The sequence below is a fragment of the Leptosomus discolor genome, chromosome 11, assembly GCF_034619465.1.
Source record: "Leptosomus discolor isolate bLepDis1 chromosome 11, bLepDis1.hap2, whole genome shotgun sequence".
NCBI classification, from domain to species: domain Eukaryota; kingdom Metazoa; phylum Chordata; class Aves; order Leptosomiformes; family Leptosomidae; genus Leptosomus; species Leptosomus discolor.
Window position 1 is genome coordinate 17,621,317 of NC_141401.1, and position 258,900 is coordinate 17,880,216.

General features: G+C 50.9%; 10 protein-coding genes and 2 non-coding genes across 20 annotated transcripts; 4 read left to right on the forward strand and 8 right to left on the reverse strand.

Moving 5' to 3' along the window:
* The first annotated feature begins 462 nt into the window (after positions 1–462).
* Positions 463–20,450, forward strand: SORD (sorbitol dehydrogenase). Its single transcript, XM_086471623.1, has 9 exons — positions 463–522; positions 5,302–5,335; positions 6,051–6,215; positions 8,343–8,502; positions 10,924–11,042; positions 11,488–11,553; positions 17,531–17,706; positions 18,539–18,660; positions 20,285–20,450. Exons 1-9 carry the CDS (start codon positions 463–465, stop codon positions 20,448–20,450), a joined length of 1,068 nt encoding a protein of 355 aa, XP_086327749.1.
* Positions 20,451–23,278: 2,828 nt separating this feature from the next.
* Positions 23,279–42,692, reverse strand: DUOX2 (dual oxidase 2). Its single transcript, XM_086471297.1, has 33 exons — positions 42,629–42,692; positions 41,871–41,954; positions 40,107–40,271; positions 38,851–39,038; positions 37,352–37,553; positions 36,599–36,765; positions 36,454–36,514; positions 36,222–36,318; positions 35,941–36,028; positions 35,483–35,582; positions 34,984–35,147; positions 34,417–34,583; positions 34,105–34,223; positions 32,631–32,768; positions 32,201–32,314; positions 31,513–31,715; positions 31,083–31,268; positions 30,431–30,656; positions 29,646–29,739; positions 29,274–29,449; positions 28,924–28,993; positions 28,344–28,439; positions 27,280–27,458; positions 26,171–26,401; positions 25,828–25,927; positions 25,661–25,710; positions 25,404–25,531; positions 25,063–25,216; positions 24,698–24,930; positions 24,384–24,542; positions 24,066–24,221; positions 23,853–23,981; positions 23,279–23,401 (listed from the first exon to the last, which is right to left on the reverse strand). Exons 1-33 carry the CDS (start codon positions 42,690–42,692, stop codon positions 23,279–23,281), a joined length of 4,611 nt encoding a protein of 1,536 aa, XP_086327423.1.
* A 7,195-nt stretch (positions 42,693–49,887) lies between these two features.
* DUOXA2 (dual oxidase maturation factor 2) lies at positions 49,888–54,778 on the forward strand. The gene is made up of 6 exons (XM_009951172.1): positions 49,888–50,034; positions 50,175–50,232; positions 52,301–52,435; positions 52,568–52,781; positions 53,903–54,117; positions 54,573–54,778. Exons 1-6 carry the CDS (start codon positions 49,888–49,890, stop codon positions 54,776–54,778), a joined length of 975 nt encoding a protein of 324 aa, XP_009949474.1.
* A 3,696-nt stretch (positions 54,779–58,474) lies between these two features.
* DUOXA1 (dual oxidase maturation factor 1) lies at positions 58,475–63,237 on the reverse strand. The gene is made up of 6 exons (XM_009951171.2): positions 63,082–63,237; positions 62,143–62,200; positions 61,404–61,538; positions 61,038–61,251; positions 59,545–59,759; positions 58,475–58,686 (listed from the first exon to the last, which is right to left on the reverse strand). Exons 1-6 carry the CDS (start codon positions 63,226–63,228, stop codon positions 58,475–58,477), a joined length of 981 nt encoding a protein of 326 aa, XP_009949473.1. The 5' UTR covers positions 63,229–63,237.
* A 13,088-nt stretch (positions 63,238–76,325) lies between these two features.
* On the reverse strand, positions 76,326–80,947 carry NMB (neuromedin B). The gene is made up of 3 exons (XM_086471792.1): positions 80,812–80,947; positions 80,123–80,325; positions 76,326–76,457 (listed from the first exon to the last, which is right to left on the reverse strand). The coding sequence occupies exons 1-3, from the start codon at positions 80,945–80,947 to the stop codon at positions 76,410–76,412; spliced, it is 387 nt and encodes a 128-aa protein (XP_086327918.1). The 3' UTR covers positions 76,326–76,409.
* Positions 80,948–93,260: 12,313 nt separating this feature from the next.
* On the reverse strand, positions 93,261–100,808 carry SEC11A (SEC11 homolog A, signal peptidase complex subunit). 5 transcript variants are annotated; one of them, XM_086471914.1, is made up of 6 exons: positions 100,735–100,808; positions 100,501–100,610; positions 98,387–98,536; positions 94,489–94,608; positions 93,897–93,954; positions 93,261–93,731 (listed from the first exon to the last, which is right to left on the reverse strand). In XM_086471914.1, the coding sequence occupies exons 1-6, from the start codon at positions 100,783–100,785 to the stop codon at positions 93,681–93,683; spliced, it is 540 nt and encodes a 179-aa protein (XP_086328040.1). In that variant the 5' UTR covers positions 100,786–100,808; the 3' UTR covers positions 93,261–93,680. The 5 variants fall into 5 exon arrangements, with proteins under 5 accessions (XP_086328040.1, XP_086328045.1, XP_086328044.1 ...); XM_086471919.1 differs by lacking the exon at positions 98,387–98,536; XM_086471918.1 differs by lacking the exon at positions 94,489–94,608.
* Positions 100,809–102,404: 1,596 nt separating this feature from the next.
* Positions 102,405–144,311, reverse strand: ZNF592 (zinc finger protein 592). 2 transcript variants are annotated; one of them, XM_086471842.1, is made up of 10 exons: positions 144,289–144,311; positions 143,202–143,313; positions 137,820–140,143; positions 119,183–119,361; positions 113,619–113,795; positions 112,745–112,904; positions 109,613–109,891; positions 108,096–108,208; positions 104,451–104,586; positions 102,405–103,008 (listed from the first exon to the last, which is right to left on the reverse strand). In XM_086471842.1, the coding sequence occupies exons 3-10, from the start codon at positions 140,133–140,135 to the stop codon at positions 102,487–102,489; spliced, it is 3,882 nt and encodes a 1,293-aa protein (XP_086327968.1). In that variant the 5' UTR covers positions 140,136–140,143; positions 143,202–143,313; positions 144,289–144,311; the 3' UTR covers positions 102,405–102,486. The 2 variants fall into 2 exon arrangements, with proteins under 2 accessions (XP_086327968.1, XP_086327969.1); XM_086471843.1 differs by lacking the exons at positions 102,405–103,008; positions 108,096–108,208 and having other exon boundaries at positions 104,539–104,586.
* A 23,162-nt stretch (positions 144,312–167,473) lies between these two features.
* On the reverse strand, positions 167,474–193,343 carry LOC104350016 (mucosa-associated lymphoid tissue lymphoma translocation protein 1). Of its 2 annotated transcripts, XM_086471781.1 has the most exons (15): positions 193,334–193,343; positions 192,953–193,071; positions 192,465–192,618; positions 191,630–191,808; positions 190,069–190,165; positions 187,994–188,020; positions 187,007–187,210; positions 181,277–181,454; positions 177,527–177,601; positions 176,787–176,914; positions 176,410–176,541; positions 176,113–176,264; positions 171,158–171,184; positions 169,377–169,472; positions 167,474–167,836 (listed from the first exon to the last, which is right to left on the reverse strand). In XM_086471781.1, exons 1-15 carry the CDS (start codon positions 193,341–193,343, stop codon positions 167,474–167,476), a joined length of 1,941 nt encoding a protein of 646 aa, XP_086327907.1. The 2 variants fall into 2 exon arrangements, with proteins under 2 accessions (XP_086327907.1, XP_086327906.1); XM_086471780.1 differs by lacking the exon at positions 171,158–171,184 and having other exon boundaries at positions 169,377–169,502.
* Positions 193,344–199,558: 6,215 nt separating this feature from the next.
* ALPK3 (alpha kinase 3) lies at positions 199,559–232,466 on the forward strand. 3 transcript variants are annotated; one of them, XM_086471719.1, is made up of 14 exons: positions 199,559–199,701; positions 208,776–208,814; positions 212,073–212,194; positions 219,950–220,067; positions 221,295–222,327; positions 225,813–227,661; positions 228,469–228,616; positions 230,052–230,179; positions 230,437–230,472; positions 230,573–230,847; positions 231,184–231,272; positions 231,521–231,738; positions 231,929–231,977; positions 232,145–232,466. In XM_086471719.1, exons 1-14 carry the CDS (start codon positions 199,559–199,561, stop codon positions 232,464–232,466), a joined length of 4,569 nt encoding a protein of 1,522 aa, XP_086327845.1. The 3 variants fall into 3 exon arrangements, with proteins under 3 accessions (XP_086327845.1, XP_086327846.1, XP_086327847.1); XM_086471720.1 differs by having other exon boundaries at positions 221,295–222,315; XM_086471721.1 differs by lacking the exon at positions 208,776–208,814 and having other exon boundaries at positions 230,437–230,483; positions 230,581–230,847.
* A 1,995-nt stretch (positions 232,467–234,461) lies between these two features.
* On the reverse strand, positions 234,462–243,016 carry LOC104349871 (sodium/nucleoside cotransporter 1). The gene is made up of 17 exons (XM_086471512.1): positions 242,948–243,016; positions 242,778–242,875; positions 242,219–242,310; positions 241,581–241,770; positions 241,076–241,217; positions 240,156–240,269; positions 239,689–239,766; positions 239,233–239,313; positions 238,818–238,898; positions 238,550–238,675; positions 237,184–237,314; positions 236,822–236,990; positions 236,429–236,626; positions 235,881–235,962; positions 235,268–235,366; positions 234,679–234,790; positions 234,462–234,585 (listed from the first exon to the last, which is right to left on the reverse strand). Exons 1-17 carry the CDS (start codon positions 243,014–243,016, stop codon positions 234,462–234,464), a joined length of 1,986 nt encoding a protein of 661 aa, XP_086327638.1.
* Positions 243,017–245,459: 2,443 nt separating this feature from the next.
* TRNAH-GUG (transfer RNA histidin (anticodon GUG)) lies at positions 245,460–245,531 on the forward strand. The gene has a single exon. It is a non-coding gene; the product is annotated as a tRNA-His (tRNA).
* Positions 245,532–246,163: 632 nt separating this feature from the next.
* Positions 246,164–246,235, reverse strand: TRNAH-GUG (transfer RNA histidin (anticodon GUG)). Its single transcript has one exon. It is a non-coding gene; the product is annotated as a tRNA-His (tRNA).
* Between the last annotated feature and the right edge of the window lie 12,665 nt (positions 246,236–258,900).

Genomic DNA, 258,900 nt, shown 5'->3' on the forward strand with positions numbered 1-258,900 from the left:
GGACAGGGCCCGGCGGCACCCACTTACGCTCTGCAACACCTGGACTGCTGCGTCCGTGCCCAAGCTGCATCCGGCCGGGGTGGGGGTGCAGGGAGGGCAGCCGGTGGCTCCCCAGCTGAAGCTGCTCCCCAGGCCCTGCAGTTACCGGGGGGAGGCTTTGTGGCTGAGGGGGCCTGGCGCTGCGGGCCCTGGGTGCCCCGCGGAGGAGGCTCAGCCGGGCCAGGGCGCGGGGCCTGGGCCCGGGCCCGGGCCCGAGCCCGAGCCCGGCGCCGGGGCCCAGCGCGGGGACCCGGGGCTGGAGCCTGGGGCTGGGCCTGCCCGCTCCGTGCGGCGGGGGCGGCGCCGGCCCTGGCGTGGAGGGCGGCCGGGGGCAGAGGGGCGGCCCCACCGCGGGAGGCCCAGCCGCCGGCCCTTGGACCTGGGCACCGCGCCGAGCCCAGTCGCGCCGCGCCGAGCCGAGCCATGGCGGCGCCGGGGCAGAACCTGGCCGTGGTGGTGCACGGAGCCGGGGACCTGCGCCTGGTACGGGCCGGGGGGAGCGGGGCCGCCCCGGGGCTGCAGCGGCTCGGCTCGGCGGGGCCCGGGCGGAGGGGGCCGGGAGCGGAGCCGCGCTCGGCGGCGCCGCGGGTCCAGGGCGGTCGGGCCGGATGGCGGCGGGGCCGGTCCCGCAGCGCGGCCCGGGCCGCGGTGTGGGGGGGAGTCGGGCCGGGCCGCGCTGCGGGACCGGCCCCGCCGCCATCCGGCCCGGCCGCCCCGCCGCGCCGCGCCGGCAGGCAGCTCCTCACCGGCAGGCAGCTCCTCACCGGCAGGCAGCTCCTCGCGGGGCCGGGAGCCCGCTGGGGCTGAGCCCCCGGCACCGACGTGGGGGGAGTCCCGGCCCCCCGACTGACTGGTGCCGGGTCAGTGAGCTGAACTGGCGCCGGGCTGGGAGCGGGGAGGGGCAGCGGCTGCCGCCGTCGTCGGGGGCGGTGACCCATGGGGCAAGCGGGGCGCGGGGAGCCCAAAGCTTGGGGCTGCCCCGTGGCTAAGGGCTGCCCGAGCTCCTCTTTGGGTTGCACTGGGGGGGAAGGAGGGAATGGGGAGTGGAGGGATGGGGAGCGGGTGCTGTTCGGTAGACAGTCCTGTGAATAAGGTGATCGCAAAAAAGGAGGGTGACACGTTGCTTCTTCAGGCTCGTGAGAGTCCAAGCGAGAAGCAGGAAGGAGGGTTCAAAGGGAGCAGCTGTGTGGGTCACACCTGGGCTTGTCGTGCTGGAGTACCCTCGTGGAGAGGTGGGCCTTTCTTTTCGGTCTGTGCTTCAGACTGATTCTGCTTCTATGACAGCGAACGCTTGGATGTTCCCCGGTGGTGAATCATTGCAGCACTGCTGGAGATTTGTGTTTGTCAGTTTGGCAAGTGCCAAAACAGGGAAGGAAGATGTACGTGGGCAAACATTGACAGGCAGTTTTCTGTTCAAACAGTTCTGGCAGGAGGGCTCGTATGAACATGCAGACTTTGGATACCTGCAGCAGCTCATTTGGGGGATGATTATCGGGAAGCAGTTGATTTTTTACCATTCCTGTACAGCTCAAGTGGCTTTTGGTGTTCGTGTGGGTAATTCCAATGTGGCTCACAGCCACCTTTGATAGAGCTGCAGTTTCGCTAGAAGCATGTGCAGCCTGACTTACTAGAAATAACGGGCGTCGTCACAGTGACTAAGAATTAAGATGGTCCCTCTAGTTCAAAAACATGTTTCCAAATCCCTGTGATTTAGAAAAGTGTATGAGACTTGTGAGGGTGGATGCTGGCTCCACCCTCTGTCTGTGTTGCTGGTCTCTAAAGTGGCTTACGCTCAGATGCGTTAAGTTTTCCTTGGGATATTCGTACTGCTGGAGACATCAGAGGTGGTTGTCAGTGCTCCCCTGCCTTTACTGGCATACCTTCGGGGTGTGATCCTCCTGGGCTTCTCTAAATTTGTGAATTGGTACTCGTTGCGTTGCCCCACTGATCACGTGAGGAGTCCAGGCAGTGAACTCTGAACTTGTTGTCTGTGTTATTGATACTTAAACTTAGGTGAGATCATTTTGCCCATGATTCCCACACCCTTCTTGATTCTTGTGGATGTGTTTCCCATGGGGGGAGTCACTGTGACTTCAATAGCTGACCTGCATTATGCGAAAATATGTTGGCTTCATTTTTGTTGACTCTGCTTTTGATCTTAAGTGATTGCCACAGGCTCCCGTTTGCTGCCCCTTGAGGATTTATTGTTTCTTATGCATGTACCATATCCTCTCTTCATATGTCTTCTTTCACAGAAAACATTTGGTGCATTTCCTTTACATCCTCAGTTATACCAGTTGCTGTCTCTGAACTTCTCAGTGAACAATGAGCAGAATATGTGCCCTGAAATACTTTGGGGTCTTCCAATTTGGTCACTCCCTGTTTTCTGTAAATCAGGCTGGAGGATTCACTTTCTACCCAGATGTCTGTTTTTCAGCACAGCTGTTACTGAAAAAAAAAAAAAAGTGTTTTTTTTTCTGGGCTGAGGAATGCCACATACATGTTTTCAGCTGGAAGTTGGCTTGCTTTATCTCTCATCACGGCCTGTTCTGTTCAGTCCCTTCGAGATAGCTGAGGTGGTCAGTACCTCGGATGTGTTACCAGATTGCATGCTTATTGGACGTTTTCTATATAAGAGGTTACACTGAGATCAACATCTTTTAAAAATAATGCTCTGGGCTGTGTCCTTAGTGGGACAAAAGAAATGCCCTGCATAGAAAAAAATGCTGATACAGTTCTGAACATGGAAAATTTCAGTAGGATGAGTTGCACTTTGATTTGCACTCCAGTCAACAGAATTTGGGCCGTCCAGCCCACTTTCAGCGGTGATTATTCAGCAGGTATTTTAACAGAGCAGCCCTTTGAGAATGTGTTTCCAGAATTTCTCTTTTCATGAGGTTTAGATGGGTGAAGTACAAAGTATGAGTTGAATGTGCTGGAATTGAGAATGTATTTAATTAGCTAAAATGAAAAACAGTGCTCCCCAAAAGCAGGAAGGGATACCATACTTTGTCTGCAGTAGGGCAGCAGAAAATCTCGTGTTCATGGTTATGCAGCAGCTTCTAACTGGTGAAGCTAATGTGTGGAGGACTGCTGTAAAGCGATTGCTCATCTCAAATCCAGAGATCAATTTTCTTGCTAACTGAAGATACTCTTGTAAGGAGAAACAGCCGACCGTGGGATCACTAATGTATATGCACCAAATTTTTGGAAAGAAACTGTGTGAGTAGGAGGTGTGCTCAAAGGTCTTGTGCCCAGTTTTGAGCTGTGGGTAAAGGGGTCTAAGATGCATGAAAACTTGAGCAGCAAGTGGATTACTGAGAGTTCATGGCTAGCACTAAGTACTTTGGTGGGGCTTTTCTTAGAGACACCATCCTAGAGGTGGGTGCTAAGGGTGGATATTGTATTGTCTTGATGTTGTCAAACCCAACGAAATTAATCCTTTTGAGGCAGCTGAGGGTGTTCAGTGAAGGCAAAAGGCCTGCACACCTTTTGGGTGTGTAATGGGTTTGCGTGGCAAGGTTTTGGTAGCGGGGGGGGGTTACAGGGGTGGCTTCTGTACGAAGCTGCTAGAAGTTCCCCCTATGTCAGATGCAGCCAATGCCAGCCGGCTTTAAGACGGACCCGGTGCTGACCAAGGCCGAGCCCATCAGCGACAGCGTTTTTCGCCTCTGGGATAACGTATTTGAGAGAGTGAAATGGTTGTTGCGCAGCAGTAATTGCAGCGAGTGAGAGGAGTGAGAATATGTGAGAGAAACATCCCGCAGACACCCAGGTCAGTGCAGAAGCAGGGGCAGGAGATGCTCCAGGCGCCAGAGCAGCGATTCCCCTGCGGCCTGTGGTGAAGACCACGGTGAGGCAGGCTGTGCCCCTGCAGCCCATGGGCGGTGGAGGAGATGACTGCCTACACCCCGTGGAGGGCCCCCACGCTGGAGTAGGTGGATACCTGAAGGAAGCTGTGACCCCGTGGGAAACCTGCACCGGAGCCTGTGGCCTGTGGGGAGAGAGAAGCCCACGCTGGAGCAGGTTTGCTGCCAGAGACCCCATGGGGGGGGCTCACGCTGGAGCAGTCGGTTCCTGAAGGACTGCACCCCATGGAGGAGACCCACGCTGGAGCAGTTCATGAAGGACTGAACCCGTGGGAAGACTCACGTTGGAGAAGTCATGGAGGACTTTCTCCCGTGAGGGGGACCCCACATTGGAGCGGGGGAAACGTGTGAGGAGTCCTCCCCCTGAGGAGGAAGAAGCAGCAGAAAACAACAGTGTGATGAACTGACCCCAACCCCATTCCCTGTTTTCCCCCTGTGCCGCTGGGGGGAGGAGGGAGGAAAATGGGGATCAAAGTTATGCCCGAGAAAGGAGGGAGGGGTGGGGGGAAGGTGTTTTAAGATTTGGTTTTATTTCTCGTTACTTCTCTCTGAGTTAATTGGTAATAAATCACATTTCCTTTCAGTTGAGTCTGTTTTGCCCGTGACAGTAAATGCTGACTGATCTCCCTGTCCTTATCTCAACCCCACAAGCCTGTTGTTATTTTTTTTCTCTCCTCTCTCCTGTCCAGTTAAGGAGGGGGAGTGATAGAGCGGCTTTGGTGGGCACCTGGCATTTTGGCCAGGGTCAACCCACCACAGGGTGGAAGGGTGACTTGGGGTCAAGTGACTACTTTCATATTTCTGGTTTTATTATTCATCCCATGAAGAGGTGTCAAGCAATTTACAAAAGGATGTGACTTAAAATGTGTTTTACAGTGATGTTTACAATTGATTTATACATTGAGTTACTGTTATGTAGTAAAAATATTTCCTACTATTTATAATAATTTACAAACACTGCAATATTAACACTTTATAGAAATAGGTGGTTCAGAATCTTCCTGGTTACAGAAGGTGAATTTTTTTGTCGGTGGGATGAAGGATTCAGCTGAGACTTGAGGCTGTTCCAAGGCAGTAAAGTTTAGTGTGTGGCTGTTGTCTGGGTCGGGAAGGGGAAATTACTGCAAAATAATTTGGAGAGTGGATTTACAAGCTGGCTGTGTGCTCACTCGTAACGGATGCCCACATTACTCCACTGTGCAAGCAAAATGAGGTGAGCTTAGGGACGTTTATATCCCTCCTCATTGCACAGCAGTATCTTATTGAGCAGACAGAACCGCAAACCTGATCTGTGTATGTATTTACCTGAGCTAACCTGGACTGACTTTCCACGAGGTAGTCCCATGGCTGTGCACAAGCAGCTGAACTTTTTTTTTTTTCTTTTTGTCCATAGGAAAACCGTCCAATCCCAGAACCGGGTCCCCATGGTAGGTCTAGAGATCACTACTTCTCTTTGCCTTCTTTGCTGACCTCTTTTCTCATTCTCCTCTGTCACTCCTTGATATTATAAAGTATAAGAACTGAGAAAGTATAAAATAATCCAAAAAAGAATGTGTGGCTGAAACAGATAATGCTGCATTTCCACTTGAAAAGAAGAGCTGGAGCAGTCACAGATACACCCCTTGATCTGGCTTTTTTTTTACTTCCTATTTCATCAGCTCATGCATTTCATATTAAACGGCTCTTGGGACATGTCAGATGATCTTATTGCAGCACTAAATATTAATAGGCTAGGCATATAGGCTGATAGCAATTTGATTGACTGACTTGCCAGGGCTGGAATCGTAGCTTAGGGAGAAGGAAAAATTAAATGGACTCACTCTTTTGTTCTTGCTCCAGTAATAGTGACGGCCCTCTTAGATTGTATTAGCTTTTGTTGACTGGGGTCTTACCGTATTTTAAGCTCTCCTGATTTGTAAATCGTTGTGTAGTTCTGTATTTCAGCAAGTGTCTCATGAATATGCCATCTATCCTAATGCATGCATGTGCAGTTCTGGTACGTTTATTTAATGCTGTTAAATGTGGATGTTTCAGTGCTGGCTTCGCCTTTGTTGTGGGGCACAGGGACAGCACACGTGTCACTGTCCCAGTGCCTGAGAAGGTAACTTTTTCTACAAGGAACCTTTCTTCCTTTTCTGGCAGAGGTCCTTCTGCAGATACATTCTGTTGGGATCTGCGGGTCTGATGTTCACTACTGGCAGCACGGTCGAATCGGGGATTTTGTCGTGAAGGACCCCATGGTGTTGGGGCACGAAGCTTCCGGGACTGTCGTCAAAGTGGGATCAGGGGTGACTCATCTGAAACCAGGTAATTGGAACAAAAACTGTCCTTTTATGTATTTCTAATCAGTTGCTGAGAACGTGTTGATAAAAGGCTGTGCTTTTTTGTTAGGTAAATTTATCTGATGTTCTGAGCTGTGAATTGCACAGAATTGACCTTCCCCTTCAAAGAGTGACACTGTGCCGCTATTAATCACCCGGCTTGGCCACTGTAGTTTAAGGTATTTCTTAGGTATGCTTTATCATGGGATATCTTGAGCTGGTCTGACTTTAATTTTAATGCAGAGCAGAGTGTGTGCTGGTACAAGGTGCCTTTTGAAGACATTAGATGAAGAAACCATGTACTTTGCTCTTGCCAACAACCTGCTGTTAATGTTTCTTTGCTGTGTGTGTTCTTGAAGGAGCAAATGGCCTCCTGCAGTGGAGAGAGGTCACTGGAGCAACTCTGTCAGGCCCCGTGGTGTGACCTCTACAGTTCGCTGTGCTCGTGAATGTCCTAGAAAATGGGTTGAGCAGTGAATTTTGTGAAGTTTGCTATTGATAGTAGCTTAGGCAGGGTGGAGAGGACACGGGAGAGCTAGCAAGAGTTACAGAGAGACCTTAAAGGTGCCTGGGCAGTAAGATGCAGGTGAAGTTCAATGCAGATGAACCTAAAGTGGTGTCCACGACAGAAGGAACAAAACCCACTTCATGTCTAAAATGATGGGCTGACCATCACTGCTGAAGAGTGAGACCTCTAGCTCTGACACAGTGCATGGGAATGTTGGCTCAGTAATGGTGAAAAATGCAAGTCAGTGTTAGGAAAGGAACAGAGACTCAGTCAGAGGACATCGTTGCACATCTGGAGCTCTGCATGCAGTTCTGGTCTCCTCCTTCCCAGAGGGATGCAAGAGAAGTGAAAAAGTTTCAGAGAAGGACATGATGAGATGTGGAGCAGTGTCTCTTATGACGAATGTCTAAGTTGGGAACTTGAGGTAGGAGCTGGAGAGACAACTCAAGCGCATGTGACACAGCTCTGAAGGCTCATGGAGGGCAGGGAGAGGGCACATAAAGGTTGCCTGTTGTCTGGTTCCTCCAATACAAGAGCAAGGGACAGTGAGAACCAGGTGCAGCATTCAGCTAGATGGAGCAGACTTGCAGGCCTCCTTGGCAAATGATGATGTGGATGCTAAAAGTTGACATGGTGGAAGGTGTGGGAGAAATTGTCACGGGAGACTACAAAGAAACCACATGCAGCTTGGGAGGCCCCACAGCTGAATATAACGGGAGGCTGGGAGAACATTCACTACGTGCATGTCCTGCTCCTCTCACTGCCAGATGTCCCCTGTTGGCCATATCAGAGGTGGTGCAGTGGGCTGGATGGCTCTGGACTTTGATCCGTCGTTCTGCTTATCACTGTGTCTGACTGAAAGCCTGTTGGTGGGGAGCTTCGCTGAGAGACTTGGCTTTGATTGGCTTTCTCTGCCAGATAAAATGGGCTGTCTTGCATCCCTTGCGTGCCTGCAAGATGGACTGCAGTCACACAGTTGTCTTCTTTAGTCCATTCTGCCTCGTGATTGCGATTAAATAATTGTTCCTTGTCCTGCAGCATGTGTCCTTCCAGTAGTCTGGGCTTACCCCGTCATAGAATCAAGATGTCTGTGTTTCCCGATAAGCGCTGCCTGACTCCTGGGTGTGCTTCTGCACCGGGAGCTTCCTTCCCAAGGAACAGCCTTTCCCAGCTGGCAATGTGATGGCCAGCAGAGCTCACCTGCTTCGTCCTGATTATTTCCTCTTCCGATTACTACAGAATCTGAAAAAAATCTGGTCACTATGTGATTGCCTGGGGTGAGGGCTGCCTTCTCATCGGCTAACGCTGAGTGCAAGGCAACTGGAGAGAGATTTGTATGTGACAGCGCTTCCATCTGCTCTGTGTCTGTGCCTCTGAAACGCCGGCTCTTCTCAGGGAACTGTGAAGATCTTGGTGATGAGGCCACCGTGAAGAAGGTGTTGGGAACCTGCCTGGTGTGTGCAGTGTGATCTTTCTCCGTTAGCTGTGTCCCTCATGCTTCTCTTGTGCCAGGGTTTCATGCTGTCTTCCACGGTTGTTCGGTGCTACCCATACCTGTGTGTCCACCTTCCTCCCGAGTAACACAGTCTGCTTTCACCCTGGCAGGTGATCGAGTGTCCATCGAGCCTGGCGTCCCAAGAGAAATGGACGAGTTCTGCAAAACTGGCCGCTATAACCTGTCTCCAGCCATCTTCTTCTGCGCGACGCCTCCGGATGATGGGAACTTGTGCCGCTACTACAAGCACAGTGCCAGCTACTGCTACAAGTTAGTCGTTGCTTCCTCTGCAGAGAATTATATACTCCCTGTGAGGGGATTAGCTGAAGGAATCGCCTCTTGGCCCTTTTGAGTATTGCAGTGAGCACTCTTTACTTGAACACAACAGGTTTTATTGCTTTCTGATCCATAAATAACATGTGTAAGGCTTGGATGGCAGCCACTTTGCAAAGGGTTTGTCAGGCAGGTGTAGTTTATCCCTCTGGTGCCAGACATAAACAAACATTTCTTCCATGTTTCCTGGGATGTCGCCACTGTTTTACCCTTTAATTATTTTCCTTTTCCCGTTTGCTCCCTGCTCTTTTTTCCTTTTCTGCTGTCTTTTAATATCCTTGCCTTCGTAGGACGATGCCTTAAGGTCCTTGATTCCTTGAGCTGAGCTACCTTTACTGCTGCTTTTCAGGAAACACCTCATTGACTGCTAGCACCCCGCTCTGTCATTTGAAACAAAGTCATCCTGTTTAGGGCAGAGCAGGGACAGAAAGCAGTGTCCCTGCTAAGCTGCTTTTTGGTGTGCTGCTGAGTGGCCCCACTAAGCTGCCAGCATTACACGTCTGGTTTCATATCGAGTTCAGCAAAATTGAGTATGTTCTTAATTGTGGCAGGACTGACACATTTGCTTAAAAGCAAGTCTGTGCTTAAGTACTCTGGCAAATATGCTAGAAACCTGAGTAAACCTCTGCAGCATTATACCAACGTAAGTGTGTTTACACCAGGAGTTAAAAGTAGTCTAAGGTAGTGGCCTCCCGAGACTGGTCTGCCTGTGGAGGTTGTTCTTTCTGAGTCTGTATGGAGCTGGTACTTCCATGAGCAGGAACATCCTTGGGGTTGATCTTTGGTGTCTGCAAAGGAAACGTTCAGGATCACATCAGTCGGAAGGAGACACTTGAATTGACTTCTCATGAGAGTCCTCGGGCAGGAAGCTTCTTTCAAAGCAGATCCAAAGCAGCTGCTGTCAGGATGAGATGCTGGTCTGGACGCTGTTGCTGATTTCCTGTGTGTTGTTAAAATAACATTTTCTGACAACATCACAAGTTTTTGCTTCAGAGGAGGTGGCTGGTTTGTAGCTGTCTTCTTCCAGGGGTTTGCCTTTTTCTCCGATTTGAGTAAATACTGCTTTGGCTATTTTTATTATTTTTCTTAAGCTTTGAAATGCAAAGCCTGGATCTAGTGCTCGCAGTTTCAGATCAGCAATGCTGTGGCCTTCTGAAGCAGAGCAGATTCCCTAGCATGAAGTCACTCTGCCAGCACAGATTTGCTAAGGAGAGATGATGGCTGAGCTCAGTGAGCCCTCGCATATTTGGGCAGATATTGTCTGTCCTTCTGCTGGCGGACAGACTCTGTGTTGGATGCTCCGAGTAGTTCGATGGAGGTGGGATCATGCTGCAAAGCTGCCCTCCCCATTGACGGGGCAGTGCCCAGACCCAGTAGTAGCAAATGTGATGAGAGACTCTGAGACAACTGAACTCTTGGAGTCAGCCCTTTAATGCCTCCTGGAGATAAGGGGCACGTAGGTACCTTAGAGCTGTCTTCCCACAACTGTCATTTCTGTTACTTTGGCTTTGTGTTGGACTGGCTGAGATCTGACCTCGAGCTCCCCAGGGCCGTCAGAAAGACCTTCCTTGCAGACACAGCTCCCAGCACCCGCTGTGTGAGAGCCCACACTGGTGGCTTTCTGGAGGGCTGCATTGTGGGGCCGAGATTTGTTTCTGTCAGCAGTTCAGAAGGGTTTCACCCCACCTCTGCTTTTAGCCATCACTTACACTAGCTGTGTTACGGTGCTGTTTCTGTCCAAAAGGTGTTTGGTACCCACTGTACACATTTTCCCTGGCTGCTGGGAGGGTGTGTGCTGGGACCAGTCCACTGGTTGAAACACTTGGTGCATCAGGGGAGAACATCCAGGGTGTGATGGGGAGACCTGGATCTGGCTGCTTTTGCTTTATGTGGCATCATTAGCAGCAAAATGTTTTCTGAAAGTGTGGAGCTGAATGATTCAACCCAGATGAGGAGATCTGGGAGCTCACTGATGGCTCCCAGCCATAGGACGGCCTTTGGGGTGGTGCATACGCAACTGTGGGGTTTATTCCAAATTGGGGTGATGGCAAAGGGGTTTTTGGGTTGACTCACCAAGTACTGGAGAGATGATGTGGGGAAGTTTGTGGGTCCCTGTGTTTGGTGCTTAGGCAAACCTCACTGGTAAATGGTTTAGATGCACTTGATGCTGCTTCAGAGGAGGGAAAGAGGCAATATAACCTCCTGAAATATGTTCCAGCCCTGCATTTCTCAGACCAAGGGTGAGAGTGTATTTAGCCACTGTGATTTGGACTCATGTTTGGTCTTGGAGTGTCATGGCTTTCCTGATCACCCTCATAAACCTCTCTGGTCGCTGTTGCTTGTGTCTGGTTCTTGCAGGCTTCCAGATAATGTCACCTTTGAAGAAGGAGCCCTTATTGAGCCCCTTTCGGTGGGAATCCATGCCTGCAAAAGAGCAGGAGTCACTCTGGGAAGCAAAGTCTTCGTGTCTGGCTCTGGTATGGTGAACATATTCAGTCCTTGGGTTCTCTGCCTGCTTTGGCGTGGAGGGGGATCGACAGTATGCAGGCTGTACTTCTAGGCTCTGCTGTGTTAGTCATGGCACAGTTACAGGGGTGCCAAGGGGGACCTTGAGGCTGTCCTTGCCCATGGTGCACTGCAGTGCTGCATTTTGAGCAGCCCAAATGCCAAGTGCAGTGTCTGGGCGTGCTGAGCCTACTGGCTCAAGGGAGCAGAGGAGCGGGTGGCGTTTTCCTTGCAGAGCCCCTCAGGCAGCAATAGGTGCTTTCTCAGCAGCTGGTTGTGATCTCAGAGCTGCCCGCCTAGAAACACAGTCGGAGTCTCCTTTAGCCCAGGAACGTGCTGAGTTCTGGGCACGTTCAGAACCTGTGGCTGGTGCTGTCTGGCAGTTTTATACGTTCTCTTTCTCCCCTTTGTACCCAGGACCAATTGGCCTTGTTAATGTGCTTGTTGCTAAGATGATGGGTGCAGCGGCTGTGGTAATTACGGGTAAGTCCTTTTAACCTTTAAGAGTGTGCCTGTTTCCCATGATACAACAGTTAGGCTAGTTCCAAAGTATTCCTTCAAGGTCATTGCTGGGGAAGGCCGTGCAAGCACAATGGAGAGTGTGTTCATGAGTGCAGTGGTAGCGTGTGCCTCTCTGGAGGGAATCCTGGTAAACACCTCGTTGCCCAGGACAAGACTTTGATCTCTGCACCAGTTCGGATCTATAAGAAGGTGCAGGGTGCAACTGGTGCTGCTCTGCTAGGTTAGCGGACCAGGGTAATAACTCCTGCTTCCTAGCACAGGCAAGTTGTGCGGGTGGAGTAGCTACAGTGCTTCGAGGAGAATAAACTGGAGGTTAAGGAGTGGTCCTTGGATCAAGCCTAGAGACCTTTTTCAGACTTTGAGCAAGTCTTTTGGAAAGAGGCATCTGTATGACAGAGCTCTGAGTTACAGAAGCTCCCCTTGCTCCTGGTGCCTCTGATCACTGACTGTTTTCTTTTTTTTTTTCTGTTTTGAGCTCTTCTGACCTCAACTTTGTGTTTTGCCTTTGGCTCATGGATCAAGCTTCGAGGATAAGATTTCATCTTCCTTGTAGTGCTTATAGACCTTGACTGTATCTGATTCTAGTCTTCACCTAGGCACACAGACCAGGCAACACAGCATATTTTATACCCTGTTTGGAGCTGTTCTTGGAGGTTTGCTCCAAGCAGGTTTTTTCCTTCCTCTTGTAGTGCTAGGTGATGGCCTGGACACAGAGCTTGCACAGTCCTTTCTGTGTGCAGCTGCATCGTGCCTCTCCAGTCCTCTCTTGCTGCCTTTCTTTCTGCTGTCTGGCTGGGGGGTTCATTTTCCACTGATTATCTGCAGTGACTGAAGTGGCTTTTTCGGGGTCCCTGCATTTCAGAAAAGGGCCTTCCTTGCATAACTTAGTGCTGCAGGTTTCTAGTCCAGCTGCCGCTTGCAGCTGTGTTTTTGTCTAGCTGTGTCTGGTTCCTCGGGCCAGGTATATTTTTGACCTCTCGATTACTTTGTTTCCATCTTCAGGTTGAGAGACAAAATTCCGGTCCCACCCTCTTGCCTTTGTGGAAGCATCATTCAGTAGTAGCTTATGTCAAACTCTAAGGCAGATTATTGCCTTCTCCTCCCCAAGTGCTCTTGCTGCCTAGTCCAGGGCATTGTTTGCTCTGCTGGCCCCACCCTGCAGGCGTGTGCTTGGTGGACGTGATCAGACCAGGCCCCAGATTCTGCGTTGTCGTTTGAGGATGATAGTTGCTATAGCAGGAAAAGCAGCTCTGTCTCTTGAGTCATGTATGAGGAACCTTGCTGCCGAGCTGAGCTGGTGCAGGGGCTGATGGGTGACCTGGTCCTTGGGTGGAGAAAGGCTTGGTGAGTTGGCAGGAGCTTCTGGGGCTGAGGCAGCTGTTTCAGCCTGCTGTCCCATCCCCAGTCCTGCCTGGGTGTGTTCTTCCCTGTAACACTGGGAGCTGCTGCTGGCTCTGCCTGTAGACTGTTCCTGGGGACCTTTGGCAAGCAGGTCTGTACAGCATGTGCCATAGGATGTTCTTGGTACCTGGTTTGTAAGGTCAGCAAGCTCAGCTACATGGAATTAACCCCTTCTTATCTTTATGCCTTGGCCTAGATAATGATGCCGACTCGTAGACATCTCCCACCTGAGAGGTGTTTGGCTGAGATGCTCAGAGACACCCATGCTGTGCCTAGTCAAATATTGACATGACCTGAGGAATGGGTTTAGTTTGGCTCACTGCCGCTGGGGATTTTGCTGCCCTTCTCAAGGAACTGATATTTGCATCAGCTTTAGGAGCCAACACCTGCGAGGTGACTGTCTGCCCACAAAGGCCCTCTTGTACTTTGCTACCAGATTCTTTGAATTCATTGCCTGGAGTTTCTATGATGTGTTTGTCCATGAAGAGCTTTGTCTGTGCAGCACTTAAGGCTTTAAATGTTTGTGTTTGTTTTGACAAGCCACACACAAATACAGCAATATCTAGAAGAGCTTTTTCCTAACTTGGGGAGAGCTCACCTCCTACAGCTTTTGCGGTCAATGTCATTGGCACACCTGGAGTCAATGAATTTTGGAAAGTTACATCTCTGCTGAGGAGTCGGGTCCCTTCTCTGGGACTCCTGGGGAGCAGTTGGCACTGTAGCTGGAGACTAATGCTCAGCCCTGCCTTTCCAAAGGCTTGTGTGTGCCCAAGCTTGCCTTTCCTCCTGGATACGGCAGCTTGCCTGATAAAGGTGTTAGGGCTTCTGATAACCTTTGCTCTTCTCCTGAAGTGCTTTATTCCTGGCAGACTAGTGTTCTCCCTTTTGAGGGAGGGGTTTTGATGTATTTGATGGGCTGCAGTTGGGTGCAGAAGATCAGTTTGTTTCATGGCTTCTCATCTACTCTTCCCTAAGGTCTGTGGCTTTCTCCACTCGGCTGCTGGGTGGGTGTGATTGATATTTATGGGCAGCTTTCTCCTGTCCTTCTGCCTTGCTGCAGACATTGCTGTTGGTCTGAAAAGCTGCTTTTCTCCTTAGAGGCCTGTAAAAGAGCAGCCTTACTCTGCAGCAAGTGAAGTGACAGTTTGGGTATTCGTATGGTGGTGTTGGGCTGTCTTGCCTTACTCTTTCACTAAAGGTACACTTAGTAATTTCTGTGTAAGGGGAACTATTCCCCTTTTGCTATCTAAATCTGAAGTCCTGGGAACCGCTGCCTCCAGAAACCCTGGAAGTCAAGGTCAGGGAAGATGGCTATCTGGACACAGTTCAACTCCTTTGTGAAGGAAAATCGACATAGAAAGTGTGAGAGCTTCAAGAACATTTGCCTGTTAAATTGGCTCATAAACCATCATGAGAAGCTTAAGTGTAATTTGATAACTTCCGTGGGAGCAGAGATACAGGAACGGGCTACTCTCAGACTGGCAGCCAAAACTTTAATTAGCTTCAGCAGCCAGGATGTGGAAAAAAATTTCTGACTAGAGGCAAGATGCAACCCTTTAATTATATAATTGACCAGTTTCCCCAGAGTTATGTAAGGTTCAGCCACAGTGAGGTTTAAAATCCAAACGACTTGGTCCTCCTCAAGAGTCAGAAGTGTCTGGAGCTCTAAACAGTACGGAAACCTTCTCATTTGATAACCTGCAGATATGTCAGCTTCAGTAAGGGCTTAGCGGTGATTCACTTAGACCAGGTATACCAAGACATTATCACAGCTCTGACCAGGTCTGAGGGTATTGCTGCTGTGTCCTGTATGCCTCTCTGATGTGAGGATGTCCTTCCCGAGCAGGTCAGCAAAACAGAGGCCAGCTATAGGAAGGGTGTGGGGAGTTTTTGCTGCCTGAGAGTGACTTTTGTGGCCACTTTGAAATGCACTGGCTGGCGGGGCGTATTGCTCCGGGACACTGCCTCTGGATGTATTTCTGCCAAAGAAACAGTATAAAATGTATTAGTGACTGGGCAGATACTATAAATGGCTGACTCCAGCTGTGTCTGCTGCAAGCTGGTGTTTTGAGACCAAACTTCGTGGGGAGTTTGGTCCATTGCTGGGAACACTGTTGAGCCCTCATGGTCTCCATGCTGTATGCTGAGATTTGGGAGACACCAGCCATGTCAGAAGTGTTTCTTAGTACTTCAGGTACCTCAGAAATGCCCGTACCCATGCTCTTACTGCATGGGAGGTCTCTGAGTGCAGCTCAGCTAGCAGAGGCTCAAGCACGACTGTACGTGCGGCCTGAGGCCCAATGGTCAGAGCTTGGGAGGGACAGACGTGACTAATGCCTCCTGCAGCCGCAGGAACGAGAGTCGATGTTAAGGCTTCTGGGGTGATGCTGCCCTTACTTTTCAGCCTTGACTTTTCCTCCTTTGTCTGCATTTTATTAGCCTTTGTTATCCTTTCTTGAAACTCCCTCCACAGGTCTCCCGAGGGTGCTCATCTCGGGGTGTGTGCCCACACCCAGCATCCTGAGCCCTCCCGCTGCTGGTAGGGGCATGTCCATCGGCTGCCCTGGCAGTAAGGAATGTCATCTTCACCATGCGATGGGCAGGGTAGGTCCTTCTGGCCTGGCTTCCTCCCAGTGCTGGGGCTGAGTCAGAGTGGCTCATGTCAGAGCAGTGGCCTCGTCCTCCATCTCTTTTCCCTTGATATTTTCCCCCGCCCCCATCTCTGACTCCTTTGAAGACTGTGCCCTCGTGAGAGGGGTATTTTCCTCTTTGTGGTGTGTGGGTGCGCTGTGTGCCCTGGCAAAGGCATCTTTTTCTGAATCTTCAAGCCTAGGACCTCTGGCAGGAGACATTGCTCACCCCTCAATTTTGGGTCTAGGAAATCTCGGCTGTTACAAGATGTTACCACCTTTGATCTGGATGTCTTTTCCAGTGCCAACACACAGGCCCCTGTAGACCACTGCTTCAGTGCAAGGCAAAGAGGTTGTTTCTGCCTGGGAAATGCCACTCTTCTTCTCTGCTGTCCATCTCCTTATCTCCAGAGATATCCTGGTCACCAGTGGTGCCTGGAGAGGGATTGCAGAGGCTTCTTTCCAGGGGATGTGGGAGAGAAGAGATGAACGGTGTGGCTACCCGCTAGGGCAGCTCGCTCCATGGTACAAACCATTTTATGGATATTCAAAAGATACTCACAGTACTGTCAAGATGAAATCCACACCCTCTGGACAGAGTACCAGGGTACAGCCATGCCCTCGCAGATGCTTATCATCCGCAGCTTTGTTGCTCTGTGTTAATGGGGTGTCTGAGGTCCACCATATTACTGCATCCACTGCCTTTTTTTTTTTATGGCCTTGCCCACTCATTCATCTGTTACAGAGACTGCTTGAGAAATGCTCAGCAGCCTCCAGTGCTGTTACAAGGGGGGTAAAAGGGTGGGAGAGGTCTGTAACAGCAGGGACGCACTTAGTGTTCACAGCTAATGCGTTCTGCAGTCCGCTCAGCTGAACGCATCTGCTGACGGTTCATTGAGGAAGCCCTCAGAGAGCTCATGATCTGCTCTCATCTGGTACGGTTAGAAGTGAAATGGCCACGTTAATGATCCTCTGAGCCTGATGTCTGCTGTCAGAAAGGCTTCTTGGTGCTGTGCTGTCCATAGCCAGGTGATTTCTGGGCCATCAGGGAGCAAGGTCAGAGCACCCTTGCCTCTGCCTAGTGCCCTTTGAGAGGTATCTTTGAGGGTGCGAACAGTAGCAAATAATCTTGAGAGCCAGGGAACACTCCAGTGCTTGGCCACGGCTGTTCCTGCTGTGGTTCCTGCTTTGCAGCATCAGTGTGCATGCCCTTTGGAGTTAAGCTTGGCCTTCTACTTTGTCCTGGCATACTCTTGGTGTTCCCGCTGTACAAAAGAGAAATTGAGATCTACGAACTGATCATCTTAGAAGACATCCCTTGAATCTAGCGGTGGCAGCTGTTCCTTCACTCAGACATTGCTTTGCATGGTGTGGATTTCATCCGTGAGTTTATGCTTTAGTCTCTCTGAAGCACACCTGCTTCTGCAGTTGGAAAGCTTTTGGCATCTCTGTCTTTAAGTTGTCCTCATCGCTCATCCTCTGCCTGCCCAGAAAAGTGAGCAGGTCTCCACCCTGCCTCCTCACTGAAGGCTGTGTGAATTTGAGGGAGGGAACACAGACCTCTCCTGGTTGCATGCTGCCCTCTGAACACATGTTCAGCCCCCAGATGTGTGCTTCCATCAGAGCTTCTTGATGGTGGCCTGCTTGCATCAAGGGTGGGAAGCCCTTTGGTCTGGGTGGTCTACACACATTCTTGAGAAGGTACTAGTGGGCTGCAGTTTCTCCCCTTGTCCTACCACATAACAAATGCTGTCTTCTCTCCTGAGACAGCTGACAGCTGGTCACCAAACAAGGTGGCTCTGTTGGGATGTCAGGTGAGGGTAGGAAGCAGATTGCAGGCTCAGGTGCTTTCTCCCCTTCTGCTTCACCTAATGCTCCAGTTCTTGACTTGTTTTGTCTTTCCCCAGATTTATCTGCCTCTCGCCTGCAAAAAGCCAAGGAGGTGGGGGCAGATTTCACCATTCAGGTGAAGAACGAGACCCCACAGGAGGTGGCCTCCAAAGTGGAAAGTCTGCTTGGCTGCATGCCCGAGATAACTGTGGAGTGCACAGGAGTGCAAGCCTGCATCCAGGCTGGCATTTACGTGAGTACCCCTTGTCCCCAAGGTAGAGCAGTGATGGCATTGGTTTTTCTTTTTCTGGGACACCGTAGTGAATGACAGTTATTTTGCTGCCATAGTACTTAATTTCAGTGGGCTTGGTGTGGGGGAGAGGAGGTGCTTGTTAGACAACAAACTGAGAGGGACAATGAAAGAGTTAACGACTTTCCAGGCAGCATGGGGACAACTGTTTGATTTGATGCTCGGGTGCTTCACCGCTTACCAAAGAGACTACGGTAAGACCCTGAAACCGAAGCATGGCTACGCAGCAGTGTCAGGGAGCTGGTACAAGTAGGACAGCACCTTCTGTTAGCTTGAAGTTATGTCCAAATAAGGAGAATAATTAAGAAAATCAGTTCCAGCAGGTGAAGAAAGCAGTTAAGGAGGGGCTGTTTTGCCGTTGTGGATTGCCTAACGGGAGGATGTGGAGGAGGTAGTGTGGAGTTTCACAGTGAGAGAAATGGGAAAGCTGCAAAAAGAGAATTCCAGTGGAGCATCAGACTCTTAATTTTAGATCTCTCCCATTGAAATCCAGAAGTACTTTTTGTACTCCTAAGTGCCAGGCATTTTTCAGAGTGAGATTTAGATACCAAAATCCTTCAGAGATTTTCAAAAGGTTGCTTTTTAAGCCTGGTTTATTGCATGTTTCACACTGACGGGCTCCTCGTGGCATCCTGCCTCTCCCCTGACTTCTCCACCATGCCCTGGGCAGTCTGTTACAGCTACAAAGTGTGGCTTTATTTTTTTACAGACTGCTGCACAGGCTCTGGTGACTGTGTTTTGAAAAACCTAACATATTTGTGTGTTTGTTTTCAAGGCCACTCGTTCTGGTGGGACGTTGGTGCTGGTGGGGCTGGGGCCTGAGATGGTTACTGTGCCCCTTGTGAACGCCGCCGTGCGGGAGGTGGATATCCGGGGGATATTCCGCTATTGCAACACGTGAGTCTCGTGCAGGGTGGGCTGGTGTGTCTCCAAGTCTGCCTTTAAGAAATTTGTGCTTTCCACAAGGAGAGAGGATGTGGAAAAGGCTGGTTTTCCTTGCAGCTGGTTAAACCTTACGTCACTCTGAAATGCCAGCGCTGCAGTGCAGACTGAGCGATGTGTCCTGCGTTTTATGCCTTAGTTTCTGGATGAGCCCTGCCCTACAGACTTGACCACAACAAAGCAGCCCAGCTAGGTAGTCCCACTGTCTCATTTCAGGCAGCATTTCGTGCAAAGGAAGGAAGAGACTCAGTAAACCCTTACTCTGCTGTAAGCAAGCAGGCCAAAATGGAAAAAAAACAAAAATCATAATTAACATTTGTGCCTTCAACTCTTATGCCCTGTAGAAAGGCAAGGCCGAGTGCTGGCGGAGTTTCGGAAGAGATTGGCTTGTCCACAAGTGTGCTGGCTTCATGGCATGGCCAGGAGGAACACACAGCTTTTAGCTGCTTCAACCCTTTGTGCCGGGAGGTCTCTAAGCAGCGGCTTGGCCTGGCTCTGACCCTACACACTGCTTTGGGGAAAGCTGGCTGCCTCCTGGCATCCACCTTCCTAACTGTTATATTGTCCATTTTGAGGCAAAGGATATGGGGAATCTTAATTCTGGGCAAAGAGTCAAAATCCCGAGCACCACATCCTAGGCCAAGCTGTGCCCAGCTCTGCTCTCCTTGCTTGTCATGGAAGGAAATCGCAGCATCAGTCTTGTTGGAGATCAGCGAACGCTGGGATGAGCGAGAGCCTTGTTTAGTTTTCGTCATTTTGCTGGAGCTGAAGATAGACCTGGAGCCAGTCTCAAGGCGTATGTGCTCTCACAGAGAACTGAACTGCGTGTCTCATGGATAGGCACGTCTTTGAGTGCACTGAAATCTGGCCTGGCCCTGAAGGCAGGAGAAGCTCATCTGCCCTCTCTTTGATCTTTTAGTCCTTGGGCAGGGCTTGAGACCCAGCATTGCATGTTTGCAGCCTGTTTTCTGCTCTGTTCAGAGCTGTAGTTTCTTGCTAGCGGAGCAAGAATCTTTGCTTGGTCTGTAGAGGTGGTTTTCCAGGAAGGATTTATGAGGTGTAGTCAAGCTCCTTCTATAAAACAAGGAATGTCTTTCAGTAGGCAGTTTGGGAATTAGATTAGCTGCTGCATCCCTTTGTATCCCCATCGCTCTCATTTGGCCCATTGAAATGGAGCAGCAAGGCAATCAAATCGAGTGAGTCTCTGCCAGAGAAGAGGTTGGAGGCTGACTGTGGCTTTTCCGTTCTTCTCCCTGCACCAAGTTGGCGAGTTTGAACTCCACAGCGATCAGTCTGCCAGCAAGGAGGCCAGGCGAGAGGAGAGCGGTGCACAGCAGTTTCATTCGTTGCTTCAGCGGTACAGTTGCTTCCTGTGATTTTCACTTGCACGGCCTCTTGCGGCTGAAGTACAGCCAGCTGTCTGTGTGTGGCAGTGCCTGCCTCCTCGGTGCTCCACGGCCCAAAGCAGTTGGCTTGTCCTGTCTCCCATGGGCTGAGGAAACCAGGCTCCTGTGTGCTTTTTCCTGGAGGCTCCAGACTGGTGAGTGCGCTCATCTCGTGCTCCCTGTTTCCTTTGCAGGTGGCCTGTGGCAATTGCTCTGCTCGCATCCAAGCAGATCAACGTCAAGCCCTTGGTCACGCACCGCTTCCCCCTGGAAAAGGCTCTTGAGGCGTTCGAGACCACCAAGAGGGGCGAGGGGGTCAAAATCATGCTGAAGTGTGACCCCACCGACCACAACCCCTGAGATGCAGCGGTGCCCGGCCCTTTCCCCCGTTACACCGCCTGCCTGAGATGCGAAGCATGAGGCCACAGGAGGCTGATGTATGGCTGTTGGTGTTCACACAGTCACCTCATGCAGGCGCTGCTTTGTGATAGAGCTAGAAAATCAAACGATCGTGAGGGTGAATGGCGCTGAGGGATGCGCGATTAGGGAATTAACAAGTAACTACAAATGGAGAATCAATAGGGAATAGTTTGAATCAAAGTGCTGCTGTTTGGTGGGAGATGAGAGTTCACACAGTTGGCCCTTCTCCCGCAGACCCCAGACGGAGAAGAGCCTGGGTGTCTCTGCATGTTATCGGGCAGAGCTGCCTGCGTGCCCGCGGGGTTTGTCCACGCAGACACGCTGGGGAAGGGTGTCACCGCCGCGTGGGTGAAGTGAGGATGGAGATGCTGGTGCTGCACCTTCCCGCTCCAGCACTGCCCTGGGGCTGTGCTTGCTGCAGCTCTTCCCCCGTGGCAATCCCTGGGCACACGTAGCCCTATGTGAATACTCCACCTTCCAGTTGCACCTTCCCTCGGGGATGCTCAGGGACTGTAACAGCCTGTGGATCAAAGCCTGGCCAGCCCACCTCTGTGGGAAGCACCTGCACATTCAAGTCATTCTCTCCATGCTCTTTGCATATAGCAAACTGCGGGCCCGAAGCTCAGAGCCCGGGGCTTTTTTGAAGAAGCTAGTCTGGAGGCCAGCTGGGACCCTACCTGCTGGGTCATTCCTCCCCTGGCAGCTCACTGTGGGGCAGAAGCACCGCTGCAGGGCAGGCTGCAGTGTATTTGCAGGGAAACTGCCCTGTCTCTGGCTGGGACCACAGAGAGCCCTGCCCTTACATGGCTCCCAAGTAGGGGGCTGCTGTTGGGGGGCACAGCTCGCTTTTAGCATGGAGGGAAGCGGAGGTGAGACGTAAGGGGACAGCGCCACTCGAAGGTTTTACCACTGCGAATGAATTGTAACTTTTCAGGAATATCAGACCTTCCTGCTGAGGTGGTGAGCCATGAATGAGGTACTAACCAGGTAGCAGGTTGCAGATAACAAAATCTAATCTTTGATTGCAGTCATGTTAATTTTTGTACTGAGAGATCAGTCCCTTTCTTGGGCCGGTACTGACCTTTCCTCAATAAATGCTACCTACCTGATGTGTCTGTGTCCGTTAAAGTGTTGGGTGGGTGGTTTGAAGGGATCTATGACTCTGGGTCCCTGCAGATCCCTGGGCTGTTGCTCTGTTGGGTCTTGCCAGGCAGCAGGTGAGCTCTGTGCTGGCCGGACCACGAAACCTTAAATGACCCAACCGCTTGCAAATCAAAGCTTGTATTTATTGCGGAGGTGGCTAAGTTAGTCTTGGCAGAGGTAGAAGCCTCCAAGTCCGTGCTGTGTTTTACAGGGCTAAGACATAACCCAGGGAACTTTCTGTAGCCAGAAGGAGAAGCGGTCAGAGTACTGCTCACAGTAAACCAGCTTGTTGATGTGTCAGCCTGAGCAGTTAAAACCTACTGGGGAGCCTGGCCCCATGATCCCGTGTGGTGTTAGCAGAGCCCGTCCAAGAATTGCTAAAATGCACCTTGCTGAAGGGTGTGTGATGGCTGTGGGAGGGAAAGGCAGCCCAGCTTTCAGCAGTGGGTATGAGCCAGGGCTTCTTGCTGAGCCGTGGGGCTCCTGTGCTGGGGGCCCACAGGCCGGCACAAGACCCTGTTAATACTGGGAAATGGAGACCTACTCCCTGTGGTCTTGGGGGGCTGCTTAACACCCCGAGGGCTGAAGCTAGTCCCACAGCTCAGCCTCTTTGGGTTCCTTGGCTGTAATTTGTTCCCACGCCAGCTCTCGCTGGGGCATTGCCACTGTAGGGGCATTGCTGGGGGTGATGGGTCTGGTAGGACACAGTCTGTGGGGCTGTGCCTGGGCTCAAATCCCTCCTGTTTAACCCATTTCCCAGTGGGCTGGCATAATGCCTTGTAACAGGAGCAAGGCCAGCACTAAGCCACAAGTATTGCAAGGCTCCAGGCGACGAGACCCAACTATAGGAGGCAAGAAAGTGGTTTAAAACTTCAATCATCAGCTTTATTTAAGCTCAGTCACAGCCTGCGAGAGTGGCAGCCAGCGATGCAAAGCCAGGCATTAGTTAAACAGCACAAATGATCCCTTATCGAAGGACAGGGATACTGTTGAAAGAAGCCAATGCAAACCCAACTAAGGCCTTATGCAAACCCAAGGGAGACTCAGAGTGCTAATGAGCAGGCATAAATGAGTGTGTCAGGAAAGCTGAGCCTGTTTAAAGGAGAGGGATAGTGGCGAGCTCTCTGGCTCCTCACCCGATGTGCATGCCACCCAGGTCTTGGGGCAAAATTCTGTGAATTCAGGTTGTGCAGGGACCAAGCTGATCAGAGTCATTCCCCGAGCCATGCGGCAGAGCATGAGCTCTGTGTTTCAAGATTAAGGTGGCAGAGCTGGGCTTAACTGGAACACTGGGTTTTCTGGATTGGGGCATGCCAGCCTGACCCTGAGCATGGGGCTACAGGAGTGTGTGGGTGGTAGAAGGATGCCCTGGGTGCAGGGGTTTGCCCTAGGGCTATGTGGGGTGATGCTGGGATGGCAATGCATTACAGGTGCAGCGTGTGCTGGTCTCAGCTCTGCGGGTCTCAGCATCCATGCTCTCAGCCATGACTGGCTTTCTTCTGGGGACGGTGGTGGGTGGGAGCCCAGGACCACGACCACCCAAAGCATTGCTGCACAGGTGCTGGGGTTGAACTCCCATTTCCAATGAAGACTGCAGCCTGGGGGTGAAACAGCATGGGGTAGGGTCAGAAATTCTCGTAGTGATGTGCGAAGTAGGTCTGGTCCTTCTTGTTCAGCTGCTGACAAGCCTTTTCCACGCTCTTCGTCATCCCGGGTGGGCCACAGCTGAACACCCCGATCTTCTGCACCTGGGGAAGGAGGGAGCCAAAGGGGTCAAACCCAGCAGCACCAGCTCTGTCCCCAGCCCAGCCCCCTTGGCCCCTTGCCCTCAGGCAGCCTTGGGCATGGATGTTGACCAAGCAGTCTGTCCCAGCCTGAGGAGGCTTTTGGGGAGATTGTCACCTTCCATGGAGCTGCTGAGGCCATGGAGGAAGGATGGGATCCCCCAGGGTCTCTGCCAGCTCTGGGCAGTGGCTGCAGCCAGGGTCTCACCATAGCAGTGGGTGTTTGGCTGGTATGGGGCATTGCTAACTCCTGCAGCTCATCCTGGCTCCAGAGAGAAGGTGGGGTTCATGCCCCTTCTGCCCTGCCCTTGGTGTGGATGCCACCAAGGTCTCCAGGGCCTCGGGGACAGGCTGGGACCAGTCCTGCACTCTGGCCAGTGGGTGCCCCTCCTCCTGTCCCCAGCTGGGAACTGACCTCAGGGTGCACCTCCTGTAGTGAGTTGAAGAAGGGTACGAAGGGAGGGCGCCCAAAATGGGTGATGGAGCGCAGCCCTGTGAACAGGCTCTTGTTCAGCACCTTCTGGAAGTGCCGCTCGCAGATGTACTGGAAGAGAGATCAGTGCATGGAAGACGGCTCAGCATGGCCCAGCCCAGCATGACAGCCTCCCTGGTGGGTGGTCAGGCTCACCAACATGGTAGTGCGCAGATCGAACTTCTCGGCCAGCTGCGTGATGTAGATGTGCACAGAGACCAAGTCATTCCTGTCCACCTCCTCCACCTCGTGGATGATGTCCGCCAGCCACTCAAACTGCCGCTGCGTGCGTGTCACCCAGATGAAGTAGATCTGTGACATGGGAATGAGACCCAGAGTGGGGCCAGCAGCCTTATGCTTGTCCATAACGCTTCTACCCAGATGGATCACAGAGGATTTTTACCCCCACAAAGTGGCCAGCAGCAGCAGGAGGCATCTAGGGAGGGCTCTTATCTTTCAGATGCTTTCTCTTACCTTCTTACACAGCAGCTTGGAGCTTATAGATGACTTGAAGACCAGGTCCTTGAGGATGGACGCGAAGGGTGTCACCCCGATGCCTCCTCCCACAAGCACCGACACCTCAAACTTGTTCCACTCCTGGTGGCCCTCCCCGAAGGGCCCATCCAGATAGAGCTGGAAGGGAGCCAGCCATCAGCAGAGCATGTCCTGCCTCTGCTTGCCCAGGTTTTGGCTGCCTTCAAGACTGGAGAAGTGCCTTGGGATGGGCACAACCCATTGCCAAGATGCTCTCGCACTCAGATGTACCTGTTCCTGGAGAAGCAGCTCACCTTGGGCAGCTTGCCGATGAGGGCCAGGCTGTCTGGGGAGTAGAGCTCCCTCAGGCGGGTGGTCCAGGGCCCCACAGCCCGGATGTGCAGGCTCAGCGTGTCCTCATGTGGAGCTGAGGTCAGGGTGAAGGGGTGGTACTCGGTGGTGCCCAGGGCCACGCAGGCGATACGCACCCACTGCCCAGACTTGTAGTCAAAGTCCTGCGGCCGCTGGAACTGGAGGTGGGTGACACCTGGGAGGGGATGGGGACTTCGTTAAGGTGGAGACACTGAGTGGTGGAGGTTCCTCCATTGCTGCAGCCTCTGATGGTCTTGTGAAGAGCCTGGGATGAGCTGGCACCATGTGGCCAGGGGTGTTGTGGTACCTGAGGGCAGGAGCTCGGCTTTCACCACGCTGATCTCCACCTTCTTCCTGCTCAGGCTGAGCAGCTTGTCCGCGCTGTAGATGAGAGCTGGGATGATGAAGTAGATGTGGAAGCGGGGCTGCTGGATCAGTGCATAGCTGCCGTGGATGATGACCTGGGCAGGGAGCAGCCCCCATCAGCACCACACTCAGCACGGCAGGCCATCACCTTGTGGCTGACTTGATGGCAGCTTAGCAGCAGTGGGGAGCTGGGATTGGGGCCACCAGCTCCCTTGGGACCTCCCCAGCTATTTCATCTCATCAGCTGGGCACCACCCCTCCCTCCCAGCCCAAATGCTTTACCAGGATGTAGAGCAGCACATAGAGGTGGTGGGTGATCCAGAAGCCCTGGAAGCTGACACGTCGGAAGTAGTGGGTGGCGAACACATACATCACAGCCAAGATCACAAGCAGCAGCACCCCCGTCATGCCTGTGAGAGGAGGGGTTGGGAGACCCCACGGGGGAATCGGGGAAGCCCCACAGGGGCTCCACCTGGGCTGGGCAGAGGGCTGCCCATCCTGGGCACGGGCGTGCAAGTCTGCCTGCTAAGTGGTCTCACCTGGAATAGTCTGGAAGAACCACCAGTAATACTTCTGTGGGAGCTGTGACCTGGAGAGGGATAAGAGATTGCACTATGGAGTGGCCAGAGCAAACTCCTGGTTCCCGCTTTTACTCCTATCCATGCCCAGGACACTCTGTCTGGACTGTGCTTTAAATTTCACCTACCCATCATTTGTAAAGACATTGGAAAAGAGACAGGACAATACGCTTAGAGGCATGACTGAGAAGATGTAGACATTCACTACGTGGCCTGCAGTGTGGAGCACTGTAAGAGACAGAAACCGGGACAGCAAAGCATCACTGTTGCTGCAGGGGGAGATGCAGCAAACCCTGCTGATGTGCCCAGGGAGCCAGCGATTCCTCCTCTTCTCTGGTGCAAAGCGCCTATGTCTCTGCAGGCTCCACATGGGTCTGCAAGCTTCTGCTGGGTTCTGCTGTGCCATGATGGGCTGGTCCTCCTGCTTTAGCTGTGGTTTGTGGGCGGCACATCCCCCAGCAGCCCACCTACCTGAGAAAATCAGGGCTGCCATGGCAACCCAGCGGTGGAAGTCCACGGCGGCATCGAAGGGGATGTAGTGATTGAGGAAGGTCTCCCGCAGGACGGTGATGAGGTTGCGGCACATGGTAAGCAAGATATAGGAGTACATGAAGGAGATGCAGGCAGCTGATCCCCGGGAGATGATGATCCCCACAAAGGTGGTCTGTGCGATTCCAGTGCTGGGGGATGCGAAGGCATAGTCTGGGGGGAGAGAGTGGAGGGGGCATCAGTGTGCCTGGTGCTGAGGGCCATGACTGTTCCTGCAACAAGGGGACAGCCACCTGCGTGGCTCCACCAAGAAAAGGTCACCAGGGATGGGGCTGTGTGGGTACAGGGACACTATTCTCTGTGTCAGACCCCCCCGAGCTGCTGGGTGACAGGGTCTCCTTGGAGATCAGGGGAGGGGATTGTCCTCCTCTGCTGGGCACTGTGAAACTGCACCTTTGTGTTGTCTCCTCAGTTGGGCATCCCAATATAAGAGGCGTCAACAAACTGGAATGAATCCAGTAGAGGCTTGCAGGATGGGTGGGAGCTGGAGGATGTCATGTAGGGGAAGGGCTGAGGGAAATGGCCTTGTTCAGGCTGGAGAAGATGGGTCAGGGAAGATTTTGTGGCTGTCTGCAATAGGTGTTACAGAGGGAAGAGAGCCAAATACTTTCTCAGAGATGCACAGTGAAACGATGAAAGGCAACAGCACGACCTTCACTGAAGGAAATTCAGGTTTGTTGGAAAAGAAAAACTCTTCAAAGGGAGGACAGTCAAAAACCAGCACAGGCTCAACGAGCTGGTAGGATCTCCAACCTTGGAACTCTTCAAACCTTCTCTAGGCAAGGCCTTCCGCAGCCTGATTCAGCTTTGAAATTGGCCTTGCTCTGAGCAGGGCATTGGACCAGGCCCCTCCACAGGTCCCTTCCAACTTCAGTAGTCCTTTGGTTATTTCAGGGGAGGACTAACACTGTTTCCCAAAGTTGTGCCAGGAACTTTCACACCCCAGCACACCCCATGCAACCAGCAGCTTTGAGGAGCCAAGCCCACACACCCCTCTGAATCTGGGACAGCAGGGCTGGATGGGCACTCACAGTAGGCTCGCTCCACGAAGACGCCAGCAGTGATGGCAGAGAAGAGGACCACACAGATGATATGGCGCCGGTAATTCTCAATGAAGCGCTTGAATTCTTGGATCTTCTGCTGAATTTTGTTCCGCTCGTACTTCTTCCGTTGTGCTTCAGTGTACAAATGCAGCTGGTACTGATTCACCCTGGAAAATACAGGAGGGACGGTGTCATTTCGAGGTTCAGCCAGCAAGGTATGGCTCTGGGCCATGCTGCCCAGATTTGGGTATTCCTCCCTGTACAGCACTGTGACCACCTCTGCACACCAGTGATGGCCGTGACCTGCAGAGCACAGTGTCAGCGGTTGATCTTGGGCCATCCCACAGTCTACACGCTTGTGAAAGCTGATAACAAACATGCAGATAGTGACTCATAAATCAAACCATAGATAAGAACTGTAAAAGATAATTTTCATAGTAATATTCAACCCTCCAAACTGACCCCAGGGTAGGGAAAGGTCCTTGCAGCTATTAAGGCAAATCAGGAAATTCTGGCCATGAATAACAACCACTTAACTGCTTCCTTGTAGAAATATCTGCTGCTGCCACAGCAGTGAGAACCAGAGTCTCTCCTGCAGCTCTTGGAGGCAGCCCACAGGTAAACCAGCAGCTTCGCAAGGGGAAGAGGAGCACAGGCAGGACCTGCCAGGCAAAGCCCCTCTCTGCGAGTGAGGCACACACTCTAAAAACCACTACCCCTGACTCTGGAGTTGGCCAGTTCATTGTTTTTTTTTTTTAATAGAGGCACATCACTCAGACCCAGCTACTGCACCGTCCCCATTCAGAAAGGACTATTCCCATAGCTCCTCGGCCAGTGAGGGCTGTGATGTGCCTGCCTGGGCTGAGGCATGTCCTGCAGGGACGGTCTCACATCCCCTCCCTATGTTGCACTGCTGTCACGGGGGTGCTGGCTTCTTGCAGCAGTGCCATTTGACCAGAGGGCCACCCAGTCTGACACAGAGACAGGAGAAAAAACAAACAGGCTAAACCCAAAGACAAGACGCGAGCACAGCGAGGAGAGGGCGTACTCACTTTCTGCCTGGTCTCTTCCTCAGCTCTTGCCCTTCTCGCTCCACATAGTGGCTCACAGTGTCCAGGTTTGGGTCTTTCTCCTCCTCTGAGATGGTTCTGTTGGAAATAGAGCTATGTCTAGCCCAAAGCTGTACTTGCAGGAAGGGCTTGCCAAAATTTTTCCCATTTCTCCACTTCCCATCTCAGGCTCAGCTGAGGTGTCAGCTCTTCCCTGCAAGCCTGCTCGCATTTACTTTAATGCACGGTACACAGTCTGGATTTACTCCAAGATAACCCGTGCCTCTGAAAAGCAAGGTAGGACTCCCATCCCCACATAGTGGATACAGCAAGGGCTCTGCAGGAAGCAGTTCCTCCCCTCTGCCTGCCTGGGTGCCAGAGGAGGAGGGCAGCAGCCCCACCACAGCGTTTGACTTGCTCATGGATATGTCCCAGCATGGTTGTCCCTCTTCCCCAGCACTGGGTGTGCCAATACCCTTGGGGGAGCACTTGTTGGAGGGGCGGAGGTGAAGGGTGAGTGTGCATCAGGGCAGAAAAAGAAGAAGAAATAGCAGCAGCAACAAGACTAAGGAGAAGAACTTACCCTTTCTTCTTGCTCTTTTTTATGAAGGAGACACGGTTGTGCAGGTTTTGCTTGAACACCTCGGGGACACCTTTGAGGAGCCGAAAGGACAAACAGACTTTCAGAATGTGTGAGATGCAGTGGACAAGGTTTAGGCATCTCCCCTGGGCAGATGTGTGGTGGGGAGAGGCTCTGAACTGACCCGAACGTGTCATTGACATGTGGAGCACATGGAACGACAGCTGATGCCCCATTACTGCAGTTGGGTTGGTGAGACTGATGGGACAAAATTTAGGTGCTACATATTGGGTGCTGCCCATCGCCTCCAGCTCTGCAGGGCCAGAGATGACCCAGTGCTCCTGCCCACTGACCTTTAATGCAGAGCTGGGTGAGACGAAGCTCGCTGTCATGGTCCCGCAGCATGTAGTGGAAATCCTCCCATGTCAGCTCATCCTTGTCATGAAACCCTGAGGCCCGAAACATGGACTCGGTCACCTGCTCTGCCTGGTCTCTTGACAGGCAGTTGTTGGAGATCTCAATGAAGGACCTGGAGCAAGGAGGGGAGATGGGAACTTCAGAAGACCACAGCTTGAGTCCTTCAAATAACACAGGGCAGAACCCCAGAGCCCATGGACTCTCCTGTAGCACCCTTGGGGAGTGAAGCACAGAAACTGGAAGCTGCTTTTGAAGACGTCTATGTTTACAGACATTGTGAAAACATCTAGAGAGATCACGAGAGGTACCTGAGCATCCTCAGAAATTCGTCCTTGGAGAGGAACCCATTCTCATCAATATCATACATCCTGAACATCACCTTGGACTTCTCCTCGGGGGATCCTGGTGGGGAGGGAGAGAGGTGAAGTAGGAACAAGATCCTGTTTTCATCAGCAAAGATGCTTTCAAATGTTGTCTTTGAGAGTCTGGACTTGCAGCAGTGAAGCCTCACCCAGCTCTGAAAAGACTGAAAGCACACTGCTGATTGCAGCTTGACTAGTGACTGAATGTGAATAGCATGCTGCCTTTCCACTTGACTTTCTCAAGTGCAAGGTGAAAAATCAGGTAGATACACCTTCTTTCTTGTGCATTGTTTTGCAAACTCAAAACGTGCTTCTTCACAGCAATGATTTTTCTGGGAGCGGCTTTAACTGAATCTGGCATTCGTCACCTCCATCTACAAATCCACATTTGCCAGTGGTCATTTAGGGAGGATCAGATATGGTATCAGATACAGTTATTGCCATCTCTCAAGGACAGGATGCATGGTCTGTTCAGAAGACAGGGCAGACTTGTCTATGGTAGCAAAAGATAGCTCCCCTCATGAACAGCCTTTCAGAAAACATAATTATATTGTCACTGCCCCATAACTCAAGTTGAAGCTGTCCTAAGCGAGGGGAATTTTAATCTGTAGGAGTGTCTACAGATTGACCTGCTGGATGGATCTTGTCCTTTGCTCTGCTGGTGGCATTGCCAGAGCCTAGAAGCAGGACTGAGGGCAACAGAGGAAGACATTACCAGCTCCGGCTCCCACCTTTCATGAAGACCACCAAGATGTCCAAGAATTCCCGGAAGGAGATGTAGCCATTGCCATCTTTGTCAGCCAGCGAGAACATGGAGTCCACAAACATGGAATTGGCTTTGAGCCCCAGGGCCTCAGCAAACTCAGCCCTGCTCAGCTCACATGTTAGAGACTCCTTTGCTTTCTGTGAAGATTCGAAGTTGAGCTCTCCAGCATCGGACCTGTCAATTTCCAGCACCTGCAGGTGGTGTCCCACAAAAGAAATCCCATGAGTGCTGGCAGAGCAGAAGGCTGGTGTTCACTTGCCTGACCTATTGCACAAAGACCAGCAGCTCTCCTGGCACAAAACTCGTGGCAGATACCATGGGGAAGTCCCCTGTTTCTCCTACACGACATGTCTTTCACACTAAACACTACTGGCCATTATGGAGACCTCAGTTGCATCATCCAAAAGTCTCTTTGCAACTTCAGACACTAATATCACCACAGCAGAACTCCCGTTGTCTTCTGCAAGGGAAAATGTCCCTTGGTTCTGAAAGTACTGGCAGCTTCCTTGTGCATGGCTTACCAGCTCTTATGGAAACTAACGGCAGCAACATCCATTGCTTAATCAATATAGAAATACCTTCCTCCCTGCATCAGAGCCTGCCACGCCTCTACATACCTGAGCAAACAGGTGCCTGAAGAAAGTCTCCAGAATTTTTTTTCTCTGCTCTTGGGTGACTGCCCGTTTCATCAGACTCTGCTCCTTCATCTCAGACATATGCAGATCGAGGCTGCTCTCCTCCAAGTAGCCTTGTAGCTTCCCAATGAAGTTGCTCCTCTCTGCCTCCTCGCCGAAAAGCAGCACCTGCAAAAGACCCCACCAAATGGCTGTGAGCAGCAGAGACTCAGTCAGGATGCGAGTGCTGCTGCTCTTCACCACAGTGGTTGCTCCGTGATATGAGCTGGACCTGGTGGCTCTCAGGAGGCCACAGCCACCCTTCAGGGACCTGGTGTCCAGGACTGAGTGGCACAGGGTGTACGTGACCAGCAGCAGTGGATTCCAGAGGGTCCAGGGGAAGATATCATACCCCAGGCATCATGGTACTCACCAGGTCGTACTCCTTGGGGCTCTTCAGGAGCAGAGCTTTGTTCCCTTTGTTGCTGGAGAGGATCACATCTACCCTTTGATGGTCTTTCAGGCTGATGCTCCGGAGCACAGACCCTCTCCCATCCAGCACTTTAAGCACTTTGTCAGCTTGCAGCTGAATGTAGACAGGAGAGCTGTCTGTCTTGGGACCTTGCCACTCCATGGCTGATGGGAGAGAGCATAGGACTCAGCTGGAAAGGCCCACCTGGGCTCATGTTCATCCCAGCACCTCCTTCACTGAGATGTGGTTTGGGAGTGATTTCATGACCAAACATATATTAAGGTGAAAATGATGACCACGCAACTGCAGAGCTCAAGTGCAGGGACACAGGAGGAGGGTCATAGGATGACTCAGGTTGGAAGGGACTCAGGTTGGAAGGGTCTCTCGCCCAACCTCCTGCCCAAAGTAGGACCAGCTACAGGGTCAGGCCAGTCTGCTCAAGGCTTTATCTGGTCAGGTCTTGGATAGGATGGAGACTGCACAGTCTCTCTGGGCTACCTGCTCCACTGCTTGACTATCCTCCTGGGGAAACGGTTTCTCTTTTTACATCCAGTCTGCATTAAGCTCCAAGTCCAGCCCGGCCTTGGTATGTGCCCTGACTTTAGCAGCATCACCAGACGCCACCACAGGATTGACAGTGCCACCTCACCGTGTATCACCTCGCCAGCCACCTCCCTTCGCACGCTGCAGCCCTGCTTCTTCTGCAAGTTCTTGAAATCCCTCTTGCGGAGAATGGCAACAATCCAGGCAACAAACAGAGTCACTGGGGACACACGGGAGAAGGAGGCATGAGATATCACAAAGCTCCTTCCCACTTTGGAAACATCACCTGTGTGACTGGGGCAGACAGGGGTTTATTTCTTCCTCGTCACCCTCAGCTCAATGCTATATGGATTTATTTAATGCAGGGCTGCTCCATGAAAGCCCTGCTCCCTCCTGGTGCCCAAGGACCCTGCCACCTCAAGGACCTCAGGAGTGACCAAGACTTGGCAACTCTTGCTGGGATATGCTTGATCCATGGGCACTCAGCCCCTTTCTCCAGTAGAAAAGGAGATGGATAAAGAAAGACAGTGGCAAACCTAAAGGCAGACAGCAGAGGACAATGATGACGATCCCAAAGCCTGCGCCACTGCCTTCGAAGTAGTCCAGCACCATCATGGGCGTGCAGTTGGCCAGGTGTTGAGCCGTCAGCTGCTGGGGCTGGGGGCACAGGTCCCCTGCATAGTGGGAAACAGGCTGTGAGTATCATGGACTTTTTACCCATCTCACCTCCATCATCCCCAGGAACATCTGCATGAAGATGCAGGTGGGGTTCATTGTCAAGTGACCCAGGGAGCACTGCAAAACTGGGGTACATGGGTTAAACTCCAGATCTTGGGGGACAACCCTCATTTTTGGGTTGAACCTTTGCCTGCCACAGCAAACGAAGTGCAGAACTGGACTCAAGAGTTCAGCAACATCACCTTTCCCTAAGGGGTGGGCTGAACAAGAAGGACCCTGGGCCATGGCAAATGGCTCAAAGCCTCTACACATCTGGAGCCTGCAAATCCAGGGAGTCCCCCAGGTGCAACTGCATGGAGCATACACCAAGGGAACCAAAACACCTTGCAAGGGCTGGAACGCGGGCCACATAAAATGCTGTTGGTAACAGGGAAGGGTGTGGCAAGATCCCAACAGAAAAAGGCATACTGCTGTGTTTGATCGCACCGCACCCTGAGCATGGCAGCAGGACTCTTTTTGGGTCTTGGCAGGGAGAGGAAAGCTAATTTCAAGGACAGTACAGTAGGGTACCAAGGTGAGGGGTGCACATCAACACAGGAGTAGGCTGCTCCTAGCCTGCTGGGAACCCGAAATGTGCTGGGACACAAGCCCTGAGCTCTCCCCAGGCTGAAAGCTGGCTGGCACACTTCATGCTGCTGTTGCAACCACATCTGCAGGAAAGCCTGGGCAGCCCTTCCAGCAGTGCTGGTTAACCAACAGTCCTGTCAGCAGAGCAGCGGGGCAGGAGTGGGTGTTGCAGTGCAGCACCCAGGGCATATTCAGGGGCTGATGCAATTAAAGGCAAAAGCAGGCAACGTTGCAGTATGCAAAGGTTAACTGATCTGCCAACTTCATCATGTTTCAGGTCACTTATAAGTTTAACCTGGAGACCTGTGTCTGCTTGTACATAGAAGGAGCTAGAGGACACGTCAGTGAGGAGTATGACAGTGCAAGATAGGCAGAGGCCGAGTTTTAGCCCCAGCATGACCTTCCAGGGTGTCAATTGCATTTTTGTACCTGGAGATGCTTCCAGGACTCATGCAATGCACTTGCCTGGACTTCAGGTTGCTTTCAAGATCAGCACTACCTGCCTTGCTTACAATCAACCCTTGCATTTTACATAGATTTTGCTGGCTTAGGGGCATAGCAGCTGTTGGGCTTGAGAAACTGCCAGCCTGATGCTTTGCTTGTGTCACTGAGGCACCGGCTGTGTCACCGAGATGAGTCTGCTTTCCTCCCTAACTTGCTGGTGCCGTTCACTCCCTGCACTCTGCCATTGTACGAAGCACTCACCCTTGCCCCAGACGAACACGTGGGCCTGGAGGTCTTTGGGGTCTGCGTAGGTTACAGCAGCCAGAACGTCATGGAAGGTGGTGTTACGAATCTCCCTGGTTTCCTCTGCTGTGAACAGACTGGGGGAAAAAAGACATGGGGCCAAGTGGTGGCCCCAGATGTCACTGGCTTGCAGCAGGAGGGATTCACTCCCTGCACTGATTTAGGAACTGAGGAAGATGGAGGATGTTTTTTCCTCTAGCCCCAGTTTTTGTGTGTTACTGGGGCTTGCAGAGCAGCAGGCAGATGACCAGATGGGGAAGAGGTATTTACCCATTCTTGGTGTTTTCGAACCAAAACCTGTCACCATCACGCAGGCGCACAAACTGGTCCAGGATGATGGCACTGAAGAGGGAGCCGTCAGCCTCCAGCATGCCTCCAGGGAGCAGCTCCAGCCCAGCTGTGTTGTTGGCATACAGGGCAGCAACCTTCTCCAGAACCTGGCCAGAAACCCCCACCACACATGTGAGCTGAGGGAATTCTGCCAGGCCATCAGAAAATCTTGGCAGCCTCAGGAGCAGCAAGGAACGTGCATTCCCCAGCTCAGCCCCACTCAGCCTTGAGCTCATGGCTTGGACTTGAGCAACTAAACATCACTCCTAGAGCTCTCAGCTCCAGGGTGATCATGGGAGCTTAGCACTGGGGCAGGATGTATTTATTCATGCTATGTAATTACATTGTTATCCCAATGCAACAGCCCCACAGGCATAAAAATAAGCTAGGGCAGGATGCACACTGATGTCCCTCTTCCTACGCTACTGGAGAAGCCAGTTACTGCCTGGACTGCCCCAGCATCCTTTGACCCACACACTTCCCGTGCCCAGACCAGTTCCCTGTTACCTGTTGCTGCAGGTGTGGGGCAAGGTCTGACCAGTTCTGGAGAGGCTCCAACCCAAATTGCTCCCGGGCTTGGTTATAGGTGGGCAAGCCAAGGTCTCGCCCGCGCTGAAGCCAGCTGGCCACATAGTCGGTGCGGGAGTACTTCAGGGGCCCATACCAGTAATCTGTGGATGGATTTGAAGCCAATGGTGATAGCAAGGCAGAGTTGGAGGAGCAACCCCAGCTGCCATAGCTGCTGGGCTGGCCTAGTCCCTCTGCCATGGGCCATGCTGAACATGGATATCATCTCCATGCCCTTGCCAGGACGATCCCACAGACATGCTTAACATGCCCTGCAGCTTCTCTACACCTCATTAACAAGGTTGAAGCTGGTCTGAGTGTGTGGTTAGGTGCTGATGGCAGTGGTGATGGGACCTGCCTCCCCACCTCGGCCCCTGCACAGCCCCAGGAAAGGGGGTCCCCCACCAACACACCAGCTGCAGTTCAGGGGAGTGCAGACCTTGGAGATCTTCCACCACAATGTTGTCCTCCCGCTCTGCAATCTGTGAGCTCATCCCCAGCAGGATGTTGTCCACATCTGTATCCTCCGCTTGCTGCAGCTGAGGGGAGATGGGAAGAGCAGGTGATTCCTTGCAGAACCAAGGACATAGGACAGCGTCATGCCCCTGAACTGGTGCCATAGGGTGCAGACCCTGGGTGTAGGGGGACCAGGGACTTCTTCCAGGCTCATTTTCTCCACGTCAGCTCAATCTTGAGGTCTGAGCCTGCTGCAGCTGAAGGCAGCATCTAAAGATGCCTGGATGGGGAAGATCTCACACCCTTTGATTAGTTGTCATGCCCTGCACCCAATTTCCTTTCCAGACCCCTGTGGGGTCCTGCATAACATAAAGCAAGGAATGAAGACCCCCTTGGCCAGCCCGCCATGTCCTCAGGACCCCCGAGCTCCCTTCCCCATACCTTTCTGCTCCAGTAGCTGTTGCAGAGCCGCACCGCTGGGAATGAACCACTGGGGCCAGGCACTTGCTGGAAATTGCAGTTGGGGTCTCTGGAACAGCAGAGAAGGGCTGGACCAACAGCCTCCGGCCAGAGCTACCCCGAGCTGACAGGACTTGGTTGTCCCAGTGAGGGGCAGAATGTGGGGAAGGGACAGGGATCATCCTCAGCCACCATCCCAGCTTGGGCATCCCCTGTCCTGTCACAGACACCACTCTCCCACAGCCCCACCGGGCTGCTCCTACCTCTTATAAACACCTGGTGGCACCATGGTGGCCAGGAATTGGACCACAGCTGCCGTGAACTCTGGTGAGAGACTGGGGTCCAGGTGCTGCTGGTAACCTGCAGGGCAGCAGCCACAATCCAGCAGCCAGACTGGGGGGAAAGGGGGCCGAGGCCCCTTTCCTGCCCCATCCCTGGCTCCCCTGGTCCCCCCACCCCTGCTCCCTGCACACCATCACCCGCCATGCCCCTCACCATTGTAATCCGGGACATGTCTCCCCAGCAGGGTTGGCAGCCACTCGTACAGCACGATGCTCTAGGGCACAGGGGAGCTGGGTCAGGGCTAGTGCCGGGGAGGATGTCAGGGGTCCCTCCAGAGCCAGGGTGTCCCATCCCTCACCTGAAAAGTGGCGATGACTCGCTTGCGAGCATGCTGGAAGAGGTCCTCATCAGACCAGGTAGGATGTGCCTGGGCCAGCATCATGGCCTGGTGGTTGTGGTATCGAAACCAGGCGATGCTCTCAGCCTGCAGGAAAGGGTTCTCGTTCCCCCAGGCGCTCCCCAGGTCTGCAAGAGCCGCCAGGACCATCAGTGGGGGTTCCTATGACTGGGTCTAGCTTTGTCCGTGGCTAGAGGAGCACCCTCAGTCCTGTGGCTCCAGCCCAGCATCCCCTCGGCCCCTCACCCTTCCTTCCTCCCCAGGGAGACAAGCAGCCTGAGTGAGCGAGATGCAGCACCAGGCCCCCAGCACAGACCAAAGGCTGGGCGGGAGAGGAATTCAAAACAAGGTGAGCAGGTTTTTATCAGCGGCATCCCCTTTCCCCAGAGAACATCACCTTGGATCAGAGGGACCAGCACCTACCAGTCTCTGCATGTTGACTGGGAAATGACCCATTACCTCCCAGGGATGCAGCACCTTAAGTTCACAGTGTGGCTTTGCTGGGAAGCCTATGCCAGGGCACACATCTTCCTCCTCCTTGGGCTGGGAAACTGCCTGCTCTCCCACGGGACTCCTGACCCACATGTCCCTGCTCACTGCACCCCCCCTACCCTTTCCCTCTCTGGACTCAGCTCTAGGGACTGCCCGCTCCATCTGCTCATGATCAGGGATGGAGACAAGCAGGTGAAAACCCATCAAGGATGCCACCATTACCATAGATCCCTCGAGGACCACCCTGTCCCATGGATGGATCCAGTGCCTTCCACATGGGGACCCTCCCATCTGTCTCCCTTGGGAGGCGCCCGCTAGGCCCCGATGCCAGCTGTCCCCCCGAGAAGCTCCTCAGGGCATCACTCCAGGAGTGTGAAGGGCCGTAGATGGAGCTGCCATCCAGCCAGCCTGTCACCTCGTTGGTCTAGGGAAGACACAAGGAATGGGCATTAACAGGCGCTGGGGTCTCAGTGGAAACGTCCAAAAAAAAAAAAAAGTCTGAAAAACCCCAACCCAACCCTTTTAGTCTTGCAAAACAGCCACCCTATCCCCTGTTTTAAGAGCTATCAGGATGCAAATGTATACACTGACAATCTCTATGCAAACTGCAGGAATTACTGCCAGGTACAGGAAAAGACCAGGTACAGGTTTTTCAACAGTACATTTCGGGGTTTTTTTCCCCAATTATTTTCAGCTGTGCCCAGAAGCAGACATCTATGAATCCCTATGTAGGCAAGACCAAGCTAGAAGGGGACTAAACCAGTCTCTGGGGAAACTGGAAACACTGGAGTTGTCTCCTCTGGGGATCCCTGTCCTAGCAGCAGAGAGTGTCACGGCCCTGGCAGCATGTTGAATATCTCCCTTGCCAAATGTTTTCATGAAAACTTCCTTTTCAGTCTGAAAAACATGCTGGATTTTTTATTTTTCTAATGTTTGAAATGCTAAAAACATGACTTGCTAATCTGGTCTTATCATCGTTTGTCATGTGAAAGGTTCAGGGGAGTATTTTCCTTCGGTGATTTTGATTGGGAAGCTTTCCAGCATGGAAGAAAAATCACATGGGCTTGGGAACACATCCAGCCTCAGCACAGCAAAATACAGAGGAATTGGGGGGAAATCTGGATTTTTTCCAAAATGACTGAAATTCAGTGAAGCTTTATAACTTTCTGACAGTACTGGCTCAGTTTTGTGATACATTATTAAAGACAAGAGTTGGTGCCTAAAAAAATGCTTCATAATTATTGACCACCTAGAGTGGCACAAGTGTATAAACTTGTGCTAAAAAGGCTCCAGTTATCACTTGTTTCGCCAGATACAGACAGCCCTACCTTTGCTCGTTTTGACTGAAGTGATGTAAGCTTCGGCAGCCAAGGAAAACTGCGAATCGTTCCTGTTTTACCCTTTCCTCTTCTGCCCTCCATAAACCATGCAAGATGCTCAAATTTGTGTTAAAACAGATGACACAGGCTTTACGCTTTCTTTGGCCAAGAAAAACACTGACCTTGAACAACCACAGACTTTGCTCCGTGTGAACCAATACCTTGGAGGTTGTGCCTTGGGTTCATTTGCAATTGGTTCAAACACTTGAGACGTATACTTTTAAGGAAACTCTGGTGAGCTCCTTTTATTTCTGGAAACACTATCTTGGCTGCTACAGATCCCCAGTATTGGGTGAAAAGGAATTTAGCTGAAAGGCAAAGAGCAAAGAAAATGCTACCTACCTGCTCCCGGGGGCTGTTGGGGCTCTGTCCCGTCTCTGTTGCCCAGTGGATGCGCTGGAAGGGCAGGACCACGTCTCCAGTGCCTGCAGGGTCAAACACGAGGTCTCCGGATGGGATGTGGATGTTCAGGAACTCAGCAGGGCAGCCGGGTTTCTCTGTCCCCAGGATGTCCAAGAGCACATGGAAACCTGCCAGAGATGCAAGCATGGTCAGCAGCTGGGAGGACTGCCACCAGCACCTAGAGCAGGATGTTGGTCGTGAGCATCTGAGCTGCACATGGGCTAAGGGGACCACCCTGTGCAGCAAGAGTGGTTTCCTTCCTGCCTTCACTGCTCGTTTGCTCCACAACTTTGAAAAAGTCACTTTGGTCTGGAGCCCAGATGGGCTGAGCTCCAGTCCACAAGAACAGGGCTCCAGGCCCCTTGCCAGACCTCAGGTGTAGGGTAGGGTCATTCAGGGACCAGAGTGGAGAAGCTCAGCCAGATGTTCAGAGGCCATCGGCAGCTGGACCATCTGCTGGCCACTATTTCACCAGGAGCAAGGCTCTGCATTTAGCCACTATTTCCCTGAGCTCTTCCTTGTCTGTGGCCTTTAAGGCCAAGGGTTGGTGCTGATGCTGAGCCTGGTGGCTGTCGTTGCTGTTCGCCCATTTGACCTCTGGTGTGATGGGAAAAGCTACCTCCAGGCAGAAGCTAAATGGTACCACACTAGTGTCTGCCCTTCCTGTGGCCCATCTTGGCGCCAAGCACCCTGTCTAGGGTGTCCGGGGACATGTCTGAACCTTAAGCTGTATGGGGAGCTAATTGGCTCCACTTCTTTGACAAGTTCATCTGTTTTCTCAGTGAGTGGAAGGTATTTCCCAGAGACCCAAGATCCCTGGGCTTGGAGACCCAAGGCCCTGCTGAGCTCCTAAGCAACAGCAAAACCTGCTCTGACTTGCAGCAATTCTGCCCAGCAATCTCTCACAGCATGGCTCTTATCACATGTCAGGTGTTTTGCAACGGGGTAACTCTACCACTAAACAAATGAGGAAGTTCCCAAATGACAAATATCAGCATTTGGGGCAACTGCCAAAGGCCACTGAAAATTCACACGGACTCTCTTGGCTGGATGGTACTTCAGTATGGCAATACCCAAGGCTTTGTCTTTTGGGTGTGGATCTGCTATGAAGAGGTGGGTGAGGAGTGGTCTGACATGTGGCCCTAGGGTGTGAGACACCAACATTTTTCCACCTGGTGCCAGTCCCCAGCTCTTACCAAAGAAGACAGCCAGCACGGTTGTGTTCCTGTGGGAGGGCAGCCCGGAAGGTCCTCGTGCCACTGCGTTGCTGAGCTGGCGAGCGTTGGGAACGTGGGGCTCCTGCAGTGCCTTGTAGACACCATCTCCGTAGTTGGCCGGCAGGAGACGCAGTAACCTGTCGCCTGCAGCACCAGAGCAACATGGGGTGGGTCCAGCAGCACCCAACAGACAGGAGATGCAGGAATAGCAGGGTACACCAGCATGTGCAAGGGTCCCAGAAGAGCGCAAGAGGGTGACAGAGATGCTTACAGTGGCCAAGAACATGCAAGCTTTGATACCAACACACAAAACTGCTTGCAACACAGGGATCAGTCCTCTTAAAACTGGGAGGGATCCTTCATGGGTATGTTCCCTTCCAGTTGTCTTCTCTTGTCCATGTGCATCCCCATTGCCTCCTGGAGGCCTGGGGTGGTGTGCTCCAGTGGGTAAATGGAGTGATGTTAAGCTGTCCATGTTGACTATGCAATCCTACACAAGCATGGTGATTACCAACACCGTAGGAAACAGGGAAGAGAACAGCTGGAGAGGCAGAGAGACAAATGAGAAGATGAGAGAGAAACACCCTAACTTCACACTCACTGCCTGTCCTGTAACTGAAAAGCCCAGAGGCAGGAGGTCATTTCTCACTGATGAGCAAGTTCATTTCAAAAAGCTGTTCAGCACTGTGGTGGGCTTCATTTGCTGGAGCTGCCCAGAGCTGAAGGAAATCCTGAATTATCAGCTTAGTTTTGGGCTTAATTTCCACAGGTTTATTTCCAAATGTTAAGGTCTGATGTCTGCTCTGAAAGAGTGAGGAGATCTTGTCTTTCAGGGACTTGCTAGATCTCTCTGACAGGCTTTGGTATAACCAAAGGGCTGATGACACACATACCGTGTTGGAGAGGCATTTGGGCTCAGAGGAAGATGTGTAATTGCCACCACGCCTTGCGTCACCATGTAGGTGACCAAGCTCGGCTGCTGGAAGTAGAATTCATAATCTTCAGTATTTTAGATAAGATCCTGCCTGATCTGCCCTGGTCCCTGGCTTGAGGGCATCTCCTGGAGGTGGGCCCATAGGCTGGTTGTAGGCATGAGAACGCAGCTTACCACTGGCACATGGAAATCCTGCATGCCTGTCCCAGTACAGACCAGTAAATGCTGCACAGCAGCCCAACAGTGCAATATCTGCCCTGTGCAGAGCAGAAAAGGAGTAGGTCCAGCATGGCCAGACCATAAACTCATCTGTGTCTGGCCTTGTGTTGAGTGCTTCTTCAACTGCATGCTGATTTTGGCTAAAGATGCCTTTTCCCAGCTCTGGGGTAGCTGACCATCATTGAAACACCTGCTGGGAAGAGCTGGGTCCTCCATACCTTGGATATTTTGAATGGGCCTGCAAAGGCACGGCTTTGCTCTGTGATTGATCCAACACCAGCATGACCTGCAGATGGTGCCTGGGCAGCAGGTAGGAGTGGCAAGGCCAGGACATGGGAGACAAAGCTGGGCTGCTTGGCCCCTCCAGACTGCTATAACGGGGCTCTTGGGTGCATTTAAGAACTTACCTTGAGTGCCAAGAGGCACCTCTCAGGGCCACAGGAGGTGGCATTGCCTGGTCACCTGCCTGGTCACCTGCCTGGTTCAGGCTTAAGTCAGAGAGGGTTTCTCTCTCAGTTGTAAAGCAAGCTAGGTGCCATAGTGCCAGCTCACCCTGTCCCACCATAACCGTCCCCGGGCCTGACACTCACCCACTGAGCCGCGGCTGTGGTGCAGCAGGTTGTTGTACCAGCCGTCATAGCGCTGGACCTCCCAGGAGATGCTCTCCTCGGCTCCTGTGAAGGAGACCAGACCCACTTGGTGAGCAGCAAAAAAAAAAGCATGAAAAGGGGTTTTCCATTACAGAATTATATTTATATTGTGATATTTTCCCATATTGTTTCTGAAACTTTCTGTATGAAGTTTTTTAGACAAGTTTTGCACTCCTTTTGAGGGATAAGCGATGTCTAAAATGAGAAATTCATGCTCATGCTCCTGATGTCCCAAATCAATTTCTGGCCCCCATCAGTCTACTCCCAAAGGATCTTCATTTTCTCCTTCTCTCTCTGTATCAGAAGAAGTCTCTTCTTACTTCTGACCCCTACAATGTCCATGTGAGTCAATGTCCACGTGACACTGGAGTTATGCTTTTCTCCGTGCATTGTGTATCAGCATCAGCCTTTGTGAATAAGTAGGTACTTTATTTCCTTTGTATTAATATTTGTTGCTTTTATGATAATATTAGCAAGAAGATCCAATTCCTGGTTACAAGCTGTGTACACACAGAAACAGCAGTGAGTCTCCCAAGCTGCAGGCTCTACAAGTGCAGCATTTTGCTCCATTTTTTTCTTATCTCATCACAAACTGAATCATCCCTGTCTCTGATATGATGCCCCATGAGTTAGAGGAAATTCCTCCGAGCCACAGGAACTATTTCCCCTTGGATCCTCTCCCCTGAAACCGTACTTACTCCCCAAGGTCCATGTCACTAGCAGAACCACGGTCAAACTCAACATAATCTTTGCTGGTTGCATCGGACACCGGGTCTCTGGAACCAGTGATCTGCAAAAGGAGAGAAGGGAGTTGGAGCTGGTCTACTCCCGGAGGCTGGGAACACGCACAGACCATAATCTCAGCTCCCTCTTGTGGTTTCTGGTGGCTGGTAAAACCCCGCTGCCATCATCATCCATCAGTACCTGCCGATTTGGACTGTGGGAAGGTGGCAGGGGGCACATGAGATCACATCACCCTGGGAAAGCTCTGTCAGGAGGTGTCAACCAGCCTGAGAAGACCTTTCTGCTGGAGCAGGACCAGTACCTGCCTTGGGGTATCCCAGCTGGAGGTTCACAACCCGTCATCCACAGCAGGAAGATGTTAAGCTGTGCCGGCTGCGCTACAGAAACATGCTCTTCGTTATAGAAACAGGCATGTTTCAGCTGGCAACTTCTCTGTGCTTGCATTGTCCCATCCAAGCAAAATCCAGCTGTGAACACGATGGGAACAGCCTCAGCATGCAGCCAGGCATCCCAAAGTGTGCTAGTACTGCAGATCAAGACCTCTTGATCACCTCTGGGCTAACTCAACGGCACTCTCTCATGACCAGCCTCTCTCATGAACATTTACCCTCTCACTTTCCACAAAGTCCCTGGATCCAGAGAAAATTGCACCCGTGGGACCTGAACCCTTAAAACCCCGGCCAACACCTGACTGAAGAGAGGGATTCCCAGCCATGAACAGCGAAGGCTGCATTTTTCCATCATAAGTGCTACAATGCTGCCACTGGCTTTCCATGCACAAGAATGCCAAACTTGGATTTAACTCCAAGATAGGGTTTTCCACTAAGTATGGCTCTTTTTCGCTTGCTCCAGCACTGCGGGTGTGTATCCAAAGACTAGCATTATTTTAAAGGCATAAAGGCATAAAGGAGCTGTGTTGCCAAGAGATGTTGTGATGCACAGGTGTCAGCTTTTCCTACATCACTCTTTTGCAAGAAAAAATGATGCTTTTAGTTACTTTAATTCATTGTTTTAATCATAACTTAAAGAAATGATGGTTTCAGAAAGGCTTACATGTTGCCTGAAGCTCTGTAGGTTTTATTTTTTATTTGCTGAGAACTGCAGTGGGGATTTTTCACTTTTAACTGTCAGTGGCACAAATTGTAAAATGTGAGTCACTAAGTATGCTGTCCACTAATCAAAGGAAGTGGTTTGAGATTTAAATATTGTCATTTGTGCTCACATTAATTGCTGTACACTCACTGCTGCATTGTAAGCATAGCATATAACCCGTGTTAACTCCCTTCTGCCAGAGATTTCTGTACTTTTGGCCTTTTGCATTAGAAAACAAGCTGTTTCTCAAGAAGTGACATTTCCACTTTCCTCCTCCTTCACAACTCACCTGTGCCCTGCACCTCACAAAACATTATAACAAGCAAACCACTTTGTTAGCTTTCCATAACATGGATTTAACATTAAATCGCTGTTGAAATACCTCTGCATTGATTGCATTTTTGTTCTGGCCTCACTTCTATGCACATGGGAGCTGGGGCTGCTGAAGGCCTCAGAGCTGCTAAGAGCAGCATTGTGTGGTGTTCCTGTTCACCCAGTGCCACCCCTGTCCTGAAGCACGCCCCTCTGGAAGGGTCCCCAGAGCTCTGCCATCCCACAACCCTCTGCTGTGTGCGGTCTTGTAGACATGAGATTTGAGTTGTGGAGCTGGTGGGAACCAGAGGCTCCATGAGCCCCATCCCATAGGAAGAACACAAAAGTTTGGCCAATGAGTGAAGCATGGAGATCTGCCAGGAGCGGCAGAGCCCAGTCACCATCGCCAACCACATGGGACTCTCCTGCCAGAAAGCTCTCCCCATTGAAACAGCCTGTTGTTTGCTGAAACCGACGTGGAGGGCTGCACACTGGAGACACCCCAAGCAACCTGCAGCAGTTGTGGTTTGCTTGTGCACAGAGGTCCACATGACCTCCCACGCTGTAGGAAGGGAGTCCCCATAGACACAGTTGGATTTATCTCCTGCTGACTCAAAATGTACAGAGTTGCAACCGCCATCTAGACCCAAGGCCTGAAGGTGCCACGGAAGATTTATGAAAGTTGCTCAGGAAACATGGGACAAAGCCAAGGCTCAAAGCATGTCACCACAGTTGCAGCGTAACATGTCTCCTGCTTCCCCTTGGGTCTTCTCACAGACCTCCAGCAGAAAACATGTTTTAAAATTCCTTCTGTCACTGAACAAACCTCCCATTTCCTCAGATATGGGAACTGCTCTTGACCCAAGCCATGAGATGACATGTCAGTTCTCATGCACTTTCATCTATTTGTGGCCCAGCTCTGAAAACCCACTTATTCCCTAGTCAATCCAAGACTGTGGAAGGGTCTCTGGAGGCTTTCCAGCCTCAACCGTGGCCAACGTGATACAGTGACAGTGGTGGTCTTGCTCCAAGCAGTAGGTTGGACCATGGACTTCTGAGGGCCTTTCCCACCAGCATGGAACTTCTCTTCCATGCCTCTAGACTGCCTTTATGTCTTTCTACAAGTTACTGGGCACATTGTCTTTCCCAACCAAACCTCAAGAACCATTTCCCTTCCCCAGGAGCAGCTCTCACTGGCAGAACTTGGTCTGTAAAGGCATGAGGAGACATTGACACCCTGCCTATCAAACCTTCTCCAGCTATTGCTGGGAACCTCCTCACAGGCAAGGCTGAGTGACAGCAGTCCTTACAGGATGCATCCAAGAAGAGGAACATGCAGATCTGGGCTAGGGACCTCATGCCCAAGGAAGACGGGCATCTCATGAGTGGCACTCAGCTGTCCCACAAGCTCCTTTCCAATGCTTCAGCTGAGAGCTCCAGCTTCATATGCCCCAGTGTGCTCCCCCATGTGTTGAGGATCAGCTGCCAGGCTTCTCCAGAAAGAGCCTCTTGCTCTCACACCTGCTTCCCAAATGTTGCAAACCACCCACAGAGTTCCTTGACATAATGAAACTAGACTGACCTTGGAAGCCCATGGTGCAGCTTGCCGAGGGAAAGCTTTGCAAGCTTGGATTATTCCCACAGATTTGTCAAGCTTTCCAGGAATTTTGTAAGGTCTGATGAGTCCTCCAGTCTCTGCTTTTCCCTGTGCCAACTTTGGAAAGTCATTCCTTCCCTCTGCACCTAGTGAAATCACACACCTGCTTCCCCAGCCTTGTCTTCTCCCATCAGAGAGGATCCCTGTGCCCTATCAAGGCCTGGAGTTTCAAACCCCTCTAAAAACCATGTTGCAGAGACTGCAAACACATGGCTTCCCCCAGAGCAAGGGTCTCCAGCTCCACCTCAGCAGATTTGGCTCCCCTAAAGTTAGGACTTCAGCCTCCAAGTGTCTCCTGACCTCTGCCCAGAGCCACCTGTCAGCTGGGACTGTGAGGCATATCAGCATCCTGAGAGGGCAGCAGCCCCACTGCAGAATTAATGTGACCATCCAGGTGGAGGAGAGCAGTTTCAAGGTATTTGAGAAGCCTGGAGCCTGACCCCTGCGATCCTTGTTAGTCACAGCTTATTTCCAGCTCTCCCCAGTGCTGGTGGGACAGACTGGGGAACTGCCACCTTCCCCCACCAGCCAGCCAGGTTTCAGAACAGGCCTTGGATGTCATCTGGAAAATCCCAAACCTGTGCACATGCTATGGACAGCATGCACATGGGGACCACCTGGGAACACCCCTGGGGCCATATGCCCCTATGCCACCACAGTGCACAGCACGGACTCCCTCCCCTGGTGGGATGTAAGGGGTCCCTGCCTGTCCCCACGATGTCCCGTGCCCATGCGGGCAGGGATGAGCGTGGCTCCGTCGCACCCTGCAGGTGAGGACATGCATGACCCCATCCCACTCTGTCCTCACACGTGACCCAGACCCCCCAGTCCTCCGTGCAGGCAGCAATGGGGGTGGCCCCAAACTTCTAGTGCCCAATGTAGGTGTGTGTCCCCAACAGGCAGGGACACCAGTGGCCCTGGCCCCTTGATCCCCACTGCAGGTGGGGACGTGTACCCCTGTCTCACCCTGTGCCCTGCCCCTCAAGCAGGCAGGGACACCAGTAGCCCAGCACCCTGGTTCCCACACAGGTTGGGGGACACATGGACTCACCCCACCCTGTCCATCACGCAGGAAAGAAACGTGTGGCCAGACCTCTCCCCTCCTCCCGCGCGTGGCCCCATCACAGCTTCTCCCCCAAGCAGGAGCAGCGAGCATGGCCCTGGCTCCCGGTTCCCCGCGCGGGGGGAGGAGGGACACGCGTGGCCCCACTCCCCCAGCCTCCCCGCAAGAGGAGACACGCATGGCCCCGCTCCCCCAGGACAGCACCCCCGGTCGCGGCGCTCACCTGCCTGTCGGTGCGGCGGGCAGTGCGGCGGGGCGGGCCGCACCGGCATTTACATAGGGCTCCGCGCCCGCCGCCGCCGCCGCCGCCTATAAGAGCGCGGTGCGGAACGGTGCCGCCCGAGCCCCGCCACCACCGCCGCCACCACCGCCGGCAGGGAGGTAGGTGGGAAAGGGCCGCCGCCCCCCGCGCCGCCCCGCCCGCGCCCCGCTGCCCGCCCGCCCCTGCGCCGCGCCGGGGCGCCGCGCTGCTGCCCCAGCCCTTCGCGCCCTCCGGGGAGCAGCCCCCGCACGCTGCCTGCCCTGCCCGAGGGGTCGCGGCGAGGCGAGGCGAGGCGAGGGTGGGGGGGAGAGGCTGCATCCCCATCTTGAGTTAACCCAGCCGTGTTGCCTATCCCGGTTTGACCCTCTAACAGGGGCAGGAAGAGGCAGTGAGTCCCCGCCATCCCTGAATTACAACGCTGATCGTTCCGTTTTCAGGGGACAGGATTTCCATCGTTTCAATGGAAAACACCGATCTGCAGCCCTGAGCAATCCCATCTAGGATCGCTGTTGGCTTTGCTGTGAGGAGCTTTTAGCTGGGCACTTCCAGCTCGGTTCATTCTGGGGCAGGAAAACGGGGTTTCTGTAAGGAAAAACTGTGGGGGTTTGGGCAAACTTTCTGTCTCCTTTGCTTTTCTCCCCTGCCAAGTCCAGAATATTTTAAACAAAAGGTAAGTTGTCCATTTCTGCTAAATTACTGATCCTTCCTTGAAGATTTCTCTGATCTTTTCCCTCTCCATACACTGTGACAGAGGAAACCATAGGGTCTCTAAGGCCACAGCCATGCTTCTGCATGGGAGATGCTTTCTAAGTTGCAACAACTTTAGTTTCTCCTGCCCTGAGCTGCAGGCACCAGTTTTCCACTTCAAAGCTGTAAAAAAATGCCAAGGAGCTGGTCTTCTGTGCAGGGTAATCAAGCAAGAAAAATTGGGTAGACAGCAACAGAAAGAGTTGTTTCTTTGTAAATTCTCTACAAAACAATTCCTGGAAGTTGCAAAGTATAGAAGAAATGCAGACATCCCTTGACTTTGTTTGAAAGTTAAATTTGGATTTAACAATGCAATATTTTCCATGTTATGTTCTGGGTTTTCAATTGTTACGTATTTTTGATCTGTTTTAAGATGTGAAGACTTGCGTTATGTTGCATACAGACTTGCAAATCATTCCTTCCCTCATTGCATCTCACACAAAATTTGGGCAGAGATATAATGAAACCAATGGAATTCAAGTAATCAAGATTTGACTTGTCCTGAGGCAAACTCTTTGTTGATTTCTTCTCTTACAGCTGCTCAGACTGTTTTGTGGGCACATTTGCTGGACTGAGGACCCCACAGCTGGACTTCAGTCGGACATTGTAGCACTGGGAATCAATTACAGCTCCTGCTTGTCAGGTAATCAAGCAGGAATGGTGCTTGAAGGCTGCCCCTCTCCGGGCTTGGCTTTGCAGGAAAATAACCCAAACCAAGATTTGTAAGTACATGATAGCTTTGGTAGTCCAGAGCAGAGAGTCAAGACAAGGTCAGGTCCAGATCTGTTGTGAGGCAGTTGTAAAAACCCGGTCTTTGTTAAACTGTTTGCTGTAATGATCTGTTTGCTGTACAGAGAATTATTCTGACACCGAATATTGCTTTATGCATTGAAAAGTGACTTCAACAGCCCAGGTAAACTGTTTTATGATGCCTATTGTAATCCCCACCCACTTCTAGGGATTTGGGACCCACTTTTTTTTTTTGTGACTGAATTGCTCTGGGTTGGATCTTACCTAAAAATACCATTAATACTGTTTTCAGAAAATGAGAATAAAATCAACTCCTCCATGCAGGGACAGAATGAAATTGTATTTGGTCATGACTCATATTAGCTCTGGCATTCCCTGACTTTAGAAGAATTCCCGGGGTAGTTACATGCAGAGATGCTATTAAATAAGCAAAAGAAAAGGACTAAGTATGTAATCAGTTTTGGTAGGAAAGACCTAACCCAGGAATGGAGAAGCTCTGTAATTGCTAGAACTAAAGTGTTGGTGGGAGTTCAAAGCTGTCTATAGGAATGACACACTTCGTCATCTTGTGTAACTCAATTCCCTTTAGCCTTGAGATGTGCTCCTGATGTTCGTATGCTCCTTGGACCCACATCCCACCTCTAGGGGTTGCTTCTGACCCCTCTGGACCAAGTGTAGGAACAGTCCTCCCTCCCCAGATGGTACTTTGCAGCTCCTGGGGAAAAGTCTCTTCAAGGAGATGGGGTGGAGATGGGGGTGGTGGGCTTTGTTCCACCTGGCAATGGTGGCCCCTTGGCTGGGGATGGTTTTGCTACTGTGAAATCCATGTTCTTGGTGCTTCCTTGTCATTTTGGGAGAAGGCTGCGTCAGCCGGTGGTCACTGGCTCATGGACTTCCTCTAAGGGCTTGCCACAAAGTGGAAAGCCCTGTCTGCATCTGCCGGAGGGAAAGACCTGGCTCTCCAGAGCGGAGCTGCTCAACAGGTTTCTGGGCTTGGACTGCTCCTCAGGCTGCAGCAGCACAGTGGCTTGTGGTTCCCCGGGCTGCCACAATCCCTCCAGGCTGGTGGAGCCCTGCCCCAGGCACCTCCTCTCCTCCACCAAGGGCTTTTTGGTGGCTTGTTTCTCTGCTGGGGAGTATTTCAGCTTGCCTGTTTCCTTGAGCCATCACATTTCCTTCTCCATCAGGGGAGTTTTGAGGTGGACTTCCTGCAGGTGGTTATTCCACAGCTGAGCTGGGGCTGGCCACCACAGGCTCGAGGCAGTCAGGCAGGGTAGTGCAGGGTCCCCACTGTGACTGCCTCTCTCCTGCAGGCTCCAGGAGGTGCAGGATGACTCTCTTTGACGGCATCTACCCCTTCTACCCGCAGAAGAGGAAGGCCACCGTGTTCGACGTCAGCATCATCACAGTGATCGTGGTCTTCCTAACGTTCACTTGCAGCTTCCTGCTCATCATCCCAGGCATCCGTGGACGGGCGGTGCGTGACCCCTCTCCCTGGGGAGAAGCATCTACTCCCCACGTTTTGGATGCTGGAACACTCCCAACTGGTTCAGGGTGAGGGAGGAGGACAGACAGGACTGTTCTTCCCTGCCTGATGTCCCACCTCTCTTCCTGCAGAGGCTGTACTGGACTCTCCGGGTTCTCCTTAGCCTCATCGTGGGAGTGGTGATCGTCGGTAGGTGCTGTGCAGTCCTCAGAGAGTGGGTCTGGGGAGAAGGATTAAACCCTGGGGCAGGGTCTGCATCTGCGAAATGTGAGCTGGTGGTCTCAGCTGTGGCCTGGATGAGGCTGGTTGCAGAGTCTATCCTACGCCTGCTTTACACAGCTTCCTAAAAGAGCTTCCTAATGCCTGGCACAGGGGCTGAGAGCACCTGAAGGTATCCGTGGTCACTTCTGAATCAAGAGGGAGCTTTGCTTGATATAACTGCACAGTGGAGGTTCAACAGCCCCAGCTCCAGTGAGCTGCACAGCCCCATGTTCCTCCAACTGTGTCTGTGAGCTGACACAGGCAGGATGCAGGAACAACCACAAAACCACGGATGAAATGCAGAGAGTGAACTCACTTTTGTTGCCTCACCAACCAGGGGATCTCTGCAGCAGCACCTGGGCAGAGGCACGCAAGCGGGAATGCTGGCACGGCAAAGCTTGGTCCTTGCTAGGGAATCACCGAACCTGCTACTCTTGCCTGTATTTCAGAGATTCACGCAGGTGTAGTTTACCACAGCTGAGCAGCTCAGACTGTGGCCAGGGACATTTGGAGGATGAGGGGAGCCTTGCAGTGATGTGGAGAGGACAGGTTGAAATAAAAGACGGGCAGGGCAGAAGTTCAGGCAGGTGGGTAAGACCTTCCAAAGAGCAAGGCAGGAGGAGATGGAGAGGATTTGACTTAATAGGAACCAGGAAATCTTCTGTAATAAATGGGAGTGGTGATGGAAACCAGGCTATAGGATTTCCAACCAGGACAGGGCGACAGGACATGCAAGCAAAAGATGTACTGAGGGGATAGAAGATGCCAGATGGGGAGAGCAACCAGCCCTGACCCTGAATCAAAGAAACTGTCCTGCTATGAAGGACAGGGTAGGTTACAAGACTGCTTGGAGAGGGATAATGAAGCACAACCTAAATGACTCAGTCTCAGGTTTGACCAGGCAATAGAAGGAGATAGCCAGGCTGTGACCAGCCACAGGACCCTGCTGGCTGACACATGGGCCAGTCTGGCCTGTGGTGGTCACCCTCCACCTGGGGATGTCCAGGTGCTGGGATACGCCACAAGAGCTGCCTGGGAACATGGTGCCAGGCTGGAAATGGCAGATGGGCGGAGGCCACGGCTTGCTCCACAGCCTTAACCAGGCTCAGCCCTGGAGAGGCATCCAGTGCTGCTCTTGTTACAAGGATGCAGCCGGGCACTGCTTGGGCACACAGGAGGAATTAATTGTTTTAAAGCCAGCATCAGGGTTTCTGTCTGGCAGCAGCAGTGCATACTCGACCCTGCAGCTAGAAAACATTCCTGCAGAGCTGCTACTGGATCAGTGCCCTCACAAGTTGATTCAGCAGCTGAATTTATTTTTGGGCAGGTTTTCTTATTCAGCCTGAGATTAAATCATCACCTTCAATTTCATCTCATTTAGGTGATGGAAAATTAAGCCCACCACCAAGTGAAAGTGTTTCAAAAAAAGGATACCTTGTTCCAAAAACCAAATACCAGCAACACTTCAAATTTTTCTTTTTCCTCCAGCTGAAATGACTGTCAGAGCTGTGATGACACCTGCCACCCCTCTCCCACCACTTGCGTTTGACAGTGATCTTCACTATTCACTAACAGTGTGGTCTAGGGAGCTTAATATTTGGAATGAAACTCACCCCTGAGGCTGAGGAACAGGCTCATTTCTGAGCCTTGTCCTTGGGGGTGTGGTGCTTGCCATGGTGGGGAGCTTGCAGGGAAGTCCTGGAGAAGGTGTGCAAGGAGGAGTTAGGTCATGGGGTTTGTCACTGAGGATCTGAGCTCCCTCACTCCTGGATTGAGGGAGTGGATGCTCAGCGAGGGGAGAACATGAGCTCCGCCAGGGTGTGGGAGCTGGTTGAGGCACGTCCTCATGGCTGAGTCAGCTCTCCTGCCCTCCTTACACTCCCTTGCAGTGCCATGGTGGGAACACCGCGTTCATGCTCGTCCATAATCCCCCCCTTGAGCACAGCAAAGCCTGAGACCATCCCCTCTTTAACACCAGCTTTACTTTTCCTGGCAGTTGTCCAATTCACGGCGGACTGGGAGACCGGCTGGGTGAAGGCAAATACCTCCTACAAGGCCTTCAGCCATGCACTGGTGAATGTGGACATCGGGCTGCATGTCGGCCTAGCAGGGGTGAACGTCACTCTCATGGGTGAGTCTGATGCTCCCTGTCTGCAGCTCTAGAGCGGCCATGGCCCCAGGAGGTCTCCAAGTACTCCGTGGGTGGCCTTGGACTATGTGGAGGCTGGGACACAGCAGGATCTCAGTTTTCTCCCTCTGACAGGAAACCCAGTGAATCAGGTCAATGAGACCATCAACTACAATGAGCACTTCGCCTGGAGCTTCGATGCAGACTATGACCACAGCTATGGTGAAGGCCTGAAGAGGGGCCTGCCCAGCCCCATCCTCTACGTGGCGGAGAAGTTCACCACACAAAGCCCCTGCAGCGTGCACAGGCAGTACCGCATCTCCGGCCACTACGCATCGGCCAGTCTCTGGTGAGACTTTCTCTCCTGGTACAGGCAGAGGAGATGCAGGATGTGGGAAGGGCTCTGCTGCCTTGTCCCTAGGCCTCTAAGGTGGATGGTGATTGCATGCTGCCAGGAGAAAAGCCATGCACATTGGAGGGGCCTCAGCAAGGTCTGCGGTCAAATCAGTGGCCCTGTAGGCACCTTGGGGTGTGCAGATAGGAGGTCCTCATTCTCTCTGCTGATCAGCTCCACCAGGGCTGGGCACAGGAGAAGAGGAACATGGTGTAAATCCTTGGCGTGATGTGGTGATGATGGCAGGGGTCCATCCCCATGAAGGGAGTTGAAGCTGCTGTCCTTGGTGGCCCAGACTGGCCCATGGGCATGTGCAGAACTCTCCCATCCCCATCTGTGAGGGTGTTTGACATCTGGGAGTGGGACCAGATGAGGAAAAGTTGATGATGCTTTTACTGTGGGGTCGACCTTGACTCTTTAGCAGGATCTGCTGGGCAGCGACATGTTGCTGCTCACTTGGGCTGAGGGAGAGCTGGTCCCTAGCTGTCAGGAGATGGTCCCGCCTACCATAGGTTGTGGAGGGCAAGGGCCATTAAAGTTCTGTTCCACCTGCTCTGGGTTTGACAGAAGGGATGCAGAAGCTGGGAAAGGGGCCTGGCAATGCCATGGGGCAAGAGCTTCTGGCCTATAGTTGAAGGCTTCCCTTGTCACCCATCTCCTCATTCAAGTCCAGAGCTTCTGCAAATGACCTATGCCTGCTTCTGCAATTACCCCAGTCCTGTGTGCTGCTTTCTGGGGTCTGCACTGCCCCACACATGGAAGGGTAGGGAGCTGAGATGGTCTAGATACTCTGAGTGGGTTGCCATGACCTCCTTGAGGCAGTTATGTTCTGCGGACTGAGCAATGGGAAGAGGAAGTCCGGGCTTCTGCCTTCTGGGTCTAGCAGTGTGAGCATTGCACATCTGCTTGCTCAGCCTGGGAGGTTAGTGATCACTCCATCCTGCCCACAGATCTTCTTGGCCTCATACAATGCGACCTGGAGCCCAGATTCCTCCTCCCACATGGAAATCCTCACATGGAGCATCCTAGTCCGTAGCACTTGCACAACTCATCCATTGGTCTTCTTTTGTCTCTAGGGTGGCTTTTTGCACTTGGCTCATCTCCAACATGCTCTTCTCTATGCCTGTCCTAGTCTATGGAGGCTACATGCTCCTGGTCACAGGGGCCTTCATGATCTTTTCATTGATCTCATTCTCCACTGTGAGGAACTCCCCGATGTGCCCGATACAGTTTGGGACCGCAGCCCTGCACACAGGCTATGGGGGATCTTTCTGGCTTACGCTAGTGATTGGTAAGGACCAAGCTACATCAGGGCACACCACATTGTCCCTCTGGGTGTGCAAGAGTCCCAGTGCTTTCCCCCCCCAAGAAATGGAGGTGAGAAAGCTCAGTAAGTGCAGCCCACCAGAGCCCCAGCCCGTGCCTTGGCAAAACAGATCCTGGCAGAGACGTGGAGAGGGCTGGCAGAAGGGGGAACATCGTCCCCATCTCAAGGATGGTGGAAGGATTTTTAGTCCCTAAAGTGCAGTAATGCAAGGAGGTGGGGATCACTTGCTTGGGTTTTAAGACCCATGCCTGCGTCTTAAGATGCTCAGCACAGCACCTGAAGCCACTTCATACAGTAGAGGGTCATCTTCCGTAGGAGAAGGCTTTGTCCCCTGGCAGGGGGCCATCAGAGAAGGGGTATGGGGTGGTAAGTGTGCTGGTGTTTACAGGAATGCTCTCAGGAAGTACATTGTCTTCCAGGCTTGCTCTGTTTTGTGGCTGGGATCACCGTTGTCACACTGCACTTCTTCAAGTTGGACGTATTGAAAACTTTCTTTGATCTCCGTGAGGACAAAACAGAGGAGTGCCAAGAAATGACTGAAGTGTACGTCAACCCTGTATGTCATTTTGTGGACAAAGGACTGTCTCCTCCTCAGCCCTCCAAACTCAACACCAACAGCATCTAGAAGAAAGTTTTCCCCACTCCTTCCCTGAAGGTGGGCCCGAAAGGGCAGAGCACAAACTCTTTTTGATGTCCTCAGTGACCCATTTCCCCATCCAGCTCTCTTTGAAGAGTGCAAGTCCACGTTCGGATAGGTACTTGCTGAGAAGTACCTTTGCAGACTGTATCTCCCTGACTGTGCCCTCTGGAAAAGGGCAGGCTTTGCAGAGAGCCAGCAGGCTGCAATCAGGGCAGCTCACAGCTCCAGCGGCTTGCACTGCACACTCACCTGGGGATCTCTGTCCCAGGAGAAGTGCCCTTTGTGCTCCGTGCCCTGGCACATCTTGGTGCAGTGAGTCTCCTGTGGCCAGTTCTCACACTGGAAACTGAGCTCACTGGTGAGATTTCTCATGGGGAGCACCTGTGACTCCAAAAGCCAATGATTAAACCCACTCATTTCTTTCCCAAGCACTGATATTTAGTGTAGACCTTTAGGTGTACCTAGGAGAGCCAGAGCCCAGACTTGTCAGGCTGGATGCTGAATGAGCTAGAGTAAAAAAGCTGCTACAGAAATCAAGACCAAGTAAATGAATGATGGAGTTTGCCACGGGGGGATAGGGTGATATGATTATTTTCACTTTCAGACATGGGCTTTATTACATAAGACTTGTAGTCTGGCATGGGCCAGAAAGATGCCACAAGAAAGGATGGAGAGGCAAGAATGAAGTTACCCCCATCCAGCTGGAGCATGCTTAGGCTGGCTGGGCTCACAATGAAACACAATCCAGAAGTCAGACCCAGCCGAGGGGAAGCACATCAAGTTGTGCTATTACAAACAGAAGATGGGCTCTGGCACCAAACCTACTGGCCTGATGAAGTCTCCATGGGCTGGCACAGGGAAATCACCATATCTGAATGCTGGAGGCCTGAGCAGCTTCAGTCCAATTAATTGTAAAGGACATAATTTCAGTATTTTCGCTCTTTTCTTTGTGAGAGAAGACGCTCACTGTTACTTACTTCTTTCACATGATATTTGCATTGCACTACTGTGATTTGTTATGCACAAGAATTATTATTTTCAATAAAATTTTATTAAAACCCCTCTCATTTGAAACACTTAGAGCATTTTTGGGGGCCGGTTTCTTAAGAGGAGACTGTGGGACATATCTGCAGGCAACTGCATGTGAGGCCCCAGCAGCAGAATCCTTCCCATGGAGAGAAGCTGCCCTGGCAGAGATGCCCCCAAGGAAGGACGAGGCTCACTGGCACGTGTCAAGGTGAGCCATTGAGAAACCCTTGTTGCAGGGAGCAGCATGCTGTAGGGATGTGGCAGAGCTTCAAAAGGACTTTAACTGGCTGAGTGGCAGGACAAGAGCCATAAGATTAAACCAACAAATCTCTCTCAGGAAAAGGAGGATCCTTTCTTGAGTCTTTCTTGCATCCAGACATTTCAGGTCCAGAGGCATCATGGGAAGGTGCTACAACCAACCACAAGTTACTGGGGCTGGTGTGGGACAGATCCCATGCCCTGAAAACACAGGAGGCTGGGAGGTTTCCCATCCTTTCTGCCACCCCATCTGGCACTCTTCAGCCTCATCTCCTGCTTTTAGGCATGATTCCCTGCCCCCTCCTCTGCCCAAAGCACCCTCATCAGAAGAAAAGATTTGGCCTGTTGCATCAGACATATAGGGGCATGAACCCAAATAAACAGATCTCTGTGTGTCTTGCCTGGTTCCTAGCAAACGCAGGACTGGCTGGGATTTCTTTAGCAGACCTTGCATTGGGCCAGCTGAGCAGTGGCAATGTCATAATGGGGTACGCAAAGACCCCTTCGTGCATTGTGTCTCATGCAGAGCGGGGGGTTAGGACAACAGGGGCTGGTGGTGTCACGGGGGCTGGCCACCTGCAAGGAGATTTGCAGGTGGAGGACTTCTTCCCTTGCCGCGACAAGGAGGTGCACACACAAGGGCCATTGCTCAAGGATCATTATCTTGCCTCACTACATGTTGTCATAGAAGCTTCTTCACATGCACTGTAAGAGCTGTGGCTGTACAGCCCTTGGGTTGTGCTGCTGCGGGTCCTACCTCCTCTGCCCACCACAGCTCCTGGCTCAGTTTCCTGGCTGGACTGAGCCGTTGTTGGACAACAAGACTTAAAATAATTGCCATTAAATCTCTGGCTCTTAACCCAGGCTTATTCTGGCCCCATGCTGCCCAGGGAATCTAACCAGAGAGTCAGTGCCATCAATGGAGCAAACACTGCAAGCGTCTCTGAGATGTCTCAGAGAGCACAGCCTGGGACTCTCCAAGGACTATGGTTCCCATGCTTGGAGGCACTCATTGCACCAGGGCATGCAGCCACCGTGCCATCTAGCAGGCAGCAGAGCTGCCCACTTCCCTGCCCCCAGGCTGGGCTGCAAGGGGGAACATGCCAGGGAAAGGCAAAGGTTTATGAGGGTTGAATTCCAATTCAATAAATAAAAGGGGGTTGTTGCACCTTGGATTTAGTCCATCTGAAGCATCTCCTGGTAGATGCCATTAGGAACTGGCTGCAGTCTCCCAAGCCCAAGGAGTTCAGCTCCAACCTATTTTTAAATGCCTGGTGGGTCCTCTAGGTCCTCATTGAAGGCTCTTCCATCCAGAGTGGGATGGGGCAGCCTGCCACGTCTGAACATCCCCTCCCCAGAGGGCCTGCCCTATGGTGGTCCCTCTGCAAACCTCTCTGCTGGGCTGCGGATTGATCCCATCAAACTTTCTACATGCCCAGGGTCACTCCAGTAGCTAAAGTCCTCCAATATCCCCCCAGCTTGTTTGCATGGCGATCCTCCAATATCCTGTTTACTGTGTGTTTTCTTGCCTTTGTTGCCCTCTCCTTCCCTTTCACCGAAACATTTTGTCTTCCTTCCAGAGGGCTACGAGAGCACCGATAACTCATAGGCTGCTCACAGGCTGGTGGCTGTGGTTTGGGGTGTTTGTAGGCACTGTAAGAAGCAGGAATCAACCAATCAACTCCCTGACTGTGCTGTTTCCAGCCCAATGTACAGCCCAGCACATCTCAGACTTATATTGAGCTTAAGCTGTGGGGTGTCAGGATGGGTCTGAAATCCAAGATCTGGTACCTCCAGCAACCTACTAAATAGTGGGCCTCTTTGCCAACTTGCTCCTCAACCCAGACCAAGAGGAGGTGGTGGATACAGGCACCCTGGTGAGCACAGCTCCACTTACTCTTCCTGCTTCCTGATGGGAAGAGCATCCCTGGGCAGAGGAGACTTCTCGGGGGCCTTCAGGATGGGGGTGCTGTTGCAGGGCCTCTACTTCTCCTTTGGTTCATATCTATGTGTCTACAGTTATTTGGTTTCTCTCCAGTTTGTTCTGGTTTAGTCTCTCTATCTTAGGGAGGACTCTTAGGGTTTGTTGGGGATGAACTAAGAGGAAGGGCAGTAGCCCAGTGCCTGTAACTGGACAGCCAGGGATGGGGCATGCATTCTCCTCACCCCAAAAAGCTCTTCCAGCTGCTGGTGAGTAAAAAAATAACAGGAAAAAAAAAAAAAAAAAAAAAAAAAAGAGGGCAAACTGTTGTATTTGAGACTTTTCCAGATTTGGATATTCTCATCACTCGGCTTTTGTCGTGTCTCTTCCCACCTTGGCTCCTGATGGGGTTGGACTGGAGCATGAATTCAGGATGGGTGTCCTCAGGTTTTGCTCTGCCTCCCCCCAGTGCCTTACAGACGGGTGGCTGTCACCTCGCAAAGCTCACCCAGGGGAACCATCAGCATGTCCTGCGCAGAAGAGCTGGGCTTGGCTGGGAGGTAGGACTTGTCCCACCCCTCCTCTTCTCCTTTCCCCTCATCCAGGTTAAAGACCAGCTTCAGCTTCTCCGGCTGCATGGAGTTCAAGATGATAATGCCCAGCCCCAGCAGCAGGCACAGCAGCCCTGCAACACATGGCATGGGGAGAAACATCAGCACCTTCTGCCTGCTGTGTTCCAGCCCCATCCAGACCTGGATCTGGGATTGGAGGCCAATGGCACATGGCATCACCCAGCAGGTTGAGGGAGGGTGGTATTTCCTTCTCCACGTCTGGACTCTACCATCAGTTCGGGCTCTCCAGTACAAAAGAGAAGTCAGTGAACTGGGGCAGATGGCCAAGAGAGTTGGGGCTGGAGCCCACCATGTATGGGGAAAGGCTGGAAGAGATGGACTTGCTTAGCCTGAAGAAGAGGATTCTACAGTGGGACCTAATTGCTTCTGCTACTGAAAAAGAGCCAGTCTCTTCTCAGAGGTACACAGTTGTAACATGGGAAATTCCGGTTTGATAAAAGGAAATAATTGCTGCCTGTGAGTGGGACAGCTGTGGGGCAGGTCCTGAAAGGCAGAGGGGATATCTAACCATGGGGACATCTACTACCGGACTGAACATGGCTGATGTGGTTTTGAGGTTATCCCTGCTCTGGGCAAGGGTTGGGAGAGACATCCCCAAGGGTCCTTCCAGGCCAGGTCTTTCCCTGACCCTGTGATTCATGGCTTTCATTGTATTCGTCTGGGCACACCTCCATGCAGATAACTTTGGCCATTCAAGTCTCCTGGCTGCTCAGCTCTTTTTCCCCCAGTCTCAATGACATTATCCCCCAGTCCCGATTATGTTATCCTGAATTCTTATATGACATGTTAAAAAAAAAAAATTTCTCTGAGCAGCCATAGAGACAGAAGGAATGAGGTGCTGTTGGGGCATCACTGAGCATCGTCACTGCAGGGGGGAGAACAAAAGCCCCAAAAGCAAGCTGAGCACTCACCTGTTGCTAATGTCAGCCAAAAAGATCCACCATAGCCCGTTTTCAGGGAAGCTGGGCCAAACTGGATGGGACACTTTGGCGTGTTCCTCGCAGTGACGAAGAAGAGCAGTGAGAAGAGCATCAGCGCAGCAGTGAGCAGCAGCATGTAGCTGCCGTAGAGCAGGATGGGCATGGAGAACAACAGGATGGAAATGAGCAACGTGCAAAAGGCCATCCTGCAAAAGGACCCCAAAATTGAGCAGAAAGTGTCATGCCTGGAACCTGTTCTCAGGGTCTCCACTCTACATCCCAATGGAAGAATACAGCCCTGGGCAATTTACTCTAGCTGGCCTTGCTTGAGCAGGTGGGTTGGACAGGCTTATCTAAGGAGGTCCCTTCCAACCCAAATAATTCCGTAACTGCATGAATGTTGGAGCTGTGGGACAGGTTCCACAGCGCTTGAGAGGGATCTCTGTGCCTGGGGACATTCAGTGTTGAACTTCACGAAGCCCTGAGCGCCTTGATATGGCTTTGATGTCAGCCCTGCTCTGGGCAGGGGACTGAAGTAGAAACCTCTGGAGTTCCCTCTAAATTAACTCTTTCTCTGACTTTTGTGGTCCTCCAAAACTGGCTGCCTCCAGGCAGTTTCTATCTATTCAAAGGGAGAATTGCAACAAGGAAGACCTTTGTCTGGAGAACCACACAACAAGCCCTGCCCCACGTCTGATTCAGCAGCTGGACTGAACCCAGCTGCCAGCCCTGACCTGTGCGTGGGGTTTGGGTTTAGCTCACTGGGGAGTTGAGCCTAACAAACTGTTCTGATTTCAAGGATCATAACAAAAAATAAGTTTACATCAACATCCCTGCCTTGAAATATTATTCCTCAATAGCAGGAAGATTTGGACAGGAATAGTTATTTTTCCTGAAAACAAAAAGGAGGTGTGGGCAGGGACCTGGAGCCTATGTCCATAGGGGGAATCACAAGACACACGCTTCCCTGCAGTGCCTTTCCCACAACCTCTGAGACAGGTTGGGATGCTCTGAGACTCCATGATCACAACACACACAAGGACTCTCAGCTTTACACCACAAGACAGCCTCTGAGCACCCTCTTGACAGTATCTTCCACCAGCACGTCTCATGCCCTCTTGGGCATGCAAGAGGAACACCCCATGGATGGTCTTATTGGGGCTCTGTGTCTTGCTTGGAAGAGGACCTTGCACTGTAAACCCCACACAGTTGCATCTGCTTTCCTTTAAATGAAGAATAATATTTCTCCAACTGCAATTTTGCACATCAGGGTAGAGGACACAGAAGAGGACTGTGGGAAGATGGGCAGGCCAGGAAGCATGAGCATCCCCCGTTCTGCAGGAGGGTGGGTGCCAGTGACCAGCCAAGGTTTTGGCATGGCCTTACAGGGCAGAGGGTGGCTCCATCAAGCTCCTTCTTCTCTATCTGGTTCTTTCCACCTCCCCACTGAGCAGAGATAGGGCTGGCCTCTTGCTCTAACTTACCACAGCGTGAGGGATGCGTAGTGGCCAGAGATGCAGTACTGCCTGTGCACACTGCAGGGGCTTTGTGTGGTGAACTTCTCTGCCACGTAGAGGATGGGGCTGGGCAGGCCCTTCTTCAGGCCTTCACCATAGCTGTGGTCATAGTCTGCATTGAAGCTCCAGGCAAAGTGCTCATTGTAGTTGATGGTCTCATTGACTTGATTCACTGGATTTCCTGTCCGATGATGAAGGCTAAGGACCTTTCTCAGCCTTGGAGGCAGCTCCGAGACTTGCTGGTGGGGGTACTTGAGGGCCCACAGCCCTAGTACTGAAATGCATGGCTGCCAAAGTTGTACCAAATCCCCTCCTGTTGTAATATACACTCACCCATCAGTGTGATGTTCACCCCCGTCAAGCCAATGTGCAGCCCGATGTCCACATTCACCAGGGCATGGCTGAAAGACTTGTAGGAGGTATTTGCCTTCACCCAGCCGGTCTCCCAGTCCCTGGTGAATTGTATGGCTGTGAAGACTTCAAAGGTTAGTCATGGCCTGGCAGCAAGTTATCTAGTGCTGGAAACACCTGCCCTGCCATGATAGTCATCATGGCCAAGGCATCATCTACCTCACCACAAGGGAAAAGCCTGGGGTTTGAGCCCAAAGGAGCAGAAGCCTTGAATGTCCTTCCCGAAGATCAGCCCCAATCTGTGACTCTGAGAGCCCCACTTGGGTTGGTTTCTCCCCAGACCCAGCACAGTCACCAGCCCTAGGGGCAATGGGACTGGTGTGTGGGGACTGTTGAGGCACTGGTCCTCATCTAAACACCTGCCAATTTGTCTAGGTCCCCTAGCAGTTGACGGTGGGCTTTTAGTGACTGCCCTGCAGATGGTCTGCGGATATGACCACCAAACTTTGGAGAAGCGACAGATGGGTGCTCGCACCTCCCATTGTTTGCTGGAGCTGCCTCCAAGGTTCCAGACACAGACGTGGGTCAGTCTTCCCCATAAAGTCATCCTGTCGGCTGGACTTGGTGCTTGGCTGCTCTAGTCACCCCCCCCTTGCCTTGGTCCTCCATCCCCTGTGTCCTGGGCATCCTTGACCTTCCCCACCAGGACCCTAGTACTCACTGAGGACCACCGCTCCCATGAAGAGGGCCATCAGCACCCGCAGGAACCAGAAGAGTCGCTGTAAAGGGTAAGCAGGGCAGGGAACAGGTTGCAGTCAGACTTTGTCATGGGGACCTCAGCCCTCAGCATGCCATTTAGAAATGCCAGCCACTGAGAAATGGGCCTGCCCCTCCACTGGGGAGGCACCCCATGGGCTCTGGAGGTGGGTGGCAATGGGGAGTACACGTGGCTGGGGCATCCCCACCCCACGGCAGCAGAGAGATCCAGGCAGATCAAGAAGGTCAAAACAGTCCTTTTGGGCAAGCTGTGCCAACCCCTTTCTGGGAAGGAGGATGCAGCTACTCCCTTTAATAGTTCTGAGCTAGGATTTCCACACTTTTCCAAACCCCATATGTTTGGACGTGTTGGCAGCTGGCCACAGCTGGAGACAAAAGCAGCGGCTGGGGTTCATGGTGTGTCCCCTGGTGGGGAGACGCTCCTTGGCCAGCTCCGCTGCAAAGCCAAGCACACGCCGAGTGTGCTGCGTGTAAGTGGTGGGCTTGCAGCGGGGTGGGTTGGCTACTGCCCTGCAAGCAGTGCTAGGGCATGTATGGTGCACACCAGTATTTTGGGGAAGGTGGAGTGAGGTCTTTGAGCCTCACCCTGTTTTTCCACTGCTATGAAATCACTCGGGCTTGCTCACAGCAAAATCCAGCCAAGCTCAGATCTGGATGTCTCAAAAATTTGGGATGGTGGAGTTTGGTGTCTCCACCATGGGGCTAGATGCTGGGTTGGTCTGGAGCTCAGTCCCATGGCTCGCTAGAGATCCCATAGCCCTGGCCATGAACCTGTGGGCAAGCTTGCTGCCCAAGTGTGTTTTCAAGGCTGAGAAGTAGTAGACATATGGGATGCACAGGGTAGGGACCAGAGGGCTGAGCTCCCCCCAGCCCCTCTACTTACCTTCCTGCCCCGGATCCCTGGCAGAATGATGATGAAAGTGGCCAAAATGGAGAGGAAGACAGAGACAATAATGGCCCGGGTGGTGTCGAAGGGGAAGCATGCATTAGTGCCAGGGTAGAAGGGGAAGGAGCCATCCCACAGTGTCATCCTGCTGCCCGGGACAGCTGGAAATCAGCACCCAGAGACACATTAGGGACAAAATCATCTCCACACTTCCACTCCCCCCAGCCTTCTCCAGAGAGCCATCCCCTGCCTGCTTGCCAGAGCATTGCTTGTCCCAGGCATGTCTGTGCGTGCATCTCCAGCGCCCGTGCACATTGCACTCCTGCATCTGGGCGTATGGTCAGGCATCTCCCATGGGAGCCCTTCATCTCCCCAGGGTACATCCCAGAGCAAAACAGGTTTGGAGTCACTGGGGCATCCGCTGCAATGCTCAGATTTTCCCCAAGATGCAGCAAGACGTGCACACATCGCTGGGCTTCTTGCTCCCCTCATCTGCCTGTTCTCGACCCCTGGTCTCTTGCCTGTGCTCCCACCCTCCCTGGTTCAGCTCTTTACCAAACAGCCTGCTCCTGCTCTGTGCTCAGGGTGCTCGGTGAATCAACACACAAACACGAGCTGCACCCCATCAGGCTGCTCCTCGCTGAGCCCCAGACAGAGGTAACTGCTCACCATCCAAGGAAACAGGAGTAACCCAGAGGGGACAGAGAAAGTGCCCGGCCCTGGCAGCAGGGTGCCAATCACCACCTGCCAACCCTCTGTCCCAGGAGCCGGCTGGAGGCAACGCTGTGCCACGGCGGGTGGAGGGATGCGGCTCAGGAAGCCAGCCGTGGGTTTTGCCACAGCACTTGCCCAAGGTACTTCCCTGCTAGAAAAGGGCTGCTCAGCATCCCTCAGGAGTGGGGACTGTCCCAGTAGCAGCTGCAGAAACACCCATGCCCTCTTCCCTGTGCGAGCCTACCTCTGCTGTGGCTGATCCCAAGGGCTGGCTGCTGCGCAGAGCTGCAGTGTGCTCCGGGGTGCTGCTCCCTGCCCGCGCTGCCTCGCCTGGCTGTGGGCGAGACGCCAGCCTGGCATGTCACGGTTGCATTTTGCCCGTTTTTTTTATGGTGCCCGCCTCCAGAGGTGGCTGGATCGTGCAGAATTACTCAAGGCTGATCGCCCCTCTCCAGCACACCTGCTGAGCCCCAGGGTGGGCAAGAGAGCTACGGGCTGGCACATGGGGGCTTTGCTTTCTTTTCCTCGACTTTTCCTGAAGAGGTGTGAAATGTCCAGCTGTTCCTTATGGCACAAAGGTGCTGGGGCTGCCACTCTCAGGAGCCTGCTGGGGAGAGCAGCTGAGGCCTTCAAAACCCTCACCTGCACTGCCCAGTGAAGCATCCCAGCTGAGGTCATCTAGCAAGGGTTGTGGCTGCACGGCCTCCTTGTTGACCCTGCTCCTGACTCCATCCCCTGGGGCAGAGTCCCTAGGAAGGTCCTGGCTGACCTGTCGGTCACTGAGCAAGGTGACACAGTGGCTGGCAAGGGGGACCAGCAGAGAGGCATAGATCCCAGCCCCATTATACAGAAGATGCTCAGGTTACTAACCTGACCATGGTGTGGAGATCATGGAAATTCAAGCTTTTGGTGTTTGCACTCATTCTTTGGCATTTTGGTTGGCTGAAGCAAGTTGTATTGACGATGAGAGGTCCCAGCAAGGCAGAGACACTCTCCTGACCCATGTTTAGGGGCTTCCCTCTGAAGCTGGCACAATTACTACCATCCCCTGGGTATCTGTTTCTGCATCCCAGTGGATAGTCTGGCTGGGTGCCCTGAAAAGCTGTGCTTCCCACCTGCTTGGCAGAGGGAGGTAAAAACAGGTTTTAATTCAAGCTCAGCAGGCAATCAAGGCATTCCTGGGCAAAGACTTTGCCATTTCCCCTCAAGTCCCAGACTGGTGCTATCCCATCTGAATACTGAATCCCTCACCAGGGGTTGTTCAAAAAAATTAAAATAAAGGATGGTGAGGGTGATATGTTTGGGAAATGTGTGCAGAGCTGTGCTGCAGAGGTGTCTGCCAGTGCAGGTAATATTGGGGATGTGGCATCAGCTCCAGCTCTGGCAGCGTCCGCAAAGCAGTGGGAGACATGAACTTCACAACAAACGGTACAGATCCTCAGGAGCGATCACACAGACACAGGTGGGGCTTTGGATCTCTTGAAAAGGTGGAAATATCTCTCCCTCCAATGTGGGAGAGGGGTAAACGAGAGGTACCTGGTAATTGCCAGGCTCCATGTCCTCGGTGTGCATCGTTAATAAAAAGGACATCTCTACTTATGTAACTTTGTGTAGATACGTTTTTCTTACCACTGCAGATTTGCAACACAACCATGTGAGGTGGTCTGCTGGACAAGAGGTTAGGGGTTAGACCGTCACTTGTCCCACTCCCTGGAGCTGGGAGAGGCAGTGGACAGATGGGCTGTGCACTGGCTTGACCAAACCCATGTATTGGGTTCGTGTGGAGAAGATAGAGACACTGTGGGTTTTGTGCTGTTCAGCTGAGCGTCACAAACAAGTCTTTTGGGGAGATGGCTGCCCTGTCCCACTCAGTGGGCTAGGGAAAGGTGATCTTTTTTAATACTCTGTGTAATAATCCGGAATAACGACAATTATTCCAGAGGCTCATTTAAATCACAAATTTACTTGCAATGAGATGGAATTGTAAGGAACAAACAACTCAGCAAAAGAATTTTCCTGAACAAAACTTCAGCAAAAGAGTTGTCCCGAACAAACACCATGGCAAGGGAGTTCACTCAAACTGATTCCCATATATATATGTGTGTGTGTGTGTGTGTGTGTGTGTGTGTATATATATATATATATATATATATATATATAAACACACACACACTGCCCGAAAGTAAAAGGAGGGAGACAGAAAGAGAGAGAGATCCATCACCAGTCCAGGTTCCAGTGTTGGTCCAGCCAACGTGGAAGGGGCCGGGGGGATTGTTCCTAGGAGCACTCTTTTATGTGTTCTTCCTTTTTTCTTGATGTATTTTTTCTTATATTTCTTCATATTCTGTGTCACTTCTATCTCCTTTTTATATTCACTGCATCAGTACGACCCACCCCACTACTTAGTTTCAGCTTTCCCCCCTCCCTAGGTGTTGTGTAGCACAATTTGGGTGGGGGGACGAGTGCTAATCATCAACATACGCAAAGGTCATTCATTAGATACTGATGGTCTGGAGAACAAATAAGTTGGGCCAGAGCAGAACCACCCCATCTCCACAGGGCTCCCTCCTCTGCCCGCATCCTTTGCACAAGAGACAAGCAAGTTTGCTGAGCACAAGGCCTGCATTATCCAGATTCCACATCATCCGGCCCGTGACTACAGTTTTTGTTTTCAAGGGTTTTGTGAGTGTTTGAGACACTTTTTGGCAAGGCTCAGGAGGGCCTTTGCCCCTCCCTCTCCCTTACCTTCTTCCCTCAGGCCACTTTCATTTCAGGTAATTAAAAGTCAGCTCCTACAATGGCCTATTGCCAACAATGAAAGCAGGGAGGAGGAAGTTTCCCTCTTTCTCTAAAGGAGGTGCCCAGCAAAATGGCATTTGTGTGCAAGGACTTTGAGGGAGCTTACAGGGCTGCTCTGGTTCCCTCATCTGGCCCCAGCAGTGATCGAAATGGAGCGTGATGGTGGCGATGGGATGCCCCACTTCTCTGGGGTGCTGATGGTGTCGTGGACTGGCATGGGAAAAACTGCTGGATTTACCCCTCACTCAGCACTCCGCATCCATGAAGAGGCCCTACAGAATGCTTGAGGCCATGATGATAACTGGGGTTTGGGGGTTTTTTCCTCTCTTTTTAATTTTCTGGGTATTTCTACAGGTAGAAAAGGTGTGTAGTTCATCGGACAGTTTCCAGGGAACAGGTCTGGGGACTTGTTCTTGCTCACCAGGAGTTCGCAGCCATGTGCTCAGGGTGCTACTCCCACCGTCAGCACCCTGCCCTCGCTTTGGCAGCCCTGTAATTGGGCAGCTCTTGCTTCACTCGCTTGCCAGCAATGGACTGACGATTAGGGATGTGTCACCCAACCCAGGTCACCTGAGGGAGGTGGGGGCAAGGGGAGCAGCACCCACCTCCTCTTGCACAAGCAGCCACGCAGTGTTGGATCAGCCACTGTCTCTTGCAGTGCCGGGAACCAAGGCGGGAAAGACGTGGGGACACACCTGAGCAGGGAGGCAGTTTTGGGGATGGAGCGGGAGCCATCCTTTGCTCAGAGGATTTCTGCCTGATCCATCAGTGCCAGTGGGACAGACATGCTGTTTGTGTCCAGGTGTCACCCTGACCCAGCAACTGTCCCCATCACCCCTCTGTCCTGGTCCACGGTGTGGACAGCCGAGGGTGAGGCTGGGGCTCTGTTGTGATGGAGCCTGTCCAGTGTCCCATCATGATGTTTGGATGCAGCTCCTTGCCCAGGATTCTTTGCAACAGCTGAATGACCCATGATGGAACAACTTGAAGGGAGGGGCAGGAGAACCCCCTCTGGCCAGTTTCCCCTAGCTGAGCAGAGGTTCACAGTGCTGTGGCCATGGTTTGGCTCTAGATATATTTCCAAGAAGGATGTGTTTTTCCAGCTCTGCTTGGAAGTTGCTTAAAGATTTTGAGAGAAGGGGGAGATGTTGCTGCCCCTACACTGCCCAGCGAGCTGGGTCTTGTATCTCATGATGGAGACAGCTCAGAGTCAACCAAAAGGAGACGGAGGCAGAGCTCATCAGGAGCCACCTATCATCCTAGTGGGAAGTGAAACTTGAGGGGTTTCAGCCACGCTTCAAGGAAATCCTCATCCAGAAATTGTGTTGAGTGTTCAGCCATCCGCTCCTTCCAAATCCCACAGGAGAGGAACAAGTTTCCTATGGCCTGGACCTTCAGAGGCACGTGCCAGGAAGAGCATCGTACTTGGGGCTGCTTGATCATCTTTGCTCCCAGCCCCAAAGAGGCTTTCAGCTCCTGCCAGTGCTGTTGCAGGTTTCCATATGCTCTCAGAGACCCAGGGGACAGAAACCCAGCTGCCCTGTTCCTCTTCTGAACAGCTCCATCCTGCCCAGAGACTCCGTATTTGACCCCATGGGCAGTGAGACCACTGCCTGTGATGGAGAACGAGACACCCTGATGTGGGGTAGGGCTGGGGTCAGTCCCTGTTCCTTCCCAAGCATTGTGCCCCTTGCTGGAATTGCCCAGCCTGGATGAGGGGCTGCAGGTCCAGCCCTTCTTTCCTGTTTCACAGACCTCAAGTGTCCCTTCCAGGCTGCCCTGATCCCAGTGTTACAGCTCTGCAACAGCTGCTGGAGCAGAGGCATAAGGCTAGGGAGTGTGGGAGGGTCTGAGCGGGTACCCTGATGCCCTGGGAGAATGGAGGAGATAGGGAGCACATCATCTTGCATCTCTATTAGAGATACTACCTCTCCACTAAAGAGCAAGCGGGATTGCCAGCTCCCAGATTGCCTCTCCAGCCTCATCCCTGAGGGCCTGCTCATCTGACAGAGCTTTGCTGACCCAGCATCAGTGTCAGGAAGTGCATTAGCCTTTGGGACACAGCTCATCACAGATTTCACCATCCCAGCTTGGGGAACCCTGTCCCCACAGATAACAGCCACTCCTGCCAGTTTGACGTAACTGTCAGTGAGCTGAGCATTTCCAGGCTTTGCTGGAGCTTGTTAATGATGCACAGTGTGGTAATTAGCCCTTTCATCCCAGGCTGCAACTTAGAAACTTTCTCTTGTAATCCCTGTTGTTAGAGGCCTAATTAAAATGATACACATTTTCCATGGAGGTCCTGTTTCTAGAGTCTCCCTGCCAGCCTTGAAATTAATGCACAGAGCAGTGCTACCCCACCTTGGACTGTGATGCAGGTCTCTGTCTGAGCACACACACACTCTACACCCCATATCCTTGCTGTGGGTAGAAGATCATTTGAATATCTGTTTCTTCCATCCAGGCAAAAATGGCAAAAACACACGCTGTAATAAGAAATCATGCATCGTCTGAAAAGCGGAAAGACTTGAGGACTGCTTTGCAGTCTGTGGGCAGAAATATCATAAGCTAAATTACAACCAACTGCTTGCTTAATATTAAAAATAATAATCCATAGAGTCAAGGTAGTCTGCAAGCAGAGATGGAGTTGCCTTAGGTTGTGTGCAACAAATAGTTTAACCCATCTGAAACTAGTGCAGATTTTTGTAGGGTTTGCGGAACCGCCTTCCAACTGGTTTTGATCTTGCAAGCCCTCTTGCTTTCCCGGAGCCCTCCAAGGACCTCTTATAAACTCAGAGGCCTTTCACTTGGACTTGGACCCCTGCTGCTGGGGCTGATCTGGCAGATCTTGGAGCAGGAGGACGAACATCATGGTAGAAGATATCTAAGGCAGATCTGACGTTGGCCAGGTCTCCCATGCATGTTCTTTACCAGTTTTGGGTGTCACAAGGGCTTGTGGGTTGGAGTGCAGAGCTCTTCCCACCCAGTGGTCCTGTCCCACCAAGCATCATCTTGGGATAGTGTCTAGCAGTTGGTGACAGTCCTGCTGTGAGTGAGAGGTTAAACTAGAGACCTTCAGAGATCATCCCACTAGCATTTATATGAATCTGGTGGCCCTGTTCCTCCTACCGTAATCTCACAGACCTCCCAGCAGAGCTGGTTCCCTAAAACCTTTCAGGGCATGTATCTCCCATTCTTCCAGAGAAAGGTCACACGGCAGGTGAGGAAGATGGGAAGCTGGCCCTTCGTGAAACAACATGGTCTTTGAGGTCTAGTGCTGACACCTGGAGGCAGCCAGGCAAGAGGGACAGAGTCCACCTTGGCCCAAGTCCCAGACATGTGTTCCCACGAGTCCTCCTGCCCTGCTGGGAGCTCTCTCAGCCCTTCCCTTTCCATGGCATTTGCATCCAGATCCTGGAGCAGGTTGCTGCCCTCCACACCAGCAGCATGGCCAGGCTGGGGCAGCTACACAAGGGCATGCTGGAGGCTGGTGGCTCCCTCATCAGTGCCACCACCCTGGACCAGGTGGAGGGCAACAGGTTTTGGCTTGAAAACACCTGGAACAGGTACAGGTTTCTTCCTAGAGGCAAAGGTCTTCCCTGGCACCTCAGAGCATGGGGGATGCCAAGACCACTGAGAGCTGGAAATGGAAAGAAAGGGGCGTCTTAAGTTCACCCTTTCTAGATCTTACCTGGAGTAGGCAGAGGTCTTTACTGTATCCACCTCTGCCTACTGCTTCAGGAAGGGGATTTGCCTGAATTAATGCTTTGATTGGCTTCCCATACCGGGAAAACATCTGTGTCACACTGCCAATCTACATGCATTTTATAAAAGCCATCAATTAAGCAGCAATTCTGCCAGCTCTGCAACTCCTGGCACAGTCTCAGCATTGTACAAGCAGTCTCAAGGTTGGCGGGTAGACTTGGGAGCAGTTGTTTATGGAACCTTCCTCTCTGCAGCGCAGTGGGAGCATGTGCTCCAGGAGCCATTACCAGTGCAAAGCAATTTTCTAGTGCTACATCACGTTTAGCCTGCTTACTGTATTTTACACCACGAGCTTGAAGAACTGATTAATATCCCTATTCTTGTTACAGTCCTTGGCTGGTTCTCAGCACCATAGGCAGGTTAAAAGTGCAGGTTAAAAATGCATCCTAACTCATAGAAAATGGAAGTGAGATTGCATTAGACCTCCTTTCCCTGAACTCCATCACCCTGACGATTTTTGGAGTCCCATTAGTGCCTCCTGTCTCAGGACAGCTCTCATCCAGCCCTGTGGCTGGCTTTGTCCCTGCCGCTCTTGAACTGTTTTCATCCACTGAAGACCAATATCTGATGTCTGCCAGTGACAGGTGCTGCAAAGAAAGCCCATAAAAAAGGCTTTGTGAGTCCGTAGCTGGCATGGTCCACCTCTATTCTCAAGCAGCAGCATTTGGTGCATGTACACTGTAAGAAAATCTCTTTCTGAGCAGGGACACATAGGGGACCGTGGGTCAGGCACAGCCCTAAGACCTCCCAGACTGGGTGGGCAGAGAGCATGTCTCCTGCTTATCATTAGCTGACCCCCTTCTTGGAGGCCTCAGCTGGAAGCCAAGGACCTGATGTAATGAAATGTCCTATATCTGTGTTTTCCAAAGTGCTTCTGCCATGCTTGGGCTGGGGGGCGGGGGGGGGGGGGGGAAGGAAGTAGGTACCTGGCTTAGATCTCCCTTCTCTTCACCTCCCAGGAGACCCCCATCCTCAGTCCCTACAGCTGAACACAGAAAGCTGGCCACTTGAGCACCTATCATGGGACTGCTTTGAAGGCATCAGTGCTGGATTCAGGATACATATCCTTTCTGTCCACAGTTGCCATTATGTGAGGTCCTTCTGTGTCATTGGTATCCCTCCCCTCTTTCCACGCTGCCAGTGCTTTGCAGTGAGCTGTTGGGTCCTGCTGTGGTGAAAAGGCCTCTGTATCCCTGATGGAGCACCCAGATGGTTTGCAGACCTACACTGTATTTAACCTTGGCTTCTGTCCCAGTTTTTGGCATAATTTGTCTTTTATTGGACTTTATTTTTCTCTCTTTTTGTTATATTCCTTGTTACTATTTTTATATTTTAATTATTATTTTTATTACTATATTTTATTTTATGACAGGTCCTCTGCACTAGGATGCCCTGCTCCCTGTGACCTGGAAATCATTTTCAAGACAATAGGGGTGCCAAGCTCTGGACACCTGCTTCCTCAGGCTGTCTCTCCCTCCGGACTGGTTGGGTTTACCTTGGTCAGGTCAGGTTTTGTTACCCATATGAGGACAAGAAGAGCTTTCCCTGGAGGAGCATGGGGGATGGCAAAGGTGTTTCGGAGACTAAGATTGTTTGCTTCCTCATGGCAACCTGATTTCCCTTCTGCCTCTTTCTCTCCCTTCCTCATTGCCTAGTTTGTTGGTCTCCTATGGAAGAGAGGTCTTAAGACACCTTGGAGGAAGAAGCACACCTGCCTGGGGCCTGATGTCTTTGTCAAGGGAATAGCAAGAGAGCCAGTCCTGTGTGAATGAGCATGACAGGGAGCACTTCACTAAGCCTGGGACAGCAATGACACCAAGTGGTGGCAGTGGACTTTCACAAACATCCCTTTGAGCTAGCTCCTCCTCGTGGGGCAGTCCCACAACCAAATAGAAACAAATGTCAGCGCTGAAGGTGGCTTGTCTCCATTTCTCTTACCTCACTTCATGTCCTTTTCCCATCCCTGGGGTCATACCATGGCCACAGATTGTGGGGGAAGTCCAGCTACAATCACAGATGTCCATGCTCTGAACTGTCACGGTTTCTGAGGATCTGTGCCACAGTTCTGCTTTGCGGTGGTCTGCGCACCCCAGGGAAGTTATCCCAGTGACGTCATCCCAGTGACCTCGGTTGAGTCAGTGGCCTTGTTCCATCTCTGCTTGTGGTGTGCAGAACCAGCAAGCCCTGCTGTGAGCAAGTTCTTGAGTCCAAGCAGCAGCATGGAGGGGCAGCCTGAAACCACAGCAGCAACGAGAAATCACAAGAGCTGGAAAAAAAAAAAATAGCCACTGAAGAATTTTCTCATTTCCCTAGCCTGACCACAAAGGTTTGGTCCTGGAAACCCCCAAAGAATTTGACCTGGGGAGTGACAGGGCATTGTGCTGAGAGACTGTGCATGCTATGGACCAGCAGATAAATGTCAGAAAGGCAGATGCCAGGACAGAGCAGGCAAATTGCCAAAAAAATTGCATTCTTCAGAAGTTTTTCTGACCTCTGAGTTTGTAATTTAGATTGAAGAGGGACTGGGTATTTTGGGCTTGAGTGGTTGCTTGCCTGTGTGGGAGGAGTAAGACTGGAACAGTAAAGCAGTGGAGCAGGTCACCCAGCCTTCATACCTGGAGGTTTTCAGGACCTAGCAGGACAAATCCCTGAGTAACCCAATCGGACCCCAGAGCTGACCCTGCTTTGAGCAGATGGCTGGACTAGAGACCTGCTGAGGTCCTTTCCACACCAAGTTACCCTATGCTTCTAGGATGGTGTCCAAGGCAGGTGGTTCTTCTCAGCAACACGTGGCTCAGAGGGGCCAACGTTGCTCCAGTGATCTACATAGCAGTTCAGAGGAGGAGGATGAAGCAGTGCTCCATGGCGGAGCAGGCACCCCTAGAATGGACTGCTGCCAGCGGAGAACCCATGCTGGAGAACATACATCCCCAAAGGGATGCAGCCTCTGGATGAGCCCATGACAGAGCAGGGTTGAGCAGTCACAGCAGAGCACAGGAAAAGCGCAAGAAGGAAGGAGAAGCAGAGAGGAAACTGCTATGACCTGACCACATCCCCCTGCCATTGCCTGTTACTTCACCAAGGGGACTGAGTGTAACCTGTGGTGATAACAGGGAGGAGGAGAGGTGCTGTGAGCAATGTTGAGCCTGGTAAAGGAGAGGAGAGGTGCTTTCCCCAACTGTGAAAACGCTTGGGGGTTTTTGTTTGTTTCCAAAACATGAATCAGTACTTAAATGTTTGTATTATATTAATTGACAATAAATTAAGTTGAATTCCCCAAGTTGAGTCTTCTTTGCCCATGACAATATTTACCAAGTGACCTCCACATCTTTATCTCGACCCACAAGATACAGATGAGGGGAGATGGGGGATGGATGGACAGGCAGTTGGACAGGTTCTCACTGAGTGGGTGGGAGAATGAGGATCTCACCTAGGTATCTCGTGGCGGGTTTCTGCTGTAATGTTCAGGAACCCGCTCACCCTCCCATGAGCTTGCCTGGGCAGGACGTGAGCTGGTGGTCCCATGACATGACATCAGGTCAACAATCCCATTAGGCTGTCAGTCGATCACACTGCCGGCTGAGAGGCATCTGGTCTGCTCCAGTGTCAAACATGATACGCTATGTCATTAGTTTTCCTGCTTATAATTAGTTTTAAGCCAAGGCTTTGCTAGAGCTAATGAAAGGTGAGCTGGGGGTCACCCACATCCCAGCGCACAGCAGCAAGCCTGGGCAAAAAAATGCAGGTTGGACAAAGGCTTCATGTAGTCCCAGGCACAAGTGACTGCAGAAGGACAGTGGGACACCTCTTGAGTGAAACTCGGGGTAGGAGACCATGAAGGACATGAGAAGGTAATAGAGGATGCTGTGGTGCAAGAGGTGGGTTGTTCACCTGCAGATTGGAGAACCTGGGAGGGCTCCAAGTGGTAGTGAGGTGATGATCTCCCCAGAGGCCGCTGCCCTGCAGCTGCTCCGGTGAGACAGGGGAGGCTCGGCATGATCTGAACCATCATCACGTGCCTCCTGGAAAACTCCCTCCTAGCTTGGTTCCACTCTCCCGAAGGATGAAGAGCCCTAGCATTGGGAAATTTGATGGGGAGCATCAGGCTTTGAAGGCAATATTTGGGGTGAACTCCTTGTAGGACATTTGGGTTTTACCCACCAAAACAACCTTTGAATAGTCAAGCAAACACCAACTCCAAAGGCTCAAATGCCGGGCTGTAAGTTAAAACAAATGCCCAATTACTGGTCTATGATCTGTAGGCTTTGGAGGCCAATGCATGGATTTTGTGTTTGCTACATGGGGGATGCTGGGTCTCTATTACTGAAGTACATCGTTCCCAGCTGGCAACACCTGGGCGATTGCTGCAAGCAAACCCAGGAGCGGCACACACACCCCCCCTAAAGGGGGCACAGGTGAGCAGCTGGGCAGACAGGCAACCCTGCAGATAACTTGCAGGCTCATATTTTTGCAGACATGAGCAACGTGAATGCTGGTTGTGCCCACAACAGGGCCTGCACCCCAAGGTTAAGCTCAGAGAAGGAGGTGACTTCCATCACACAACATTTCTGCAGTACCTTTCTCTTTTTCACCTCCCAGAGCTGTCAGCCTTCCGCAAGCAGGACCTGGGGATCCCATGATATCCCCAGCTGTCCCCTACACTGGTTGCTCCAGCTCCCACCTGGCTTGTGACATCCTGTGACTGGCAGTGGGTTTGCAGCACCATATCTCCTGAGAAGCATCTCCAGGTCTGGGGCTGGGCCGGAGGCAGTGCTGTGTCACAACATGAGTGGCCAGAGCATCTGTGCCTGCATGCTGCACATCTGCCCCGAGATGGAGACCAGCTATTCTCTCCTGCAGCTCCCCAGAAAAGGGTTTAGGGCTGCCACTGCCTTTCCCTCCTTCAAGAGTAAGCTCCTGCAGGAGTAATACGTTCATAAACACTATCTGGGCTTCAAGCCCTCCTTGAAGTGATTGGGAGAAAGGTGGAAAGGTCTCCTACCATGGCTTTCTCCCTCTACTGATCATCAGCACGTTCAGATGCTGGACCGTCCCTTGGTTTGGCATGACATGGCTCTGGGCTTCTGTCTCTCTCCTCCCTGTGGGAGCTCAAAGGTTCAGGTTGAATTTAGCATCAGAAGCATTGGGAGGAAAAGCTTATGGCATCACTTTGGGATCTGCTGCCAGGTTTAGGGCTGTCTAGGGGACATCTATGAGCAGCACTTTCAGGAGGTGCAGAGCCAGAGCCTGTTCATGGGGCTGCACTCCATCACCCATTTTGGGCAGCTCCCATTTGTGCCCTTCTTCAGCTGTCCTGCACAATGCAGGACCCTGGGGCTGTACCCCTGCCCATGTGAGTACACAAGGTGAACATGCACCAAGCCATCAGCCCAAAGTAGGCACATAAACAGGCTGAGTGCTTAATGGTCAACATGTACGAGACAGTAGAAGGTGGTCCAGCCAAGACCCATGAGCCTGTAGTAAACCCTGGAGTCCCACAAGGTAGGGATCCTCCTTGAACCAGAAATCCCAGTAATGCCATGAGAAAGATGCTTTTTGTTCAGTAATCTCTCCAGCAGAGGGTTACAAAGATACTCCAGCAATGAGTGGTGTCATCAGCTCATCCAAGCTTGTCATTTTGTCATGCAGCAATCAGGGTCTCCTTCAGTGAGCAGAGGCTGCAGGGACCAAAGCCAATCCCTTCCTGGCTGCTGAGAGCCAGGAGCTTCCCTCCACCCCCAACCAAGCTGCTCCTACTCCCCATTCTTCCTGCACAAGCCCTGGGGGGTCTGTCTTCCCACCCCCACAGAAAAGTCTGAGCTAGTCTGTGCAAAGAGCCAGTTTTATTCACAGGGGCACATCAGACATCAAGAAAGCAGAAAATATACAGGGAGGCTCTGCTTTTCATACAAGCAATCACTATTAACAATATTACAGAAAGAATAAATAAAATTGATGTTGCTACAGTAACCCACAAGGACGATGCTCTCCTCCGTTTGCTATGCATGGCCGAGCCTGCAGACCTCATCCTCCACAGCTGGGCTTCTTCAGTTCGAAAAATACTTCTCCAGCACCTTTGCTAAGAGCCCTGTCTCCTACAAGAAAAGGCACAACAGTGAGACACCAGGTCCCTTACACAGCCCCACCAGCATCACCTTCTGGGTACCATGGGGCAGAAGATCAGACAGATGTCCTGTGCTGGACCACGATGGCACTTTCAGGGGTGGCCTGGGACAGCAGACAAGAAGGAAAGAGCCAGGAGCCTAGCTCCTGCCTCCCATCCTGTGCTCAAACAGCTGGACCACAGCTGACAGACGTCAGAGGCAAATTTCACCAGCCCACTGGGTTGGGCTTCAGGAACAGGAGCAACCTCAAGGCCTGATTCAGCAGAGAGCTATACAAGGCGGCAAAGGGAGAAACAATACACAGCAGGGAAGAGTTACAGAGGGATTTTGTGGGATTGCATGCTGCCCAGAAGTCCCAGACTACACAGGGCTGCATCTGCCTTCACACAGACAGGCTCTCTCCACACCCCTGGAGCCACTCCACACATAGGGTCTCACCCTGTCTGCCTCCTGGAGAAATACCACCACACACCCAAGAAGATGACAAGGGGTGGGGATGATCCTCCTTTGCCAGCCAAATCGTTGTCACACACAGCAACAGGGTGGCACCGCAAAGCCCCAGTGTGCTGAGAGCCAAGCCCTGCTTGGCACATGTGGTTGAAAAGACAAAACAGAAATCACTGTTGGCAAACCCCTTCTTCCACTGTCATGAGCATGCAGCAGCACATGGGCCCCCGCTTTGCAAAGGGGTGGGAAACATCTTGAGACAAACCCCGAGAGCAGCAGGCAGGACTAACCCATGTGCAGGGAAAGCAAGCAAAAAGACTAACCCCTGGGATTTATTTAATGCTTAGAGGGGCCCCACAGTAAGGAAGAACCCATTTGCGAATGATCAGCGACATCCTTGGAAAAGGAAAAGCCCATCGGGTTCTTCAATAAAAGCCAAGTTCCCTCAATACTTACCCTCCCACAGAACACAGCACTCGTGCCTGGAGCAGCAGAGCAACACTTGGAGACACTCAGTTAATTCCTGCCTTGCTGACCAGGGGGTCCCAAGGAAGGGAGAAGCATCTTTGTTTTTCTAAACTGAGTTGAGATGGAAGTGACAGATCCTGAGCAGGGTATGGACAGAGAGTTTCATGGAGCAGAGCTATTAAACAGCTTATTAGGCAGGTGACAAACCCGGCACACAAACCAGTTCAAGCACAGCCTGGGTGCTGACTGCAGGTGTCTGCCAACAGTCACACTGAGGAGAAAGCTGTGAGGGTGGCAGGAATTTGCATTGGCACCCTGTCATCCACAAAAGCAAGAAAAAAAATAAGGTCCCACAGAAAAGTATAACACAGCACTCAAAGGCGCCAGGGAGAAGTAGTCCTGTAGCTCAGAGGCAAGGATGCCCTGGGGGACGGATGTCTAAGAAAGGAGCAGGAAGGCACAGGTTGAGTCTCTGAGGCACTCAGAGGTGCCTGAAGGGCAGAACCAGACCTATCACCCAGCAAGGTCTCCACTGCCACGGAGAGGATGGCTGGCACACCAGAGCACTGGCCAAGGAGAGGTGGGAGGCTTTGGGAGAAGGTGAGGGGTAGGAGCCAGCTGCACATCAGGCACCTAAGCTGTGATGCCACACTCGTGCAGGGGCATCCCACCTCCCAGCAGAGAGGCATCAGGGCAGCGAGGCAGGCAGCTGGCCAGCATCTGCTTCACCATGAGCCAAATTGCCCTCCAGCAGCAGAGCTTTGACGCCAAGCACACACGTGCCAAAGGCTGATGTCCAGCGCCGGGTGCTATGCCTGGCCAGGACCTGCCTTCGAGCACTGGGAACAAGCGCCGACAGGGCTGGCAGGGCACCAGCACCCAGCTTGCAGCCTAAGGCACAGCACCAGCACCCAGGGCAGCCTCTGCCCACACACACTTGTGGTGCAAGCAGCGACCCTGTGACTTACCCACACAGAGGGGAGCCACAGGGATCACTTTTATCAAACTCGCATCACACGCTCACAAACATCTTAGCGGACGAGGCAGGGCAGCACATCCACCAGCTCTCCCAGCACCTCAGGCAGTTAATGCAGCCAATACCCTCCTCCTCAAAGGCTCCCCAGGGAGGATGGAGAAGGGTCCAGGGCCTTCACAGCCCTTTCCTCCCTTTCAGCTGCATCTGAGAAGCAAAAGCTGCAGAGCACAGCTGTCACAGCACACAGCATCTTAAGGGGAGTAGGGTGGACTGGTGTGTGCAGCCATACCCAGCTGTATCTTTACAGCACAAAGCCCACTATCCCGATGGGAACAGCTCTCTAGGAAAGCCTCCATTTACCTTAGTCTGCTGAAACCAAGTCAAGAAGGTGCTTGAACAATCAGCGTCAGTCAGGCTCATATCCCTGCAACTCTGCTCCCCCGGTGCCTTCCCAAAAAAAAGCAAAGAATAGGAGCAAGAACTGCCTAAACCTGGATAACAGAAGTAGCTTTACCTGTGTGCAGTGTTACTGGATAGCACCTCAAGTACAGCAGCTCAGTGGGACAGTACATGTAGGACCCACCTAAGAGGGTTTCATCCCTTTTAGGCTCTCAGTTACTTTCTGCAGTGACTAGAAAGGGCGAGACGCCAGGGAAGCATGCATGAGGCAGACAAGCAGAGACCCACAGACTGAGCAATTCCATCTCTGCATCCTGTGGGAGGATCTGTGTGCGCGCATTGCTCCCAGGGACAGGTTTTCATAGAATCACAGAATTGTTTGGGTTGTAAGGGACCCCGAAGATCATCTAGTTCGAACCCCCCAAAGATCATCTAGTTCGAACCCCCCAAAGATCATCTAGTTCGAACCCCCCAAAGATCATCTAGTTCGAACCCCCCAAAGATCATCTAGTTCGAACCCCCCTGCCATGGCAGGGATATCTCCCACTAAGACCAGGTTGCTCAAGGCTCCATCCAACCTGGTCTGGAACACTCCGTTCAATGTTTTCCACTAAGAGCTCTGAGGCAAAAGCCACACCAAGGAGGCTGAGGATCTGCTGATGCACAGCAGGACTACTGGAGCTCCTGCCTGCTCCCCTAGACCTGCTCTGCAGCACTACGACTAACACACCCCTCCCCTCTGCAAGGCAAGCTAATAAAGCTACGTGCCCCTCAGTAATGAGGGATTCCAACCAGAGGAACACAGACCCAAGATGGGGGCATCAGAAGCCCAAGATCTCTTTGCGGGACAGACGCCTCTCCTTCGCATACAGACCTGCGTCCCTCTTGGCCTCCCTCTACAGAAACAGAGTGGAGAAAGGATTTCCCTGTCGCTGCAGTGGCTCAAAAAGGGGACATTGCTTCACAGCAGCCACAGTGGCCAGCCATCCCCTTCTGCATCTGGCCGAGGAAGACCCAGACGTTTATTAACATCCCCTGGGCTGGAGATCACCACTGCCACAGCTCCACCGCAGCATCCCTTAATCACTCTCACACCCTTCCCAAGCATCAGGGACTACTAGCCACTGCCCAGTTAGACACAAGCCTAGGGAGACTCCTCCTCTGCCCCTTTACAGCTGGTCTTAAGAAGTGGTTTAAGGGAGGTTAACAAGAGCAGAAAGAGGAGGGAATACACCACTAGCAGCCATGCAGATGCTCCCATCTCCAGCAAGGCTAGCTGTTGCATATTAACATCTCCACCACCTCCCTGCTCTGAGCACCTCCCTCTATCTTGGTCAATATTCACCTGGTCAGTGAGGTCATATTTTCCTTGGTTCTCATCCAAAAGTCTCTCTTGCAAGAGGATTTTCAGGAGCTCACGGGTAAGCAGTTCCATCATGTCCTCCAGCAAGGCTCTGAGAGAGGGACCAAAGACCATCGGCACTGCAGGCTCCCCCGGTGACTCCAGGCGCGGTGAGCTCGTTACACTCTTCTTCCCCATGAAGTGACCTGCAATACAACACACCTGTGGGGCTGCACGAGCACCTGAGGGGACAGAGGCAGGGGCATCAGCTAAGCTGTCACCTGCTGCCTCACACCGACACAAGTCAACGAGCAAACCTAGTGCCTAAGTCAGCTGAGCACAATACAGTGAGAAGAAACCCAGAAACCCCAGGTCCTCGTTCCACACAGGACTTTGGGGAAAGTTCCCCCTCCTGCTGACGGGATCTCCGGCGGTACAGAGACGCTGGACCTGCCACGGAGAGAGATGGGAAGAGGTTGCCTCATCCCTGTCCTGGTCTTCTGCCCACCACGGGTCCTGCCGAGCCCGAGCCTCCCCCTCCGCCCTGCGGGGTCCCAAGGGGAGCAGGGGGCTCCCCGCAGGCAGCGGCAGGCGGCGCAGGGCGGGAGCGGGCCGCCCGGAGGGCGCACAGCCCCCGTCCCGCAGCAGCTCCCCGACACACGTGTCCGTGTCCGTGTCCGTCCCGCCGGTACCTGTGGCCCAGAGGTTGCCGCGGGGGTTGACCTTGATCTTGGCCGCCTGGCTGCGGTGCTCGGCGAAGTCGAGGTGGACGGCGGGTCCCAGCGCGGCGCCGCAGAGCAGCAGCAGGAGGCAGGGCAGCGCCGCCATGGCCGCCCCGGCGGGACCCGGACCCCCTCCCGCTCCCGCCCGCACCGCCCGCCGCCGCCGCCGCCGCTGCTCCGCCTTATAGACCGCCGCGAGGGGGGGGGGGGGGGCCGAGGCACGCCCCGCCCCCGCCGGGCGCCCCGCCCTCCCCGCGGTCTCCCGCCGCCTCCCCGCAGGGTCCGGGCGGGGCGCGACCCGTTCACCGCCGCCCCCGGGGCCCGCAGGCTCCTCACCCCGCTGCTTGTCGCCGCCACTCCAGACCGCGACCTCCCGCCGCCCGGGCGCGGTGGGAGACGGAGCCAGACCCGCTGCGGGGGTGAACGCGTCGCCACTCTGCCCTCGCCCGCAAATCCCGCGGTCCCGTCGCAGGAGGCGGTCGGGGGGATTAACCCCTTCCCAGCCCGGGCTGCCTGTTCCCCGCTCCCTCCTGCTCCTCCACCTACGTGCGAACGTGCTCCACGGTGTTACGAGCGGCCTTGCAAGGACGTCAGCCAGCACCCAGCACCCCTGGACACAGCCTTGCTGAGCTCTCCCAGTAATAACCACCCTGACCCTCATCCACCGCTGGTTACCCTCTTTGAACCCTGCCTCCGGGTACACAGCCTGGGAGACCTCATTGGTGAAGATGGAGGCAAAGAAGGCACGGAGCACCTCAGCTCTGTCCGTGTCCAACACTGTTTGCAGTGGTGCCTCTGGGAACGCTTTCCTTCTTCAGCCTCCTCAACTAAAGGAGTTTGTCAAGACGGGCAAGGAACATCAGATCTTCTATAACTAAAGCAGTACTTCTATAATTATAGTTATGAGATCTGATGTTCCTTGCCAACCACGACAAGCTGGGCTTTGGCTTTCCTAACATTGCTCCTGTGAGCCCAGGTAACATTTCCACGTTTCTCCTTCATGGCCTGTCCATGCTTCCACCTTCTCCATCCTGACTTTTTGCACTGGAGCTCAGTCATAAGTTTCATTCCCAGTTTAGCCAAACCCATCTCCCTGTGCAGCTGCTTGTGTACCTGATTATTGGGATGGGCTTGTAAGAACCTGTCCTTAAAGACCTTAAAAACTCTGCTGAGCTCCTTTTCTCTTCAGAGCAGCCTCCCACAGGATCCCACTTACCAGCTCCCTGTGGCGGGTGAAGACCAGAGCCTGTGTATCACTACTCACCCCCCTTTCCACTCCCTCCAAGACCTTGAAGACCACCATTTCCTAATCACTACACCCAAACCTGCCACTACTCAGTTCCTTCTTTCCCGTTAACGGGATGGAGCTATGCATGCCCAGCAATAGCACGGGTGGAAGCTGTGCCCAGCCATGCTGGGAACAGAGATAGTGGGGGCCTAGGCTGTTTATGGCCAGGGCTCAAGTGAGGTGAAGTTCACGTAAAACTGGAAGCGTTTGACTGGCGGGCCCTCAGACCCAGGTTGTGCTCTGTGTCTTCTTGTCACCTGCCCAGGGGGGCTTTCAGGCTCCTCCACGTTCCACATTGATAGAGAGGTGCTCTCAGGGGCTGGGCCACTGCAGGAACTGCAACCTGTCTGAAATGGTAAAGAAAAGATGAGTGGGAGTGCCCAGAAATCTCACCTGGCAGGCTAGGCTTTGAATTCTCTCATTTTTTTTTGCTGTATACACAGACTACTATGAGGAAGAAAAAGGTCTGAAGGGTTGGGAGCCAACCAGGATCAGGTGGCCACCAATACATCTCTCGACAGCCACAGCACCCAAGAGGCAAGCAGAGCACGCTCAGAGATGGTCACTGAGTTCAGGGACAGCCCAGATCATCAAGCATCTTCATGGGGATGAGGCAAGTCCCCAGGAAAGCTGCACATCAGGATGAGATCTACTGGGGGTAACCAGGGTCAGATGCAGTCCAGGGCAATGAGGCAGGTCTGAGATGATGTCAAGTCAGTCCATAGCCAGGCACTGCTGAGCCAAAGACCAATGCTCCTACAACAGGAGAGACTAAAGGCCCAGGGCTGAGCTTAAATAGGATCCTGGGCCCATGGGGGTGGAGGGTGGAGGCCCCAGGTGAGACCCACTAAGGCCTATTAGTGTCCTCAGGGCCCTGACAGCTTCTGCCAAATTTACAGCTCTATAACTCTGCAAGGAGGTGCTGGCTGGTGGGGAAGGAAGTGCCTGAGATGACCCAGTTCTCCTGGGAATGGGCACAGGGACGATTTGTTTATTAGCAATGCCCTTCTCGGCATTTACTGCTGCTCGAGAGGAAAGGGCTAAAGGAGATTGTTCCCCTTCAACAGCAGAGGGTTAGAGTCCGAACTGCAAACACAGCTCTAATGTTACGGGCAGGAAAAAAATGAAAAAGTACTAGACATGCATCCTTCCAAACCGTGTGTGTCCCTCCTTGGGTGGCCACCTGGCCAGTCAGCATGCGCTCCCGTACTGCCTGGGAGGTGTGCCATGGTGATGGGCATCGCTGACTACAAGATATTGCCTTCTAGCTGGTCCACCACCCACCAGGGAGGTGGCTGCCTCCACGAGCCTTGTGTCTGTGCGTGCTGCAGGTCCTGGGCTGCAATGGGGAGGCTGGCTCTGCTTTCTCGCCACACTCCTCCTCGGACTGTGTTCAGCAGGAGCACTGCTGAGCGGGGCGGTGCTGGGCCCACGTCTCTGCTCGCCTGTGGAGGAGATGGCCCTTTCGGGCGCTCCCCATGCATTGCGTGGGGTGCACGAATATGATGCCCACCACTGATGTGGCATTTGCAGCACTGCGGCCCTGACCCTCACATCATGGCAGCTTCATCTCCTCCATCAAGTCAGCTGGGAGAGAAGCCCTCTGTCCTGGTGGTGCTAGGTGGCTGTGACCACCACTTCAGCTCTGATGTCCCCTATCAACTCTCACAAGCCTTGTGGGAAGGTTTCATTAGTGTTTGTTTGGGCTGCCTGGGAATGATGCCCATGATCCCACCCTGATCTGATTCTGAACTAGGCACACAACCAGAACGACAGAGCTTTTCTCTTTTTTAGCTGACCCTCAGTCAGGGTGCGAGAGGAGGAACGCCAGGGCTGATCTGCACTGCCCCATCTGCACCACTGCCTTCTGGAGAAGGCAGGAGTATTTGCAGGGCTGCTGCGGCTGGTGCTCCAGCTGCTCTCTCTCTCTCTCTCTCACACACACATTTGTTTACTCTTGCAGCCCATGTCCCTCCTCCAGTGTCCAGCACTGTCACTCTGTCCTGATAAAATGTGGCTTGAAATGGACTGACACGATCTCAAGCCTTTTTTTTCAAAACAGTTTCAAATTCACGGGCAAAAGTGCTGGAAATTTGGTGTGCCTGGAGAAGGCTTGGGAATGTAGTCAGGGCAGGAGGAGGAGGAGGAGGAGGGTGTGAGGTCCAGAGAGGGTGCTGGATGCGAAGGAAGAGCCTGGTACTGCCCAGCACTGGCAGATGAGTCTGGTTTCTGCTCACGCTGTTATCTGGGAAGCTGAGCTGCATTCCTCCACGGCTGCTTCGGAGCTGCTGCCTCCACTGCACATGCAAGTGACTTGTCCGCTGCTTTTCTCCCAGAAACGCCAGGGCTTCGCTCAGGCAGCTGCAGCGTGCTGGTGGGGGGGACCTCTCCCCGTGTCATGGTCCAAACTCTGCCCGGTGGTGCCACAGGACTGGGTCTGTCCTGGCACTTGCTATAGCCGCTGTGTCCTGCACACCAGCAACCAGAGGCGGGGAAGAGCGAGACAAGGGGTTACCTGTAGGATTACGGAGGATGAAGCCAGGGATAAAGTGATACCAATTACAGAGAGGGCAGAGAAAAGAACCCTGGGCAATTATGGCAGCTACTGAAGCGTGACGGGGGTTAAGTCTTGCTCCTTCGGGGCAGCACAGTGCTCCTCGGAGATTAACTGGAGAGGGACAGGCAGCCCCGGGGACAGGGGACCAGCAGCAGGAAGCAGCACAGCGTTTCAAACAGGGCAAAGGCTTTTGTGCTGATCTGATTTTAACAGGACTGAACTGACACACATCTTTCCTCTTTTTTCAGCTGGTGGCTGCAGGCTGCACGCATTACCTGGGTCAGGGCAGGAGAGGAGGAACAAAAGATCCCGGTGGTACTGACGAGGGACTGCAAGGCAGGCTTGGGAAAGGCCGGGAAAAGGAAATCAGAGAGTTCCTGCCCTGTTGTAGTGTCATTACAGGTGCTTGGAAACTGAGGGGACACGGGATTAATTGCTGAGTACAGAGGCTTGGCCAGATGGGGCATGTGTGGGAGATAGGAGCCCATAACCCTGATCTCAAGCCTGGGAAGAGCAATGGAATAGCTGCTCAGGGAGCTGGTGGAGACTGGAAGTGGGAGCACAATTCAGGGCAGACAGTGGGGTTTTTATGGAAAACAGCTCATGAAAGGGACCTGAGCTCACCGTTTGCCGTGCAGCAGCAGCAGGGCTAGAGGAAACTGCACAGCTGTAATCCAGGCAGGGCTTTGAGGACACCAATTTCATCCTCTGCAGTGGTCTCGCTTAAAACTAGCCCCAGACACCAATAGACAGATCCTGAGCCGGAGGCTCAGCCAAGTGAGTATTCCGATGAAGACAGCGCGGGTGCTGGGCAGCCCCGGGGCAGGCATGGATGCTCGACGAGCAGGGTCCATCCAGAGGGTGTTTTATTGCACCTGGGAATAAGGGCTGCAGCTCGGTTGTATGGAGCCAAATTCCTCCATTCCCGGGAAGGCAAGAGAGCTGCCCCCTCCCTTGTCACCCTAAGCCTGAACAAAAGCAGCCTGAGAGGTGGCTGCAGCAAAAGTGGCCTTGCTTACAAATGGAGACCAGGTTTTCTCTGGAATTTTTAGTCCATATCTTCTTCACAAAGAGGTGATGTTGTTCCCAATTTGGGAAAAATAACTGGCACCCAGGACCTGCCTGGGAGAGGCATCGTAACCTGAACTCCAATTCCTGGTCACCAGCCTGGCAGGGTTTGTGACAGATTTTCTGCCTCTGCCTTCCTCCAACTCCGGCACCTGGGCCCCCCCAGCGCCTGCACACCCGTCTGCCAAGCAGCGGGGCAGCCAGTGCTCGTAGCAGAGGAGGCTGAGGCCTGCTTATGTGCCAGCTTTGGGCTGGAGCCTGCAGAGACCTCCAGCATTCAGGGCAGGCACTGTCACCGCAGCGCTCCTCCACCGCTTGATGTCTCCAGCTCAGCAGAGGTTCGCTTTCCCAACTGCTAACCAGCCACCAAAGGAATCTTCCTAGCTAAAACATCAGAAAAAGGTGTTACCAATTCTGTTTTAGAAACTGATTTTGCTGGCAAAGGTCAGCGCACTGGCATCCACAGGAGGTGCAGGAGGTCGGCCTGTCAGCCACCAGCTTCCTACAAGGGCCTGGCAATGGAGGCAGGGAAGGACAGAGGTGACTCAGCAAACCCCGGCCTCTGACAGACGGTTACATCCCGGAGGCAGGACTGAGCTAACCCTCGCCTCTTCCAGTGGGATTAACCCTCTGGGACTGGGTGAGAGCAGCCTGCAGCCACCTCTCCACAGCCCTGCACAGATCCACACCCTACAGGAATGGTCCTTTCTCACCCAAAGCAGCATCACAGCTCCAGGGATCCTTAGCTTGCACCACGAGTTTCCCCTGATGCCTCAGCTGGAGGAAACAATGACTGTCTGTTTTGCTCCCTGTTTTCCCCTAGTAATTCTTCCGCGCGATTTATTTTCTGGATGGCTACTGACCACTGAACTGACATTTTCATAGCACAATCTGTTACAACCCCAACGTTCCAGATGGTTACACTTAACTCAGAACCCGTTGTTTTATAAATAGAGTTAAAATTGTTTTTCCCCCCTGTGCACCATTTTATATTTATGTACATTTGAATTTCATCTTTTTTATTGCCCAGGCTCTTTCCACAGTTGGCCTTCATCCACACAACCCTTTCTACCAGCAGCAAACTTCAGTAGTTGCCTGCTTTTGCTGATCATTTTCGAACATGCTGAACGCACAGCTCCCTGGTGTTTTCTGCTACAGAGATTGTTGCCTCCTACTTTTTGTTCCTTACCTTTTAGCAAGTCATTTCTCCCTGTAAGGACCTCACCTCCTGTTCCAGGGCTGCTTCCTTTCTTTAGGAGCCTTTGCTGAGGGACCTTGTCAAATACTTTTGGGCAATCCAGGTGGATGATCCCAGTGGGGTCACTTTGCCCATACACCTCCTAACCCCTGCAACAAGCTCCAAGTCTACTCTTTAAAGCAGCCCTACTCCTTTCAGTCCACAGATCTGGTTTATAGCCTACAGATCCCTGCATCTCCACCTCAGCCACCGTTCTGTCCCTTGGTGTCATGGTGGTCTTGACAGAATGGGTGCTCACCACGGCAAACAGGTCACCACTTTCAAGTTTGCATCCCTTCAGAGCCCGTGGGCAGCTCCACCCAGGCCTGGAGGCTCGTTGCTATCCTCTCGGTCACTGATCTCTTCTGCAGGTTCTTTCACTGCTGGTGTCCAGGAGCTGATGGCAGCACAAGACACCTGGGGTGCCCTGTTCCTTATCAAAGAGCAACTCTTGTCCGCAGGGCTAGTACGAGTAGTAACAGACCTGTGAAACGGGCATTATTAGCAAATGCTCCAAACGTACCTAAAGACAAAGCAAGATTTCACCAGGCAAAGAAAGGAGACCTTTCCATAACTATGCAAAATAAACGTATCTAAAAACTGCACATCTAGGAGGGCCTTGCTAACGCTGAGCTGATAATGAACAAACATAACAGACCAACCTGGAAATACTGTGGCTCATAGCGCTTAAAGCAAAGTCCATTTTGTTTCTTCTCTGTTGAATGATGCTTTGATACCTTGGCATTGGCTCATGCATCTCCCAGAGAGGCAGCCAGTCTGGCCTGGGAGAGACTCCGAGCTGTAGAGCTCCCCAGAAACACAGTGCAGGCACTCCCAGACCCTGCGAATATCCACCTGGGCGGGAAAACACATGCTCAAAACCGATGGCTCCAATCAAAAACAAAGAGCAAAGGTCTCAAATCCCCCTATTTGTCTCCTTCACAGAGACAAATAAAAACTCTTAGTAGCAGTTAAGGTGTTTCAGCCTCTTCTTCACCGCTTCTCCAAAGCCAGGTCAAATTTAAAGTCCTGCCATATGCCTGAGGGTCTGTTTTGATGCATTTGTCTCTTGTTTACAAAGGTTAAATCCCTCTATTACATTCATTTGTCCACAGGCAACAACTGTTGTTTATAAAAGATAAAATTTGAAATCTCACACGTCTTGTTTTCAACTCTTTTTCAATTTCCATTTAAGCCATAAATGAGTTGTGGTTTTCCCTGAGGTTTCCCACTCACTCCACGCCTGCTGGACATAGTACAAATAACTGCTCTGTAAGAAGACTTAGAGAACAAAATCTTGTTTTCTTGCAGGCACATCCAGGCCTAGCTCAGAAGTGTCCCAACCAGAACTGCATGGCAGAAATCTGACATCCCAGTTTGAGTAAATTGAGATTCAGAGAAATTCAGCTGAAGTTCGTTTTCTCCACATTATTTTTACTTCTGTCCCTCTCGAAATTGAAATCCTTGCAAGGTTAGTTTCTGTAGGGAAAGGAGATTGGAAAAGAAAAGATGCTTGGCAGAGAGAGCTCCAGGAAGTGTTTTTTAAATTATTAAAGAGAAGGAGCAAAAAAGTCAGTAGATGAGGAGCTGGGCAGTGGGAGCAAGAGCCAGAGTGTCTGCTCTGTCCTGGATCACAGAGGGTGCATTTCTAGTCCATCCCTATTTAGGACCACTGTTCTTCTCTGTGGAGATACTTGATTTCCCCAAGGTTGAGGGAGCTCTGCTAGATCAAGCATTCGAAGGACCTGCTAGAACTGAACATGTGCATGAATTGCCCCATGAGCAGGAAGAGGTTTAACACACTATGTGCTCCATCAGCAGGACCCAGCACGTAGGCAGGCCCTGCTCCATGGGGATGCAGGACAACCTGTGAAAGAGACAGTGTTTTTTTACAGAAATTGAGGGGCAAGCAGGGATGAGCACGGAGCAGCAGAAAAGCTGCTACCTTGAAGAGGGGCTCCTCATGGTGGGGCAGACTACCAGCAGCAGTGAAGCCACTCACTTATGGCTCAGTAGATCCAACAAGGCAGACTTGCCAGGAAAGCCACTGTGCCCCTCCTGAATCCAGCACACACCAGACTGGTGGAACTATCTCTGCAGAGACCTGTGGCTTCCTGATGGGTGAGCAAGATGAAGCACCTGGGTGCAGATGACGAAGGGATGGAAGTATTGCAAGGGAGGGGAGAAGGTAAAAGGGGCTGGAAGGTACTCAGTTGGCTCAAAATGCAATGTGGGTGCTGTTTCTCCTCAGCAATGAGACAGTCAGATCAGTCATCTGCTACACATTGACTACCGTCAGGAGCTGCTGACACTGACAGGAACTGTGAAGGCCATTCCTTTCTGGCATCGCCCAGGCACACCTTGGAACCAGGACACTCATCTGATTCAGCCACTGAGCCACTGACAACGAGCGGGTCTTCAGCCTGGGGTATGTAAACATCTCATGCTTTGCATTCCCCCTGCTCCAGCACAGGAGCCATCCCCAGGTGACACGCTCTGCCTAAGCCACCTCTCCACTCCTCCTGGCCATGGAGCTTAGCCCGTTCTGGGAGCTGCGTGCTGGGCTTGCGTTCATGCCTTTCTCCAGGAGGAAGTGGTCTTCTAACCACGCATGGACAAAACTTCACCTTGGAGATTCTCCTTGGAAAAAATAAGGTTGACCTGTTCTGATGCTAAGGGCAGGAAAACCACCATGAGATTACCTGCTCTCACTAAAGCAAGCACGCAAACGATCATCTTACAACTCCAAGCCTAAGGAACCCCCACTAAGCAACAGGCAGCGACAGATCTGGATGAAACAGTGTCATGCTTATTACTGTTTAACCAACGACCGCGTGTTCAAGCGTCATACACATACAAAGACAGCCTTTGTCTCAAGGAGCTTCAACTTTTAGCACATTACTCCTCACAGCTCATCTCCCATCCATCATGCTTTTGCTTATGCATTTAGCTTCGATGTGAAAAAAGAGTCAGCCGACAAAATTCTAGCAACGATCAGAAATAGCCCAGCAGTGCTTTGCTCTGTAAAACAGCTCCTGCCCATGAAGGAATCTGCGCCCTGAACTGCTGCGAATGTGATTGAAGAGTAATTAAGCAATGAAATTGCCTACCAGAAAACCTGCTTGCTTTGGCTGTAACCACCACAGAGACAGAAGCGATCTTAGCCCTGGCAGATTTCTTCTTTCTTTTTTTTTTTTTTTTTTCCTTTATAAACCAGACCTTTCAACACCCACGTACTTTACAAACAAATCCCATTCCTTTTGTGACACAAAGATCTCCATCTTTCCTAAGCCTTAAGTCTCAAAGGCTTTGCTGGAGCTGACCAGACAGCTTCACCTTTAAAAAAAAAAAAAAAAAAAAAGAATAAAACTGAAATAAAAAACAAAGACACATCCAAGTTCTAACAGCAAAACCCCTGGCTCTGTGGGAGCACGGCAGCGCTCGCCAAACATTTCAGCATTAGCACCCAGCTGAACCAGAGATCCTGCACGCTCTGTAGCTTTTCTGCTCAGCAAAGCAGAATAAGTCTGGCAGGGACAGAGGCAGCAACAACTCTTTGTCATCCTCCCCCCATGTCCTCAGTTCCCAGCTTGTGCAGGCTCGCCCCCAGCACCCTCTCTGCCCACCGTGACAGGAAAGGCGTTACAGGGATGCGGGAGGTGATGTGGGAGGCAGTGCGGGAGCTGGTGGGCGTTCAAGCTGTGAGTGGATTAACTGCTTATTTAGCCTCACTCTAGTTAGAGCCAACACCTCATTTCACGACCGCAGATAACACAGAACCGTGTTCTCAGCTACACCGAGCTGAAAATAGGCAGAACACGGGCCAGAGATGAATTCCCAAATCTCCCACTGCAGCCCCTGATTTAGGGCAACTGTGTTCTTAAACCGTCTGCAAACCCAGCAGAGAGCAACCCAGCAAAGCGGGGCTGCGGTGGGCTTCATCCCGCCCTTTACTCCAATCACCCCGCATTTTTTAAGCGCTTCCTGCTCGATTACCTCAGAGAGCACCACACGAGAGCAGGGCTGGGAAAGGCATGCCTGCCTTCAAGTGCCCAAGCGTGGGTTTGCACCTACACTGGCAATGAGTGTGTGTCCTCAGCCACACTGACTGCGGACACCCGCTGCCAGCAACCAGCAACGCCGGCAGGCACGAGCAGGAGAGGCATGTTATTATTTCCCAACATCTCAAAATGACCATTTTGTTTCCCTCAGAGTTGGGGATTTCAGCAGATGCTCTTTAAGAACTAATCCTTGCTCCATAATCATAAACCCTTTGTATTCGAGCCCTTCTTGTTAAATTAACTCAGCAACAGTAACACAACTGCTTCTGCATGCTCAGATTTTTGCAAAGGGTGTGAAAGCGAGAGGACTCGGAGAACAGCAACAGCAGCACTTTCGGCGAGTTTTCACTGGGAGGTGTTGATTAGCAGATTTCAGAAGAGCTCAAGTCAGTTCTTTATGGGAGCCCAAGTTAAAAACCAATTTATGCACAAAACCAGTTTAAGCTAAAGACAATACAGGGAAGAGAGACTCAGCCTTAGCGTGACCTACAAAGGCAGAAATGCTGCTCCAAGTCCTCGGGGAGGTGCTTTGCGGTGATGGCAGCTCTTAAAGAGAGATTTTGTGTTCCCTCACTGCTGCCCAGGCTTGGCTTTTGACAAAACATCCCATCCGTGACTCAAGCATATTGAAGAAACTCCATATCCAAATTCTCTTCTCAAGTGCTCCAGCACTGGGAGGGGGAGGTACAGATTTTATTACCATTTTTTATTACTAAGCTATGATTACTCAAAGAGCCACAGGCTATGATTACTCAAAGAGCCACAGGCTATGATTACTCAAAGAGCCACAGGCCCAAGGCTCTGTGCTAGGGCTGGACCTGTTCATAGACTCTTTGCAGTGTCCCAAATGTCAGATGATTTTTTTGCTTCACCCTACCCATGGAACAAACAGCCTGGTTAAACCAGCTCGTGTTGGGATACCACAGCTCAGCCCAGCTACTGCACATTAAGCAAAATGGCCCCACGGACATAACTGATAGCACGATTCACCTCCATCGATGGGACAGGCCTGACAAGCCTAATGAGGTACATATGCAAACTGAAAATAGACCATGAACACCCCATCGGGTTTTGTCCTCGCCTTTCCTGACTGCTTTTACCCTGCACAAGCTGAGTGTGTGGCAGCAGTAATCATCTTTAATGATCCCTGTTGCTGTGGAAACTCTGAGCAGTCATGAAGAAGAGGGAATAGAGGATGTGGTGAAACGCACCTGAAGTAACTCAGAGGTGGTCTTTGAACTGCCTGTAGATTTTGCAAGATTGAGAGGAGAGCCGTTAACCCAGGGAAAGCACAAGGTGGGGAGGAGACAGGCTCCCACTGCCAGGAGGAAGGTGTCCCAGCAAGGCAACCAGTAAATAAACTGCAGAAGAGGGGTCAGGCAGCCTCGGGTGGAGGCAGCAATGGTACTGCCCTCCCAGTGCCTGCTCCTGTTGAGATCCACCCTAGCAAAGGGGCAGCAAAACGTTTTCATGAGTCAATACAGACACCATGGAGGCAAGTTGTAATGGTCAATCACTCAGTGCAGGCGGCACAAATTTGTATCGAAGCTGATAACTACAGAGCCTCTGCCTTGTGTATCTTCCTTGGGCTCTCCTCTGACGCTGCACCTGCTCAAGCAGGATCACTGGCCTGAACGAGAAGCCTAGAAAAAAAAAGCCGTTGCACATGGTGACAAGTCTTTTTTATTTTCAGACCTCAGGGCAGCGGGGGGCTCAGCCTTTCCGTAGATTTCAGGTGAGCTGTAAGACACGGCCAGCTGCAGGGATCATTAGAGACCTAAAACCCGTTTTGAAAACTAAGGAAGTTTTACTGTTGCATCCTACTAAATCATCCCAGCCAAGCAGCTATGGGTACTTCCCATCTCAACTCTTCTATGACCCTGTGCTGCAATGACAGCTTACGCACGAAGTAATCCTTTGCCATCTTCAGCCCAAAACACCTTGCAGTCTTTCAACAGGTTATTTCAGTGTGATTTACAGAAAAACAGAAATATTGAACAGAGCTACAGCTCAGGACTGCTTACTCTCCAGAAGAAAAAGAGAGGAGCAGCTGCAACTGTTCTGTAACGAGAGGACAAGTTAGCTTGCCAGGCTCTAGGAGTTGGTCTGCAGCGGCAAAGCCCAGGTACCTCCCCCAGGGAAACGGGGCAATGAGGCTGCACTCAGCAGGGTGGTAACGAAGAACGTGGCAGGGCTCATACACCGGGCAAGAGGCAAAAATCTTTATTCCAGTTCTGAATTGGAAAAAACATCACCTCCACAGCTCACCGTTTGACAGTTCAGTCAGTACAGGGAGAGGTCACGCTCGCCCAGCGGAGGCACAGACTTAGAGGACACAGTCCTGTAGGCACTTCGAGAGGAAGCCCAGCTTCAAAGTACAAACACTGAACAGTTTGGCTTAAATTTTTAATATAAAAACTCACTAAAAACGCTAAAATGTGACAAACCATTGGAAATACTGTGACAAACATCTGCCCTTACGCAGTAAAAAACAAAACAAACCCAAACTGGCAAGAAGCTTTGAAATGCAAGTTTTCTTCTTCCTCCTAGAACACTGGGCCATCATCTACTTAAAACGTTCATCTAAAAAATCCATGGCACCTTCACCTCGTACTTCACTGCAAGAGGCTACTCTCGATGGACCAGCACAAACAACCCCAGTAAGAATAGGACTGCATACTGTAAGAGAAAGAAGAGAAGACACAAGAGTGCACATTCACATCTAAAGATGCAGTTACCGCAGCAAACATACAGGGCAAATGGTTCTGCCTGTGCGTATAAAGCTCTCACGAAGTAATTCTACCTGGGGTGGGAGAAGCAGGCAGAAAATGAAAAAGCTCTTACCTTAAATTTTGGATAATCATTCATTAAGATAGTCACTATTCCAATATAGGGCACAAACCTACGAAAACAAAGGTTTTATTAAAACAAATAGTACTCAGGGGTGCACAGGGGAGAAGCGCTGCCCTGGTACTTGTACAAAGGAAGAGCCACTCAAGTATGCAGAGGGTTAAGGTCAACAGGCCTGGGACGTCTTCCTCCCAAGCAGGGAAGCCATGGCAGCGGGGGCTGAGTGACAACCGGCCCCAGAGAGTGTTTTAGCCTCTGCCTCATTCAGATCTCGCTTGCCAGTGAAGACTGTGCCTTGCAGAGTAATTTCGATGAAAATTCCGATCACGCCTGAGCGTGCGCTGCCCTCGCATCAGTGTCCATCCAGCACCAAAATCTCAGGGTGCAGCTCACAGCTCGATACCCTCACTTAAGCCAAGCTAAGGACTGGACCCTCTTTGGTTTTTAACTCTCCACAGGACCTGCTGAAGCACTTTCAGGCAGGTCACACAAATGCAGCAGGGAGAGTTCAGGAGGAGAAGGGGATTAACAGATGGCTTTGGGGGAGGGCAGTGTAAAAAGTTGCATCTTTTTCAGCTTCACTTACCCTCTCGCTCGTCCTACTACATCCTTTTTCTCCAACCAGTGCTGCCCTCGTTTGTACAGCCCTCTGTCATCAACAGCGTTGTTGTCTCCCTTTGTCAAAAATTTGATGTCACCATTTTGCCTAGCAAAGACAAGACAGCCAGGTAAGCCAGAGAAAAAGAACTTATTAAAAGCTGTTCTAGAACAAGCATGTACAGACTAACACAAAGATATTAGAAGCAATTGTGTCCTACACGTTTCAGCAGGATGAAAAAGGGAAACTCTGTCAAATGCAGTGGAAAGCAGACAGTTGGGAAAAAACCAAACTGTCAACAAAAGAATGAATTCCGGCCCCAGCCAAGCTTTCCGGCAAAGTTTAAGAACAGAACCAGCAGGATGAGCCATTTCTAGCGAAGGTGCAGCTATCGCCTCTTTGCTTTTGACCTCTCTCATGTTGATGCTTCTCTTGCTTCATATACAAATGCTGGGTTCTGAGCTCCGTACCACCACACAAAGTGAGACTTCGGGGTTAAAGCATACAGTTCTACTCAGTAGTGGTCAGAAGCAAGCTGAAACTTAGAGATTATTAGGAAAGGGGGACAGAACAAAACAAACAATACCATTACGATACTGCATGAACTCACGATGTGCCTACATCTTGAATGCTCTCTGTGCAGTTCTGAACCCCCTACATCCTTTTTTGAAATGGAGAGAAGAACTGGCAAAGGTTCAGAAATGGATAACAAGGTCTGGAACCACTTCCATATAAGAAACAACAGACCAGGACTCTTCAGCCTGGAAAAAGACAGAACTGATGGGAGATATGGTGGTAGTCCAATACAAATGACACAGACAGCAACAATCAAACAGCTTTTCACTGCTGCTTCCAATACAAGAACCTAGAGGGCATCAAATTGAACTCAGAGGTAACAGGTTAAAACAAGCCAGAGAAGGTGCTATGCAGAACTAACAACAGTGCAAACTAAACCACGTCTCTCTGGGAGGGTATTTTGGATGCCAAAAAATTGTATCTGTTCAAAAAGTGACCAGATACTCCACGTAAAAAACAAAAGGAGGCTATTAATAAAGAACCGTGACTTTGTGCTTGAAATCATAATTTGCAGAAAGCAGGTAAATTATTGCTACATACTCTCTCTAGTCCTTAGTTCACCCTGAGACGAATTAGTTAGCATGCCAGAAACAGGAACCTGGGAGCAGATGAACCTTTGCTTTGACCTGGAAACAGCTGCCGTTATGCTCTAGCGTTACACACCACGTTACACAGCCTTCCCCAGTCATTTCCATTCAGCTTGCTGGACAGCCAGCAGGGCTTGCTTCTAAGCAGCAGTTTGTGCCACTCCTCAGGGATCAGCGGGCCACTGTCATCTCCCTGTGGCTCCGAAGGCAGATGCTGAGCAGGAGCGTTCTCGTTGCTTGATTCTGTTGCCTTACTTACAGAAACAAGATCAAACGTGACACGGGAAAGCATGCAGAAGGTCTCCAGAGTGCCTGCTGTTTTCATCATGCCTAAATACTAATGTGTGTTACTTGACAGGAGAAGCTTGGAAGGAAAAAAAGGGACCAAAAAAAAAAAAGAACAGATCTTTCTTCAAAGCACATCTGGCTCACAGTGTGCGAACAACAAACACTCTAGAAGCTGAGAGACAGAGCCTGCAAAAAGATGAAGATACCCAAAGGTGCAGATAACGTGGTTTCAGCTCTGAAGACTGCTGGCGTAGGAGCGCACCACCTTACTGAGCAGATTCAATGCTCTGTAACAAACCAGCGCGAGAAGCCCACAGCACAGCTGCTCTGCCGTCTGAAAGGTGAATGAGATCTGGTCTGGCTGTCCTGCACCAAAACCACTAAGTAAATTTTGACCACAAACTCTGCGTTTAGTGATAAAGAACAAACTCAATTTCGCTCTGAACAAAGAAGAAAAAGCTAGCAAGTAAAAACCATTTTCTCACTGAAACAATACTGATGTGAACGGGAGCCCAAAATCACAGAGAACAGCGTTTCTGTTTTCCTTCATTTTGACCCTCCTGTCGGCTTTTGCAGAGAATTTCCACAGTTTTCATATCCAGTCCGTAACTACAGGAAGAAATGGGAAAATCCAGCCATTCGGAGGACACTCTTGAATTCCAAACTGGCACCAGAAAAACGTTCTTTAAATACTAAAGAAGCAATTGATACCCGAGTTCTGCCTCCAGTGCCCAGCTTCAGGTCACAGTACAGATTTTTCAGTTTTATCTTTCCTAACATAAAGATCAGGTTTGCGTTCGGTTGTTTTATCTAAATGAGACCTAAAATACTGGAGAATGGCTTTACTTCACAGAATCTAGGATTGGCACTATGGTCCTGTTACCTTTTGAAAAAAAAAACCAACCAACCAAAATAAAAAACCCAAAAGCGCTGGACAGCTTAATAACTGGTGCTGAGATACAGCCAGGCAAAAAAAGAAGGGTGGGCGATATCTGCAGATAACTGCTGCACAGAATGCACATTTCTACTTCTTCCCATATGCTGGGTGAGAGCGGAGAGAGAAGACCCTGACCTTTCTGCTGCTTCAGTCATCAGCCCAAGCAGCAGCACTGGAGCCTGGCTGAGCCTTCAGCATGCAACAGGGGAGGAGGAAAGTAGCATTTTGCTTAAACGAGTTCCCAAGGCATCACAAAAAGCGCACGTGCAACATTAGATATCCAATTTACCAAGTATACTGACCTTATTTTTAAATTAGTGGTATCAAAGAACAGTACTTTGAAAACCGACATTGTTAAAAGTTTTGGGTACAGAGTAAATCTGAACAGCAAAGCATCTGCTCTGTCTGCCGGGAGAGGTGCCACTCTCTCACAGCCAGGATTTTGGCTGGACTATTTATGTGCACGAAGCTGGTTGACCTTGATGTTGGGCAGGACAAACGGTCTGGCTGTACCAACAGCTGTGGCTGCTATGAACACCTGGGGGGAGGGACCCTCTCTATCCCATCGACTTCACTTGACTAGAGCAATCCTCAAATGCCACCTTTACACACGATTCACGTGAGTCACTTCACCTAGGGACAGATCTCCGAGCACTGGTATAGCTCCAGTTCATTCATATTGCAGCAGGCGTTCACTCAGCAAGAAGAGAGGCTGGGACCCCATCCAACTGTTGCCCTCTCAGAGCTGGCTTGAAGAACCAGGGACTCAGTTCAAGATTTACTTTGCACTCAAACGCCTCACGGGGCTGGCTCATATCCCCACAGACTGGCCTGGAGCAGCCACAGCTCCATGCAGCAAAACAGGAAGGCTCATGGCTGCAGAGGAAGCCTCGCTTGGAAAACTAAGCCCTGCTCAGCAACCACACCAGAGCGACTGCGCTTCAGTCCTTCCGACAGGGACCCTGCTAAAGGCTTAGAGAGGGAACAGCACGCGGAGAGCGCAGCGCACAGAGAGACTCCGAGTACGACGCTGCACAACTTCCTGCAGAGAAGAAAAGAAACACCCTGCCTCTGCACGGGAGCAGGAACCAGGGTCATAGAGACAAGCTTTAAAATAATGCACACCACGCACAAAATACCCTCCTTCTCTAAGTCCTACCTCTACAAACAAGAGTCACTTCACACACACACAAATGCAGCCACACCTACAAGAGACAACAGCAACATTACAAAGCAGCTTGGGATGGAAAAGACGATTAAGTGACATGGGGAGTCCAGGACACTGGCACAGACTCCCCAGCTTGTGCACTCTGCTGGGTGATCTTTACAAGTAAGCCAAGAAGGGCAGATTTTCTCTGCCTGAAACTCCTGTGTTACTTCCTATGGCACCTGGATATCTGTTACTGACATCTCACCCCCATTTGTTTATCCAAAGAGATGAGGAAAACCACAATTTTGCTAAACAGCAGCAGTACAACCCTTCAAATTCTCCACGTACTTCTCATGGATTTTCAGGACACGATGGACTATAGGAATTTCCCTTCCTTCTATCCTAAAGACCACGATTTCTCCCACTCTGATTGGATCTTCAATTCGGTTTGTGAGGAACAGGAGATCTCCTCTGTGAAACGCAGGCTCCATGCTTCCACTGAAAAATAAAAGAAGAGCAATTGAACAACCTTTAAACCCTCAGAATCAGGTTTCAGAGTTTACAGTCCTTTAAGAAAAATCTCTCAAGAACCCCAATAAAAAGCTCCTAAGAAAACCACCCTGGAGACCAGTCAGGTGTCTAACTTCTATAACAATCAGATTTTCAGTCATCATACTACCAGCAGCTTAGATTTGTTGGGATAAGAGCACGGCCAGCAGCTGGTGTTAAAAGCACACCAAACGGGAAAAGCCTTCTGCTTTCTTCATATCAACAAAGCTGATGACAAGCGGATTCTTCTCGACTTCTGAGCTCTTCATTGATAGGGCTACACTGGCAGCACTGCACTGGTGGGAAGCTTTTTTTATTTCATTTATTTTTATTTTTTGCAGGTGGACAGATCATCCTTGCGAACAAAGCGCTAAAGACATATGGGCTCTTGTGGTCCCATCTGGAATGGACAGACGGGTGTGCTAAAAATCTGTTATTGTGATTCAGCGCTTTGCTTAAGCATTTCAGGCACTGCTACTCAAGTTATTTTTCTCCTGTCTCATAAATGGCAATTGTTACAAGATACTTAACCTTCTTAATTCCAAATAAATAATACTGTACTAAACAAAATGATGAACTTTAAGAACCGCATATATTTGTGTTTTATCTCAGGACAGCGCAGAAGCTGCTATTCACGATAGAATATCACATCGCTGAAGAAGGGACGTGACCTAACGGCCCCTGTCTTACTCACCGGCAGGAACAGCGTGAAACATCTCCCCTGTACTTCACAGGCCCAGCAGGAGGGGGTTTTGTTAAACGGCATGTGCTATTTAACACCGACGTAGAAACACACAGAAAGGCCAAGGCGGCCACACAACAGGCCCCGTGCAATATCCACGCCAGCGTCCGACAGCTGCCCGAGAACTTCAGCCACAGGAATTTGTCCCAGGCAGCAGGAGGGTGGGAGTAACACTGCTGGTACCTACTGCATGGCACTTCTGCGAGGGCAACATGCAACACCTAAAACATATCCAGTTATAGAGCAACAACCCTTACATAAAAGCTTACAGCTTAGCTCCACTTTTCCTAGCCATGTTACAGCTCACTAGAAGGCCAGGAGAGAACCAAGCAGCTGTAAAAGGTTAGCGGATACTTTTAAGGGTGCAACGCAACACATAATAAAGCTCACTGGGCATTTCAGCGAGCCAGATCCCATTTAAAAGCCCCAACAACTCCTTTTCACTATATGAGTTTATTCCCCGGTGTCTCAAATATTTCAACTCCCTTTTCACTACCCAAGACTCACCACATACTTTAACTATTCCCGCAGCAGCAACAGGACGTGCGGACAGGCACGGCAGCAGGTACCACTGCACTGCATTCTGCTACCACAACTTCTACTACGGGAAGCGCCATTAGCCTTGGCGAGAAGACGAGCTCTGCCACAAACACTGCTTTTATACAGCGATGATCCTCCCCAAGCAACGGGTTCACCACCCCCTGCTTCAAGGCCTTCCTTTCCAAGTCTTCTTCACCCACACCACCGAGCATTTCTCCAGGAGACTCAGCACGGTCCAGAAACGCCTGGGTCATACTCTTGCCAGATTTCTTCAAAGCCCTTCCTCCTCTTCCCCTTCCTCAGGGCCACCTCTCTAAGGCCCAGGCCAGCCCGCCGACAGACGCGGAAGGCGGAGATGCTGGTTGTACGTCAGGCTGCCAGCCTCGCTCGCCGACTTCCTCCTCCCTCGCTGTTCCCCTCCCTCACACGAGGGCACGCAGCCTTACAGAGCCCCTCGCCCGCCGGGGACGGGGTAGGGGCCTCCCGCTGTCCCAAACCTCCTCCGGGTGGGCCCGGCAGCCCCAGCACCGCCAGGCCAAGGCGGGCCCCGCGGCTCTCCCGCCTTCCCCCACGCCCCGCGGCGTTCTGCCCCTCACCCCCTATTTAAGGCTCCCCTCCCCGCGGGATTTACCTCAGCACCACCACGATGGGGCTCTCGCTGCCCGTCACCACCATCAGCCCCTTCCAGATCATGAGGGCGGACGAGACGATCATGCCGAAGTTCAGCACCTGGTAGTACAGCTGGGGGGGAGGGGGGGAGGGGGGGGTGTCGGTCAGGCTCCGCGGCCCCAGGGCAGACCCGGCCCGATCCGACCTCCCACCCGCCGGGACCCGCCCCGACACCCCCCCCGCCCCGGTTCGGCACCTGCCGCTTGTTCATCCGCCGCACATCGTCCAGAAAGTCCAGCGACAGCATCGCCGGCCTCAACCGCGGCAGCACCAACGGCCCCCGCCCGGCCCCGCTTCCGCTTCCGGCGCCGCGTCACCGCCGCTTCCGGCCCCGCCCCGCGGCGGGGAAGGCGGGCGAGGGGCGGCCATGGCGGCCCGAGCCAAGAACGACGCGCAAGCAGGCACCCTTGGATGCTTTTATTTGTAATACTTGGAAGTAAACATCATAGCAAGGCACAGACGCCGCTGCGGGTTAAATAGATACGTGATGGCTCGGGAGTGCCCCCTGCTACCCTTAACTCTACGTAGGCTACCTGGTCAGACGGCCCTAGGCTAACGTACACCGTATCAAAAAATACAAAGAGTCCAAACTGTTCGTATCAAAACACGTCGAGACGAGAAGGTGAGCAATCCGAATGCAATAAGATAAATAGTTCTTAAATTATTTAAACATCGCCATAGTAAACAATAACGAGTGGGGTTCTGGCTCAACAGAATAAAAAAAAAATAATGGTATAGAAGATAATTATATTACACAAAGCACGTGTGTGATGGGGGAACGAGTGAGGAAAGAGAGAGTCAATATGACTACGTGGAAAGAAATGCCTCCCCAGTGAGCGGGACCGCCGAGCCTCGGCGGGAGAAGAGCTCCCGACGGATTGCCGGCTCTCGCGGCGCCGTGGGTGTTGGTTCCCGCCTCTGCCCGCGCCGCTGCGGGCTGCGCTCCCCTCCTCTGCCGTGGCGGCTCTGAACGAGCCCATCAGGCAGCCCTGGCACCCAGCCGACGCCATCAGGAGTGCCAGGATGGTTCCACTGCTGCCGGCGCCACGGGCAGGGGCGGGGGATGTTTTCCCCTTCTGGGGATGGTGCCAAGCTGCCACCCGGCTCTGCCCAAGCTCCTCGCTGGGATGAGCCACTGAGCACCGGGTCTGGTTGCACCCACCCCCGGGACGGCTTCCAGCAGTGCAACTCCACCGACACGCAGCCAGCAAGTCCCCAAGGGGCACCAGGCCCTCCATAACATGACATGTGGCTTCGAGCTGTGCTCACCCGAGAGGAGGGGGGGTGGGGGTGGGGGCTACAAAATTCTCTTTCAGGATGATTCAGGTCCAAGACATTTCATTAAATTGCCTTTTGGAAAACAAGGTTGTTATTCGGGCAATCAAAGAAAAATCAGCACAACTTACAGCTTGAACCCATCCCGTGTAATGCAGAAGATCCCGGATCGGTCAGCACGGTCCTGACAAGCGTGTTTTGCTGAGACAGCGTTATGAGTTAAAATGAGTAAAACAAAGGCAGGATGGGAAGAGAAAAAAGAAGCCATAAATAGAAGGAGAAAGAAAGTGAGATAGGGAAGGCAAGGCTGGGGCTCCGGGCAGAGGCTGAGGCAGTGCACACTCGAAGGAAGAGAGCTCATCGTAAGGAAACTGCAGCTGCAGAAAGTGCTCCTTGATCCTCAGGAGTTGGACAAGCTCCAGCGAGGATTCTCGCCCTGCTTTCCCTTTTCACCTCTCTGGTCTGGCAGAGAGTTAGTGCTTACGATGCAATGGCAGGGTTGGGGTTTTTTTCTTGTTTAAATTTCCCTTACAAATAGAAGTTAACGGAAAGCAATGTCCATCCCAAGAAATCAACAGAATATTTCAAAGATTCGCCCCATCCCCACCCTGTATTTTGAGTAAAAACCCCCCCAACAAAAACCCCCCGACCAACCAAAAGGGGTTTTTTGTTTTTAAGTTTTAAGAGACTTCGAATGATTGTTCTGCGAGGTGCTATTAGGACCCTCCACGCCACATGTCTGACTGTGTTCACACAGAGCTGAGTCACTTCTGCACTCTTTGCATTTCAGGTTGTCTTCTTCCGCCGTAGTGTTCATCTCGCCATTATACCCCTCATGTCCGTTCTCGCTCATCTCGCTTTGTAACTTCTGCCTTTCATCTTCCTCCTCCTCCTCCTCCTCCTCCTCCTCTTCCTCCTCCTCCTCCTCATCTTTTACTTTATGAACAATGAAGAGGTGTCTGTTCAGAGAGATGTGAGAGGTGTAGCACAAGCCGCAGAACAAGCACTGGTAGGTGGAGCTGTCTGTCTTGTGCCGAGGTATGTGTTCCTGAAACTCAGTACTGATGTCTGTCGCAAATCCGCATTTAGCACATTTCCAATGCGCTTTCAGTTTTTTGGCTGGTGGCGTGTCTGAACCTGTAGCGGTCTGTGCCTGAACCAGCTCATCCATTGCCATCCTCTTTGGAGATTTTGCCTTAAAAAAATAAGATTAAAAAGTTACTTTATTGTTCAGGCCCACGGAAGAAGAAGTGCTAAATTCCACAGGCGTATCCGAAGACACCTGAGGGTGAATACACATGGATATTTTGAAACAAACTGACCGAAGCCATGCCTAGGGACTCCCGTGGCAATGCCTTTCCTACCAGTACCCAAACACCTCGCCCAACCTGCAGGATCTCAACTACTGTCCTGCGGCAGGAGACAGGAGACCTGGGAGGGGTTGGCTGGGCAGAAACATGATGGGGAAAGAGACCGTGAACTTGGTGTGGAAAGGAGGAGCCCACAGAGCAGGGACAGCTGAGGGACATGGGCATGGTCATTAGCCCAGGCAATGCTTCTCAGATTTAACTCTGAACATTTTCCCCTCCACCCAGGCTTCTTCTTCATGGCATCTCTTATTAACTCATCCCCTCCGTCTTATAATCCCGCAGCATGCTTCTCCTCCCATGGGGATGGCTCCCTTGTGTACAGCCCTCCACGTGATTTTTTTCTATCTCTTTATCCAGCAGCACTGAGCAGCCTTTGTTTAAGACAGAGCTTATAGGCTTGCATTTGCAGACCCAGCTGGAGCCACATGAAGCCACCGCCTGCCCCTGTTCAGCCGGGTGCCCTGGTACATCGGGTCTGCTGGGGGGAAGCAGCCACCAGCTCGTGGAAGTGAATTCTTGAGTTTACCCCAAGTTTCCTCACAGCATAAATACAGAGAGGAGTCAGTCTTGGCTGCGACCCCTCAATGCCAGGGTACAGACAAACAATAAATTGCAGTGATACAGAAAACGTACGCCTGTTTTTAAAGTAAATGGAGCAAAGAAGCCAAATCAGCCAACCCGCCACTCCAAACCAACCTGAAATAAAATCATAGAATCACAGAACCATAGAATCATTTTGGTTGGAAAAGACCTTCAAGATCATCAGTTGAACAGTTACATTTGCTGAAAAAAATTAAACAGTCCTACTTGGGAGGAATGCAGTTTTCGTATGTAACGGATCTAATAAGTATTTCCAAACATAAATCTTTTGTAACTAGCAGAAAAAACAAGGGAGAAAAAGCAAAAAGGTACCAGGCTCATGAACGGAGTGGCAGGGGAAAACAAGGGTAATAACAAACCCAAAGTAGACCTGGTTACAAAGTAGACTGAAAAAAGGCCAGTAAAACACAGGGGCAGGCATTCAAGAACGTCTTGAAAAATGCAAGATACATTGCCCTGGTGCTGCTGCTGCTCATCTGCACTTTCAATTCTGATCCTGATACTGCCAGAGAGAAGCAAACTGGATGGAGCTGAGAGGGGGGGGGAAGGAAAGCTGCCATATGGAGGAGAGGGCTTGACTGCCGCAAGGCTGTGGCCTGACATAACACCCCAAGTGAACAGCTACTTGCAAGGTACATTTATTTTTCAATGAAAATATATCAGTTACTTCTGCTGTGTCTCTCTCTGGAGCTTTTGCTTTGGCCATCTGGGATAAGTCTGGGTTTTTGATGCCGTGCATGAGGCTGATGTGATTCTCCAGCATGAACGGCTGAGGAAATGTCTGATTTTCATCTGTGCAGTACCTTGGAAATACAAAACGGAAGAAAATTTATTAGAGGAAATATCCAGTGGTTCCCTTCCATCCAAACAGCTCTTTGTTATGTGCCAAACCAATAGGTGTCATTGGAGACAGACGCTGGTGAGCAATGTACTACCAGATTACCAAAATATGCAGCAAATCATTGCTTTATAAAACATTACTCCTGAGAAATCTAGAACAGTTTAGAATTTACCACAGCATGAATGAGAATGAAAGTAGGGCACGTCTTATTTACAGTGCAGTACCAAATAAATACAGGGACTAGTGGAGATCAGGCCAACTGTGATACACGCCACACAAGTACAAGACCAGTAAGAGGGAAAAGGCCTGTGAGAAGAATGACTCTCAGATGAGAGCCCTACGCACAGAGCGACCTCGTGACTTGTGTAACACCAAGGAGGCCTGCAGCGGGTTCTGCACCCAGTGTTCCCAAGCACCAGTGCAGCATCCCATCCACAAGACCATGTGTTTCATAACACGCTTAAAATTCTTATGGAACTGCTGAGCTCCCAACTTTAATAACAATAACCTCGGCAGAAGCACGCATGAACGCAACATTTATATGTAACTATTCATGTTAAAACGTGGTAGGACTCGAGAGCTGCCAGACAGCACGGTTGACATTTCAAAAAGAGATGTGAAGGGGATGTGCCATCTCTTAACCTTCACTCCCGGATGACCGAGGTCTACTGGAAATAAGTGGCGAGGTCTGGCAGACACATAAACCACCCCCCTGAAGCATGGTGCAGTACACAGGGGTCTCTGTTAGCAATTGGGAAACCCAAGATTGACTTTTTACTCTTCTGCTGCCTGCCAGCGTGACACGGGGAGGGTCCATCAGCTGCGCATCAACCCCAGCAATGAGGCAGGTAACACTGGACTTCTCTGAAATGCACGAATTGCAGTTGAAATGTAGGCAGCAAGGGCTGAAAAGCAATGGAGGGGAGATGAAGGGTTTCTGGGCAACAAAGGCATCTTTTAAACGGAGAGATGAAAATTCCTACTGATCTTCCAGTAACTAGATGGAAATTAAACAACAGTCAGTAACGATGTGAAAATGCGGACGTGCTCATTGAATATGGTTTCTTAACAGGAACTGCTTAGATGATAAATCAATATTTAATAATGACGGAATTTTTCTCCCTCGTGGAGGAAAGATGAGAGGTTATTAAGTGGTATTTATCAAAACGAAACATGTTGAAAATCAAGCATTCCAGACAGTTTGTACTTAAGACTTGGAAAATAAGAGCAAGTTCTCGTAACAATAACCAAGCGAATTATGAAAGAAAACACACAAAACATCAGAATATTTTGCAATTTGTCCTAATTTAGAATTCTTCTCATGTGAGCAGGGAAAGATGCTTTCCTAACCTGAATTACTCCAGTGACAAGCCTGGCAGGAGGGTGTTTGAGCAAGTCCTCCATCACTGGTTTCTCCCTACAAATTTAACAGAAGGCAGAGACCTAAGCAAGGCAGGGGGAGAAGTGGAAATCACAACTTGAAATGTTAGAAGCCAGAGGGAGATCACCTACAAGACAGCATGCTGGAGTCACAAAAATACTCAATTGCCAGATCAATGACAAATTTTACTCGTGCTTCACATGGAAATCCAGGAGAAGAGGGTGACACAAAGCTAAGGTGTCAAAACCGCCGAAGGGACTAACGGGTGAGACTGATACAAACTGCCCGGTGGGAAGAAGGGAAAGAGTCACCAGTAACCAAAGGAAAAGAAAAGGAGCAGCAGAGATGTGATGCCTTACAGAGCGCAGAAAGGAGCTCAAAAGAGATGGCAGGATTGGCGAGCAACAGTCACAGGAGATTTTTAGAGCAGCGCTCTGGACAAACTACGAGGGACCAAAGGGGAGACTGAACAGAAGACCTTGTATCCAAACAAACAGCAGCTGTTGGAGATGCTGGGACAAGAATTTTAAGGAAGAGGTTTCATTTGAAGAGTGCTGTGATTTCAGTAAGTCTCCCACTACAATGATTAAAGAGAGCACAACCACCCTCCAATTAAGCCTTCATCAACAGATTTTGAGAAAGAGGAACTAAAAGCTTGAGAATTGAACACAACGACAATTCACTTGAATTCCTAGTTGTGTCTTCTCTGCTCTAAACATGGCATGACCATGGACCCTTGGGTGAAGCTGTGGATCCGCAACCATGTGTTGTTCTGAAAAGTAATGGAAAAGCTGGAGGCCAGGGCCTGTACAAGCTAAGGCATACAGCAGGGTGGCACGTCCCAGGTTGTTAGGTATTTCTATACAAATCCTTCTTCCCAGCTAGGCCTTATGTTCGTTTTGATTCTGATACACTCCACTTTGAAAACAACTGATCCAGAGAATAGATTTGTTATACAAGTCAGGTGCACGCAACTCCAAAGACCGTCACCCACAAACTTAAAGCAGAATGAAATGTAACCAGAAGCCAACATTTCATCTTCTCCAAAGGTTCTAAGAGCACAGTTATAAGAAATAGAAAGTTTAAAAGTCCTGGCTGAAAAATGCATCAGGAATGTATTCCTATCAGGCCCCAGTGGTGATGCCAATACTTTATCCATTTACTAAAAGCTATTGTGGCTCACTAGGCAGTCCAAAGAAATAAAGTACATGAGGGATGTACTCTTCAAGACAGGCTTTTAGTAACTTAAGTGCAGTAAAGCGACAGCACACTCTTCAGAAACACTTGCATTAACCTAAAATTTCAGTTAAATAAAAAAAATCCCCCAACCTACATCACTGCAAAGTTCCCTTCCAAGACAAATGTGCTTTAATTCTGTTTCAGAAGGATGTCTCAGAGTAAGACAGGAAGCAAGTCTGCAGTCGCTCAGCGTACGACTGACTCTGCAACAGCAGATGAGAACGCAGCATTTGTAGAGGCAGTTTTGTAAAGCACTGGGCTTTGTCCTGAACTGAGACTGTATTCACAGTTAAAATACATTCGCCAGCAATGATTTTCATTCACTGCTGATTTACATAGCTCGTCTGAAGTCTCCAAATGCATTTTCCAACTTTGAGGTGCATCTTCCCAAGCAAATCCAGCAGGCTGAATTCTCCATTGCCCTACAGCTTGTGCAGTCAGTTCAGCCTGTGTAAAGTGCTGGCAAGATCTAGTGCCCTGGTTCATAAGGATTTTACACACCTTTTGTACCATTTTTTCATGGGGAAGGCACAAGAGTGATGCATGACTACAGCAACCATGAAGCAGTATTTTATTGGCTGTTCCACAAGGGTGTGCAATGTAATTCTCATTTTGGACCTGCAGATCTCAAATCAAACCTTACCCTAAGTTTCCAAAGGGCATTGTGCAGTCAAAAGCAAGGACTTATTTTAGCCACCAAGTCTCTCATGTTTAACGTATTCTTCTTACTCTCTCTCAGTAACTTACAGCCTGGAGCAGACAGCTGCAGACATGATCTATTACAAAGGGCTTCCAAACTTGAAGGATTAGCCTGTCATTAAAAAATGTGAAAAGTGGCATTCAGTACGTACCAGCAAGTATAAACTTTCTTTGCTGTGTCGTGATTATTGCGGATGTGTCTACGCAGACTGTTGGAGGCATTAAATGAGCGTTCACACTGTCGACAGGGATATCTCTTCATAGACTAGCAGAAGAACAGAAATATCTTTTAATAACAAGGAGATGGAAGGCACTGACTGGATTCTAACATTCTCATGCTCTTCGTCGGGACCTCACCTCTCAGGTGCAAAAAAATCCCTCTTCCACTGATAAAGATCACTGAGATTTTGGGGTCCCACTTCTACCCAGCCCAACAGTTGGCTAATACCAGTACTGGTCTTATAAAAAACAGGACTAGTTAAAACACATGGTTGATTTTTATTTTTATTTTTTTTAATAGAAATTGCATCAGCTGCTTCTCCTGTGGGTTCATTTCATTACAGGACCTTCTGCAGAATTAATTCAGTGGAAGGTCTCTTCTGCCCCAGAAGAAGGCAGGACCCCAGTGTGAAGTACAAGTCCACTTAACCCTTCTCTCTCCTCATAATTCAGCACAATAAAAGGGCAAGATGTTAAAGAGCATCACAGAGTCCCACTCGTTATCCATGTATGATATCCATGTCCCCCTACGCAACTCTGCCCTGTAACTAGCCTCCTCCTTTTCCCACAGTCCTTTGTATAACCTGCATGTATTTAAAATCATTCTTAAGACTTGTTTCATGAATACATATATGCATTGAACTTAAATGTCTGGCAAATTTCCCACTTCTATAGAATTCAAATGGGAAAATCCAGCATTCTCACCCTGCCCCCATCTTGATACTTATCGAGTGGGACAATCCAGCACTCCCCAAGTCAAGCTAGAAGGAATTAAAGACCATGATCCAGATTTCCACAGCCTCTGCTCATGGGACTCGAGAAGGGTGACTCAGCATATCAGACAAGAAGTCCTGATGCCAAAGTTCTAAGAAATCTGGCTGCGCAGATCGTGGCCTATGTTCTGCCAGCCAGCAAGGATTAGCTTGACAGAAGTAGGTCAAGGCAACACAAGGCTTAAGCTGGATGAAACCAATAAAATTGAGATTTACAGTTCTTACAATGATAGCTCTGCACACTGCATGAGTTTGTAACTCTTCCCCAGTTAGATGTGGTGACATCTACCAAACAATACATCATGTAGAGGAACCGTATGTCCTCTGTAACTTTGGAGTGTAGATAGTTTAGATCAGACGGTTGAACCAGCAACTGGAGAAGAAACAACTTTCCATCCACTTACCCAGATGAGCCAAAGAGGAAGCCTGACATTAGATGCAGTGGGAGAAGGAACACGAAAGAGGATGAGGTACGGAGGTTGTGGAGTATACTATCAAGGACAGAAAGCGTGCTTACAACAGGCTACATCATTTGTTTTGTTCTGGCCCTGAGCTTACTCCTCAGTGAGCTGGCAAACAGATTCTCAGTTTCTTTTTGCCCCAAACATTAATGATTATCAACTTGTTTGCTAAAGATATCTTGTTACCTAGTTGAAGTGTTGCACCTGAGTCCTTACCCTTCCATGATTTCTCTTCATGTGAGACACATAGGTTTCCCGATCGGGGACCCACTGTGTACATTCCTTGCAAGTCCAACCAGTTCTTCTCAGTCTGGACTTGGATTCTGGATTGTGTCCTTCCACCCTCATGTCCTTCCTCAGCAGAGGGGAGTGGGAAGTCCCGTTGGCTACCAACAGCTCCTTTGGTAGGGTATGAACCTGGTTCCTTGATGCCTTCTCAGATTTCCGTCGAAAGTTTGAGAGCTCCTCAGGATTTTGGGGGACTCCATGAACACCCTGGACAACAATAATAATAATAGAGTCACACATAACATTTATATGTAATTCATATTATATGCCTTTATTTATAAATAAATAACATTTATTATTTAAATAAATAAATAATTTAAGCCCCCCACTCCCCAAAATAATATGTTGATGTCTTGCTCCCACTTATCTTCCCATTTCCCCTTGAAGCTGGCTGCAGTGCTTTCCCTGGCATGAGATTTTCCCAAGAAACATGAAGCTTCTATTTACGTTTCCTGCATGACAACAGCAGCTCCTTGCTGCTGCCTGTTTAACATTTTGGATGAGCTCTGAGAACTCTGGTTAAACAGGGAAGATGTAATGGAAGAGAAATGTTAATTGTCATTATTTCAAGAGCCTAAGCTTTAAAAACGCAGAGCTTTGGTAAGCTCTGAATGAAATGTTCGTTGTTATCTTGGGGGCTCCAAAGCTGCTTCATCTTTGCACAGGGGATGGGAAGAGACAACCTCTCAGTTTCTCCAGCCCTGCTTTCTTCAGTTCTACACCATCTATTGCTATTTACATTTTCATGGTTCAAAACTTTGCTCCTGACAAATAAAAGCAAGCATAAAGCCAGAAACCAGCCTTATAAGGAATGTCTTCAGGCTCTTTGGTTGTTCAACAGGCCAAAATCCAGAGTCCCCCCAAAAGTTATTTTAACAAAGAAAACTGAACATAAGGAAAATAATCCAGAAACGAAGAGCTGTGGGAAAGCAGAAGCAAGTAAAATAGCAACATACCAAAGAAACCTCAAGAAACTCCCCTAGGAACAACAACAGTTCATCCACACAAAAGGATTATTTAGAGGTTTAATTGTGCACAGTAATTAATAACGGGTAAAGTTTCAACACATGAAGGCCCCAGGCCTCTGGAAGTCTTTCTGTGGGTTAGACACCAGACAAACTTCAAAACACAAGGTCTCATCTCAGAAGCCTGTGTGCTTTGCACCTGATCCAGCTGATGGCTGCAGAAGCTTTTTCATACAATGGCAGGGCAATGACACGAACAGTTCACCTTTCTCCCCATCTGGAAATCTCAAGAGTGTTTTCTGAGCAAAAAGTACATTAGTACCCATTATTCCATTTCTCCTGTTATTACACCACTGGGGTGAAAAAAAAGGAGCACAGAAAAATGGACTGACTTCTCTGCAGAATCAGTAACAGGAACGAGACTTTCTAACTCTTACTCTTACACTTTAACAATAGAAAGCCAGGGAAGATGAGAAGGCACACGGTTTCTTTATTTTTCATGTAGGCACACATCAGACAGCACCTCCTATAAACTGTATTTCATAAAGGAGCAGGATCTGATAGGAGAGGAGATGGGTTAGTGCAATTACTACCCTGCCACAGCCAAAAAGCCTTCTTCAATTACCATCTCAAAGGCCTGTTGATGGCCAAATACAGCCTCGTGGTTAAAAGCCAGAAGTTTTGTAGTGGAGATGTCAGGGTGCTGGTGAACAAACTGCTGGAGGCAGGTCCCTGGGGGTGGGATTTGCCAATGAGCCACAACAAGTCATATACCTCAACTCAAGCCTGTCTTTTAGCATTGGTGCTGAATGCCTCTTTGAAGGTTCCAGCCTTAATCTCAAGTCTATTTTCCTAGCTATAATACACGAAGACTAGCAATCATCAGCTTCACAGGAGGGCTTCAAATTTTAATTCATTATTGCATGCAAAGCATTTCCAGATTTGCAAGTTAAAGGCATAGAGGAGACAGCAAAGAAGTAGTTTTGAATGGTTTTTGCTTTTAGGAGTAAGCTAATGAATCTTCTTGCTTTTTAAGTGTAAGTATAAACAAAAAAGTCACTGATTAAAAAAAAAATGTCATTTTTTTTTTCTAATCAAAGGGAAATAAGACTTTGCAAACTCTTTCTTCAGAATGCCAGTGAGAAATCTTCCGAGAGGCTTTCCATGGCAGTGTTGTTAGACACTGTACATAGAAACATACTAAGACAACAGAAAAATGTGGTGCTCACACATTTATGGGATAATCAGATCTGCAAGTCCTCACACGCATCCTGCTAGAAACCACCACCAAATGGACAATAACCGGCTTTTCACATGTAGAAAAGAGCAATGAATGATAGTGAGATTATTGCAGTGCTTATTGCAATATGAGCTGTAACTGAGGGAGGGTAGGTTAGAAGCACTCTCCAGACCTCCATTTCCACCAAGTTTTGGGGTTGCACACAACTACCCATTTCAGACCACCTTCAGGAGCAGCCTGAGTGGTGCCAGCATGCATGCACGCAAGGTGGAGGTCTCACCTCCCAAAGGCTGGTACCTCCAGGGCAATTCCTTCTGCCTCCGTCACTCCCCTCCTGCAGTCCAGTGTGGTTCTGCAGAGCAGCCAGGGCAGCAGGGCACTAAATGCCATGCAGCCTCTCTCTGAGGCAGCTGCAAAGGGGCTAAAGCTCTCTAGGTGAGCACCCAAAAGAGGGAGATTCAGCGTTCGTTATATAAATGGAGTAACACTGTGGGTAGAGAATACTTCTCCCTGTCTCCCAACAAAAGATAAAGCTCCCACCCTGGTTTAATCACTGCCTTGGGTTTAATATAGAACAGTTAAAAATCAAAAAGATTTACCCCTAGAAAACAAGCCTTTGTCATAAGGTTAAATTACGTATAGATGAGAGTAGCTGCCTGCATTACTACCAGCTAACATGAAATGCTCCACTGATGTTTCCAGAAAATACTGTAAATCATTGTAGTCTATTTTTTCACTAATACATTCCGCAAGAACTTTACACTTCTTCAACCAATTTCCTCACACAGTTGATGTAAACTCTCTGTGAACTCAAAAAATAGGACCTCGTATCAGGAAGTGGTGGGAGTTACCTACCTTAACGTGCTGCATTAGCTGCTGTTTCTGCATATACACCAGCTGACACTGTGGGCACTTAAACACTCCTACTAACAACTTGTTGGTGTTCTGCTGGAAGTGCTCTTGGAGCAGCCTCTTCTTGTTAAAGACTGTCTCACAAGAGCATTTGTAGATCACCCTGGAACAATTAAAAAAAGTAAACTCAGTCTGTCTTCATTAGTTATCTTAAGAAAACAGTGGAAAAAGTTATCTCAGCAACTTCAGAAAGGGACGGGATCCAAAAGAGGGCTGCGCTCTCAATGTATTGTCAACACTCACCCACGTGGACAACTGAACCATTAACTCAACTGGGAAGAACAACAAAATGCCTCCGGCACATACCACAGCTTTCTAAAAATAAGTTTACTTCTATAACTACATACGTGTGTGTGTCGGTAAGTGCAGACAGATGGGAGCAAACTCAAAATATACTAGCTAGCTACACATTACTTTCAGTCCCACCTTTTCATCGTTCTCCCTTAAAGCACACCTTTTCAGCACTAGCTCAAGCCCTGGAGGGGAAAGCTACAGAGTGGAAAAAACAGGTTTCTCTCTAGTGATTTTTGGGGGAAACACTGCATGCCACTGTGGGTCCTGCCAGACAAAGAGGTGACAATGAAGTTCACTTTAAGGATGTTCAACTCTTCCCTGCCCAAACTGCTCTCCTCCTACTCAGGAGACTGGAGCTGTACCAAGGACAGCATGCTGTGGCTAGGAACAGATGCCCGCCTGCAGACAAAGCGGCAGATCTCATATGAGGACAGAAACCAAAAACAGAAAAAAATGGGAGGGAAAGGGGGAATCCTGGAGCTACCCAGCAAAGCAGAAGAAGAGATAAACCCAAAATACTTACCGAGTAGTCTTGTGAGGCTCTGCTGGGTGCTGGCTGGTCATGTGAGCCGTGGTGCTGTCGGCTGACTTGAAGGCCATTGGGCAAAAAGAACACTTGTGGAAGACTTCGCAGTGTTTCTCGTGGATGTGTACTTTCAGCATGGCGAGGGTCATGAAGACAACTCCACAATGGATGCACCTGGGGGACGCACAAAGAAAGAGCCGAGTTACAGCCACAGCGTTGCTTCCACAACGGTGCAGATGGAGGCAAGCACCAGGCTACAGCGGCTCCTCATTTGGTCTCTTCAATAGCAATGTGGAAGAGTCAAGGAAGAATATGATACAGGAATTCACAAGCTGGGCAGATCTTGCAACTAGATATTAGTGACAAGAAAACAAGATCTATAAAAGAAGTCTTCAGAGACTAAAACAACCCAGAAAGAATAAAGGAAGATGTGGTTCAGCAAAATGAAAGTATCTGAGGAGATGTCTAGGTAGCAATAAGCAGCATAAATACTGGTTAGTTCCCAGTACAAAATAAAAAGAAAAAGAATATTCAGCTAGGAAATCTTCAGTAACCCTGTGCAATTGCTTCTCATACTCCATTAAGCACTAGAAAATAATGACTGCAACAGCAAAGATACTGAAAACAGCAAAAGAAATGCCCAAGGAACTGATTAAGCTCATTAAAATCATTAAGACACAAGTGTTGCCTAGAAAGCGCTTGTCTAGAAGCTGGGTGGATGCTCCAGGAGGAGGGAGAGGAAGAAGCAAGGGTTGCACGTGGAGCCAAAGGATTGTTGCTGGCAGCTGAAAACATAGACCCGGGGCCAGGAGGAGTGCCAGGATCACCCCGCCGGTCCCAGCCTGTCACTCCTCCCAACGCATGCCCGTGACAAGCCTTGCCTGATACTCCCCCACAATGGCAACAACCAGCAGCCTTACTATATTTAACTTTAATACTCTCCTGAGAACCCACCCACCTGCTGTGCTCCACACACCAACACTATGAGGGCATATGAGGATGCAGCCACCTGCCTTTGCCTGCCTCAACGACATGAGCCAGAGGGTTTACAATCCCCACAAGAGCACCTAAGGTCTGATCCAGGACCAGAATAGCCTCTCCTAAGAAGATCAATTAAAATGACTAACGGCGGATCTCTGCTTATGCCAGCACTGCACATATGGACCACTACAGCAGAGGAGCTCAGCTGGGCAATGAAGGAGGCCAATGCTTGTGCTTGCAGGATGTGAGAGACTCACAAGGGATAACTTCCTATGGCAAGCCTGCAGTTAATCTGCCTTATTATACCTTTTTTCCTTCATTCTGAGGTCTGCCGTTCGCCCACGGCACTGTTAGGGTTTGTGCATTCAGCAGTGCCACGGCACGGACGCTGCCATCACAGATGGACCCCAGCTATCGAGAAGAGCTCCAAGGCCGTATCAAAAACAAACAAGCCGCTAGATTATCCTTCCCTCCGAATGAGCTGCCCAACAGTGTTTAGGAAACAAGCCCATGCTTTGAAGTTACACTTCAAAAGATTGTTAGGCAGAAGCCAGCCCGAAGGAGCCAAACCCTCTCCCCTCAAAATAGAGACAGAAATGCTGTTTTCTTAAATTTAGAGAGGGAAGCAGTGACAATAGCTGGTGTCATCTTTGGGGAAGCATGAAAACATTCTGCTTGTGTAGCTCTGCCTTCAAGCCTGATCGTCTGTAATGGGTCTGCGTGGCAAGGTTTTGGTAGCGGGGGGATTACAGGGGTGGCTTCTGTGAGAAGCTGCTAGAAGTTTCCCCTATGTCCAATACAGCCAATGCCAGCCGGCTCTAAGACAGACCCGCCGCTGGCCAAGGCCGAGCCCATCAGCGATGGTGGCAGCGCCTCTGGGATAGCGTGTTTCAGAAAGGGAAAAAAGCAATTGCGCAGCAGCGATCGCAGTGAGAGAGAGGAGTGAGAATATGTGAGAGAAACATTTCTGCAGACACCCAGGTCAGTGCAGAAGGAGGGGGAGGAGATGCTCCAGGCGCTGGAGGAGCGATTCCCCTGCGGCCTGTGGTGAAGACCATGGTGAGGCTGAGGAGTGGGTGGATGCCTGAAGGAAGCTGTGACCCCATGGGAAGCCTGCATCGGAGCAGGCTCCTGGCAGGACCTGTGGCCCGTGGGGAGAGAGAAGCCCACGCTGGAGCAGGTTTGCTGCTGGTGACCCCGTGAGTGGGCTCACGCTGGAGCAGTCGGTTCCTGAAGGACTGCACCCCATGGAGGAGACCCACGCTGGAGCAGTTTGTGAAGAACTGTAGCCCGTGGGAAGGACTCACGCTGGAGAAGTCATGGAGGACTGTCTGCCATGGGAGGGACCCCACATTGGAGCAGGGGCAGCACGTGAGGAATCCTCCCCCTGAGGAGGAAGGAGCGGCAGAAACAACAGTGTGATGAACTGATCCCAACCCCCATTCCCTGTCCGCTGTGCTGCTGGGGGGAGGAGAGAAAGAAATTGGGAATAAAGTTAAGCTCCAGAAAGAAGGGAGGGGTGGGGGGAAGGTGTTTTAAGATTTGGTTTTATTTCTCATTGCTCCTCTCTGAGTTGATTGGGAATAAATTACATTTTTTCCCCAAGTCGAGTCTGTTTTGCCGGTGACGGTAAATGCTGAGTGATCTCCCTGTCCTTATCTCGACCCACGAGACTGTTGTTATATTTTTTTCTCTCCCCTGTCCAGCTGAGGAGGGGGAGTGATAAGAGTGGCTTTGGTGGGCACCTGGCATCCAGCCAGGGTCAACCCACCACATCCTCATACATGTAAGATGGGGAGAGAGACTTTCTAGTATAGTAACACCAGGAACTGTTTTATTATGGAAGAATAAATTCCCCAAGTACAATTGGAAGAACAAATGCTAATCTTGACAGTAAGATCTGGCTGGTACGTCTAGGAATATTCCACAAGCTTCTTCCACAAACATTCCCTGAACTAACAAGAGATGGTTCTGCATTATGCTCAGTTTCAGTAACTACTTCATTTAGAATTAGGGATGAAATAAGTACTAACTCAGGGTCAAATGATCACAAGTTAATTTAATTTAGAGTAAATGGAAGTTTAAACAACAGCCACTTTGTAATCAAGAATCCCAGTGCCAGAAGGATGAACTTTGATAAAGTAAACTAATTAGCGGAACAAAGAGGATAGAAGACGTAGAGGCTTGCCATGTAATTTCTGCAAATTGCAAATTCTGCTATCATCTCCCCAGCACCGGAATAATTTGCAAGAAAAGACTCTTGGATAGCCTCAGGGCAAGAAGGGGTTGTGTAAAAGTCTTCGGAAGCATCCTGCGAGAGAAAATAAAGATGTCTTAACCCTCTGAACATTTCCTATGCCATCACCTTTGGTCCCCTCAGCAGCAGATGGCACTGAGCAGAAAACCTGCAAAAACCCCAAATTAGGGGGGATAGCTGGAAGGTGCTTGGAAAAGGAGGGGAGCCAAGTGGAAAGGAGCATTTAGGACAGGCTTGTTGACCATAATTTTTAACTGCAGATGACCTTTCTCATTTTCGGTGCAATCACTAGCCATGACTAAAATCCAAATAAAACCAGCTTACTCCAAACTTAATTGAATGTATTGGGCTATTAGCAGATAAGGAGACAGAATAAGGACTGATGACAAAACCAAAACCAGTTATGCATCAGAAAGTCAAGAGAAACAGGGAGATAGTGAGAAGCAGCAAAAGTCCAGCTGATCCTCAGAAGGATTTAAAAGAACTCTTCAGCTTTTCAGCTCTGCAAGTAACAGAAGTGAAAGAAAAGATGTCAAGCTGCTACGCGACTACAGGGCAGATGCCACAGATTATCTAGACACGGTTTTGCAACTGAAATTTATTTCTTCTGTTTTCAGCAATGCCAATGACATCAACCCTGCAGTACATTCAGGCAAGATAACAAGGAGGGCACAGCCAGAAGTTCACCTGTCTGGTGGACTCAGTTTTCACAGATAAGCTTGAGCAGATGCAAATTAGAGGAGAAGTTAAAGAAATTTAGCTTCTAGAGAAGCTGAGTAAAGCTAAAAAATCTGTAAGTATCATTCTTGAGCTCTGTCTTGGTGTAGTTCTTCATTAATGTCCCTGGCACAGAAAGCAGATATTCGCTAACGACATCTGTCGACGGATGAAAGCTCTTGTTGCTGACAAGGATTAAGGTATCATAAAGATATTACTATAATACATCTGGAATTAATAATGTTTTTAAAAAATGCCAAGTCATACACTTAAGAGTCAGGACCAAGCTCTGCTGTATGCCGGAAGCCCATCAGTTGAAAATAGGGGAGAAAGGACTTGCACTGGATCGCTGCTAAAAGGCTGAGCTTCCTATCTAACACAGCTCTGGCCAGTGTAACCCTGTGACACATTATTAGCCGAGGCATCGATGGGGATGCTGCTCAAGCAGCTCAGCGTGATGAAGTTGTGCCTGCATTTGGGATTCCCAGGTGCCAGTGAAGTCCAAAGAACTGCACCAAACCCATGGTTAGTTTTCTGACATCGACTGTTCCCATTTTTCCATCTCAGGGAAAACATTTTTTTTTTTTTCCCCAGCTTTCCTCCTTCTCTCAGATTAACTCATTTTCAAACAGCCTGAGTATCATAGGCATTTAATTTGCAATGGAATTAATTCTTTGTTGCGGGCTGTGCCCCCTCGAATCAGATCCCACATAAAAAAAACTTACCTGTATATAATAAAATTCAGAATCGGTTTGTTATGTGTCTCTTGTCTTCACAATTGAATAAAAAAGCCTTGAAAACCTAAGCGTGATTTCAGAACAAACCACACAGTGGAGGCTTCCTGCATTTGCAGTCATCTTTAAAGAACAGCTCCAGGAGCAGAAATTGCCCTGTTCCTTTTAAATTTCAAAGTATTTAATGGCAATCAGAGAAAAAACCAGAATTTTAAGGAATCTTAAAAGGTCACCTAGTCTCATCTCCCAAGCAAATCATCTGCAGCTTAAGAGCTGTGCTGCAGCTGAGGTGATCTAAACACGCCAAGGAGGAAAGGCTTGTAGGGAAAAGTAATGTCTTTTATTAAAGCAATCAGTTTGGTTGGAGAAAAGACAATGCACGCACATACACACCACCGCATCCAGAACCTTGGGAGCCTTCCTCCATCTGTCTCAGTTCATGAGAAGCGTTTGGAGAGCTGTAGGGGCACACAAGAAAATAATCTATGCCCTTCTCGTGAAGGCACACATCCCTCAGTCCATTATAACTGACATAAATATAAGTTCAAACCTTAAAGAGATTTGGAGGATTAAGATCTGCAATCTTTGTGCTGTAAATATCAATCCTGAGACGTCCATATGCACCTCGAATTCAACACAAGTGTCTTTCAGCTTAAAGCTGCCTCAAAATAATTTCTGCTCTCAGAAACCTCCTCTTAAATCCATTTAGTAATTCCCTATTTCAAATGTGTTTTGTCATGCAGAAAACCACGCCAGGCCCGAGCTACATCCTCTTTCGTTTCTGCTGTAAGGAAAACACATTTCCAAAGATCTAAATCCCAGTTTCCCACCCTCTCACCATCTCGGCGTGGACCCTCTGGAGCTGCACGAACCTGAATCCGACTTTGCGGGAGTAATGCAGGCAGTGCTCCTTGACGTGAGTTTGGAAATAGGCAGAGCGGCAGACGGCTCCGCACTCCGGGCAGCAGTATGGAGACTTGTGAGCGTGGATCCTCTGGTGAGCACAGTAACTGCACTGGTTAGGCAGCATCATCTGGCACACTTGACATGTCTGATGAAAGAAAGGTTCTATTAGCCAGCTATTCTGTTTGGGGTTTTATCCCCCTAATTCACCGTAGAAAACTTTTGGGTTTGGAGGAAGCTCCAACACATTCCTCTAGCATCACATTAACACTACAAAGCTCTTTGGCTAGCCTGCTTATCTTCTTTTTCCACGGCAACCCTAGCAACTTCCACAATTAGCCCTTCCTGACAACAACATCCCTTCTTAAACCATGTCCTCTGTGGTTCATTTCCTTTTTTTTCCCCTAAAAAAGGAAAACAAAATCTTTCACCTCAGCTCTGAAGATGTTCTGCTTGGTCACTGCTTTCATTTCCGCATTAAGGCACTTGAGAAGGAAAGCACTTTTCTCAACAAGACCCCGCCTCGCACCAAAAATCACACCAGAATAGCAAGAAAACTCCGTAATGTGCCGAGTTGAAACCCTTACTGCTGAACGCAGTGCAGTCCTGTTGAGCAGCAGCCTTCCCCACCAAAACCGTAGTTGTGTCTCTTGCAAAATTTCTTTGGACCATATGAAATCTGAACTTTCAAAGACAACAAACCATGTGTGCTATGATATCCTTATAGAAACTTCTTGATAACTAGAAATGACAGAAAGCCTCTTTCTCTCCCCATTTCTGCACCCTCTAGGAAATCCATTTTTTTTCCCTACGCTTAGAAGGGCCACACATACTATCAATACCGCTTTGCAGAAGCAGCACCATTTACTTGACATATAAAGTTCTTTATGTGGACGTATAGTCCCAGTTTCAACAGCTGCCAAACGTCTGCTTCCTTTCATAGGCATCTCGACTCTTCTGTATTCCTTAAAAGCCCCAGGAGCAGCTACTCATCCTCTGCAGGATGCACATTACTGCCTAAGCAGGAGTAGGAGCCGGAGCAGATACCAGACCTCCAGCCTGGAGCCCTCTAGGAGCTCAAACTCTCTTCTGTCATTAATAAACCCATGCAAAATCACTTCCCTGCTCCTAACTCATAAGAATGAACTACAGCAAGCAGCTAATGATGGATTATCAAGAATCAGGTAATTTAGCTACATCACCACTTCTGCTATGGTTAAAGAAGGTTACAGGGCTCATTAGATCAAAGGCGGTGAGAAGTTGCACCACAGGGTATGTCTACATGGACAAAGAAAGCTTTTAACGTAGCATGTGCCCACACCAACAGACCATACCAAGTCCTGCAGGTTTCACTGCTGGCAACCAGGCTAGAAACCTGGGACAGAACCCCCGGTATCTCACAAAAAAATAAAATCAAATTAAGGGCCAACTCCATTTTGTACATCATTGCTATTTCATGCAGCAGCTCTATGATGCTCCACTATATAACAACCATCAGAGAACTATCAAAAACAATACAGGTAACAGAAAGCATGATTTATAATAAACTGCAAAGTTATGACAAACCTGAAAAGGTTTATGGCAGAGGGAGGGGAATAAAAAGTTAGGCTCTTGAAGGAGGAGACCACAGATATTGCCAAACACATCAAAATCCTCACACACACGGTCTGAGACACATTGCAACTTAAGTTTAGAGGAGAAAAGGTTTCCCCAGGAAACAGAGAAATGGGTGGAAGAAACCTTATTGTAGGATCCCCACGCATGCACCCAAATGCAATTCAAATAAACTCAAAAGAGTATTTCAGCCCTTCCCCAAATGCTGGAGAAGCCAAATAATTTCAGCAAAATAAAACAGTGCTACTGAGACATGCTCTGAGTTGCAAAATGTAAATGGGAATGGGAAAATGGGAAATAGAAAAGCCCCCAGGACCTCTCTGTGAGGAGCTGAGCAGGACCTTAAATTCTCCAAAGCTCTCTCAAGTCTCCAAATAAGAGCTACAGGAAGAAATTATTGTTCAGTGCAGTTTTATTGTGGTTTATAGCATTTTTTTTTAACTGGGCTTCAATTTGCAATGGGAAATTTAACTTTTTGGCATTGTTAAAACAGGACTCCTCTCGCTTTGATCCCACCTAATATTTAAAGCAGACTCAGCACAACCACAAGTTGAAAGCACCTTTGCCCTTGCAGCTTAGCGACAAACATTTTCTCTCCAGATCCTGTCTTGTCAAAGCCAATTTAGTTTTGATTTTAAGTCTGCAAACAGACAGTTTGGGGTTCACCTCTTCCTGCCCAGCATGCCATACCCACTGCCCCCAAAGGCACCCTGGAAATCAGCACATGTTAAAAACCTAAATTTTCACTGCTCTATGTGCTTATGCTGTATCTAAAATATGCCAAAATGACCTGTTATTTGATGGGCTCCATGACTGGGCACTGCTCCAGGCTACAGCAGAGGAGCAGCGACCTCCTGTCACCTCCTTTGTTATGTGAAAGGCTCAGCAGAGACCAAAAATACGCTAACGTAGTGCAGAAAAGTCTGGGGGACAGCTAGCAAGAGGCATCAGAACTAGTGGTTATCTTCTTCAGGCTCTGCAAGAGCAGGAAGCCTGCCAGAGTGTGTACACATGATACAGGAATAAAAAAGCAAGACTCGGCAAGGATAAGTCTAAATGAATTTATTACGTCTGCAGACACTGGGGAAGAAGCTGGAAGGATTCCCACACTGACACTACTATGCTCTGCAGAGGGGACAGAAAAACCAGCCCAAGCCTCCAAGTTCAGATCAACTCCTGGAACAGTCAAGAACTTAGGGAGTAAACAGACAAAATGAAGAGCAATGAGTCACAAAGGTAAATAAATAAGAATACGGAAACCTGTCATCTTTAACCAGCATTACTTCTGTAGTTGGGAAAAGACAATGCAGCTTCTCCCTTCCTGCTCCACGAACCCATCCGAGGAGCCAACAACCATGTGGGTAAGGAAGATCTGACCTGCAGATGGGCCAGGCTACCTGGATTTCTAAAACGGGTTTGCAACACCCTTCACTAAAGGGTTTTAAGGAAACTAAACTGCCACAGCATACAAGGAAGGAAGGTTTTTGCTTGGATCAATAAATGGTTAGAATAATGGAATATTCTCATCATTTATTTGATGGAGTAAGGTCCCCAGAAGTTCTGCTGGGATTTGAGCTCTTCAGAATAGTCTCAAAGAAAGGGAAACGGGCAGCGAAATGGCAAAGACTGATGATCATAACCCAGTAACTCAGCCTGTTACAGGTAAGGGCTGACCCTGAAAACTGCAAAAAGACCATACAGGACTGAGTGACCACGTAATAAAATGGCAGGGTGTATTTTCCCACTGAATCAACCAAGGAATATAGTAGAGCTGAAAAAAGGTTCAGTGGAAGGAAAAAAATTATAATTGGCATCTTTATGCTCATGCTCATCCTTTTCTTAACACCTGCAGAAAATGTGAGGCCAGAAATCCTGCCCAGGGGTATTACAGGAGGGTCTGCTCATCCATTTTATTCCAGGAACTGCTGTATTTGACAGGAGCAAACAAGCAGCCGCGTGTGGGCTCTGCCAACGAAGGCTTCATCTGGGAGACAAGAGTGGCTTTTTCTTTTGCAACTCTTCTGCTTTGTATGAGAAATTGTAACTTGGTTCCAGATGTCACATTTTTATCTCTCTCCTAGTTTTCCAAGACTTTTCAAAGTAGTCTGGCAGCAATTTGAGACATTTATTAGTCAGTTATTTCTAAAGCATGTTACCAGGATATGATTTTGAGTTGTGTAATGTCTGTGTTTTTCATATACTCCCATAACTTACACTTTAATCAAGAGTTATTTATTACAAGTTTTCTTTAATTACGGTTTGCCTGCCACATTTCATTTGGGCTTTTCTTCCAGAAGTCACAGTCACACACACACAAAAATTCTCAGAAGCTCAGCCATTTAAGAATACTTGATTTTATTCCCATTTTTACTTATTAGCTTCTTTAGAAGGGGAAAAAAAAAATAAAACACTCACTGAAGTAGAGTGAAGGTTGAAAAAACATACCACCCCAAAAGAGTCCGTCTATTAAACCCAACCCTGTGGCCACAGAGGTGTTTGCAAATCTGGAAAATTATAGTTAACACACAGTTTTGCTCTGGAAAGTGCATGCATAGAGGCGGCACAGCTAACCTTTCTGCTTTATTGAAAGGACTGACTACACAACCAGTGTCAAATTTGATCCATTCATGAGCATGTTTTCTTCTAACCACCAGCAGTGCAAAGCAACCCCAGACCAGAGAGTCAGAGCAAGCTCCCGTCTTCTCACACGCAGGCGTCACTGCAAAATTCCTGAGGCCAATTTTCTCACTCAGATAAAGCCTGTGAGCAGTGAGGGCACGATCCCCATCAACACACCACTGAAAGATGAACTCGAGGCACAAAACTCTTTGCTTTTGCTTACTCACAACGCGCAAGCGGAAAGGGAACCAACTTCAGCAGAAGCAAAGAAACCTTACATCAGTTTTAGAGTCTTTTTGCTGTTATAGAGAGTTAAGTTATGTTGGTGAAGTTCATGTCCATTTAAGAGATGCGCCCAGACTACAAGAGTCCTCCTTGATAGGAGCTTCAGCTAAAAACACAGGGCTGCACCAACCCTAGGGCACAGGATCAGGGCTATGAAAGAGGAAAAGATTCATGAGCCTAACAATCTCTAAATTAAAAATACAAGAAATTACTAAGGACTCAATGTGAAACAGTTAGAGGGGAACAGAAATTATATTTTTGGAATATAAATGTTTTAAAGAGCACTTGACCTTTACGTATTCAAACAAAAAATCCCCCACCAGTGGTGCCCCAAAGCCACAGTTCTTCCCAAATCCAGCCTTTTGCGAGCTTTAATTTTTCTACTTTAGGCAGAGCTGCAGACATATCTGATACTTCTGCAGCCAAGGGATTGCAGGCGGTTAGAGAACAGCATGATGCTCCTGCTATAAAAAAAATGAGCAGCAAATTACTACTTAAAGTTAACCTTTAATGTCACATTAGCTTTCACTTACTGCCTCACTGGGATAATGCCAGCAACCTGCATCCTTCAGCGCAGATGCTCCAGTGCGCAGCAGCATGATGTGCTTGCTCTGGCAGCACAGCTGGTCTCAACACTTTCACCTCTGTAACTCTGCTCCCCTTCCCCATCTCCCACCAGTACGACTGCTGGGCCATGCTAAGCCAAAATCTAGATGCTTGGAGGATTATTTTTGACTTGGTTTATTTCAACCGTCCAGGTTACAATGCTGCTATACAAAACTTTACCAATGTGAGGAGACGTGGCGAGCAAAGAATTTCTTTTGCTGTCATTGTGATAACTAAACTATACTCTTCCCCAGGCTCTCTTTAAATGAATAGGCATTGCATTAGCATGCTCAATTTATAGACCAAAAAACCCCTACAACAGAAACTCAAGATTATGAATTTGAAGAAAAATCTAGAACCCAACTGATACCTTAAAACCAGTGCGTTCAAGTTTCAGCAACAGAATACATATCAAGTCCAGTCCTAACACAGATGTTTTATCCTGATTAACTCCTATACACTCTTACATTGTCATATCCAAGCACAGCAAAGATTTTTTTATTTCCTTGGTTATAGTTGCCTATTTTAAGATGCCAGCCTAAGGAGCCAATGCCACTGAGCAAGTCTGCTGGGCCTTCAGCCTAAAGGACATGACCACAAGACACCCTTCAATCCAAAACTGCTCCCATTCATCCTGTCTTCTCCTACCTCCAGCTTACCCCTTCTCAGGTCTATTCAGCCTCAGCCTCATAGTTACATCCCACCTCCTCCTGTCGACCTTGTTCACTTTCATTTGCATTCCTGCACCACACTCACTGCCCAACACTCCCAAACCTAGTGTCCTCCTCAGACCTTCACGAGACCAACTCCTACACCCACACATCTAAATTATCCTGAGACAACGGGATGCTTAAGCCTCAATAAAATAAAGCATTTGACTAAAACCTTATTACCTGGAAATTAAGGCATTTCAATGAACATAAAATACATTTTTGTCTGTATATAAAAATCCCTGGTTAATGCGTCAGTGTAGACCTAGAAACTTGACAGTTTTAGGAAACAAAGTGGAATTAGACAATGATGCATCACATAAGCTTAATTCTGAATTTTCTCAGTCTGTAGCTCTTTTCTCTTTATGATCTCAGCTGTAATTTCAAGAATTTCAGTTTCCACATCTTTTCTTTTCACCCACTGTATTGGGTTTACACAGCAAGATTTTGGTAGCGGGGGTCTGCAGGGGTGGCCTCGGTAAGAAGGCACAAGAAGCTGCCTCCATGTTGGACAGAGCCAGGTCCAGCCAGCTCCAAGATGGACCTGCTGCTGGCCAATGCTAAGCCCATCAGCAACAAGGGTGGCACCTCTGTGGTAACATATTTAAGAAACGGTAAAAAATGCTGTGCAGCAGCTGGGAGACTGGAGTGAGATGTGAGAGAAACAGCCCTTCACCCCAAGGCTGGTGAAGAAGGAGGAGATGCTCCAGGCACCAGAGCAGAGATTCCCCTGCAGACCATCGTGAATACCATGGTGACACAGTTTGTCCCCCTTTAACCCATGGAGGACCACAGTGAATGTGCTCTGAAGGAAGCTGCAGCCAGTGGAGAGCCCACGCTAGGGCAGGCTCCTGGCAGGACCTGTGGCCCCCTGAGGGACCCACGCTGGAGCAGTCTGTTCCTGAAAGACCGCACCCCATGGAAAGGACCCGCACCCCATGGAAAGGACCCGCACCCCATGGAAAGGACCCGCACCAGAGCAGCTCGTGATGAACTGCAGCCTGTGGGAAGGACCCACACTGGAGAAGTTCATGGAGGCCTGTCTCCCATGGGAGGGACCCCACACTGGAGCAGGGCAAGAACATGAGGAGGAAAGAGCAGCAGAGATGAAACATAACAAACTGACCACAACCCCATTCCCCTGCGTCACTCAGGGACAGGAGGCAGAAGAGTCAGGAGTGAATTTGAGCCCAGGAAGAAGGGAGGGGTGACAGAAGGTGTTTATAGCTTTCTTTTTATTTCTCACTATCCTATTCTGCTACAATTAATTGGCAATAAATTAACCTAATTTCCCCAAGCCAAGTCTGTTTTGCCCGTGATGGTAATCGGTAAGCAATCTCTCTGTCCTTATCCTGACCCACAAGCTTTTTGTTGTATTTTCCCCCTGGGCCTATTGAGAAGGGAGAGTGATAGAGCGGCTGGGTGGGCACCTGGTGATCAGCCAAGGTCAATCCAGTGCACTCACCAACAAACCACTCTGCCTCTTGCATTTCGACTCGAAATCTGAACTCCCAGTTGCTAAAATGATCACTTACCGGACTATACCAAGTTTTCACATTCCCACTTTCAAGTCACCAGTATAATCCCTAAGGCTACACAGCACATGTCCCCTCTCTTTTCTTATGATGGAAACATTAAAGCCCTCTGCTCTCCCCTCCACCCTGCAAGGCTGGTTTCTGCCCACCCGTCACTGGCAATGCCCATCTTGCAACCTCCCAACTCTGCCTCTCTCTTCTCGCCTTACATCCCATCAAAGACAGTACCACAGCTGTTCAAACACCATTTTTGCTATGATCTTCACCAATCACTTTGCTTTTCCCCGATTCCCTTCTTACTTGACCAATCATTTATTTGCTAATCCCAAATAAAAGATTTCAGCTCCTGCTCCAGAGGGAAGATACACAGTAAACTTCACACCCCTTCCAACAGATCTCAGGCCCCATCATTACCAGTAGTTCTTGCTTCCTGGAGTTTCATGACTGGCTTATGCCAATCTAATGAGTGCCTGCCACCCAAGGGGCAGTCACAGAATGGCTGAGGTTAGAAAGGACCTCCAGAAGTCACCTGGTCCAACCCCCCTGCTCAAGCAGGGCCACCTAGAGCCAGTTGCCCAGGAACATGACTAGACAGCTTTTGAACACCTCCAAGGATGGAGACTCCACAACCTCCTTGGGCAACCCGTGACAGTGCTTAGTCACCCTCACAATGAAAAAGTGTTTCCTTATGTTCAGAAGGAACCTCCCAAGGTCCGGCTTGTGCTCATAGCCTGTGGTCCTGGCACTGGGCATCACTGGAAAGAGCCTGGCTCCATCTTCTTTGCTCTCCCCATTAGGTGTTGATACACATTGATAAGATCCCCCCAAGCCTTCTCTTCTCCAGGCTGAACAGTTCCAGCTTCCTCAGCTTTTCTTCATACATGAGATGGTCCAGCTCCTTCATCATCCTTGTGGCCCTTTGCTGGACTCTCTCCAGCATGCCCATGTCTCTCTCGTATGGAGGAGCCCAGAACTGGACATGGCTCTCCAGATATGGCCTCACCAGTACTGAGTAGAGGGGAAGGATCATTTCTCTTGCCCTGTTGTCAACACTCCTAATGCAGTCAGAACACCATTGCTCTTCCTTGCAGCAAGGGCTTATTGCTGGCTCATGGTCAGCTTGGTATCCACCAGGACCCCCAGGGCCCTTCCTGCAAAGCTGCTTTCCAGCAGAGTGGCTCCCAGCATATATTGGTGCATGGGGTTGTTCCTCCCCATAGGAAGGACTTTGCCCTTATTAAACTTTATGAGATTCCTGTTGGCCCATTTCTCCAGCCTGCCAAGGTCACTCTGGATGACAGCACGACCCTTTGTCTTAACAGCTGCTCCTCCCAGTTTTGTGTTACCTGCAAACTCACTGAGGGTACACTCTGCCCCATCATCCAGATCATTAATGAAGCTATTGAACGCAACTGCATCCAGTATTGACCTCTGGGGTACACCACTAGTTGCTGGCCTCGAACTAGATTTCACACCACTGATCACCACCCTCTGGGCCCAACCATTCAGCCAGTTTTTAAGCCACCTCACTGTCTGCTCATACAGCCCATGCTTCATCAGATTCTCTTACAAGGATCCTATAGAAGACAACTTTAAAAGCCTTACTGAAGTCAAGGTAGACAACAACCACTGCTCTCTCCTCATTTACCAAGGCAATCCTTTCAAGAAAGAAGGTTATCAGCTTGGTCAAGCATGACCTCCACTTGGTGATCTGTACTGATCACCTTCATGTTCTTCAAGTGCCTGGAAATGCCTCCCAGGATCAGCTGCTTTCTCACCTCCCCAGGGAACAAGGTGAAGCTGAGCGGCCTGTACTTCCCTGGATCCTCCTTCTTGTCCCTTTTCCGTTTGCCTTCTTCCAGTCCTCAGGTACCTCTCTTAATCACCATAATAATTCAAAGATCATCAAGAGTGGCCTCACTGCCAGCTCCCTCTTCATTCATGTGTGCATCAGGAAGACCCGTGGACTTGTGTATGTCCAGTTTAAGTGTTCCCTGACCTGATCTTCTTCCACCAAGGACATGTAATTCTTCCTTCAGACCCTCCTCCTGGTCTCCAAGTCCTTAGAATCCTGAAGGCCAGTCTTGCTAGTAAAATGTCCCAGTTTGAGCTAAAACAAAACTAATTCTATTCAGTGATTTTACTTTTCAGTTAAGTCTCTTCTAAGTAAATGCACTTTCTGAAATCAACAGCATGTTTTTCCAGACAGTGACTGCTTGTAGCAGTGATAATGCTTGATGTTTATAGTTAATACCGAAGAATGGTATGCAGAAAGGCTATTGCTTATACTTGCTCCTTATCGCAACCAAGGTCACTGCTAAACCTTTGTACCCCACGTTGAAGTACTGGAAGTCAAAAGGGTCACAAACACATAAAAGGTCGCCCCTGCAGGGAGGAGCGAACCGGACAGGTGACCCAAACCTGACCAACAGAGTGTTCCATCCCACAGACGTCATGGTCAGTGTAAAGCTGAGGGATCACGAGGGTCAAGCTCTCTTCTTCGATGACCGACACCTGAGGAGGACTCTGTCTGTTCTTCTGTCGTCGATCCTGATCCATGTGTCCCTGAATCCAGTGTCTGAGTTCAGCTCCTGCATCCCATTCCTGTCTGTTGTCCAGTCCAGCCTGGGACTGCCCCAGTGCCAGCCCTGCAGCATCAGTGCTGACAGAGTCATCAGGGTGGGGGGAGTTCGGTTCAATATTGTTTTGTATATATTTCATTATTTTATTATTATTATCTTTTCTTTTACTGTTATTGTTTCATTAAAGCTGTTTCAGTTTCCTTTTCCAAACCCTAAGTCTCTCTTCCTTGTCCTCTCTCCCTTACACTTCTGGGAGGGGAGAGGGGCTAATAGAGAGTGTCTGCCACTCACTAGTGGCCAGTCCAGCCTCAACTCCTGACATAAAGACTGAAGTGAAGAAGATGTTCAGCACCTCAGCATCTTCCATGTCCTGTGCCACCAGCTCCCCCGCCCCATTCATCAGTTAGCCCACACTTTCCCTAGTCTTTCTTTTGCTACTTATCTACTTAAGAAAAACCTTCTTGTTGCCTTTGACGTCCTACACCAGATTCAATTCCAAGTAGTCTTTGGCTTTCCTACATCATCCCTGCATACTCAGAGAGTGCCTCCACATTCCTCATAGGTTACCTGTCCCTGTTTCCACCTCCTCTACGCTCCCTTTTTAAGTCTGAATTTTGCCAAGAGCTCCTTGTTCATCCATGCAGGTATTGCGGCATTTTTGCATGACTTGCTCTTTGTTGGGATGGACTGCTCTTGAGCATGGAAGTGATCCTTGAATATCAACCTCCTTCCTTGGTCCCCTCTTCCCTCCAGGGCCTTATCCCATGAGACTGCTTCAAGCAGATCCCTAAAGAGGCCGAAGTCTACTCTCCTGAAGTCCAGTGTTGTGATCTTGATTTTTGCCCGGCTACCTCCCCTCAGGACCCTGAACTCCACCATCTCATGGTCACTGCAGCCAAGGCTGCCTTTGACCTTCAGATTCTCAGTGAGCCCTTCCTTACTGATGAGCACGAGGTCCGGCAGCGCACCTCTCCTCACTGGCTTCCCTATCACTTGGCTCAGGAAGTCATCAGCAATGCTGTCCAGGAACCTCCTGCATGGTTTATGCCCTGTTGGCTTGTCCTACTAGCACATATCAGGGTGGCTGAAGTCCTCCATGAGGACCAGGGTCTGTGAATGTGAGGCTGCTTCTAGCTGTCTGTAGGCAGCCTCATCCACCTGTTCTTCCTGGTCAGGTGGCCTCTAGTGGACACCCACTACAGTGTCACCCATACTGGCCACCTCTTTAATCCTGACCTGTAAGTTCTCAGTTGGCTGCTCACCCATCCCCAGGCAGAGCTCCAGGCAGCCCAGCTGCTGCCTCACATAAAGGACAACTCCCCCTCCTTGTCCTCCTGGCTGTCCTTCCTAAAGAGCCTGTGTCCCTCCATTGCAACGCCCCAGTCACACAAGCCATCCCACCACCTCTCTGTGATGCCACCAAGATCAGAGCCCTGCAACTGCACACAGATCTCCAGTTCCTCGTCTTTACTCCCCATGCTGCGTGCATTAGCATTAGACGCTTCAGAGGGCCATCTCCTCCTCACACCCCTTCCCCTCACCGGCAGGACTGAACAGACCAGCACCTGGGCAGTCATGCCCCTGCGCATCAGCCCCCGAGCTCTGCAGTCACTTTTGATATTCTCCAGGTTGCCCCAGCAGCATCATTGGTGCCCACATGGAAGAACGGGACCAGGAGCCTTCCTCTTGGTGCCAGAAGACACCAGATTCCAGCCTCAGTTTCAGTCCTACTGGAGAAGAAGCGTGCCTTTGTCCCTAGCTGTCCCCTTCTTCGTGCTCTCAGCCATCTCTTGGCCCCCAGTTTGCACTGGTGCTCATTCTCCTCTTCCCCCAACCTGGTCTCAGTCTCCCAGGGCCAGGCGAGAAAGTGTGGGTGGGCAGGAGAAGCGAGTGGGATTGTCACCTTGTGTGGCAGCAGATCACACACTGATTTAAGCAGACCATGGAGCCACACCCTATCTTTTCTTCCTCTAGCCTCTCCTCCTCCTCATCCTGATGCTCTGTTTCGGCCTCAGGGTGCAGGCTCTCCTCCTATCCTGCTATTCATCTCTTTGTCTGCACTCCTGGCAATCCCCGCCTGGAGCTCCATCCCCTCAATGTGCTTTCATCATAACATCCTCCATCCCTTTGCTTCTATAAAATCCAGAGTCAAAATTTCCATATAAAACAAAATCAGTCCTTGCTAGTACCTAAGGACTGCAATAATCACCCTTGGTTTGGGAGAAGGAGAAAGCAGTGCTTTATGGGGCCAAGGGAATTTTTGTTGATTTTCAGTCCTCTTGTTTTCTAAATTAAAACATGAGGAGGGGGTGGGTGGAAAAAAGGAAGGAAAAAAATAGCAAAGATATGGCTGCGTTCTTTCTTGCTTGCTACTTTGCTGCTGGGAAATTACCAGTGCAGCATGTGGTCCTACTAGCTTCTGGCAAGTTTTAGCCAATAAATTATAAAACATTGATTTAAGAGGGGGAAGGAAGAAGAAAAAGAAAAAGCAGCAATAAATTTGCTTTTAAATAACTCCAGTGTAGGTGGTGCGTAAACAGGATACGTCACAACTCATTGAAAAACCCTTATTGGACAAAGAAAGGGTGATAGAAGAAGAAAAAAAAAAAAAAAGAGGGAGGAGAACATAAGCACAAAGGTACAAGAAAATCCAGAGGTCTTTAGATAATATTTTGTACTTTATTCAAGTTCCTAGCTACTTCGGCGCATTTTGGGTGATCAAGTCAAAAAAGACAGAAAAAAAAAAGTATGAAACATTTCTGGTTACCAGTAAATGGACAGTTATGCCCAAGAGGGTCAGGAAGTACTTTGAATTCTTGCACATGTTATTGTGAACTGGTCTGTCCTTGCCAAAAAACCAAATAAGTTTGTCTCAAAACCAGTCTGTGTCTTTTGTTCATTACTTCTGCTGCAAACCTCTTCCAGAATTCACTCCTCTGATGATTACAGACCATCATCTAATTTTCTGTGTAAATCTATTTTGGCTGTTCTTGCATCATTGTTGCCCCTAAATTTAAAAACCTCTTTTCTACAAACATCACACCGGATACAGAGTGTCCTCTGTATCCACTCTCACTCTTTAAGAAAAAGAACATCTAAAATGAAGACACCAGGAGCTGCAGGGGATCTGTTCATCTCTCGCAATGTAAGCCCAGCCCTGAAAAGGCTACAAAAAACTGTCTGATGCTGAGGAACTACCCAGGGCAACCCGTGCAAGTAGAGGAAGCACTTTTTTTTTTTTCAGATTTAGCTTCTGGTGGAAAAAAAGTGCCACAACCCTAACCTTAATACTGTGTCTACTAAAGTACTGAAGGAGACCCACCCTAATTTACCAGATCTTTGCCAAGCTAAACTTATAAAGGTTTTTTAATTTCCCCTCAAGAGATCATCTTTCCATTTCTCTGGTCATTCTTCCCTCAATTCCAGTTTATCCATGATAAACAAAACAATACACTTTCTCCAGCTAGGTTATTTCTAGCAGCAACAGGGAGTACTAATGCAACCCCAACTGGTACTGCAGGTCAACATAAATCCCGTGCACAGCTGTGCCATCTTGCTCATTCTTAGTCTCCTCATGACCAAACACACACACACTGCTTTTCAGCTGCTTTATTCCATTCCTACGTGGTCTTCAAGATCATCTAGGTCCTCCTGTAACATACTCCAAATTTTTCGTGTTTTCTTACTCTGTTTATTCACCAAATTGTATTTACACATTCATCCTCCAAGGTCCTTAATACAAACGTTAACTGCAGAGGTATCCTAAAGCCATCTCTCGGGAGGTCTTCCAAGCAATCCGTCCCCAGTTCCAGTTAGCTCCCTTTTACCTGATTCTGCTCCAACCTCATAATTCAGCTTCTTCAGTACAGCCATTCCCCACATGGCACTCTAAAACCATCTCACTGAAAATCAAGGATATTAGGATCTACTCATTTATCTACTCCAAAACCAAATTATTGAAGATGTGTATCAGGTTAATGTGGCATAAACTATACCTACTTAATTATCCTTTTTTTTCCCCCCCTCAAACCCAATTTTGCTCTAGAATGTAACACTACTGTAGTCAGACCAAACACCTGAAGTTACACAAAACATCTGCTACCACCTTTTGAACATCTGGACAAGCATAATGCCTACATACAGCACAGCTTCTAGTTTGAACAAAATCCAACCTACCAGATACTCAAATTCACATACTGCTTTCTTCTTGCAGTTCTGCAACTGAAAAGTAACAAACCTCCCATCAAGTGAATCAATTCATGAGCTTGCAAAAATTGCAAAATTGGCCTCGCTAGTCTCAAAAAAAAGGCAAAGTAACTGTAGATCCGTTAAGATGATCCACTCAAAACACACATTCAGTAAATCCAGTTCTTTCTATTTTTGAGGTAGATTAGCTCACAATTTGCAAAGCCTGCATCCTCACTGCAAGCCACAGAGATCCCACTGTCGTATTTGTCCGAGCCAAACTGCCTTCACCTTATGAATACTCTTTATAAGAATAAATCGGGTAGAATCTCTCTGTTGTACTTAGAACAACTGCAATCATGTAGCTGCCACAAGTCTAAAATGTGGAGGTCAAGCGCTCAATCATTTTTCTAAAGGTCTTTCCACCCCACCTTCTCAACCACAGCATCATCCCCCTCTCTTCCTCTCACTTGCTCCGAATCCTCCCCTTTCCCTGCTGTCCAGACCACATCCATATCTTTCTTCCTTCCTCTAAACCAACTGTGACCCAGCCATATCATTCTCATTTTCACCACACCTAGGAAAGTAATTTACCTGTTATCTGTCCTATTAATATGGGCTTTACCCAAGGCCATTCAGAAATACAAGACCAAGTATTTCCCAAGCCACCAACTGGAACAAATTAACAGAAAACCCAACAATCACCTTTTAAACAGCTATGGGAATCATGACGATGTCAAAGTAATTCACAAAGTCATGGTAAGAAATTCCAATTAAAGTGAGAAGTCTTAAGTATCAACACAGGATAAATTTTCTCATGGAGCAGAGCCAGCTTAGGCTGTTCCCCCTCTCCAATCCAATCATTCCTGCCTCTTACCGCAGCTTGCTCATCCTTCAGCTCCTGGATAACTGAAAACATCATATTGAAAAACAAGTCTTTTCCCTGCTTTTTCTTTTCTTCATCAAACCTGTTGGATCAACCCTTCCTTCTTAACAAGGTGACATACCCATTCTGCATCAGGTCTAAAAAGCTTTTTGAGTTAAAAGCACTATAACTGAGCGCTTCAAAGTCTGCTTGGTTTCTCAAGGTATGGTCACGTTAGATGTGCATGTCATGGTTAACAATGCAGATTAGGTGTCATTTAATGGAAGAGCTTCTAAGAGCATTGATCAAAAATCAACCCAGCTTATTTTTCATAGGTCAGGGGTCTCCATCTTCTAGTACAAATCCAGGTGCTGCATGTAAATCACTTTTAACCTTTATCTTAAGCCAAAGATGCTCTTTCCTTATACATCCATCTATCTTTCCCAAGAATCCTCTCTTTTGGGACAATCTGGTACCAGGCAATTTAATACTCACAGATGATAAGCTTTACGTCATAATACAGTGGGGACCTGCCCTGCTACCTCTTGAAGCTCTTTAAAAGTCAAGCCACAGCTTTATGTAGAAAATATCAAGATACTCCATTATTTTCTCGAGGAAGAATAGTAAAGAGTTTGTGTCTGAATTCTGGAATTAAGTAACTAAAAGATAACAAAAAAAATTCCAAAATACTAGAGTGCAATTTTTCATTAGCTTTAAGAAATTATGACAGTCTCTCCCCCTCCACCCACCCCCACCCCATAAGTTGCTTCTAAACCAACGTTTCAATACAGTGAGAAAAACATCACGTATGGAGGCAGAAATACACACTGTTTTTTGCTCAAATGCACAAAATTATGACAAATACTGGAGAATTAGTCTCTTGAGGTCTGGGGGTACAGTTCATGTCTGAGCTTGCCCACGATTGTTAGCAGCACCTCTGCATCCTGGCAGACTGTCCTGCAACAGCAGCACACTCTGGATCAAGCATGGGTACACTACTACCAGTTGTGTACAGTTTTGGTTTGGTTTTTTTTTAATTAGAAGTACCAGCATATAAATCAACACCTTCTGCCACGTGGACATAACAGTTTTGATCCACTACTGGGGGCACTAAAAGGTCCATTACGTTGAATACAGGTGTTACATCGATGCCTTCCTCAGCAACACAATTTCTACCACTGCCCCCAAAAACAAGTGACCTGGCACAACTCTGGAGATGGAAACTAGAGTTTTCAACCACATCTACCACATAAGAAAGTGTTTCTGAAATCAGTCACTTGATCATCTCCAACTCCTATGAATATTCCTCTTTTTTTCTGACCAATATAAAAACAGTAACCCAAGAAATTAACTTCATTAATGCAGGGATATCCACAGCATCTTCTCAGAATGGGTTCAGCCAGTTCATGTTTTCCTACTTCAGGAGCTTACGATGCATACTCCAACAGCCTTAACCTATGTCCTTCTCACACCACGTTTAATATCAGACTTGCTTACGTTCATCAACACCCCTGACATGCAAAACCTTCAGCTTCTCATGCCTCGTTACTGATGGGAGCTACGCAGTGCGCTAGCCAAGTGAGACATGTGATGTCAAGACAATCCACACCTTCTCCTTTGGACCACTCGGAGAAGCTGAGCGTGGTACCCACCTACTGCAGAGACACCTATGCAACCACTGAATTTCACCCATCCTTCTACCTCACAGCCCAGCGACACCAAATACCCTGGGTACTGCTAGAAGGCAGAAGGATGGTTTCCACTAGCTACTGCTAAATCTGGAGTCATGCAATTACAGGCATATGGGCAAAACCTCTTATTTCCTTTAGAAATGTAATAGCTTTGCTGAAACAGATGTTCTGGGAACAGCATGGAGCACCACCAGGCAGTCTGGAGGACAGCAGATACAGTGGAAAAGGACTCCCAGAGCAATACGTGCATCCCATTGAGAATGAGCATAGGAAGATCAAACAGGGAGGAGATGGTTTTACAAGCTCTAATGTCGCTTCTTTATCCAGCTTTTCAATCCTTCTATTCAGAAAAATGCTACAAAAATAATCTCACATCTAGCAGACCTAACTTGAAGCGAGACACTTAAGACTCTTTTCTTCGTTAAGTTACAGAATAAATTATTTGATTACAAGCTAAAAATACTTACTATCAGACATTCCTTCTCTCTTTAAGGAGCTCTTGAATTGATAATACCACAACAAAAAATAGGAAATACATTTTTAATGTGACTGATTAACATTTTAGCTCACTTTGGAGCACTCACTGTATCCCATCACCTGAAGGTTTTAATTCCAGACTGCTGACATTTCCTAAAAATGCATTATAGTTGAAAACTAAGTTACAGTGTTGACAGAGCACAGTGCTCGTTGGTCTGCCTCGGGCAAGAAACCCGATTACGTGCCCACGACAATCCCTTCTGGCCTCACCATTTTTCACAACATAAAAACCATTCAGCCATAATCTATTTTTTCCTGCTGCTGATAAATTTAAGAGAAAGATAACAAAGCATCTAAACGGGACCACAGCGACCCCAATACTCCTGCAAGCCACCTAACAAGCAAAAGGAGGCTCTGGAGCATGCACATACTATGACAGCCATGGCAGAAACTGGTGGTCATCTCTCTGAATGTCTCATGTTGGCGCTGAGCCCTTGTTCACAGAGTTTGTGGAGGACACTGCACTGGGAGCCTGCCAGCAGACTGACATGGAAAGCTTTCACCTCATCTAAAGAGGCAAGGAGAAAAGCTTCCTCCTCCTGCTCAACTTCAGCTTGGTTTATACTTAAACAGGCCTGACCACATCTTCCAAAATAAAAAATTTAAACAAAGCATATGGTCCTGGTACACAACAAAGAGCATATCCTCCTCTTCATCAGCAGAAACCTAAGCTGGAGTTTCAAAGGGGATTCAGACCCCCATCTGCACCTACAAGGGAGGTTCGCAAAGGCGGCAAGACCCGAGCAGCACCGGAGCAAAGCAGGAAGTCACTAATAAGGCTCTTGAGCCCTCCTAGGGAAACATGGCACCAACTCATCCCTCTCCCACCCAAAGGGCAAAAATAGCTCAAACCAGCCTTCCACCCCACATACTGCACTGCTCACCTCTCAGCCAGTCCTGTCCCAATACACACTTTACCACACTAACAGTAGAAACAGCACTCGATATTCAAAGTGTTACACGGAACACTCTGGCACAAGTTCTAGGAAAGGTAATGTTAAATTGTGTCAGACCTCCTCTAGCCATGCTTAAGAGCACAAAAACCTGTTTCAGGTAATGTTCCACTGGTCCTCCCCTACAGCACTCTTGCACGCCTCATCCAAAGGATCTTTGATCTCCAACACCTTTGTCTGATGCTCAAGGATCTCTACAGTCTCCTTACTACCCTCTTTTTGCTAGCAAAGGGTAAAAAGAGGGCAGGCAAGCAACACTAAGCATGCACACACTGGGGCTCACGCGCATCCCAAATCCTTCCCCCTAGCACTTTTTTAGGCAAAGTGACCCATTTGCAACTACGATGCCTACTTTTTTCCCCCCAGAGGACAATCTCTTTAAACTCAGAGAGATTTAACTAATAACATTAAAATGATGACTTACCAGTCTCTCATTATCTTCTGAGGTTCTCTGGTAATGAGCTGCTAAAGCAACGTAATCCTGTGCCTGCTTGTTACACTCTAAACACTTAAGTCCATGACGGATTAGTCTCAACGGGTCCGTATAGAGAGGCAAGGCTGGCTGAGTGTTAGCAGAAATTCCTACCACACCTCCTGAAGTGGCACTGGGCTTACGCGAAGGAGAGGGCGAGTGCAAAGTCTGAGGAGCCAGAGAGGCTGAAGAGCTTGTAGGAGAAGGTGAAAACATTTGGTCTAAGGAAATTGGTTTCATCAGCAGCTGAGAACACTGCATGATAAATCCTTTGCTCTTATGATCTCTTGCGTGTTTAAGCAAGCTACACTTATTAAAAAAAAGTAGCATAGTTGAACACTGAGTGCACATGACTTCAATATGAACACTTCGTCTACTATAGTGTTGAGTCAGGCTTTTCTCTAAGGCAAACGAGTCCCCACATTCCAGGCAACAATACCCAGAGGCAGGTAAATTAATACTGGTGTCAGGTGGAGGGCTAAGGTTTGGAGTATATATTGGCACCGGATTGGCACTGTGTAGTACTTTGTTAAATGCCTCCACGATGACAGGAGCAGCTTTCTTGACTTGGTGCACCAGCGGCACAGACATCTGTGTCACCTGAGGCTGACTTCGCCTCTGCGCAGAGGACTTTGCTGTAACAGAAGCAGCAACGCTATGGGGGACCAAGTTGAGATTTGCCAGGTGCACAGCTTTGGGAAGAAGGCTGGAGGTGGTCACGTTGGATGGCTGCATCACGATACCCTGCTGCTGCCTCTTAACGCCTACTTTCACAGCACCGCCACCGCAGTTTGGCAGTGGAGATAAGGACACAGCACACGTGCTGTTGGCAGCAATATCTGTTTTCATAGCTTCTGCGTAAGGGCTTGTTACGTTTGACAGCTGGATAGCGACAGCAGCCCCGTTTTTGGTTGAATTCTTGCTAGCCTCACTTTCCATAACTGCACTAGTGTCAGGGGATGGGAAAGATTTGATAAACTCTTCAGCAGATGAGGTTTCCATAGGTGACTCTTCTGAACATTTGCCCAACTCATCGTTTTCTGGCAAAATTCTAGTTACAGTTCTTTTAATTTCACCAGAGGATGTCTTGATAGTCTTTATTCTAACTTTGGGAATAGCTGGTGGAGAGCCAGCTGCCATGGAAGGAGAGCCTTTCCCACTGCTGTCACTGCACACACTTCGAGGACTCTCAGGCTGCTTGCTGGCCTTCCTTACCACCTCTAAGGGGCTTCGGGGACTCTTTGGCGACTTGGGCATTTTTGGACTTCCCTTCATCCCATCCTTAAAAGGACCAGGTTCCTTGGTAAGATTTGGCTGATCACCTTTTGGAATACTTGCAACCTTTTTGGCCTGAAGAGCTACTAACGCTGCAACGCAGGACGACAACTTTGAATGAGTCGGCTTTAACCTCTGGCGAGGCGGTACCGACGAAGACAGGTTCAGCTCGGGCACAGACCCCTTACTTTCTCCTAAATTATTGTGAGGGAGGTCTCCAAACACCAAGCCTTCTCCAAGAAAGCTACTGGTATCTACCAAGTCCTTGCTTGACTCCACAAACCTCTCTGCTGCTTTGTCTTGTTCTCGCCTACTCATTTCCAGCCTATTCTCCAGCTGGCAGTGCGTTTCCATCTTTTGATCCTTTTTGCAGTACTGATCAAACATGCTTAACTCAGGCTCTGGTACCTTCCTAAGATGATCTAGTACCGAAGCGCCTGTCGGTATATACATTGAAGGCGGTGGAAAATAAGGAGTTTGGGCATGTTTGGGTTTATCACCAATACTGTTCTCTTTGAACGCGTCCTCTGGTTCGGGGCTGGAAATCGGGCTAAACTGACTAAACGTTGGCAAAGGCTCTGACTTGGACTGCTCCAGTTTATCAGAGTAACTTCTTGAGCTGTCACCATTAATAAAAGTTGACTCAAATTTGCCATAACTATGCACTAAAGCGTGAGCCTCTGATGGCAAATCGGACCCACGAAACCCGTTGTGTAGCAGACCAGTCCCAAGGTGATTCCCCTCCTTTTCTGCTTCAAATGACTCCTGGCGACTCGTGTTCTTCACTATCACACTCACAACAGGAGCATCAGAGGGCGGCAAAGAGTGGGATAAGGACGCATTCTCATCTATGCAGATGCCTGATGACTTCAGGTGATTCTCATTCTCCTCCCCCGTTGACGGGATGGTCTCCTTGGCATCAAGGCTAGTCGGATCAGGGATGTCAAAAGCAGCCAACAGGTCATCAAAGTCTGGGGTTTTCATGTCCCCCATGATGAATGCTACAATTAAAAGCAAAAAAATACTTTGTCAGGCACATTTCCCCCAAGGACAAACTTTGTAAGACTTAATTTGCATAAAGCCCTTACGTGACAAAACCCACAACAGCCCAAAACACTATCGCAGCAGGGTACAAAGGATGGAAACACCTGCAGCAGACGCCTCAGCTTCCATTTTAACTATTCCAAGATTGACTGTTTATACACAAAGACACGGCCCAGCTTTTTCAACACAGCTTTCAACACAACAGTGCCATTTTGCAGGGCATCACAGGGAAGGAACCTCTCCTGCCCTAGCTGCGCCTGGAGGATCAGCAAAAGCTCAGGTCCCATCCTGCTTGAGCTGGTGGCGGCAGGTGACAAGTGACAGGAGCTGTTCACTGTCCTGCAACACAACCTGCCCTCTCCAGGTTGTGGGCGGAGCTGCTCCTGGTGCTTCAAGCAACGTGGTGGGAAACAGCATCCCCTTCTCCCAGGGTCCCTGAGAACAGAGCTGGTTCAAACACGACCTTTTAAATGGCACCAAGCTCATGCAGGGGACGTTTTTTTCAACCTGTCAGATGCATCTCTACTCCACAACCATCCATTGTCATGAGCCTCAACAGAAAAGTACATTAGTATAGGGTTTCTTTTTTGCTGGGTTGGGTTTTTTTTAGAACTAATAGGCAACAGTCACTGCTGATTTCTCAACGGATTGTCACATCTGAAGACTTCAGTCCTCCTTCAAGGAAAAAGGCACGAATAATAGGTGGCCCAAGAGAAACAGGCCTGAAAAGTGAGATGACTCCCTACCTAGAGCAATTTAAATAATAGAAGTCTTCAGTAAATATTTCAATAGAGCAGCTCAAAGCACAGTAAACCAAGCAGGGTTTATTTGAAACAGGGGCAACCCTTAATTAGGTAACGATGCAAGGCAAAACTGCCCAAAGACACAATAAAGGATCGTATCCAAATCGTAACAAGAAATGGTGTTCCCAGCCAGTTCTCTCTTTATAAGCCCTCCAGAAGGGAAGTGGGGACTTAGACGCTCACCACAGAGACCGACAACAGCAATAATCACGCTCTGATGAGATGCATAATGAAAACTGACAGCAGAGAATTACTTGAACACTTGTGTTTACTACTGTCAGGGATACTGGTTTTCCCCTATTTAACTTAATATGTTCAACTTGGTGCAATATAGAGACTTCCCAAATATTTAATAAGCCATTCTTTTAGTATATGTTCCATTTAAACCCCAAATTTATGCGAACTGATGTACGCTGTACGCAGGGGAGGAAAAAAAACACAGAGTGCCAACTGAACTAGCAGAGCAGCAGCTCCTACTTGGCAAGGAGCACCCACAGGCAAGGTAAGTCCTGCCACGCTCACTTGACTTGGGCTGCATCAGTGCTGCCAAAGCCAGCGGCAAGTGAGGGAGACTGAGAGGGTGGCAAGAACCCAGAGGAAGGGGGAAGAGCTGGGGGCAGAGGTGCAGGCAGACAGGAAGACCCTGGGACAAGGCGTAGGGAGAGAAAGAAGCTGTCTGACACCTTCCCAAAAGACCACTGACGTAAGGCTGCTTTCACCGTTGACAACCGGGTTTGTCAAGCGTTACACCAAAACCAAACAAAGCGCAACCCTTCCTGCCACACTGCTGGTATGGGGAACAATTGACAGAGCTGGGCCGGGAGCAATCGCTTCAGCGCAGAACAAGGGGACACACTGGTCTTTGGGCTTCAGTTCAGCCATGCCTACAGCCAAGCCCCAGAGGTGTTCCTCTGGTTAATCTACTGCAAAACACTCTGCAGAGATTTACCTGGCTGAAGAGGGGCTCGCTGTGGTTTACCTTAAACTTGTTCTCGTTCTTAAATTAAATCATAAATATTAAAGTCCACAGAGGACTGTGCAATAATTTACAATCACATCCCTCAGCAAGGTAGGGCAGCTGTGCATTAAGTCCTTGGAAGCCCAGAAGATTATCCATACGCTTCACATCACCAGCACTTGGTAAGGACTTTTGAAACATCGCAGATTACTGCAGTTGGCAAAGAGCGTGGACCTGAAATCTCCCCTTCCTTTGGGTGGGAAAACTTGTGCCAGCTGGGAGAGATCTAGGCACCACTTGGCTCCCAAAATTTCTGGCACACAAATCCTTCCGCAAGGAAGCCATTTCATCCATAACCTGGAATGCTCAAGTTTTATATAGACAAAGATGAGCTTGCCAATCGCTCTTGACTTTTCCATTCTCGCTCTCAAACACCTCTCCACATCTTTGGACGTGGCAGTGTTTTAAAATACAAGACAAAATAAATCAGAGGTATCTGCAACATTACAAAATATTCTTGGAAGAAACCTTGCATTTTCAGAAGCACTCATGTACATCTTTTGAGTCCTATAAAAGATTAGTTTATGCTCTTTGCTATTATGAGAGCACAAGTCTCTACTCAAGTCTTTCTCTACAAAACTGCATCTTAAACTTGTTGTACAAGTTTCTCAAAATAAATCAAAATTGGACCCAGATTCTAGAGAAGACCACTCAGCATCTTGCCAACAGAAGTAATTTTTCAATGACACAAATTTAAAATTTTGACTAAACGGTATTAATTTCTGTTCTCAGACAACAAACAGAAAAAGTATATTAAAGGAAATTATGTCAAAGCCTCCTGCAATCTAGCTTGTGAGGAAAGCTGAAAATAAAGACCTCCATCATTACCCCATCCTTCTTGAGAAAGCACTTGCCTTAAAACCCAAGCTTGGAATCCGGTTTTCTCTCTGTTTGCCTACGAAAACATGGACATTGAGATTTGCAAAGCAACAGAAAAGGTGAATAAAATGAGCAAAGAAGAAAGGCTTACGGAATAGAACGCATGTATTTCAGGGTGCAAACCCAACCTCACTAGGGCATGTTTCTCCAGGTGGCAGGGAACCTAGAAGCCTCCAAGCCATCCAAAAAAGCCCTGCGAACCCGCTTGAGGCAGTATGTGAAACCCCAGGGCCTTCTGCTGTGGCTAAGCTTCACAACTCTGCAGTTGGGCAGAGGCACCACAGGACCAGTGTCCCACACACACACCGTACGAACCTTTCACTAGCGGTGCTATTCCCGGGGACTTTCGGAGATCTGCAGTAGCTCCTCTGCAGCTTTCAAACCAGCGCGCACCATGCTGTTCAAGGAGGAGGTTCAAGATTGCCACCTAATAGGAAAGCATGAAAGCACAATTACACCAAGATTAATTAATAAAGGAAATTAATGATAACAAATATTGATAAATCTGCAAAACAACAGCGAGGTACAAGGGAAAACATCTGCCAAGGGCTGCTCTCAGGGGTCCAGAAGAGGCAGGTGTCTCCTGGAGGGGATGCAGGAGGGAGGCAGGCAGGGATTGCCTGCCAGGGGAACACTTCGGGAAGGCAGGGGTGGCAGGGGCAGGGGCTGAGGGAGAGCGGGGAGCGCATGCCAACCAGCAGCGGGCGAGGCGGCCGAGGGAGGCAGCTGCCCGGGGGCTGTCAGGACTGCGGGGAGGACACGGGAATAGGGAAACCGCAGCTGACGGAGGATTAAACGGGAGGCTTCAAACGGCAGACTGGACCCAGCGTTTTAACACCCATTAAAGTTTCAGGAGCGCTGCACGGGAATGCGGTGATTAACGGTGCGAGCAGGTCCGGGGGGCTGGAGGGCCGCCGGGCCCGTGGCAGCCTCACCGCGCCCCCCCTCCCCCGGCCCCCGCCGGCCCCACGCGCGACCCACCGGAGACAAAGGCCCGGGGGCCTTCCCGGCCCGCCGCCCGCCCCCGAGCTGACAACCCGGCCCAGCCCCGCTGCCCCCCGGCCGCACGTGGGCGAGCCCCGCTGAAGTTAGTTTGTCCCGGCGCTGCCGGGCCGGGCCGGGCCAGGCCGGGCCGCCGCGGGGGCCGGAGCCGGCCGCCGGAGCCGTACCCGGGGGCCGCCGCGGGGGCCGGGGGTTGGCCGCGGGGAAGGCAGGCGGCGGGCACCCCGCGGGCCGGAAGAGCCGGTGCGGCGGCGGGCGCGCAGGGCTCCGGCTGCCGGCGGCGGGGCCGCCCGCCCTGCCCGCGGGGCGGCAGCACCCGCCCGGCCGACGGGAGGGCGCGGGGAGGGCGAGGGGGAGGGGCGGGCCCCGGCGCGGCCGAGCCCGGCCGGGCGGCACTCACCCACGCAGGCAGCTCCTCCGAGGGCCCCGCCGCCGCCGGGGCCCTGCGCAGGCCTTACCCCGCACCGGGCACCAACGGCCGCAACATGGCGGCGGCGGCGGCGGGCGGGGCCGGGGGCGGGGCGGGGCCGGGCCGGGGCACGGCGGACCGCCCCCCCTCCCCCCCCCCCCCCTCCCCGCAGCGGCGCCGGGCCCGCGGCGGCGCCGGGAGCCTCCGCCTCGGCCGCGGCCTGCCTCGCACCGCAGGGCCCCGGCCGCGGCCTCCGGGGCCCGGGGCGGGGAGGCGGCGGAGCCTCGCCAGCGGCCGGCCCGGCGGGTGTGTGCCGGTGGCCGGCGCGTCCCCGCGCCCCGCTCCCGCTCAGGGGTGGCTCCTGCCGGGAGGTGCCCCGCGGGCCTGTCCCACGGCCCCGCCGGCTCTCCCGCTTCCCGAGGTACCGCGCTTCTCCGGTTTTAACGTTTTGTCACCCAAACCCGTCTTCTAGAAAGGCACCCGCTGCTCATCACCTCTCCCGGTCCTTTCACTCCTTCCGCATTGTGTCCCGCAGCAATGCTGATGTTATTTTGCTTACGATTAGGCGAACTGACCTGGAATTAAGCACTTTCTTTTCACAAATGTGCGAATGGCACTAGATTTTTGCCGCCCCCCAGCCTTGTGGAGCAGGCACAGGCCGTTGGTATTTATTGACTCTCGGTGCTAAGGGCTCGGCGTATTCATTAGATGATAAAATTCCCAGGTGTGAATTGTCGAGTCCTGCAGTTTAAAAAAAACCCAGGAATTGTAGTGGTTTGTGCTTAACACCTTCCACAGGTAGTGATGGATTTGGAAGCAGTGGTGAGGCCGTCCCTGGAGGGCTGCATCCAGTGCTGGGCTCACCACTGGAGAGCCCAAGGAAGGGCCACCAGGATGAAGAAGGGACTGGAGCATCTCACGTACGAAGCAAGGCTGTGAGCGTGGGACTGTTCGTCCTGGGGAAGAGAAGGCTTAGGGGGATCTATCAAAGTGTATAAATACCTGGAGGGTGGGTGCAAAGAGGAAGGAGCCAGGCCCTTTCCAGTGGTGCCCAGTGCCAGGACCAGAGGCCATGGGCACAAGCTGGACCACAGGAGGTTCCCTCTGAACTCCAGGAAACACTTTTCCACTGTGAGGGTGACCAAGCTCTGACACAGGTTGCCCAGGGAGTTATGGAGTCTTCACTCTTGGAGGTTTTCAAAAGCCACCTGGATTTCATGGGCAACAGGCTCGAGGTGGCCCTGCTTGAGGTTGAACCAGATGACCTCTGGAGGTCTCTTCCAACCTCAACCGCTCTGTGATGCTGTGAAGCATTTTGGGTTCAGGTGTGAATTTGTCACCCTCCCACCATAGTAAAATACAAGTATTTCTTGAGTTTGTCTTTCCTGTGACGTGACACTTTCATCATTTACACCTCGTACTGGACGTGCAGCATTGTCCATGCCGTGTTTGTTTCTCATCTAGTTAAACAGTTATTTTTTTCCTTGTCATCAGTCCTATGAGCAAAATATTTCTTCTTTCTTTAATTGACACTAGTAGCTTCACTTCATTTCTGAATCAGTGTCACCACCTTTCTCCTTTAGTCTGGCTCCTCAAGACCAACAAAAGGGCAAAGGAAGTCAAGAAGAGGAAACACTCAATATCGCAACTGTTACCTGTGTTTTTAGCACGTCTCTATGAAGAACTGGAAATTGTATCTAGTAAGAGAGCTGACATTTCTTACACAATTTGTAAAGATCTGCCACAGTCCTGAATAAGTTGTGGCTTGCAGGAAAGCCACTGTAATTTGAAGGATTGTGCTAATTAAGAAATATAATGCCAATGGGAATATAGCTCCATCCCAGATGGCCAAGGAGGAGAAGCAGCCCTAGAGTGGCTCAGTGGGAAGCTACATTCCTCCTCAAGACAGCAGAGACACGAAAAGGGCTGACGAGATTCTATGTTTTTCTGTATGATCTAAAAATCACATTTCTTTTTTTATTTTTAGTCCAATGTGGTAACTTGACAAATCTGGAAATAAATTATCTTCCTCTTTTTTTTTTTTTTTTTTTTTTTTTTGAGGTTTAAATTTATCTCTTTAGGCTTGTTTTGTGATCTGAGCTAAAGGTTTTGATGTGGAAGGGACAAAAGCCATGGATCTAAAGGAGATGCTGTTACAAAGCAGCCCTCTGCCTTCGGGACATGCCGAGGCTGGAGTGGGGAGAGGGGGCAGTGGGAACCCCTGTGCCCTTGGTGGCATCTCAGTGGGGGAAGACCCTGGACAAAATACTCTCAAGCGCTGCCCAGCTGCATCTGAGATCTTCACTTGTCATTCTTCCTCCTGCTTGGGGTTGTTGGTGCTTGGTTTTTAGCTGGGGGAAACTGGTTCTTCCTAGGTGCTAGCTATGTCAGAGGGTGTATGTAGGCAGGCGGGCTGGCAAGTATGGTGAGATCCATTTCGTTTATACATAACAAGCGTAATAAACTCTTGAGTGCTCATGCCTAGGCAACTGTCAGTTTTCAAATCAGTGATTAATTTGTTTCTGTCAGAGCTCAGTGTTATAGAGAATTACCTTGAGCTGGTTGCAAAACTTGCATGTTACAAAACTGTAATTAATGTTTCACAAACTCTGGGGAAGGTTTATTATTGGCAGGCTGAGAATGAATCTCCAGACACAAACATTCCTCTAAGATAACAGCGTAGCCTTCGGCGTTATCTACACAAAAAAAAAAAATCAGTGTAACTTAAATCAGGGTAATTAATTACACAGATGTCATCTGTATACATTTAAAACCATTTACACCTTTTGCTCTGGCTTTTTCGTCTCCCTGACTCCCAGGGCATGCCCTCTGCATTGCCCCAAACAGATTTTTTTCCCCCTTTTCTTGCTTCTTGACACATATGCTGATGAGCTGACACATCTCTTCAATGAAATCCCTCTGCACAACCACTGGTCAACCACGAACACAGAAAAAACTTTCCTTTACTCCACATCCATGCTCAAGGAAGCTTGTAGTCAGCAGTCGTGGTACACGCTTGCCATGAGGGAGACCTGACCTTAAATTCCTGCGTCAAATCAAAGAGAACAAAGCCATGTAGCCCAGTGAGTTTAGGAATAGGAATAAGAACCCTAATTTGGCAAAAACGTGCTACAGAAGAACTGTTTCATGCCCTGCCGTGCTTCTGATTCCCATTTTTGGGAACTGGAGACAAGACAAGATAGGCTGATTTCTTGCAGGGAGGTTGTAAACAAAGCCTGCTGAAATGGCAAGGATGCACATTCCCCGTAACGGCTTTCGCTAGCGCAATAGCAAACCTGTTTTGCTACTCAACTGGAAAACTGGGAGAATAACTTCCAGACAGCCAATTTTCTTCACCCACAAGAACCGCAGGCTCCAGTAAAGTACGGACTCGCTCCAAGGTCTGGGCACGCAAGGACCCTTTGCACAATCCTCTGTGCCAACAGCAGGGATGGCGCAAAGCCCTGGGCTTCGTGTCATTTCCCCTGAGTAGTGCTGGCACAGCTGCTGGTGGGGCTCTGCACCTGACTGCTGAACGAAAGTCAGTTTCACAGGGACCCCCTTCTTCTCGAGTTGGCTTCAGGTGGGCTCCCTCCCACGCTCCAAGCGACGGCAAGAGGAACCTTCTCAAGATGGTTCTCCTGCTGAAGCAACAGTTCACATGACTGCAGCCCTGGGCCTGGCTTTGGGACTGGGGTGGCTGGGGGACGCTGTGATTTCCCCATGTATTTCTCAGGGCAACAAGACCAGCTTGAGCTGTTCTTGTCTTTCTGCCTCCAGTTGCCCCATGCGATGTCAGTGGGTCTGCTCAGTGAACCACAGAGAACTGATTCAGGCTTTATAAACCTCTTCAGGGAAGAAATTAAACTTCATGACTTCCTTCTTCAGCTTACACATAGTCCCATAAGCGGTTGTGTGGGCAAAAATGAAGCCTGAGGTAGCTGGCTCGCAGCTGGGAGCCAGCCAGAGGGAGAGCTGCTGGAGCAGAAAGATCAGCGGCATCAAGCCACAGCCCACATTGCTCCTGGAAACTCTCCTGAACTTTGCTAGAAAGTTTAACCAAAGCTTGAGAAAACTGCAAGAAGAATAATTCTGCAAGGGTTCTCTGTCCTAAACTGCCTGTAGCACCCTCCAAGCCATTTCAGTGCAGTTGTAGCTTGAAAAGCCTCACCAAGAATGCCTGGGAGATTGCTTTGCACGTTCCTGGAGAGAGAGAAATGTAGATGCTGGCACAAGGTCGGTCTGTGTTAGAGGCACAGCTGAGGGGTAAGGTGAATGCTGTGAGCTTGGTGGTAGCCCTTCTGTAGTCCCAGGGTTTAGCCAAGACATTGAACTGCAACAGGCAGTCCAGTGTGGGCAGGCTCACTCCCAGACTGGGCTTTATGCATAAAGCCTTTTCTTCAGTTAGTTTCTCCAATTAAACTTCGTGGTAAAATGCTTACACCAAATGAAGATACCCCAGAAACCCTAACAGTCTGCCCTTTTGCTCCATCCTTACCCTCTCGAGATGGATCTGTTGTGGAAGCAGAGCTTGTGTCTGTATGTTACAATGGCCATTGGTTATAATTACTTATTTTTTTTTCCAACAGGAGGAGCAGGCATCCAATACGACCATGTTTGAAGGTAAGGTAGGAAAGAAGATGTGAGTAGATGAAATCGCACTGTGTACTCTCATGTACCTAGGAGAGGCATTTAGGAGGATGTATGAATATGTTTCCAGGTGTCAAACAAGGATTAAGTGCAATGTAGCCCCAAAACAAGGTGTAGGATTTTTTGCTTTCTGTGTGTGGTGGTGCAAACCCCTGCCCTGGGCCACATTGTGATGTCAGGAACCACCGACATTGTGTTCTTGTCTTGTCTACAAAGGCAGTGAGTTTGGACACCTGCTGTTTTCTTGTCCTGGTTACGGTGCGGTGAGCTGGGACAATTAGGTGCTCCCTAACCATACCTGAAACTCCTGCTGCCTGGGAAACTCCTGCTGCCTGGATTGTAGCCTGATCTGGAAGAAGCCAGAAATACCTGATAAAATCTTGGCCAAATATAGAAAGAACAATGACCAAAGTCAATCATCTTGCAGTCTTATAAACAGTGATCCTACAAGAGATCCTCGCCAAGGGTGACGGGTGTGCTCGACCCCTTGCCCAGGCTGGTGGCGGTGTGGTGCGGGCTCCAGAGGAGGTGAAGGCCTGGGCTGTAGCCAGGCCAAGGGCTCCTCTAGTTCCAGTCTGTTCTGAACACCCACGATGGAGCAAAGCGACACAGTAAACATCAACACAGCTGAGTTTGGAGCACTGATAACAGGCGGCTTTTCCGAAATTCATTTATCAAGGAACAAAGAAAGTTGCGGGTACAAGGAGCCCCGTGCCTATCCTCCCATCACGTGTGATTTGGCTACGAGCCAACCGCTTTGTCCCATAAATATGACAGCCTCAGGGAACCCTCTTTGAGCTCCCTGGGACTGCAGCAGGCTGTGGCCCAGTATCCCCCCTACCCCGAGTTGGGATGACTCTCTGGGTGGATTTTCCGGAGATACCAATGATCGCTCACTGGCAAGTGCCAGAGAAAAGTGAGTAATTCACTACAGTTTACTGTAAGTGCAGTAGGAGAATATTTTGGTATTAATTTACTGCAAGTGCAGTAAGAAAAAAGTCTTGGCCATAGGTTAACTTCTACATCTGTATGAGTGTGTGCATATGTCTGTGTACGATTTAAACTTTCTATTTGTGTGTATATGGGTGTTTGTATATATGTGCGGTACATATATACATATTTAACCTCTGCATCTGTCTGTGTGTGTGCATTGGTGTGCACGATTTGATTTAGGAAACTGTCATACCTCGTGTGAATCTTGCCATTCTCTAATCTTTAACCAAGTTGCTGTGTTGATTACGGTAAATTTTATTAAGTCACTCTGATAACTGGCTGATCATTAAGTATTGTTAAAATTCATATAACCTAATCTTGTGATTAGTAATAGTGCCAATAAATCTGAAGTTGCTGCTATCTCAAAGTTGTGTAGGATCCATAGTCACTCATTCCCCAACAAACTGGTGTGTAGTCCTTTGCACGTTTCTTCCACGCGGTACGTAGGAGAGCGAACCTTGCCATCGGACTGTGTTAAGTCACACTTTTACAAATTCACATTAGAATTACTTTTGCTAATACCTCTAAGGGTGATTTAAGTGACACTGTGCAAATGCATTGATAATCCTAAGGTGAATCTGACACTTCTGGCATCATCCAGTGGCTGGGGAGTTTTGATATTTAAAATGCTAAAACTGAAATCAGGTACAGAAGCTAATTTCAGCACTACAGTAAGAATGAAGTAGTTAAGAAATGAGGGCTTATGGTGCACAGCCCCACTGCCCCTGCCATTCCTGCCCTGGCCCACACATACTTGAGCACCCCTCTTCGTGCTCCTTGGCACTGCGAAGGTCTCAGGCACTTTCCCAGGTGCTCACAGGAGACTTGCTGATCCTCCCCGGGGCACAGTGGAAAGGTCACCAGGGACTGTGAGGCATCTGAGTAATTTCATCTGCAGGTGGGCAGCAGGCTGGGTGGTTCCAGCCCCGGGCAGAGTGGCACATGTTGAGGCTTTATCCCTACAGCCTGCGCTGAGGAGCACAGATGGATTTTAAATTGCACCCAATCTGGGGCAGAGGCTTTTCTTCATAGCTAGGGACAAGAGGATAGCTAGGAACCAAACGATTTTTGTCCTTGCTTTCCAAACATTGCCTGTTCCTCGGTATCCCACAGATGAGGCAAATAATTCTCCGTGCTTAATATCCACCCTGTCATGGTTTCTTTTTTTTTCCCCCTGGAAAGTATTAACAAAGCCTTTTCACTCATTTGAAACTTAAAGTCAGTGGATTTTTGTTTTCAGAATTGTATGTTACTATTTTCTCTCTCAGCACAATAGTAGGAAAACACAGCTGAACCTTTTCACGCTGGAAAAGTTTATGTATGAACTCTGTTCATCGCAGCGTTAGTCTCCAAGTATTTGTTATCACACTGTTATTCAAGTTCACATACAAAACCAGACTGTTTGCTTTCCCAGGATAGTCTCCATCATATCAGGAAAGACTAAATTGCCGTGCAAGTAGTTCAGCTCACTTCACATTTCTCCCAGGAAAACCCACAACTGGACCGTGCAGCCATGCTGACGCTGGGGGGAAGGCGGCCGAAGCTCAGTGCTTGACTCTGCTTTCCGGGAAGTGGGCCAGCTCCATGTCACCCTTTCACAACACCAGAACGGCTGCACAGCCCTGCAGCAACACAGAATGCGGTTCAGCTCATGCATTTGCATTAGGAGCTGGTTTTCACCTTTGCGGTGCCGCGATGCGTCTTCCCTGAGCTCCCTGGAGGTGTGCTCCAGGGCGCTCTGCTGCCTCCGGCTCCCTGGTCAGTCCTTCCACCAAGCTCTCAGACAAAGAAAAGATCAAAGCCTTGGAAAAACTGCTAAATTTTCAGTCTGCTGTGGATTTTGGTAACGTAAATATCTTGCCTTCATCTTTGTGTCTCACGTTATTTCACACATGAGGGCAGAGCCCCCCACGTCTGCTCACTTACCCCGTATTTATGCAGTAGGAGGACAAATGTAGACGAGTCGCTTCAGCTGCAGGTTATCTTGCTCACCTTTCTGCTGGCACTGCCTGGCACATGCGTGCCTCTGCCTCCTGCATTTCCTTTGCCGCTTGCTTTACCTCTGCCTCCTGCATCGCCTCTGCCTCCTGCCTTGTCTCTCATTTCTGCATTGCCTTCGGCTCCTGCATCGCCTTTAGTTTCTGCATCATCTGCCCCACATGAGGTGGCATGGGTAGAGCCATTTCAGCTTGGGGCAGCCCGTACTCCTACCGCATAGAATGTAGTTCGATGGCCCTCTCTAGGCCTTACTGAGAAAAAGCTGGAGAAGAAGGCTGGTGTTAAGCGGCAGTAATTACTTCCCTGGAGAGGTCACAGCCTTCAGCAACATCTCTCAGTGCTGCAGCTCCTGAGGAACAATTTTAGATGCAAAATCTCTTGCCTAAAAGTTCATCTTTGCTTGCTAATGACTTTCTCCTCCAGAGCTTTGGGTTTTTTATCCCTAGGGGGAGAAAGACTTTGACAATTTATACACTGTATCTTTCCTTCCTCTCTCACCTTCCTTGGCCCTTAAATTCAAACCTGGCTTTAACTGAGACAGCTGGTGGTGTGTCCTCCGTGCCCTGGAGGCTTTCACTGCATTATAACACTGAGCAGGCAGAACTGGCCTCCACTCTGCCTTTGATAGTAAGTTGCCTTCACACTCACGTGTGCCTGGAAAAAAGAGCTAGCTCCTGAGCACAGAGTCAGGCTGTAGCTGAGGAACTACAGCCCGTACGCTGACACAGGAACCGCAGTGCTGTCAGCAGGGCGGGCGGCTGTCTGGCTCCCAGACCCTGTCTCCTTGGGAAGGGCTGGAAAGCAGAGGTTTCTTAGGCTTGTGCCCTGCTGGCAGATTTGGGCTACAAGTCAAAAAAATACGGGAGGGTTCTGGCACCAAAAGGCACTAACTTTTTTATTGTTTTGTTTAACTGTAGAAGCTATCTTATCTGATTACATTTCCATAAAGACAACTGGGGTGTGGAGAAAGGAAAAAAAATAACACCATGTGTGAGGACACAGCACCTTGTAAGACGTGCAGGATGCTGAATACTTTTTGTTCAAACCAAGCTTTGGGAGAAAGATGAAGAAAGATAGGAAACTGTAAGGGGCTGTGACAAACAGGCTTTTCAGAAAAAAAAAAAAAAAAAAAGAGAAAACAATTGTAAGATTTGTTATGGAGAAAATTATTTTTATGCCTTAAAAACACTAGAGACTATGATGATAAGAAAGCACCGTACTAGCACAATGAAAAGTCACCTGAAAATGAGGTTTTTCCTTAGTAGGCCTGCTTTTACCCCATTACCTGTGGACATTAGAGTATTTTCGTGTTCTTTTTTATCCTGTTAGACATTCATTAGGCCCTCAGTTACGCTGTGCTGCCACTCAGGATGCTAAGCAATGGGCTGCGGTTGCTCTGATGTGTCAGAGAAAGACGTTTAACTATAGGACAAACAAATGTCTCTGGCCTTCAAGAAACAATTTCCCAAAGGTTGAACTCATATTGACTCATACCAGCACAGCAGACAGATGTGCTAAGCGCTTTTATCGCAGCCTACCGGGAAGCAGAAGCGTTCCCTGTGAGAGAAAATAGTGGAGAGGAGCCAGGAATGAATAAGCAGCCTTATTGCACTGTGGATTAAAAAACCCCTCTTCCTATGAAGGGCTGAGTAGGGCTCATTAAAGCATTGATGAAGACAAACAATAAAATTACAATGGGGTAGACAGGGTAAAATTATGACAGCTTTGGGGTAGGAAGGAAACGCGCAGTAAAAGAATTGGCTTGTGTGGGATGCAGCAGGTTTCTCATCTTTTCCTGGAGCATCTTAGAATCACAGAATAGTTTGCTTCGAAGGGACCTTAAAGATCACCCGGTTCCACCCCCCTGCCACAGGCAGGGACACCGTCCACTAGACCAAGTTGCTCCAAGCCCCATCCAACCTGGGCTTGAGCACTGCCAGGGAGGGGGCAGCCACAGCTTCTCTGGGCAGCCTGTGCCAGTGCCTCACCGCCCTCACAGGGAAGAATTTCTTCCTAATATCTCATCTAAATCTACCTTCTTCCAGTTTGAAACCACTATCCCTTGTCCTATCACTACCCTCCCTGATCAAGAGTCCCTCCCCACCTTTCCTGCAGCCCCCTTTCAGCACTGGAAGGCCACTGTAAGGTCTCCCCAGAGTCTTCTCCTCTCCAGGCTGAACAGCCCCAGCTCTCTCAGCCTGTCCTCACAGGGGAGCTGCTCCAGCCCCCTGATCACCTCTGTGGCCTCCTCTGGACCCACTCAAGCAGGTCCGTGTCTGTCTTGTGCTGGTGCCCCCAGAGCTGGATGCAGCACTGCGGGTGGGGTCTCACCAGAGTGGGGTAGAGGGGGAGAATCCCCTCCCTCGACCTGCTGGCCACGCTGCTCCTGATGCAGCCCAGGATGTGATGGGCTTTCTGGGCTGTGAGTGCACATCGCTGGCTCATATTCGGTTTTTCACCCACCAGCACCCCCAAGTCCTTCTCCCCAGGGCTGCTCTTGATCCACCCATCTCCCAGCCTGTACCTGTGCTTGGGATTGCCCCGACCCAGGTGCAGGACCATCTTGCCATGCCACATGGCTAGAGGTAATGTACTGGGCTGAAAGGGTTTCTGGTGAACGTCCTTTCCATTCCTGTATGCCCTTTCCCCAGGGCAATGCTGCCCAAGCTGGACAGAATAATTTCGGAGCATCATGATGTTCCTCTCGAAAGTAGTTACTGCTGCCACCATCACCTACAGACCCCCAACTTTTAAAGTGTTTTTTGAAGAGAAGATCTGATCTTGTGGATCCCGTGTTCAGGATCAGCACCTGCACATCATGCCTGAAACATGCTTGCACTCAAAGCACGGTGTCATGGGTCTGGAGTGGACGGCGGTCTCTTTTCAGACCTAGGCTTCTGCATTTCTCTGCAGTGGCCACCAGCCTTTGCAGGGCAGAGGGAAGGAGTGATGCATTGCTTTACAGACAAGCGTGGACCCTGACTTTGGAGCCAGGCCCTGCAGAGTCAGGGCCAGCAGAGAAGGATGAACATCTGTCACGGGTTGAGGCTGGACCGGCCACTAACAAATGACAGACTCTCTCTATTAACCCCTCTCCCCTCCCAAAAGGGAAAAGGAGAGACAACAGGAGAGAGAGAAACTTTATGGTTTGGAAAAGAAAACTGAAACAGCTTTAATGAAACAATAACAATAAAAGAAAAGATAATAATAAGGAAATAATGAAATATATACAATATATACAAATACATACAAGCCCAATACCGAACCCAGCTCCCCCACCCTGATGACGCTATGTCACCACCATGCTGCAGGGCTGGCACTGGGGCAGTCCCAGGCTGGAACTGGATGCAGGAGCTGGACTCAGGCACTGGATTCAGGGACACATGGATCGGGATTGACGACAGAAGAACAGACAGAGTCCTCCTCAGGTGTCGGCCATCGAAGAAGAGAGGTTGACTGTCACGATCCCTCAGCTTTATACTGACCATGGCATCTATGGGATGGAACACTCTGTGGGTCAGGTTTGGGTCACCTGTCCGGTTCGCTCCTCCCTGCAGGGGCAACCTTTTTTGTGCTTGTGACCCTTTTCACTCCCGGCCCCCCAACACGGAGCACAAGATCTAGCAGTGACCTTGGTCACTATAAGAACAAGTATGAGCAAGGGCCTCTCTGCACACCGTTCCGTGGTACTGACTGTAAACATTGGCCTTATCACCGCTGGAAGCCATCACTGTCTGGAAAAACATGCTGTTGATTTCAGAAAGTGCCGTTAGTTAGAGGAGAGTTAACTGAAAAGTTAAAGCACTAAAACACTAAAACAGAATTAGTTCTGGTTTAGCCCAAACCAGGACAACATCACACAAATACTTCAGGAAAAGCTTCTGCGCTTCTGCCAACTGCACAGCGAACTTGTGTGTCTGAGATAGACCTTTTGATGCAGCCACTTTAATCGCCTGAAGGAAACCAGTGGAGTTTGCTGATATGCTAGGGGTTTGCAACGTTTTTCCTAATTTCCTGCTGGAGGAGTTGAGATGGGTTGACTGGGCTGATGTCAAAGGGAAGGGCATTTAAATAGGCTCTTGCTTTGTCTCACTGAGTGATAAGCATCCATCATCTGAGGAACTTCAAAGCCTGACAGACACAGCATGCAGACCACTTAGAAAGATCAATCTTATGCTTTCTGTAAATCTTCTCTTCTGCTCAAGATGCCTCTCATTTTTACTCCCAGATTGATTGTACTTTTCAGCATGCCTCTAGGTGTTATCCATTGCATCCTCAGCAGGACTGTCCCAAATCAGTGCCAAGACTGGACCCTCCAGATGAGATCTTACCTTTCATGCAAAGCTATTAGCTTTGACATTACCATTTCATAAGCCACAGACACGTCGTTCAAGGCCTACATGCACAAAACAACTGAAGACACATGTGTATCCAAAATTAACTGAAATTTGAGCCCAGACCAGGGCTGCTCCCTGCTCACAGTGCTGCTTCTGGCAGCCGGCTGGAGCTTGGTCCATGGTTACAGCTGAGGGGCATCTTGGTGCTTCTTTTGCTTTTGGTCACCAGGGTGGGGTCACAGTGTCTTCCTGGCTGGCAGGAGAGGGAGACTGTGGGTGCTTGGACCCAGTGCAGCTAGCATCATGGGGAGCCCCACCAGCGAAGCTGACATGATGGGTGGGTGCAGATGGGCACTCACGAGACTGCAGTGGGTCTCAGCAGTCTCAGGAGAGAATCCAGTGGCTCTGCTACGCCAGCAGTGCACTGGGAAAGATGATCCCAAGACTGGAAATGTGTTAGTAATTAAATTTCAGATTTTCTCTAATTAACACAGATGCCAGGGAGACTCTTTTGAAAGACACATAGAAAGCGAAAGGATGAGAATAACTCAGCAATAGTGGGACTTTGGAGAACAGCAAAGCGAATGACGGTATCAATTTAGCAGTAGCGATAGTGGTGTAAGGATATAACTTGGCAAGAGATGTAGAGAGAGCACACACATCTCATTAGACAAGCTGATACTGTTGGGGGTGAAAAAGACAAGCTTCTCTCTTGAACCTCCACTGCTCATCCCCTACCACCTTTGACTGGGAGCTCTCCAGAAAAACATTATACAAATGCCAATTATATAGGAAAAGCAACCATCCTCTGAAGTCTTTTCCCTCTTCACCCTTCAAATGCTACCAAAGTGATCATCCAAAACAAACTCGCAGGGAGCTCCCTAAGCTAGAGCACCACGTGCAAATCCTGTCTTGCAGACATGGCTGAGATCACTGTCCGTCGCGGTATGACCAAACTGTGCTATGGGTGTCTCACACTGCGAAATCCTCCAGTCTGGGAGGATTCAAACGGTCTCACTGGAAACTAGGTGAGAAACTCGGTGAGAAACTCAAATCTACTGTATGAATTTGCATAGCCAACGTGCATGAGAAACCCCCGCCATCAGCAATGAGAGTACTGTTCTCCTAAAGCAGCTGCTCTGTGCTGTCTGTGACCTCTCAGGCATGATCCTCCTGGGAGACCTACAAAATAACTTCAAATAAGAGAGTTATAACTTTCAGTAACAGGACTTATCATTCGTGTCTCCACCAAATACCAGGGACTCACCACTTTTCTCTGCCCATGCTCCTTGCTAAATGCTTTTGCATTCAACAGGCAGTGACAACCACCTTCTCTTTTTCTCTCTCCGTTAGCTGTGAAAGATGCAATCCCAGCTGTCCTAGCTAACCTGCCCCTCTGCTCTCCAGGAACCACCTCTTGTTCCTCTCAAATTACTCGATCTATTAACACAATTAAGCTATGCTTAGAAGAATCGTTCCCAAGATACCATTTCCTTCCTCGAGGCTCATAAAATAATTTTTTTAGGAAAAACGTGAATCCCCATCCTACTACTCTGGGCAGCCTTCAGGGTATCTACACACACACCATTCCCCTGCCACCAACAGGACGAATGACCCAGGACAATGTGAAGCTTCAGCAAGGAGAAGTGTCCTTGTGTTGGCCACATTTCTGTTTTTATCTTTTCCTCATCAAAAACAAACTTCAGGAGAGTGTGAAAAGGCAGAAGACCAAAGTTAAGCAGAATTTCACAGCAATTTTTATAGACTCCTAGAAGGACTTAGGGTGGAAGAACCGACTGGAGGTCCCTAGGCCAACCTCCTGCTCAAAGCAAGACTGTTCACAGACCCTGCTTCGGCTGCTCGTTATGCGCATTAATGCGCCCTTTCAATATATAAATTGGTCTTATAAAAAAGATGGAGAAAGACATTTTTACCTGAACCTGTAGTGACTAGACAAGGAGCAATGGTTTTAAACTGAAAGACAATAGATTGAGATTGGATACAGGGAAGAAATTTTTTATGATGAGGGTGGTGAGACACTGGAACAGGTTGCTCAGAGAAGCTGTGAATGATCTACCACTGGCAGTGCTCAAGGCCAGGCTGGATGGGGCTTGGAGCAACCTGATCTAGTGGAAAGTGTCCCTGCTCATGGCAGGGGGGTTGGAACTGGGTGATCGTTAAAAGGTCCCTTCCAACTCAAACCATTCTGTGATTCTGTGATTCTGATGCCTAGGATGTCTGTGACTCTAATGCTCATGGCAGAGCCAGTTGAAAAACATGTATTTATCAGTCCATGTGGAGGTGGGGACGTGGGGGGGTTCCCCACTAAGAACCAATTCTTTATCGATGTTTCTAGTGTTAGAAATTATGACAGTCTACCTTGGTGCTCTGCTTTTGTCTGGAAAGCAGAGAGGTTGTCAGGCCATCACAAGTCCCCTGTAAAACACTGGGGCTGTTTTAGGAACACAAGGGGATGACTTAGTAAAAATCAAAGGCCTGGACAAAAAAACGAATAACAACTGAAAATTAGAGGAAAACATGCTTTTGGAAGCACCTTCCCAGAGAACAGAGCAAGTGGAGCATCATGGTTATTTCTGTAGCTTTCTCTCTGGCTCACAAACTATGCTTTTTACCCAGCCCGTCACTTCTGCAGAGCGCAGTGAAGGTCCGTCTAGACAGAAGGCTGCACACGGGACCGTGCCACGCAGCTTGCTCATCACAAAAACTGCGTGCGCTCATGCATACATCCTGGCACAGGCTCACAGGTGCCTCTAAGAAAGGAAACCAGAAGATGGAGCCGCAGAGGTGCACTGATGCACACCAGTGCAGACACTGGTGTGTGTTGGGCCCATGCGTGCATGCTCCCCGACACACACTGTAAAATGCAGAAAGGCACATATCTACAAGTGTCAAGACATACACATACCTTGCCAGACTTCAAGAGCTCTCTACCACACCAGCCCTCCTCTAGATCTCTAATATGACAGCACAGATACATTTATATTCCCCAGGAAGGTTCCCCCCAAAAGCAGCCCAAGGATTCCACAAGTGAGCACCTGAGAAGATGCAGAGGCCTCAGATACTTGAAGATAAAAGCAGTCATTAAAAAGGCATAAACAAAGGGCATCACGATTGTTTTGCCACGTCTCCAGACTTGAGAGGAGGCTGAAATAACCTTTACATAATCCCATTAGCATTTCCAGTGAAAACAATGGCATTTTAGGAGGCAGAACAAGGTCTTTTCTTATCATCCAGAAAGGTCAAAGGTATTTATCTGATTTAATATTTTATAATTGATATTAAGCAACACAGAAGAAGAAGGCAGGCAGGCAGGAGATGGCTGCAGTGACACAGCAGAAGCTGCCCTCTACTTTTCCAGTAATGTATTGTCCAGCGGGCTGGGCAGGAGCCAGGTCTGGAAGCAACACCCTTTTTGTATTGACTCTGCAGAAAAGAGGACTTTCTGTCATGCCCTGCTGTGGTAAGGACCCCAGATGCAAAGGCAGGCTCCCCCAGACACGCAACATTGCCACTTGATGCTATTTCACCGTCACATCTCTGCAGGAGCTGACACTCTCACCGGTGAAATCCCAGGGGACAAAACATCTTCAGCCTGCCTGTCATCTGCTGTCCTTACCCTGGTCAGGCAGGGCCTGGCATAGCCCTGGCCAAACTGCTGCATCCTCCACAGTGGGAAGGGGTGAGACTAAAAGAAAGCTGAGGAGATGAGACCACTGTGGATGGGGGAGGGAGAGTGAGAAAAGAGGAAGGGTATAAGAGGCTGGGGTCTCAAAACCAGGTTGTGGTGCCCAGCGGGAACCAAGGCGGTCAGCACACACGTGGACATGCACTGATGCTCTCCACAATGATGGCTTTGCATCCAGAGTAGCAGCCGGTCAGGACTAGCACCCCTTCTTTGAGTCCACAGGCTGCCCGTCTCATGGGCCCCGTGGTCAGGCAGGGCCAAGCTGTTGGCTCAAGGGACTCGCGGCCCAGTGTTACAGCAGGTACCCCACCGGAGCGCAGGGTCTGTCACTGTGCGACACTTGGGTATCTCATATTTTTCATCTCTGGTAGGGAAATGAAAATAGGAGGTTATTCTTTGCTGAAACATTCTGGAAAGTCATAGCTGAAATCTCTCACTTGTCTCTTCCATCTGTTTATTTTTACCACTTAATAACACGTCTGTCTCATCAACTATTCCTGACACCATGGCAAGAAAATCCAACTCAGTGAAAACAGCTTTATCAAAGAGACATTAGCTCTTCGTTACTGCGTGACACCCTGTCACTTCTTCTTGTGTGTATGAAGTCTGGTCTGCAATTTCAAAGAGTGCCTTCCCTCTCTTTGAGGAGGTGATGTGACCAATATATTCAAAATTGTTGATTATTATGCAAAAGGTTATCCAAACTGTGAAGATAAGAAGCAACTTCAAGCACTTCAATGATCCTCATTTATTTGGTGATACGCTTTTCTCTTCACTGCCAAATGATGTCACAGACCTAATTTCAAATAATTAGTAACAATGGCAAAACAGTCGTTGAAATAATCTTTAATAGACAAGAGAACTCTGAGACTATATGAAGAGGCTTTGCTATCAATAATTTCTCACCCTTAATAAAGTTCTAGATGGCAGGCTTCACCATGACACCAAACCTGCTTCTGTCTTTGCTTTCTAAAGAGGCATCCCAGCTCTCTGCAGAGGGGCAGCTTGCCTGAATGCAGCTCAGCGGTGTTTATCTCCTTTTTAATCTGAGTAATCTCAGATTTATTGTCTTTGCAGTGGATGGCTTCACTCCCCTTTTATTTAAAACTATCCTCCTGGTTTCATCACTGAACAATCCCCTTGTTGGGAGGCCTGGAAGAACTGAATCTGAACCATTTTACATTTTCAAATAAATTGTTTTACCACCTTTCCCTTATTTTCTAGACCTTCCATGATTTTTTATTTTTAAAAGTTTTGGAACCAGCTGAGCTGAACCAAAGTCCTCATTTGCTTTTTTGGACAGGGAGCAGGGATATTTCACTGAAACAGAGTCTTGCATCTCCCAGGATGTTCAGGATCACTCAGAACATGTATACTCTTTTGGGCATATATTCTGGTAGCAGAATCACAGAAGCATTGGTTGGAAGGGACCTAGTCCAAACCTCCTGTTCAAAGCAGGACGATTGCCAGTGTTAGGAGAGAGGAGAGCGCAGCCGTGGGTGTCTCCATGTGCAAAGCATGATGGATAAAGGCCATCTGTGACACACTGCCTTTGATAACACCACCTGGATTTAAAGATTCAAGACCTCCTTAGTAGTCCTGAGTCTGGTATCTTCAATTACTGTTTTGTGTATGTCCTGCTATCCTGATAGGGAGTAGACTGCCACTACTTGCTATTTCAGAAATGATCCTCAAGCTAATGACCTAATGAGTACACTTTAGAAAAAAAGCAATTCCTCTATTAGATCAGTTCAAGAGACCGTCCTGTTTAATCCTGGTCTACAAGGTAGCATAACTGCTGAACAACATGATATCCTGCCCTTTGGGAAGCACCTTCTCCATGAAGGAATGGCCACCAAATGCCTTCAGGACCTCTCCTGCCTGTATGAGAAGCTACTTCCAAAAGCTAGGGAAAGAGGACTAAACCAGCATTTTTGAGTCTTGCAGTTTCTCTGTACATCCTTCTATATGTTCTGCTACACTGCACGCATCCTTTCCATAAAGGGCCATCCAGGCCCGATTAGGTTGCCTGTGTATCAGGAGGCTCTTCAGACCCTGCTGTCCTCGGGTAAAAGAAGAAAGTTCTCAAGGTGGCAAGTTTCAAATGCCATGGTTGGAAAGGCCAGAAAGCAGCATGAGATTGGCCCATAGCACAGAAAATTTCAGCTCATCAGTTTGACAGCTGTAAGCAACAGCAAACAGCATCTATAGTGGCAGGTGTCAAGCAAGCATATCTAGTAGACACCACAACTAGCTCTGCCCTGTAATGCAAAGCAGGAAATGATCTGGCAGATTCTGTAGTAGTTATTACGGAAAATCTTTATCAAGTGGAAAATAAAGAGAACATACCACTTTCTAAAGAGGAAATTCAAATTCACTCTTGTGTGAGGGACAAGGATTTGTTCCAAAAATCTGGTAAGATGTAAGTGAGCTGGTAAGTGAAACGGCTCAACATTCCCCCATATTGACTTTTTTTCCCCAGAAACAACTCCTTCAACAAAATTATGCTTTAGCCAGTGCCCCAGGTATGCTGCCACACTGCTGCACTGCAGACATTTTGTGACCCCACTAGGGCTTTCCTTAAGTTCGCTCAAGGAGAGGAGCTGGGATGCTCCTTTGGCCCCAACAGCAACCAGACCTGCACAGCAGGCAGTGTAACCCTGAGAAAGCAAATGACGAGCTGCTACTTTGCATGGAGGAGGCATTTTCCGCTCTGTTGAGACCACTTCACTAAAACCACACAGTTTCCAGTGGTCTTATCTGAACTCACCACTCTGTAAGGTATGCTTATTATCTTCACTTTAGGCTGACGGCATACGTGCCACCCATTTTTCTGTAACCTACCCAAGTTATAGCACAGCTTGCAAATCCTCTTGGTCAGCTGGGCTAATCCAGCTATAAGCATGTAGCAACCACCTGAGTGTCACTGGTTTTTACCAGATAAGCTGCAGAACTCAATGGCTGGATAATACAGCTGGGATGAAGGTTTGTTGGTTTTGTACTTACTAATATGATTATGGTGAGAGATGACCCAGGAGACAATGGAGGTATTTCTGTCCCTCTGTTGCACACTCTACATAGGTGCAGAAGAAAACTTGCCTCTGCACTACAGAGGACGGAAATGTTCATAGCTACCCACCAGTAGGCCCCAGCCCTTCTCTGTATCAGCACCTTTGAGGAGTCCAATAGGAGACAGCTCTTGCCCAGACCCAGCAGGGATATCTCGGTGCCCAGTGAGAGGCCGTATGAACCAAGAAACATCCAAAGTTCTGCCCTGCCTCCGTGTTGCTTCTTGGATACACGGGAATGGCACATGGCAGTAACGCCACAATGGTGTGTGAAACACCCTCAATGACATGCAGATGCCTTGGCTACCCAAAGGTGTCTGGAAGATCTTCTTGGCATGAAGACATGATTTGGTGTCACCTGCCTCCATAGCTGTATCCCCACCTGGCCTGAGACCTGAACCCGTTGCTTCTGCTGCCTTCTTATCCCTAACTTGCTGGTTTACTTGCATGACCAACTCTTCAGGTGTAGAAAGACCTGCCTTATGCTTATTTCTCTCTTCAGTTGAGGCTGGAGGGTGGCTGATCCGGGACAAATCTACCCTTTCCTTGCTTTGGTCACAAAAAAATCCAACTGAGAACAAGCCTTAAGAAGTAACCTGTGGCCAACAGAAAGGTGCCAGGCTCAGGTATATATGGCAGTGCACATATAACACGCTTCTTGACTGTGTGCTGGGCCAGTGGGTTTTCCAGTAACTAAATAAACCAGACAGAAATGGCACTTCTTAGAGACAAGGAACTACTGGAGAGAGTCCAGCAGAGGGCCACAAAGATGATGAGGGGACTGGAGCATCTCTGAGGAAAAGCTGAAAGACCTGGGGCTCTTTAGCCCAGAGAAGAGAAGACTGAGAGGGGACCTTATCAGCACTTATAAATACCTAATGGGTTGGTGTCAAGAGGACGGGGCCAGACTCTTCTCAGTGGTAGGACAAGAGGCAACGGGCACAAACTGGAGCACAAGAAGCTCCGCCTCAACATGAGGAAAAACTTCTTTACTCTGAGGGTGGCAGAGCACTGGAACAGGCTGCCCAGGGAGGCTATGGGGTCTCCTTCCCTGGAGATATTCCAAACCTGACTGGATGCTGCCCTGTGCAACCTGCTGTAGGTGAACCTGCTTTGCCAGGGGGTTGGACTAGATGATCTGCAGACATCCCTTCCAACCTCGACCAGTCTGTGACTGATTTCTGTGATTTTCACTGCCTTGTTTTCTCACTCCTTTTGGGCACACTTGCCTTGTTTTGTCAGGAACTGCCAATGTCAGCAAATGAGCTGAGAACTGCATCCCAAATGAACTCTGTAGCAGAAGAAAAGCACATCAGGCTGTTGACCTTCAACACATCTGCATTAGCAGAGAGGAAAAAAAGGGAATTTATCTAAAAATAAAGTTACCGGACATTTAGGTGTTGCTATTTTCATCAGAGATTAATGAATGTTTTAAAGCTTCGGTTCGCTTGCTGCTTCTCAAAGAAAACACAGCCAACTTGGGCGAAGGGAAAGCAGCTGTATTGCCTATGTCAATGCTTCTAAATGCCGAGTGCCTCTTTGTAGCCTCTAGGCACAGATTGGCCCAGAAAACAGTGGGAAGCGGAGGGCGACGGCTGTGGTTATAAATGTGTAAGTGAAGGTGTTGAGGCAGAGAGGGAACGTAAGTTGGAGCTGCTTTCTGGGTCCCACTTTGCCTGCAGTTGTGCATCTAACAACGGAGGCCCAGCCTTTAATGGGTCTTGTATCCTTCTGGGAGAATCAAACCAAGTAATGGACTGATCTTCTTACTAAAGGTAGCATGAAGACTAGACACAGGGTAGTCCACCTGTACTGCCCACCCATAGGAACTGTCCAGGCTATGACCCTGCAAAGAAACGCAATAGGATAGCATCCAATTTCCAGGTTTTTAAGTTCGGTGATACCGCCCGCTACACAGCTTCACCCCGTCCTACAATGAACCCAGGTGGTGGCAGGGCAGCAGGCTGTCCTGGGCAGCGGCCTAGGACGCAATCAAACTCCCCCTTTGCAGTTCAGCTTTGCAAGTGCTTCTGTTCTCAGTTATCACATGCCATTGACCGAGGTGCATGGAAACATGGTGGTAGCCCTTGGCTTGGCTGCAGGGTCTCCTTGAAGGAGAAGGCGGCTGGTGACAGGGACAAGTCCTGTGGCTGGCATCACGACAAGAGGCCTCCTAAGCCTGACCCAGCTATCCAAGAGCCACAATTTACAAAGGAGATGGATAATTCACAATGAATCCTTACATTATTTCATCCTATCTAGTGTCATTTGATCCACCTTCTAAATCCAAACCTCAATATGCAGTTACCTAGAAAAGGAAACAACCCTCACACATAAGAGCCTAGGAGCTAGAGTTCAAAGCATAAAACCCCAGTAGGTCAATATTAAGTCACACCCTGGCAATTAGAGGGAAAAATGAAGACAGTTAACTCAGAGCCACATGAAGCTTTATGCATTCAAAACCACCAAGTGTTTTATTCAGAAAAAATAAACAGCCTTGCTTTGAATGACATTAACATTCACATGAGATGTCATCTGCCATGATGATGTGAGCCAGAAACACATTTTGCCCCAATAGGATAGGAGAGCCTGTATAATCCTCACAGAGGCAAACAGACTCCCAGCTCCTCACAAATGCCTGCACACCCATTCCCACTGACCTGTCTTAAGTTTCTGCTGGTGTTGAGTTGATCTTTGGTTCTCCCTTCAATTAGTTAATTATTTTCTGGTTTAGCTTCTCTATCAGTTTATCTTATTTAAACTACATCCTGTAAATGGGGTTTTGGGGTTTTTTTGAGCTTTACGTTTTTTCCTAGGAGACTTTCTAGACTTCAGCCAGATGGGGCCTCTCTTCTTTCCCTTGGCTCTCTCTACTCGCTGTGAGGAGAATAAAGGGCTCCTCTGTTCTCTTTGGACAGGTTTCCAGCTCTTGTAGGATGGTTTATCTGGAAGGAACATTTCATATTTTTCCATGCTGCAACAAACACCATAAACAGAGATTCAAGTATCTTCACTGCTGAAGAACCAAAACTTAGAAAATGCACTCTCCATCCCTCTTGTGGACCAAGACAGAAGACAGAACCTGGACACTCTCTCTACCCCGCCATCCTTGGCCTCCCAAGAAGTCTTTGATCTCCACGTTCTTTCTTTCACAGGACCACAACAGCCAGAAGGGACCTCCGGCAGTCTCTGCTCCAGCACCCTGCCAGACTGGATTCATCAGCACCTTCTCCATTCCAGAGTGAACTGTCCCTCAAGGATGGAGATCCCACACTTTGTTGGGGTCACTGGCCCACGCTGAACTATTTGATCACCCTCCCAGGCCCTTGCTGGAGCTATGCTGAAACCTTTATCAAACAAATATCAGAGAAGCAGGCAGGGAGGGGACTGCACCCACTCGAGCTGTCCTTTGGGCCCTGCCCACATGTGGCTCTCTCTGGACAGCTGGTTCTCCACGAATGGTAGTGCTCGAGATTGCCCACAGTAAATGCACAGACAGACACACAGAAAAAAAATGTGCATAATAACAACTTTTTTGAGGTTCTTCCTCCTCCATCCTGGTCTTTGAGACCTCTCACATGAAGGAAATTCTGCATCTGAGAGGAACCCAGGACTGCACAGGACTTAACACCCTTTAATGCCCCTGTGTACCATGCCAGAAGGGGCACGTGTAAGTGTACCTGCCTAGTGGCTACTACTGATGGAAAACCAGCCTCCATTGTAAACACACACTTGACGGAACATCTGACCTTCCTTTTCCTGGCAAGTAATTGTCTTGCCCCAAGTATAAATACATTCTTTAGAAATAAATGCATAACTTAAAACCTGCTTTGACACAGGCAGGACTCGCAAGGAAAGAAAACCACACTGCGACCCCAGGGAAGAGCTTATACATCCACACAGTTTCATCTGGTTCCCTTGACCAAGCCTTGTGTCCTTTGCTCAAGTGCAATGAGAGTCAGCAGTGGTAGTTGGGTTTTGAAGCCGTGTCGCTGCTGTAGCACGGGTCTGTAGTGTTCATGGATTTCTCATCGTGTTTAATGCTGTAACTTTTGCTTTCAGGAAAAGCCCAATTAGCAGAAAATATCAGCCGGTGCCCTTGACTTTAAGCAACATTGGGGTTTGCCTGTCAAGGTTATGACTTGTCTGGTGGCCCTGTCCCCCACCACACACAACAACGACTCCTTGCTGATTCCTACCGCTGCCATAGGACAGGGGTTATTTCCAGCGGGCCTCAGGCCCCGCATGCCACAGGGTACAGATGGGAGAAGCCTTTCCAAAAAAGCAGCCTTGGCCACATTTGGACAGGGTGATCCCCGAGGCTGGAAAGCAGCTGATGGATTCTGTTGTATTTAGCACTCAAATAACTGTTGCCTCTATCAAAAACAGCAGTTCCCAAGGCTGGGCATGCCAGCCCATGGGGATCAGGGGTAGTCCTGCCCTGGGCCAGCCCGGAGCAGTGCCGAGCAGAGCTCGCTCAGGTCGCTCTCGTCGTTCTCCTCCGGCTCGCTGCTGGAGTTGGAGGGGTTGCTGCTGGGCAAGCTGTGACCAGAGCCTGTCCTCAGAGACGCCTGCCCCTTCAGGTCCGTACTCAGCGCCGATGCATCCTGGAGGCACATGCTGCCTATGCAGGCAGGAGTTCTCTGGTAGTTTGGCTGGGAGTAATTCCTCTGGCTGAAAAACTGCCCTAGCAGAGATTTCTGGAGGGTAGTTTTCAGGCTTTCACAAGTCCTCTGCTTTGTGCTCATCTGGGTGTAATGCAAATCCAACTGCAGGACCACGTCTGTCTGAAATGGGAGAGAAAAAAAAGCAAAGTGAATTGGAGACTAAGACTTGAAGCAGAGCTTTTTTGCTGTTGCCACTGTCAAGAAAAATGACAGACTTGGCTGGCTGTTTCTGCAGGCTCACAGCCCCATGCTGTGGTGTGATGGAGCAATGCTACTGCCAGAGAAAATGAGCTGTTACATAGCTCATGGCATCTGTGGGCCTCAGCCATGCTTTCTGGATTTCAGGACTTCTGAAACCAGGCCACTTGAGATCCCATCAGTCATTCTCACTGACCCTGTCACTGTCACAGATCTCACTGTCACTGAGAGCATCGCCCCGAGGATGCTGGCACAGAGGAGCAGGAGGGGAGAGAGACTGCACCCAGGCCAGCTGCACCCACACGAGGAATGGCATGTCTGTCCTGGCCATGGCATGGGACTGCTGCACACACAAGAGGAAAGCACACAAGGGAAGGGATGTGAACCACTTAAATAAAATACATATCACACAGTAAAAGCCAACAGTTTCAAATAGCAGCACTCCACAGGGATCCATTCGCAGCCTAGCACTATTTTTGATCCTTATAAAAGATGGTGAAGAAATCAGAAAATAACCATATTCATGGCAGCCAAATCCCTGAACATGAACCCCTAGCATGGGGTTGTGCCTGAGACACCTGGCTGTACAAAGTAGTGAGATGTATAACGGAGCAAGAAGATTTTGGCAGGCAATGCAGGGTCCGGGTCTCATGTCTGCACTTAAAAGCAATGCTGAACGCTTGGGAAGGGTTCAGAAAAGAGCTCCAGGAACAACCAAGGACTGAAAGAGCTGCCATATGCTGAGGCACATGACGCACTCAGCAAACGGAGCTCGTTGTAGGCAGATCCAGGCAGCACCTCAAGAGCAATGTTCATTGTGAGCCCGCATGAAGCAAAGCAGATAAGCAGCTGGCAAGACCCACGGGCTGGGTGTTAGAGGGGAAAAAAAAAATCAAATGAGAAACAAGGTGCACGCTGCTATTTGGGAAGGATAATCTGCTGACAGAGACAAGCCAGGGGACTAGCAATTCTGCCTCTCTCATGGTCTTTAAACAGTTTGAAGGTCTCTTGACGTGTGGCAAAGAGGCATAGCTTGGATCCGGCTTGATAGGGTCACCCTGATGACAGGGGATAAACCCCCCCCTCAAGATCCTGGCCAGCCTGTGAACTCATCTCCCAGGCAAGCACACAGCCTAGTGAGATATCCTTCAGCTGAAATACCTGGGCTAGTTTGATCTCTCCTAGGCTGATACAGGCAAAGAACAGCCTCTCTGGCCAGGAAGCACTGAAAAACAGAGCAAACCAAGAGAAAGAGGATGGCTTTTGTGCCTTGAAGATCAACAAGCTCGTCTAATATTGATCTGGATGTCAGGCTGACACAGGCATGCCAGGCATTGTCCACACAGAGTCACGAGACACGCAGTCAGAGGGGCACATTCAGCTTGAGCCAACAGGCATGGGGAGCACCAGCTACGTGAGGGTGCAGGAGAACCACGGAGATTTGCACCTGGCAGCTCCCTACCTGAATTTTCTGTAGTCCACAGAGCTGGAAGACGCAGTCCAGCTCCTCCCGTTTGCACACAGAGGCGAGCAGAGACTCCACATGGTCCAGGCGGCTCTCTTTCAGTGCGGCCACATCATCCACCTCCTGGGTCAGGAAAACAAGAGGAAACACAAGGATATTTCAGCATCAGCCTGGACACGGAGGCGCGACTGCACATCAAACACGCTGCTTCTCTGCACACAGCAGTGCCCAGCGCTGGCCTGTGCCCTTGACACCTTGGCTGCCGGATATGCTGCATGTGCTAATGGAAGTACTACAGAGTGCAAGCAACAGAAATACAGAGATGCTACACGCTCGCCTCGTGCATATGAATGGGAAGACCTAGCTAAACATCGCCTGCGCGCAACTACGGGAAAAACTGGTATAATGGGATTACCAGCAGAGCAGATAGCAGCAACAGCTGGTATCACTACCACCTGTAGCATAAGCAGCGTCAAGGAAGGAGCAAGATTTCCAAGGGCATAGCTGGAGGAAGCTCTGAGTTGCGGTGGGTGCCGAGTTAGTCCCCCACCACCTACAGAACTGTCAATTCTTGCTGAATTACTCAAACTTATCCAAAACAGCCCCATCTCTACGAGATCCGCTTCAGTAATGATCGTATCTTGGAGACATTAATAGCATAAGAAGGGACAACAGAATAAGGGCCTTAGGAAATAGCATCTTGCTTTGGATTTGAGCCCTCTAGGATGGGTGACAGCCCACAATCCACCAGCCCCTTCCATGAGAAGGCACCTCCCTCTGCCAGCTGGCTCTGGCAACTAGCATGGTGTGATCCTGCTGGCCTGCCTTGGCCAATGTTAGGATGTCCTGGCCTGGCTTTGGCCATGGGAGCTGAGCAGCCTCGGCAGGCTCACTGCAGCCCCAGATAAAGCCAGTGGTGCACAAGGAAGCTTCAATCCTTGCAAAACTTTCTCGCTGCTGGCAGAAGAAGTTGCACTGGGCATGCTGATCAAGAAGGTTGTTGGGACACTGCAGGGAGGCAGAGGTTAGAGAAGACCTGGGAGTGTTTGCTGCCTTTACTGACCTTTCCTGAACTGCTGCTTGCAAGTGGCCAAGAGAATTTTAGGAGTAGAAGCTAAATTGTTGGATCCCAAATGCTGGCTGGGATCAGCAGGCATCAGGGTCACCCCTGCTTGCAAGGCTGGCAGAACAGGAGTAAACACCATTGCTCATTCAGTAGGTCCACTGGAGGCAGGCTGAAGAAATACCATTTATCTCTGTACAAAGCAAAGACAAATCCCATCTCTGCACTTGACAACTCTTTACTGGCAAGGTAAACTGGAGGGAGCTTTGGGAAGATAAGGGTGGCGAATAGAGCTGGCAGAAAGGGAGATGAATGTGCCAACAAGGGGAGGGCACAGCTCACATGGGGATGGAGCAGGTCTCCTGCGCAGGGAGCCTCATCGTGGTTCCTTCCACCAGCCTGAATCAGAAGACAGGCTGCAACACAGAGCACCTACTGCAAACAAACACCGCCCTCTCCTGCTCCCTCCTTCCCTGCCTCATTGCATCAGGTACCTGCTCCCAGCTATCCTGATGCCATGGACTGCTATGCTGAGCCTAAACTAAACCTGGAGACCGAAGAGAGAGGCACAAAGCAGATCAGCCTGGACTCCGGTAACACAGGGCTTCGACAGGAGGACTGCAAAAAGGAGTGGAGTGGTCCTACGGCGTCCAGCCAGCTCCATCCTCCAGCACATGCTTAAGGAGGGACGGGATGTGCATGCTGCCAGCCCTGCCCAGGGTGACCCTACCCCGCCAGCCTCCTGCAATGGGAAAATCAGCGATTTCCCAAGTCAAAGGTGGTGTCTGTGCTTTCAATAGCCTTTATGGACTCCCATGAAGGTGTCAAAGTTATTTTTGAACCCTGCTAGGCTTCTAACACCCATGACATCCTAATCACTAGGAGGAAAACGGTCCATGGTCAGAAGTCCTCCTCACAAGCACCCCACCACTAGTCCCCTCTCCTCCCCATATCTGATGATGCTGTAGCGTGCTCCTCCAACCTCCTCTGTAGCCACCTCATCACTGTTTCCACCTGTGCCTTTTGACTTCTGCAGTCCTGCCTTCCCCTGGTGCATCTCCACTCCTGCAACCTCTCCAAGAGTGGCTCCTCTGGGGATCCATTGTCCTGTCAGAGCTGGGGTTGGGCCACATTCCCCTTTGTTTCCTTGTAGGCATGGGTGTGCTCTGGATCCGATGATCCCTAAGCGCCTGCCTTTGCAATTGTGTTAGCAGCCTTGGCAGACGCTGTGAATCTTCAGCAATTAACATCACAGATGGGCTTACAGTAGCGGGGCAGGGATGCTCAGATCTGTGCTAATGCACTGCACTCTTCTCCCAGACGTCTGTTTATTGCTCTGCAATTTTGAGCCCCTCGAGGTTGGGCCACCCTTTTTTTCAGCCTAAGACATACTTGGTGTACTACAGATCTAGCATAAATACAACAATATCCCATCCCAAGTTGAATCACAGCTCATGAAAAGCCAAGTAGCATCAGGAAGTTTGGATGGGGTGAACCACGCAGCTCCCCTGAGTGGGATGAAGCCAGTCCCAAGCACTGAACATCTGAAACAGATGTGCTGTTTCTCTCTGGCACAGACCTGGGACCATCTCAAAGTAAAGGAGCAAATGCTCATCACTGTGGGGAAATACCCGAAGTCCCTTCAGCATCCACACGGGGAAGATTCCCCAGCAGCCCAAGGGATTAACTGATGAAATGACTGCATCATTAAGTGGTTTTGGATTCAACAGCCAGCTACGTGCTGCCAACCTCCTTCTGCACGTGAGGTTGAGCCTGCGTCCTGTTCCTGAGGCTAGAACCCTCACCACCAGGGCAGGGACACTAATGAAGGGACCAAAGGCATCATGTGGCCCAAACCACACAGACTTGATGACACATGTCATGCCTGACAGATGCATGTCCACATGCTCTAAGGGATCCACATAGAGGGTGATTCTGCAACACCCTTAGGCAAAACCCCTCCCAAACATTCACTCTTTTTACCATGAAAATGTCATGCCCACTCTGGATCTTCCTTACTGCAATTCAAACCATCACTTCCACGTCGGAAACAACTTTTTATACATTTGAAGGCCTCCTATCCACCAATTTTTGCTTTTCTTGCCTAAACCACAATTCTCTTGCTCCTTCTTTTTATTACTTTGGATGCACTTTAGGTGGCACACTTTCTTCCATGAAGCATGGACCCAAAACTGGACCCAGTGCTCCAGCCTCAGCAACAGCGAGGAGACCCAGAGAGGATCTCACACAAATCTTGAAGCTCTTGTTTACAGCCCTGTCATAGTTTTCTGCCCTGCTGTTGTTGCACCAGCTGTTGTGGACTTTGACCAGAACTGGGACCCCACTCATTTCCCACGCTTATGCTACTGCTTATTCCTGCCCACATGCAGGAATTTGCATCTGCTGAATAACAGCCTTGGCCTCGGATTGCATCTCCAAGTTTACTGAAATCCTTCTAAAATCTAACCCTGCCTTTTAGCACCTTGCAGAGATGCACAGTGTTATGGCAGCGCTCTCGGCCTTTCCTCACAGGAGAGATGCTTCAGTCCCTCTGCCATCTTTGTGGCCCTTTGCTGGACTCTCTCCAGTATGTCCATGTTTCTCTTGTACTGAGGAGCCCAGAACTGGACATGGCTCTCCAGATGTGGCCTCACCAGTGCTGAGTAGAGGGGATAGATCACCTCCCTCAACTTGCTGACAACATTCCTCCTAATGCAACCCAGGATCCCATTCGCCGTCTTTACTATGCAGGCACATTGCTGGCTCGTGGTCAGCTTGGTGTCCACCAGGACCCCAAGGGTCTTTTCTGCCAAGTCAATTTCCAGCCTGTTGACCCCCAGCTGTGCCTGTACATGGGGTTATTCCTTCTCAGATGCAGGACTTCACACTTCCCCTTGTTGAATTTTGTAAGATGCCTGTTGGCCCATTTCTCCAGCCTGTCCATGTCCCTCTGGATGTCAGCACAACACTCTGGTGCATCAGCTGCTCCTCCCAATTTTGTGTGAACAGCAAACTTGCTGAAAGTATGCTCTGCCCCATCATCCAGATCACTGATGAGGATGTAAACCAGTACTTGCCCCAGTACTGATGCCTGGGGCTGCCCATTAGTGGCCTCTAGCTGGACTTCATGTCATTGATCACAACCTTTTGAGCCTGGCAGTTGAGCCAGTTTTAAATCCACTTCACCATCTAGTTATCTAGCCTGATACCTCATCAGCTTGCCTATGAGGATGTTACAGGACAGAGTGTCAAAAGCCTTGCTAAATCAAGATAAACAACAAGAAAAGGTTCTTCAAATACATCAGTGGCAAAAGAAAGACCAGGGTAAAAGTGGGCCTGCTGCTGAACGAGGCGAGTGCCCTGGTGACGGAGGATACGGAGAAGGCAGAGTTACTGAATGCTGCCTTTGCTTCAGTCTTTACTGCTAAGGCTGGTCCTCAGGAATCCCAGATCCTGGAAGTAGGGGAAGAAGTCTGGAGGAAGGAAGACTGCACCTTGGTTGAGGAGGATTGGGTTAGGGAACTCTTGGCCAGACTGGACACTCACAAATCTGTGGGCCCCGATGGGATGCGCCCACGAGTGCTGAGGGAGCTGGCAGGCATTATTGCTAAGCCGCTCTCCATCATTTTTGACAGGTCATGGAGCACGGGAGAGGTGTCTGAGGACTGGAGGAAAGCCAAGGTCACTCCAGTCTTCAAAAAAGGGCAAGAAGGAGGATCCAGGAAACTATAGACCAGTCAGCCTCACCTCCATCCCTGGAAAGGTGATGGAACAGCTCATTCTGGCCGCTATCTCTAAACAGGTGAAGGAAAATGAGATTATCAGTAGTCAGCATGGATTCACCAAGGGGAAATCATGCCTGACCAACCTGATAGCCTTTTATGATGGCATGACTGGCTGGGTGGATGAGGGGAAAGCAGTGGATGTTGTCTACCTCGACTTCACCAAGGCTTTTGACACTGTCTCCCACCACATCCTCATAGGTAAGCTTAGGAAGCATGGGATAGACGAGTGGACAGGGAGGTGGATCGACAACTGGCTGAAGGACAGAGCTCAGGGGGTTGTGATCAGTGGTGCTGAGTCTAGCTGGAGGCCTGTGACTAGTGGTGTTCCCCAGGGGTCAGCATGGGGTCCAGTCTTGTTCAACATATTCATCAACGACCTGGATGAAGGGACAGAGTGCGCCCTCAGCAAGTTTGCTGACGATACTAAACCGGGAGGAGTGGCTGATAACACCCAAAGGCTGTGCTGCCATTCAGCGAGACCTGGACAGGCTGGAGAGCTGGGCAGAGAGGAACCTGATGAGGTTCAACAAAGGCAAGCCAACGAAATGGCTCCCTCGGTTCATTCCCCAGGGCTTACAACATGCATCTCTTATTGAGCCTGTTTCTCCTGGCCTTCAACCTCCAGCTCCTGCATCTCAGCAGTGCAAATGTGGCTCAGACAGTCCCCCAGCTCCCCTCAGCATCCCCGAGAAGCGTTGGCACAGTCAGGACGCAGCCAGCTTGCCCAGACCCTGCAAGGAGACAGGTGCCCTCCTGCAGACACCCGCGCATCTCTCTGTGGTCCCATAGGTGAGAGCGGGTGGCCTTGCTGCGGATGTCTAACGTGGGGAAGACAAATTGCAATCCAGTGGGAGGATGTGCTGCCACGTGAGCAGACACCACTGGAGGTCACTGTGAGCTAGCACCGCCGTGGAGTAGGATAGGGATGGGGATCCTACAGCTCTGGCTATACTGGGATCCCCTTTTGGTCTCCCCAATCCCTGGTGAGACAGCTCTGGATGCAGAAGCAGGCAGCTGGGTCCCCCCTTCCCCACAATCACTGATATGGGGTGGATGCACACAAGTACATGCAGACACACACACACACACACACACGATTTTCACGTGTGGTTCGGGAGCTCACGATGGGAAGCGATGCTCCGGCTTGGTAATGGGCAGGATCAGGCTCCAGACCTCCTGCTGGACACACCATGCTGCATCAGTGACCACAATGTACTTAGAGGCAGCATCCCTCCACGAGCAACAAGGGCCGAAAAATCCACCACAGTCACGCTACACTTCAGCAAAAGGACTATAGAAAATGAAGAAGAAGGTTAGCAAAAAGAAGCACCTTAGAGGTGGCATGGAGACCACCCAAAAAGACCATGCCAGGTACGTGGTTTGTTAGGAAAGGTGTGAGAAAGGGTGCAAGGAAGCTATCATGGCTCAACAGGGAAGAAATATATTGTTGCATTAAGATTCATTAGCACAGTGGGCTAAGAAGGCATGATTCAGAAAGCCAGATCTGCTTCCAAACACGGAAACCAGAAAGGCTCTTCACTTCAATCAGATTAAATGCAGTAATTTAATCAGGCAGGCTAGAAATCGGTCTGAGGGGTAACTGGTTAAAGGCATCAAAACTGGCAGCAAATCCTTCTTGCAATGCGTTAGGAGCAAGGCAGGCAGTCTGCAGGGCACTGATGGGTGGAAGGGACACTCCAAGAGGGGTTTGCAGAGAGGATTATTTGCATAAGAGGTAGCAGAGGAGGGAATCCTTTTTCACATGGGTTCAGCCTTTTCCAGCACTCAGGACCCCCTGGGCTCACCCTAACCACCCTCCCAGCTCTGCCCTGGGGAAAGGAGCCCAGCGGGAATTCAGGGGAAGGGGACCAGCCGGAGGACTCACGGTGGGCCGGCAGAGCAGGAGGCGGGCGTCAGCCACGTGGGCCGGGGGAGGCTGCAGCTTGGCACACACGTACATCACGTTGGAGAAGAGCCGGTGGAAGCAGAGCTCCACCTGTGCTCCGCAGGGGAAGGTCACCGTTTTGCTCGGCGGCTCTGGAAGGGAAAGCCAAGAGCAGTCAGCTCCTCGGAGGGTCCCACCAACACCTCCCTGCAGACCACTGTCACTGAGGGGTATGGGGACCCCCAAGCCCCTCCTCCCTGCCACCTGGTAGGCATCCCCACCCCACGCATGGCTCACCATGGCTGCATCCCCAGTGCTCGGCAGCTGCTCCCAATGGACAGATCGGGTCCGTCAGGGACCGGGCTTCCTTCAGAGTGTGTTTGATCTCCATCACCTGCTTCCCAGTGACCAAGGGATCCCGCCCGATGTCTAGGGGAAAAAGTTCGGAGGCACAAAGGGTCACTCCAGGTTCCTTGTTGATCTCCCTGCCTTTCAGACCCTACACTGAAACACTGCTGCCAGGTTACTAAAAGCTCCCATGGGGCATGGCCTGTGATTTGTTTTTTAGGGAGGGCTGGCTGGCTGGGTTGCGATGGCGTGGAGCCACTCTGTTTCTGCCGCTATCTCTTCTCACCCCTGCTACTGAAGCAAGGGGTTGCTAGCTCGTCCCTTACCTTCCAACACATCCTCCAGCATGTGTGTAACCTTCTTCTCTTGCAGTATATGTTTCTTCAGATATTTCATGAAGATCCCAGAGCTGAACTCCCCATCCTGCAACTCATAGGCTTCTGCATCTTCACTCCTACAAGAGTAAGGACTCACCCTCACATTTCTGCAACAGGCATGAAGCCCTGGGGGTGAGTCAGGGCTTGCCAACTCAATCCAGATTCTGTTGGCTGAGTCCAAGTTAATTCCCCAGGCAATGACACAAAATAATTGGCTTTAGCCCAGGGGAGGGTGGGAAGGGCATGAGATGGGAAAAAGCAGCAGAGGAAGATGGGAGAGGAGAGCATGGCCTGTCCTGCATGCCTAGGTGGGTGACAGCAGTTGAAAAGGCAGCAGAACTGGCACTGGAGCAGTAAGCAACATTCATCATCTCAGGAGGCTATGACCTGCTCATAGCACGTACACCTTTGGGAATCAGGCTCAGACCTGGAAGGACAGATGACAGGAGCTGATGGCACTTTCATGCATGACCTGTAACTGATGCATAGGCTGCCACCAGCGATGTCAGGAAGAAAGAAAGAAGTGCCTGAACAGCAGATGCTACAGATGGAGGGTGAGAGCCAGAGGAAACATGAGAGAAAGCCTTCTCAAGCCTCCAAAGCCACCATGCATGAAAGGATGTGAGGAGATATGGCTGTGCCAGCATTAGGTCCTGTGTCATGGTGTGGGGACAGCAAAGTGCACTTACGTGGCATAGCCATAAACAGTATTGCCCCAGGGCTCCAGCGGCTGTACCTGGGAGAGGGCACACTCTGGGTTGTACCTGGAAGAGAAGACAAGGCATGAGTCCGTGTCCAGGACATTTGTCAGCATGTGCCTGGAGGGGACAGAGCCCGTATGCTCCACCAAGGCCATCTCCTACGGATGTCAGTAAAATCAACCCTCAGGTCAAATATAACCACCCATATTACTTGGGCAGCCACAGAGGCTAAAGCTAGGAGTCCTACAAAGAACACAAGCCACAGGGAAATGAGTAGATAGGGCCAGCTTTGACCTATCTGCACTGGTGAGCTGCTCCATGCCCCGCAAACGAGCCTGGAGTTGTGGGTGCAACCATGCCTACTCCCTCCTGAGGCTGGTTTTTAACAAATCCAGGCAGCAGCACAGTGCAGAGAATATACAGGTTCACTGTGACCCAAGGGACGATTAACCCTAAAGAAGTCAGCAGTGTGCACATCGTATGGCTATGGCTCAACTGCTTGTCCCAGGGGTCTGGGGTACCCCACAGGTCCCTTCCAGACCATGCACACACCTTCTGCCCCAGGAAACAAAAGCACGCTATGGCTGATACACCTCCAGATCTCAAGAGAGATGGGATCAGGGCACGCACCCAGGTCTCGAAGCCCAAAAGTGGTCCTGGCATCCTGGTCTAGATGCAGCTCAATGAGCACAGACCCCGTTATTTCCAAAATCTGGTAGATCTGGGGTGACAGTTTCAGGTTTCCACTGAAAAAGATATCATGGTTGCACTTAATGGCCAAGCCTTGCCCCCGTGACTGTAGACAGACTGAACAGCATGGGGACTGGCTGCCTCTGGTTTACAACAGTGACTTGAAGCTGTTCCCAGTCACACAGGGATAACAGCCAGGCACACAGAAAGCGTTATTCTGTGTTATTCAATTCCAGCACAGTTTCCAGGGGCTGAAGCTAGCTAAGGAGAGCAGAAAGGACGGCTGTATTGCCAGCAGCCAGCACGTTACCTACCACTGGTGGTGCAGTCTGGAGATGTTTAATGGCAATATTCATCTGGCTTGTGTAAGTTTTCTAAAGATGATCAGAAAAGCAAATGTGGAAAAGGAGATAAGCTCCTAAATACAAACAGTGAGCCGAGAGATTTATCTGCTCCTCAGCTGCTCCTAAATGCAGCAACCTGGGATTCCAGGTCCAAGGAGAAATGAGACATGGGATTCCAAAATAAGCCAAGGTCCTGTTGTCCCTATGCTGGGGACATCTATCCAAAGCTGCGCAGACATGAGTTCACGCAAACCTTGTGTGATGGCACCAGCAGGCATGGTGCCTGCAGCAGAAACGCTGGGTGTGATCCCCTGCCCCAGCAGAAGACAAGCTTCAGCAGTGGCATTTCCAGATGGTGACTGAACATAGGGAGTGGCCTGACAGTGGAGAAGGTGGCAGCACTCCCTCCTGCTCCAGACCCAAAAAAAAAGTCTCAGTTACGCAGCACATGTCACGCAATCTGTTTCTGATCTGCATCCCAGATAGGAGATAGTGTCCTCCTTCTGTCCTAAGTGGCACATGCTAGAAACACTCATAAATCGGGGAATTCCTGGAAAAGGCAATCACATGCACCCAAAATCAGCACATAAATGTACGAGGCTATACACAGGCTCCACGTTCCTGGTTCCTCCTCTGCTGAAGCTGAACATCTGCTACCACTTGGCAAAGGCGGATGTGTTTCTCATCCCCTTGGCATTTCTGATGCCGACATATGGGGTGAAGAGATACTCTGGGTGAGATCTCTCTTAGCGCAGACACAGCTCCTCCTGGTTCATGCACGGCTGAGCGAACTGTTGACAGACTTGCAGCATCAGTCCAACCAAAAGGCTGTTGGGAAAAGAGGCCCCAGGAGCCTTGTTTTACAGAGCAGTGTAAACACACACAGCTATGAAATCCAGACACTTTGCTGAGCTGAAATGGTGACTTCTCAAGAAAAAATTTGCTCAGGAGAGGGCTTCTACAGCAATCCCCCATGGGCCCAGGGATAACACCTACTGCACCAAGTGCTGCGCTTGCTGTGGGAAAGGGGAGGAAAGAAGTGCGAGGTTTGGGGGAGGAGAGAGAAAACCAGCCACACGATCGTGCCTAAACATCACAGCAGATCTCACACCGCATCCTTTTCCTGAAGCGCCATTAAGACTCCACTGAGCACAGAAACTGCTGGCAACGCCAAGAAAGGAGACATTAGTTCAAAAGCTATTTCACAGATTGTCACCGTTCGTGTTAGCGATCCCTGTGCAGCCTCCATGTCACCGCGCTGCCTCCCCATCGCATGCTGCCCTTGGATGGGCTACCACCAGCCTGGAGACACACTAGCCCAGCTCAACTGTTGCTCCCACGAGAGCCAGGTGCTCCTGCTTGGCTGCAAGCTGTCCCTTGCTTGGTGTTGTCCTAGGGAGGGCAGCAAGGTGCTGCCATGTGGGCTGGGGCAGGGCACTTGACAATGCAGGGAAGCAACACACTCCACTCTCATGAGCAGTGGCAAGCAAGAAGGGAGAAAGGGGATGCCTCACTATGGGGCACTCAGGGCAGGTATCAAGGGACATCAGCCTCCAGTGCTGGCAACTCAGAGCTGCAGCAGCAGGTTAAGTCCGAGCACAACCAGCTTGTGAGCTATTCAAAGTGAGCATTCCCACCTCTGCGGCTCAAAGGCGTCAAACATTTAAGAGCTTTCCAGGGGCTGGCAGCTCTTTCAGGGCAGTGGTATCAAAATCCCTGTCATCTTTCTGGTCCTTAGTGCAGGAACTAGAAGGAAGGAAGGAAGACTTTTCTCTGTTTGCCCTCCAGATCTTTTCTGACCTGTAAATATGCCTCAGGAGACTGATATAAATGACCTAATGACAGCTTCTACTGGAACAGTCTACCTACCTCTGCTGAAAATGGGCAAGTAGTAATTTTCTGCAGCCTACAAGCTGCAGGATAAAGATCTGCAGGCCAAAGAAGGATGATGGGCTTTCCACAGACAGAGGGAAAGAGCTGATCTCCGACCTTAGCAGCAGCCTGTGTCCCACTTCACAACACGACCACTTCAGAAGCACTTAAGGCTAGCAAAAACCAAGTAGAACTGCTTAAAATATATTCCCTATCATGTTGCACTCTCCTCACTGAGATGCTAACAAAAATGTAGCCAGGAGGAGAGAGGTGAGCTAAACAGTCCCACCCTGGGCACATGGGCTACACCTATCATGAAAGCACAAGGTCAGTGAGATACTGCTACAGCCTGCCAGGTCAGGTGGTTCAGTGCAGGGGGTTGAAATACAAAAAGACAAACCCTATGTCGAGTTTCAGCCAACAATGTATGCCAGGGCAGAGCCATCCCTCCACAGGCTTTACGCAACTTGCCTGTATTTGCCAGGCTTCTTCACTCTGAAAAATCAAGGGAGGGTCTCCAGCCCCTTCTCTCCAGCAGATCTCAGGCAGCATCTGATGCTCTCTGCACCTAATACGTGACTGACTGGTCTTCCCAGGACATCCTGAAAGACCTGACAGTCTTGCTGATTTTATGACACAGCCCAATAAACTTTGACAGAAGCCTGAGCTCAGCAGCACAATGTGGGACGTGGCTCCAGCAATCCACAGGAACACCCCACGTGGTTTTGTAGAAGCCCGCTGCTGAAGCGGGGGCTGAGGCTGGCAGCTGTTTCCCCCGACTCCTTGACACACTCTGCCCATCCCGGGCGAGGAAGGGAGAAGAGCACCCTACCATTTCCTGCAGGTGTCCAGCAGGATGAGGTTCAGGGCCGTCTGCTGCTGCTGCATCTTCTGGAGGATCCTCTGCACGCTGATGCAGTTCTCAGGGGCGTAGGGTTGTGGAGCGTCAACAGGGACCATGTAGTTCCTCCCTGAATGTTCGTACCCATGCCCAGCATAGTAGAATATAGCTGGGAACAGCGAGAGGAGAGCATGAGTCACGACGCGAACCTGCAGGTCTCTAACCAGCTCCCGATGGCCATGCCCCACCTCCTGTCCTGAAGGGATACTGCTGCAGGGCAGACCTAGACCAGTGGCACCTATGAAACTGCGGCTACGTTGACCTCAAAATTTTGACTTTTTTCCAGTCCATTCCCTTCAGCAGAGTTGGAAGCAGCCCTGAGAGGCTCTCTTGTACTTGTGGTTTCCAGCACCATTCATCAGGAGACCTCAAAGTCACTGGGTTTACACCTTTCCATAGCCATCTGTGCCACAACACCCAAGCTCGGCATCTGCCAGGCTGAACTCCACCTTTGTACAATGTTTGGGTTAATCATCAGCTCTTTGCAAGAATATGACAACATAGTATTTTACCATCATGAAAAATACATTAACAGCCTTTCAAATGAGAAGCTCCTCAGCTTCCTAGTTTTGAAGTAGCAACTAGTAATGGATTAGGTGATGGGAAACACTCTCCAGATTTCAAAGGTCTGCCTGTACTTACACACCTATAAGCTGATGAAAAATGAGATAAGAGACAGAGAGAGATGAGTCCTCCAGATGTCCAGAACGTGTGGACCACGTGCTTCCACAATCTCAGACCATACACCACCTCTGTAAGGCCGGAGGGGAGTCAAGACTCATGCAGGTGTTGGTGGGAAGGCCAACACTCAACAAGAATTTTCATTTCAAGTTTTACTCTTAACCACGTGAAACTGAGTAATGATTTCTGCCTTTACAAGAGATGGCGACGCAGGGACATCCAGCTTGGAAAGCCAGCACTGAGGAGCTCAGCACAGCCCAAGCTGGTGCTTCTCTCTGACCCCTGTGCTTGGCAAAGAGCTTTTCTTCTGCACAGGGATCCCCATGTGGGCTGTAGCTTCCCGAAAGGAAACTGCACAGTGGCTGGCTACCCCTTTCCAGCACCAATGAAACTGCTTGGGGGATGCTGGCAAAAGCCAGCTTGGGGAACTGAAATGGGTTAAAAATAGCTCTGAGAGGCGACGCTAACAGTTCCACTACCGCAACTGAGGGACAGTGAAGAACAAGAGATCAGAAACGGGAACAATGTCTAAGAGACAAAACTAGGAGAAATTCTTCAGTCAGATTCGCGACCGAAGCCCACACTTCATTTGGTAAACTCTCCTCTATTTTCCCTCCACAGCTCCTGCCCCTGTAGTTCACAGGACATTTGCTTCATCTTTCATGCTGCAAGGGATGCAGTGAACAGGGCAGGAGCTGAAGGACTGAAAGCATGATGTCATTGTATGGAGGATGGAAAGCATGATCTCATAGTAAAAAAAGGCCTCAAGTCACCTTTGGTTTCTATTCTCAGGGGATGATGGAAAGGTACTCAAATGGCTATTTTCACAGGTGCCTACAAGGTTTGGGTTCCTCTTCTTGTGGATCGCCAGCCAGAGAGAGTGGGCTCTGATTTGCAGAAGTTTTAAACTTCCATAACTTGCAAATCAAAGCCACAAAAACCTCTCCTGAGACTATAAAAAACAGGAAGCCTACTGGAAAAATCACACGCAGGTTTTGGCGCCTCAAGTCATCAAGCACTGATGGCTTTTGTCCCTGTGCCTCTCCTCCTGTACATGAAAGGGAGGTGATGACATCCATTACCAGGCAGTGTCACTGACACTTGGAAAAAACTGAAATATTACAAAAAAGCCCACAAAGAATGATTCAGTCATTAAATCTTCTAACTTTTGAGGTCTTCTTGTGCACGCTGAACTTACCACCAAGTGCTCCCCATGCTATATAAACCACAAAGACTCGTGTTCAAATCAAAATTTCATGAGTATCACATCAGCTGAGCAACTTTGTAAACCTCCCCTGGACTTAATCTCTCTTCCTGAACAGGAAAGTCAACAATTTGCCTAGAGAAGGAAAGGGTTTTATTTCAAGCTAACATTTCAATGCTCTTCCCACACTTCATGAGTCAAAACTGCTGATGAGACACAAACTTCTGAGTACCAAATTAAAAAGCAGAAGCTCCAGGCACTGCTTATAATACAGGAAATGTCAGCATGCAGCTTAATTAAGGCATGACGACATATTCCTAGTATTTCATTTGCAACTTTCTGCTCTCATTGCATTTCTGACATTTTTTTGACTTTGGGACTTTTTAGGACGCTTGAAATAACATCGGGGGGATTCCTCATTTGCCTGAGGGCTGTATAATCGGACAACTCAGGGGATGTTTGGGGCCTTCAGAAATCCTCTGCAGCTTTTCGAAGAGGAGATCTGAAGGGAAAAGGAGCTAGATGAGCCACCATCTCTGTACGGTGAATTAGAGGAGCCTTTGGAACACCTCGAACGCACAGCCATACAATAGTCCTGTGCCTGAAACAAAGCCAGTTTTCTGCTCTGGGCTTGAGAAATCTCAGAGAAGGTTCAATAATAGTAAGGACAAAGTCCTGCACTGGGGCAGATAAACCCAGGCAGCATTCTGGCTGGGGCTCAGTACCAGTGGAGCAGCAAGCCTGGAGGTAAGGGCCTGGGGTCACAGCGGACACCACGCTGAAGATGAGCCAGCTTTGACTGGGGACAGAGCTACGCTAGGAGACACAGGACCACCAAGAAAGCTGCCACCACTCTCCTCGTCTCCAAGTAGACCCCACTTAGGTCCTGTGTCCAGTTTTAGGGATCTCAGTTCAGAAGGAAGGTGTAAAGCTGGAAAAAGGCCAGCAGAGGCTACCAAGATGTTGGTGGCCAGAGCCTGGGAGGAGACGGGGAAGGAGTTGCGCTGGGCTGGGCCGGAGACATGGAGGCGGAGGAAGATCTAACAACAGCCTACTCTTCCTGGAGGGGCAGTTACAGAGGCAGCAAAGTCCAACTCTCCTCATCGGCATAGACCATACAACATGGGGCAACAAGCACCAACCCATGGAGGGTCACATTTGACAGGAGGAAAAACTTCCCTGAAGAGTGGTGCAGCCTGGGATGGGCAGGTGGATAAGTAGAGGGCTCCATACCTGGAAGTCTTCAAGACCTGATAAGGAGAGCCACAACCAACCCTGACCTTGTGCTGATGACTCCAAAGTCCCTTCCCACCAACCCCTGTAGGAGTGTAAATCACAGACAGGTCAGTAAGGACACACAAGGGAGGGCCAGCCATCCAGAGAGCCCCGCAATAAGAAAGAGGTCTAGGGAGGTCATACACATCTTCTTCAGCTCTTATCAGCATCCTGAAGCTAAATAAAACTCTAGAAGCAACAACAAGTACCATGCTAAAACACTAACCCACATAGCTGCATTCTCCCTTCTGATCTGCTCCAGCAGAAAGATGTATGAATGCCCCAGCATCTCTGCCGCTGGAGTTAAACTCCAGAAGACAGCCAGCCTCACTTCTCGGGCATGCTGACACATGTGTGTCAGAGACCAGAGTGCCTCACTTCAGCCCAGTGACAGTCTTTCACCAGTCAGCCCTCTCCTCCCAGCTCCCTGCTTCACTCCACATGTCTACGCAAAGCTCTCCTGCCTTCAGCTGTGGTGGTTGCTACAGATGAGATGGCACCTTCAGGTTCCTCGAGTGAGAAAAAACAGGCAGAAGCACCGGGATGCCTCAGGGCAGGTGCATGCCTGACATACGCACATGGACGTAGAGGAGTGGCTATCACAGGGACCCCTGGGGTCTTTGTAGTTTTAACAGGCTGCCTAGGTTGCTCCTGGAGCTGGTGTTTCCCCACTATCTTCCTATGCGCATGAGAATCCTAAACCTCTCAGTCAGTTCTAGATGTTTATCCTGAAGCTAGTGCCTTGAAAAATCGACACATAGGGTTTAGGAGGAGTTGTTAGCTTCTTCTAGATGTGCATTTCTATTAACAAGACAAGTTAATTTCAATGATTTGTACTTCACTTGGTTCTTTTAATTTGATGTAAGGAAAACAGCTGAAGAAATGCTGGAAGACGCATCAAAGCAAGAGGCACCACACTTCAGATGGGAGAAAACCTAGGGCAATCAGCAGGCATACTGACCTAATGCCCCACCATTAAGTCTGGATGCCAACAATTACAGCAAAAGCCCTGAACTCAATCAGGCTGCTGGGACCAGCCTGCACTGGGGTTCACTGCCTCCAAATAATAGCAGACCACTCAGCTTAGAAAGCTGTAAAGAAAACCACCATCCGGAGCAGCCTATGCCTAGCAAACACTTGAGGCTTATCAAGGTTCAGTAACTCAGCTGTTAATGTTTTCCCTGCCAGTGCACAAAATCAATTTTGACAGGAAGGATCAGTGGCCACGAATGCAGAAAAACACTAGAAGTTCAAATAAGCCATCACGGCATGAAAGGTTTGCAATTTCCAAATCTTTTTTCTCTCCAATGCTTATGAAAACAAGGCAAGCACAATGGATAAAATGCCATTTGGTCCTCACGCACCATGGATACAGGGTAGGAACAGCAGCGCTGTAAGAAAAGCATAGCAGCCCCCCAGGGATGACGGTGGCCTGGGAGAGGAGGTAAAGCCTGAGATGCAAGGGGATTTCGGAAAGCAACCACAAAAGGAAGCTGCAAATGAAGTCAGAGGAATACGCTGTCATCAGATTACGTGCTCGGTCGGAGTGGCGACAACTGTGTATTGCCCTTCCCCGCCAGCTCAGTCTCCCCGAGTGAGTCAGTGCTTCCTGGAATGAGGTGGCTTTGCAGCATTGCACTTGCGGCCGTGTCCCTGTCCATTGCACAAGCTCCAGACCTCATGCTGAGTGCTGGGCTGGAATTAGCCCACACTGACTTTTGCTGTTTGAGTGCCCTGACATGCCATTGCAGCTGGGAGGGTGATGAAGATAAGCTTCACGTTGAGGTTTGGAAGCAAAAAAAAACCCAAGAAAACATCTGCAAGGTGTCTTCAGGGTATCTGTTGGGCTGGGAGAACCTCAGAAAACCCAAAGAAGCTACTTTCACCCCAAATCTGAACACCTGCTTTTAAGACCCACAAGATCTGCTGGTTGGTTTCGTGCTTGGGGAATGCTTCCCACCGAGGACAGTGTGCAATAAGCTCAAAGCCACCTGCAGCTGGGAATGTTCTTCTGCAAAAAGGCTGTCAGATGCCCAAGTTAGACCATCAGGAAAGAGAAACAAGGAAATCGTGGCCAGCTGTAGCAGTCATGGCTCAAAAGGAGCTTGCCTTCTCACAAAGGAGAATGGTGGGGGCAATCGACAGTCAATCACCTCAATTTTGTCATCGAAGACAAAATCAAAACCCCTTCTCCCATTTGCCATCAGAAGCACTGGCTCCCCAAAACCTCAGCATGAGACTATGCTGTTCAAGTTGGAGGTGAGCCACGTGATGGAGAAACACCTACTTTGCCTGCCTGTAACCCGGCCAAAACCAAACGACATTTATCTAAGGGCTTCTGACAAGCCTGGCACCGCTGCAGACTGTGCTGCCCCCCTCCGAAGCAAAGTTCAATTTCTTCTCTTTTAATTCAACAGCTGTTCAGAAAATTGCCAAATCCCAGCTCCTCCCTGCCATCAACCGCTGCTACCCACACTTTGGCTGGGCTGGCTTTGCCTTACCGTAGACTCCCTTCCCCAGGAGCTGCAGGAACCGGCTGACAGCTGTCACCATCTCAGCCTTGTTCAGATCCAGAAGGGAGACAACCTGAAAGCCCAGCTGCTCCAGAAGAAGACTCAGCTCAAACACATCCGTGACAGGAGCCATGAGGTTAGGATGATGCTGGTAGTGGTTGTTGCCCACTAAAAGCGCTATCTTGCCTGTAGCTAGAAGAAACACCAAGTGACAAAGCTGTAAACGCTCAGCAGGAGGCAAGGTCTCACCACCTTCTGTTAGAGTGAGGATACGGGAAATCTTTTCTTACATCTAGGCAGGAAGGATAGACCCTATGCTGCTACAAGCCTGTAGCGCTCTCCAGAAAGCCCTTGGCTTTCTGAATACTTTGATAAAATACACAAACCATCGTTTTGAAAGAAAGACTTGAAAAGTTTTCACTTGACAACTGAAATCCCAGGAGGGCAGAAGGATCTGCACTACGAGACTGCAGGTCTTGTGTGCCAGCAGTGCCCGGGAGGCGAATGCACTGAGCCAAGCTAAGAGGTCCTTTCCCCCACAGGGCTGAAGGAGAGAAACCCCGGGCTCCTGCTTTCAATTTATCCCCACCTTCCACTGACGGAAATCCAGATTTATGGCACTCAGCAGTGGTGGGAGCAAGGAGCTTTGCCCTGTCTTTCAAGGAAGAAAAAAGGTGTCATGTGAACAATACTTTTAAACTCATTTGGCAGGCACAGAGGACAAGACTGGGTTACTCATTAGGAATAATCTTACTCCACTTGCTGAGACTGGTCAGGGCTTGGCAGGGGATGGGACTCATCCCATGTCTTGCAGCTCTGATGCCAAAAGTGCAGAGCCCGTGGCAATGTGGGCATAAAGGCTTGAAGTGGTCTCTGCAGAAAAAGCACTCCTATGCCCTGTCCTCTCATCCGCCCTGGAGCCTGGCTTTTAAGTAAGGGAGTAACTGCTCAGGAAGAAAAGATGAGGGTACTCACCAAAAAACTTTTCAGAGCGACACATACCTGGAAAAGAAAGAGGGAAATCATAAGCCTGTGCCCAGCACCCAGCATCCACACGAGCAACATTCCTTAGGCAAGTTCTTCACAGCCTGACTGCTAACCTTAAAGACACTGGTCTGGTGATTTTAGGAGGATTTATGAAGTCCTGCCCAATTTATGAAATCCTGAGTAGCTGGGAAGCAAAGCTTGGAGGAGGGGCAGGCCAGGGAAAGGAGGGCCAGCATGGAGGAGCTCGTACCCTTCAGCAGGTCTATGCTACTTGTACCAGCCCTGCCTGGGCTGCTGTGCTTCTCGAGATCACTTGCCCGCTCCCTCGCTACAGCGAAAGCAAAGGAAACATGACTTGAGGTAAACATAAGCTTCAAAACAGAGAGCTTCTCCCCATGAGCAGTCAGCACAGAGGAATACGACTGTTTGCTTTCAATTGTGGTGATACTCCCAGAGCCTTTCACCACCCTGCTTTGCTTTTCCCTGCCTTTTAGCAGTGGCAGCTCAGAAAAGCCATCTCAAATGTGACTCACTTTCACGAGCTCCACAAGCTCCCCTGCCCAATCACTCCCAGCCTCTTAAGACCATCATTACCCCAACAGCTCCAGCTTTTCCTATTTATATTAAAAATAATTTTTAAAATCCAGCCCAGGAGAAAATCCTAAAACTCTACAGGCTTTAAAAGAAGAAATTAAGGGCATATTTTTAATGGCATAAATCTCATGGGTCTGGAAGACCTTTAGCACCTGAACCAGTGTTGATAATGCACCAGCGATGCCTGGAAAGCCGTGAGAACAAGCCCGGTCACCCTCTTCTGCCTCTGACAGAGCCTCCTGTTGCATGTTAAAGTTACCCAGCTGTAACATTTTGAACCCGACCCAATCTGGTGCCCCTTTCTTGCTGCCTGTTCCCCCTGGATGCTGTTTTGCCAGCTTCGAGGAGTCAGGGAGAGTGCTCTCTGGCTATACAGGACCAATTTGCACTCTGGAGCAATTTTAAAGCCAGTCTAAAAGGTGAGATGAGAAGCTTATGGCATAGGAAAATCTCTAGATGGAGTAAAGAGCCAGCAAAGCTAGCCTGCGCTATTCCTGTCTCACAGCAGGGCAAAGGCAGAGGGCCAAAGCAGCCGTCACACCGAAGGTGGAGCAAGCCCGAGGCTCTGGGGACCCATTTTCTCCCTAGGATCCATCAGCTCACACAGCATCAGGCCTGGGCTGCCAGCCTGAAGGGCCTGAACCTTCCCAAAATAAACACCATCCTCTCCAGCTCTATGCACCTGAGTGCATCACTTCGTCTCAACACAGCTATAAATGAGTTTTAGCATAGAGGCCCGCTGCGATTTGGCCGAGGAGCCATTAAACCAGCACCTGGGCAAGGCAAGAAAACGGCAGCGAGCGTCTGGCAGTGCTCAACCTGCCCTAATGTGGCAGGTTTCTGACAGACTGCAGGACCCAGCAGCATTCCACGCCCCAGTACGCTGGATCACTGGGTTTTGGGATTTTTCTTTTATGGACGCTGCTTCCCTTGCCACCTCTGAACCCTGTTATCAAGGAATCCTGTTTATCACGGTCTCCTGGACGCCTGCACCCGCCGCTCAGCAGGGCTTGTGCAGCTCTGCTGAGATCATCGTATCCAGTATAGCCAGGGTATGACATTGTGCTCTGCAGGCTGTTCCTGTGACAGCCACTGCAGGACTGACAGGACATTCCAGCTTCCCTGCAGAGCCCCATGCTGCTGCTGCTCTACTCCAAAGTGTCTTACCTTTGGCGCCCTGTAGAAGCAGCATTTAAAACTGGTGGCCTTTCTTTTTGTGTTAATAAAAGCATGCAAGATCCGTCCAAGCCAGGGGAAAGTGCAAGTGTCAGAGCCATGCATCCTACTCCTAATCCCACACCCTGGAGCCCAGCCTCCCCTGCACCGATTGAGCCACGGGGTAACACGCAGCACTAGGCTCCTTGTTCACCAGCTCCAGGTGAGAGCACTAAATTCCTTTCTGCCCTTTAATTACTTTTCACACTAGAAGGTGATTTGCAGCAAAGCAGACGTGGGTTGGCTCTGCTCACCTATGTGAACATCCACAGCGTTGGTCCAGTGCTCTCCTTGGCTATTGGAGGCACAGCAGAGGTATGTGCCAGAGTCACTGATCTTTGCATGGGTGATCTAGACAGATCAAAAGTTAAATCACATTATTTATGCTGAAAGTTTGCGGCCCCTGCCGGTATCTGCCAAAGGCACCCGTGTTCCTGCAATAAGGTCTTTTTTCTTGGTTTTTGCCGAGATGTCACTCCTTGCCTCACAAAGCTAAGGTCTCCCATGACTTGTCTTTCTAAGGAGCTGAGTAAGGCCACGTGCTAAGGTCTGCTGCTGACCCCAGCTTCTAGAGCGCAAGAATCCTCTGCCCAAATGTCTTCCCTTTTTTCTCCAGCAGCCCCAAAACCCTGTGTTGTAGCCATACTCTGCCCCAGGAACCACACTGAGGACAGTGCACAGCCAACATCAGAAGGTTTTTCCTCTTAGGTGACATTTTCTAGATTTCTGCCCATTGCTCTCTTCTAGCAAGTTTTCAACTCTTATCCATCTCTCTTGACATAGGACAAGAGTCAGAGGAGTACTGGCTGGCAAGGACCACTGTGGTTCTCCAGATCAGGCTCCTGCTCAGAGAGGAACTAAAGCTACCACTGGGTCAGGTTGGCCACAGCTTTGTCTAGTTGAATACTGAAAACCTCCAAGGACAGAGATCTTGCTGCCTTTCTGGCTCCAGTGCAGCACAACCCACCTCCAAATGAAGAACCTCTTCCTAATCCTCACCCTGAACTTCCCTGTGAAAAGTGCAATTTGAGGCCACTGTCCTCCACAATATCATCTGCCACTACTGAGACTGGATCTCTTGTCTTTGCTACCCTTCACCTGATGCCCCAGAAGGAAATCTGCCTTTCTTGCTTCAAGAAGGCAGCACTGATTTACACTGAGCCAGTGACCCAAAATAAACCCAGACCTTTTGCTGTCTCCCTGACTCTCTTCTGTCAGGACCACTTTTCCTTCTAGCTCTCCTGCAGGCAGACAGCACTGCCGCAGCTCCACCACTCCGCAGTCCCCTGCACAGATATACACTAGCTGTTCTTGTGCCACTGCTGCAAAAGGCGCGAGAGAGGTGCTGAGAACCCTTGACGCACCTATGAATCGGTTACTTCTTAGAGAGACATCCACAGCTTTGAAAGAAGCCCATAAAACACATTCCCTCTTCAGAGTCCTTCAGTCAGCTATCAAAGCAACAGGGGAGATAAGTGGAGTGCTTTCTCACAACCCTGCAATGCAGCAGGGAAAGATAGCTGAGTGCGAGGCTGCTTCTGCACGGCTGGAGGGATGGGGAGGACAGGCAAGGAGAGATTGCTTTCTGCTGGCGTTCACCTGATCCCACAGATCAAAGCACACCCAAGCCTTAACAGGCAAATGCAAGCTAGGCTTAAGGACTGCCACTTGGCATGTCCAGGAGGACAGTAACACCATTTTCAGCAGTCTCTCCAAGGCTTCTGAGGCTCTCCCACACCCACCATCCAGCAACAAGCTTCACCCATCACCCACCTCAGCAGCCAAACTTTCTCAACTATCCCAAGGCAACATTACCGAGAGCTTTTTTTTCTTCTGGTGTTCCAGCAGGTTCCCATTCCGGTACCACTGGTAGCTGGGGGCTGGGATGCCCATGGCAGCACACTGCAGCTGTAGCGGCTTCCCCACCTCCACCCTCTGCTCGGTAGGGCTGAGGACAATGACTGGTTCTCCTCGCCAGAGCTGAGGGGGCAGCCCTGCAAAGCAGCAACACAGAATTGGTCCTCCCTCCACAAGGACAGAAAATAACAGTCATTTTTTTCCCCCTTTATAAGGTCCTATGTGTATTGCCAGAAAAGCAAGCTTTTTCCATCTGCACCAAGAGGTGCTGTCCCACAGGATGGCTGCAGTTGCAGCGTCACCACTGCACCTTTCTGCTTTGGGAGGAGGGAATCCTTGAGAGTGACACCTGCAATAGTAAATGACACACCAAAGCCCTGCCTCCAGCTTCCCAAACCTGGCACTCGCCCTTTCCTGCTAAGGGTGCAGTCAACCTGCTGAGGTCAACCACACCCGGAGTTATCTTTGCTCAGGTTTGAAATAACCAGATTGCCTCTTCCAGTCCCTCTGCCCAACACAAACAGGCAAACACCCAGTATAACTCTGGGAAACCCATGGTGAGTGATCAGCAGGAGGAGCACATACATACAGCTAGGGTTATTTGGAACATGGCAGGTGCCTGAACCATCCAGAAGATGGATACAGAGGTCTGGCTTAGACCTGCACACTCATGTCGCTGGAGCAATCCTTCTGTACTGTGATTTTCGAGCTGGTGGACACTGCACTGGATCACTGCTGCAAGGGTGGGCAAAGCATAAACTACAGAAAAGCTAGCTTGTAGACACACTTGTACCTCTGGCGACACACTGATGGACCTCCACCTTCACCCAGTCAGAGAAGACAACATTTCTGTAGAGGTCATTGATTCTGCAGGTGTAGAGTTGGGTCTGCTGTGCAGTGACAGGCAAGTCTTGCTTGATGGCACCAGGAATCTGGTGGCAGACAGACTAAAGGGAAAACACAGATGATGAGCAGCAAGTTCCCCCCTCATCATGGTAGCAAAGGGCACCAGCAGGCCCCTTGTAAGAGCAGGAAAAGTGGAAATCCATGGTTTCCTCCCCTTGTCCAGCCACAGGGATCAAGAGAAGGAGCTTTTCTGTTGCATACGCGCCCCTCACCCCAGCATCTGTAGAAGCCCTCGGCATGCACACGCATCCTATCCTCCTCTCCTTCTAGCCTCCTGGTTCCCACCAGGTCTGTCCGCAGAGGGTCAGCTCCATCACTGCGGGCAGGGACCCAGCCTGGTGCCATACCCAGGGCCACCTCTGCTCCCACCGTTACCTGGTGCTGACAAAACCACTGGTACTGCAGCGACGTGCGTCCTTCGGCTCTGCACCGCAGCGTGAAGGAGTATCCCACGGGGACCGAGACAGAAACCGGCTGCTCGGTGATCGCAATGGCTGTGGAGAAACAGGACACAGAGGTGGAAAAAACCCAGCAGGCGCAACTCGGGTTCGTTCCCACTCGCTGCCCAGGAACGCTGGGCTGCAAGAGGGGGCCTCTGGCACCCATCCCGGGAGGAAGGGGGATTTAGAAAAACAGGGATGCTCGGCCTCCCGTGCCCGGGGGATGCCATGGGGACTTTCTGGGTGGTCTCCTGGGGCCCAAACGCACGGCAAGAGGGGGTCTCCCAGGCCGAGCTGCCCACCGACTCCCGCCTACCTTCCTGCATCGCTTCGCCGGCGGCTCCTCCCCGGCCTCAGCGGCCGCCGGCCGGGCCCGCGGCGGCTCCTCTCCCGGGGCGGCAGCAGCAGCAGCAGCAGCAGCACCTGCGGCGGGCGGCACAGCGGCGCCCAGAGCTCGGGGGGCGGCTCGGGCCCGTCCGGCGGGGCCGCTCACCCGGCGCGGCGGCGGCGGGCGGGCATGGCTGCCTCCGGGGCGGGGGTAGGCCGGGCTCCGCGGCGGGGTAGGCCGGGCTTCGGGCTCCGGCTCGCCGGGCCGGAGGCCTCGGCGGGCTCGCCCACCGCGTGGGGCCAGGCCGCCGTCCCGCACACACCTGCCGCCGGCCCCCGCCGCCCGGGGAAAGCCCCGTCGGCCCCGCACTTCCGCGCCGCCGGGCCCGCCCCGCTCCCACAGCGAAACCGCGCGGGGCGGCACCGAGCGGCGCCGGGGGTGTCCCTCGGCCCGGCCCGGCCCGGCCCGCTCCCTCGGGGACTCTGCAGGAGGCGCCTCTGTCTCGGCTGCCAAGGCTGCCCGTACCTCCCCTGCCCGCGGGGGTCCTCGTCCCCGGCCCCACGGGTGACCTCTCCCCGCCCCACGGGTGTCCTCACCCCCACTGGTGACTACGCTCCCATCCCCACGGGTGTCCTCACCTCCTCCCCACGGTGCCCCCTCCACTCCCTGCGGGTGTACTTGCCCGCATCCCCACTGATGTCCTCTCCCCTCCTCACAGCTCTCTTCACCCACATCCCCACGGGTGTCCTCCCCACGGGTGTCCTTACCTCATCCCCATGGGTGTCCTTCCCCCTTGTCCCCACAACCACCCTTGCTCTCACCCCCACCGCCCTCGCACCTCGCTCCCCACGGCTGCCCTCACCTTTCTCCCGGGGGCCGCAGCCCCAAGGCTCATGGTGGAGCCACAGCTCTGCTGCCCCTGCTCCACCGGGTGGGTAGAAACCCCGCTGGCCTGCTTCCTCCGAGAAATCCCCGCCAGCTGGGCCAGGCATCACGAGGGCCCCAGGGGAAGTGGTGCTGGGCCAGCACACCCGGAGGTTGCACAAGCCCATCCGGGACGCGGCAGAACTGGGATGGCCGGGGATGGCCTGGGCAGCCGGCTCCCACAGGAGAAATGATGTGGCGGCGAGCGTCACGCCTTGTTGCTGCTGTGCTGTGACTTTCGTTTACAAAGTTAGGGCAAGTAAGGTCAGACTCGAACCAAAAGTCATCACCTTTCAAGAGACAGGAGGACCATGTGGAAAGGAGCTGGAAATCGCAAATGGAGAGGACAGAGGATGACCAGGGAGTGACCAGTTGTCATTCACAAAGAACTCTGAAGTGACCAGGCAGGGACTATGACACAAAGCCAATGGGGATGAAGCAGGTCTGGGCTCAGGACTTGAGCGGCCCCATTGTTGGGTTCCCAGCCCCAGGGCAGACCAATTCCCACCAGGCTGGCTTCTCCCCAAGCTAAAGGTCTTTGGCAGCAGGTCTCCACGGTGCCAGGAGTGATGGTGACCAGGACTTAAGCACAAGGGGGACCACAGACAATCTGGAGAAGAAGCTGTGAGAGACTGTTGCTCCACTGCTGATATTTCTCTCCCCTGAGGCTGCAGCAGTGTCTATGATGGGGGCTGACCAAAAAAAGCAAGGCCATTAGGGATGTCTCTCCCAAGTCCTTTCAGTGGCAGTGTAGAAGGGCGCAGGCAGGTCTCTGGGACGGCGGAGAGAAGCAGTCATGGCTGAGAGAGCTCATGGATCACATCCACTGGGTTCCCTAGGGAACCAAGGGCAGAGCTGAGCCATGCCATAGGGCCAGAGGGACTAAGCAAGACTGAGGGATGTGCCTCTACCTGCTGGTTTTCTCTTTAAGCAATGGGGAAGAAGATGGTAGGAAAAAGCCAAACCCAACACGATGGATGGATAGAGGAAGGATTTTCTGCCTCCATGTCCTTTCCTCTGTGCCGGATGGGACAGTTACACTGTGCTCCTGCAAAGGTATGAAGATGTGCTACACCCTGCCCGTCCAACATGATCCACAGCAATGCCTGCTCCTACAGGGACTGGTCCTTTCCCAGATACAGGGAAGGTGATGCTTAGCACAGACTCATAGAACCTTTCTTTGTGCTTATCTCCCCAGCTGTCTCTGAGATCACACAGATCCCCTTTTTTTGTTTGGTTTTTTTTTTTTGTTCGTTTTTTTAATTTCTAGAGGGTCCAGCCAAGTGTTTGGAAATATTTGGAAACATACCCTTGCAGGTTTAAAATAAACATATTAATGGATTGTAAATGAAGGTTGTGGCTGAATATGTGCTAGTAGCCCCGTGTCACGTCTGTGATGCAGACTTATAAATGCAGTGCAGGTAGCTAATAAAAATGATCATTAAATTAACCCCAGCTCTTTCCCAGAGCTAAAGATGACACTTCTGGTTGATGCAGCATCTCTTCAAACAGCTGGAAGTTGCTGCATTCCCCACAGACTGTGTCTCTGGGCTTCAGAGAGAGCATCCTCCATCAAATACCTAGATGGAGAATCTGTTGTGTTTGTTCTCTGTAAGAGCCCTGTCCTGGCACAGTCTTCATGAATATTTGGTAAAGAACCAGGGGTGAGAGCTTGTTGACATCATGTTGGAGAACAGGAAGAAGCCTGTAATTTTAAAAAGGGAGGAACCTACGGGTACGCATGCAGGGTGGGAAAGGGAAGGATATATTGTGTGAGAGGAGTGAGAAAACATCTGCACCTCTTGCTGTGAGTCAGTGCTGGATTTGCAGGCAGAGGAGGAAAGCTTTGCTAACAAGGATTGAAGCCTTGTGGCTAACTGGCTTAGGATTCAAAACCTAAATGGTGAGAGACCACATTTCCAAATGGAGACGGGAGCAGAGGGCACTGTCACTCTCTGTGAACAAAATGACAGGAGAGCAGATGCTGTAAGAGGAAGCTGTCTCAGCACAGCAACAGGCACAAGAACCATTCAGAGCCTGAAAGGGCAAAAAAAAGTACATCCACCGTGCGTCTGGGGGGAGGATCAAACATCACAGCAGGCTTCATCTCACTACAGTCGAGCTAAACCTGCGCTCACCATCCAGGTTTCCCTCTGCTACCATGGTGAGGCACAGAACCACAGTATGACTAGGGTGGGAAGAGACCTCTGGAGGTAGCTGGTCCAGCCTCCCACTCCAAGCAGGACATCAATCAGTTCCTTGGCACCTTGTCGTATCCACAGTTGACATCCACATCTCCCAGGATGCAGATCGCCCACGTCTCTGGGATCCTGTTGTACTGTTTGATCCCCCTCACACGGCAATTTCTTTTCCTAACATCTAATCAGAACTTCCCTCCTTGCCACTTGTGTTTGTTGCCTCTCAGTCCGTCACTCTGCACATCTGGGAAGTAGCTGACTCTGCCTGGTCTGCACTCTCCATGAGGCAGCTGAAGAAAGCAAGGAGACCTCCATTTAGCCCTCCCCTGAAGACTTGAACCCAGTTTCTCTCACCCTCTCTTCCTGTGTCATGTGCCTGAGCTCCCTCAATCACTTTGGTGGCCTTCACTGGACTCACTCCAGTATATCAGTGTCTTTCCTGTATTTGGGAGTCTGAAACTGGACACAGTTCCAGGCCTGACACAGAGACCCACCTGGTCTGGACACCCTTCTCAAGATAGTCTGGTCTCTGTTCTATCAGATCAACACCCCGAGAGATAGGGCTCCTGGTGACGGGATGGCAAAAAAGTGCTGGGACTTGAATTCAGGTTTCCTGAAGCTGTGGGACCTGAAAGTCCTCCTTTCAGAGAAAGAGATGGGAGCATGTGAATGCCACCTTGGGTCCTCCCAGCCTCTATCCTGCCTCCCCCATTTGGGCAGCAGCCAGGGCACAGCAAAGGGTGTGAGATCAGGGCACGCACACAGTGAATATTCTTTTGTAGCTTGGAGACTTCTCAAATCAAAGGTAGTATCTTTGTCCTGAGCGAATCTCAAGAGATCTTCCTTCCACAGATTTGTCCTGTGGGGTTTCTTAACCCCTATTGACACTGAGCAGCCACAGCAATGTTTGGAAGCAGCTTAATGCCAAGGTGAGGGAGGAAGCATCTCCCTGTTACTGATTTTACCTCCTGCTAATTTCACTTGATGCCCTTGGTCTTGTTCTCCTTGTCCCTCACAGCTGTGTATACCTCAGTTCTATGCACCTCAGTTGTTCTCTCCAGGCTGAAGAGTCCCAGTCTATGTAGTTATTCTTTATGCAGCAGCCAGTCTGGACTTCTGGTCATCCTTGCTGCCCTTCTGTGAGTTTTGGGTTTGTTTTTTTCTCAGGTCTACTGTATTCTGTTTCAGATGGATTATTCCTGAGCGGCATTAGCCCGCACAGAGCCCACTGCTGCCTACTGAAAATGAGTATCGTTGTTTCCCCTATGGATCACGTTACGTTCGTTTTACGCGCTTTCATCTGCTATTTTACTGTCTGGCAAAAGTGAGATCTTCAGTCAGCCCTCTGGGACCACCTCCTTTCCCCATATTTCCTAGGACCACCTCCAAATGTCTTATGAGGTCCACCTCCTTTGCATTTGCCAAGACCAAGTATCCTCTCTGGTATCACAAATCCAGCTATTTACTTGCCTGATAATGTAATCACCTGCCACAGGGGCCTGCAAAAAGCAAATAAACTCCAATACCTACACCTGAGATGAGAGAAGGCTCCTTCCAAAACACTGCTCAAATGCAAGACTGTCCTGAGATCTGAGCTGCAAAAAGCATTTCACTGGGGCTTGAGTGGAAGAACTACAAGTCTGATCACGCCACTGTCAATCAACTGGATAAATCCAGATGTGGAGTGCTTTGGACCACATCACAACTACCGCAACCACAAAAACCAAATTGTTGACCCTGACAGGTCAACAGGATCCAAGAAACTTTATATGAGAGTAAAATTCACTTCAGGGGTTCTGGCTTTGGATCTGGTGGTGTCCACAAGATTGCATTGCTGAATACCCCCCAGTCACCGCCTCTCCCCACAGACTTCTCCCCAAACCCATGGTCCACAGATGTCACTGACCTCAAATATGCCGAGGCTCGGGCACCTGCTGAGCTTGGCAATTCTTTTGGTGGACATCAGTTTTTCCACATGCAGATCTGGCTCAAGTTGTAACCACCGCTTCCACTTGGACAGAGGTTTGATACACCAGTGACAACAACAGCTTAGGTCAAGGCTGAGTTGTATCAACCTGATGCACACACTGTGCATGTCCGTGTATACCCCTGTGCCAGCCCCTATACAAAGTCACCTTCCAAATCACAGTGTTTGCTGGGGTAGAGGAATCCGGGGTGTCCTGCACCAAGTAATCCACGCAGCCATCACCTGCCCTGCTGCGTGCTGCTGCATTCATTATCTCTCCTGCCCAGGGAGGACTGGCTCAAAGCCTGCTCTCTGGAGCTCTCCACCATCATCTTCCCACTTCTGCAGCCATCGCTGCTGTGCAGTTGTGGGCAGACAGCCGGTTCAGAGCAAATCTCCTCCATCCATCAATTCTGCACTGGAGTGATTCGGTGCCACCAGTGACGTGCCTGTGGCGCACGATACAACAGCTTGACAGGCAAGATGAAGGTGGAACAAGAATAAATCCCATTTTATTACACGTTATGTTTTCATTTGGTATCAAATCACTGCTGGTAATAGTTTGTGACATGTACCCACCTTCTATAGCCCTCTTTTGTGCTGTCCTTTTCACAGAGACTGAATAAATATCATCACAGACCTTTTCCTGGGCGGCCCAGGATAAAAACCGAGCTGCCATGACGTGAGACGCCCCGGAGGCCGATGCAAGGACATGACTGCCGTGACCGCACTGAGCGGTGCTGCCTGCGAGAAACTGGGGAATGCTTTAGCTGATCTTGAGACACCTTCGAGGTGCGGGAAATCCCCCAAATCGAGGTGGGGGTAGAGATTGCTATAAAAAAAACAAAAGTAAAACACACTTTCTCCGACAAAGCTGAACTCAAGCTGGCAGCGATGGAAAGCGGGAGCAGGAACGGGAGGCCGGGCAGGCAGCCCCGGGGCGGGCCGGGCCCCCAGCCCCGCGGAGGCCGGCCCTGGCCAGGCCGTGGCCGCCGCGTCATGTCGCCGCCGCCCCCGACTGACAGCGGCATGTGCGGGGCGGCTATAAATGCCGACGGTGACTGACAGGGCGGGCAGCGGCGGTGTGGGCAGGGGCAGGGGCAGCCGCAGAGCCCGGCCGCCGCTATGGGCTCGTCCCGCCGGGCCCTCGCTGGCCTCTTCGGGCGGGGGACGGACAGCATCGAGGGGGCGGAGGAGGCCGAGAGCGCGGCCTGGGCCTCCCGGCCCGACCGGCGCAGCTACCTGCTGGGCATCCGACCGCAGAACAGGTGAGGGCGGCCGGGCCGGGGGAGGGGGCTGGTGCGAGGTGGGTGTCTCGCTGCCCGGCTGCTGCCATGGGTGCGTGGTGCCGCCAGGCCCTGGGACGGGGACAGGGCCCGCGGGAGGCATTTCAAAGGCAGGTGGAGGACTGAGGCGCAGGGGAAGTGGGGACAAGCTGTCCAGAGAAGAAGCGGGAGGCAAGCAGGCTGGCAGCAGCCCAAGCCGTAAGGCAATACCCTGGCCCTGGATGGGCCGTGGTGACGGCCGAGCTGGACGCGGCATTGCTGCCTGGGCCTTTCGCTCCCCAGAGGCCTTCTCCAGGGTGGGAAAACCGAGCGATGGTTTGGGCTCTCCAAAACAGCTCCTTTGCTGCAGGCCAGCCCCTCGCTTCGCAGAGGAGGGTGGGTGTTGCCGGGGCAGGAGTTTTTTGTTTTATAGCAGGGCGGGTGGGCTAAGTTGATCACCTCGCTCTGAAATCCTGACGGACACAAGCTTCTGCGTCTCTCGACTTAGACTTGCCTACAGGGTACTGCGCTGACCTTCCTGCCTTCATTGTAGTGAAGCCGATTGTGTTATCCACACCAAATTCCAAGCAAGGGGCCCACTGCCCGTGTGCCTTATCTTGTTGCCAAAAAGGTATTTCTACAATGTCGATACGGGCCGAGCAGCAATGAGAACAGCATTCCTGGGTCAGAAATGGCCTTAGGCAGCGGGTCTGTGGTAGGAATAAGGCTTTGTTTGCACAAGAGAAAGTATGATAAACATGTTGTCAACTGAGACTGGCTGAGGTTAGCAAATACAAAAATACAAGGCAACGTGCCAGTGAAAGCAGAGGTGTCAGTGATTGTGTTAGTCATTCAAAATAAAGCCTATAAATTACTTTGAATTCACTGGGAATGCTCTTGAAATGAGTGTGCCTCTTCCCTTTTGGTGATTTATAAATAATCCATTTCCAGCATGTCAAGCATTGATGCCTCAAAGAAGCAGAGATTCATAAAAATAAATACAGGACCAAAAGAGATAAAAAAGTGCTGCCTGGAAGTCAGATGTTAAAACTGGGGTAATGCCAAAGTTAAGTTGCCTTAATTCAGTTCCTTTGTGCTTGTATCATAGCATGTGACCTAATTGCAATCTGTCTGCGTACTGTGGCATCTTCGGTACCAACAAATGCCTGTACAGCATCCACAACCGATCTGCGACTTCAGACCATACCGTGCAAAGCAAATTGGTAATTGAGTCTGACTATTCTGCAGATTACAAGTAGAGAGAGTCTTTAATAAATAAGATGTCAAGGTGTTTTCATTGCCTGTAGCTTGACTTTTATTCCTTCCTCAGTATGTTCAAATTGCAGCTTTAATCGGTTTAACCATAAAGGAGGCTTCATCAGTCCTGCAAACAATACCTCTGGTGTTTCCAGCTGGCTTCCCCAAATCCCCAAAGTTTTCCTTAAGGCTGCTGAGGAAGGCACAGAGTGATGTAGTGCTCCCGTGCAGTGAGCCTGATGTCTTCTGGCTGGGTCGGTGGTGCGGCTCAGGCGCAGTAAATCCAGCCCGTGTCTGCAAAGCTCTGAGTCCTGAACACCGTGAACTTGTCAGGCTAGTGCTGTGGGTGGGCGCACCCCAGTTTCCCTCCATGGGAGCCTAATGCTTTGGCAGGCAAAGGGACACTACTGCCACGCTTAAATCAGCAGTGCTTTCGATATCCAGAAGGTGTCCAATTCTTTTTTTCAACCCACTTATGTACTTGGTCATCAAAGCCTATGGCAAGGTAACTTCATTTTGCCTGGTAATTTCAGTGGCTGCCCCTTCTGTGTAAGAAGCAGTGAATAAATGTACACTAAATAGCAAAACCGACCTTCCCTTGTGCTCATGACATCCTCCATTTTCTCTCATGAATTAGTGAGGAGTAATAGACAAGTCTCATTCCCTGCACAGCCCTGAGAGCTGAAAACTTGAGCCGCAACGTGTGGAAACTGTGTTGTTGCTAATGATGCAGGGCAAGGGCTTGAATGAAGTGGGGCTTTTTGTCCTGTAATTAGATAATGTATCATAACAATTCTGGAAAGCAAGTGAGTGGAATGGTGCAGCAAGAAGACTTTCAGAAAGCAATTATGAGTTTAATTAAATCCAGGAACATCTGGAGAGCTTGCCTGGGAGAACTTGAAAAGCAAGATGAGTGGCATGCCTAACAGCAGATAACATTCAGCAGTTCTCTTTAACGCAGAACGTATTTGAATTTGGTGGGTTTGGAGCTAACGAGTATGGGCCAAGTGATGCAGACACAGAATTGCAGTGGGAGGCTGCTGTGGTGGTTAGAATGCAAAAATGGATATCCTGATCCAAAGAAAGTGTGGGGGGTTTTGGGCTTCTCTGTTGCTGTCTTTGTATGCATTTGTAGAGTGTCTTTAACCGAAATATTTGCCTACTTTCTTCACCTGTTCCTAAAGCAGTAGGAAGTGTAGTGACATGGTAGAGTTACTTACAGATGTGGAAATATCTTTATGAAAAGAAACGGAGGTTAGGAATCCCTGCTTCTGGGGTGACTCATGAATATGTTTCACCTGTATGCTTGCATTCGTGAACCATGTAGAGAGTAGTCTGGATGGTCTTACTTGATCTTCCTAATCCTATAGGAGGAAAGGGATGTTGTGTGAATAGAAGGGTGCTAATTTGGAAACCAGTACACAGTTTTTCTGGTTTTTAACTTGTAGAATTTGTCAGATGTGATGCTGCAGGGGCCAAAAGAATAGAGGTGTTGAAAATGGCCATAGAGAGAACATCATCCCTTTATTAAACGGCGTATTTATTTTTTGTGCCCTTGGGAACTGGTCTTTAGGAAGAATCTTCCCTGTGAGCACATAGCTCAGTGACCGGCTTTCCCTCGCCGGTCTGTTAACACACCTGGTAACGGACAGTGTGAGGAGCAGCTTACGGTCATGGTGTCTTGCCTTCTGGCCCTGGCAGCTGACAGGACTTTTTTATTTTGGGGTAGGTGTTTTTTTTTAAAAAACACCTCTCGTGTCTCAAAGCACTTGGCTATAACTGCTTCACAAAGTGAGAGGAGAAGGTGTCAGTCCTGTCCCGGGTCTGCCTTAGCTGCACTTGTGGGCCACAACTTCAAGACATCTCTTTAGGTGTCCTTTTTTCTAAGGACTAGCTGAATCTGGAGAATGTCTTGCACAAAGAGATGCAATTTTATGTAAAAACTTCATGCAAGTCCTATGCAAACTCCTCTGTTGGAGGCGATCTGCACCTCTCGTCTAACGCAGATGTCTGCTCCTTGGTCTCATTACAGCATTGCCTCCTTGCTTAAATATCTTTCTACTGTCATAGCCTCATCATATGCAGGTATTTATAGAGTATAGTGACACTGCCTCTGATCTTTTCTTGGACGGCTGTGTCGGGTTGTGGTGGCAGTTGAGCTCAGGAGAGTGTCTTGCCACCTGGCTTTTCTGGCTAGAAACCATTCCCAATCTTGTACCTCTTGCTTTGCACATCATATCAAATGAAGGAGAAAGATCTGTTACTATGATAAAGTGACCTGAAAACTCAGGAGTGCTTAGTTCCTGAAAAGCATATTTAGCTTTCTTAGTTCAGAGGAGTTCCCTCTTCAGCAGCTGGGCACCTGTAACTTCTTATGGGACCTTGCTTTTGGCAGCAAGTGGTGTAAATCTGTGATAAGAAACCAGCTGTGACATCTGAGGGAGTTCAGGCCACTTGTCTTGTTGGATGGAAGTGTCCCAAACTCTGAAAGGAGGGACATCCAATGCCCACTGGAAAGGCAAATGCAAAGGCATCAATGGATTAATCTCCAGTCTGTAGGATCTCTAGGACAGAGGCGTCTTTTTCCGATTGGTGTAATTATCTGCACAGTGATGCCTTGTTTGAGTGGGGCTCCTTGGCAGTTGTGCACAGTGAATAATAGTCCCAAACTGCATTTTTCAGCCCCCTTTCTAGAGCTTCCTGTCCATAACTCCTAGAAAGTCAAGCAGAGCTGAGCATGTTGGCCAATGAGCTGATAACCTAGGTTGGAAGATCAAGATGTACAAACAGTGCCCTTTAGCACCACTGTTAAAATACTGCATCTGTGGAAACCTCATAAATGGAGACATTTCCCAGGCCTGGGATCCCATCTGATCGCGAGGAGGGGAGAGGGTTGTCTCCTCTGAATGAGGCACCTATTGTGCCACAGCAGAGGCAGTTTCCAGGAGATGGATTTAAAACCTGCTCTATCCTCAGTGTTTCAGCAAGGGAAGGAAGGTCTCAGGTGAATGAGGCTGACAGGCTCACACCGACACAGTCTCACGCTTGACAGCATCGCCTGGTCCAAGAGGAAGGCAGAAGAGCTGTTACAAACAACTATATTTACACCTTGCTTCTTTTCTGACCCACAGACACAAAATCCTTCTACACACCATGAGTTGCCAGGAGGATGTCAGCCTTCCTGGGCGTCTCATTGTCCAGTATGTGCTTTGATTTCTTTTGTCCTTTCTCATTCCTTGATATCTTTCAACTAGCTACCAGTTTAATTTGGACCATAAAGGCAGCAATAATTCAGAGTTAAAATACACAGATCTGAGCCATCTTCAGAGTGTTACAGAGGCTGATACAGGAACGTATAACTTAATTTATTGTTTTCCACCTTCTCTGTTAATGAAATCTAGCTCTAAATTGTTACATGCAAGTCTGTGTTGATCTCAGCTCAAAGTAAATTACCTGCAGAAAAAACACAGTATTTCTCCAGCTCTGACATTGATTCGTTCCATGACCTTGACAAGCAAAGACTCAATACATCCATTTTGCAGCCTGTAAAATAACAATGTGTCTTGTACAGCACCATAGCACTCACAGCTGCTTTATCACAGGATTGCTGATAATTACTGCCATGGTATATGAAACACAAACACACTTGTTCTGTGTGTGCATGAAGTGCTTGATAAGAAGCGGGACACATGGCAGGAAAGAAGCCTTAAGCATAACCATATATACATGAAAGCTTCATTGTTGGCTTTTAAATGTTGAAAATGGTTTGCTACTGACAGCTGAGAAGACATTTGGAGTGGCTTGTATTTGTCTCAAGTAGTATTAACCTTGGAGGCAGAGAAGTTCATATGAAATCTTATACTTGGAAGTCTGCATGTGCAAAACATGCCCAATAATGTCACGGGTCAGAGTGCCAGCAAGAGCAAGCGTCTGTAAGGGATTGCCAGGACCATCCCTCTGTCCTGCTCCTGGGATGGAAGGCCTGCCTGGTTCTCAGTGGGCTTTTCTGAGGAGCTTTTGTGCAATGCTGTTTCCATCAGAACATAACTTGGAGGTCTCAGCTTTGCCGTCATTGACACCTTTCGCTGTTTACTTGCTGCACTGGACAACTTGTGTGGCTCAGGTTTTGTGCAGTGGAAGAGCACTGAAATCTGTTAACGACTGTTGCAGCCTAAGCAGATCAAGTCCGTGTACTTGTATGTGAGGACCGAGCCGCTGTGAAGCCTGTTTCAGGGTCTCCTGAGCTCTTGTTAACTTCCGTATGAGGACATGAGCTGGAAGGAGAAAGTTGTCTTTATCTTGCGGAGAAGTCCAGAAAGAGGAGAATTTTGTGCAGTGATTGCATGAGAGGATAAGAAAAGGTGTGGGCTTTAAAATCTATGTTTTTCAAACAGTTAATGTTTCAGTGCCAGTGGGGTGGTGTACCAGCCTATGCCATCAACTTGAGCAATATTTTTAGTGATTAAAAAAAGTGAGTGGTGTTGACAGTTCTGCCTCCTGCCCTGGCAGCAAGACTGAAATTTGGCAAGTGCATGAAAAATGAGAAAGACTGTCTTCACTTCTGAAGAAAATTATGGGTAGTTGAAGGGCTAAAACCTTTAGAGGATGATAAATATCCAGAGGAGCTTGAAAGCATCTGATAAAACAGAATTTAAAGAAGAACCGAAGCTAGTTGAAGGTGTGTAATTCTATGGTCCAGTGCAAAGCAGTTAACAAATTTTCAGGGCTAGCTTTTAACAAGCTGCACTTCACTTCATAGATGCAAGGTGCCCGAGGAGGCGTTCTTCCCACGGATGCTGGACATGCCTGGAGCAGACCTCTCTGAGCTCCTCTTCACCAGTAGAGAGAAACCAGTACCTTTAGACCTTGATTCACTCACTTTAGGTGCGTTTGCCTTCATCCAGTAACTACAATGGCCCCAAGCTTGCTCAGGGAAACGTCGGTGGCTGATGCTGCATTTCATTAGCAGAGTCCTGTGCTGTACGCTCTAACAAGTCTCTGGGGAGCTGAGGACACAGACAGCCCAGTCCCAGAGAGCGTCAGACTGGGCACGCTGGGAGATCTGTTGTGCCTTGCTCAGGAGTCCCACGTTTCCAAGTGGGTAGATTTGGTTTAGAGTCTGATGCAGTTATGCTGTGGCAGCTCTATGAGGGTATGCTGTGAATGTCATTAAAATGAAGCGAAACGCCAGCTGCCTGCAGGCAGGGCTGTTCTGGCAGAAGCATTCAGAATTTGATCTTGCTCTCTGAGCTTAAATCTCTAGTCTGAAAAGCAAATTTTGCTTGGTTCCTTAGCATATCGAGGTTAAACTTTAGTTAATACATGGGTCTTTGTGATGATGGCCTTTTTCTTTTGATAGTATCAAGGCTTCTCAAGAGACCCTCAGTCCGGTATTCAGCACTGTGTTTCAGGATGTGCAGTGAATAAAGCCCAGGTTCTGTGCTCCACAGTGGGGTCTAAAAAAAAGTACTTACAATGCTCACTGTTTGATCCCATTCATGAGCACAAGGGGTTTGTGGCACAGGCAGCCTGCATTCTGACTCTTGCTATTTGAGTAATTTTTGTTACGTCCAAGCCAAGACACCTTCCTGTTTGTCTTATGCAAGAAAGCATGATTAAAATGACACTTCTGCCTATGCTAGCATTCTCCAGCAAGCATTTTAGGATCTTCCCAGGTGGTTCCTCAAGCGATGCTGAGGTCCTTAGTATTCCTGGGGGCTAAAAGGACGTTTTTCCCTTGCAGTTGTATGCAAAATGTTTTCGGGTTCATTTAATGTTGAAAAGCTGGTGGTTGAGACTATTTCAGCCCATGAGTTGTTTTTCCAGCTAGACAGAGCTGCCTGGGGACAGCCCAGAGCACAGAGACACAGCACATTGGTGTTGCTGCCCCTGGGATCGCTTGGGAGGATTGTGAGGAGAAGGAGGCTTGATCCCCCTGGGAGGTGGAGGCAGAGCGAGAGCAGCTGGAGGTGCAATTTGAACTCTAAGCTGTTAGGGTGGCTGGGAGGGATGAGGACAAGGTGACTGGTCAGTAAGGCTGGTAATGCAAAGGCATGCCTTGCAGTGCTGGAAAGGACGTGGGCCTCGACAGGATGCCCCAGGTGGTGGGGCTCAGCTGGAAAGACAAAGCTCCTCTGTCTGGCTTCTCCTGTGGGCCAGCACAGCGCATGCAAGGTGGATCAGGTAGCTGATACTCAGCCTGTTACGGTTAGTGTTTTGTTTTTCCAGCTGGCTAACGCCTGATCTGCTCATCCTCTGGCTGTGTGAACAGCAGTTGGCACCGGGGAGGGATCAGGATCGTGCAGCTGGGGGTGGAAAGGGTGAAGCTGCTGCCCAAAGTGCAAGTGCCACCCATATTTGTTGGGTTAAAGCTACTCCTGAGCAGCTGCCTAAAACTTCTTCTGTCTTTGCTGTCATGATCTGAAGCAGTCAGTGAACTCTTCAGAGTGCTGTTTGGTTTTTTCCAATGAAAATGTGCAATTATTTGTGTGAAGTGTCAGGCTTTCAATTCGAACTACTTTTTCACTTATTCACATGAAGGTTCTGCCTCCACAGGTGGAAGTGCTATGTGGTTGGCAGAAGCAGATTTCAGAGACCCTCTGTGGCCATTTTTAGGGCAAGACTTGAAGTCCTGCTGCTGACTTCCATGCAATTGGGACTCACACAGAGCTCAGATGTGGTCGTTTGGGTAGGAGACCTGAAGAGGTGCGCCTTTCTTGGTTCTTTGTGCTGTCTTATGTAGCATCATCATAAAGCACTGAAGTTTGGTTGTTCAGCCACGGTCTTCACTGCACAAGGCTGAGAAGGTTTGATCTGTCTGCTCGTACCGATGTGGGAATCTGACTTCTCACAACCCAGAGGGGATGTCTACGCTGCAGTCGCTTCTGACGCTGTGTGGTGAGGTTGTTGCATAGGCATAACTAACGTGTATCTCAGCGTGATTAAATCGCTGAGCGTACATGCTGTTGACTAGCTGGTACCTAGTTAGTTTTAGGCTTTTGATTGCCATATGGGTGAGCTCGGGGTCTGAGGAACTGCTCCTGACTGCTGCAGGTCGATGCCGAGAGGGTATTTTCCTACAGCCTGCAAGGGACTGCTGCCACGATATGGCAATGTGGCCTTTTGCCTAGGACATGAGTCCTTGAAGACACTCCTTTGGGAGAGCTGGTGGCCCCTGGTAAGTAGCTCATCTCAGTGCCCTTTGTGTAGGAGCTGGGTGTTTGATTTTTTTTTTTCCCCTTGAATTGGTTAACGTTATAGTGTGTTCCTGCAAGAAAGCAAAACTTGTGGATTCTTGTAAAGTCTGCTTCTTTTATTTTATTTTAATTTTTTGCCAGACCGTAGTGATTTGGTTGGCAAGCTGGAAAGCGGTGTATAGTGACCAGAGAGTTTTCAGCTTCTCCAAAGCGCTGTCAGGCCGCCTGCTTGCCAGCAGAGAAGTGGGCTTGCAACGGTCTGTACTCCAGCCTGCCGTTTAATCGAACATCTCCCAGGGTGGAGTTGCCTGCTTTGAGCACAACGCTGCGGATGGTGCATGGAAGGCTCAGGTGCTGCTTCTTGAAAACCTACTTGTATAAATGTCCTTACACTTATTTTCTGCAGTTAATGACCATTTCATTTTTACAGCCTTTGATTTCAATTGACAGTGTGGCTTGCTCGTCCTGGCAGTCAGCCTGAGTAAGGCAGCTGTACCTTCTTTTAATAGGAACTCTGACCTGTGCAAAACGACTCATCATTAATACGTCTCTGTAATGGTTTGATTATTTCAGCTCCTTTCCATGCTTCTCTATCTAATGGTTTTTATGCTGTTTTTTGCTTAGCTTATCAAGCAGCAGATTCTCTCCCTCCAGTTTAGGAAGGTAAAAGCATGTTGCATTAAGCTGCTCTGACCAAACACTTTGCTGAATCTGACTGCATATGATTAATCTGTAATGCCTTGATACTAATTAATTAGTAGACAGCCCTGAAGTGATCTAACAGCCTTATTCTGCATGGTTGGATCCCTAATACTTGCTTGAACTGCAGACACCAAAGTGACTGTTCACAGTAATTCCTGTGTTAAGGTGCAAGAAATATTCCTCTTTCTTAGCCAAAGGATGGGTGTTCAGCTACTTCTTGATGTTAAAGTGAGGCTTCCAGAGTAATTAAAAATTAGAAGTGCCTGCCCTGAGACTTTCAAAGAAGAAATTTTCTTCTCTCTTTGCTATCTCGTGCTTTATTGTGAAGATCTTCATTCATTTGGACTCTGCCCTGAAATGCACTTGTATGGCTTTACTTTGCCTTTGGCAAAATGACACATTTGGGAATCAGTTGGTATCATTGGTTTGCTGCAGAAGCAGGAATGACCGTGGAGGGAAAGGCCTCTCCGAAACACCCCTATAGCTGTGGGATTGCTGACCAAAAAGTCAGGAAAAGAAAATCGTGATGAAGAGGAATACACTTCTCAAATCTCCTTCCCCGCCCCACCTCCACACCCACCTCCCGCAGGCTGCTTTTGTATGGAATGTTTAATGTAAAAAGGCTACTGAATTGCCGGTGTCCTCTTCCTAGGCTCCAGGGCTTTTTCTGCAAAAAAGATGCAGCTTCAGGAAGGCCTGGAGGAAGAGCGGCTGCCGCTTGTGTCAGATTTCTTGAATGCTCTGAATTACTGGTTTAGAAAGCAATTTGAATTGGGCAAGTCTCCTTGCAGCTGGAGTGAGTCAGCCGAGAGCCCCACAGTGCTGCAGTCTCTAAACCTCCCCTGCGACTAATACAATGGTTTCTTTGAAAGATTAAATAGACTTTCCAGGGCTTGCTGCCAAAGTGTACATTGGGCAAGTCTCCTCTGATTTATCTGCTGTGCCTTTGGAGCCCTCAGCTTCTGGTAACGCTGCTTTCCTAAACCATTCAGTAGCCTTTGCTGTATTTCACCTGATTGTGGGATTTGCACTGAATGGACCAGATAATTCCTGGTGCTGCCTGCTGATACCGGCGGCATGGTACCGGGATTAAACTTGGTCTCGAGTGTCACTGTGTGTGTGTGCATCACTTTTTTTAAGATGCTGATCCGGTTGCTCTCCTGCTGGGGTATGAAAAGTTCATTGATGCTTGGGAAGTGCCTTATGTGGATCTAAAAGGCATTTACTGATCTGGAGCTGGGGATCTGTATTGAAGGGGCCATGAAAACCCCACCAGTAACTGCCTTGGTACTGGATTGTCTGCCTTGCTCTTTGGAAATGGGAGTTTTTTTCTCCTGGGGTTGGAGTATGGAAAGGTTTCTCTAGTTTGAAACAGCTGTTGACCCCCACAGCCCTTTCCTGGCCCTGTAGTTGTGTGAAGAATTGCTTGCCAGGACCAGTTTCCTGAGGCCATTGATTTCCACAGAAAAGAGTGTGAGCTGTAACATCTGTTTTTCACCCCATCCCACACGTGTGTTTGGATATAGGTAGTGCTTATAACCCTCCTCCAGCAGATGAGTCAAGTTTGTAACAGCCCTAGCTGCCCCTGTCCTGTACCCTTACCCAACACAAAGTGCCTGGAGCTGGGTGAGACTCCCACCACATCCCCGTTGTTTGTTACCTGGGGATTCACCTCCCTACATCTGTTACAAACCCATTCTAGCAGGAAGCCAGAGTGAAAATTCTAGCATTGCAGCCTCCAGGTGAGTTTTCTGGGTGGATGAAACAGACAGTTGCTGTGGCTGGAGCTATCCTAGCACCTTCAGCCATGCCTGCAGTTCCGTCCCTGCTGCACAGCCTGTCAGTGCACCTGACCTTGCTGGGTTCATGCTAAATGTGGGGTGGTTTTTTTTGTTTTTGTTTTTCCTGAACAAGTCTGCTTCCTCAGCAGGTAGAGCATGAGTAGCAGCAGCACCAGCATCCTGCCTGCAAGCTGGGGGCTGCTTGTGAGGCCAGGGTCCTCCTCATGGAGCCCTCACCATGTGCTAAGAGCCCTTCTGCTCATGGTGGAGCCGTGTCAGGAATGTTTGGGGAGTTTGTTCCACCTCTTGCATGTTTCTAGAAGCTGATCACTTGTTTAAGGAATGCCTTTCACTGCTGAAAATGATATAAGTAGAGCTGCCAGCTACTGGTTCTCTTGCAATATTTGCTGTTTCTCCTAAGATCCTTGCACTTGAGACCTTGGGTGCTCTCTCCTAGTGTAAATGTGTAGTGTTTTAATTGCAGAGGGAAAAATGAAAGAAGAAGCTCTTCCCTTCCAAGAGCCCCAGAACACTATCTGAATGAAGACCCATCTTGGAATTAAATAATTTTCCTTTATTTAAGAAAGCCCAGATCTTCTGAGGTGGTGCTCCGACAGGGTTGGCAGTGCTGTATAAATATGGTGATTTGTTGGTATCATTGAATAGTGCTTAAATGACTGGAGAATCTAAGGTCCATTTTTGAGCTTCACAGATCACACTATTTGGATAGTTCTGGCTATTTGGGTGCCCCAGCCTGAACTTCGAGGTCAGTGCCTGAACTCATGGAGTAGGTAGTGTGAGTGCCTACCTGCAGCGGTGGGACATTAAACGGGGAATGGGTGTCAGCTTCACATGTAATTCCTGAGCTCAGAAAGCTGCGGGCCAGGCTCAAGGTCTCCTTCAGTGAGCTGTCCCTGCAGCAGGCAGCTTTTCTTAGTTCAAAGAGGGCTGTTGTGTTCAGGAGACACGTTCAGTTCACACTTGGCCTGAAATTTCATGTGAAGTCTTCACGAATAAAGTAAAATCCCAGTGGACAGAACAGCACTTGAAAAACTGATGGTGCAGTACTAGGAATGTGAAGCTGACTTTGCTGGGGTCTTGCGTTCAGCCTGCTGGCTGATCAAAGGAATGTTCTGGTGTCATCAACAACTAAAATGGTTCTTGACATTCATTACCCTAATAGCCATGAGGACCAAGACAAAGGGAACATCTCTCAAATGACACTTTAAATTGACAGTCATCTTAGGAGTTAAAAAACAGTCAAATACCCTGACACTGGACTAGACTAGATGAGTCTGAACTAGACCCCCTAGTGTACGGATGATGGGAGGGAAGGAGGGCATTTACAAGAACGTAGACTTCTGAGACGAGATAGAAAGTGGACCCTTTGATTTTTCTAGTACTTTGATCTCTAAGAAATGCTTCTTGAATCTTCCAGGAGCACCTTCTGCGCAATCATTTCTCAGCTGACGGAGGAAACCCAGCCACTATTTGAAACCACTATCAAATCCCGTTCTGTGTCCGAGGACTCTGATGCTAAATTCACGTGCATAGTGACAGGTAACAGTGTCTTCAGTGAATAACCTGGTCCTGCCTCACTTGCTGGACTTGCTCTAGTTAAACTCTAGAGCAAGTGATAACAAGACAACATGTTAACAAGTCCACTACTGTCAGACTGCCAAGTAAAGGTTCAGCGATTGCATGATGATTTCAGCTTTGATTTAAGGGGAGGCTGGGAAACACCTGAGATTGTGAAGAGGCAAAGGCACAACGTAACACCTTAAACAAGGCAAATTAAAGACCAGAAAATGGAATATGATGGTTACTGCTTGGGCCAGGTACATTTTATTGCCCTAATCTCTGCTTCCTCTCTAATCCTGGACTCCATAACTCAGGAATGTGCAGTTTTGAAGGCTAAGGCTATCATACTGGAGCCGACTCTGGCTGTCTTTGCTGGCTGTAAATGGTTAGAGTGCAGCTGTGTTTGCATCAGTGATAAACTTGTGTGTCTGTCAACACCTGAAGTAAAAGCCGGTTTCTGCTCAATGAGCTAAAGTTTAACCTTGGGCAGGAAGGGGTTAGGCCAATAAGAGGAGGAGGGGGAGGCTGAAAAAGAGGACTGGTACTAAGGCATTGTGGTGATGTGACATGGCATGGCATTGGTGTAAAGGCAAGTGGCTCCTTTGCTGATGAGCTTTTGTACTTTAAATATAGAGACTCTGAAACCTCTTTTTTTCCATAGTATGTACTTGTTTATGACACTGATCCTTCCTAATGTTGCACGTGTTAATTATTCTGACAGGTTACTCGGTGAGAGACATTAAACAAGTTTGTAAGTTTTGGAAGGAGGAGGGTATCTCCAGTGAGCCTCTTAGTCACAAGGACCAAGACTTTCCTAAGATTTAGGAAGTCTAATTTGCCATTAGAATCATGCTGTAAATAAGCTGTGTGCCAGGAAATGCAGACTGAGCCCTTCTGAGAGCTGCTGGCTTTGAATTCTTGGCTCTTTTGTGGATTCACTTGTTTCGCAGGTCTGACTTTCTGAACTTGCAGGGGTACAACGGACACATTGGTTTTATTGATGCTTAACTTCTCGCAGATGCAGGTCACTTCCCTCTTCTAGGGCAGAAGTGGGCTGCTAGGAGATGCCTCCAAACCATGCCCTTCAAGGATTCATTAGAAGGGCTTTCCCAATTAAAGTTTTCCAAAAGCAAAAGCTTGACATACTGTGCAGTAGCATGGAACTCACCATTCTGCAAGCCATGAGTGTCAGAGGTCAAAAAACAAGTGGTGTTTAGATATGTTAGGAAATCCCGAGTAACAGCAGATAGAATTTTCTCTTCCACCTCCCCTTGCCTGAAAGTGTGGAAGTGCTGCAGAGCCAGAGCATGACTGCTTACTGCAAGGCCATGTGGTAGCACTGCTCTGCCTTTCAGGATTTCTTGCCCCTTTTAAAGTGCCTAGTCCTGGCTTCTCTCACTGGCTTAGATCTTCACCAGCTGCACCTTGAGGTTGACAGTTCCCTCTAACAAGCTTCATCTCTTCCGAAGTCTAGATGATACAGTCGGCTCCATGTGGGCTCTGTCAAGGTGAGCTGCATTTGTGCAGCTGAGCTCTAGTTCACCATGAGACTAAATGGATGACAGGCTGGGGAGTGCCCTGCACATGTGAAGCCCAACGTGCTCAGTTTCCCCTGAAGAGGAATGAGGAAGAGGTACTTCAGTCAGCCCTACCAAGGAGGCCTTGTAAATGCAGTGTCCGTGTCCTTTCCAGCGTCTCATTGGGGAAAGTTAGAGAAACTCTTTGCTGTGTATTGTGCAGGAGATATGCTGCCAAGGAATAACCTCCTTTGCTTCTACCAAAATCGAAGTATCAATGTCTAGAAACAGATCTGGTCTCTGACCAGTCTGTAGCCCTTCCTGCAGTCAGTCCTTGCTCTTGGTAGGCAGGATGCTGCCTTCCAGTTTTGGATGACCTGCTGGTGCTGTGTAGCACAACCTGGTGTATTACACCAAGTTGAAAACTCGACCTGATACTGGTCTCATTTTCTACTCTAGTGAAGGAAAGTGTCAAATGAGCATCTGAGGCATGTAGACTATTGCAATATTTTTGTGCCTGGTAAACTAGATTGGGGGATATCTTTATGGACTTAAATTAATAAATCTACGAAATTAGGAATTTTAATGGAAAAATCCTTAAAAGCAGCCTGGACCACCTATGTCATGTGGTCATCTCTTGCATGTGGTCTTGTGGACGGCTTTAGGAGCTTGGGATCTCTTTGGGAGAGAGGGGCACGAGGTGGAAAGCAAACTCTGACTGCAAAGTCTGATCAGTAGTTCGGCTGTCTCCCCCGACACATGTTTACATTCAACTGGGAGACGTTAAGGGGAGAAAGGAAGTGGCGGTTGCGTCCCTGGCCAGTGACTAGAGTGGAACCAGCTTGGTCCTCCTCCTGTGGCTGGAGTCCAGGGACACTTTGGTTCATAGACTTGCAGGAGGCAAAGGGCAGACAGTCAGCTGCTCCTGTTTTGACTCTCAAGCCACAAATATGGATACATGACCTACAGTAACATCTTAATATTTTTTTGCTGGATCTTGACCAATAATGAGAGTTACAGGGTAGACCCACATCTGTGAATACTGGTGACTTGCTGGGCATGTCCTAGGAAGGCAGCAAGATGCAAGTGTTTGAAGAGCCAGTCTCCAAAATGAGCTGGATGGTACAGGCAAGAAAAAACAAGTCAGACAGAGGCAGACCTCCTGATGCTCTTCCTTGGGTGGCTGCACAAACCCTTCTCTCCTGTTGCATAGTTCTGCCTGCTACCAGTGTCCCTAGTATGTCTGATTTGATTGTTTTGGGTCAAATCTTGCATCGGTTATTACATGTTTTCTTTTTTAGACAAAATTGGTTCATCCTTTGTTCTCTGAAAGATATGAAAAAGAGAACAAGAACACTTCCATTGCAGTTTATTACAGAGCAGAGCGCACCCCGCTTCTCTGCACCAAGACCCTGGCGGGTCTGTCTGGACTTCAGGATCTCAAGGGTTGTCACAGATCCTTCCCAGTGAGGGGATATTGGGCTCCTCTCTTGAGAGTGGCCCTTACTGGAGGTGCTTTTACAACTTTTCAGTCATTTCTGTATAGCATTGGCTGGGAAGGAGAGACTTTGGCTGATTAAATGTGGGGGCTTGGATGAAGGGGCCTGGGTCTGTGACTGCTTGTTAGGGAATGAGGCCAACCGGGAAAGGTGATGACTAGATCTAGCCAAGATAGAATCACAGAATCATTAGGTTGGAATAGACCTCTGAGATCATCAAGTCCAACCATTGACCTAATACCCCCATGCCCACTAAAACATGTCCCCAGGTGCCACATCTACACATTTTCTGAACACCTCCAGGGATGGTGACTCCACCACTTCCCCGGGCAGCCTGTTCCAATGTTTGACTACTCTTTCCGTAAAGAAATTTTTTCTAATATCCAATCTAAACCTCTCCTGGCGCCGCTTGAGGCCATTTCCTCTTGTCCTATCACTTATTACTTGGGAGAAGAGACCGACCCCCACCTCACTACAGCCTCCTGCCTGCTGTTGTACAGCTGCCTCTTCAGCGCCATGTCAGCCCTTCTTAGGCACGTTCAACCCTTCTGACTTGCCTACCCAAATCATCAGCTCAAGAGCTCGGTCCCATCACTCCCTTCACGGATCAGTGCTTGTCCCAAAGAAGTGTTCAGCCTGGTACCTCTCCCATGCTATGCAGGTGCTCGAGCAACGTGGGTGTCTGCACTGTGTTTGGTAGCACATCCCTGGATGGGATGGGAACAAAGCAACGTGCCCACAAATGGTCTGTTTTTATTGTAGGGCTACAGAGGGGAAAGGGCTCTGCCCGTGGTTTGGGGAAGAGAGCTGGGGTAAGACAGTCACATGCTTAGTGGATGAGGATTTTAATAAGCATAAAAGGGTTCAGCTTGTTTCATCCGTGGTGGCCTTCTTAGGGAAATGTTTGATGGATGAAAGCAAAGTGATTGCATGAAGGCTGTCTGGAGAAATGCAGGGGCTGTGAGAGGGGTGGATGGGTGGGTTTGGGGATGAGGTAGTGAGTACAAGAGCAGAGAGCAGGCTGGTGGGAGATGAGGATGCCTGGGTTTGGAGCAGCCAGGGTAAGAGAGGGATGGAGACTGAGCACTGCTTACAGGCTGGTAGCGTGAGGAACTACTGCTCTTACTGAGTATCTGTTCCTTGTGTCAGCATTACTGGAAGCCTCCTTGTCTTTAGGTGATGGGGAAGTTTAAACCCATGAAGCCAGAAAAGAAGAGATCTTACTGTGACTTTTCCTCCCAAAACTGCCTGAAGCCCCCACTCCATATAGCTTGTGTAAAGCAGAAACAGAAAACCATGGAGGTTGTGTCATTGTTCTAAACTCTTTCCGTTTTCCTAAGCTTCAGAAGATTAACCGCCCCCCACCCCAAAAATCAAAAAAAGAAAGTTGCTTTAAACAGAGTTTCTCTGGGTGATTTTGGACAGCTATTGTAAGAACTGTTTTGGGTAAGGTTACCAAAGCTTTGAAGACTTCTCAGACTAACAGCTTTGGAAAAAAGAAGGTTTGATCTAAACCTGGCAATCTCCTTGAAAAACAAAATCCTTGCTCAGAAAGGTGTCCTGGGTCTTGCAGTGGCTGGCAGTCATACTGGAGCAATGCTGCTGGAAGACATGCTTCCCCAAACACTTTTGCTGGGCTCAAAGATGTGCAGCAGAGGCCTGCCCCCCTCCCCAGGAATGCTTGGCACCACTCTGTCTGCAACTGAGGGGCGCTTGCTGCTGGATGCGGGGCCCAGCTGCTGGCAAATCCCTCTCGGCACCAGCTGCACGGACGTTTGCGGGAGTGACAGGTTTCGGAAGGGCAAGTGCCTGATTTATGAATGGCTGCTCTGTCTTGCAGCCCGCTTATGCTAGGGGTGGGCATCCAGCACACTGCAGCGTGGCCATGCCCACCGCTGGAGCCCTCGGCTCTGCCACCCCGTCCCACCAGCACCCTTGAAACTGGCCTGTCGCGGCAGCTGGGCAAGCTGCGGTTGTTGTGGTTGCAGGGGATGGGCCAGGGGAGTTTAGGCAGCCTGAAGATGGATGCCTGCAGTGTCAGCAGCAGCTCCCCTCCCCAGCGGAGCATCCCTTCATCCCCTCTTGGCTCCGGTTACAGCCCCTGGGGTGGGACGGCTGATGTTTGAACAGGCAGCTGGGGCCTGTAGCTTCCTTTTGCTGCAGGCTGGGTCGTGCAGCAGGGGCTCGTCCCTCCTTGCCTGGTACGGTAGCCCCCGATAGGGAGCAGGTAGCTGCAAGGACACAGGTGCTACAGGTCAAAGGGAGTTTTGGCTTAACAGGAGGAAAAGCCTTTTGTCGAGGCACTGCGCAGCTATAGGAACTGCAGCTCTTTCCAGCAGATGTCAGTTGGGAATGGGAATCAGCTGCAGAGGCCACAGGGGGACATCACAGGGCTTCTCGGAAACAATATGCTTGCAGTTCCCAGAATGAAGTGCTGTGATTGCTGTTTGCAGGGTATTAGGAAAATCTACCTGCCAGCCCCCTGTGTTACGAACTGTGGGGGGCCTCCTGAAGGTCTCGCCTGCAAAACAGCCCTTGGGAAGGGTAGGATTCCTCTGGGCAAAGTGTGGGCTGTGTATGAAAATTGCTTTGTTCCTCATCCCTGGGGCAGAAGAAAACTGCCACAGGCTCATTCAGCCCAGGGTCCTGCTACCAAGTGCAGACAGTAGCTAATATTTATGGAAAATATATGCAACAGCATCGATCCCTGGTGATCCCATCACTGGGATACTCTCGTGGCCTCTTCCAGTTAGAAGTTTAGGGCTCATTTGCTTCAGCCACAAGTATGAGGGCTTTGCACTTCTAGAAACTGATTTGGAGGGCCAGAGGAGCAGCAAAGAGCACACTGTGGTGAGGCAGAAGAAGAGGATGGAGAGCCTTGCAGCAAAGTCATAACTTGGCTTCCTGCAGAAGAGGAGGAATGAGGCACTAACCAACAGAAAGCGAAAGCTGCCGATGGCAGCAGTGGGAGAGGAATGAGGCAGCAAAGGACGTGAGAGCTGTATGGGCAGTGAGGATGGAGAGGGTAGATGCCAGGGGCAGTGCAGCATAAGAGAACTCAGTGAGGAAAGGAAGATAATAGAGTAAAATCTGGTCTGCAGGGGTGTCTGGGCTATGGGGATAGCTGTTGTTCATGGAGAAGAGCAGGAAAGGAAAACTCTTTTGAGACTATTTCTCCAACCCTGTCGGGTTCCAGTAGGCTAAGTCCTTTGAGGGGCCAGAGGATGGTGGAGAGCCCCAGCAAGCGAGGGATGGGGACAGGGAGGATATCAGAAGAACAGATTGGGGCAGGGAGAGCCAATTCATACGTGAGGAGGAGGTTTGGCATATGCTGCTTTTCTGGTCAAAGGCATTTTGAATCGGCCAAAACGAAGGTGAATTCCTGCTTATGAGGCTTTGCTCCTGGGCTTTTGCTTACGCTCATGGGAGCAGGTGTAAGCTGGGCTCAGGCATTGCCACAGGCTAGCAGCATCTCTGGCTGGTGCAAGTAGGAGGCTCCTCACGCAGGAGATGAAAATGGTCCTGGTCAGCCCTGAAACCTGTGAGTTGGCAGCTGGGAAGTATCCAGGATAGGTAGATAGTGCCCTGTCCCTGCCCTCTCTCTACTTCAGAACCATTGAGCCTGGATGCTTTGGATATTCCTGGAGAGGCCTTGCTGGCCCCATGCCAGGGCTGTCCATGAGAGCTGACCCCCCGCTGCGTTTGGGGGTGCTGGGAGCTGGTGGGGAGACACTTGGGGACTGGTGGAGGTAAGCAGTGTGCTGGAGTCCGCTTCAGCCGCACAGAAAGCCAGCAGGGTCGTTTGCAGGAGATAAGCCTCATATATCTGCCTTGGGGGTTCGAACAACTGTTGAGCCCATCGGCTTAAGCAGAGGCATGACGTGATCATTGAAACTTTTATCCCATGCCCCTAGGGTCAGCTCGGCTGTGCCGGGAGCCCTGTGTGAAGTATAGGAACCAATGCTGGACACTGGCTTGAGCAGTTTTCCCCTGAAAACTGGTGGTCTTATTCTGAGCTAAAGCTGCTGGTGGTGGGCGATGAGGGCTGTGGCTAGCACCAGTCCATGTGGGGCACTCATGCTGATCCACCACCACTGCTGGTGGCAGGGAATGTGGCCGCGTGCCTGGCCTGCTAGCCAGCCAGTCACACACGTCATGATGTCATTCCACTGAAAAGGCAGGTGACATCTGTTGTCAAGTGACATTTGTAGGACATCAAGCTGGCTGTGATGCAATCAAGGTTGTTCCTGTTCAATGGAAACTTTTGGATCAGCTTACAGGCTGTGACACTTAGCGAAATGGTGTGAGCTCCATGGAGAGGCGAATGCCTGTTTTCTAACCTTAGCCTTAGTCTCATCAAAACATGCCTCTTCGTACAAAAGTGACAATATGCTCACCTTCTCCTCCCAGCTGGTGTTACAGGAGACGATCGTGTGATCCACCCCGCTCTGTTCAGGAATGAAGTGCTGGGATTTTTTTCTCAAAAATAGCCCTATTCCTAGGAGCGATAAAAGACTTGGATAAGCCCATCAGGTTTCCATTCACAATACTTTTTCTGCTGTGTGATTTAAAGAATGTGGTGAGCCCAAAATAACGTGTATCCTATTCTGCTGGAGTGATTCGTTTTGCTGTTGATACCTTATCCCTGTGGGAGCAGGCTTGCTGTGCTACTGGTTGCAATATTTCACACCCTCATGTACCATCTGTCTCCTCCCCAGGATACCCACAGCCGGAGGTGACATGGTATAAGGATGATGAAGAAATGGACCGCTACTGTGGCTTGCCCAAGTATCAGATATTCCGTCATGGAAATCGCCACACCCTGCAGCTGTACAAGTGAGTGAAGAAGCTGGGGAGTTGGTGATGGGAGCTCTGAGCATGTTTGCAGTATTTGGAGGAGCTGGCTGTCAGCGGTGATCTCCCCTCAGCACCCGTGCTGGCCCCTTTTGCTCCCCATTGCAATGCTTCTGGCTGTCCCTTCAGCTCTTCACTCTGGTGGCTCCCTGGTCACATCAGTACGAGGTCCATTACTGCATCCAGAGATAGCTCCTGTGCTGGAAGCAAGGGGAAGATCAGGAGAAGTCCCTCTCTCTGAAGCCTTCCAGTGCTGGTAGCAGCGTGTGCTATGGCTGCAGCAGACAGGAGCTGAGTGTTAGGGCTGGATGAAGGCGAGTGAAGGGAAAGCACTGGCTGCCTCCAGGATGATGGTCATGGGGATCAGGCAGGACAAGGACAGAAGCAGTTCATAGGAGTGTCCTAAGCAAGGACAAAGAGAGGAAAGGGCTGCAGCCCTGTCCCAGGAGGGCCTTTCCTAGCTCTCACCATGAGGTCAGGAAAGGAAACGGCTGCTTTGGCACTTGACAGATGGAGCCAAGGGGCCTCCTTTATTCAGCCCTGATACCAGCTTCTTTTAACTTTAAATGACGACTGTGTTTCTGGAGAGTCAGGCACATCATGTCCCCAGGAAGCAGAGACCTGTCGCACCTCGAGTCCTGGATTTGGGATGTCAGACAGGTGCAGCACTGTCTGAAAGTGCAGAATACCGGTATTACTGATAGTCCTGTCATCCTGGTGCTTCTGGCTCACCTCTTGCAGAAGCAGGGATCTCCATGGGCCAGGCATCCTTGAGGAGTGACAGCAGAGATGGCATGCATGTGCTTGTGCCTGTGAAGCAGAGTGGGAAGGCTTTGGTAAGGCAGTGGGGTTGAGGAAGAACAGAAATGTCGTGCAGGCTGTGAAGAGCTGAGAGGAGAAGATCCTGCAGAGGCATATGGCCAAGAACAGTCAGGAAGCCTGATGCTAGCTGTTCCTCCTCCATCACAGCCCTCTCTTAATCAGTTACAGCCCAGGGGGGAGCTAGGCACTGATTTAATGTCCAAATTGCTTATCTGCTAGTGCTGAGAACAGGCAGGGCCCCAGGAGGCAGGCCAGCCCCAGGCTGGCACCTCAAGAGCCACATCTTCATCTTCTGACACTCAAAGTGGGAGAGCGTGCATGCCTGTGTGCCCAGCGGTAGCGCCTGGGGAGGATGGGCAGGTCTCACGCAGAGCTTTTCGTTTCCAGGTGCCGAGAAGAAGATGCAGGCATTTACCAGGCCTCAGCTAGAAATAACAAAGGCATCGTGTCCTGCTCTGGCGTGCTGGAAGTGGGAACCATGACAGAGTTCAAAATCCATCAGAAGTGGTTTGACAAAATTAAGAGAAAAGCTGAAGAAAAGCTGCGAGAAATAGAACAGGGCAAGAAACGAGGGAAAGAAAACGTAGAGGTGGAGAAGTTGCAGGGAATGAGCCCTGATCGGCTCCAGAGAAAGCGGAGGCTGGCCAGGGATCTGAATCTCCGGTCAGGAGCCTCTCAATGGGAAAAGGAGGATGCAGCAAAAGTGCACGTCGCTGATTCTCAGTCCAGATTGCATGAGGATATTGCTGAGCCAAAGGAGCAGCCAGTCAGTGCGATGAGAGGCTTTCCAAACAAACTGATAGCACCTTTGAAAGCAGAGGTGACCACCAATGGAGATGCCTCTCTGGAAAGTGTGGAGGAGAATGGGAACAGCTTTCTCGCTTACATCTATGAGACTGTGGAGGACCTAGCAACTAAGCCAATGGCAAAAGACTCTGCAGCTAAAAAGAAAAAGAAGGTGGAGGCCCCTCCAGCAGCAAAGCAGGAAGCTTCCAAGCGAGAAGAAAGGGGGCAAGACAGGGCCAACCCCTCTCCAAATCCAAGGTTTGCCCCTCCTGTCCCCTTACGCAGAAACACACGTTTGAGGGTGGCAAATGATCAAGAAGTGGAAAAAAGTCCAAAAATCAAAGAGCCCGGGAAAGCTGTGAATCAGGACGCTAAAATCAATGGTGACATGCACTTCTCTTTGAAAGAGATGTATTTTGATAAGCAAGTGAAGGAGGCAGCAGGGAAGGAGGAGGCCAGAACCAAGGAAGAGGCTGTGAGTGAGGCTGCCCTGCAGCCTGTGGCAGTCAGCAGACAGACAGAGGATGCTCTGTTGTCCTCAGAGGTGTTGGAGGGAGGACCTGTGCCATCTGAGGGACAAAGAGGCCAGCACCAAGCACAGAAGTCAGAGGGAAATGAAGCCGTCAGTCCAGAGGTAACTAGGACAGAAAGCAGCCAACGCAGGGGTTGCAATGGGAAAATATTTGTGCTGCACGGTTGTCTTGTGGGACCAGGCCTGGGAGGCTGCATGTGCCCCACAGGATCTGCTGCCGAGGCCCTGTAGGTCTCCACAGGCAAAAGCACCCAGGAAAAAGGCCTTTCCAGACCCTACCCAGACGACAGAGCTTCCACCCCTTCTCTGAATAAATGTCAGGCAAGGTGGTGAGGAGAGATGTACGTCAGGGCCCTCCGGCCGAGCAGCTGGTCTCGGGGTGGCCTGGGGCGTGCTGTGAGCTCTCCTGTTTAATTCGCAGGCTGACCTCATGCGAAACGTTTCCAAATCAGTTAAACAGGGAGCGTTGAATGGCTATTTATAGCTGGGGGTGGCTGTCTTGTGCGTACGGTGGCAGCAAGAATGATGACATCTGCTCAGTTTAGCGATTGAGCCTGAGCTCAGCCGGTGTTTAACGAGCCCCCCATGCAAATGAGCGCAGCGTGCCAGGTACACCACGTGAACTGCGCTGGGCAGTTGAGTCTTGTTTACAGTGCAACATGTATACAGTAGACCTGGGCTATTTTTTGGATCTTCCCTGTTGGAAAAACTCTGTGGCAAGTCTCGTTGTGGTGGTGATGCAGTGCCAGGGCACAGCACCTGCTCCTGACCCTCACTGCATCTTTCAGTCAACTTCTATTTTTGTCACTTAACCTGAAGCATTGGCCATGAAAGCTACCAGTCTTTTTTTTTTTTTTTCCTCCTTTTTAATTTAATGCCCCCTTCTGTGGTAAAAGGTTCTCTGAGTTCAATTTGCAGGTGCCGTCAGGATTTGGCGTTTGAGCTATGGTAGGTGCACGCTTTCAGTACAGACCAAGGCTGTCAGAGGAGGCACTCTGGGTGCAGCATGCCTCCCTCGGGGGGTGATACAAATACTTCAGGATGTGAAAACATCCAGGATACGGAAAGTGGGACTGCCAGGTGCTCCAGTGAAAAAAAATTCCTTTCTTCTTCTTCTTCTAGATTTCTTTAGCCATAGGTAGGAGCATCGTTTACTGGTAAGAAACCTGCTGTGTTATGCAGTGAAGTGAGCATCTGGGTCCTGGCCTCGCCACAGTGCAGCGCCCTGAACCCATCTTTAACCTGACCCGTCAGCATTACATATTGCTGCAGAAATTATTGCGGGGCATGGGAGCCATGGCAAAGCAATCCATTTCCTCCCTCTCTGCTTATTTTTAGGCCCCTTGCCCTTAAGGAGGGTGGAAAGTGTTGGTGTGTAACAGCCAGGCTTGGGCTGTCATCCCTGAGCCTTTGACATGCATCAAGATATTTTCCTCTTCAAAAACCCACTCACAGAGGGAAACCTGTAACTTGTCAGCTGGGGTGCTTTTGAGTAGACAAAAGGGAATGCTTTTGATTTGAATTTGAATGCTTCAACTAGTTGGTGATGCTGGGGAAAGTGCTCAGGCTTTTGTGCTGCGAAATAAGCTATTTTAAAGCCCTTTAAAGCTGACTCGGGATGCGTTTGAGGATATTTTCGCTCCCCAGGACATGGGTTACTTGTCTTTTTCTTTTTTAATCTTTCCCTTAAACAAGACAGGGTCGTAGCATGAGTGTTTTCCTGGCCTTGGGATTTAGCTGTGCCTCATGCTCATGACTTCTCTTTTGTGCTGGATTTATCCATAGCAGAAGGGCTTTGCAAAATGCCAGGCTGTAGCCAGGCTCTGAACATCCTCGCACACAAAAGCAGAGAAGAAACTGGATATTATATTTCTTTTATAAGACCCTAGTTTGAGTCTTTTACAACTACTTAAGGACAGATACTTTACTGAAAAGCTCCCAGAAAAAGTTTACTTTTCTGAGTAAACTTTAGTTCGTGCACCAGTGATCAGCAAATTTGTCCCAGGTCCTCTTCAGCCAAAGAGATGTCCCCATTGACCAGCGCCATTGCGTAGAGCCACCTCTGTGCATCCATCTGCGAACCACCAGCCCTGGTCCACCTCCAGCCCCCTTAAGCACTGTGCTGCTCAGCCCCCTGAGCAGAGGGACCAGGGCTGGCCCTGCAGTTAAACTGGGCTTATCCATCCCCATCCCTTTCCGTACCACAGAGGACAAAATACGGTGGGGGGGTTTCACTGCATGAAGGCCATCTGTCTCTTAAAATAAACCCTTTTAAGCCTGAACACTGGGATGCTCTGTGTTGTGACACTCAGCCTGCCGGAGCAAGCTGGGAGCGTGGCTCTAGGGGAACATCAGCAGGGACATGTGGCATTTGGGGGTACCTGTGCAACCCTGTGAACTGGGACCCTGTTTCTGCATGCCCTGTGTGCAGAAACAGAAATCACCCAGCCTTTGGCATCCTTTGGAGTCTACCAAGGAAGCAGAGTCGAATTTTGTGTGCAGGAATGGCCCCCCTGCTGCTACTCCTCCCACCCGAGTCCTCTGATATTCACGTTGTTGTAACAATTACTTGGGGAAGGGGCCTGCTTAGAGACCCACATTATCTTCCTGGTTTTTCCAAGCATTCAAACAGAGCCAAAGTGGCACAAAATAGAAGAGCTAAGTGCCACAGCCCTCCTTTCCCATGGACCTCATTTTGGAGGCTTAAAGCTCAAGTCAGAAACCTCAGGAGAAAATCCTTAGTGGCAGATCCTCTGGGATGGAAGGGGAACCTGTTGTGTGTGGTCCCTGTTCCCATGCCATTGTCCTGATGTTGCTAGCTGAGCATCAGCCAGGCACAGCATGTATCAGCGGTATCGCTGCCTCCCCTGAGCCCTACAAAAATAGATAGTGCCCCTTGGCTAGAGGATTTTGCCAGATCTCCTCGGGATAAAGCTCAGCCATCACAGCGGGCAGCTTGCTGAAACGTCTGCTGGTGCGCAGCTGCGGTCGGAAACATTTGAGCTTCCCGAACGTCAAAGAAACAGGATGGTCGAATAGCGCAGATAACGTCAGGGTGTTCGGTTTCACTATAAATCATTTGGGCAGCCTCATCCAGATTGCGTGTGACATGCCGATCACCCCATCTCAGAGAGGAGATTGCAGATATGGTATAGGGGGAGCACTGAGTCTTAAAAAAGAGCAAGGAAATTATACAAGGTCTCAACAACGACTAGTGAAAATGGGAAAGTTTTGTTCCTTGGGAAGGCAACGTGTGAGAGGAGGTTGAATTAAAAGCCACTGAATGTTTTAGAGAGGCAGATCTCCTGCCTCTGTGCACGGCCAAGGCATTGAAAGGCAGAAGAGTTGGAGCCAATTAAAAGAAAAAACATTCTGTGCAGCATGACAGGGGGCTGTTGGACCCACTACTGTGGGACGATAGTGAAGCCAGGAGGCCCTGGGTGAGTGAGTATCAGTGACACCGGGTTAATACTTACGGATCAAGCAGAAGTTGGGCAGTGCCATACGGTACAGATGGACCACGAGCAGCACTGAGCGGACCCAGGCAGTGAAATTATGCTAATTTTCTATTTCCTTTCTTTGACTAGGTTGCAGCGACAGTGGGACAGTCTGCTAGTGACTTAAAGCATCCAGTGTCTGGCCCAACCATAGTGACTGGCCGGCAAGCCAATAACTTAGAGCAGCTCAGGAAAGAGATGCCTGTCTGCCAGGAGACCAGGGGGGCTGGGAAAAGGACAAATCCTCGACTGAGGCCTCAGGAGCCACCAAAGCCACCAGCACCTTCTCCAGACCATGTGCAGTCCGGCAAGGAGCACCCTCCCTCTCGGAAGCAGGCAGGAGGACATTCACATGCTCTTGAGGGCAGAGAGACCCAACAAGCCCTATTAAATCAAGAGGACAAAAGCCAAGGTGAGGAAGAGCCATTGCTAAACAAATCGAGTCCTCCAGAGCCTGGAGAAAACACTCCTCTTGAGCAAATCGCACATCAGACAGCAGTCAAGGATGGGAAGAGCAAACAGGCAGGAGCAGAGCAGTCTGGGAGCCACCCTGGTGCAGAGGCAGGAGGGAGTGGCACAGCAGAGCCATCTTCTGCGGCTGTGGACAGGGAGGTGGGAGGGACACCTTTGGGACGTCAGGAGACTGAAGCGCCAGCTCCTGCTTCAGTTCCACTTGCCAAGGAAGAGCCACTTCCCGCTCCTGCAGCAGGGATGTCAGTGGCTCAGGAGGCACCGCTTGCAGCTTACGGTGCCCCAGGGATGGAGGTCACAGCAGGAGAGGTCCTGTCTGGAGCCCAGCTGCTGCCTCCTGCAAGCAGAGGAATGGAAATCAAAAAGACAGATGGATCTGCCCTGCAGAAGTTTTCAGCCAGCACGTTAGGGGAGGAGAGTGCCAAACCAGTACCTGTGGGACCTCAGGGGAACGAAGAAAGAGAGCAAACAGCCACAGCTCTGCGCCAGGAACTGGCAGCACCTTCAGGCACTTTTGAAGGAGCTGCTGAGGTTCAGCCACAAGTACCGCTGGTCCTGCCTAGCCTGGAGAGACCTCAGGAGATGTCTTTGGAGGAGAAGATGCAGCACAAAAACCTTGTTTCCTCCTTGAAGAACTATCTGCTGCTGCTTTTAAAAATGTCAGATAGCGGTAAGGATGCCACGAAAGAAGATGCTGAGCCCAGGGACAAGGAACAGCCCGATGCAGAGGAAGTCATGCTCCCAGAAATAGGCATTGCAGGCCTGAGCCCTCGCACCTCAAGGAGAGTTTTGGAAAAGGTACAAAACAATCAGCTCTTCCAGACAGCAGAGAACTTGCCTCTGACCCCCAGGACGTCCAGGCGGATCACAGGCATGATTAACGAGGAATTCATTACCAGCAAGGAGATGCTGGCTTGCAGGCCTGTGCCACCAAAGAGACATACCCGGGTCACTCCCGAGGTGGAGGGGCCACTCTGGCTCTCTGTGCCCTCCATTGTGGTAGGCAGCATGCCAGCCGCAGGAGCAGGGCAGCCTGCTAATAATATGTCCAATTTGCCTCCAGCGAGCCCTGACAAAGAGAGCGCTGGTGACCCTCTGGCAGTGCTACCTTGTGCCACACCAGAGGAGCTTGCTTCTGGCGCCCGGCGCAAAATATACCTACCAAAACCCAAGCAGGTGGAGGGGGAAGAGGAGGCAACCCCGGAGAGCCCAGGGCACATGAAAAGTCCCACTGTTTCGCCACGGCAATCCAGGAGGAATGTGGCCCTGCTGCAGTCACCTGCCCTGGCTCCGTCCCCTCCTGCAGAGCAGCGCTCGCCAACCCTCGTGAGGAAGATGGCCACGTTGGAGGTTCCTAAGCTGTATGAGGAGCCCACAGGTGACAGCAGTGGGGATCATGAGGTCCCTGAAGATGCTAAGCCAGAATCAGAACTAGCAGAGTCCAAGAAAGCAAATAACCCATTTAAAGGTAAGGGAAGTGGTAATCCCCACCCAGCGTGTTTCCTTGTTGCCTACAGAGGGAGTCTGGCCAGCTGGGCCGGTGATAGTCAGCTAGGGCCACGTGAGTTTGGTGCCTTTGCAGGGTTTCCAGCATCGCCCTTTGGCCATGTGAAAGCCAAAAGTCTGCCCCAAGACTTCTTCCCTAGCGCAGGGAGGGTGGAGGAACGCAAGAGACAGCAGTGCTGAGCCTGGTTGTCTCCACAGCCTGGACTTCCCTTGCCAAAGGGATCATATAATCCTCTTGTTCTTGGTCTCTGTGTCCTGGTCCTCACCTGGTTGGGGGTCCAGTGGGCATCAGTGGGGGGCACACTCCTTTTCCACTTCCATGGTAAATGCTAATTTGATCCCTTGTGGCATCGAATTAGAAAAGGCATAATCCTGGTGTTGAAGTGCTTGCAGGAGCCAGGTGATAGCCTCACGGTAGTCAGCGCTCTTGCAAAAGTAAGGGTGACCTTGATAAATCCCTACTTTAGTAAATAAATGTTTCCTCCAACGTTGCATAGCATTTTTCTGCATTGCCTCTGGCCAAGCCCCACTAGGTATTGCGGTGCTGCGCTGCTGAACAAATTTGTACCACTTGTGTCCCGCCGTATTTATCCAAGCAGAGCTCTGTGACCTTCCCTGGGAGGGTGATGCTATCCCAAGCTGTGCTGACATACATGTGATACTCAACACCAAAGTCCTAAGCAGCAGCGCAGGGGTAGGCTGGCCTGTCCCTGGAGCTGCAGCCAGCACTGTGTGTCTCACCATCGATCTCTTTGCCCCCTGTCCTTAGCTCCACAGGTGATTCGTAAGATCAGGGCAGAACAATTTTCTGATGCATCGGGAAACCTGAAACTTTGGTGCCAGTTCTTCAATATTTTGAGTGATTCTAAGCTGATGTGGTACAAGGACGAGATCCCTGTAGCAGAAGCCCAAAGGAGGTAACCTGCCAGTTCTGCTTCGTTGTAGTCCTTGTGCATAGCCCTGGGTTCGTGTGTTAAACCCAGCTCCTTGCATTTACCAGGGTGAAGGTGCCCCTTCTGTTAAGGCTGCATGGGAAGCTCATTGCATGGCACAGTACAATGTGAACTGTATCTTCCTGGTGCCTGGGAAGGGAGGGATCACCCAGATGGGGAATTGCTGCCAAATGTGTCCTATTGTTGCTCCATCTACAGCCTGCCTTGAGGGCTGATGCTTTGAGTAACAAGCCCTGGGGAGGGCAGGGGCTGAACCCGAACCTTGAGGAGGGCAGGGAAGGTGCTGTGCCCATCTCAGAGTTTGGGACTTGGGTGTGAGATGCAAAACTGGGACCTTAAGTGATCCATGTGAGGGTGGCAGCTGTGCCGGGAGGGTCTGCACACTGCATCCGAGCAGGCGCTTCCATGCAACCACCACTGGCAAGCACCAACAGGGACAAAGCAGCTCTGGCTGTGCCCTCTCTCTCCCTTGGCACTGGTTTTGCACAGGGAGAGCATGTCCAGACAGCTGGGTGGCTTATTGTGTCCTGGATGCTCCTTTGGGTGCATTATGGAGAGCAACTTGTTCTTAAGCCCAAGGGAGCTTCTGTGGGAACATCATACACACTGGATAGGATTTGCCTGATGCCTTTGGGCATCCCTTGAGCTCCCTTTATAATGAGCTGACAGAAGGAGGTGCTTCTGGGGCAGAAATGACCTCCTATGGCAGGTATTTGAGCTGGGGCAGATGGAGTGGCCATTGCCATCTAGCTGACCAGAGCAGAGCCTGCTTAGCCAGTGGGTCTCAGGATGAGGGTCCCACCTCTTCCCTCTGCAGCCTGTCATCCCCTTGCTGGTTCGCGCTGGCTGTGTGGTGCAGAAACAGGCCCGTAGTTTTTGTGGAGACTGGTGTGTCGCCACCTTGACTAGAGGAGCTGCCAGCCAGGAGAAGACCAGCAGCCTGCTGATACAGAGCTCGTGCTTTGCCGATCCCTTGGAGAGGGGCAGGCTGCAGGGGGGGAGTGATGTCTGCCCTCACTCATGAAGAGCTGAAAATGAAGCTAGGCACCTCTGTGGCTGTTTGACTTCCAGTCATCCCATTCAGATGCAGGTCTGTTAGCCCAGACACAGCCCTGACCCAGCCACACTCAGAGGCAAGTACCTTTATCAGTCTGTAGCCCAATCCCAGCCAGATCAGGCTTGGAAGACAAGCATCTCTGTGAGTACGAACTGCAGGGCAGGACTGCTGGTGCCATGAGGTGCCAGGGGAGCAGCTGAGATGCTCTTGGGCTGGCTTCCTTTGTAGCCCTCTTCCAGCCCTGCAAGGGCAGCACAGTTCCTGCCCTCAGTGCCTGTCATGGGGCTCCTGTGTGCCCCCATGCGTCACGTGGGGCTGAGGCTGTGCTCCGGTTTCTTCCAGCGCTGGTGACGAGGGCCAGGCAGCCTTGGCTGTTGTGCAGGTGTCCCAGAAGGACTGCGGGGCCTACCGGTGCGTGATCAGCAACGAGTACGGCACTGACTCCACTGATTTCCTGCTCAGCCCAGAAGGTGAGCCCTCAGCAGCCTGGCAGCTCTCCCAGCTGCTCGGGTGTGCTGGGAGAGACCTGCGGAGAGGGCTTGGTACCAGGCAGTGGAGGGGCCTCGCGTGCCCCATAACACCCCCCCTACAAGGTGCATCTGCCTCCGTGTGCTAATTTATGAGCGATTTACACCATCCTCTTTGCCGTTGCTTGGTGTGGAAGTGCGTGGGGCAGGGGGGGATCCTGACAGGACCTTGACACCTCTTTGCTTTCTGTCTCCTCTAGTGCTGTCAGGATTTATCTTGCGGGAGGAGATCGAAGGTAAGGGCCATGTGCTGATGAGCTGCAGCTGCTGCCTGTTGCTGCGTGGGGGGCAGGATGTGCCCGCCTTGTCCCCCTCACCAGCTCTTCTGTCCACCAGTTGGAGAGGAGATCGAGATGACGCCCATGGTGTTTGCGAAGGGTTTGGCTGACGCAGGCTACTGGGGGGATAAGCTCTTCGGGCGCGTGGTGAGTGAGGACGTGGAAGTGGGTGCTGATTTCCTGCACAAAGCCTGCCGTGCCAGAGCCATCTATGGCCTGGAGCCCGTCTTTGAGTCCGGCTGCACCTGTGTCATCAAAGTGCACAATTTCATTGTCTTTGGGACCAAGAATGAGAACAGCCTTGTCGAGAAGAACTACGATATCACCATTCAGGTGGGCATCCTTGTGGGGCACCCTCCACCTGTCTGCCCCACACCTTCCCCGTCTGTCTGTGCCACGGTCCCCAGCTCTGCCCCCACTTTATTTATTTCCTTCCACTTTTTGAATGCTCTGGAAGGGTTGAGCCATGTTCCAGTGGGCTGGCGATGTCCTTGTTATTCTTGGCTTCAGCTCTTCTTTCTGAGCAACACGGAGCTGCTCAGAGCTTTCCTGTCACTTGTCATTTGACCACCAGGACAGGGAAACAACTGGCAGCGGTCCCAGGGGATGCCTGGCTGGGTGGGGGGTTGACACGGGACAGGTCCCTGACTCCTCTATTTGCATCTCCAGGAATGTAAAATCCAGAACTCCAGCCGTGAGTACTGCAAGATCTTTGCCGCTGAGGCACGAGCTGTCCCTGATTTTGGAGCAGTGCCCGAGTAAGTAAGGTGCTGTGGCTCCGCTGGCTTGACATCCCCGCAGAGCACCCTGGGGGATGTTGGGAAGGTTCCCTGTGGGTGCCGGAGACATCCCAAAGGGGAGTGTGCTCTTGTCCCACCCTCAAACAGAAGGGATATTGGGGGGTGACGGTGAAAGTCAGGGTTGCGGACTGCGGTGTGAATCTCCACTTGCTGCAGTGGGAGAGCTCACCAGCTGGTGCTGACCCCATCTGTGCGCCCCCACGCAGGATAATTCCTCTGTACCTGATTTACCGACCGGCCAACAACATCCCTTACGCCACGATGGAGGAGGACCTGGGCGGGCCCTGTGAGCAGTACTGTGTCACTGAGAGAGATGGCAGCTTGGTGACACGAGGCACCTCAGAGATTGTGCTCAAATGCTGCGCTTTCCAGCATTGGGTCTACCAGTGGACAAACGGAAACATCCTTGTGACTGACATGGAAGGTAAAGGGATCTCCCATTTGATTCCTGGGGCCCCTCACCACCCCCTGTCCTGTGAAAGGAGGAGGAAAAGCCCCAGCCTTGCCCTCCTACCTCTTTCCCCGCATGCCATGAAGCCCAGGTCCCAGGGCGATGACCTGGTGTCAGTGCCCATCCTTCTCTGTGCAGAGACTGGTTGTCCTTTTCATTGCAGGAGTGGGATGGAAGATGACCAACGTGCGGATCGCTACCAACCTCAAAGGGTGAGTGATCCTGAGCTGGCGCAGGGCGGCTCTGGCTGTCCCCAGCTCCGCCATTCACGTGGTGGAGAGCCGTGGTGGTGAGCGCGGCCACGCTCTGTCCTCGGCTCCCTGCTCCGGTGGCACGTCTCCTGCTGCGAAGCAGGGGCTGAGGTTGGCTGTGTTTGCAGGTACCAGGGGCTGAAGGAAAGCTGCTTCCCCTCCCTGCTGGAGCAATTCGCAGCCGCTCACCAGTGTAACCGTTACTGCAGCCTCCTGGGCCTGAAGATGCTGGAGCCAGCCAAGCCCAAGGGCTCCAAGAGCCCCTCCATGGGTAGGAAATCTGCCCAGTCCAGCCCCCAGCTCCAGAAGAAGGGACAGGCAAGTCCCCAGGGTACCCGCAAGGCTGCTGTGAGCCCCAAGAGTTCCCGGAGAGCTACAGAAACAGGGGAGGCCCCGGCAGCCTCCAAACCCGGCTCAGGAGAGAGTGGCAGGTCTGGCCGCCTGCAGTAGCCAAAGCCGCTGCGGCTGGGACCCCCTGCTCTGGACCCCAGCCCGAGCAGCCCGGAGGCAGCACACCACCAGGCTGGGAAGGGGAGACCCCCACAGTGGCCGCTGCTGCTGCTCTCCTCCCTTTGGCTCCTGCCCCGGCCCACAGCGCTTGCGTTGTGTGGTGTGTGCTAGTGTGAGCAGCTCGGCCGGGGTGCTGGGGGTGCTGTGAGCCGTGGGCAGCGTGGACCCTCTCTCCAAGAGCTGCTGCCAGTGGCGGAGCCTGTGGGGCCACGTGCCCCTCCATGCTCAGGCTCACTTTCCTCTCTGACTCTCTGTTTGCCTTCCTTAAGGCAGGGACCGTCAGACCTGCTCCCTCAGGCTATGCAGGTGCCATGCTCCCTGCCTGGCTCCCCCAAGCAAACTGGGAGTCCGGGCTGCCCTCCTGGCTCCCAGCACCTTGTGTCCCTCTTCGTGTCCTCCACAAAGCGCTGTGCCAAGCCCCGCCAATGCTCTGTGTTCAGGATGTGAACCCCAGCAGCATCCAGGTGGTCTCATTTACCCTGGCACACCATGATTTAAAAGGTTTTGCTGCAGAGGGGCTTAGCGGTGAGCTGCCGGGCTCCTGCTGCTGTTGAATGGGGTTCTGGGGTGCAGGCCAGTCCCATAGTGGGGTGCTGGCTTCACTACTGGCAGCTGCACGGGGATGGGATTTTGCACCCCTGCCCTCCTGGCCTCCCCTGCACCCCGGGGTGAGCCTCCCACCCCTTTGCCGGCTGGATGCTGAGGGCAGCAGTGCTGCTATGGGTACTGGCCAGAGCCACAGTAAGGATGCTCTACCTCACATGGGGCACTCGGGAGCGGGGTGAAGGGGAGACTTCCCCTCCACGCCAGGTGCTGCTTTGGCACATGTGGGTGTCCAGCCCACAGGACTCGCCTCTCCTTGCCCACCTGCCATGCGCAGACCCCATATGCCCTGCCCAGCCCCACAGCATGACCTGGTCTTGCTTGCTTAGCCTTACCCCTGCTTGGCAGATGCCATACGCCGGTGGCAGCTAGCAGCAGCTGCTCCAGGTCCTGCTGCCCCATGGCAGGAGGCAGCGATGGACAGGCAGTGATGCTCATGCTGGAAAGTAAAGCACCCTGCATTGCATCAAGCCTCCCGTGTGCCCGTCAGCTTGCTCAGGCGTGCAGCAGCCGGCAGAGCGTGGCAGTGGGCAGCAAGGCTTGCAGAGAGCTCCTGCTTCGGCTGGCCACAAAGCAAGCCCTTCCCTAGGGCTTTGGAGGAGGGGGCTGGGCACCAGCAGTGCCACCCCGTATGGTGGTGTCTGAAATGGTGGAGAAGGGAAAGGACTGGGCTGGGCGTCCAGCATGCGCTGGGGTCCTGGTGCATTGTTGTTGGGTCATTGTAAAATAACGATGTACATAACATGGCTGTGTCGGCGGATGGGTGCTCTTGAGTGCAATAAAGTGGGAAGGACTGGCCTGTTCCCCGGTCCTGTGGTCCCTGTGGAAAAGATGCACCCAAGCACAGCAGCTGTCCTGCTGTGGCTTTGTGTTTGGGGGAAGGAAATGTCTTCAAGTCATGGCTTTACCTCCATCCGCACCCTGCAGGGGAGAAGCCCGGGGCTGGGGCCGGACCCTAAAGCTGGCACCTGGCGGAGGCTCGGCTGGCGAGGTCCGCGGCGAACGCTGGCTACGGCAGCTGCGGTTGCAGGGTGCAGGCTGAGCAAAGCGCCTCGTGTCGTGTGGGACAGCTGTGGTCAGGGGCCAGAGAGGGGCTAAGGGCAGGCACACGGGGATTTCCGTGATTTATTTGGGAGCAGTTCCCGTGTGTCCGCGGGGCCAGCACCTAAGGGTGCTGGTTGCAAGGCACACGCAGCTGCCCGTCATCCCCGGAGTGGAGAAGACCAAACACACAGGTCTCTGCTGCGGTTTTTTCTACCTTGGGGCCCAGGTCTTGCACACCTGGGTGCTCGCAAGCCCTCGCTCCCAGAGCGGGCAGCTCCCTGCACGTTTCTACATTGTCCCCGTGCAGGACGTGTGGTTGTAGTGCCCGCAGCACTCCGTCAGGCACAGCATGCTCTCCGCCAGGCCGGCCCAGGCTCCTGTGAAGGACAGTGTCCCGTTCTCGAGCACTGAGCTGGAAGGGGAGAAGCATGGTCAGGACAAGCTGCTGCCCCTTCACCTGCGTTCCCGGGCAGGACCATACGGCTCTGTGGCCCTTCATGCCCACCTGGCAAAGAGCTGCTTGCAGCATGTGTACGTGGTGTAGCTGGTAGAGCTGAAGTTGGTGGTGCTGAGGAAGGTCACGCAGTCACCCAGCTCCGTTGGCACATGAAGGAAACCTGGGGAACAACATCTCCTGTTTGGGGTTCTTGAGGGACCATGCATGCAAATCCCTGCCCTGAGCATGCTTGCGAGTCCTGTACCCCAACCCTGCTCACAGATCCCACACCCTGACTATGCTTGCTTGCAAATCCTCTGCCTGGGACTGTGCTTGCAGGTCCCATGTGCCATCCCACCTTGCCCCCGAGACAGCTGCGGCAGTGACCCCAGGGAACTCCTTGCAGTGCCCCAAAAGCTGCTCTTGAAATGTCCCCATCCCAGCCCAGCTGAGAATGAGGGGCATCAGCAGAGCTATTGGGCTTGGGCAGCCCCTGGGTTGAGGGGCGGGGGGGCAGAGGGTTTGGAGGCCCTGGCAGAGCCATGGGGAGGACAGGCCAGCTGTCCCCATCCCTGCACCTGCATTTATAAATGAGGTCTTCAGCCTTTTGCCTGTCCCCGGTTCTTTCTGGCCCCGCTGGTAGTGGGCAGGGACCTACCTGCCAGGCAGGCGTTGAGCATGGAGACGCAGATGCCGGTCAGCAGGGCTCGCGGCACGATGGAGGCTAACTCGCCCTTGCGCTGGGGTACCATGGAGGCTGCGGGGGCAAAGCAGAGACTGGGGCAAGTCAGATCCTTCCTCCGGCTCTGCTCCAGGCCAGGGACAGTTAGGGATGTGTTCCAGGTCCCCAGCTGGCTCTGCCGTATAGTGGCCTGCCCACCCCAACCCCTGGTGTCTGGGGGACATGGTGATCCCAGTCAGCACCCAGCATGCCGTCTGCCCGTCCTGGCAGTGGTGGATGCTGGCAGAACGCTGTGCCCACCCTACACCAACGGGTGAGCCACCAGAGCCCTCGGCGCTCTTAGCACTGCATTCCCGTGGCTGCGTGACACCTGGGCTCGTGGGACGTGCCTGTGCTCTTGCCCATGGCTGCAGTGCAAAATCATCACTATCAGCTCATGCAAATCCTGTTTCTTATCTGTGTGCTGGCAGAGACTGAACATGGAGGCTTGAGGGCAGGAAATTCCTCCTGCTCCAGCTGAGCCCTTGCTCCCTGGTCCCAGGATCCCTCTGCATCATGCCCAGGCACCCAGGATGCAGGTCACACTCACCTAGGCCTCCCAGCATGATCCCAATGGAGCTGAAGTTGGCGAATCCACAGAGTGCAAAGGTGGCAATGCTCTCGGCTCGCTCCTGGAGGGCACAGCAGCAGGGGATGGTCACCTCTGCCCAGGAGCAGCCCCAGAGCATCCAGAGCTGAGCACATCATCGTAGCTCCCAGCCCAGCCAGGCAAGGTGGGAATAAGTCCCCTGCCCCAATCCTTTCTCCTTCAGCTATTTTTGGGAGTGAGGATGCAGGTGGTAGGCAGCCTGTCCCTGGGAGAGACTGGGCTGGGGACACAGGCAGCCCTGTAGCACCATGATCTGCCCCCAGCAAGGAGAAGAATAAATGGGAAAGGGCTTTGCTGTCTCCTTCAGGATGACCCCATACCCAGCAGTTAGTGAACATCCAAGCCTCGTTAGCCATAGGTGCCCTCCCACCTCCAACACCATCATCGCCCTGCCTGCCCACCACCCGTCTGCCTGGCCAGGTCCCATGCCCCATTTCGGCTGGCTCCATCCCTGCCCTGTGTCTGGCAGGGTGGCAGGTGCCCCTCACAGATATCCACTGCTTCCGGCTCCCGTCCCACTCCTCCAGGCCTGACAGACGGTTCTTCTTGTACGTGGCCAGCTGCTGGTACGCCACAAACTCATTCAGGAAGATCTTGATCCCCAAGAGCTCAGCCACCACTGGTGAGTCTGCCCAGTCTGCCCCCATGAGAAAGGCAACAGGCATGAGGACGTAGGAGCAGATCACCTGGGAAAAGCATCCCAGAAGGGAGCAACTCAGAGCTGACCAACTGTATAGCCCCAGGCTTGGACACCCGCTGCCAGCATTTGCCAAACACCCAGCAAGGGCCTTGGCAGCCTACTGAGGCAGCGGGCAAAGGTGGGGATGGGTGAGGGATGCAGAATCTGGCAGCCCAGACCATGGGGCTGCCCTTGGGGATACCTGGAAGGACAGCCCCTCGATGTCTACCATCTCCCCGAACCAGCGCAGGGCAGCGTTGATGAACTCCAGCACGGCCAAGAAGGCAATGAGGTTGGCCGCAATGTTGGCCACGAGCCCCACGGAGGTGGCAGCCCCGTTGCTTGCGGCTTCCAGGATGTTCCGCTCTTCCCTGCGTGGAAGAAGACCCCAATGGGCTCATGTGGCGAGGAATCCCCTGTGCAAGGTTGGCTCTCTCTCTCTGTGGATGTCTGCACAACCTTGGGCCACCCACAATGTCCCCTTGTGCCTCCAGATTGCCCCCACAGCTTCCGCACAGTGGCAGGACATGCACAGCCCCACTCCACCATCCCTCTCAGGCTCACCCAGCGGAGAGGGAGATTCTTGCTTTGTCCTTGAACTTGGACTCTTCCACTTCAGGGTAGACGAGTTTGGACATGGCGAGGGCGCAGGGCGCAGCCATCACGGAGGCTGCGATCAGTGACGCCGCATCTATCTGCAACACGCAGACCGCTCTGTGTAAGGCTGTGCCCTGTGACGTGCCACCCCAGGGCACCCCATCACGTGGCTGGCATCAGCCAGCGATGCTCGGAGCAGTTCAGGACTCTCCGTTTGCTCAGGGTGGGAAAAATATCTGGTTTTCCCATCTCAGCCAGCCACAGCACATTGGGCAGCTCGCCTGGGTGGAGGCCTTCCTGGAGCTGCAGCGATCATAGCTGCATGATTGTCTCTCCTACTGTTTGACCTAATCGTGATGATTCTTGTCCCTTTATATCAGTATCAGAGCAACAGGCTGTGCAACATTGCGAACTTCTACCTGCTGACAAAGAGCCAAATTCCCAGTCTTGCCCCTCCCCTGCCTGCCAAGTGGCAACGTCTCATTTCGCTGACCTTTCACTCTTGGCTCCCTGTTTAAGGAGACTAATTAATGTTTAAATAGCAGGAGCTCAGCCAGCAGGTCGAGGGGAAGGTTTCTTCCCTATTACAGAGCACTGATGAGGCCATGTCTGGACACTGTGTCCAGGGCTGAGACACTGGTGAACTCGGGAGGGCATCCGGGGGGGGGGGGGTCAGGGCACCGGACTGCCAAGGTGGAGTGGGGCTTGTTCGGCTGGGAGAACAGAAGGCTGGGGGGGGTGGGGTGGGGTTGTGTGTTTACAATCGCTGTTCCCAACTACTTAAAAGGGAGTTGGAGGGAAGGCACTGCTCAGAGGTGCCCAGTGAAAGGTGGAGAAGTAACAGCACAGTTTCAGTGGGGAAATTCCAGTTGAATATAAGGAAAAAACTGTTCCCTGTGACTGAGGCACCTGTGGGGTGGACCAGAGAGGTGGGGGGAGATCTCCATCCATGTTGACCACCAACCTGTACAAGGCCCTGGGCATCCCCTTGGGCTTTGCCATCACCTCATTTGGGCAGAAGGGTGGATCAGAGACCCTCAGAGGGTCCTTCCAGGCTACATTATCCTGTGATTCAGTGAGATTTGCCCTGCTCACTGTGCAAGGACACACAGTGAGGGTCCCGTGGCAGTGCCTTCTACCTGGCAGGGCTCTGGGGTTCTGGCCAGGCCAGCAAAGGTGACATGGAGGCACCCTGCCCTGCTTATCCTCCTTATGGAAGGGGACTATGAGGCACCTGCTGGGGGTCATCTCCCACCCGCGAGTCCAGGGCAGTTCTTGTGTGCCAGGACTTCATAGCAGGGAGCATGTGGCGTACATCTGCTCGTGCACTCACCCCAAAGGATATGTAGGCACCCATCACGCTGCCTGCAATGGTGGAAAAGCCACCAGTCATCACAGCATGGATTTCTGAATGGGTCATGTCTGCAAGGTATGGGCGGATGAGCAGCGGGGCTTCAGTCTGTGAGAGAGAAAACCCTGTTGTCTTTGAGACAGGGACATGCAGGACTGCAGGTCTCCTGGGAAGGGAGAGGAAGACCTTTCCTCCAGGGCAGGCTCAGCCGCAAGGGCTGAGGAGCTGGATCCCCTGCCCAGGACCTTACCTGACCCACAAAAATGTTCCCCGCCACGCTCAGGGTCTCAGTGGAAGTGGTGCCCATCGAAAACTGAAGCAGCCAGGAGATCTGGGGAGACAAGGCCACCATGTTCACAAAGGCTCCTGGTGCCCTGCCACCCACCCCATGAAGCAGGGCACTGTTTTGCCCTCAAAATGCACAGAAGTGATCATGGGAAGCGCCCACAGACCAGGTAGCAACATCAGCTCCAGGGCTGAGCTTTCTCAGGAGGACATGCAAGAAAGAGGGGGTTCGTGTCCATTCTTTCAAGTAGAACAAATCACCCCATATTAGCACCATGCCGATTTTCTTGGGACATCCCTCAGCTGATCATAGTAGTCACGGAAACCACCAGGTTCTTCCCCTTTCCACCACCATCCCAGAGCCAGGCGTGAGGCCCTACCTTGACAATGAGCCACTGCATGACACCAAGGTAGTAGAGGATGGACATCACACAACTGAAGAAAACAACGATGGGCAGAGACTGCAGGCAAGGCACAAGGGCACAGGGTTAAAGGAGCGCTGAACAACACATCTAAGTATACTTGAGGACCAAGCCCCTCTGTCCCATGAGTTGGGCATGGCGTGGTATTGCATAGCCAGCCCACGCTATTGGGGTGGCACAACACTCGGCCAGGCTGGCAGAAGGGACAGGGACCAGTGCAAATTCCCCAAGGCACTGGGGAGGTCCACAGGTGGGTACAAAGCTGAGGGAGACCCATCCTTGAGCTAGTTGAGCTCTGCTGCAGCAAACCCGGCTGCATTTAGCTTCGTGTTCTCCAGGACCCAGCAAAGCAGCCAGACCAGAAGAAATCCAGGCTCTGCCTGTCCCTCCCCATACCCCATTCCCCAAGCTGACCTGAAAGGCAAAGACTTCTTCTATGAGTGTGTTCCCAAAGACGAAGCTGGAGCCAGCTGTGGTGTAGCCCAGGAAGAACTGCAAGTGGAGAAGTTACATGGTAGGATGGAGATCTCCATTAGCTCTTTTCCTGATGTCTCACTTCTGCCTAGCAGAGGTCTGTACCCCCAGCCCCACAGCTCACTTCCATTCCCCCATCAGAGTAGTAACCTTCTGAAACCTAAGCTGGGGACACTGGTGGGCTGTCTCCAAGCCACAGGGCACCACTCCAGCCTGCAAGGGAGACTGCACCAAAGGATCTGGGTTGCTGCAGAAAACAAGGAAAGAGCTGGCTTTTCTCCAGTCCCAAACAAAAATGTCCAGTCCCTGCAGCTTCTCTGCCTCATGCCACCTGCTGCTCTTCTTGCTGATCCCCAGGGGGCTACATGAAGGGTGCAAGCGCAGGACGGGGTAAATAGATGCAGTACCTGGACCTGGTTACCCAGCCACCGGAAAGCTTGGATGCCAGGGGTTGTTCGGAGGACGATGAGTCCAAATAAGAGCTCCAAGCCAAGACCCAAGACAACAGCTCTCCAGGGCACCTGGGGACCAAGAACAGAACGGGGACTGAGAGGTTAGCAAAGCCTACAGACTTCCCTCCCTGGCTTCCTGCCCCTTTGACAGCTGCACATGGCAGACACCGTTACACGGTGTCATGGGTGAGGGTCATAGGGATACTAATAGAGAAAGTGTCACAGAAACCCACAACCATAGGTTGGTGATAGAGGAAGAAGCTGGCTGGTGGAACATAACCTGCCAGGCTTAGCCAGGAAGAGATGAGCACAGAGACCGTCTGGTTTGACTGGTAGTACAGACCTGCTAGATCAAAACTTCCTGGTCATTAACCCTTTAGAGGAGACAGATGAAGGGATTGCCCAAAACATAGAAGCAGGTTGGGTTGAAGGTAGTAGGTGAAGTCCACTGGGACTTCAATCACTTCTGCCCAAGTCACCCAGGTCACCCAAAGCTCAGGTCTACCTGACACCCACAGGCACCTGAAGCTCAGGCATGGGTCTGGTGCTGGGTCTCTGGGTCTGACCCACTATGAGGGGTGTGGTGGAAAACAGGATGGAGGCACCATGGGGGAGCCCTGGGTAGAGCAGTGGGAAAGAGAGCAGTGGGAAGGAAAGCAATGATGTGGCTTTGAGGCTCCATCCACCCAACCAGCTCGGCTCCCCAGGCTGTGCCCAGCTCTGCCTAGGAGCCCTGCTGGGCTTCTGCTTCCTCCTGGGAGTTCCAGTGATGGGCCATCAGGGGATGCCAGCAAGAAGGAAGCACTTGTTCCCCAGTGCTGGGTGGCCACCTCCTGTGAGTGGACCATTGGCCACGCCCCACCTCAAACACATACTGCGCCATGGTGCTTGGAGCAGGCAAACAGGAACAGCACCAAAAAGCAGAAGCCAGCTAATGAGATGAGCTGCTCTGGACTTCTGGAGTTGTCCAAAACCTGCCACGCGATCAGGCCTACCACGTGGGCCACCACCAGCAGCCTGCAAAGGAAATCCCAGACCGTCACAAAGAGGGTGTCCCCATGGGGAGAGCAGCTCACAAAGGGCAGGAGCTAATTGTGCAGGAGATGCCACCTTAAGGTCCATGCATCTGAAGAAACCTGGGGCTCAGGCACAAATGAGGTTGTGAATAGCCATCGCGCTACTGAGGTAGAGTAGCAAGATGTTTCTGCCATGGCTTTTAAGTGGTGCCCAGGCTGGGCCATGCCTCATCATTCATGAGGTGCCTGCATGGCCCTAGGGCATGTGCCCAACACCACCGACTGTTGGTCATGCTGGCAGGGCAGCCACGGGAGAGGGGACTGGGCGCTGGGAAGGATCCATCTCTGTCTTTTCCTGACTCACCGTTTCAGCCATGGCCAGAGCTTTTGGAACCATTTCCAAATGGGGCTTAGGAGCAGCAATACCTTTGCCCCATAGTGCTTCCTGAAGAGGCTCCAGCAGATGATGAAGACAACCACAGCGGTCATGACAACCAAGGGAAGGGCTCGCTGGAAGTTGAGCCAACAGGCCGCAATAAAGTAGCAGAGGTAGGCTGGAGAAGACACATTGCGGGTCAGAAACATCCGGGCCATAGGATCATAATGGATTCATAACACTAATCAGGGCCATCAATGAGATTTATTTCCTCCAAATATCCTTCCCTGGCCACCCTTGAAGTTCCCGTCTGTGCACGAGGAGGACTTAGGGAACACCGCCCGATCAGCCAGCCTCACTGGTGACAGCACCTCAGCTGTCTGGGGGCACATGGAGCGAGCAGGAGAGCCACAGCAAACGCTTTGGGTAGGTGGAGAAAGGGGAGGAGGACAGTGAGGTGCAGGTGGTCCTCATGGACAGGAGTAATGGGGTGAGGAGGGGGCAGGCAGTGGGGCTGATGAGAGCAAACACAACCACACAGATGGCCGTGCCCAGTACTTGGAGGCTGGGGGCACGGCCAGCCAAAGGGATGTGGAGCTGGGGTCTCAGTGCTGGGAAGTCCTCACCTACTCCAAGGAGCCCCAGGATGACCTTTCTCAACACCTTGGCATGAGCCTTGCAGAAGTGCTTTGCCTTGGATGCCGGCTGGAGGGCCTTCCTGGGGAGAGTCATGTGCCAGAGATGTGAGAGTTGCAGAAGGTGGATGCTGAAGATCAACCCACCCCAATTGAACAGAACCAGGTCATGACCATGCCTCCCAGAGGGCACTTGCAGCGGCAGCACAGTGGTACAAGTGTGCCGTGGCCTCTAGCAGCTCTGCTGCCCACTCCCAGGAGGAGCGAGCTGGCCCGTTATGGCAGGGGAGAATCCACCACACACCTCAACACCCTGCTCACCATGAGTGGAGGCTTGCTCTGGGTGGCTGCTATGGTGACAGAGTACTGCCACTGCCACCCTATAAAGCCATACAGAGCCATCAGGCACTGTCCCTGCTATGTGGTCAGTACAACCCTACTCTGCTCCCCGATCAGGTTTGGCTCCAGGAGATTTGCTGGCCCAAGGACTGCAGACTTGCTATGACCACTAGAAACACCCTACCAACACGCTTCTCCGGGGTTATCCTACCTGCAGTAGGAGGAAAATCTCCCTTTCCTTTCTCCTCGCATCTCCTCTTTGCTCTCACCACATGGACCATCACATTCCTCACAGAGTCCCTCCTCCCCCTGGAAAACATCATTAGCTGGAGCATCCTGAGCAACTCCTGTACCCTGACAGGAGGGGAAGGGGGGACTTACCACGGAGCTGAAAGCTGGGTTATCTGTGCCCTTCTCAAGGTTGTCCAGGGCTATCTGGTTTTCTTCCATCTCCAGAACTGCCACAGCTTCAATGCAATAGAGAAACAGCACTGCAAGTGACCAACACTGGCTGGAGAAAGAAAGAGTCACTGCTGGGAAGGATGACTGTCCAACCCTGATTTTGAATTTTGGGTCTTTGAGAGGAGAACGCCCTTTGCAGTAGGGATTGAGAGCAGTTTCTGCACCAGCACATCAAGGGATCATCCCATGGGGTCCTCAAGCCATGGGGCTTGTGTGCTGACTTCCTTGTTCTCCTGTAACTCTGGGAAGGTCTCTGCTCTTCCATGCTTCCGAGGGATTAAAATAATAAATGCGGCTGCATCCGTCATTGAGAGCTCTTGGTGCAGCCAAATAAGATAAGGAAGACGGTCCTTTCATGTTGATAACTAGTACAGTGCAGGAGCGATGGGTAGGAACAAGTGGTAGTTTGCACAGGGACTGGTCCTAAAGGAGGATCATACTGGGAGAACTGGTTGAGCAAAGCCAGAAGAACTAGTATTATGCCAGGGTGGGAACCCTTGGAGCATCCCAGCTGGACACCCTCTTGGTTCCTCAACCTAGAGAAGGATGAGGGAAGAGCAGAGAAGTCGCAGAAAAGGCAGCAATCGACTATAGGAGCACTTCTGTGTGAGGACAGAGGGAGTAAGGAGTTGTCCTTGCTTTGGAGGACAGTTGCAGAGATCTGCATGGAGGAGGTGAACATAGCAGGGTCATTGCCTGCTTCCTACAGTGTGAGAATTAGGGTCCACTGAAGGAAGTGACCCAGTCCCAAAGGAAATGAGTGAGGGTGAGGAGTTTTGGAGAATGTCCCCCTCAATGGGGACCTCATGGCAGCTGAAGGTGGTGGTGGGCTCCATGGGCCAGCAGAACCACCAAGGGGGACCACTGAGGCATGCTGGCCCCCAGTGTGTCCATGGGCTCGTGGTTCCTCAGCAGCAGGGCAGGACCCAGGGCTCCAGTAGGAACCCAGGACCCCCCAGACCTCCTCCAGGGCCTTCAGCACCTCTGGCACTCCCCAGGGCTCAGGGACCCCTCACCAGGACCCTGGCAGGGATCAGGAGGACCCCCCTTCCCCAGGCCCACCACTGTTTCAAGGAAAACGCCCCAGGACATCTCTGGGCTCAATGACCCCTCCAGCACCCCCAGTGCTCACAGACCCCTCCAGGACCTCCCGGGGCTCCTGGCTCTACCCACCCCTCCCAGGCTTAGTGACCTCCAGGACCCCTGGGCTGATGCCCCCCCCACCCCCTCCCCCAACGTAGCTCATCTGCCTTTTGTTTCAGTGAAGCCTCATTGGCTGCTCTCCCCTTTGTGGATGGGGCCACATAGACAGGCAGCCAATCAGTGGGGCAGTAGGTGGGTGTCCCCGCCATGTACCCCCTCACCCCATCACACCCCATGTCCTCATGCTGTGCCTGTGTCCTCCACACCCTCCTGTCCCCCGTGGACCCCTCCGTGGACCCCTCCCTGGCACCGTGGTGCAGCACAGCACCCCATGCCCTCACCCCCACCATGTGCTCATGCCCCATGCCCTCACGCCCCCTGCCCTCACCCCCCACACAGCCCTGTGCCCTCTCCATGTCCTGTGGCTCCCCCCGGGCCCCCCGCACTCACCTGCCAGCCCTGCCGGCCACAGCTCCCAGCCCCGCGCCCCGGTTACCGATTAACAGCTCGGTCCAAAGAGCTGGGCTGGGTGCAGCGGTGCCAGGGCCGCCCTGGCTCCTCCCGGGGCTCATGCCCAGGTGCCCGGCCACCTGCGAGGGCATGTGGGCAGCCCAGCAGGGCGGCCATGCAGGGCCCTGTGCCACCCAAAAAAGGTTGCTTGGGCTGCTTTCACCCCCCAGGTGGAAGGAGCCTTGAGGGAAAATGTCACAAGGAGAAATCCAACCCTTACCCCATCCCAGAAAACACTTCCTGGGAAAAGAGCCGGGCACATGCAGCCCCCGAAGCTGCGATGGTGCGAAGCTGCATCACCCGGTCCCTGAGCAGTGCGGGGTGGACAGGGCTGCGGCCAGCAACAACATGGCCTGCCAGCACATGTTGGGAGCCGTTTTTTCAGGCAACACGGTGGGAGTCGCACCCCGACGTGCGCGCACCCCGCTGGTGACTCCCCCCTGCTTTTTTCTTTGTTTGCACAGGGAGCGGTGAAGCGACACGGCTCCGGGGATGCCGGCACCGGGGTTGGCAAGGGTCGGTTCGGCATCGCCGATGAAGGGTGCTGTGGGACGCTCGGGGTGCCACATGGTGCCCATATGCGGGTGCTCCTGGCACCGACTCCGCCCCGGCAGGCGCTGGCCTGAGCCCGTCCCCGTGTGCGGGGCCCGGCCGCCCCCAGGCCCGCGGGCCGCTCCCGCGAACACGCGTGGGAGCGGCCCCGCCCCGCGCCGCCAGCGCAGCGCCGTCAGCACCAAGGGCCGCCGCGACGGCGCCGCTCCCAGAGCCCCGGTAGCGCGCCGTGATCGTATAGTGGTTAGTACTCTGCGTTGTGGCCGCAGCAACCTCGGTTCGAATCCGAGTCACGGCATCGCCCGGCGGTACCACGGCACACGGGCTCCTTCGCTTTTCCCGCGGCCGGCGGTTCGCGTTTTGTCTGCGGGGCGGCGCGGGGAGCGACGGCGCGGCTGAGGAAGGCAGCGTGGAATAAATGGAATAAAATAAAAATAAATGAAATAAGTAAATTTTGAGAGTTATATAAACCTAGTGAAATAAAATGAAATAAAATTCAAAAATAATAAAATACAATCAAACATTTAAAATAATAATTAATAATATTATATAAACAAAACAATATTAATAAAAAATAATTAAAAATTTTAAAATAACGGAAGAGTGATAAAATTTATTTATTTTATTTATTTTATTTCATTTTAAAATGAACATTTTAAAAGATAAATTTAGAAGTAATAAAATAAAATAATTAGTTAAATTACAAAAAACTAATAAAGTAAAAGAAAGTAAAAGAAAATACAACTAAAAATAAACAACTAAAATTTTAAACTAAAAAGTACTAAAATAAATAATTTTTTAAATAGTCAAACAAAATCATAAAATAAAAACCTAACAAAATAAAATACAATAAAAAATAAATAATTGTAAAAGTGAAGAACCGCCGCGGGAAAAGCGAAGGAGCCCGTGTGCCGTGGTACCGCCGGGCGATGCCGTGACTCGGATTCGAACCGAGGTTGCTGCGGCCACAACGCAGAGTACTAACCACTATACGATCACGGCGCGCTACCGGGGCTCTGGGAGCGGCGCCGTCGCGGCGGCCCTTGGTGCTGGCGGCGCGGGGCGGGGCGCCACGCGCTCTGTCTGCCCTGGCTGTGCGCGCTCCCCACAGCGACGCAGGAGGAGTGGCGGGTTGTTTCCCGCCCCCCCCTCCCCCCCCCCGCCATCCCGCGAGCGGGACTGCGTGCGCCTGCGCGGGGCTTGGCTCTGCTTCGGCTCGGCTCGGCTCGGCTCGGCCCGGCCCGGCCCTGCCCCTGCCCCTGCCCTCGCCCTGCCCCCGCCTCCGGCCCGGCTCAGCCGCCGCCCCTGATCCCGCCGGACCCCCGCCCGGGCCGGGACCCCGCTCCTCTCCACGCCTCTCACCCCGCACCCCGCCCTGATCCTGACCCTGACCCTCGCTCCTCACCCCACCGCTGACCCCACTCCACCGCCCCCGCTTGCCCCGACCCGACTCCAGCCCTGGCCCGCACCCTAGCCGCGGTGTTGACCCTCTCTAACCCCACCCTAACCCTCCCTCTCTGGCCTTGGCCCAGCGGCAGGCTGTGACCCCGTCCCTGCTTCCAGCCCTAACCCTGCCCCCCACCCGACTCTTACCCTGGCCCTTCCCCTCCTCCTGCCCCTCACCCAGCCCTCACTGTGTCCCTAACCCCAACCCCCCAGCTGTAACCCCACCTCTGACCCCCGTGGGTGTTTCTCAGGGAATAACGTCTCTCTTCACCGCAGCATTAACTGGCTCAGCACACCAGGGTGGTGCCTGCGGCCCCAGAGAAGAAGACAAGGGACTGATGATGAAATCCTCTCTGTGGGCCAAAGCAGTGGCAGGTATCAGTCTGTGCTGCGGTTCCTGTTTCTTGCTGGTGAAACACACATTAATAGTTAATGGCTGTTTGCCGTCACCACTGTTGCTGATTTTTACAGGGCTCCAAGTATAAAAGGCTCTTTTATTTTCACAGATATGCGAAGAATTCAAAGCACCTGGGATCAAAAGGATTTCTTTGTGTAAAATGTTTTTAGAGCAATCACAGCTCTTCAAGGCGCTGGTGGCTCAGATGACTCATACCTCTGTCCTGTGTCAGGGGGAAGAGCTGGTCGCAGAAACCTCTGCTCCTGCCTGCACAAGGAGCTCATCACTTGGCATCGCATATATGCACTTCTACATATTTTGCTTGCGTGTGAGGGGGTGCTGGAAGAGGCAGAGGTCTCCTGCAACCATGCTGCACATGCAGGGCAGGGATATGTCCCTGTGCCACGTCCATCCTTGTTTATCTGCTGCAGATGGTGAATCCTAAATCTAAGAGTCTTCCTGAGGCTTGGGACAAACCAGAGAAAGGCCCCGTGCGCCTTCGTTACTCCGTTAAGCAATCACTTCTGCCACCCTGAGCTCCTCATCTTGCTGGTATCCAACCCAAAAGAGCTCAGAGTGGTGGAGGAAGACAGAACAGCCTTCTGTGTCCTCCCTTTGTCCATGTCCACCTCTTTCTTCCCTCAGCCTCTTTGCTGTTGACTTGCCCTGGGCACTGGTGTGCATACTGGTCTCTCAGCAGCAGTGGGAACCTTTGCAATGGGAGATGCTCTCCACATCAAACCTGACTGACCAGGAGATGGTGGAGGAGGGGGGTCTTCGGTGGTATCTCTGAATGACCTGGGTGTCTACGTGGTTTTTGGTACTGCTCTTCTGTTACAGTGCTGCCCTTCTTCCCCAGTCACAAGTGGGGACCCCCAGGGATTGGTATTGGGTCTAGTGCTGTTTAATATCTTTATAAGCAATTTGGATGTTGGGCTCAAGAGCACCCTGATAGAGTTTGCAGATGACACCAAAATGAGTGGGGTAGTTGACACTCCAGACGGGAGACCACCCTCCAGGAACACCTGGACAGGCTGGAGGAGTGGGCTAGCAGGAACCTTATGAAGTTCAGCGTGGACAAGTGTAAGGTCTTGCACCTGGGAATACATAACCCAGGAATGCAGCTCGGTCTGGGATCCACCTGTCTGGAGAGCAGCCCTGTGGAAAGGGACCTGGGCGTGTTGGTGGACGACAAGCTCAACATGAGCGAACAGTGTGCCACAGCGGCAAAGAAAGCCAACAGGATGCTGGATTGCATTAACAAGGGCATCACCAGCAAAGATAAAGAAGTCATTACCCTTCTCTACTCAGCGCTGGTCAGACCACACCTTGAGTACTGTGTCCAGTTTTGGTCCCCGCTATCCAAAAAAGATGTGGACAACCTGGAAAGGGTCCAGAAAAGGGCCACGAAGATGATCAGAGAACTGGAAGACCTGCCATATGAAGAAAGGCTGAGAAGAGAAGGCTTAGGGGAGACCTTATTACCGTGTACCAGTACATAAAGGGTGGCTACCGAGAAGATGGAGACTCCCTTTTTACAAGGAGTCACATGGAAAAGACAAGGGGTAATGGCAACAAGTTACTCCTGGGGAGATTCCCATTGGACTCCAGAAGACACTTTTTCACCATGAGGATAACTGGACATTGAAATAATCTCCCAAGGGAAGTGGTGGATTCCCCTACATTGCACAGTTTTAAGACTGGACAGTGCTGGGCCATATAATTTAAACTATATTTTTACCTTGAAAGGTTGGACTAGATGATCCTTGAGGTCCCTTCCAACCTGGTATTCTATGATTCTCCCCGCCTTGTCTGCCCTCCAAGGATCCCAGTCTGTCCCTCCCATACTGCTGCAGGGACACTGCTTTTGCTCATCTGTGGCTAACCCTGTCACCATCTGTGTCCTTGTGCTGGACCTAAAGTGGGTGCAGCGTCACTGGTAGGAGATACATGTATCTCCTCCCATGTCCAGGGATTCTAACACCGTCATCAGCCCCTTGGCTGCACCATGGGGAGAGACCTGACCACCCAGACACCTGCAAGACAGGGGGCAACTGCGCCGCAGAGGTGGGGTCATCACAACCTCTGAATCTCAAGGCACGAGCTTGTGGAGGGGAGAGGTCTTTGTGCTGCCCTGTGCCTGGCCTCTTGTGCCTTCCTCCACGCTGAGCTGGTGGTGTCGCAATGTCACTGAGCTGGGCTGTGTCACCAGTGAAATGAAAAGCCCAGCTACATGCTGGCCTGCTCTCACACACGGCCCTGGGCAATTGCTGTGTGGGGTCAGCGCAGCTGTGGTGGGGAAGAAGCGTCCAAGGGAGAAGGTGGGACAGTACGCAGATGTGGCGCACTCTGGCAGGACATGCTGCCCACGCCTAGTGGGGACAGAGAACTTACAGCGACGCACACAGTGACCAGGGGATTCCTTCTCAGGCACTTCCAGGGGCAGGCAGAGTGGGACCCTTCAGGTTCGTGTCCACCATGGTCTTGACCCCAGTTCTTGGCGGTGCAGGTCTCACGTTTGCATGGGTGCGTGCTGGGCACTGCTCGCACGGTGTGCATGGCGCAGGCTCCTCGGTGGGCAGGGAGGAGGCAGCGGGGCTCCCGCTTTGGATGCTCAGCAGATGTTTCTGGAAGGGGGAAGCCAGCAGAATAACGATGATCTCAACTGCTGGAACAGGCACGACTGAGATAAATGCTGCGGCGGTAAGGTGGAGTCAGCCAAACATGGAAGTGAGCAGGGAGGTGGCAAGTGGACACGGAGATAAGTGGCAGGGGCCTGGCGGGTGCGGAAGAGGAGGCATGAAGCTGCTGCCACCCATCACTGGCAGTGGCGGCCCTGTCCCAGCACAGCTTCCTATCCATGGGCTGCCTTCCCCAACAGGATTTGGATACGGCCACTCCTAATGAAATCATGCCAGGTTGACAGGGCCCTGGCAGCCCTTTGCTGTGTGGTTTTGACCACAGGATGCTGCTGGTCTGGCACGAATGGTTTGGACCTGCCAGGACGTTTTCACACAGTGTGGAGGAAAAGGTATGAGCTTGTAGGGGCACTGGCGGATAGACTGGCTGCTGGATGACCTGATCCCTTCTGGCCCTGCTCAGCACCTGGGCAGGACAGCTGCTCCAGGCAGGCTCCCCTGCTCTACCCACCCTGCTCTGTCCCTCGGTAGTTTTTCTCCAGGCCCTCTGATGCCTGTGGGTGGCATCCAATGGGATTCTAAAGGTATCCGCAATGCTGGAGCACCGGTGCAGTCAGGCAGATAGTGCTGCTGGGCCCAGACGTTGCCACTCCGTGGCACAAACATAAATCTTCTGGCTGGCACAGGGACAAGAGCAATTCATCACCGCATGGCTGTCTCGGCTACTCTGCCCCTCGAGCAGCCTTTCTGGCTGTACCCTCACTGGGGCAGCCCTGGCCTCCTCTCCCTGTCTCAAGGAGGCATATAGGAGGCAGAATGATTCCCCTGCCACCTCTTTTGGTCTCAGATCCCTAAAACAGCCCCAGGAGCAGTGCTGGTGCCCAGGGAGGTGGGACAGCTGCCAGTACTGCAAGGAGGGCTCTGTGTCTTACTAGTGGTAGAAAATGGTGCACTGACGCAGGCCAGCACTGTCATCTCTGGGTATTCAGAGGCCATGAATTCAGCTTGCAATATGCTCTGCTGCTGAAAGCCCACCTTCCATCCTAGGGAAATCAGAGCGACTCCACTGAGTTAGATCACCTAGCCCAATATCCCATATTCCCGTACCCACATGCACTGCTGAGCCAGTGCATGTTGCTGGAGCAAGAGCAGGCCAGGGAAGTGTGCTGGGGCTGGGATAATTTTGGAGGTGAAGGTTTAGGTGGGATTTGGGGGTAAAGGGCAGCACATCTGAGCTGGGGGACAGTTGCAAGCAACCTGACACAGCTCTGTCCCCACCATCCACCTTCCCATCCTCTTCTAGCTCATGTGACATGGGCACCAAGGACTGAAGGAGAAGAACTCAAGCATTTCTTGGCATGAATGTTCAGCTGTGATGCTCTTGAGAGGCTTTATGAGCCCATAACCATGCATGAGATGGTCCTGGTTCTTCTAAAGCCCAGGCTTCAAAGGACATTTTCCAGGCTGCCAGTGCTATATAGGGCAGGCAAACAGGTTACAACACACCGATTTTCTGCTTGGTTATGTTTTGGGATCCCCTTGCCTGGCTCCAACCTTCAGAGATCAAGGAAATGGTCCCAAAAATGTATGGAGCAGGGGTTCATCAAAGCTGTCCTGTCAGACCTCCAGGGAGCACAAATGCTGGAGCAGCCTCTTGAGCCCTTTCCTTGTGGGTCCAGCATCCAGCTGAAGATAGGAGGTGATAAAAGCATCCCAGGGGAGAGTCAGCCACCCCACAGCCCTACATAAACGCTGCCACGTGTGTTCGTGCGTGCCCTGCCTCATTCCAGCTGCCAGCCCAAGCTCTCTGCCTTTGTCTGGCCAGGAGCGGGAGCCTCCTCCCACAGCAGGGATTTACAGCCTGCACGCAGACACCTCTTAGCCCCTCTTTGTGATGCTGAGCGGGCAGAAAACAGGCAGCCACGTGCTGCCAGGCAGTCTGCCCTGCCCTCACCTCTCCACGTCTTGCACCCGCCTCTGCATTCACCTTCATTTTTTGCCTCCCAGCACTTTCGGAGACACAGGGCTGGGTTGGTGGCAAAAGCAATTGTTCCCCTCTGCATGGGAGAAACGGCCCCTGTTTTGCTCTTGTCTGCCGTGCCCATCTTCCTGATGGCTGATGACAGCTCTATAAAGAGAAATCAGGGGGATGCCAGGGGTGGTTCACACCCCCTAAGCAGTGTAAAGCCAGTGAGAATCTGTCTGAAGAAGGACTCAGCTGTGTGAGTGTGGCCATTGCAGCTGGTTTAATCAAACCCACCATTAACACTTTCCTGGGGCACACAGGTCCCCTGCCAGCCCCAGAGCACAGGCCTCCAACCGGCACGTCGCTCTGATTGAGCTGCAAATGCTCCAGCTCCTTAGTTTGCGCTGCCTCAGATCGATGAGTGCAGGCGGCTCCAATCAATTCCACTTTACCACTTGCTATCGAGTTCAGGTCCGTGCTCTCCGAGCTGGTCCCACTTCCTTTGTTCATTCAGAGGAGGAATTCAGGCATCTTATCCTACCTGAACACTGCTGTGCCCTTGCAGGGTCAAGCCCCCTGGTAGGGGCAAATTATACCCTGCGGATGCAGATGTTCCTCCCTTCCCTCCCCACCAGAGGGCCAGCAACAAAGGGGTTGGATTTGTGCTACAGCTGGAGCCCCGAAAGCATCAACCTGTCTGGGCAGAGCGTGAAGGCTGGTGGCTGGATAAGGCCATGAGATTTGCGTGATATAATATAGCTGTTGCCACCAAGCCGGCATCTGTCATGAGGTTTCCCTGCCATGAGCCTGGTTTTGCTGGGGAAATACTGAAGGCAGCGGCAAAGAGCTCCTGTGGCTGGGCTCCCCTGTCCCCACGGGCACTGAGTGCGGCTTCAGCTCTCCAGGGCTTGAGCCCATGCAAAACGATTTTACAGGCAAAAAAATAAGACCGAAGAGTTTACATAATGGCTGTTTGGAAATTTCCCTCAAACCCATATCTGGCATTTGTCGGTGAAATATGTGATTCTCACCCTCCGGGTGTCAGTCCCAAAGTTATTTTTTTCTCCTCTCTGTCACCCAGCTCTCTCGCTGGCCTGTTTCCAGGGTGCTGCGCCTGGATTTGTGGAAATGAAGTTCCCTGCAGCTCTCCACACCTCGTCAAGTGTTAATGAAATAACGGATCACACCACAAGGCAGTCATGATGCTCAGGGTCATAGATGTGCAGAGGGCTGTCAGCACTGAGAGCAGAGGCAGAAGAGGCCCTCGGCACGGCTGAGGCAACGGCTGATGTATCTGTCTCTGAGCTGGCAGATGTCTGTCAGCGAGTTGTTGTCTCTTCTTTTGGTCAATTAGCATGGTTTCAATTACATTATCAACTGCATAATGATTTCTTTTGACAGAAAGGTTGGGGAGCTACAAAAAGTGTCTGCCAGAATTTGCTCCCTTCAGTAAATACACATGCTTTGGGCATATCCCACAGGTCCAAACAGAGTGTCCGAGTGGCCTGAACATGCTTAACAAAGTCTGGGTCTGCGTCACATGTGCGAGCGTTGATGCAGAAATGTCCTAGTTCGTGATGCTTGGGAGGAGCAACGCGTCACATCACACATGGGTCTTGGTGTAGGCCCATGTTCTCAATGTTCCTCCTTGCTTTCCCCCAACTTACCGCTTGTCTTTGGCTCTTGCCACCTCTGTGCAACTCATTGTGGCAGAGTGGGGTGAGAGGGGGGTGCAGAGCATCTTGTGCAGAGCATCCCTTCCATGCCAGCCTGCTCCCTGCCTTCTCCACGGCACACGGCAGCGAGCTGGGATGGGTGGGCGTGGCTGCTCCGCGCCATTCCCTTCCAGCCTGATGGGAACTGGGATATCTGGAAAGGATGAACAGAGTTTTCAGGCTCCTAAGTGCTATGGGACAACTGGTGGGGGATGTGCTTGGTGTGCGGACGAGGGGCTGCTGGAAGGGGGATGCTTCCGGCCCCGGAATGCATGGCTGGAAGCACGCATTCTGGGTGATATATCTGGGTGCGGTACCCCTCTGCACATGGGCAGCTGCTGTGGCAAGAGCGGCCCATCTGACCCCCTGCCCAGTCTTCGATGGTCTCCTGGCGCAAATGCGTAGCAACATTTCCCCTGGACATGATCCCTGCCTCTAAATATTTGCAAGACTCCTTGTGCCAGTCTTTGTATTTAGTGGCGCTTGATGGATTTCTTTCTGTAGGTTTGTCCAGTCTGGTTCCTAAACCACATAGCATCTGCAGTGGCCGGTGGCAGGGAGGGCTGCTGTGCACCAAGTCACCTCCTTGTGCTTATCCCTGATCTACCAGCCTCACCCCACCCTCCCCCAGCTGCGCAGCTCTCTGCCCTGTGACCCCAGCTGTCTCTTTTCTGCACCAAAGAGCCCTGGTACATCACGCAGCCCATGTGCAGAAAGCTTCGATCATCCTTTTCTGCACATTTTCCAGCTCTGCTGTATCCTCGGGATGGGGGGACCAGGACTGCACACAGACCGGGACTGACCAGGCAATAGTGGCACCTCTGATGTCATCTCTACATTTTTGTAACCCTTCCTATCAGTTTTGACAGGGAGGCTTTGCAGTTTTGACCTCCGCTGAGTGCTGAGGGGACATTTCCATGGACTGTCAGAGCTCCCGGTCTCAAAGCCCATCACTTTAGACGTGAGGCTGAGCTTGGTTTCCCCATGTGTGTCACTTCCTAGACATTGGCTTTTTGTCTCGTTTTATTGCCAAGATGCGCAGCCTCGTAAAGTCCTCCTACAATTCTTAGCATTCATCTGCAGTATCCAGAATAATTCAATATTATTAACAGATTATATAGTTGACCTCGCCTCATCCAAGGATCTGCTTGTGAAAACGCAGGAGACCTCTCTCAGCTGGATCAGCCTCAGGTGCCTGCTGGCTCTTTCCAAGACAGCCGCTAGCTTTGGAAAAAAAGAAATTCACTTTAAGAGAGCTGTGTCGGCTCTTTCCCAATATGTCATATTTATCCATCTGTCCCCTAACGATGCCAGTTTCCTACTCCTTATGCCAATTTTTGTTCCTTTGCAGAGAACAGATGTGTCATTTATCAGTCTGGGGCTCCCTGTCTGCCTCCTGGGAAGTATTTTTAGTGTCATAGTTGCTACCTTCTAGTCCTCATGTCCCCTGCTGTACCCAGGCCTCCAGGGAGGTTAGGGTGTCACCCAGCTGATGTGACATCCTCCTAGTCCCCGCTGTGCTGCACGACAGGGCTTATGTAGGGTGCTCCTGAGGAGGGAAGGGGCTGGAGTCACCACAGACATTTCTAAGCTCCCACGGATGGCTTTTATTTGAAGCTGCAGAAGAAGTACCTGGAGATTCAAGGGACTGCAGGCTTTCCTGCAAGCCAGGAGAGATGCTGGTATCAGGGGTAGCAGCTGACCCAGCGCCTGACTCAAGTGACATGTTGGCAAGTGTGAAATGCTAAATTCAGACCCCTCCTCACCTGTGGGTGAATCACCTTCCAGCATCTCCTCGAAGAGCATGCAGGAGCAGAGACCACCTCCTCTGAGTCACCAAAAGCTGCTGCCTGGGAGATGCTGGGCTGTGTCCACACCACCCAGGGTTAAACTGGAGGGGAAGGTTTTCTGGGACGGTGTGGCCTGAGCCCCCCTAGACCCAGGGAAGGTCCCGTGTCCTGTTCTTGGCCCGGCTGCCAAACAGGGCTCCTGTCCCCAGCTGTGGGTGAGCACAAGGAGCACTCAGGGTAGCCGAAGCAGCTCCTCACACCCAGGAGGATGGATGAGGGCTGAGGACGCACACAGCTCTCTGCAGGGCTGGCAGGAGCCTGGAAGACATTGCCTGGCTTTTTCTTCCTGGTGCGTGCTCCGACCTGCCTGGGAAGCGTTTACCCAGACAAGCAGCTACTGCTGCCTTCGGTGAGAGGAAAGGCCGTGCTGTAAGCTCCAGCCCAGAGATGACAGAGAGGAGCTCCTGGACCCTCTAGAGATGGAGAAGAGGGAGGGAGCAGAGCTCCCAGTGCAGAGGTCCAGCCCCTGGCCCTTGCAGGCCACTGCAGGAGGCCTCCTGTCTCCCCTATTCCTGTGGTCTGTAAGAGTGAGGCAAAAATCACTTCCGTGCAGCCATGGTTTGTTCTCCTCCTGACTGAGGACCGTGTGTGCAGCAGCTCCGCCGACATCCTTCCCTCCTTCCTGGGGGCTCCATGGACTGCGGGCAGGGCAAGCAGCAGGCAGCCCCCGAGGCTGCGCATCCCACCAGGGGCCTTCCCGTCGTGTCTGCATGAGAGAGCAGCCGAAATGTGGAGTCTGGCACGCAAGTGGCGCCGCGTGTGCTCCCTGATCCTCTCCCATCTGCCAGTCCCACCCCGCGTCCCCCGCCAGTCCCTATGCGAGCGATGCTATGTGACAGCCATCTGTCACGGCCATCCGCCAGGCCGCGGTGACTCGCAGGCGGAGTGGCATGGTGGCCACAGTTGTGGTATCGGGGCCAGTCTCTACGGTGCAGGCATCAAACCCGGGTCCCAATGTGCATCAGATATGAGGGATGAAAACAGTTGGGGATTGGAGCAACACCAGCTGCAGCGTGAGACGCAGATGGAGCTTGGCTTTGGCGGTGCAAACGCAGAAATCTGTCACTGCTTCTTCAAACCTGAAACGAACTGCTGTGAGTGGAGGGATGTCGCTAGTGTCTCATCATGACTGCAGAAAAAATATGAGCAGCCCGTGCCTGTGCTGAGACATGTGGGGTATAAGGAGCTCATTCGGTCTCCTTCTGGACTTTCCTTCAAGTAGTCTCCCGAGGGAGGCTCCCACCGCAGCTATGTTCTCCTAAACCTGCTGCCTCATGTTGCTGTCTGGGTGGTTTGGCCCAGGGGAAGCCAATACCCAGGGGAAGCTCAAATCTGAGGGCTCAGGTAGGTCCGAGGATCTTCCTGATGCCTCTCCAGGCTCTGCTGAAGCCTCAGGTGAGAAGGGGATGCCCCATGGGGCACAGATCAGAGAACACTGAGCCAGGTGCCCACCTGCCAAAAGGTCACAGAGGAATCTGGAAGAGAAACAGGCCCAGCAAATGGTGAGGAGGAGCTTGCGTCCTACATGGGCTCAGACCACAGGCCCTCTTCGATCCCCAGTATAGCCCTGGTGCAGCTGCCTCTCCAAGGAGGAAGCAATGGGAGGGATGTGACAGGATGGGATGGGAAGAAAGGACCTCTGCAATTCCTGTGGTATGGTGGTATTTTTAAAAGAACCCACACCACCACAAGCTAGATCCCTCCTCGGTCACCTCTCAGGAGACACTGAGCACGTGTTTTCCAGGCCGGAGGATTTAACAAGACCCATCTCCAACAGATGGTGCTGAACATCCTCCTTGGTTACTGACAGAGGGTGGAAGTACTCTCAATCTCATGTGCCATCAGCCCTGCATCCTGCTTCCTTCCAAATGCCAGACAGACAGATTTATGGAGAACCTCTGTCTTTCCTGCATTTTAATAACAATCTCATCATCCCCATCTGCCGGGACTGAGGTCTGCTGTAGAACTCAAGCATCGCCTGGTATTCACTCTATTCCTGGCAGACACTTTTTCTCCTCCTGATGCCTTATGTGTCTTGTGTTCCCTATGCTCTGAAATTTCCAGCCTTTGTTTCTGGGTGCCACGGCTGTCTTCTCCCTAGGGAGGAAGCTGTCTTGATGTCCAGTTGGACCTGGTGGATTTGGCTGCATTTCTTGGGTGGGAGCATGCAGTGTGTCCGTACTCAATAAATCAGCAAATCTGGGACTCAGTGGGCTCACTGGGCACGTGTTCAGCATGTGCTGTGCCAGGCTGGCACAGAAGGCTCAGCTCCTTGGCAGCCCCATCCCAGCTCTCCTCCTGCACAGGTGCTGGAAGGAATGGGGTCACCATGAGAAGCTTCTCTCTCCAGGCATCCTCTCCTCCCTGCAGCAGGTATCCCAACAGCCACATCCCAACATCTGTATCCATAGTGGGGCAGGGGCCCGGCTCATGGTGTGAGGATGGGCAGGACCACACCGCGGCATCTCTCCCCCCTCTCTGCATGCCTCTGCACAGCTTCACCCCTGCGGTGGTCCTGGTTTTGGAGCATCCTGCCTCTGTCCACCTTCCCTTTCAGGCATGACTGATCACAGCCTTTGGGGGATTCAGCCCATGAGCAGGGCCAGGAATGGGTTTGGGCGAATGGTCAAACCCATTAGAGAGGGGTGTGGGGGATTCAGGGATGCAGGTCTGGGGACAGGAACAGGGCTGGGCACAGTGGCTGACTGGGGCTTAAGAGGGCACAGGGAAACAGTCAGTCTGGGCTGGTGGGTGAGCAGGTGTGGTGGTGGCTGGCGATGAGCGTGTGTGCAGGGGTAACAGTCAGAACACGTGTAAGTGTGCTGTCTGCCACTGTGACAGCCTCAGCTTCCGCTGCCACGCTCCAACACACTGCTCCCAACGCATGCTTGCCACCACTGGCCCCCTCCGGGCAAATCCAGCCCTGGCTGGGCTGCACCCCAACGGGATGGACTCCAGCCCGTGCCCTGGGAAGTTCAGGGGTGCTGCTGTTACAGACACAGTGCCCTGGCAGAAATGGAAGGCGGGTTGGTGTGTGCGTGGCACAGGTTTCTCACGCGTCAGCAGGAGACAGCAGGAGTGTGTCCTGGGGTTCAGCCCTGCACGCTCGCCCTGAAGTCCCTGTGCACCTAGCTTCAGCTCAGCCTTCTTCCTAAGCACCTTGCCCTGGCTTGCCTCTGTTCACCTCGGTCCCACCGTGTTTCTTGCGGGGGTCCACCGTGGGGTGGTCACCTGGGGTTTCAGTGACTCTCCGTGAAGCGATCCGCACCGCGGGTCCTGCACGGGGCAGGTTCCGTAACACCTCCTGGGCAGCGGATTTGCCATCGAGGGATCCTTTACTGCTCCCATCTCGGCAGCGGCCCGCTCCTGGTGCCGCCGCACGCACCTTTTTGCCGCTCCCAGAGCCGCGCGACGCTCCGGGGCCGTGGGCAGCGGCGGCAGCAGCCAGGCCCGGATCAGGCCCGCGGTCTCCGGGCTCCGCAGCCGCAGCAGTAGGGACGGGGCAGCGGGCGCCCCTGGGGGGCCGATTCGCCCCCGGGGCCGGCCCGGGGCGCGAGGCCGCTGGGAGGGAGCCGAGAGGCAGCGGCGGCCCGGAGCGCGGGACGCGGGGGTGGCGCGGCCCGGAGCGCCGGGGAAGGCCGGGCCGGGCGCGGC

Bases quoted from the DNA above. Each gene is read 5' to 3' on its own strand.
- SORD (XM_086471623.1), top strand. From the start codon at position 463: ATGGCGGCGCCGGGGCAGAACCTGGCCGTGGTGGTGCACGGAGCCGGG. The intron at 11,043-11,487 runs GTATGGTGAACA...CTTTGTACCCAG, and splicing joins AGTCTTCGTGTCTGGCTCTG to GACCAATTGGCCTTGTTAAT. The intron at 11,554-17,530 runs GTAAGTCCTTTT...GTCTTTCCCCAG, and splicing joins AGCGGCTGTGGTAATTACGG to ATTTATCTGCCTCTCGCCTG.
- DUOX2 (XM_086471297.1), bottom strand. From the start codon at position 42,692: ATGCAACCAGCAAAGATTATGTTGAGTTTGACCGTGGTTCTGCTAGTG. The intron at 40,272-41,870 runs GTGAGTGTCAGG...CTGGTGCTGCAG, and splicing joins CCACAGCCGCGGCTCAGTGG to GCGACAGGTTACTGCGTCTC. The intron at 25,928-26,170 runs GTAGGTGGGCTG...TGTCTCTTACAG, and splicing joins GGCAGCCCTGATTTTCTCAG to TGCTCCACACTGCAGGCCAC.
- DUOXA2 (XM_009951172.1), top strand. From the start codon at position 49,888: ATGACTCTCTTTGACGGCATCTACCCCTTCTACCCGCAGAAGAGGAAG. The intron at 50,233-52,300 runs GTAGGTGCTGTG...TTTTCCTGGCAG, and splicing joins CGTGGGAGTGGTGATCGTCG to TTGTCCAATTCACGGCGGAC. The intron at 52,436-52,567 runs GTGAGTCTGATG...TCCCTCTGACAG, and splicing joins GGTGAACGTCACTCTCATGG to GAAACCCAGTGAATCAGGTC.
- DUOXA1 (XM_009951171.2), bottom strand. From the start codon at position 63,228: ATGACACTGTGGGATGGCTCCTTCCCCTTCTACCCTGGCACTAATGCA. The intron at 61,539-62,142 runs GTGAGTACTAGG...AAGTCTTCACAG, and splicing joins CATGGGAGCGGTGGTCCTCA to CCATACAATTCACCAGGGAC. The intron at 61,252-61,403 runs GTGAGTGTATAT...ATCATCGGACAG, and splicing joins GGTGAACATCACACTGATGG to GAAATCCAGTGAATCAAGTC.
- NMB (XM_086471792.1), bottom strand. From the start codon at position 80,947: ATGGCGGCGCTGCCCTGCCTCCTGCTGCTGCTCTGCGGCGCCGCGCTG. The intron at 80,326-80,811 runs GTACCGGCGGGA...GTTGTATTGCAG, and splicing joins CGGCAACCTCTGGGCCACAG to GTCACTTCATGGGGAAGAAG. The intron at 76,458-80,122 runs GTGAATATTGAC...CTTTTCTTGTAG, and splicing joins AATATGACCTCACTGACCAG to GAGACAGGGCTCTTAGCAAA.
- SEC11A (XM_086471914.1), bottom strand. From the start codon at position 100,785: ATGCTGTCGCTGGACTTTCTGGACGATGTGCGGCGGATGAACAAGCGG. The intron at 98,537-100,500 runs GTAAATCCCGCG...TTTATTTTTCAG, and splicing joins CCCATCGTGGTGGTGCTGAG to TGGAAGCATGGAGCCTGCGT. The intron at 93,955-94,488 runs GTAAGTGAAGCT...TTGTTTTCGTAG, and splicing joins GTAGTAGGACGAGCGAGAGG to GTTTGTGCCCTATATTGGAA.
- ZNF592 (XM_086471842.1), bottom strand. From the start codon at position 140,135: ATGGGGGACATGAAAACCCCAGACTTTGATGACCTGTTGGCTGCTTTT. The intron at 104,587-108,095 runs GTACGTACTGAA...TGTATTTCCAAG, and splicing joins AAGAAAGTTTATACTTGCTG to GTACTGCACAGATGAAAATC. The intron at 103,009-104,450 runs GTAACTGATATA...TATTTTTTTAAG, and splicing joins CAGAGAGAGACACAGCAGAA to GCAAAATCTCCAAAGAGGAT.
- LOC104350016 (XM_086471780.1), bottom strand. The intron at 192,619-192,952 runs GTAACGGTGGGA...TTTTCCCTTTAG, and splicing joins AGTGGTTTTGTCAGCACCAG to TCTGTCTGCCACCAGATTCC. The intron at 191,809-192,464 runs GTACAAGTGTGT...GCTGCTTTGCAG, and splicing joins CCATCAGTGTGTCGCCAGAG to GGCTGCCCCCTCAGCTCTGG.
- ALPK3 (XM_086471719.1), top strand. From the start codon at position 199,559: ATGGGCTCGTCCCGCCGGGCCCTCGCTGGCCTCTTCGGGCGGGGGACG. The intron at 222,328-225,812 runs GTAACTAGGACA...TTCTTTGACTAG, and splicing joins ATGAAGCCGTCAGTCCAGAG to GTTGCAGCGACAGTGGGACA. The intron at 231,978-232,144 runs GTGAGTGATCCT...CTGTGTTTGCAG, and splicing joins ATCGCTACCAACCTCAAAGG to GTACCAGGGGCTGAAGGAAA.
- LOC104349871 (XM_086471512.1), bottom strand. From the start codon at position 243,016: ATGGAAGAAAACCAGATAGCCCTGGACAACCTTGAGAAGGGCACAGAT. The intron at 238,676-238,817 runs GTAAGGTCCTGG...TCTCTCTCACAG, and splicing joins GGAACATTTTTGTGGGTCAG to ACTGAAGCCCCGCTGCTCAT. The intron at 237,315-238,549 runs GTGAGTGCACGA...TGCGTGTTGCAG, and splicing joins GTGCCTACATATCCTTTGGG to ATAGATGCGGCGTCACTGAT.